This window comes from Cupressus sempervirens, chromosome 8, assembly GCF_028749045.1.
Source record: "Cupressus sempervirens isolate cs-2001-9-10 chromosome 8, ASM2874904v1, whole genome shotgun sequence".
Lineage (NCBI taxonomy): Eukaryota > Viridiplantae > Streptophyta > Pinopsida > Cupressales > Cupressaceae > Cupressus > Cupressus sempervirens.
In genome coordinates this window covers 545,666,198-545,954,555 of record NC_143125.1, presented here as the reverse complement: position 1 = coordinate 545,954,555, position 288,358 = coordinate 545,666,198, and the positions used below count along the sequence as shown (strand labels likewise).

Genomic DNA, 288,358 nt, shown 5'->3' with positions numbered 1-288,358 from the left:
TATTGGCTCAACGAGTAATAGTTGGTCAGAGGACACTGGAATCTTGTCAGAGGAGTAATTTGTTCAGGATTTGTTGTAAGTTTGGTGGTAAAGTTTGCAATGTGATTATGGATGGTGGTAGTACTGATAACCTTGTTGCTGAGGAGATGGTTTAGAAACTTGGTTTGAAGAGAATGAGACATCCTTATCCTTATAGGATTAGATGGTTGTGAGGTGAGTATGCTTTGAAAGTGAGGGAGCAGTGCCTTGTTGATTTCCAGATTGGGTAGTATAAGGATCAAGTGTTGTGTGATATTATGGAGATGAACAATTGTCATGTGTTACTTGGTAGACCTTGGCAATATGATTGCAAGGCTGTGCATGATTGTGTCAAGAATGTGTTTACAATTGTTAAAGGTGGTAGGAAGCATTCCCTGATTCCTTTGCAGAATGAAGAGGTCAGTAGAAGGAACCTGAGTATTGATAGTGAGTTGAGTTGGAAAATTTTGAAAGGGTCAACGATCAGTGATGACAGAAAACTTGTGGAACACCGAGGATGGAGGTGAAGAAGCAAAAGAATGGCAAGGGAAAGAGTGTACACGTTGAAGACTTGGAGGACATGTATGTGAAGAACTAGTTTGAGATTTGTGTGTTGAATCCTGGAAGATGTTCTTCCATTTATTGAGAACATCTTTTTGCACCTAGGGAGTTTGATGTAGGAGCATCCTAAGGTAGTTGGCCATCTTGCATGTTGGAGGGATTTTGGTGGAGTTGAGTAGACCTATTTGGGTCTTGGTTAATTTTTTTTTATGTATTTAATAAGTGTTGTAAGCCTTTAAAGGAATTTGGTATTTAATTTCTATTGGAGGCCAACTTGTGGCTCTTCATGTAGTTAATGTAAGGGATATTTAATTTGTAGCATACTGGGCCGAACTGTGGCTTAGTTGGGTATAATTAGGGGGTGCAGTGAAGTCTTTAGTCATTATTCATCCATCTTGGAGAAGAGGATGTGGTAGAGGAGCAAAATTTAGAGAAGGGCTAGTAGCTGAGGCTTGGGAAACAAGGAGATTGCTTGGAGGCCTTGTGAGCACATGTTTAGATCTTCCTTGGAGGTTGCTACTAGAGTGTGGATTTGGGTTTGGATGGTATCTTGAAGGATCTTGTAGAACTATTACTTGCTTTGTATTTGGTCGTAACCAGGAAGACCTTACAACTCATCACATTGCATGTAATCAATTATTTTATGAATAAAGAGTTGTGATTTGGTATAAGATCTTCCATTGTTGTTGTGTTTCTGTTGTGTGTTTATTTGATGGGGGCTAGGAAATCTCCTTTGGGGATTCTCGTGCCTTGCACTGCACCAATGTGGCTTGCAAAGAATACACCTTTTTTTGGTAGCACGACTCTTCGAGAGGCTTTAGGTTCTATATTTCTTTCTCTTTTTGTTTGGTCATTTGATTTGCAGAGAAAAACTTGTATGCATTGTGCGTAGGGTTGGAAAGGGTATTATGTGTGTTGTTGTAGCATTATGCTTTACATGAGATATTTTTTCTTTAGTACATTTTGTTTGTTTTGTATTTCTCTGTAAATGGTAGCCACCACTACAAATGTGAAATGCTACAAGAATTGGGTTTTCAATTGTTTTGTTGCTAGGATTTACAAATAAAATTGCAATATTGTTTGTTTGAAGGTTCTTTTTAAACCCTAGCCACCATAATAAAAATAAACCCTAGCCATCATAAATATACTAGAAAACTCTTAGGGAATGCAAACATTATTATGCATACTATGGACTTCTAAAATGGGAAATACACAAACCATATTTACACTTGAAAATAGTTATTTGATGTTTAGTTCCCATACATTCTAACAATTGCGGTTTACACAAAATAGTATTTGTTTATTGTGGCTGTTTGATCCCTATTGAACTTATAAGTTTAAGTTAAATAAAATGATATATACAATAATATTCTACTTATATTATGTAGTATATGATCAAACATTTGAAATTTCTTTATTATTCAGCTTTAGGCTAGTAAGGGGTTGCGCTTGCTTGCTATGTTGGAGAGGCAGTGCTTCAATCATCACTTTTAGGATACTACTTTCAAATTGTCCCTCCGAGACTCTTTGGTTAGACTAACAATGTTATATGATTCGATGGTGTGGGGGCCCTCTCTCTTGGCTTCCGACTGGGACTCGATAGAGAGAGTTCAAACACTTTTCCTTAGGCATATCACCAGATGCCACCAATCCACTCCGCATAGTGTTATTTTGGTTGAGTGTAGGGCTCAACTCTTCAAACATGGTGCCATCTTCAACCTTATTTTGTTTCTTCATTATCTCCAAGGCTTTTTTTGTTATGCCAACTATTGTTACAGATACTCCTACCTAGCTTATTGTTCTTCTCACTATTGCTAGCTCCAACCCGATGACCTAGGCCCATTGTTGGTGTGCTTAGGCCACTGCTTTATTGGGCTCAATCAAGATTGAGATTAACCATCTCCCTCTTTTTTAGTTCTCTTTGGATGCCCCCGGCCATCTCCTTCCCTCACAAGAGATGTTGAATGAACATGTTAGACTTGATATTTACATGTACTACATTATCACGACTTGGAGTAACCCTCTTGGGGGATTGCATGCACGAATGGCCTTTTATGCTGAGCATTTCTTGAATATTCAGGATGAGATTGTTGTGCACCCTGCCTACTTGGTATGGCATTGATGTCATGCCCTTCGTATCTCCCTTGGTTCCTTCAGAGTTGGTTTCGACTGGCGTCATTTTTAGATTGACCACTACATTGACAGAGTGGACTAGATATGTCGCTTATGTACCTTATCTGAGATAGCAACGAAAACCCATTTCATTTTTTGTTGTCCCATCTACTATAAGATCATACAAAGGTTTCACTCTCTTTTTAAAGACTATAGGTCCCTGTCTACCTTTTACAAATACATTGATCAATGTTGCTAGACACTATATCTCCAAGAGACCACACAACTTCATGACCACACTTTGCAACTCCTTTTTCCTAAGAGCCATGCCTTGAATCAACATATCACCAACTTCTACTCACCCATGTCCCTCACTAGGGGCATGAAGCAGCTGCTTGGTTCTCTTGTTCCCGATCACACTAGTTTCATGAGACCCCAACAGGTTCACTAGGCATCAATACTCCACCTCCAGTGGTACTCAAAGACGATCTGGGGTCCCTTGTCACCCTGAACCATACCCTTTGGTTCTAGATTTCTTTTGGCCAATGAAGGATGTATAGTCTTCCCTTGACATTCTCCTTTGTTCTTTTGCTTTCCTGTCTTGCTCTTTTGTAGGAAACTGTTTAGTATTCTGTTGTTTGTAGTTTCCTAGTTTGTAAGCTTTCAATCCCTTAGACCATTTGGTGGTCTCTTGTTGGACATTGATAAATTTATCTTATCTTTATCTATATATTCATATTATACTTTGTATAGAATTTAATAGAGTGGGTTGCCAACTTACATGGAAACATATTAATTGCAATGCTATAATAACACATCGCTTGGGAACCTCGATGAAAGGTCGACTCTTCCTTGGTCTACAAACCCACACTTATCTCTTATATAGGAATGTCATCGGAGGCTGACACCTTCTTGGTGTATAAGTGTGCCCACTCTCAACTTCTATTTCAGAATTAACATTAGTAGAAGGCTGACACTTTCCTAGTGTATAAACTCAACTCCTACTACACACACACACATATACATGTACATATATATCTATACATACATATACATATATAGGCATATAATTGTATTTGTGTGTATGTGTGTGTGTGTGTGTGTGTGTGTGTGTGTGTGTGTGTGTGTGTGTGTGTGTGTGTGTAGCCACACTCACACAGATATATACCCCCCACCCCACCAACACACACACACACACACACATGTCTATATATGTATCCATATATATACAAACACATACATATATATGAATGTATATGTATATATATATAGGTACATATATAGACATATATGTATACATATATATATAGACAAATATCTATCTATATATGTATATGTACACACACACACACAGACACACACACACACACACACACATGACATACATATATGTACACACACACACACATATATGTATACATATATCTACATACATGTACATAGATGTATATGTACATCTATGTACATCTACATAGATGTACATATACATACACACACATATATACATACATATATGTAAATATATGTATATATACATACATACATACATACATATATACGCACACACACACACATCCCAAAAAAAAATTCGTTGTGAACCCATGTGACACTGCTTCTTTCATTGTCAAAAGACAAATATTGAAATATACTTAGGATTTCTAGTTCAAATGGATTCCAAGTTTGTTGGAGAATGCATGTCTTTGAAATCACAAGTACTTGTTGGCCAAAATATTGTTTGAAAATAGTTATTGATGGACTTGTCAAAGCTATTGTTAGAAAAGTGGAATCCATAGACAATGAGCTTGTGTTGGCCATTGTGTCTACCATCCTCTTCTTTGAATTTGTAACAATCTTCACAAATTTTCTTCTTCAGAATAATATAATCTTATTCTAGCTTGGTTTTATAATAATACATGGTATCTGCAATTTTGTTTTTTGACCACTCACACAAAAATGCTTTTATAATTTTTATTGTCTATAAAATACTTTTCAGAAAACCATTCCATTCTTCAAATTGTTGTATTAACAAAAATGTACTACTCTATTTAAGGTTGTTAAAAAAAAAAGATTTGCAAGGACAATGTTAAATGATGGTCAAACAAGGAGGTTTTTGGAGATATCTCTACCTTGAAAGTTTCTATTCAAGTTGAGCTTAAGGAGATCCAAGGTAGAATTCAATTTAGGGGTATGTGGAAATAATATTGCTAATAAAATTTAGATCCTTATTAGATATCATGATGTCATACCTAAAGAGGGAGAATTCCATAAATAAATATGCTGAAATTTATGGCTCTCAACTGGGATAATAATACTAAATTCTTCCATATAACAACCCATAAACACAAAGTTGTCAACATTATTTCTTAGATATCCAAAAATGGTATCATTTTGGATAAGAAAGATGATATTAAGGGGAATCTACTAGGCTCTTTTGCAATCTATTATCTGTTGATAATAACTTGTATTGAGAGGTTCAAAATTGCTTCTTGGTGTCATCCCTAAGATTTTGAATCAAGATGAGAATATAGATCTTTTCACTATTCCCTTGTTTAAGGAGGTCAAGAAATCTATGTTCACTTTTGAAGGTAACAAAGCTTCAAGACTAGATGATTTTCCAATGTTCTTTTTTCAAGTTTTTTGGGATATTGTGGCTACGAATGTGGTGAATAGAGTTAAAGAATTCTTTGGGCACAAGAAATTTCTCAATGAATTGAGTTACACCTTTCTTGTTTTTTTTCCCAAAAACCCTAGTGTTGACACTATGGATGGCTTATAGCCCATAAGCTTGTGTAATTCAATTTATAAAATTATTTCAAATATAGTGATTTCGAGGATTTTAGTTATGTTGTCAAGTCTCATTTATCTTGAACATAATGATTTTTTACTTGGAAGACAAATTTTAGATTCTGTAATTACTATGCATGAAAATATTCACTCATTGGAAATTCACACAAAGCAAGGTTTCTTGATGAAGCTTGACTTATCCAAGGCCTCAGATTGTGTGGATTGGGATTCTTTAACCAAAATTTTGAAAGCCTTTGGATTTTGGGAAATAATCTTCAACTCATTTGGCAGCTTATATCTGTTAGAGTAATAAAGTATTTTCTTATTAATTAAATCATATTGATTTAATTATTGAGTCACTTATTATCTCTAGTTTACTGAAGCTAAACTTTAGACATATAATAATTAATTCTTTTATTAATTATTACCATGCAACCTAGGTTAGTTACCTGTTAGGGTTTTGATCTCCTTTAAAAGGATGATCTCTTTCTAACATTCATTCACTTTTGATTATTACAATTTCTCTTTTTGCTCATCAAGAATGTCTCATCTATGGATCTGGAAATTCCAGCCTCCATAGTTTTTGCTTGTCTCTTTCTGTGATAGGTGTTTGCATGCAAGTGATTCTTGGGAACTCTGGAGTTGGTCTTTCATGAACTTCAACATGGTATCAGAGCTCTAGATCTTCATGCCTCTATTTTGTTTATGAGAGGTTTGACATGGCTTTTAGATCTATGTTTTTCTTTTCAAAAGGTTTCATTTTTTAGAGTCTTTTTTGTATTGAATATGGGGATCACCATTTTTTGGTGCACTTTGAGCTCAAACGGACCTCACCGTTGAGCTCAGAGTGCCCAAAAACCCCTTTTTTCATATAAAATTTGTCCAATTTGGACATTGTTGGAATTTGAGACAAAAAAATATTGCTCCCAGATTTTGCACGTTTCCCAAGATGATGATTTTGTGACTTTCAAGAATTCTTGGCTCAAAAATTGAGTTTTTCAACACAAAAGTCAACTTTTAGAATGAAAATTGAGATTTTTGGGTATGCAAATTGAGATTTTTGGCACAAAAATCGAAGCAATTTTGTGGAAGTTGGTATGCTTCTTGAGGTCATTTTTGGTATTGTGGACACGCTTCTCGAGACATTTGGCATGGATCCTGAGGTGGTAAATATTTTTATTTTGCCCTTCCAACTCTGTTTTGACCTACATGTGGTTTTTTGGCTGTAATTTGCTCATCTGGACTTCGATTTTTGCAAACGAGATATTGTAGGAAAGTTGATTCTGAGCCCGTTGTGATGGTTTAGTTTATTTGGAATTTTGATACTATTTGGTTATTATTTTTTGCAGTCAAAGTCAAAGGTTCTAATTTGCATTCCGAGAGACATGTCTTGAGACATTCTATTTTCCAAATTCTGCTCCAAGCACATTCCATTCAATTTTTTTATTTTTTGCACTCTAGTGGATAACTTGGTTGTTTCAAGTCTGGGGATCGATTTCATTTCTTCACATGATTTTTCATAGGTTTTACAATCTCTTGAATCAGCCTTATGTCTCTTTTGATCTTTGTTGACATCTTTTTGTAGTATTTTTGCAAACACACTGAGATAAAGTGCCACTCTATTGTATTTTAGGATTTTACACATCTTTGTGTTTTTTTGTACTCACACTACATAATAAAATTCCTTGGCGGGTTTCATGTTGGCCATATTTGCCATCTTCCTTTGTCAAGTGAGTGTTCTTTCCATGACATTAGCCTCATGATGTGTCAATGACATGTACCATTACAGGTGTTTGTACTTTTTTTGCACTCTTGATGTTCCTAGTTCTTCTTTCTACAGGAGATATTACATTCAATTTCAGTGTTCATGTCTTACCTCTCAGCATTATAGGGGGTTATGTTGGTTCTATTGCTTTCTTGGTTTGATGGAGTGAACTATGTATTCAATATTTGATCCTATGTACTGGGCGATTGTAGTGGCTGGATACCTATTCATTTCAGTGAGATGGACCATGTACCATATAGACATTATTTCATTTCTATTTTTGAATGCTTTGAAGATACCTTCCACATTCAATTGATAAACTCTTTAAACTTAGTCTTCTCTACATAGTCATGTTCTATACAATGGAGGTTTTTCAGATCATCAATTTGGCAATGTTTGTAGCTTCATGCTTCAGTGGTGTTCTTCATGATAATCTTTTGTTCCTATCTTCTGGGATATTCTCTAGTTTGGAGGCTTCTTTAGTCCTTCACTAGTTCTTTCAACATTGTTTCCATCTCTTTTTCGAGTAGGGTTTTTCCCATGTGGTTTTCTCTATTTCTCATCTTTTCAAAGATTTGGTTGTGCTTGGGTACCTCATCAAGCTTTGTTCTCGGGACCCAAATTTACTTTCAATAGTAGTCTCTAGGTTTTTAGCTATTCCCTAAGTTTATCTTAAGAGGGGGTGTTAGAGCAATAAAATATTTTCTTATTAATTAAATCATATTGATCATATAAATCATATTAAGTCACTTATTATCTCTAGTTTACTTAAGCTAAACTTTAGGCATATAATAATTAATTATTTTATTAATTATTACCATGCAACCTAGGTTAGTTACCTATTAGGGTTTTGATCTCCTTTATAAGGATGATCTCTCTTTGTAACATTCATTCACTTTTAATTATATCAATTTCTCTTTTTTCTCATCAAGAATGTCTCATCTGTGGATCTAGGAATTCCAACCTCCATATCTTTTTCTTGCCTTTTTCTATGATAGGTGATTCTTGGGAGTTGTGGGGTTGATCTTTCATCAACTTCAACAATATTTACCTTTTATGTGGTTTTTATTGTCAATGGTTTCATATCTCATTTTTTGAATGCTGCAAGAGGCCTTTGACAAGATGATGAGGTATTTCTCCTATTCTCTTCACTTTAATGGTTGAGAGTTTGGGAAGAAACTTTAAAAAAAATGGTTAGGGAGGGAAATCTTAAAGCTATGAGATCTTCTTCATTTTATCTAGTTGTTCCTATCAACAATTTATTGATGACATAGTTGTGATGGGTAGCTATACTCTTGGGCAAGCTAGAAAGTAAAAAATATTTTACACATTTATGGTAATGCTTTAGGATAGATGACCAATTGGACAAAGACCTCTCTATTATTTTTTAATACTCCAAAGGATAAACAAAGGAAGATTACAAATATCCTTGGGTGTGAGGTAGGTAAGAATCCTTCCTCCTACCTCATCCTCCCCACCCACACCCCTCATGCTCTAAGCCTACATATCTATTTAAGAATTCTCTAATTGACATATTAGTAATAAACTCATGGGATAGAAAAAAAATTCTCTTCTAAGCCAAGCTAGGAAAATCCATCTTCTAAAATATTCTCTTCAAAACTTGCCTATTTATGCTCTTAGACTTTCAAAATTCCCTCAAAGTTTCCAAGTATTATAGAAAAAATTCATAAATGATTCCTTTAGACAAAGGTTGAGGAGAGAAAGTGATTTCCATTTATTTCTTGGTATAAAGTCTATAAACCTAAAAAATGGGGGTATTGGGTATCAAAAGTATCAAAACTTTGAATTATGTCATTTTGGCCATATAATTTGGAGAACTTATGATGAGAAAAGAGAGTGAAATTCAATATGACATAGTTAATACTTGTTCAATGTTACTTCCTTCAATGATTTTCTCCACTCTAATGTTATAAGCTTTTTAAATCTAGAATAATATCATGAAAGCCAAAACGATTGCAATAATGGGAGCTAAATGGAGACTTGGGAATGGAAAGAAGATCTTGTTCTCAGAAGAGTTTTGGCTCATTCAAGAATCTCATTCCCATGTTCACCCCACATATTGAAGAGTGAAGGTCAAATTTGATCATTTTGTGGTTGACTATTGGAGGGATCGAGCTTGGATAAATTTGGCTCAAGTTAATGTTGTCCTCATTCTTATTTAATTATCCTTTTTCTCCTCTACTGTTCATCTGGGGGTTGAAGACTTGCTAGTTCGACATGGGGCTTCTTTTAGGCACTATTATATGACTTATACTATCTCTTTGATGCATTTTTCCCCTATGCCTCCTTTTTGGGCCAAGGATAGGGTCAAACTTCTTTTCCCAAAAATCTCTATATATTTGTGGCTCCTTCTACAAGATAAGGTGCTCACCATTGATAATATATAAGAAAGAGGATTCATGGTTCCTAATAGGTTCTCTCTACACTTAATTGATGTTAAATTTGTCTCACGTATATTCTTACATCACAACTTTACTATTGATATTTGGGACATGACACTACAATATTTGGGGTCAAATTGCGATGACAATTTGTGACAACGGTGTAATTTGTGGTGATTTTCATATTTTTTTTACAATTATCCCCAACATCGTCAGAATATCGATGTTGGCGTTGTAATTGCAATGCCCTCGTGAGTATAAACAAAAAAAAAGAAAACACAATATAAGTCATTCCCCATTTGTTTTGATCAGTGCATTTTGTTGCTATGATCTCTATATTTTGTTGTTGTTCCCTTGCTTTGCAATTTCATTGTGTGATCTTTGCATTTTGTGGTTGTGCCCTTGCTCTGCGATTTCGTTGTCATGCCCTTGTGATCTTTGCATTTTGTTGTCGCGCCCTTGCTTAATGATTTTGTAGATGTGCCCTTGCTCTATGATTTTATTACCATATTGTGCCCTTGTGATCTCTGTGCCCTTGCTCTACAATTTCATTGTTGTGTCATGCCCTAGCTTTGCGATTTCATTTTCTTCCTGTACTATTTTATACAAGGGCCATGTAAATGTTTATTTCTTTTCCTTCTAAACATGAATCTATTTGTATTTCCTTCTAAACATGTATATCTTAGAGATCTTTTTAAAGGTGCATATTAAATCTTAACACAATAGATAAATTGATCCAACTGCATACATATTCCAAAATCCAAATAATAAAACAATAAATTTCACTCAACCCAAAAATAATGCAGACCAGGAAAAATGGCAGAGTTTGCAAGAAATTTTACAAAAACATATCATAGTAGATATTTTAAAAAAGAAAATAGCTATAACCTAGTTAAATGGGTCTAGTAGCTAATTAGATGGGTTGATTACAAATTCTTGTAGAATTGTCATCATATTAGGCACAATAAAATGAACAATCAATTGTTCCCAGCGAGTAGGATCAAATACAGTTTTCCAAGGTGATAAAATTGCATATGTAAGGAATGCAAGTTTTGCTTATGTGTAAATGCCATAATCACGAGGGTCATTCCCTTGCAGAAGCCTCTTCCATAGTGACATTACCTCTAAACCATGCAAAGGATGTTGAAGTGGTTGCCAACCTTGAAACACTCTTATAAGCATTTAATACTTGGGATCATCGCAGGGAGACTGTGCCAATACTTGAAACACTCTTATAAGTAAATGCAAATGCATCACATGACAAATTGCACAACTTGTAGTTCTCTCGATATTTGGACTGTAAATTTTTAAAGACACATCCAAGTGATTCCAATGTCATAGTACCTACCGCAAATACACTTTCTTGGATTCTATCCAGTGGCTCCCATAATATCCTCTATGTTGTCTAGCTGTTGTTTCTACTATGTAGTCTCTTTCTAAAGCTACTCCTTCTCCTTCACTCTCGTGCCTTAAATTTTGATTATCAAACTTCTGAATATTTTCCTCTACCATATCTAATATCAACTTCACATTGTCTTGTAACTTTGGCATAGGTGTTTGATCATCAATAGATTTAATTTTAGCATTCAAGTTTAGATTGGTCAACACCCTCACTTGCAGACCTCTCGTATCAAGAACTTTTTGTACTATTTCAACACCATGTTCTTGCTTCTAAGCTAATAGGTCTTTAGGTGCATTTTCTTGTAAAACATTAATTTTGTTGAACAATTGTAAACTTTAGAAAGTGCATTATTTTTTTCATATTTGTATGTATATATCTATGTATGTATATATATGTATGAATGTATGTATGTATGTATGTATGCATGTATATATGTATGTATGTATAATATGTATATGTGTATATATACATACATACACACATATCTGTGTCTCTATGCATGTATATATATATATATATATATATATATATATATATATATATATATATATATATATATATATATATATATATATATATATATATATATATATATATATATATATATATATATATATATATATATATATATATATATATATATATATATATATATATATATATATATATATATATATATATATATATATATAAAGAGAGAGAGAGAGAGAGAGAGAGAGAGAGAGATCGATCTTGTGAATTGTGGATTATGGATTATAAAGAAAAAAGAAAAAAAAACATGACATTAATCATTCCCCATTTGTTTTTATTGATTGTGGAGAGTTGTGCATGAAAGAGGGTGGAGAGCTCTAAACGTTGGTGGAGATTAGTGGAGATCTAGGATTTTGTTATCGTTCACTTGTGATTGCTGCATTTCATTGCCGTGTCATGCCCTTGTGATCTTTGTGCCTTTCTCTATGATTTTATACAAGGGGAGAAGATGTACTTATGTAAATGTTCTTTTTTTGTTCCTTCTAAACATGTATCTCTTGTTCATATATAATAGCTTTGGTCAGATTCAAGGATAACTCACTAGTAAATTTGGACCTATTTTTTGATGTGAGTTGGTTGAAAGTTCAATGCTCAAAGGTCAACAAATATTGTCACTATAATTTTGTCAAAATTTTGAAGTAGTCCACAACTATCGATTTATTGAAGGACCACTTCGTCGGAAATCATCCCAATCTATGCCACATGGCAATGTCAGATAATTAGTATGAAATGCTGAAAGTTCAAAAATTACGCAATGGCTACTAATGACTATTCTAGTTGAAAGATCAATGTTTACAAAAAATTTCTCAACAAGTATGCCATGCCCTTAACGACAGGCCACACTGAAATATCAACAAAAATGAGATATGTTTAGACGAGTTTGTCATACCATCAATGACAAGCCTCATCAAAATATCAACGAAAATGATATTTTCTTAGATGAGTTTTTCATACCATTGACGGATGTTGTGATCAAAATTTTGATGACAACTAGAGTTAAAAAAATAAAAATAAAATAGTCTCACTATATCAGGCTAATAATAGTAATATGAAGTCAATTGATAGGCTTAGTTTGAGCTTCACTTGGTTTCGAAAATCCTTGCATATTATCTACTTAAGAAGGCCAACCATGTGAAGGTGGAAGCTCATTTGGCCTCTCTCCTCCCTATAATAACTCTAAATTCCCCATTAACAACTAAGTAGATATTTCATTCATTCATTTTAGAAGTATATCATTGAATAATTATAATCACATAACATTGTTAGATTGTGGTGACTGATCAAGGAAGTATTGTACATACTCCATAATTCCTTGGTGGGGTTTGGGGCTGGGTAAGGCCTTGAGTGAGGGTTTGGGGGTGGCAACCCCCAATACAGCCAGGGCCATTAGGCCATGACTATTGAGGGTTTAGAGGCCGAGCCCCTGAGAACTTTTTTTGGGGCTATTTTATCGACATTTTATGGCCAACATGTTGTAACTAACTTTCACCCTAAAGAAACAAAAATACTTATGTAATAGGGCTTAGGGCTAGGGATTGTTTCATAAGATGTGGTGCGAAAATTGCTTCTTACGGTGGTATTGAGCTGTAAGGGATTACATATTGTAATCAAATTTCACTGGATCATAATAATATTGGACTTGTTGTTTGGTGGACATAGCCCAGGGTTTGGGTGAACCACATTAAATCTTGGTGTCTTGTGTTATCTTCTGTGCGATTTATTATTTTTCTTATATTATTTATATTTGCATGTAATTGTTATTTTTGTCTAAGGTTAATCCTAACAAACATTCATTAACACAACATACAATTAATTAATACGTATAATCATTCATCAATAATTTGTGAACACATCAATCATTATATTCACATAACATTCATTAACATGACATATAATTCATTAATACTTATAAGCATTCATCAATAATTCATGAACACATCAATCATTATAATCACATAACAATATTCAATAACATGACATAAAATTCATTAATGAGCAACACTGATAAAAATTCATCAACACATTCATCATCAAACAAGGTTTTTAACATTCATTCCTTCTTTTGCTTTTTCTTTTGTTGAAGATAAAGGCTAATAGGAACATCATGACTATCTTTGGCATTCTCTTGTGGCTCTTGTGGTTCTGACCTTATGACATGAGGCTTCCTCTTCCTTTTTCGAGGACAAGGTTGATGCGACCTTGCAACAAGAAATAAATGGGTTTAATTCTAAATATTTTTTTAATTTTATAAGTATTTCATTAATATAAAGAACATAACATGGATTTTTTTTTACTTGATAGTGCCACATCATTTACTCTCACATTTTGTTCAGCCCCAACCTCAACATGCTCAACACTAACATCACACTCTACATACTAAAACATTATCACATAAAGGTTACACCAATTGCAATTTAAAATGTTAAATTTTACTAATAATTACATAATTAGTTTTTAATAGAAATTAAATATGTACCTGTATAATTGTGATGCACATCAAGGCCTTCGTCATGTGTAGTGCCTTTGTCATCATGAGTAAGATCTAGGCTGCATTGAAATGTCAAGCACACATTGTTATCATTGTTCGAAATTAACATCAAATAGATTATTTCTCATGAAGTTCTCAATTTCTATTATTATTCATTAGGCCTATTTACCTATATGTAAACCAGTGCACCAAAATCTTCTACATCTCTTTGGGAACTAGAATTTGTGTGGTGGCAAGCAACCACTACTTTATAGCCATGCTTGAAGCTAATTTGTTTGTCCTCTTCTGTGGGTGCTAGATTAAATTCAGTGCCCTCCATTTTTCGCATAATATCATCAATATTGGATGTATTGCTTATTTTTAATTATATATAAAAAAATTGATATAAAATTTCATTTACTGCTACTTACAAGGCGTGAGTGAATTTTCATATATCCACCAAAGCCAAGATGGTGTTGACCAACCTTCTCTTTCCTAGCTTATATAGCCTTTGATGTGTCATGCAGCCTGTATATGTAAACTTTGAAATATGTTAGAAATATGTTAGATTATATAATTTCACAATCACACTTCTAAAAATATCTACCTAAATCCACAATTCAAATAAACACGTCATTGTTTCCATACTATGTTGATATTAGGGTACTACAAATATGGTGCAAATTGCATGTTGCAGTTTGTGCTTAATGCTTCAAGAATTTTGTTAGTGTCATAAGGATATTTGATGATTGATAGCATTATAGAACTTTCTAGGTATGCAATCTACTATAAGTTTTAATGTTTGAACAAATGATGTACTTCCAAACAATTTTGTTAACATCTCATAGTTGCCATCATATTTTAATCAATTCAAATTATGACATATTTTTTGTATTCCAAATGAATAATATTATTTTTGTTATTTTACAATCATGTGAGCATTTATTTGTCTCAATACTGGTAGAGGGCATTCTTGTAATTTTTGGTCACCAAATTAGGGCTATAACACTGAATCTAGGCACTCCAATCATTACTTGGACACAAAATTAGGACATAAACACATGAAAAGTGTGGCCTTCTTCTCTGATGATCAAATAGAACACTAGTGTTGATGATAGACACTGTGATATGTCAGACACTATGATATGCATGAAAAACACTCTTGTAGGTGATCTCTTAATCAGATTCAAATTCCTAAGAAGATAATCCACATGCTGTGCATTCAAATCTTGTATAGGGACATGACTAACACAAGGAAATAGGGTAGTTGTATGGGGATCCACTTCAGTCAGACCCTAATATGTTTATTTAGCTCTTGAAATTTAGATGTTATCAAATATGTAATTATTAGTTAGTATGGCGAGGTTGTGAAATGCGATAATTAATAAAATGATTTGAAGCAACACAAACATACTTTTTTCTACTTAAAGTTATGTTAGAAGGTTTCATTGGCTCATGATTGGGTGTTGGGGTGTTATGAAATTTATTTTACAAAATCAAGTAGAGTTGGAGTTCTAATGGAGGTTATGGGACTAATGCTTGGTGAATTTGTTGATGAGTACATTATTTTTGTTTTAGATGTAGTTATCATGGTCCAAAGTGCTTCTAGAGTCACTGTAGTAGATGTCATCATGTTTTTTAGACCACATGCTTGACAAAAATAAACATACATATTCCATGACTATATATATATATATATATATATATATATATATATATATATATATATATATATATATATATATATATATATATATATATATATATATATATATATATATATATATATATATATATATATATATATATATATATATATATTTGATGGAGTTTCAACAACCTCATATAGGTGTATGATATGATCTTTATGGGAACCTTATGCCTGTCAAAGTGTGTTTTGCAATCTTCACTTTCTCAAAAGAGCCAATTCCGAGCATCTTTCCAAGCTTGTAATTTGGTAAATACATCTCCATATTGTTTCTACCTCGAGATAATACTAACATTTTTATTCACCACAAACAGATCCAATTAAAACTTTAATATCAATTTCAAAATAGTATGCCTAATTTATTGTTGGAATGAACAAAATGTTGATACTAATGCATTGATATCCCTATAATTATTATGCATAGAGAGCACCCTAGCATGAATCCATCATTATGAAAATATGACATGCCTAATAGTCAAGATTTACTCTTGACTCAACAAAAATTCAGGGGAAACTCTCCCGTAAGTGCATCAAACACAAATCTATATAACCAAATCCATTATTTTGAGGGGATAGGAGCTCCAATTTAATTGCCAATACAAAATTGTGGTTTAAAAAGTAGATTCACATTTTAGCTCCTACTTGATATTTATATTAACACAAATCCACAACTTTAAATCCTGAAAGGGAACACCAAGGCATTTATACAATGTTGAGGAGCAGAGGAAAACCATTTCTACTTATACATGTGGAGAATTAAGATTATGGTGTGTCATCATTGTGGCTGCCATTAACAATCCCCTCTTATAGAATTGAGCTTCTTGTATACACCAAAAGTGAAATTACTAGCACCCTTACCAGTTGTAACCCCATCAATCATTATTACAAAAGAAAAATAAAAGTATGACAATTAGAGATATAGATTTCTTTTCTAGATAAGTTTAGTTTGCAAGATTCTTAGCTATTTTTGTATCTCTAACTGAATACTTGATGACATGGCTTTGTCTAGTATGTACAGGGTGGAATACATTCAAATTTATGTGATCAACCAAGGGGATTCTCATTCTTTCTATCATTTTTTTATTTAGAATAAAGGAATTGGTAAGGAGTAGTTGTAAAATAAGCAAGTTTTTCACCCAGTGGCATTTACTCTTCGAAAGCAAAGATTTAGAAGAGTCAAGGCTTTAAAGACACTCCAAGATAGTCTATTACATTTGTTCAAAATGTCTATATATTGAGTTATTTTAAGAAACTCAAGCAAATATTGTAATCAAGTCAAGCATTTTAATAAATAACTAGAGATAACTAATTTGTGCATAATTACATTAACACTACCACATACCTATTTTTGCTAGGTGGTTGGGTTAATTCCTTTATCTCTTAGTCTTATCTCTTTTGCATCTTCAATGATTTCATTCCACTCCAGCTCTGAAACCATAGGAGGATGCTCATATGTTGGGTTGAGCTTTAGAGCACTTCTGTATTGGTCTCTCACAATCTTTAGATGCTTGTAAGCTTTTTTAAGAATTTGAACTCTATTCAAAATATTTTGACCAAAGAGCTCCTCCATAGTTTTTATGAGTTGATCTTTTAATTCATGAGGGCCTTTCTCATTCCACCTTTTAACAAAAAATAAATTGTTAGATAAAAAATTAGTTCAAGCTATGTACCCTGAATATATTACAAAAAATGGATGAATAGAAAAATGTAGCAACCAATTATATCAAGCTATGTACCTTTATGTAATTTGGGACCAAATATCTTCAATGTTAAATCATAAAAAGTTTCATAAAAAAAAAATTTCCTGCAAAATCATCATGGGATCATTAGTCGAAAATGAGTTGTGAGTAAGTAAACTACTATTACACTCTAAATAATTACAATTTTAAAGTACCCGAAAGCTTAGGAAATTTTAAGGGATTCATATCTTTCTCGACCATCAATAATGATGTCTCCAATGATCTAGCAGAAGTAACATGGGCTGCTCTAGGAAAGGTTGGTAAATTATCATTAGTACTGGTATCCGTTCTATAATCATGAGAAGGTGTACCTGTACCTGCACAAAGTTAGCCAATGTCATACTATACTCAAATGAACAAGAAAGTAAAAATCAAATCATATTTAACACATAATGAAATATAGCAAAACAAGGATTTACCAGCTCTAGTTACAACAGGTGTGGATGTTTGCATGCTCCTTGTTGTCGATCCTGTAGTCAACAATCTTGGTGTGTTGGCCGACCTTGTGGAAGGAGGCGTATGCACATCATCAACACCTAAAAAATAATCATATATAAATATATATACAATGTATTGTCTTTTTAAAATAAGATTGCAAAAACATGATGACAATAATATAAAACTGTCAATAATAATCATATACATGTAGGAGCTACATTGGTACCCTTGTCATGTGAAACAAATCAGAAAGGTCTCAAAAATTGCTATAACAAAACATACATATTGTGGTTCATGATCCATAAATTAGTATAAAACATAAAGCTTTATTGAACTATTATCCTAGCAAAACATTCTTTTCTTACTTCAAAATAGTGTGCTCTATGACACAATTCATTTCTTGTGGCCTCTTTCTCTTCTATTGGATTTGGATCCATCACAAGCCCAAGAATTTGTAGATTGATGCTCTTGAGGCTCTTTTTACACATGGTTATAGGGTCACTACTATATGTAATGTCATCATCACATAATACTATGGTTGCCATATGAACAAGTATTTTCTCTTGTGTAATATGTTCTTTTCCCTTTCCCTAAGCATCAAATTGTGACAAAAACACCAGTAAAACAATAAAAAAAAGGTCCAAAACCTTAATGAAAATAACATAATAATATGACATTTTGTAAAATTACAATTGCATAAATTTTTATATAGAAGGTTTACCTATGCTGGAGAAGGGGTGAGAGCAACATCCTTGCCTCTGTCATCTAATGGATCGGCTATGTCGCCTTGTGACAAAGAATATATATAAAAGCATCAACATAATGAAATGAATACTCGACTTAGCAAAAAAAGTTATTAATAAAATGGTATATTATTTATTGGAGTTCTAATTGGAAGTAATTAGTTTAAGTATTACATATATAGTACTTACAAGTCCCATGATAGTAACTTTCTTTGTATCTATGCAATTCAAATTGTAATCTATTAGAAGCTCTTCCCCTGAACTTATTGATTTTATCTCACATACAACAACATGATTTTCCTCACACACCTTGAAAATGTAATTGGGTCACTTATTAGTTGATCCAAGATGCATACTATTTATAAAACTTACAATGTTCCCTGTTGCTTTTGGCCTTCCATCAATGTACATAGCAAGTCTTTTACTTTGATTATTTTCTTTCCGTTGTAGATAATTTGCTGACAATACATACCTACGCATACCTTTTTTATATTGAATTATCCACATCCAATTATTATAATTGTAACAAGATCCTACATACTCCAATTCAACAAATTTTTCATAACTGAACTTTATGCCATCTCCCAAACCATGTAATGATGATGGAGCTATGCGATATATCCTCTCGTTAACACAAAAATCAATGTTAGTTAGAGGTAATTCCTTGGGTACCAATTCTTTGTCAAGATGTGTGTACCTCAAGGGAACTTTGATGTCACCCTTTGCCTCATCATCAAAAGAACATGACTTCCCTTGAGAAAGGAAAAATTGCATGTGTTTATTGATTTTTCTTCTAATCTTTTGACCTCTAGTTTGTCTCTCTTTCATAGACCTACTACATGTCTCACTATCCTCTTATATTCTTGTATTTCCCTCACTCAAGGAAGAAAAATTTGATAGATACATATTTGGTGATACTTCTTGTTGGAATTCTTTTGAAATAACTGAGAGGGGGGGTGAATCAATTATCCAAGGTCTAGATGTACAAATAAAAATATTCAAAACTTAGTGAACCCATATCCATAAAACATTTTCACCATGCCTACATCCATTAGATTATGCAACCACTTAAACTTGTAGGTTACTGCCAAATTAATTTGCAGAAATGTAAACATGAAACATAACATATTCAATAACATATTTAACACAATGATTTAACATGGAAACCCAATTTGGGAAAAACCACTAGTAACATGCTACTCAATCTCACTCTTCTGAAGTGATGCCCTATGAAAAGTCAACCTTGTTAAAGGTTACAATGCACACTATTAAATGTGACCCAGTTAAAGGATTTCAATCACCTTATTAGGAGTGAGTCTTGTTAGAGGACTTTAGATCATTCCCTTGGAATGCCACCTAGTTAAAGGATTTAATAATGATTGTAAAGTCAACCTTAATCAAAAGGATTTATCCTAGACTAATACAATGATTAGAGAGTAACACTGAGCCTTGATCTGATAACAACTTACAACTCCATTTGCATATTATAGATCTTTTTTTCAATCCTTCATTCTACTTGGCTTTCACATTCTTAAGCTCTGATAGCTTGTTCACCCTCAATCATCCATACTCTTAAGCCTTCTTTCTTTGTTTTCCAATGCAATCTCTTTACTTAGGTCACTCAATGAAGAAATACCCTAGACTCATTTTCTTCCTTAGGTTCTTGCACATGACAACCCTTGCTTCTGACCAGCCATCTCTATAAATAGAGAATTAAGATATTTTGTTGTTCAACCTCAATCGTCCATTTTAGGGTTAGGTTGGATTAGGTAGGATTCAATTAATCTACTCCTCATTTCATTTCATTTCCTTCTAGAAACTTCTCCTTCAATCCTCTTTGAATTTGCCTCAAAATAGTTTACCATGAATTTTGTGCCGCCAACTTATCAACCTTATCTTCCACATAGTTCACAAAATCCAAGAAATCAAACTTGTTAGCTCATATTCATTGAATTCATGATCTTTCTCATAATGCTGATACTCAACATTAACTGGCTTCTGATGCTTGGCACATATTGCGTTGCTCAACATCCACTGTCAAAACACTCGACATGAACTAAAGTTTACTGGAGCTCGACATCAACTAAACTTTACTCGGCTTACACTAATTGAATTTTCTCAGCTCCAACTAATTTTCTGCTCAGCTTGCACTCACTTTTCTCAACACCTACTATCCACTCGGTCATGCTTGGTAAACAAACTTCATTTAACTTTTTCTTCTGAACTTATTTAGTGTAACCAATCTTTACAACTTAAGTAGATTATCAATGCACTATAATATCACTATCTTAACTCATCATTGTACTCTTTTTCATATCATAACTCAACCTTTCCTCTAGGTTCTATTATTACCTCATTTGATCAAATCCTCTTCATCAATCAAATAAATTATAGTACTTAAATCATACAAGCAATTGTCTTACCAACAACTAGAAGGTTTGACATTGGTGACAAAACAATGATTGAAACACATTTATTACACTTGTATCAATTTGTTTTCAACACTTGTAGCCCATCAAATGAGAGATATAGTTGAAGGAGCAAAATATTTTTCTATAAAATGAGGCTAATATTGATGAAGTTTGCCTAAAGTTAATGTTGAAGGTAAAGAGAAAGCAAGCATGTAATAAACTTATACCTCTCGAGCCATATCACTGTGTACAATCCTCATTAAAGGGGTATAGTTTCCTGCATATGTAAATCATTTGTCTTAAGTTAGTTACAAATTACATGATCCTTATGCTACAAATTACATATAACACAACATGAACAATATGCATACATTGTAATCATTGTATAATTTTTAGTTGGTTACCTCTACAACAAATAAATTATAAGTAATCATCACCAAGAATTGAGCATAGTAATCAACACCAAGAATTGAGCATCGTAACAAATATTTCAACCTAATAAACACCTAATACATTTCCATTGATCATCTTTTTCATCCATCTCATTATCATGAACATCATCATTATCGTCACCATCATCCAAATCATCAGAATGACCATCGTCAACATCATGATCATCACTATGACCATTGTCATCATCACCATCACCATCACCACCATCATTGTCTTCGCCACCACCACCACCACCACCATCATCATCAATGCCATCATCATCATCATGTACATATTTTCCATCATCATCTCCTTCTTCATTTTTGCCATCATCATCTACTTTGTCTTCCACTTCTTCGATATCTTCTTCTTCAATCACATTATACTTTACTAGTCTTCCCCTTGGATCATGTGTAACAGAAAATGACCAAACTGATTTATGTCGAATGCCAAAGTAAAACACTTGTTCACATTGGCTTAGAAGAACATAAGGCTCATTTCCAACTGGCTCAAATAACCTTGTATTAATCATTGTAAATCCATTATCATGTTCAATAACAATTCTATCAAGATCATTTTGATTCAGTCGTAGCCTGATAATGAATAGAACTAGTTTGAATGAATTAAAGTTGCACTGAATTATATCGCCCAAAATGCCATAGTATCTATTTTCAAATTGTTTAGGATGCATGTTGTTTCTAGATAACATATTGGTGACCTCAAAGACTATAGTTATCCCAGAATCACAAGTTCTCTTAGTGTCGTCCACATTTTTAATGCAAAATTTACGACCATTTTAGTACATAGATTTGTGGTGCTTGACCTATTATTTTTCAAACATGTCAAAATTCTGCATCCATCTATGAGTTGATATTAAAAAAATGGTCATGATAGATTAACTTATACGTACCTTTCCACCTTTTAAACCATTTTCTAGATCAGGTACCATTGGTGTAAGATTGAGATCTCGATTATGATGAGCTTCTTTAACCCATCAAGCAACACCTTCCCATGTTAATGAGTGACCATGTTGTTGATATCGTTCAATCCATACCATCATCCAATCAAAGATTATTTGCAATATACAAATGAACTGCATGCCACTCAAGAGAAATTGTATAAAATAAATAGACTAGTTGGAAACAACTTATATTGATGATGGATAAGACTTAATTAACTACAATAACATCTTATAATTACCTCTCACTTTTCTCAATCTACCTTTCCTTGTCAAGTACTCCCCTTTGAATCTGTTAATGGAGTTGGGATTCCAAATGCAATCTACATGGATCTTTGATGCAAACTAGGGAAGACATTTACTAATGTACACCATGGTCTGATAGACCATATATCCATCGACTATGGAACCTTCAAGACATTCTCTCTATTGAACCAAGCCCTTCAAAAATTTCAAGTTCCTCTCAACCATCCACATTGACATCGTTGGTATAGGTCCACACAATTCAATCTCCTCAACTAGATGTATGAGGTAGTGTTCTTGTGCATTTAAAAAAGCTGAAGGTAGACACTTTTGCATCTCACACAAAAGCTGAGGAATTTTTCTCTTCCAATGCTTTATGTATTTTTTTAAAATTAATTTCTTTAGATGACAACCATCTAGAAGATATTCATCACGTAAAAGCATATTAATGAGACTAATAACACTTCTATACCACAAATCTAACAAGTAACACTTCTAACCTTATGTATTTCCCAAGATCATATATAACATGTTTGACACTTGTGTTGTTCAGTTGTGTGAGACAGATAGAGGTAGAATGTACTGTAGTAATAATAAAATGATCTTTTCAATATATTATAAAATAAAACAATCAAAAGTACATGATGCAAAACATACATATTGTAAATAGAGAAGAATGTGACTTACCTTGATGAAGGTATGCCAATCACATTTTCAACCTTGACCCAAAATCACCTTTCTTTGATATAAGACTGCTTATGTTTGCAGCAAATCCTGTAGTTTTTTATTTTTTATAGCTTCATATATGGCATTAGTTTGTTGCTGCATTAATAACCAAGAAATAAAACTCATATTAATTTGGTTTCCAATGCTATTTGATTCAAGGAAAAACTTTAATGCATGATTGGATTCATCAATGTCATTGCAAATTTTGACCCAATTTTTCTTTGTCACGCCTTCCATCCAATATTTTCCATAGTGTCTTTGTTAAATTCTTTCCAATATGCATAACATCAAATAAATGCATGATTCATACATGTAAATTATTAATATTTCAAATATGTTTGTGTTCCCCAGTTTTTTCTCCCTTAATTTCACATATGAAGACCTCACCTTTATAAACTTCGAGCGAACAACACGTGATGAAATGCAATTGGTGGAAACATTTAAATTACCATTTAAAGGTAATATAATAATAAATAAATTTGAAATCCTAAAATACAAATGTTTTAAACCGCCCTAAAACTTGTTGGTGTGCAACATTTATAGATTTAATAATATTGCTCCAAAATCATAACAGGCCAACAAACTTGAGCAATCTGCCAAACCACAATTGATGGTGAATAACACCCACTTGAATAATGATCTTGATTTTTCAAAAAACCTACATCCATCTATATGTCCCATAATGTCTTCCATTATTATTAAATGTCACTATGCTTTGGTAAATAAGAAGACCAATTGCTACCACTACAGACGGGAAAAATACACATTAATAGGTATCAGCTATTATAAAACTCCTCATACTCTCTTAAAATAGTCTCATTACCAAATTTTAAAAAAAAATCTTTTTGCTTCATCCAATGATATTATTGAGTGGGTTTTCAAGATTCTCCCAACAATGGCTATCTTTTGCTTTTACTTATGGCTATCTTCTACTTTTACTTTTGATTAGGTTGGGTAAAGAAAATTAATCACTATTTAATGATTGCAACAATGCCATTTACTTAGCCAAACACTACTACATTTGAGGTCAAATTTTGACCTTTAATTTCAATGAAGGCCTTTTTTTGACTTGTTCAATTTCAATTTTAATTTTGTTTATAAGCCCACTTTGGTCAAAATTTTGACTAAATTGAGCTCATAAACAAAGAAAAGGAAAAGGAGCACATGAGATTTATTTCATAATTTGAGCATTTTGGGTGGGAGCTAATTTGGAGGTCAGTGCGCTTTCAAGGTCTACGTTCAAGGGAACTGAACTTGGAGATAGAGGAGGGCTTTTGATTCTAGTGGGGGGGGGGGGGGGGAGTTTCTGGATCTAGATTATTGTTCATATATCAAAGAGTGTGAGATTTAGCTATGTTAATTGATCCTGAAAAAGAAGATGTGAATGTGTGCTTTGGAGGTCTATGAGTGTGAGATTCAAATGTGTTAATCCTAGTTGGAGAAGACATAAATGTGTGCTTTGTAGCTTGGTGTGTGAGTGACATAAGTTTGAAGATATTTTCCTTCACACATTTGCTGCACATTTCTTCAGTATTATTGTCTATTCACACAAGTAGAGTTTTATTCTTTTTATTTCTATAACATTAGAAATCTCATTAAATGGATTCAATTTTTTTTCAAGTACTTCACATGATTGATAACTTTCTCTAGTCAAGACTTTATTTCTCTCCCCACATTGTTACAAGTTTATACCTAGAATACCATGTTTTTATGTATGTTTTATCATCATCACAAAATGTCAATTTATGGGCATATAAGGTCACATGAAGTTTTCATAAAAGTAACAAGTAGGTGTCACTTTTGGCTAGTGGGCAAGGGTATGAGATTCCTAGACCCTAGCTAAGAAGGTTCAGTGACAAAGTGAACCTAGATTATGAAGACAATAAGGAAGACCTTCATCATGGTAAACCAATATGACTAAAGGAAAAGTGTGTAGATCTGATTAGCTTCCTCTTAAGTGTTATGTCACTTCAATATTGTAAAGTCATGTTCAAATTTTGGTTTCACTCTAAACATACAAACAGGTACACAAATATGCATGATAAAATTGGATTTCTATGAAACCATTTCTCTAGTACATTCTGGAAGATGAAAATAAATATATATCCAATGGAAGTTGATATACATGTAAGGTTCAATTTGAAAGCATAACTTATATTCTAGTCATATTTGGCCACTTGGTCATTTGGTTGTGTTTTGTGCTTGGAGAAGATACTTACACTACATCTAATAAAAAATATAACTAGAATTTATAACAATGAGTAAAAGAGAAAGCAAAAAGTTGTATGATTGTTCAACTCAAAAGGGTTGAACAGAGACTCTATGACATTGCTAGAGGATATTTCCTAAAGGGGAAAGTTTCAAACCACAATTCCATCTGTTTCTTTAGAATAATCTTCTCATGTTATCTTCTTTCACTATGATGTAGAGTGCACACAACAAAAACTTGGGTGACCTTGGTAAATCTTCCAACATGCACTGATATGTTGTTCAATGTTGATTCAATCTTTCACTCTTCCTTTCCTAGGTTTAGTCCTTACTCCTAGGGTATACCTTCCCTTGAAGACACAACAACTCAAAAGGTGATGATTCAAGTCCTCAAGCACTGTAGAATTTTTCAAATGATGGATTTATCCTAAATATAAACAATCAAAATACCTTATTAAGTTTGAAAAAGCAAACTACAATTTTGTGGCTTTTAGCCTTCTTACAAACTAGGTTTGTCCTAGCAATTTTCCTCTAAACCAAAGGTAAGGCTGTGGACTTAGGAAATTTTGAGATGGATTTAGTACAACACACACACACACACACACATACATACACACACACACACACACACACACACACACACACACACACACAAACACACACACACACACACACACACACACACACACACACACACACACACACACACACACACACACACACACACACACACACACACACACACACACACACACACACACACACATCATGTAATTTTTGGCTAACGTAAGATATATGATTTACATATTTAACACCTTTGACCATCAAAATCAACTTTAGTCCTAGTATGTCTCTCACTTTATGGATTGCAAGTATCACCAAATAGATAAGTATAACATTTAAATCAATTGCCTCCAATTAATATTGACTCCAATATACAATCTACCATTTTATTAATAAATTTTTGGTAAGTCTATTACTTTCATTTCATTGCTAATTGCTAAGAATTACTAATATTTTTCACAGGACATCATGGATACACCATAAGTTATAGGCGGGGATGTATTAGCTCACACACCTTCTTCAAAAAAGGTAAACCTTAGTTAGTGTAATTGTGAAAATTATATAGAAACAAATGTCATATTATTATGTTGTTTTATTTATGGCTTTGGAGTAATTTTGATGGATTTTTACTGATATTGATGTCACAACTTGATACTTATTGATAGGGGAAAGTGAAAATGACAATAGATCAAATGTGATCCAAAATACAAATGTCATTTATAGATGACATCCCATGTAGTGCTAACCATGTATTCATGGCCCATAAACTCATAAAAAAATACAGTGATGAAATCCTTAACCTTCTCCTCGAGAGAAACATAACTGAGGAGATAGAGGCACTGAAAGAAAAATTGATACTTAGAGTCAATTTTTTGAAGGTAAGCAATAATTAATCTTAAGTAATAATAAAAGTTCAATAGATGTTTATATTTTATAGTATCTTATGGATCATGATCTAAAATATTGTGTGTTTTTCTTACAAGATTTTGTGACACCTATGAGATCACATGGTCAATATGGTGAGGGTTGTAGCACACAACCTTCATGTAACACTTTCTCTTTATAGTATTATAACACTTAACTTAGATCATTATCCATTGCAAATGAAAACAAACAATGTTTCAAATGTCTTTCCTAACAATGTGGCTTTCTCTTTTGGACGTCCTTAAAAATCACAGTTCGATTTATGCTCTGAAGTCCATAAAACAACTCCTATTAGAAGAAAGAATGCAATAGTTGTACACCACATTCCTACATCAAATTTCTACACTACTACAGTTATACAAACATAACCCTAGCATGCATATACAAATTAACTCTAGTGCACCAACAAATGCAATGTGAGAATTATATCTTTCCAGCCATAGAAACCAATCACAACAACAATTGCCATCATTCCATACATATCATCTATCTATGAAACCACAATAAGAAGCTATCCATTTCTCTCATAGAAACCAATCATTCCATATTGATATGATGAGATAGTTTGATCTGTTGCTCCAAATGAAATAATTGGTACATGAAGTTCACTAGCTACATGTGAAACAATATGAGCAATAACAGAAGATTGTGGCCCTACTAGTGCAACATTGTTTGTTTTCATCAATATTATAACACTTTAACTTTTATTTTTGGATTCTTCTAGCTATTATCACATTTGGTCTTTACCCATTGCAAATGTCTTCACTAACAATGTATTCTTTAGCTCATGATGAAGTGTAGACGCTACCTTCGATCATCACTCTAATATTGCCGAGTGCATTGTCGACAACAAGGAGCTTGCAAACATCTTTGACTATCCCAAGTACAACCATTAAAACCTTATTTTTCTATATTTTGTAATGTGCTAATCATGCATTATTTTTTGTTGGGTGGATTTTATACTCATGGACCTATTTTGTGCACTAATAGATAGACCTTTAGTTGATAGAAGAATAGAAACTAGTAGTACTAAAGCTAAACCATTTCTTGGAGTGGCTTGTGTGACTAGTACTAGTTCATTTGCAAGGACATTGTTGCTGAACAAGAAAACTATGTTCATGTTAAAATTACAAAAACTTCTAGGTGCTTTAAAATTATTATTATTTACAGTGTAATTATAGTTTACTTATACATAACTCATTTTGGACTGATAATCACATGATGTTTTTTTAGGAAATGATATTTTCTTTGATCATCTTTTTGAAATGGCATTGAAGCTATTTGGACCCACCATACATAAAAGGTACGTAGTTTCATACCATTGCTACAATATTTTTCTTTTCTTCCATTTATTGTACTATATTAAAGTTATTGATCTAACAATTTTTTTTTAAGGTGGAATGAACAGGGTCCTAAATTAAAAAATTAGCTCATTACATCTTTTGAGGACCTTTTTGGAAAAATTTATTTTTAACACTACCCTACTTCTCAAAAGAGCATCCAAACATATAAAGACTATGAGGGGCCAATATAGAAGGGGTCTAAAGGATAACCCAAAGTATGATCGTCCTCCTATGATTCCACCAATGGAGTGGAATGAAATAATAGAAGATGTAAAAGAGAAAAGGCTATATGGTAAAGGAAATGAACCAGAAAAGGGAAAAAGAAGGTATGTCATGATAGAATTAAGTAGAATGTAATCATGCACTAACTAATGATCTTTGTAAATATATAATCTAACATGTTTCAAATTTTTCATAGACTACATGACACATCAAAAGCTACAAAAGCAAGACTACAAAAGGTTGGCCAACACAAACTTGGCTCTGGTGGCTATATGAATCTTCAATCTTGACTTGTGACTAGCAACAATGGAATTTCAAATTATTATTTATATAATGTTGTAAAAAAATTTGTTTAATCAAATCATACATGCAAAACTGACAATATTAAACGAAAAAAACAAGGCAGAAAATTCAATGTAGAGCCCATAGATTAAGATAAAAAAAATTTCTTAAAGGAAGGCTATAAAGTCATGGTTGCATGCCTATGCCAAGAATCTAAAAGCCATACCCAAGAATTAGGTTCACCAAATGAGACACGGGTAAATTGGTCAAATGAAAAGTAAATCAAATTGAATAGTTGAGAAATTTCTTTTTTGATGTTAGTTTCCAACATAAATTGACTACATAACAATGCACATAATATTTCACTGCAACCTTCAAATCCTATCATAGAACTTGCATGTGATGAAGTCCATGATGTGCATCATAGTGGTGGAAGTATTACTTTTCTCTTGGAAATTAATTAAGAAATTATTAATAAAATTTAACATCTTCAATTGCAATTTGACATGTAACATTTTTTGAATATTTTAGAGCATGTTGAACATCATGCTGAAAGAGTGGAGCATGTTCCAAGTGTTCAACATGTTGAGGTGACGACGGATCAAAATGTTACTGTACATGATGTGGCATTGTTAGGTAATAAAAATGCATGTTATGTTCTACTAGTTAATGAAATACTTGTAACAGTTAAAAAAAGAAAAAGAGTATGTCAATTTAATCTATTTACTTGTTATTGCAACAGTGCCCCTTTTAGTGTAGCAACCTCATGCTCCTCAAAATAGGAGGAGGCATAATAATTTGACATTACATGTGCCACAAGAGGAGGAGAATGAGGAATATGTTGATGCTCCTATTAGCCTTTACCTTAAGAAAGCTAAGAAAAACAAAAAGAAGAAATGATTTTTAAAAAATGTTCTTTGATAAACCTTGTTTATAAACTTTTTTGGATAATGAAAAAACATTGTTTTAAGTAATTAGATGATAATGGAGAATTTAGATTGATGTTAGGGGGAAGGGGGTAAGGCTAGATGAGCTTCCACTTTCACGTGGTTGGCCTCCTTAAGTATAGAATACTAAAGTATTCTCAAAACCAAGTGAAGCTCAAACTAAGATACCTTCATTAACTCGTCAAATTCATTCAACAACTTTATCACTTGCCTCATTTTAGGTCTTGAAATTGGATCTAGGATGACACTAAAACAATAATTTTACATGCAGGATGTGGTTGTTGGTAGTAATCAAATAAAAATAACAGTGAGTAGATCAATATGAATTTTACTTTGTTTGATTGTTTTGATTAGGGTTTCATTTTATTTGTAGTTGGTGCAAATACAAGATCCACATAAAAAAGTACAAATATAGTTCTATTCAACCACTACATTAAATTTTGATCAGTAGATTAGTATGAATTTTACTCTGTTTGATTGTTTCATTTTATTTATAGTTGGTGCAAATACAAAATCCACATAAAATAAGTACAAATATAGTAGTATTGTTCTTTCTTTGCAATAGTTTTGATTGTTAACAAAGCTCATCATAATATTTTCTCAGAGGTGATACCTCTTTTCTAATCTTTCATGATTAATCATAGCTGAAAGGCTACATGTGCATTCATTTTGTTGGTTTATTCTATAACCAAAGTACAAACCCCATATTTTGATGGTTGTAATTTTCCTTATTTTGATTGTTTTGGGTTTAACTTCTATTTTTTCATGCAAATTTTGAAAATGGTTAATGTTGTGGTTGCCAAGGTTGAAGGAGATGTTGATTCACCAATATCTATATTGGAAGATAAGGTGAAGATTTTGCCTTTTTAATTTTATTTTTCTTATTTTAGAAGAATTGCCATACTTTTTGCATACTAGTCTTCTAATTCTATCATTGAAAAGTAGGACTCAAATGAGAACGGTTATGCAAAAGTTTCCTAGCTTGAGGTAAGAGGTGTTTGTAGGGTTTGTAAGAGAAGAGCGAGTGCTAATGAGAAGAATGATGCAAAAGATTGCAAGCTAGCGAATGGTGGTAGAGTCTGAAAGGAGGAAACAATGTCCAATGCAGTAAGTTCCTATATGTTATCTGTTTATTTAAAGTTTAAAGTAGTATGTACATGATGCTTGATGAAGGCATACATGGTCTTGTAGAGAAACTAGGCAGGTAACTTGACACGCCATTAATAAAATTCACTTGTATAATAGCAAGTTGTCTTGTCTCCATAGAATTTACAATATCATCTTCCTCAGTTGTGGAAGTTATCTAAGGGTAGTGATACAACATATTGGTCATTTTATTTCTCAATAACCATGGAGGAGCCATTTGGGGCCAATTATTATAACACCATATTTTTTGATTATGGAGTAGAATCATTTTGCATACACGTCTTGAAGACAATTAACACACTTGAAGCCAATTAGTTATTTCTCGTAACAAAACTTTAAAAGTTAAAATTAAAATAAGCATGTGTGTGTGTGTGTGTGTGTAAACACACGAGTCTCCCTTCAACACAAAAACACGGTGTAGTTTCATTCCCAAATAGGCTTGCCAGCTAGTTTTGCAAAACGAGCAAGAAATTGGCCTATCACTATAGGCTACAGTGATCTTGGTTATTGCTATCCGCAAAAGTAAGAAAATGATATAGAAATGGGAAATGCTAGGGATTATTACTATAGGGTATAGCGATCATTAGCAGGAAATAATCACAAAAATGGATACAATGATGGACGATGAGCTTATCGCTTTTTTTTTATAGCAATAAGTAGTTTCAGGCATCAGATGAGTTTAATCAAGTGAGGCGGCATCGAATGAAAAATGTTTTGCTCATTTGATACCATAATTTTGGGTCTATACTGTAGTGCGTTCTCATGTTGTGATGGTGCATTGGGCTGAAATTGTGGTGTGTTTTCATGCTAAAGCGAGGAAGTGACAAAATGACACGTGTCCTATGAAGCATCTAGTCAAATTTTAAACTATCGCATGATTGCAAATGGTTAGTTAAGCTCTAGGTTTCAAGTTGCAAAGTTGTGAAAGGTAGCAAAAATAGTCAAGTTTAAGCTTTTCACATCATCACACATGATTAAGGTTAACTTGAGGTTAAGGCTATGAAGTGGAAAATGCTTTGGTCACATCTTCACTGGGTTAATGTTGTGGTTAAGAGTTAGAGCTAGGAGACTATGAACAAAGAGAATGTTAAGTTATTGGTTAGCACAACATCGCAAGGTTTCATATGTAGTTAAGGTTTTCAGTTGCGATGTCGCAAAATAATGATAGTAGCCATCCAGGGTAGCAATTGTAGCATTGCATGACTAAAAAAATGTTTGGTCCTAGCAGTTGCGAGAAGGTCAGTTTGGTGGTCATTGCAAGGTCACAACGATTAGTGAGCTAAGGAGATTTCAAGCTAAGAAGTAGCGATAAGGCATGAATTAAAAGGTCGTGGTTTTGCAAGGCCATGTAGTTAACAAAGATTTAATTTGTGAAGCCACAAATAGGAGAAAGCACTTGAAATGTCGCTATAACATATAGTGATATCTTGTAGCTCATTATTAATCGCTATATCTCCATAACACAAAATGTGATCAACTATCACATTCAACTTAACACCACAACTCATAGCGATGCCCTTTTAATAATACAACCATCCATCACTATAAGTTACAATGATCTCCAAGTTTCATGGCTAATTGCTATATCTTTTTTGTGCTCTCACCACTCTGCTATAGGGTATAGCGATCATCAAGGGATGAACAAGGTGGACAATGATATAGTAATAGGGAATGTGTTTATCACTATACGATATAACAATCATTGATGGATGGAAAAGGAAAAAAATGATATAGAAATGGGCAATGTGCTTATTGCTGTAGGATATAGCAATCATCGATAGATGACAAAGGTGGAAAATGATATAGCGATGGGCAATGTGCTTATCGCTATAGGGTACAACAATCATCAATGGACAACGAAGGTAGAAAATGATATAGTGATGGGTGATGCCAGGGCTTATCGCTACAGGGTACAACAATCATCGATAGATGGCGAAGGTAGAAAATGATATAGCAATGGGCGATATGTTGTTTGATGTTTGAATGATTTATACTCTTGTCCCATTTGATGTTTGAATGATCTATACAATCTAATTTAACTAATAGAAGAGTTGATTGCAGTCTGTTTACTCGATTCCCAATTGAATTGACATAATGCTTTCATCATCATTGTTAAGAACATAAGAATTAGGTAAATGAGTTTCTTTCTCATGTTTCATGTTAAATTGAATAGTTGTTTCTATTAGAGCCCAACAATTTTTCCTATAATTATATTTGAAGGTATGTTTCCCACTTGGCACCCTTGCACTTGGGGCAACTAGAGGCCTGACAAAATAGAGGGAAATGGAAGAAGGTTTAATGACTATCGAGGACATAAAAACTTGAAGCTTGCAGAGGATATCATGAAGAATTGTTATGAGATGTATTATGTAACAACTATGAAGACTACATGTTACAACATCTAATTTTTGTAGCTTTTTTGAATCATTATTTTTCAATTCCTTAGTAGATTTAACCTTTCTCTACCTCTTGATTTTTTTATAATGGCAAGAGTTTTTTGAAATATGATATCCTATATTACTATTCTAAATAATGGGTGTACTCATTTTATTTTACTTCGCAACCTTATTTCTTCATTGATTGCATGGGCTTGCAAAACTATGATTACTTCATTTTATGCTTTATCGCTCCTTCGCAACTATTCAACATTCCAATTTACTAACTGATGCGACCCAACGATGACCATGAAACTTACTACTTCACATCTTTACCATGGTTCATGACTCAATATTTCTTTTACTTGCAATGTAGTGATGACTTTATCTTTACCTTTTTCACCCCTTCGCAACTACCAAACACAGGGCTTTCTTTAACTATGCGATGTTGCGATGAATTGTTTTAATTGACTGCCACCTTGTTCTGCAACTTTGCAACTATAAATCTTAACTACTATTGTAACCATGTGATGATGCGGTAGCCACTTCAAATTTAACCTTTTTTTTTTTTTGCAATCTCACATCTTTAAATTTTAACCACAACTTTGACCTTGCGAAGATGTGATTTTAAGCATTTCGCTTCCTTGCCACTTTAACTCGAGGTTAGCCTTAACCCCTTGTGATGTTGTGATTTGTTGAATTTTCCTACTTTGGATCTTTATTGTTGCTTTGCAACTCAAAAAGTCTTTAATTTTTTCTAACCTGTAACATTGTGATAACTGTTTGAAGTTAACTATTTCTTTCCATCGCAACCTCACAACTTGAAATGTTAACTCATCGTTTAACCCTGTGAAGCCACAATTACAGGATTTCACTACTTCTTAGCCATAACCTGGGTTACTCCTAACCATTTTTGATGATGTGATATCCTTAAAACTTATTTTTTGTGATCTTTCACACCTTTGTGACTTAGATTTTAGGGTTTACCTAATTGCTTTCGATGGAATGATAGCTATTTAAACTTATCTACTATTATCAAAAAGATAAATCCTTCAAAAATTTGAACATTCACTTTCCTCTTAAACTTGACTGCTTGCAATCATGCGATGGTTCAAATTTTGACTACTAGGTTCTTAATCACTTCTTTGCAACTTATATTGCCTTAAGCTTGATACTACCCATGACCTTGCAATTAACTGCTTATTGCTATAGGGTATAACGATCATCGGTGGACAGTAAAGGCAACAATTGATATAGTGATGGGTGAGTGCTTATCACTATAGGTTATAATGATCATCGGTGGACAATGAAGAAAATAAATGATATAGTGATGGGAGATGCCAGGGCATATCGCTATAGGGTATAGTGATCATTGGTAGATGGTGAAGGCAGAAAATGATATAGCAATGGACAATATGCTTATCACTATTGCTATAGCGATAAGTAGTTTTGGGCGTCGGATGAGTTTCATCGAGTGAGATATATCCTTCGCTCACCCATGAGATATATCACTATAATTTATAGCAATAATTCAATTCCATCACTCATTGCCATATCGATAATGAGTCTTCTCCATATAGAAATGGATCCAATTACTATATGTTATTGCGATATTTAATGTTTTTGAAATAAAACATGTTGGTCAAAATTTCCACCAATATTTACCAACATTGGTGGAAATTTTGACTAATCTTGGTCAAATTTTCTACCAAATATTTCTTGACATTTCGATCAATGCATCAATCCTAGTCGATGATTTGGTTTACATGTCAACCAAACTTGGTTGAAATTTTGACCAATGGTCTTACTATCAACAATGACCAATTTTGACCAAATCCATCATCACAATTCTGACACCTACATGATTTGGTCAAAATTTTGTCGACAAAAATAGTGACAAAGCAATTGGTTGACAATTCGACCAACAAAAATTTGACCAATTTTCATTGGAAAAGGGTCAAAATGTACTAGTGAAAGAATGAAGTATTAGACTTGTATCACTATTTTTTAGATCCTAATTTATAAGAATATGAAACCATTCTTTAAAATCTTTCCTAAATATTATGCCCAAAAAACATGAGAAATTGATGGGTTTCTCTGTAGTATTTTTTCTTAATTTTTTAAACATTGATTTGCATATTAGAAACCTATAATAATTCATTTGAGTATGAAAAGGAATTGTAGCATATCATCCACTTAAAAATGGAACTGATTTTATCATGAAATGCACTTACTTGAGTAGAAAACACTATAAGGGATTTACTATAGGAAGGACACCTAGTGTTGTCTGTAGGCATGCAGGAGATGAGACCCTACTCGGAGAAAGTGTGGATGGAAATGTAAATGGTGTTGTGATAAGTAGCAGCATGAGGCTATCCCATTGCCATGAATTTCTATAAATAAAGTGTGTTTCTATAATAATCAAGTGGGGCGTGGCAATAGGGTGGGCCAATGAACAAAAAACAAGTAAGAAATGGCAGAGGCATGAATAAAACACAATTATTTTGAGCATTCGATAGGTGGGAGGAGGGTATGCATCAACCATAATTTAAATGGGAGAGGCAAGAAATGTGACAATCAATCAAAATTTAATGACTTTTAGTTTCCCTAGCATTCTCCATTCCAATAAAATGACAAAGTTACCTTAAACAATGTTGAACCCTCCCCCTAAAGATTGTCGTTCCCGCTGAACCCACCTACACACTTTTTCGTGTGAATATAAAATGAAGTTTTACTTTTATTTTTATTCTTTATATCTTGACAATGTTAAAATTTTGACGATAAACTTAAGTGTCATCGAAATTAGACTATATAAAGACTATTAAGACTTAAGTTTTTAGTACTCTTGTTTATTTTATTTAATCATATACATTTAAGACTATTATTGTTCTTAAAATTAAACTATATATTATTTTATTTAATCATGGTATGAGATTTTTGTATGAGTGTAATTTATTATTTGGATAAATCTCTAGAACTGCTATGTAGTTTGATAAAATGATTATGATGGACAGAGTGTGGTAATTGAAAGGTCAGATTTGGATTACTTAATTGCTCAATTTCTCGAGTTCATCTCTGACACAATTTTGATTATGCATAAGAGGAATATATGTTTCTTCATTTTTGCCAATATCTATGTTCATTCTAAACATGTACTCTTGCTTGTTTTTAGCAAATTCTTTGACAATAATTTACCTTTCGACTGTTGTTAGGGCCTAAGCTTTAGAATCAATGTAAGTTAATTTGCATGGTAGTAGAATTTCTTGAATTTATCGACACAATGCTAAGTGGAATCTGAAAAAAATGCATTTCAATTCTCCATTAGGGACCTTATCATATTTTATTCCTTAATTTTGGATTTAGTAATGAGGGTTTTAGCTCAGGCCATGAGAAAGCATTTGAGTTGTGAACATAAAATTGGGAACATTTGAGCTAGAAACAACATCTAATCTCTTGTAAGTCCCTCTCCTCTAAAGACCCAATATATAGAGCCATTATCATCATGAGTAGATTCACTCTCCTCAGACGAATTCAATCGAAACTATTCATACCAAACTAAGTATGCATAAATCTATACTTACAAATTATATTATCTCTTGGTGATTGAGTAAAGATAAAATATAGTTTTTCAAGGTGATAAAATTGCATATATAGATGTATGTATGTATGTATGTATGTGTATATATGTATATATGTATCTCTACATCTCATTTTTCATACCCTTGTGATCTCTACATCTCATTGTCATGCCCTTGTGATCTCTGTTTATGCATGTATATACATATGTACGCACACACATATATACATATATATACACACATATGTGTGTGTCTATGTATGCATGTATACATATAGATAAGCTTCTCTTTATGTATTTGTATGTGTATATATACATACATACACACATGTGTGTATGTATGTATATATACACATACAAATACATAAAGAGAAGCTTATCTATATGTATACATGCATACAGAGACACACACATATGTGACATGTGTGTATATATGTATATATACACATACATATACATAAAGAGAAGCTTCTCTAATCACTGCGTAGGGGAATATAAAGAGATACATGTTTAGAAGGAAAAGAAAAGAACATTTACATAGGTAACTCTTCTCCCCTTGAAGAAAATCACAAAGCAAGGACATAGAGATCACAAGGACATGACATGACAATGAAATCACAAAGCAAGGACATGAAGATCATAAGGGCACAAAAACAAAATGTAGAGATCACAAGGACATGACAATGAAATTCATCAATACAAGGGTATGGCAATGAAATCCTAGATCTCCACTAATCTCCACCAAGGGAATGACAACGAAATATAGAGATCATAAGGGCATGACAATGAAATGCAAAAATTACAAGGGAATGATAATGAAATCTCCACCAACGTTCAGAGCTTAGATCTCTCCACCAATGTTTAGAGCTCTCCACCCTCTTTCGCATGTAGCTCTCCACAATCAAAACAAATGGGGAATAATTTGTGTCGTGTTTTTTTTAAAATCTAAAATCAACTTCACATTGTGTTGTAACTCTAGCATAGGTGTTTGATCCTCAATAGTTTTCATGTCAACATTTCAACATTCAAGTTTTAAAGTTTCCTCTTCATTATATGTTTGGTTTATCCATGATTTCCTCCAGTTCAATTATAGTGCATCTCAACTAGTTGCTCTAATGATGCAATCACCCATCTATCTCTAGATTATGCAAGCACTTCTTGTTTTACAAAATCTAGATAGATATTGAGAGTTCCAAAAGCCATAAACTTGAAGACCATCATGTGTGCATCCCACTTTAGGGAAAAATTGGATGTCACATTCTTGTGCATATATTTCAATCACTTCAAACTCAACTGAGGTGCACCCATGTAATTATTCAGGTAAATCCCACTACCCATGGAAGCTGAGGCTTGTTGTTGAGCATATGTTGGTGCTACTTGTTGCTATTGAAGTGCCTCAAATTGGCATTGCTCTGTCACCCTAAGATAGATTACATTCTCTCTAGCCCCAAGTTGTTCCACATTCTTACCCTCTATAACTTGATTTATCATTTCAAGGGATACATTTAGTTGACCTATCATCCACTCATTAGCAAGAAGCTTGAGGTGAAATAGTCCTTTCCACCCTAAAAACCACTTTGTTACTTCATTAAAATTAGGAATTGAACAAAGCCAATGATACAAAACTTGCTGCCACTTTGGAAAAAATGTTGCCTCCAACATTCAACCATATGATACATGGGAATAAAACATGCCCGAGCCATAACCCAATTAAATTGTTCTAGCTTCTGATTAGCTGGGTTGATTACAAATTCCTATAGAATTGTCATCAGATTAGGTATGATAAAATGAACAATCAGTTATTCCCAGCTAGCAGGTTCAAATACAAACTTCTAAGGTGATAAAATTGCATATGTAGATGCATCACCTGCCTACCAAGCATGAAGCCCATTCCCCAATTTATAATGAATGGTTGGATATAAAGGCTCCATACGCTGGCCCAAAAATGGAAGCCAAGGATGTAACCATGCATGTATTGGCACAGTCTCCTTGCAAGGATCCCAAGTATCTACTGTTCCATCCAAAATGTTATGAAGTGATAAAGCTAGTAGTAACTTCTCCCATGTCTCTAGAAAATGTAGCATAGGTTCAAGGTAGTAACTCCTTACACTCAACTCTTCACTGAAGTTATTCTCACTACCATAATGACATTACCTCTAAACCATGCATAGGATGTTGAAGTGGTTCCCAACCTTGAAACACTCTTATAAGAAATGGCAAAGCAAATGCAGATGCAATACATATATTACTATTATTTATGTATATGCATGTATATATGTATATACATACATACATACATACATACATACATATATATTTATACATACATACATACATACATAGATACATACATATACATGTATGTATGTATGTATGTATGTATGTATGTATACACACATACACATATGTATATGTATACATATGTGTATGTATACATACATACACACATATGTGTGTGCCTATGTATGTATCTATAGAGAGATCTTGGATCAATAGAAAAATTGATCTAGCTACATAAATATTGCAGAATACAAATAATAAAACAATAAAACTCACTCAACCTATGCTAAGTGACTTACCTCAAGATCTTGCACAAAAAATAATGCAGGCCAAAAAAAATGGGCAGAGTTCGCAAGAAATTTTACAAAAACATATCATAATAGGAACAATCAGTTGTTCCTAGCTAGCAAGATCAAATATAGTTTTCCAAGGTGATAAAATTACATATGCAGATGTATGTATGCATGTGTGTATATCTATGTGTATATGTATGTATGTGCGTATGTATGTGTGTATGTATATGTATATATATGTGTGTGTTTATACATACACACACACATGTGTGTGTCTATGTATGTATGTATATATACAGAGAGATCTTGTGAATTGTGGAGATTAGTAGAGATCTAGGATTTTGTTGTCATGCCCTTGTGATCACTACATTTTGTTGTCATGCCCTTGTGATCTTTGCATCTTGTTGTCATACCCTTGTGATCTATGTATATGTATGTATGTACATATATATACATATCTATATGTATATATGTGTGTATATATACATACACACATATGTGTGTCCATGTATGTATGTATGTATATAAATAGAGAGATCTGGGCACAATAGAAAAATAATAAAACTCACTCAACATGTAGCATGGCCATAGATACGATGGCAATGCCTATTGGTAAGTAGATTCCCCTTTTTCTCTTTTTTTTTCATGTGTTTATTTCACTTGAACTATTATTTCTTAGGGGGCATTTGTAATATTGGATTCATTTTATGTAGGACGTGATGAGGACGTTCCTAGATGTGCCCGTGTTAGATGTATAGGAATCACTAAAGAATTGTGATGAATTTCTCGTGAGCAATGAAGATGGACTTTTCCTAAGAGTAGTAGAAGGAAATAAGGACATTCTAGGTACTTTAAAGATTGATCCTTTCTTAAAGATTTTTAATGTTAATGGGGATTCTAGATGTTAGAGGGGGGGGGGCATGGGCGCAAGAAAATGACCTTCCACCTTCACATGGTTGGCCCTGATTAGTAGAGATATTAAATTATTCTCAAACCAAGTGAAGCTCAACATTGACCTATGATTGCATGATAACTAACTGTGTGAATCTCTTAGTTTCAGGCAACGTAGAAGCACACCATAGTTTAATATGCAATCTCAATTCATATGCATACAACATTAGGTGGAGTTGAAAAAATCTACAAGTTTGCATTTTTGTCAAAGGTTTGCATAGACCTATTAAATAAATGTAAACACGATGGGTTTTTTCAGCTCCCCCTATTTTCCATGCATAAAGAACCCAGTTGCATGTGCATTCTCAATTCAGAGTGGCATTCACAACTTTATCAAATCAATGGTATGATGTTAAACTATTCTCAAAACCAAGTGAAGCTCAACATTAACCTATGATTGCATGACAACTAACTATGTGAATCTATTTTTATTCCTCAGACTCGTATTGCTTCCTAAATTATCAAACTAAACATAAGAAATATTTTAGAGCTCATTATAACTAGAGAAGTGGGGTGCCCTATCCATGATTATAAAAGCCATAAAAAGAAGGCATTGACTTCACCTATTCAGGAGGAATGTCTCAAGACCAAAGGTGGAACCATGCCATGACTAATAAATCCATACAAGAAGGCATTGATTTTTCTTGTTCTTTGTGATGTCCTCATGGGGAATCTAGGAATACTTATTCAACATTTGCTGCCAATTTTTTTTTAATAATTTAGCAAGCCACCATGATTGTGATGACCTATTCCAATGGATAATCACTCTCAAAACACCCTTGTTGAATACCCTTTTCTCTTTTGATGACCTGCTCCAACAAATAGCCATCATATTTGTAATGATCTACTATCGCAATTGTGACGGCATAAAGATGAACCATTGCCTTTCCTATCTTCCAAGTTATGACAACTTTTTCCAGATGCACTTGTCATTGCAATTTGTGATAGTAAAAGACTGATGTCCATCTGATGGGAGAAAATTTGTGGTACTGTCGCTTGGGTGAATGGTGTCCATCGTAATCGTAATGACTTATTGTCGCAGTTCAAGCCCAAATGTAGTAGTGTGATATTGACAAGATGGAATTTAAGTTGGTTTTTCCCAGGTTCTGCACAAGACTTTAATTGCCAATGGAAATGGCCTCTAGGTTATCAAATGATCAAATTTCTATGGTCCTACATCTTCCCTCACCTATCCTAGGATGTTTGGAAGGAAGTAAATAATATATATTTTGATAAAGTGTCACTCCTCTAGATTTTATTTTTGAAATAATCTTTAGACCAATTAGCAAGAATATTAGCTTATTTGATAGTATTTAGTCTAAGGATAAAATGATTCCTTTCTCATGCTATTAATTAATGGTTTCAAAGAACTAGAATATCAATATTTGACATTTTGAAATCTATTGGACCAATTAAGAAATCTAGGGAAGGTGTAGTTAGGTGTTTCCCTCCTAAAGGATGATTGAATATTAACTTTGATAGGGTGAGTAAAGGGAATCCAGGGCCCATTGGATGTGAGAGAGTGATAAGAGATGATAATGGAAGAGGCATTATTATGGTGGCACTCCCCATAGGAAGCTAGACAAACAATCTCATGGAAGCCATGGGGGCTTATCATGTATTAGACCTTTCTAGTTGCATCGGATATGGAAAAGTGTGGATAGATAAAGATTCTAATAAAATGATTGGATGTCTCAAAGAGGGATTTAAGGACTCATGGAATATTTAAGGTTTAATCAAATATTCTTTAAACATTATTATTTAATTTAATAAATATTTTGTATCTCATGCTTTTAGAGAAGTTAAATATTTTTGTTGATTGCCTTGCAAATAAGGAGGTAACCATCAACTCTAATTTGAGGTGGTTTTGGGAGGATTGATTAGCAAATGATGTGGAGGCCCTTCTTATTTATGATAGAACACATGGAAAATTTTGTAATAAACACTCATCCATCAATGATTCTGATAAAAAATAGGGTTATCATTCCATTTATTTTCAAGTACCTAATCACTCGGATGATGATTGATATCATCAGTAACCCACACACTTTCTAGGTGTTTTGGCACCTTTGTGGGTTTTCTTTGCTCCTATTTTTCATCATTCTTAATCATTATTTGTAAGGCTTGGCTGGAGGTAAAATGGGTAGATATCGAAAGGGGGTGGAGGTTGTTAATAATGAGGCTCTAGAGGCTAATGCTACTATTTGACACATATTGCAGAATGAGAAAGTTACAAAGTATATAGAGAGAGATTGGATTATTAGGGTTCAAAAGTAACTAAGATCTTTTCAAAGGAATGAAACTATGGTAAGATTAATCTTTTTGGTACAACTATGATGGTCGATGAAAGCCTCGTTGCTAAAGTCACAAGCCTTTCCATGGAGGACATGAAGTTCTATAGGGATAGAAAACTTTTGGAAATAGCTATTAAGTTGCTAATAATGCCAAGGAAAATAAAATCCTGGTCAAGGTGAATGAAATATTCTATGAGCCTTTAAAAAAAAAAAATGGTTTGGAGGGAGTTGCTCAAAGTGGTAATGGAACACCTCTCTCTTGATGGTCGATTTAGTAGGGTTTATGGCTGCCAATTTGTGTTGTTAGACCACATTAGGTATGACATAAAGGTCTCTTCTTTCTATTTACTTTCATCATTGAATGCTAGTATGCCTTATCATAGAGAAACTACAAAAAATCTAGTTCTCCATGGATGTCTTATACTTCTTATTTTTTAGCATTTTAAATCTAGAGCTATAGGGCTCCAATCCTTGTCTATTTTTTTTTATTCTAAGGAAGATAGGGAGTATAATGATAGTTTTAATGATTAGGATTCACATACAAATATAAAGGATGATATAATTTTATCCCTCCCCCAAAAGAAACAAAAAAAGGTTAGTAGGGGAAGTTCACAATTAAGTCTCCTTCCTCTAGGGGTAAAAAATTGGATAATACCAAGTAGAGCAGAGGTAAAGGAAAGAAAGTCTCTTTTGATGACTCCCCAAGGTTTCAAATTTACGATTGAGCCCATTTATCTTTCTAATTTTTATAATTACCATAACCCTTCCATGGAGAAGGATTATCACTCCAAGTCCTCTTCTAAGTTAGGTGAGTCTAATGTTTGACCCAACAAGGAAATTAAAATTGATGTTTGAGAGATATCCATGCAGGGGTCAATGAATTTATGTAGTCTAATTAGATGGTAATTTCATGAAATAAAGAGTTTTAACCTAAAGCATAGGGATCCTCAAGAAAGTTTGAGGAAATTCAATCTATAGGGTGTGTGAAGGACATTATTTAGAATATTGTTGTCAAAGAAATTGAGAGGTGAAATTTTATTGGATAGAGGATGATAAGAAATCTATGACATTTGAAGCTATATAAAAAAGGAAAGATGATGATCCCAAAGTTGAGGATTTGGAAGGTAAGCTAAATAAGCTTGAGGCCACTTTTCATAACTAAAGTGTTCATGTCCTTGATGGAAAATATGAAATTTTTGGTCACCAAGCTTGATTATTAGATGCATTAGGAATAGACTATTGTTAATCTATCCCTACAGAAGAACTCATCCTTTCTATAACATTTGAAGCTATAACAAAAGAAGGAAATATTATGATTCTAAAGTTGAGGATTTGGAAGGTAATCTAAATAAGGTTGAGGCCACTTTGCATAACATCATGTCTCTTAGCCATAAAGTATTCATGTCCTTGATGGAAAATATGAAAGATTTGGTCACCAAGCTTGAACAGATGCACCACAAAAAGACTATTGTTGATCTATCCCAATAGAAGAACTTGCACTGATATAAAGAAGAAGGTGATGAAGCTTCCTCGAGACATTTTTTTATTTTAATAAGGCTACATAGAACATGAACCATATGGAAATGGAGGTTGCAAAGATGTTGAAGAGCTTGGCCTAGGCCTTTTTTTGTTGTTGGTTCTATTTAGTTGTTGTGTTGGAGTTCTACTTTGTGCTAGCTTTTGTTGATATTTTATCTTTTCTTATTGCCAATTCTCTTCTATGTTGGCTTTGTGTCATGTTATATTTAGTTGGGTTTTAATGCTTTATCTTTTGTAATATTCTTGTAAAGTGTTTTAGATCCCTTAAAAATCTATTTTTTCCTCAATCAAAAAATTCTTATGGAGACTTCCACGCTGAACTTTATATTAAAACAAGAATTATGCAACTAACTAATCTAGCTCTGTTACTCTTCTTTGATTGTAGAAACAATTGTAGAGGTAAACTTTTATGTATGCAGACACATTCATGCAATGGATTAACAAAAAAATAGAGCATTGATTGTGTCACAAACTTAAATAACAAAAAATGAATGACAATTTCCCTCGCCAAGTAGGCCCTCCTTGAGTGAGTAATCTTGATTATGAGCTATGTACTCAAAAGATTAATATTTACCCCATGCTCCCATGTTGCCGCTTAAATCAAATTTCTACTTAAATTTAAGCAGTCAAGTGTTCCCATGCAAAATAAGAATTGTAGGAAAAGGAAAATTTAGAATCTTTTCCTACTTTTGTGGAGCACCTATTTTTTAGCAAATAAAAATAAGTTGTGGAAAAAGGGTTTTTTTTGGGGGGGGTGTGGGGGCACAGCTTGAAATAAGTAGCGACTGCTCATTGAAAAAAGTGACATATGTCTTCACCACTTTTTTTTCATACCATTTTTATTTTCCTAAATTTTAGTTTTCAAAATTATTTGCAAAAGAAATGATTAAAATTTGATTTAAAAATAATATTTAGAACATTTCTTAAAATTATGCAACAAATATTATGATCCATTGGGCCACTAGCTCTACAAATCGTGCCACAAAACAATGAGCAGCTGCTGCTAGAAAAAATAAACTAAACAATAGCATAGAAAATGTCAAAAGATAGCAAGAAGGGCAGTGATGATAAGTTCTCTATGGACAAAAGAAGAGAAATAAGGGGGAAAAAAAGAATAGAAGGGGTTAAGGAAAGTTTAGAAAGGATCCTTACAGTTAGGAAAGATATAGACAAGAAGAACTAGGAAAAGTAGTAGTAGGAGAAAGTGCAAGATTCTACAAAAATCTAGGTCAATGAATGTGTAGTTAAAAGATGGAAAAATTCTCAATGGTATCTTGTCTTTCTACAAACAAGTTCTTGAGGAATGCCTAGTATGTGATAGTGGGGCTTAGATAGGTATATGACATTATCCCAACATGATTTGATGATCTTAAAGGAACACAACCTTGGAGTTTAGATTGAGCTTGGTAATGATGTCAAGCATCTAGTAGTAGGAGTTTCTCTTTGGAGTTTGATAATTTATTGTTTGTTCCTAGTCTTAGAAAAAACTACTTTCAATTTTCATGATTAAGGATGAAGGCTATGTTTGAGTGAGCTTGGTAATTATGTCAAGTATCTCTTTGTAGGAGTTTTGAAAATCCCCTTTTAGGTATATGAAAGTGACTCTTTGGAGTTTGATGATGTATTTCTTGTTCCTAGCCTTAAAAAAATACTTCTAATTTTCATGATTAATGACATAGGCTATGTTATAGAATTCAAGAATTGGAAAGTTCTTATCAACTTGAAAGGATCTATATATATATATATATATATATATATATATATATATAAGTTATGTAACAAGCCAATTTGAGATTTAGTTCATAACAATGATAATCAATGTGAGTTATGCCTAAGAGGATAGGGCATTGCATCACAAAGCATTTAGTAGTCTAAGTGAAATTGTGACAAGGATTATACAAAGAGTATGTCAAGGGTGCACACTTGGAAAGATGTCAAGGATACTTTCCCACATAATTAGCATGAGTATAAGTAGATTTTATTTTAGTATGTTTGGATGATTATGAAATGATGTCAATTGGATCAATTGTAGGATGCATGCATTATGTTTCCTTCAATAATGACTTCTCACATAATATGTAGATGTACATATTAAAGACCAAGGATGAGGTCTTTGGTAAGTTTCAAGAGTTCAAAGCTCTAGTGAAAAATCAAATAGGGAAGGAGATCAAGTTCTTAAATTGAGAAATGGGTAGAGTGCACCTTAACACAATTCAAGGGTTGCAATATAGGAAAAAAAAATAAAGGAAGGAGGAGTTTATAGTTTCATATGAACCATAAAATAATCAGATTGCAATACAATAATTGATCAATAATAGGAGTTGTTAACACCATGATACAAGATTAATGACTTGGACTTTTCAATGCCTCTTTACACATAAGCATGTCTTATAGCACTATATATCCATAACAATTATCCTTACAAGATCTTGGAGGATTGGAATCTAAAAATTCATTCAATAATGTGAACATAAAGGTGAGCCATTGTGCATCTCTGGTCATCCAAAATATATTCATGTACTATACTCTAGTGCATTTATTAGAAACATCAACATAGACAACGAACAAGCATTATGAGAACATTTTTTACCATAACCTTCCCTTTTCTTGAGCTTCACCACTCAAATTTCAATAGATTTGTCTATGTGTAGGCTTGTCTTCCAAACCAAAAATCAAAAGACATCATTGATGTGGTGACAAAATACTATGTTAGTGCACATACAATTTATAAGCAAAAAAAAAAAAAAAAAAAAAAAAAACATAATGTAGGCACTTTCAAACCTCCACAAGAAACTAATTTTTTTTATACTGATGATACTAATGACATCTACAAGATAGATATCCTATATAGCTAACTCTATCTATCTGGAAGAATCTTTGACATGACATGATATGACAAAAGCAATTAAACTTACAACCTTCCAAATACCTTAACATTGAGGAGAACATACTAATTATTTGATATCCCTCATGATCTACACCTTTGATGCCAATTAAAATACACTCTTAAAATATATTATCCACAAAATTATCTAGGGATTTAACAATATTGAGTCTATCATTATTTATGCTAGATCCATAGGTTCTCACTTTTTTAAAACAATTTTTTGTTGTTGTATAGATTCTCATTTGTTAGAGCTTAGCTATAACTATGTTCCTATTCGTTTAGAGATTTTTGTGTATTCTTTGAGCTATTCTAGCTATCGTATATGGTTTTTGGTCTCTTCAAGACCAATTTAACTAATAAAATACAAACATATCTTAGAACATGGACTAATATAAAAACATAGAAGGAACTTGATATATGGAGATTTTCACTACCAATATAATTTATTGTTCTTACATATACCCAATGGAGCTTGAGAGGTTTTCATGAGTAGACTTACCTATCCTCAAAATTATTTTCAAATTTTACTATAGATGTAATACTTATTTGAGATGAGATTTTTTATATGGATACACTTTGAAAGGGATAGTGAATCAAATTTGAAGCTACTGCTATCTTTTTCATATGGATATACGTGATTAAAATTATTGCTACAATATGACTCTTTCTGTAAGAACTTTAGGGAATTTTCTCTTTAAACCTTGAGAGCATTCAAATCCAAGCCATTAATCTCAAGCTGAAATTTAATTATTTTATGAAAGTTGTTGGCTGAAAAACTACTTGTTTCTAAAATTTTCTCTATAAGTACATTGTAAAATCTTGTAAGAGGTAGTAAACTTCTTTTTCTTTATGTTATTCTCAAATTGTTAGTTATTTTATTTTATTTTAAATTTTTCCAAACATAAGTCGTGTTAGTTTAATTCTTTACTATAACTTACATGATGTTGATGAAACTCATCAAGGGAAGAGCATTAGTTGTCACTCATGTTCTAACTACCACACACTACATTTCACAAACTAAAAGTTCATTAAAAAATCAACTATGAGCAAACATTCACCCATTTTTAGGAAAATAACATTATTAATTAGATCAATTGTGCGAGTTTATTGGTACCAATAGTGCATGACTATTGGGGCAAGTTTGCAATGGTTACCCAATTATTAGGCCATTTGTACAAAAATATTGTATAAATTTTGCAAACATTTTGGTTGTCTAAGCAAATGGGCAACACCACAAAATGGGACACATTTAAGGTGACACTTAAAAATGACCACTTTTTGACTTTCCAATACTAAACAAATTTCACAGTATGCATTGTTACTAGCAAGAAGTCAGAACAATAGCTATAAGTAGTTAAGTGCATACGATAAGAGTAAAAAAAATCACCAATATCCAATGTATAATTTAGAATATATTAATACACAAAATTAGCTAAATAACAACTAATGATACACTTGTCCTAAATAAATAAAGAAAACAAATTATGAATTAAGACCTTTAAGATTATACATGCTTTATTTGTTCATATAATAGCCTGCTAATAAATGTTTCAGATCCATTAGAAATCTAAATGAAAATACAATTTCAATCACTTCAACCTTAAAAATGTCAAATAAAACATGTAGTCTTCTCAATTATTGATGCTCAATAAAGAGTTGCTTTGGTTCGTTCGAGAGAGATAGTGGTTCCACCCAAATTATAAAAGTGAAACAAAGACATTGATTAGCTTTTCAACTTCATTCTTTTCACATGATAGAAACAATCACTTTTCAATTCTTTTATAAATTGGGTCTTTACATCCCTTTAGCTTTAGATATATTTGCACGTTATGTGTACTTCACCATTTTCTAACTATTTATCACTTTTTTAGTTTTAGTTATGCCTTCAATCATATCACCCTGCACGATCCTCTCTAGAAATCCAATTGGATATTAAATTGGACATTTAGAAATGAAGCTCAAATATTTTAAATAAGCTATTCAATAACATATTCAAATGTGTAATTATTGACATTCATCTAATCAAAACAAAATCAAATGTTTTACATAAACCATTCAATGATATTGAAATGTGTAATGATTGACAGTCATCTAATCAAAACCAGGTCAAATCGAATAAAGTCGGTGTGTCCTAAAGTTCTTCACCACAGACCCACATAACATGCTCATTGAAATCAACAATCAGCAGTTCAACTCTTTCAATGAAATGTTCTATGTGCTTTTAGAATGGTAGATGAATGAATCATCAATCATTCCTTTTTAGACATTCTTTTTGCACAATAGCTTTACTCATATAAGCCATAGGCACTAGTTTTCTCCCTCTTTTGTATTCATGCCTTTTGATTGCTCTTGTCACACTCTCATATAATATTAGCAGTAGTTCCCTAGAATATAATTTAAGAGCGAGGAAGACTAGGAATACCAAAGTCAAAAGACCATAAATACTTGAGTGTAGTGTTTAGTCTTAGACTAGTCAAATACACTAAAATCCGGGCCATTGGAGTTTTCTATCACCAACTCTGTTTAGTATTTTCCTTCACAAACAAAAACAAATGAGACCATCATATCACTAGAGACCTCAAAGCAATTTTTTATAAGGATACAATATACTGTTTTTGTTTGATAGAAACAGCATCTTTTGTACTTGCCCATCTTTTTTTAATTTGATTCACATCTTAGTATAAAATCATTTTGATTGTGATGAATGCCCCACTTATGATGCTTTTAATGTATCTTTCCAAATCAGTTCTCTCTTATCTGTTTCATAACCTTATACAGAAAGAGGCAGCTAACTCTTAGATCCATTGGATTGTTCATAATTTCTATCTTATAATGTATCTTCTATCTTTTGAAATTGATTGCTGTGAGGCACTGTGAAACTAAGTTAAATTGTTATCAGTTGTTAACAGATGGCAATCCTATTCAAGCCATTTCAAAGGAGTACTGAATACCCACTAAATTCTATGGAATTTCTTTGTCATTTATTATCAATTCAGTAGTATCAGAAGCATGTACACGTAATACCCACTAAATCCTATGGTAATATCTTTGTCCTACAGATTCAATGCAGTATTAGCAGAAGCATATACAAATAGAAACGTCTATCCGGCCAACTAAAATGAAACTCATATGAAGAAGAACAAACTTTTAAAAAAAAAATCTCTCTTTCTTATGAAATGCATTTTAATTGGCTGGACAGACACCGATTATACAAATAATACCTCTAGTTGTATAATCATATCTTTGTCATTTAGTATGAATACAGTTTTATGACAATACCTTTGTCATTTAGAATCAGTACAGTTTACCAGAAGTATGTATAAATGATACCCACTATTTCTATGATATATCTCAGTCATTTAGAATCAATGCAGAATTATCAGAAGAATTTTCAAATAATGCCCACTAAATTCTATGAAATATCTGTCATTTAGATTCTTGATACAGCATTAGCATAAGCATGTACAAGTAATACTCACTAAATTCTATGATAATATCTGTCATTAGTATCAATACAGTATTATCAAAAGCATGTACATTTGATACCCACTTATTCTATGATACCATCTCTCTTATTTAGAATCAATGCAGTATTATTACTGGAAGCATGTACAAATTCTACTATAGCAAAGCTACTCTATCACTACCACTGGTTAGTTATGAGTATTGCAAGAGCAGACATGAAATATGTAGTTGATGTCTTTAATGTAGTCTCAGGGTAGTTCATTCATCTCCACACCCACAAGTACTGAAGATATTGCACATATATAGGGTAGCTTCTTATACTGCCAATGATTCAAGTTTTCTATATGGCAATGGGATATTTCCATGAAGGAAATGCTCATATATGCAATCACTTTGGTGTGAGATAATATTGCCAAACAAATATGAATCTGGGAATGGTGTGATATTAAAAGAACTCTGTGATAGAGATACTGATCATGGTACACCTCAAATTTATATATATCTTGCACACTAGATTATATATATATGTGTGTGTGTTCCAAGTAGATAATGATAAACATCATCATGTTTTTGTGTCTTCCAAACTGGATTATCCTCGGCATCAATAGACTAATAACAGGAGTAAAACCTAATATCTTGTTTTTGATCAAACTAACTGATCAGAACACACCACTCAATCAATCCGTAAGACATGCTTAAACATATATACACATATTAGAAATTGAATAAATCCACTCTAAAACAAACTTGGTGAAGTACATTTACAGTTTTGCAACAAAATATGAGCATGCATTAGAAGCTTCATCAAAATTCATTTGAAGAAGACTTAAAGAAAGGTAGCATACTGGTCTGCAAATGTTAATGTTCATGGAGATGTTGTGGAGTCAAGGCCTAATCCATTATGGCGTCTGGAAGGTCCTGAATGGTGGAGGAAGGGAATTCCTTTGGGAAGAGAGTTGAAATTGTAGCCAAATCTCCTCATGTGCATCAAATACTTGTTCTCTACATCTGCACCACCATCGCCATTGCTGCTTCTGCTATCATATTCACCTTCAACAAGCTCATGACTCACATTGGTCTTCTTCTCTTCACTGCATTGTATAGGAATCAATAGAAAACCCAACATCAGAATTATCAGGAAGGAGGCCATGTGAAACTTAACTAAAACCATTGTAGAACTGTTATTCAAGGGATTTGAATCCAATTGTGCATGACATATGAAGAGAAGAAGTAATCTATTTGGTGGCAGTCTACCAAATTTAGAAGAAGTGATGGCAGAGCATACTCAAACTTTTTTATGTTGTTGGATGTGATTAAAGCTTCCAAAACAACATGGCAAACAGCTGATGAGAGCAGTGACCCACTTGGAGGTCCCATTACACTCCTCTTCATTTCCCGTTTCTCAAACTTTGGGGTTAAAATTGTAACAGATAAACCATTGCGAGAAAAGTTGCGGGCTTCCTCCAATCGATAAAAAGAACAATGTTCTTCATGTTTCCTCTAAATTTGGAAATTAGAGAGGGAAATCAGATAAAGTGGTATTTAGAATGGTGAACAGTGATATTCTATGCTTTTGTAGATATTCTCATTTGAATCTGTTTCCTTTTCTTTCAGGTAGAATACAGTACATTAAAAGGGTTTACAACGCCACATCAAATAGCCCCAGAGGGATAAGGAAATAAGAAAGACATATAGAACATTTCTGCTAAAAGTAAGTTATATATAAATAATAATAAATGAGAGTGTATTAATATAAATGAAATATGAATGTACTAATTTTTATTTAAATTGTTAATTTTTTATGGTGATGTTGGTAGACATGTCATTTGGGTATCATGTGGGTTGGGTAGATTGAAACTAGTGATCTTGTGCCTATCACAAGAAATTCTAGGGCTACACTTCAATCCCTTAAAATGATTGTATTGAGAAATATTTTAATTGTTAAAATCAATTTAAATTGCATTGCATAATGAAGTTAAAGTCTATGATGATCACTTTTTTTTCACTAGTCTTTAATATAGTAATAAGTAATTTCATATTGTTCTTCTTCATAGTTCCTCTTAATTAAGAAAACTATCAATTTGGGTGACAAAGATACAAGGAAAAAGAGAATGTTTGCAATATTTATGACATATTAAAAAATGACAAGTCCTAAACACACTCTTGAACATGGGCATTACCAAGAACAAGAACATTAATAAGTAACATTAAAAAAATATTATCACCATCATCTTCAAGACATAGTTATGTAGAGAATTTTCATGAAGGAAACCATTATGACTACACGTTCCCATAGTGGATCTATTTCTTTGCTTTTGGAAATTTATTTTGGAGTGAAAATTTTGCTAATAATAATTCAATAATTTTTTGTCATGATTTAATGGTTGTAAGAGAAATAGTCAAAGGCACTACATAGTTGTAGACATAAAAAGTGCATGTCTCACAACTTTCCCACTAATCTTTTGTCACTACATAGTCTAGTCGTAAAATGACATATTTATACACAAGATTTGTGGTCATCCTAAAATTGGTGTGATCATATATACCATTATTCAGTGGATCTAGATCAAATCCTATGTTTTCTTATTCTCATTCTTGGATCATCGTCATTTGTATAACCCTAAACTATGTTCAAGATTGAAATAGTAACCTTGATCCCCTTTCTCAAAACTTACATTTAATCATGGTCCTAATCTAAGTTTGTTGTGGTTTTCTCCTTTACATTGTTACATTTATTTGAGACTAAGAGTTATTATCATCATCTTCATGCTCATTTGTATTATCATATTATCAATATACAATTATTGTGTGTTCAAATAATAATGTAAACATTTTGTAAATGGTAATAACACATATAATTTTTATAATGAACTAACAAATATAATTAAATAGGAGGCTATGACCATTGGATCATTTTGAAATAGTGATAGATATGTCAAATTATCACACAATGTTCATCAACTATATTTTTATTTACATATGCATAAATCAAAAGATGACTCCCAAAACCAATATACATTTCAAATAATTAAGTCTCTTGGTGATAGCTTAACTTTATGATTCATCATTATTCATACATGACTACTAGTGGCACACGAAATTTTTTTTTGTGGCACATTAAATGTCACAAATTCTTGCTCTATTTTTATTAAAATGCCATTTGTTTTATGTTGTGACAATCTCTCTTGACCCTACATAGATTTGGGTGTAGTAACAGGGCTACCCTTAGGCTTGTTGGGATCAAAGAGATGGAGACAAACACAAAATTCACTTGTCATTGACCAAACTCATACTTTTCTTGATCATATTGTAGATGATGGAAATGGATTTCTAAATTTTAAATTAAGATTGGTTCCAAAATCCTACAATAGATTAACTAGCAAATAACATAGTAATTTAAAACACAATATGTATCATATTTGCTAAAACCTACTCCATTACCTCCCCATTTACACAATTTTATGTTTTTAAATAAGCCAACTCTCAGAGCATGTTGTACAAGGGATTATAAAAAAATGAATAATTCAAAAGAGGAATGCAAAAAAAATTGCAATAGATATGTATGATGCTCTAACAAGGGATTCAAAAAACCTTGAATGTGGAAAGGGATATGTTTTTATAGTTTCCCTCAAATGAAAAAGAACATTCAGGAAAGGATATGAGTGATGCAGGAGCATCCCAGGGTACAATCCTACATGCTGGAGTTGTTTTGACCTTGGAGTTGGAGGACTCTATTGTAGTAGGGTTTATGCTTGGTCGTTATTGAGCGATTCTTGGTTGTAGTGTTGGCCTAGGGGCTCGGTCTCTGAAGTAGCTCGATGTAAACTATTGCTCGACAATGTCTGGCATGCTCGGTATCTAAAGGAGTTTGACATATACTATGTTGTTCAGTTTCTATTGTGTTGATTAACATATACTCCATTGCTCGACATGTATTGTTGCTCAAAAATGCTTGGTGAGTTTTCTGGCACTTGGTAGTCTAGCACATCATATGGAGTTCTTGTGGATTGGATTGGCTAACTTGGTGCATTTAATATGTGCAATGTGTGATTGTGATAGGGATCAATTGTGGGGATGTGTATGGACCTATTTGGGTCTTGTTTATTTATCCTATATGTATTTAATGATTGGTGTAATCCGACTAGTGGTATTTTATGTTTAGTTGGGCTCTAAGTATTCTATTTGAAACAAGCCAACTTGTGGTCGTGCAAGTATTTAAGGAGGGCTTGTGTAGCGTTGTAGGCATTCAATCAATGGTGGAGTAGTAGAGATTGGAGGAAGGGAATTGGAATTTTGAATTTGTGAACAAGGCTAGTAGTTGTGGTTTGTGAAACATGGAGATTGCTTGGTGGCTTGCAAGAACAAGTTTAGATCTCGCAGAAGGTTTCTACAAGAGTGTTGTTTTGTTACAGATATCAAATAACTAGTGTTTGGGATTGGATCTTGAGAGATCTTGCAGAACTATTACTTGCTTTGTATTTGGCCATAATTAGGAAGGTCTTATAGCCCAACACATTACATGTAAACAATTATTTTATGAATAAAGAGTTGAGTTTGGTATTAGATCTTACATCTTGTGTTGTTTTTTCAATATGTGGTTACTTGCTAAGGGTTAAGACATCTCCTTTGGGGATTCTCCCACCTTGTGGTGTGTAAGGTGGTATGATAGCAAAGGTTGGATCTTGTTGATCTCATCAGTTTATTGCTTTAGGTTTGCAAAGATATTGGAAGATGCCTTTGAGAAGATTAGACCCTAGGATGATTGATGATATCTATGATGTTGTAGAGACCTGGATTTTAGAGAAAGTTTGATCAGATTTTAGATATGAGCTAGAGTTGATGAAAAATAAGATCATGAGAGCTATTGTTGGTGTAACTAGGAATGTGGGTAATGAATATGGTTATGAGGAAGCTTCTGAAGACTTTGAAGTTGCTAGATCTAGTGGTGAAGACATAACTAATCACATGGAGAGACCTATGGAAGATAGGGCTAGTCAATTTGATACATCTAGAGTTCACTTAAAGCTGAAGCATAAAATGGATGCTTCTATTTTTTAAGGCACATTGAATCCTAAAGCCCTAATTAATTGGACTGGTGATTTGGAAGACTACTTTGAGTTAGAGGATATTGGAGATCCACTTAGAGTGAGGTTGGCACAAACTAAGTTGAAAGGACATGTTGTTTTATGGTGGATAGAATTGCAAAGTGACAGATAAGAGGAAGGTGAAATAAAGATCAGTAGATGGAGGTTGATGGTTACGAAATTGAAGGCTAAGTTCATTCTTGTTGATTATGAACTTGAGTTATTTAAGAGATTTCTAAATAAAAAATAGAAGGATATGTCTATCAAGGATTACACTAAGGAGTTTTATAATATAACAATTCGGTCTACACATAGAGAACTATCTAAGGAGAAGGTGGCTTGATACATTAATGGTTTGAGATTCAATAGTCAAGATGAGGTTGGTATGTTGAAGACTAATTTGGTTGAGGATACTTATCGGTATGCTTTGAAGGTAGAAGATAAGTTGAAGAGGAGACATTAGGTTAGTTCTCGAGGGAAGGAAAAGCAAGATCACTCGAAAAAGGATAAACCAAGTGTAGAAGATGAACCAAAACCTATTGAGTTAAGGAAGAGGACGAGTAAGGTTGACTTTAGAGGTACTTGTTTATGTTTTGGTGAAGGAGATAGAGCTTATGAATGTTCCTAGAAGGCTGGTGATAGAAGAGCTTATATTGTGAGTGAGGTTGAAGACTCGGTGAATGAACCCAAGAGGGAAGGAGACAACTTACTAGCTCAGTGAGTACTATTTGGTAAAAGGGTATTGGAACCTTGTCAAAGGAGCAATTTGTTTAAGACTCCTTGTAAGTCTACTAGTAAAATTTTCAATGTGATTGTAGATGGTGGTGGTACTGATCACCTTGTTGCTGAGGAGATGGTTCAGAAGCTTGGCTTGAAGAGAGTGAGACATCATTTTCCTTATAGGGTTGATTGGTTATAATATGAACATGTTTTGGAAGTTAGGGAGCAATGCCTTGTTGATTTCTAGATTGGGCAATATAAGGATCAAGTGTTGTGTAATATTGTGGACATGAGTAGTTGTCACATATTGCTTGGTAGACCTTGTTAGTATGATTGCAATTATGTGCATGTTTGTGTCCAAAATGTATCTACAGTTTAGAAGGGTGGCAAGAATTTTTCACTAATTCCTTTGTCGAATGAAGAACTCAATAGGAGGAACTTGAGTTTTGGAATCTGAGTTGAGCTAAAGGGTTTTGAGAGTGTTAGAGATTACCATGGAAAATAGACATCTGCTACACTAAGAAAGGATGTATAGAAGTAGAGTAACCGTGTGACTATTTCTGGAAAGTATGGAACAAGTGGAATAAAGGGAAGAGTGCAAGTTGATAACTTGGATGATATGTATGTGAAGAACCAATTTAGGATTTATGTGTTGAATCTCATAAGAAGTTCTTCCAATTGTAAAGAAAATCTTTTCACACCTAGGGTGTCTGATGCAGGAGCATCCTAGGGTAATTTTTAATCTTACATGCTATAGTTGTTTTGATCTTGGAGTTGGAGAACTCATTCATATGAGGGTTGATGCTCGGTCACTATTGAGAAGTTCTTGGTTGTAGTGTTCGCCGAGGGGCTCGGTCTCAGAATGAGTTTGACATATACTATGTTGTTTGATTGCTACTATATTTCTTAACTTATACTTCATTGATCATCATGTATTGTTGCTTGACAATGCTTAGTGAGTTTGTTGATGCTCGACAATCTGGCACATTACATGGAGTTCTTGCAGATTGGATTGGCTAACTTGGTGCATTTAATATGCGCAACATGTGATCGTGACATGGATCAATCGTGGGGATGTGTGTGGACTTATTTGGGTCTTGTTTCTTTATCCTATGTGTATTTAATTTAATGTAAGATAACTAATTAATGAAATTTTATGTTTAGTTGGGCTCTAGAGTATTCTATTTGCAATATGTCAACTTGTGGTCGTGCAAGTATTTAAGGAGGGCTTTGGTAGAGTTTAGGAATTTAATTGATGGTGGAGTGGTAGAGATTGGAGGAAGGAAACTAGAGTTGTAAATTTGTAAGCAAGGCTAGTAGTTGTGGTTTGTGAAATAAGGAGATTGCTTGGTAGCATGTGAGCACAAGTTTAGATCTTGCTAGAGGTTTCTACCAGAGTGCTATTGTGTTACAAATCTAGACTAGCTAGGGTTCAAGATTAGATCTTGAGGGATCTTGTAGAACTATTAATTTTCTTCATATTTGGTCATAATCAGGAAGGCCTTGCAGCCTAACATATTGCATGTAAACAATTGTTTTATGAATAAAGAGTTGAGTTTGGTATTAGATTTTGAATCTTGTGTCGTGTTTCTATTATATGGTTACTTGCTGGGGGTTAAGACATCTCCTTTGGGGATTATCCCACCTTGTACTACATCAATGAGATAAAGAAAATATAGTTAGGAAGTAGTTGGAGACCCTTCTATCCTACATTTGATAAGATAGTGAAATGGTGGGATTAGAAGGAGATAAATAGGATATGTTCATGATGTGGTAGAAGTTGGAGATAGGATGGGCTTAAGGTTAAATGAGAATAAACCTAGTGAATTGTTGTAATTAATGAAAATATTTAATGAATCATATAAAGAAGAAGATAATAATCATTAATTAAATACATAAACAATAAAATCTACTTAATTATTAGAAGAATTTGACTTAATATTGAGGCAAGATCTATGTGTCTACACATAAGAATTCACCAACTCTTTAAGGTTATTGTAATTAGGTTCAGGTATTGACACTGATCAACATCAATACATTGTTTTTAGCTTAAAGTATATGAAATGTTATTCATATTTTTATTCTCTTCCTTTGGTGGATTGCAATAATTTTAGTATTTTTTTATTCTTAATGATCATATTATTTATTGGTCTCCTATTACCAATAGCTCTTATTTACCCGTAGGAAAACACTTGGCATTATAGAATATTCGACACTTTAACAAGGGTGTTTATACTATTTATATTGGACCCTATAAGTAATAATATAAAAAAAATTTGAGCCTTCTAGTGTTGGCTTGCATTCTATTTTTTTATAGAAACACTTGACATTATATCTCTTAAGTAATTGTAAAAGGTCATTTATACTATGAGGATTGGACCATTTGACTAGTGCTATAATGCAAAATCCAACATTTATTTTTAACTTTTCTTTTATTCTTCGTATTCAAGGATATGTTCTTAATATAACACTTCATAAGTTAGACCTTAAATTTCTCCTTGATAGGTTATAAAATTTTGATGATACTATTATCACAAAAGTTTTCACCTTTGTACATATGATATTTAATGTTCTAAACAACCTTATGAAACATGGAAGCAACCTCAAAGTGGGGGACTTAAAATGTAAAGTTGAATCTTTTGGGAAGGTCAACTTCCTTCATAATTAGGGTGCATCTAAACTATTGCATATTGAGGAAAAGAAAGAAAGATATACATAAAGGGAAAGGGGGTGATACACTGAGATTGAGTAATTGATCTTCTTCTATGTATAGTTACACTTTGAATCCAATAATATTATAAGACCACACTACCCAGATATTTATCAAAATTAGCTCTATATGAAGGTAACTGACCGATACAACCTTATGAATAATATAATATACACTAACAAAGATTGGCCAACAAAAGGTTACACGGTCACAAAAAAAGCCTTTAATGATGAAATACATGTGAATAGCATGGAAAAGCTTACACAAGCTATTTGAATTTAAGGAATATATAGAAAAAAAAGCTTATTGAACTCAGACAAAGCTCATTTACATTCATAGAGAAGAAAATTTGTGAAAGAAACATAGAGAAGATCCCTGCAAAAATGTTCAAGATTTCATTTTAAGAGTTTAGGAATAACTCTAGTTAAGCATTGAAGTTCAAACCCTGACTCGAGGTTACAATCCATAAGGATAACATATCAGATCAAAAACTAATCTCTAAGTAAATCAAATCCTAGAGGCAATATGGGAGGTCAAAATTGAATACCTCTACAACAAAAATGATAGTTTGCATACCATTGTCCTCATGATTTGTACTATATTCACTTGTGGAACTAATCTCAAGAACTCTCTACAACCATAAATAGTCATGAGATGATTGGAGAAATCCAATCAAGAGCATACTAGAGTAGTGGCATTTTTTGAATGAGTTAACATTAGTTGAAAAGTATTGGGTGCAGTTGAAAAGTTAACTCTCCAATTTTTTATTTGGTCTTCACCATTGATAACTTCCTTGTTGATTTCTCTATGTTTCTTGATGACCAAAAGGACCACTTTAATCATTAGTGAAAGTCTCCCACCAATAACCAAACTCCTAAACTAAGTGGATCAAGTTGTTGCTGAAAGCTATTTAAAATTAGGGAAACTATCGAAAGAACTATTGATAACATCCTTCCTATGGGTTCACCTTCCTAATCTCCCACTACATTTATGGGAGATGTCTAGCCATGAGACTATTGGAAACTCCCTTGGGTGGCTCTTGAGATTGATGAAGCTAATACAACCTTGGACCATACTACTTTAACCCATATTTTGGTCGACATGGACTTGTCCCAACCACTCCTTGGTGACATGGTGCTCATAATTGGGGATCAGATGTAGACACAAGTGCTAGACTATGACACCCCCCCCCCCCCCACTTCCATGGTTGTTGTTTTTGTTTTGCTACTGGTCACTTGGATTAAATTATGCTCTTTAGCACCACAAAGGTGTTGCTTCCTGGTGGAAGGCTTCTTGTTCCAACCATTTGATTGATTGATTTGATGAATCCCACTTGGAGTCCTCCTCTAATGGCTCACATACTACTAATAATGATGTTAACCCTATGAAAGTTCTTGCTGAGATACCTATTTTTTTCATGACCTAACTACAATTGTAGTTCGTGGAATGGCTTCAATTTTTATTCAAAGTCTTCCTACAATTTCCACCTACTCTATTGGTGCTTGGCTCTTAGGCCAGGAAGTCACTTATGCTCCCTCTTCTTCTGTGGCCTTGTACCATGGTTCTGCTAACATGGTTCAACTTTTTCAACATTTCATTCATTTTGTTGTCGACTATTGTACTAGTGTCTCCTTTATTGGGGAACCTAAGGATTTTATTGCTCAAATAGTTGTCCAAAGGTGAAGAAGGAACTCGTACCCTCCTTTTGTAGTTTGATTTAAGCCCTCTTTTTTTGGATTTCCCTTTTTGTTATGTCAGTGTTTGAAGACTCTGGTTGTTTCTCACCCACCTTCCCTTGTGGTGTAAATGTTGGTGCTCTATTTGGGAAAAGGCCTCATTGCCTTGTTCTTTTTTATTTATGTTTTTCCAGCACCCCTCGTCTCGACTTTATGCAGTCTATGTGTTGTCATTGACATGTTGCTATTTTTTGGGCCTTATATTTGTATAAAGGGCCAACCCCCTTATTTGGTTATTTATATTTTTAAAAATAACCTTGCATCTATTAGCATCAAAATACTTGCGGTGAGACATATGATATGTCTCACTGATATACGTCATCAAAGTAACATCTCTCATTAGGATAGGCTTCAAATCTCCTAATGGTCATCAAGGTTAACCCTATCAACCCCTTACTTTGTATATACCAACAACATAATTTTTTATTACAAGCCCTGTTAGGTTACTTATATTATTACATTGGGCCTTTAATCCCCTTCTGATGACCCAAGCCATGCTAATAAAAACCCATTGGGGGGACTTTCTCCAATAAACTCCATTGAGGTAATGTGGCCCTTCGAGAATCCATTTTTTCTTTCCAATGATTATTGTTTTTTCTCCAATGGATTTCATTGATGAGACACACAACATGTTCCTCTAATATTTTCTCCTCCAACTTGATGAAAAATTGGCTTATTATTTCAGTGAGAGCATATATATGTTTCCCACAAATCTAACCTTATGCTTTTGAAGAATATTTGTGTGCTTACTTTTGTGAAACATGGAGAATGTTCCACTGAATCCTAATCTTGAAGATTCTTGATTTATCTCAATAAAACTTCTCAATATGAAACCTAAGGATGAGACCAACCCTAAGGATTAATGGTCACAAAAAAGCCAACATTTCTAGAGATTTGTGCAAGATACTTGTTTGATAAGTACTTAGACTAGTAGCCCAAAAGTCCACTGGGCATGGAGTCATCTGCTAATACAACTTCTCAAAACTCTCTCTCTATTGAAATAGAACATCAATTTTTTCTATTTCATCAAGAAACAAGTGTGCTCATGCACTTCTTGAAAGTTGAGAATCTACCTATTATATATAAAATCTTAACCTTACTTTAGAAGAAAATTTTAAGATGAACCCCATTGACTGGAATTGGAAGCATCTCACCATTAGGGATAGATAGTTGAAAAACATTGGCCTCTTTGCAATTTATTATGACATTTATGAACCACTCTACATAGCATCAAATTTTGAGTGCCTACCTTTCTTATCTCTATCTATACCTCACTCAAGCATAAGATTGTCCTCCTTGAAGACTAACAATATCCCTTTTATCAAGACTATTTTTGAACTATTATTGATGTACCTCAAGTGTATGCATATCATGTTATCTTTTTTAGATTAACTCCATTACTTTAGCCAATTTGACTATCACATAACATTATCTTTAGATAGCTCTAAATGATATGATAAATTAAGAGAGGACAACTTACACAAAAGAGGAAGACTTTCCCATCTATCATATATTTACACGATGGGTGAGTTCCAATAAAACTCTTAGGTGTATTTATGTTAATCCATAAGGTTGTCTCTAATTTGGTATGCAATGATTTATTATTATCTTCAATTGTCCTCTTAATGACCCCGATGAGGTTTTTTTTAGAGGATTCAACAAGGCCATTCCCTTGAGGATAATAATTTAAATAAGTCTTCAAATATATTTTATGTTCCTCTACCCAAGAACTAATCTGAGATTCAACAAAAGAATTGGCATTATTTGATATAATGGTTAAAGGAGCATTGGACCTAGTTAGAATTCCATCAAAGAATTCAAGCATTAAATCTTCTATGGCATCCTTCAAGTACATTTCCTCTACACACCTTGTGAAGTAGTTTGTTCTTTCTAAGATCCATGTGTGACTAGAACTAGATGATGATTTCATTAGACCAATAATGTCCAAACCCCATTGAGGAAATGATGAAGGGTGATCCCCTTAATACCACAAACACATAACAAAAATAGAGAAACAATAATAATTTGCAAGAACCAAAATATGGTCTTCTTATTGTCTCCAAAAGTATGGAATTACATATTTTAGAAATACAATATGCAAAGCCACATGGGTTCCTTCCTTATAGTATTCAACAAGACAATGCTGCAAACTACCACCCATAATTGTCCTAAACAACCTGCGAGCCTTCCTTATATAAGAATTTTCCACTACCCAAGAAGGTTCTAGACATTGGCCCTAACTCTTGAGGCTAGATAACAAAAATTATTTTTTTTTTTAATATTTTATCACAAATAATCTGCTTAAGACAATTTACAAATTATATTTTCAGGTATCCCAACTTCCAAAGACCATAACTTACAACTATTGACCTGATTGGCTATTATAACCCCTTTTCTGAATTGATAACTCCTTTTCTACACTTTCTAACTTTGTAAGAATTTTTTAGTCAAGGTTTGACCTCATTTCAAAGCCTATGAGGCCTTCAAAACTAAACTTGAATTTTTTATACCCAAAATCTACAATAATTTCACCAATACATATGATATGGCAATGAAACTCAACCAATAGGTTGATATATTTAAGATGAACTTCCACCTATGAAATTAGAACATTTTGAGCTCATATGAATGACTTACTAGAAATAGTAAGCTTTCACAAATAGCAACTCTCAATTGAAACAACCCTTATTAAAAAGACAAAAACATAAATACTTTTTGGTCGATGCAAGATTGCTCTTACACCCAAGATGCCCCTGCACTAGGAAAAAGGTTGATCCATGTGAATAGGGTGAAGGAGAAGGGAAGTTAGTATCTATTTGCCCAAGTAGAATAAGGCACACTTCTTACACTTTCTCGCCCATTGGTGAGAATCTCTTACACATAATTTTGGCCAGTAGTAGCCAACCATCATTATTTTGATATTTGTGACTCTTGTTGAATAATAATCATTTTAAGGGCCATCATGAAATTCTTCTAACAATCCGTTGATCTAATTTATGCTAATGCATCTTAGCAAGATTCCATTAGAATCCATTATATATAGTATACCATTCATCAAAGCATAATGAATAAAATTTAATAGGGTAATATCACATATCTGTGTCACCTTTTAGGACCTCTAAACTTGTTTTGGTCAAATCTCATTTCTCTATCAAAACTCAAATTTTTTCAAAAACTAAAAATACCCTTTTATAGATCTCAAAGTCAATATCATCATTATATAAATTTCATATTATTTTAATTATTTATAATATGTTAGAATTTTGAAATATATATATATATATATACACACACACACACACACACACACACACACACACATATATATATATATATGTATGTATATATGTATGTATACATACACATACATATATATGTATATATACACACACATACATATATATGTATATATACACACACATACATATATATGTATATATACATACACATACATATATAAATATATATATATATATATAGGAGAGAGTTCTCTTATATAATATGTAATTTATTTTTAAAATGATGTAGATTTGATAGGAACTTTTGATGGGAGGAAAAAATTGTCAATTTCTAATAAGGTCGACCTTGAGTACTTATAACAAAGAAAATATACATCAAAAGCTAATATTTCTTTTTTTCTTCCCTAGCTATACATGTCATCTATAACATATTTTGAAATCAGAGAAAAAAAAAGATGATTTGCATGTACTTGTTTGACAAGAACTCCACCCTATATTTTTTGCAATTAAAAAAAGACTTCAAAATTTTAAAAAGTGAATAAATTCTTACTCATATTTTTTTAAAAAATTATAGGAATTAAACTCATCCAATTATCATCTTCAAATTCCAAATACAAATACCATTTTTATGTCATTAAAGTTGAACGGTTTGCATTCTGGGATCCTTTTCTATATAAAAGGTGACACGGGTCTATGCTTTTACCCAATATGAACTACCTCCTTTTAGCCTTAGTTACAACTTGCAAATATCTTCCTTCTAGATCAAAAATATAGTCATGTCATACAACCAATCATTCTGATTTGTATTCCCATTTTTGTGTGTGTCCTACAACAAGAGGTCAACCTCTTTGGATGTTTCAAAAGATGATACCATCTTCTCACATAGATAGGCCTTTGCTCCTCACAAGCTTAGTAATCTTAATCTAGGTGTCTTATTCCATGACTTTAGTGATCCATCCAACTCTTTTTCACTAATGTTCTTACTTAAGAGGAAATCCTTTCAACTTGCATGTGAAACTAGGATTTGGATCTTTTATTATACAATAGATGTTTGAACTTCTTAAGAGATCTTATGAAAGAAATAAATTTCCTTTCCAAAAAGCAATATCTACTTTTTTATTCTTTAAGCCCTTCATTGAAGAAAGCATTGGGTTGTTCTATATTTTCTTTATTTTATTATGTCAAGACAATCGATATGCTTGATTCTCCCCCAAGGGTAGAGAGGACGAAATCTTTATCGAGGTTAGGATTGACAAGCATAGGAGCATATATAATAGTTATATTATATATCCTCAACACTTTTCTTTCCTTCCTTACTCCATCTGAATGCCATGTTTTTTTTAGCATACTCATAAGAGGTTTAACCATACTATCAAGATTAGGAATAAACCTACTTACAAAATTGATCCTACCAAGGAAACTTTGTAATCCCTTCTTTTGATTGGAAATTGGAAGAGAAAGGATAACCTCTACTCTATCTAGACCTATGGTCAAGTCATCCTCTAATAAAATGTGTCCTAATAGTTTTCCCTAATTAATAGAAAACACACATTTGTTTAGATTCAAAGACAAATCATATTCTCTACATTTAGTAAGCACCTATCTCATTTGATCAAGGTGATCTGCTATATGATTTGAATAGACAATTATATCATTAAGGTATATTAGAACATAACTTACTAATACACCTTTAAAGACCATCTCCATTGCCTTTTGAGATGTAGAGCCTACAATAATGAGCCTGAATTACATAGTACAATAAGCACAAGTGTGTTGTTTAGTGGCAAATGTTGTCTTATACTGGTTTGATTCTTGGACTAGGCTTTGGTTAGAACCTAAATAGTGATTTAGAAAATAGAACCTCTCAGAGCCAATAACCTTAGACATGATATACAAAATCTATCAACAAAAGTTATGTCAAAACCTATTTAAACTCGCAAATGCATAACTAATGGATGAAGATTAATCTAACTAGCCCTATAATTTGGAATCTTGTAATTTCATGCTAATTATGCATTGGGGTTCTTAATTTTGTCTATTTAGGTGCAATGTAGTAAATTCCAATAGTTTGGTAAAATAAATGGGGCATGTTTTGAAGCAAAGGAATAATGAGAGTAGATTCTTGATAATAATGGCATCAAAACACCATGTAAATAGTTATTGATTGTAGACATTTGAGAGCTGTAATATAAATCATATACATTTCTAAAATCAAGCTTTTTCATCTAATTTATTTTTGGTATTTTAATTATTATATTTGAGAATGCACAATCTCTTTCTTGTTATGGTAATTATTGATTACAAATGTTACCACAATTATTGATTGCAAAAGCATTTAAGGAAATGTTTTTGGGTTTTCATTTTAAATCTTTTTTTGAGTCTACCCACGAAATGGAAATGAGATTCAATTCACTTGGCATCTACTTTGATAGTTTTACTATATTACATTGTAGAAGCTAAAAATACCATATACATTTAGCTCCATAATTTATATTAGTTGGGATGCACCATTATATAGAGCCCATGGTAGTAATGTATAATTCACTAATACATTAGGGGTCAATTTGTGACGACAGGCAAATGTAATGTGTTTCTGGTTTTTTTTTTCAATTATAGCTCGATGACGTCACAATTGTGATGCTAACAGGATATAAGAGAAAAAAAAAGGGAATGTTACTCATTTGTTTGAGGGCAATGTCAATGGATGCAGGCAAGGGAAAGTTTGAGGGAAAGCTTGTACGAGATGGTCGCACAAGAATTGAGGCAAAGGAGCATAGAAGAAGACCAGCCATCGGTATGAGTGTAGAAAGCTTAGTTGGATGGGGTATCTAAGGGTGGGGCGCAAAGAACTGGCGGAGGATAGAGAGAAGTGAACGTAGGTTTGCCCTACTATTTTAAGGCCATCCCATCATCTAGTCCATCAATATCCATAACCTCAGTAGCAGTTCCCACCATACCAGGGCAACGATATAGCTAGAGCCATTGAAAGGAGACTCGTTTCCCTCTACTCTAGCCACCTATTCGACATATCGAATAACAAATGGAGGTGCAATAGCAGATTGTGTTTGATCGGGAAGGTGAGCCATCATTTTAAAACCTTGATGGTTTGCCCCATTAGAGGTAATCTCTGATTGCAAAGGAGAATTGGATTCCTGCAAATACAATAGCAGTAGTCAATGTAGTATAAGTCTTTCAATTTTTTTTGTGATTTAACAGACACCATCACAAGATTTATCTTCTAGTTTAGTTTTGTTCCTGCTCAAGATTGCAATAACAATATGGTGGAAGCCTTTGCAATTGAAAAAGCACTTTGAAGCCCAAGGAATCAGGGGTCCTCCATACAAACTATTCCATGGGAATACCACAGATATATCCAGGCTCATTGATGAGCAGAGAGCAAAACCCATGCCTGCACTCTCACATGATATAGTCCCTCGCGTTCTTCCCCATATTTACCAGTGGACCAAGACCTATAGTACACTTAATATTCTCCATTGAATAAAGAACATAATGCTGACATTACACATGAATACATAACTAATATGCACTTTTAAGCATTGTTTCAATACAAAATACCACATTGATTTAGAAGAAACCAAGTTTCTCCATAAGGAACAATATTATTGCAAGTGGAAATTAAGAGGTATTGTTGAAATTAATAGGTATTTGCATAATCCCAATAGAGATGAATGGTGAGGTTTAAGTTACTCCTAGCAACCTATTGTAAATTCTCACAAATAAAGTTGTACACATCCATTGGTTTCTTCTTCCTCCCAATTTATTGCATTCTCTTGGCTTTTTTATGTAATTTTTTTGTACTTATTAATGCACCTGACCTTAAAAATAGTGTATCACACTTGTTTTTTCTTGCAATGAATTCTGGCATCAACAATGTTAAAGATTTTAGTTGTGATAGAAATCTTTATCTCTGATTTTTCTCTATATATTGAAATTGAGATAATACCTATGGATTCTATTTATAGTTGGATATTTGAGATAATATTATATGAAGTGACATGTGTATATTTCTAATTAAAGATAGCAGGCTTCCATAATCCACATTGAATTCTATAGTATGTTTCTGGAATTTGATTGTGTAACATTATTTTTATAATTAATGTTTCAAATCATACACCATGATCCAATTTTTGGTTCATTGAACTCTTTCATCTTGATGATGGATCATGGAGTATGATTCAGATGGTAGAAAGCATGTTTCGGAGCTAGAGGCTGCTATCTCAACAGTATGAGTAGCAAAGCAACTAGAAGCTAGAAAACTTCATGTTGAGGGTGATTCACAAATCATTGTAAATGCAATAATAAAAGGGACATGGTAGCTTAGCACTTGTAGAACTACATAGATCAAATTAATGCAAAATTAGCTTCTCTAGATGACTCCAAATTATCACATTTGAGAAGACAAGGCAATAAAGAGGTCAACACCATGTCCGATTGGGCACTATCAACTTCATCCATTGTGATTATTTCTTTCCTTTCTTTTATTGGCCACCACCAACTTCATCCATTTAATGAGGTATGCAGGCAATGATAGTGATGTGATGGGAGTTCTTGGCGATCCTTGCCGAAAGTGCCATGTAAGTACCATCAATTAGGTTGATAATGATTGAGAATTTTTGTCTTGTGTGCCCCCAGAATTGAATCCTCGATAAAAGTTGGATTTGATAACCACATTGTTGTTTGAGAGGATTTTTGCAATTGGAGTGATGGAAATTGCTTTCACTCTCACTTGCACCAAGCAACAAAATTCTTATAATGGGAAGAGTAAGAAGATTAAGGTTGATAAAATGTTCAATTTTATGAACAATAAATTAATGGAGAGTGTTTTTCTTTTGCTGAGGGAGCTGTTCCACCAAGTTGAGAAACGTCACAAAACAAACACCGACATCCATTCCAAGATCATGGTATGGGCTCTACAGTTGGATGATCATGGTATGGGCTCTGCATTTGGACATTGGGTGGAATGGAGGAGCTTTTTGCAAATTCCATTCCAAGAATTGGGGTAAATTTGGGTGAAAAGAAGAGTGGACTGTTGAGGATTAAGGCACCAAGTACATGCTATTTTTGGTGGTTTGATGAAAGATTCAGAAATAAGAGGTTTATAGAAGCTAGAAAGGGACAGTTTACAATGAAAATGGCGGTAACGATCAAGTTCCTGGATGAAGAGAGAGAGAGAGCTTTGTTTTTAACTTTGTGTCACATTTTTCGTATCATATAACATCCCTAAACTCTCAAGAATCAGTCCTCATAAATTATTATGAGATTAATCTAGAATTTGAAGATTCTTGAACATAAACAACTTTGGTGAGAGAATATTTTACAACTCATTAAAAGCCAAGCTGAGAAATCGTAACTCTGCTAGTTCTCCAATCCAAATTGAGATACACCCCTGAATTTTGTTTTGCAAGTCAAATACTCAAAGTTTTGTGCAATTTGCAATAGGAGGAGGAATAATATGATCTCCATCTTCACTGCCAGCCGGCCTTTCCTGGCTTTTCTAAATCTTCATCAAAACACAATACAAATGGTGAGTACTTCATGGCCTCAATTTTCTCAAGGTTTCTATACTTTTCCCCCAAATTTATTCCTAATTTTGGGATGGATTTCGCTAAGATTTCATCAAATCCTCCCAGTGCCTCCCTAGGAACAATTGTTTCCATAATTAGCCTTATGATGGCTTTATCTTCACCCAGCCGCAACGCCCAAGCCATAATAATGAAGCAAACATCTGTGTTGGTTCTGTCTATCCTCAAATTGGTGGAACATTTCCCAATATAGAACCAAGATGTTGTTTGTTGTTCACAAAATTGAACATGATTATCAAGTCTTAACCTTTTGCTCTGCCCACAGAATGGGTTTTTCTACTTAATGCAAGTGAGAGTAAAGGAAGTTTCCATCTCTTCAAGTTGCAGAGCACTTCACAATTGGGATTGAAAGAACCAAAAAAACACTCACAAATTTTTTTCTTGAGGCACTCAAAACAATCATTCCCCATCATAATCAATCTGCTTGCCAGTGATCACTTCTCATCATAGCATAGATCACAATGAACTTACATCACATCTTTGGTGTCACCACCTGTAGTAAATGGCTATAGTTATTTGTGGCCAAAAGAGGGGTGAAATTATCATGGAGGATTTCCCATATCCATCCTTAAAGCTTGGAAATCTTCTAGAATGATTTCGTGTACCTTGAGAGTTAAGACCCAGTTTGACAGTTTACCAGCTTCCTTATTGCCTTGCCTTCTTATTTATTTAGAGCATCTACACACACACCAAACTACCAATCAGGGGCATCGATTCAACTTGTTTGCAAATTTTTCTCCTTTCCCAATTCATCAACACCTTTCCCTTTTAGGGCTTTCTAGGAATCTATCCTATTCTCCAATCCCCTCAATACATGCCCACTGACTCTTTAAACATATTTGATCCACTCTAACTCATGGCAACTTCTGATCCATCTATTCCTTCTAGCTGAACACATACATTCTCTCATGAAAATAATGGCTCCCTTGACTTCTTACAACACTAACTTGACTTCTAATTAGACTCATTTCATGGGCACTTTCCATTCCTTCACAAGACCTTACAAAACCTATAACTCTTCCAATACTCTGAACCGTTGGATTGACTGTGACTGCCCCATCATACACTTTTGAAATTGACACCTTATATTTATCCTTACAAATTGGATTCTCAATTTCTCACCCACACAAAGGAAATTCCTATATCACTTGATTCATTAGCTTTTATAACCTTCAACAAACTATCCAATCCAATCCTTTGATCCCACTCGAAAAATGTAACATCAGTTCACTGTCAAACTGTGATAGGCATGCATTATTCCATTGAGACAGTCACAAAGTGGTTTAGAGACCCTCTGATTCCCAACCATTAGGATACAATTAGGATTCATCCTTGCATGCGCTTATAGCCATTATACCTTCAATAAATTCCCTATGTGAGCAAAATCATGACTGAGTTATCATATCTTTGTTTTATGCAATCTGAGAAAACTTTTCATGGTTTTGTTTAATCAAATACACATGGATTCTTGTCCATGGGTTGCTGCAAAGAAGAGGGAATATAATACACCTTTTTCCCCACCATCTATTTGAATTTGGGGTCTTGGTCCACATTTTATATTACAGATTTATTTGTACAAAGTTACAGATTACCCTAGTAAGGGTTTGGACAGCTTACACAAAAAGTTGAATATCTTTTCATCCACATAATGAAATTGAGTGCTTCACAAACCAAAATAAAGTAGATTTGACCCTCTATCATCTACAACAAATGGTTCATCAGATGGGTACCAATATTGCTAGAAAAGGACACAGAAATCAAACTTCTTTTTTACTGATCAAAGTAAGGATTATGCAGGAAACCTTGTTTGCATTGATTGCCAAACTTCATGTATCAATTTGGGTCCCTTTGTTTGCTCATTACAATATTATTTAAAATTTGGCTTAAAAATATTGTTTTCCATTACATCATTGGTCTAAATTATCAATGTAATTTATTATACTTATTATGCCCTGCTAGGAACTTAATTAGTTTTGGCCTTTAATCTAAGCTTGAGGTGTTCTTGCATGATACTCCCGAAGAGAAGAAGTCTAAAGTCCTCTTAAAGAAAAATTGATCCAAATCAATACATTTCTTCCTAATTTCTTCCTCTAGCATCCATGTGGCTTCCAAGTTTTATAGTTTGATCCATTATCAATTATTTTTTCCCATTACACCTTGTGCCTTGTCATTTTGGATTCTCTAGTATCCACAATAGCTTTAATCTATGTTTCCTTTGTCAATGGTAATTCAAACACCTAGTCTTCGTCATTTAGAGTTGAATATGTTTGTTTAACACCTTCATCCATAAAATCTTTGAACATGGTCAAATCTTAGATATTGAATATACGAGAAAGACCTATATAAGGTGGTTACAACAACTTGTAAAAAATTTCTCCATACTTTCGCAAGATCCTGTAGTGACTAGTATTTCCCATTATAATCTTACCCTAACTATCTTTGGAAATTCTCTCCCTATTCAAGTGTATCATTGTTTTATATCTTTTCTCCTAAAATTTTGGTCAGTTGTAAACACTTCCATAAATTAGTTCTCACCTTTTCATGAACCTCTCTCATTGCTTCTACTATATCATCAGCATGAGAACTCCTCTTATCCATACTCTTCATATCCCTCAATTTAAAATATCCTCTATCTTTTTTGATATACTATCTTAAAAGGACTAATACCATTTCTCCTATTTGTCCATTCACTATAGGCATATTGTTCCTATGGTATTAATGCATCCCATTCTTTGCCATGATCCTTTGTTGGACACCTTGACATGTTTTTGTTAAATAACTAAGGAGGGAGGGGGGCTCAATTTTCCTTGGCTATCGAATAGGGCCTTAAAAAACTCTCAACATCTTACAAACTTAAACTTTTCCTATATCAACTTGGTAACTATATTAAAACTTCATAATAATATCTAATTCATCCTTCACTAGTAAATTGTTAGCTTTCACCAAGTATCAGAGTAATAAACTTTTAACTATATACTTCATGTACTGAGTTACATCAACAAGAAGTATACAAAAAATAAGAATAAAATAACATGTAACACAATAATCCACACATTTAAACACAATAAATTTTAACATGAAAACCCTATTAAGAGAAAAATCACCTATGACTGATCACATCAAATTTGTAGTATTAGATCTTCACTTCCTTTCCTTTACTAATTATTTTCTCCTTGTTATATATTCATTCATTTATATCCCTTGTCAACAATGCATATGTATATTTTAGGTCTTCTTTAGCTCATGTTCAAATGTTCTCTTATACCACGATCTTCCTTCCTTCCATACCTACATATTTCATGTTTAGATCTTCTCTCCCTTTGAAAAAAATGCCAAAAAAAAACTAAAAACTTTAATATAATGGCATTTGCACCTTGTACCTTACATGTGCTAATACATTTTTGTTTTAATAAATCTTTGCTTTCTTTCTTTCATCTTCTTCACATATTTAGGACTACATAAAGAGTGAACTCCTTCTTCAACTCCAAATAGATATTCCCAGGGTATATTGGTTGTAGTGTTTCTTTATTAATTTTTGGCTCTAGTTTTAATAGTCCCAGCTATCTTTTTGTGTACTATTTTCTCTATTTGGTGTGTATTGTTAGCTCTGTGCCATGAATCTCCAACCGTGAAACCCTAGTCTACCATAGAAAGCTTGCACTACATCCCTAGTTCCACCAATAAAAAACACTACAGCTTTGCAATAAACCTGATGAACAGCTTCACAGTTTCTGAAGCCAGATGACAATGCAGATTTTGAACCACCTGATGAATAGCTTCACAGTTTCTTGGATTTAAGAAAAAATCATATATATGCAAGTTCTTGTGTCTAATGTCATATGTTGCATAGTAATTAACATCTCTTGTATAGATTACACTGATGTTGGTATATATTATGCTCTCTTTTGTATTAGAACATTCTAACCTTTTATTTATGGATTTGGTGCTCGATTTGGTCACACTGTAATCTGTAGTTGGTGTCTCATTTGTAATATCTAGTTTAGTAACTACATAGATAAGGTTAATGTGATTGTTATAAAAATATTGTTATGTAATGGTGTTTCATGTGCTGGCCAAGGCCAGTTTGAAGGCCACCCACTTCAATACCCTGCTAGCATTTATAGATACGGAGTTCTATAATATCATGAAAAACAATCAATATAAAGCTCATTCTCTTTGTAACATTTTTGGCTTTCATTTTGATTTCATCTTTTCTTCTATTGTGATAGGCAAGCTGGAGAGAAGTGCTATATTGAAGGCCATATGTGCAGGATTTAAAGAAACTACCAAACCTCTAATTTGTTTGACTGGAGGTAGATTCCTGATTCTTTGCCTTAGAATACTATCATCTTCAAAATCTTATATGAAATCTATATGACCATTTCATTTCTCCAATATGCCCTATGGATGTCCCTATCTAACTATATATCTTTTAATTGTATATAATAACTAATTTATGTGCTTTTTCATGACTATGTTTGACTCATATAATTGTGATCTCTCTAGCACTATGATGTCGTTTAATATGTCTTGCTAAAGCTTGTAAATTTTGTTCCTTTTGCCATGTCATGTAATATGTCTTGCCTTGTAGCTTATATGTTTTGAAATTGCTGTTAGGCCTTGTAGCTTGTATAATTTGATTGCTGGAGAGCTTCTACAGCTAAGCAAGAAGGCCGTTGCACGAGTTATAGCTGCGCGCTCAAGTATGAAAATTGTATATTTTTTAAATCTAATGTATATTTTAACTAGACTTTTAGCTTATATGTTTTGAAATTTCTTTTAGTGGCTTAATGTTGTAAGGTCTCTTGAAATAAGACCTTCAAGCGGTTGGTTAAAGTTTTACAAATAATCTTATCCACAAATTTGCCTAGAGCAATTGACTGAATGTTATAAAAGGTGATTGGGTTAAATGTATTAGGAATAAAGTCAAAGAAAGTATTTTTAAAATATTAAAGTATTTAGCTAGGTCTAAGAAGATTTTTGTACTTTTGACAGTTTTGCTTAGTTTGTGAAAGTTGTAGACCGAAGTTTTCATAGCTCAATTTTTGCTTCCTGCGAAGAACGATCATGTCAGATAATATAAGTGAAGAACAAAATAGGGAGAAAATCACTAGATTGTGGTCTAACTTGAAAAGAAAAGGTGATGGAAAATGTTATTATCCTTGCAAAATTTGTAAGGGCTTAAATCGTAGAAGACTGTTAATCAAAACAGTTAAGAGACATTGTAGGGAGAATGGTCACATTGAAGGGGGGCATGACTATCATCCACTGGTAAGTTGTTCATTATATCATTTTAACAATTTATATACATATGAAATTACTTGATGATGAGTTGATTATCATGGTTTATTTATGTTAATCAATTTTATATAGGTTGATCTCCCCAGGGAAGTACATGATATGAACCACAACAATCCGAAGAATATGGTTTTCGAAGTGGAGGAACATGGAGGTGCGAATATCCAAGGTGAAGATAATGATCCCATGGAAGATGGCGATCATGCGCCAGAAAACACAATTGAAGATGATGGTATAAATACATTGATCCATGAAACATTTAGTCCAAGCATATCTGATCATGATATGATGATAGCCTCGATGTACCTCTACTTGAGAAGGCATACGAGCCCCTATATAAAGACTCCCAAACAACTCTTCTCTCTATTGTATTGTTGTTGTTGAACTTGAAGGTTATGAATGGTTTATCCAACATAACAATGTCACGTATGTTAAGGTATGTCATATATGTCTTTTTAGTTAACAAAGGGTGAATAATGTACCACTAATATTGTTTATATTAACAACTTATATTTTTTGCTGTAGATTGATAGGTGAGTTTCTGTTCCACCATCAAATATTCTACCTCGCTTATATCAAAAATTATCTGTTGTTATGAAAGATATTGGAATGGAGTATGAAGCAATACATGCTTTTCCCAATGATCATATTATATATTATAAAGAACATGAATTTGAAACACAATGCCTTGTATGTCATACGAGTAGATATCAAACAGATCGACTAACAAAAAAGGTGCCTCAAAAGGTTCTTTGTTACATCCTCGTTATTCCACGGATGCAACGATTATTCAGGTGTAGTAGCTTGGCTCAATTTATGGATTATCATGCATGCAATAGAAGTCAAGATGAAATTATTCAAATCCCCGCGGATGGTTCGACATTTATGCACATAGAGGAAAAGTGACAACACTTCAAAGAAGAACCTCGTAATCTCAGGCTTTCATTAGCAGCGGACGGTGTCAATCCATTTGGAGAGATGAGATCTGTTTACTTGGTGTGGCCTATTTTTGTTATCAAAAATAAAATTCCTTCATAGATGTCAATAAAGAGGGAGCACATTATGTTGGCAATGATTGTTCCAGGTATCTTATCATTTGATAGTTATTAATTTACATGTACTTACAAATCTCGCAGTAAAACGATCACAATAATTATGTAATGTTACTATTCATTCAAGTAGGTAAATATCAAGTAAAAGATATGAATGTATATATTGAGCCTCTTATCGACGAGTGGGTGGAGTTATGGAACAGTGTCACTATGTATGACATGTCTAGACCAATAGGACAAAGACAATTTCAATTCCATGCAATACTTGCATGGACAATATATGATGCCCCAGAGCTAACACATTTTTGTGGTATGTTATAGTGAATTCAAGTTGTGCATGATAATTCTAATTATAAAAATCAACATATTGAATAATCCAATTATATCATTATCTTGTAGGGCTTCAAACAAAGGAAAAATTTGCATGTCCAGTTTGTGGTCCAAAGATGAAATCTCGTCATTCAAAAAGTTTAGGAAAACAGATGTTTGATGAGTGTAGACACTTCCTCCATAGGAATCATAAGTATCAAAGTACGAAAAAATAGCTTTTCAATGGGAAAGAAGAGACTACATCAAAGCCACGAAGAATGACACCTCGCCTTTGGAAGTTGGAATATAATAGAATTAATTGTCGAGGTAATGTCGTTCCACCTAATGGTTTATGTTTATAATTTATATATTTCTATTGTGATGTTTGTTTACTAATTGTGTAATTGATGATCGTGAAGGTCATCAAGGCAGAACAGACAACCTTCCAAAGGGACTAAAAAGCTATCCTAGACAATTTAGTAGGTTTCCCTACTACGAGAAGTTACAAATTGTGCATTTGTTTGATACTATGCATATTGGAAAGAATATAATAGAGACATTGTGGAAAATATTGGATGGAAGGTGTGACAAAGAAAAAATTGTCAAAATTTGTAATGACATTCATGAATCCAATCACGCATTAAAGAATTTCATTCACTCAAATAGCAACAGAGATCAGATTAATATAAGTGCCCTTCCTTGGTTATTAACGGAGCAGCAAAGTGATGCCATAAAAGAAGTCATACGAAAAATTTGATTTCCCACAAGATTTCCGGCGAACATAAATAATCTCATATCAAAAAAAAGTGAATTTGGGCTAGGGCTCAAAACGCATGATTGGCATACTTTCATCAAGGTAAGTTATGTTCTTCTGTATTTACAATATATTCATAAACTACGTGTACTGTTCGTTATGTTATGTTAGAAAACAATGAAATGATTGGTTTATAATTACTGCATTACGTGCTTCCTCTATCTCTCCCAGAGCACTTCAACAATAACATCAAACAAGTGATATACGATCTTGGAAAATACATGATGTAAGTAGTAATATCCATTCAATTTGTTGTATATATTTATTATATTCGTGATTTGTTTTTCTTGCTATGTAATCTATTGTATATTATTTTGTAAAGTCTCGTATCTATATATTTTTGTGTGACTTGAATCTCTTAATGTAGGTGGTTGTCATCTAAAGAAATCCATAAAGAAGATATAAACTATTGCAAAAGAAGAATTCCTCATTTACAATGTGAAATGCAAAAGTGTCTACATCCAACTTTTTTCAATGCACAGGAACACTACCTCATACACCTAGTTGAGGAGATTGAATTGTGTGGACCTGTACACACTAGGTCAATGTAGATGGTTGAGAGGCACTTGAAATCTTTGAAGGCTTTGGTTCGAAAAAGAGCACATCCTAAGGGTTCTATGGTATACTAGACTATGGTGTACATTACTGAATATCTTCCTAAGTTTGCATCAAATATCCATGTAGATCGCATTTGGGATCTTGAGCCTTTTAAAAAATTAGAAGGGGAGTACTTGATGGGGAAAGGTACATTGAGGAAAGTGAGAGGTAATAAATTATAAGATGCTATTGTAATAAATTATTTCTTAATCTTCAAAATAAATTGGTTGTAAGTTGTCTATTTTTTTTTGTATAGGTGCTCGAGAGTGGGATGCACTACATTTGTATATTGTAAACAATCTTGACTGGATGACGGTATGGATTGAACGATGTCAATATTTTGGTCACACATTAACATGGGAAGGTGTATCTTCATTGGTTAAAGAAGCTCATCGTAATGAAGATTCCAATGTTACACAAAGGGCAACGGATTTAGCACGTGGTTCAAGAGATTTTTAGGTACGTACAAATTTATTAATCACTTGTATGTTTATCAACTCATGATACAATAATTTTGACATGTTTCACTTATTATTGTAGGTTAAACACCACAAGGCTATGTTTTGTAATGGTCAGAAATTTTGCATCAAAGTGTTGGATGACACGAAGAAAACTTGTGATTCAGGAATAATTGTAGTCTTTCAAATGACTAATATTTCATCTAGAAATGACTTACATCCTCGAGAGTCTGAAAATTGATACTATGGCATTTTGGATGATATACTTGAGTGTGACTTTAGTTCCTTCAAATTAGTACTCTTTGTTGTCAAATGGTATAGGCTACAACTTAATCCAAATGACCTTGATAGAACTGTTATTGAACATGATAATGGATTTGCAATGGTTAATACAAGGTCATTTGAGCTAGTTGGGGATGAGCCCTATGTTCTTCCAAGCCAATGTGAGCAGGTATTTTACTCAGAGGTTCCACATAAACTGGGTTGGTCATTTGTTGTTAGACATGAACCGAGAGGAAGGCCAATAAAGTATAATGTGATGGAAGAAGAAGATACCGAAGAACTAGAAGATGATGTAGATGGTGATCACGATCTACAGTTATTAGATGATGTTCCTGACACAAATTTTCATGAAGAAGAAGAAGAAGATGATGACGATGATGGTGCTACTGATGATGATGATGAGGATGATGTTGGTGTTGATGATGATGATGTTGATGATGACAACGACGATGACAATGACGACAACGATGACAATGATGATGATGACGATGACAATGATGATGAGGATGATGATGATGATGATGATGATGATGATGATGATGATGACGACGAGGATGATGATGATGAAATTTAGAGGTATGCCATCAATCCTTAATCTATTTAATATTCATTTCTTGATAGAAATATATTTGTCTTTTATGGTTACATAGTTAATTCATTATCTATTTAAAAGCTACAAGTTTCAACTACAAATAGAATATTGCTAATCTAAATTAACTATTAATATAAATTAATTAAATAAAACTATTTAAAACACATATCGATGCGTGAATGTATTGAGCCTTATTTTCTTTCAGGTCAAAAGCATTTGTAAGTGTTTAGTTTAGAAAAGAGAATTCATTAAATATCTATAAAAGGGAGTTGTACCTAGAATAAAATTTATAGGGAAAGCATAATATAAGTGCTTAACCAATTTGTTGGCTAATAATTCTACCTCTGTAGGTGATGCAGAGACCCTAGGTGGACTTGCAATCATTCATAACAAGAGGGACTTCCATAGTGTTCTCACAACACCAACCAAGCATCTTCATAAGATCCCTCTCCTTGATCCAAGCCAACTCCATAACCTATCAGAGTGCACACCAAACCCTTATGCTACCTTAGGTTCTACATCTTTGGAATAATCCCAAGAATGTCCCTCAATCCATCCAATGGATTCATCCAAGAAATCTAATCAACAAACTATCAAATGCTCACAATGCCTCAATAGGTGCCAAACTTGACTTCACCTTAACTAGGTGTTTCCTCCATCTCCACACACACAAAAAAACTTCAAATAGCATGTCCCCAAGGTGACTAAGCCCTCAACTCATCAGCTGATACAAAAACTCAGTTTTAGCCCTTCACTAGGCCTACTTCCCTAGTAGGCTTATAATGTGAGCCTGGTTTAAGTGTTATATTGTGTACCTTTTAATGTTTTTAATTTTTATGTGATGCTTATGATGGATGTGATTATGATTATGATGTGATTATGCTCACGATAATTGAATTATATTTGCAGGAAATTGAACCCCTTTCAGGAGCATTCCGCACAGTCTCATGGATCAACGTCGTAATTTGCAACTAAAAAACAACGATGTCTATTACTGTCGCAATGGCAACACATTGCTGTCATAATTGCGACACATAGCCATCGCAAATCGATGCCAAATGTATTAGTGATTGAATTTGTGTTTTTGTTGTAAAAAATGAATTTAGTAGTTGGAAGCCATTTTGCATGTATAATTGAAATGATTAGATATTATAGGTAATGAGTCAAAGCCTAGATTAATTATTATTATTATTTGTTGAACTTAATTATTATTGTGTGTTAAACTTAGCCCTCATGATGAGAGACTCACAAGTTACCATTGTAAAAGGAAAGCAATTTCAAAATTTAGAAATCCTACCATTATTTTGATAAGATCTAACTCTCGTATATAGAATTTATAAAAAAAGCTTAAGGTTTCCCCAAGTTTTATTTCTTAAAGGAAAACTTAAGCATGTTTTAGAGAAGAATTTGGTAAAATAGTGGGAAAAGGGATGAGACCACCAAGCCTTAATAGGTGCATGACTCAAACACTAAGGGCCCATTTGGTTGTTGCAATAGGATTGGAATAGGAAGAGAAGATTAGAATATATTTTATATTCTCTGTTTGGTATGCTCAATCAAAATTGGGAATAAGAAGACATATTCCAATTTTGCCCCTAAAATGAGCATATGTCTATGCCAAAAAATATATATTATTGGAATATGTCTTCCTATTCCCAATCTAATTTTTTGAAATTAATTTTTTTTTCAAATTTGATGTGATTGGCCACACATAATGATAAATCATTTTGCATCTGTGTCTTCATATTTTGTCTTGATTTTGAGGGTTGAAGTTCTCGAGTCTAAGTCTGCAAGATTCATATTTACACAGGTAACTTCAATATGTTTATACATTAAAATAAAATCTTATTGATTCTTCACATTTGAAACTTCTATAGGAAGTCAACATTACGGTTATTATGGAAAACACTTCATATAGTGGCTGCCATTGTAATCTCTTTATGCTATGTTATATAGATTCATGTGGTAATATTGTGCTTGGGGTTTATTGTTACATTTCTATTATGCTAACTTGATTTCATCCCATGTTTGACAAAAAAGATATGATTAAAATTTAAAATGAAGTCTAATATACAGTTCTGAAAATGTAAATAGACCTCAATGAATGGTACTAAACTTATGATGAAAAGATGAGATCAAGCTACCCTCCTCGAGATCTAGAGCCTACAATCTGATTTGAATTATTATTTACCAGCCCCTAATGTTAAATTGAGGTTTCATCTTATTGAAAAAATAGTTGATATCAGACTTGCAACCAAGTTCATCTTACTGGTGAAGGTTTCTAGAGATCCCAAAAATCAGAATTCAATGATTCAAAATTGAACTTCATTGAAAATGTTTGCCTGAAGTTGGGTTTTGAATGACTAATCATGGTTTGCATATGTAGGACAAAAATGATGGATCATACTCTATTTCTCTCTACAATCACAATGAATGAAACAATTTTCTCAAATCACCCCCTTGGAAGTTTGAATTTTCAAAGCTTTCTTTTCTTTTGAAGTGAAAATGATTTTCTAAATTAAGAATGGCTGCCTTGTTTATATAGTGAATCATAGGGGTGCAATTGTGAAAACATTTTGATTTTATATGCTTGCAATCACTCATTTAATGGGGGCTACCTTGAATTTTGAATTGATGTCATAGCATTTAACATGTTTTCTTGAAAATTTGAATTTAAAACCCTTTGCTAGATTGAAACCCCTTAACCTTATTCCTATTCCATTTTTTTACAACCAAACAATGGATTAACATATTCCCAATCGAATTCCAGGTGAACCAAATAGGATTGGAATTGCCCTTTTCTATTCCCATTCTCCAGTATCCATTTCCATTCTAATTTTCTATTCTAATTTTCAATTCCTATGCCAACAACCAAATGGGCCCTAAGGGTGAGATCAAGATCATGCTTTAGACAGATTTTGGTAAAATGAATATTTCTTAGTTCTTAGCTCTTAGCCAAAGAGGCTCTTTAAACCTTACATAAAAGTGGAAAAAAATAAAAATAAAAGAGTTTTCAAATCATTGGATTTTCATTATGTGTTGAATGGTTTTGATGTGAGTTTTGAAGACATTAGAAACTATCATCTTTAGATTAAAAAAAGAGAGGATGTGATGCCTTAGATTTTCCTTTCCCAAGATTGAAGGGAATTCATAAGAATGGAGAAATCAATCATGTATCCTTGTTCCTCTCTGAATAATTCTTTCTCCAAGGAGAGGGATCAAGTCTTTGTTATTGCTTCATTACTTTAAACAATCATTATAGATTTCACTAAGGGTTTGTGTTAGAATCTGATAAGATTAATAACCCAGAAAACTAGTGCAAAGAATAAATATCTAAACTATGAATGCAAATGATACAAAATCAAAATAGCATCATAGAGTTAGTCTCCAAGAGAGTAATCCAAATGCTGGAAGCAAAATAGCATTAAGAGGATACAAAAAAAAGAGATGCAAATACAAGCCAGGTAGCATGCATATATAGGCTAGGAAGAGGGAGTAGGTGGCAACACCAACCAATGAGAAGCAACCATCTATCAGACTATAGATAGAAAAGTATCTTCTCAAGATAGCTAATGGATGCTCACATGTAGGAAGGTGACACCTCACAACCATTCACTAATAATACATGCTTTATTAACTTAAGCGAGATTACTAAAAGTGTAGGAAAAACCTAGCAAAATAGGAAAAATAAAAAACTACACTAACACCCCCCCATAAGCGAAGCTTAGGTGGATTTAGAAATGGGTCCCGACAAGTCAAGCCTGATGAGGTACCCATGTACATAAAATTCCCCCAAAAGATAGAGAAAAGAGACTCCCCAAAGAAAATTAGGACTCCAATTGAGAGGAAGAGGCCCCCCAAAAGATGAAGCATCCCGCACCCCCAACAAAGCTTGCAAATTTTGTCTAGTAGATCCACTTACATAAAACAAGTTTTCTTCCCTTAGGAAAAGGGACAAGATCCCAAGTGTGGTTCCTCATCAAGGAACTATACTCTTCTTGCATAACTATATCCCACTCAGAAATACCAGAAGCCTCATGAAAGGACTGTGAATTTGAGGCAGTAGCAATGAAGATATGTAGCGCATCTTGGAATTGTGAACAAGTCTGCTTGGTGTCTGATGGATCCCCAACCCAATCACCTAAAAACTACAAGGTCTGTCTAGCCCAAAGTAGACCAAAAGATGGAGAATCTAGAGGAGAATCATCAACCTATGAATGATGACTAGGAGAGGAAGGAGGTGAGTCCTTTGAATCACTCTCTGCATCAAAAGTGGAGGTAGAAGATTGCTCAAGTCAATCTAACCCATCAAAAGATCTATCATGTATTCCAAGTGACTCCAATGTCAAAGTAGAAGGCAACCCCGTGACCATGCTCTATTGGTTAAGCTGATGCAAGTAGTGAAATTTAAGATGGCCAAACCACTTATGCCATAATCTGCTCACATCATTAGAGTGAGTGAGCAAAACAATCAAAGGACGATCAAGAACAAAGTGAGAAAACATATAGAGTCGTGACTAATGATCTGCTCTCCCAATTGCAACTGTATAATCATTGTGCAACTCATGTATCTCCACTGAATCAAGAGTGAACTCAACCCGCTTGCCTAAACCTGTGTGAGTGATTTGGTATACCGATAGGAGATTAGTTGACAATGAGTGTACACAAGGAACATCATGGAATGTGCCATCCCCCACATCAACAGACCCTCTCCCACACACCTCAACAAGAGTGTTATCACCCATCAAAATAGAAGGCATAGTACACGACTCCAAGGATGCAAGTTCTTCCTTAGATGAAGCCATGTGGTGTGAAGCACCTGAATCAAGAACCCAAGTGGATGGTGAGGAAGCAACTGCAAAAAGGGCCTTGCCCTTTCCGTTCCCCTTACTATTTTCTTTTTCCTTATTAGACCCTTCGTTAGAACTTTGTTTGATAGACTCAGGAACACTGATATTATTCTTCTCAAGAATGTATGTCAACTGATTAAGTTGTTTCTGCAAACATTTATGTTCATCATGACCAGGTCTTTTACAATAGGCACATTTGACCTTTTCTTTCTTAGGCTTATCACCCTTGGAAGATGGTGTATCAATAGTTGCTTTTGAAGAAATTAGTATCTGATCCTTCTTCTCCTTGCTATTCTTTTGTTTCTTGTCCTTACTATTATTGTTACTACTTTGTCCTTATTGTTCTTTTGTGCCTTGGTTGGTAGCCAAGGCATATGACTTAGAGGACTTAAGAGTGCCCATCTGGATTAGCTTGTCTTGTTCTCGAGTGAGATTGACAACAAAATCATCTAAAGATGGCATGGTGAATTGAGTACCAAGTGAACCCTTAGTAGCATAGAAGGCAAAGACAAATACAAAATATTCTGAACTTAGCTTAGAGAGAATACTTAGAATCAGTTGTTCATCTTTCTTTTCAATTCCACATTGTTTTAACTGCAACCTTAGTGACTTCAATTTAGTGAAGAAATCCTAGATTGTGTTGAAATTGCCTAGACTTAAACTAATTAGTTCATTTTCCAACATATGACCCCTCATAACTAATTAGTTCATTTTCCAACATATGACCCCTCATTGAATCTTGTGTGCCAAATAGTGTTTCTAGCTTTGTCCATACTTCATTTGGTGTATCCAAAGACTCAATGTGAAATAGCAAGTCAGGAGAAATAGACAAACACAATGTTCCATATGCCTCATCACATTTGTTAAACCACTTAGGCTTGTCTTCATCTTTAGCAGGTTTAGTTTCAAGTCCCATAGTTATCCTATTTAATCCATCTTTCTTTAAGTGAATTATCATGCATGATTTCCACTCAAAGTAATTGTATGGAGTTAGGATGGGTATATTTGTTTGATCCATGATGAAGAAATGCAGAGAAGAAATGCTAAAAAGAAGAGAACCCAGCCATGAAAATGCCCCCCCCCCCCCTTTTTACTCAATCAAAGAACTAAAATCTACTCTTGCACATAAAAAAGCTCTGATACCATGTTAGAATCTGATAAGATTAATAACCCAGAAAACTAGTACAAAGAATAAATATCTAAACTATGAATGCAAATGATACAAAATCAAAATAGCATCATAGAGTTAGTCTCCAAGAGAGTAATGCAAATGCTAGAAGAAAAATAGCATTAAGAGGATGCAAAAACAAGAGATGCAAATACAAGCTAGGTAGCATGCTTATATAGGCTAGGAAGAGGGAGGAGGTGGCAACACCAACCAATGAGGAGCAACCATCTATCGGACTAAATATAGAAAAGTATCTTCCCAAGATACCTAATGGATGCTCACATGTAGGAAGGTGACACCTCACAAGCATTCACCTAATAAGACATGCTTTATTAACCTAAGCAAGATTACTAAAAGTGTAGGAAAAACCTAGCAAAATAGGAAAAATAAAAAACTACACTAACAGTTTGTTTGGTTGCAAGCATAGGAATAGAAAATTAGAATGAAAATGTGGAATAGGAATGGAAATAGGGAATGTGAATGGAAAAGAGAAATCCCATTCTTGTTTGGTACGCTTAGTGTTTGATGGGAATATGTTACTCCCTTGTTTGGTTGTACAAAATTGGAATTGGAATACAATTAAGTTTCTATTTTAATATATTTTATTTGTTTTAATATATTATTTTATTTGGTTAATTATTTCAATTATTGTAAAGAATTTTTTTTTTTAAATTCTATTTTATTCAATAAAATTAATAAGAAATTAATTTATTTCAACATTTTTTAAATGAATGGATATAAACATAAAGATGTTATACACAATAATATACTCTTGAAATTACTAAAATTTTCTCATCATTTATACACAAAATCATAAAAGATTTAGTCTCCATAATCATAATTTTTCTTTACAACAAAATGGTCATTTAGTTAATAAAATTATAATCACCATCACCAATAGTGTGTTTATAAAAACTAAAACAGAATTAAGTCTAGATTGAAGAGTGATTTTGGATTTCACCATGGAACCAATCTCCCTAGAAGTTGTCTCCTATACAATACACAAATTGCAATCCTTCCTTTCTTCTTCTGTAGATTTTGATGCGATTGACGTAGATGAGCCATTTTTGACCCACTCAAAGAAATTGTAGCCATTATCCCCCTGCATTCCAAAACTACATTAGGGCTTGCCACAATAATAAAATAAATAATAAACATATAAAATATTAGTAACAACTTTTCTTTTATCTGGACAACACAAAAACCTATGCCCAGGATTATTCTCTATACATGATATCTTCATTGCTATAGGTCTAGCACCACATTGACACATTGTAGAAGTTGTCAAATCCATTGACCCTATATAAATAATGAAGAAATTTAATGAAAAATTACTTAAAAAGTGTAAAATATATTCTAATATGTGTATTCAATGGACTATGTTGTGACTTCTTAGTCCAATCTTGCTAGCAATGCAAATACCTCATGACTTACAACTTTTGACACATGATTATTAGTTTATCTCAATGAAATGAATCTACATACACAACAAGGATAAAATTATCCCAATACTTTGCCAATATAGGCTCCTAATAGGATTTTCAAGGTACAAATAAAGAGGTCATATTATCATATTTAGAAAAAGTTGTTTTGTGAATGAGTTATTGTTCAAGAAGTTTGTTGAACCTTGAAGCATATTTAGGACACAAATTGATTATCACAAGAGAATATTTAGTGACTACAGGCACATACTTGAAATAGGCACAATAAGTATTTTTAGCAAATGGACTAGTGCATGTAGAAGGAGTCTGCAATATATAGTATTTTTGGAAGCATTCAATTCTAGAGGTCTTCTTCTCTAATACATTTCAAGGTTTTGCTATCAACTTACTTTTTCCTAATGAGCTATTATAAAAAATGAAAATATAGGCAGCAACGATTTGATTCTCACTCTAGTAATAATGTTGCTACTTATTAACTTCTGAAACACATCTTTGCTTATCCATGGATATACAGACAGTGTTTCACTAAAATGAGAGAAAATATACATAACCAAGTAAGTAATTCTCCATTGTCCTTAGTTCCCTACAATTGATACTGCAACAAAAGAATTAGGTTGAATGGACATAAACAACTTAAAGCTTCCAAAAGATAAGGCTATCTAATGTTACAAGGTGTCATTGTCTACAATGTAGAACAACATGTGGGAGATCATGGCTCCTTTATTCAGGCCTCAGAGACTACGCAATTGTTGTTAGTCGTAATCTAGATAATAAAGCTTTCAGGTAATTCTAATAATTTCTCATTAGCATATATAATAATCAAATAATTATAACATTATAACATTAAAACAAGAACTAAATAATCAAAACCTCCATTTCTATTTTTGACAAAAGGTAGGACTCTAGCAGCATAGTAGCTCTTGTTCTACAATCATTCAAAAGTTATATTATTTTATTGTGAATTAATTTGATGTTGATCCAATAGTCCCTTTACATTTTATGGTGGCAATCACTATGCTACAACACTTAATAAAAAATGTCTATTACTTGATGCATATGTGCATAGAGAACATTTATCTCTTGAAAGACATAAGTAAAAGAACAAATAAAAGATTCAAATTAATCAAAATTTTAGATTACTCCAAATACTTTGTCCAAAAAGGTCTTAGTTGTGGAAATTCTATGTCCAACCAGGGAGTAGCTGGCCCATTGTAATGGATTACAACAACTTGTTGGATTACTTCATACTACATAAATAATAACTATATGCTTATAGTTTTCAACTTTTCAATTACAATCTACTTTATACCTAGTCAACTACAAACTAAGTACAAGTTCCAAATAATTAGACATAGCCACAACTCTTGCTAGTATGGATAGAGCTACACTAAAAGGCTATAGGTGTTGATAATGAAACTCTTAGGCCAGAGCATCTCACAAGTCATTCAACAAGATCATTATCAAGGTTGGCCTCTATTAGGATATAAAACCCTTAGGATCAAGAAGAACTAGGCATTTGTCAATACTAAATACTCTATTATCTATTTCAAGAGATGCATAAATTTCTCATGTATCCATTATTGTTTTACTTGTCCAATGAAATATGACTTCCAATAAGATTTTTCTTTTTTCTGCTCAAATCTCATACTTAAATGCTCCACCTTTTCGAGGAATACCTAAATTCAACACATACCTACAGTTTGCATTTTCTACCATGTCCTCTTATTTAGCAGTTTACAAAAAAATTAGAAACAAGAAATTTGATTTCCAAAAAAAGGATCTGTAATGCACTTGAATGGAGACTGAAACTACTTCTTGCACCTAATCTACTAGTGAATGATGTTTTCTATTTGAGGGATAATTGCTTATCCATTGGATTATAGGGTCACCACACATCATGAGAGGCAACTCATTGACAAAAAAAAGGAATATGGGTTGTGTACAAACATACACCACAAATATTGATAACAAATAGATAGACATACTGAATAATTCATCTCCAAACTACATTAATACATATGTAACCAGGGAACAACCATAGAGCTTAGAGACATATAATGTTATATTATTCATCTAATCACTATTATATTCATACCCACACATTGGCCAAGAAGAAACTGTATGATAGAATTCCCCAGGAAATCTACAAATGGAGTTATGGAAACATTGAGTTACAAGAAAATTCAAAATATTAACCTTGTGATTCATAGATAATGTTTCTTTGATGGCAATTAGATTTTTCGGTCTTGAAACCCTAGAATTCTATTTGATTTAGACTTCCATACATGCCTATAATCTATTTACACTACCCAAAAATTTGATATGCAACCTTCCTAGCCTTGGCCACTGCCTATAGGTTATAGATACCAACCAACAATTAGCCACTGCCTATAATCCAAATGCTTCATCCAAAAAGGTCTTAGTTGTGGAAATGCTATGTCTAGCCATGGCTTTTCTTTCCCATTGTAATAGATTATGGTAGTTTGTAGTATGTAGTTGACTAGGTATAAAGTAGATTGTAATTTAAAATCTAGGACTATTTTGGTATTCCAAGAATGTGAGGCAAACAAGCAAGTTTGATCTTCGCTAGACTATTTTTAGGCATAGTGTTAATGGTTCACCATCTATAATTTTTATTCTACTTTACCACAGTCTTGACATGATTGTCATCTGCAGTTCAAGCATATGAAGAGGTATAATTTCTCAGTCACTATGAAATTTAGGTTTAAGATTCTTTGTTCCATTTAAAGCAACACAATAACATAATACAAAAGATTAGAACTAATATGTAGTGCCTGCCCCTAGTTTACATTTTTTAGCTACATTTCTGATATCATTGCCAAACTCTTTTAGGCCAATTTATGTTTGATGATTAGTATTATTATTTTAGAGATTATCAGATGATGTTTACACTCAGTTTATTATATGATTAGATTACTTGGTACTCTATATTTCATGCATGTATGATGATTATTCAATGGTTTCAGTTATCGATGATGATTAGTTAGATGGTTTATTATTCCATGTGCTTCTTATGGATACTTACCCCATACTGCATGTGTATGGTGTGCGTGTTGTTTTATTTATGTATGGTGTTTCTGATATGGTTAAGGAAGGGAGTCGTAGTCACCTGCTAGTCGGGATCTACACGATGCACCACGTCCTGCCATTGTTTGTTTAGCTTAGAATATTGTGTTTGTACATGCGTGAATTTTATGCAGGTTGCAAGTACTGGGTATCGACTTCCCTGAATTGTCAGGATGAGCGTACCCTATCACACTGTCTCAATGGTAAGAGAGGGGAGATAAACTCTTAAGTCCAAATCCTAAACCCTTTAGCCAATTGTCCTAATTGATAATTAGGACAAGTATCTGAGTTAAGTACCCTCTGAATGCATCAAATGATGTAATTTCGTGATTATAACCCTTTTTGTTTGATTTGGTATGTAATTTTCTATGTTGGGTTTTCGTATGTTGCTTTATGAGTCCTTGGTATATTTTCTATTAATTAAGTCTAATTAAAAAGATTAATTAATGATTTATTTTAATAGAGAATTATTATGATATCTTTATATTTAATTAATTGAGAAATTAATTAAATAAAAGAATTAAATTTGGAGATTAAAGTTCAAGGATAAATTTAGAACAGGATAATATTAATTTAATTTAATAATAATATATTTGGAGTTCATTTTTAAATAAATGCTAAATATTATTGTTATTTAAATTAATTAAATATGTTATCAATTAAGTTCTAAAATAAATTAAAAGTTGAAAGATATTAAATTATTAAGAATTCTAGATCGCATGATCTAAACATGAGTTTAAATATGAGAATTAAATTAAAAGATTAAATTATAGAAATTAATAATGTTATTTTAATTTCTTAAAAGTGCACATAAGATTAAAGTAATAAATTAATTAAGAATAGAAGTCAAGTGGAATATTAAATAAAGTTATTTAATAAATCAACTTAATGTGCATGAAAGTTGAATGCAAAAGAATAAGAAAAGATAATAAAGGTTAATTTGGAGTTAACTGAGTTGTGCAAAGAGTCTTCTCGGGTAAACGCACAATTAGTGCCCCGAATTGAGGAGAAATTGCTTATCACAACTTTGGGGGTTCATTTTTGGGATATACGAAGTTGGACGAAAATTTTTGGAGAGACAATTTTTGGAAGCAAATTTCAGAAGGCTGATACCAAGAAAGTTTTCCAGAGGAAGGTTATTGAGAGGAGCGAATTCTCATACAGTTCCTGGAGATTGCATAATAGCATCAGGATCAGGTAGGGTCTTGTTTTTTTGATTATCCATTAAATATGCAATTATCCCTTCCTGTCTTCTTCATGTCTGGGGTTTGTAGATCTGAGTTCTCTATGATGAAAGTTTTAACTGTTCAATATTGTGAATTTATTAATTGCTCTTCAATAATTTCTGTATCCATGGAGACTGGATGAATTATTAGAACCCTTGTTTTCTTGATTTAGAAATTAAGATTTAATTTAGTAAGGGTTTTTGATTTTGAAATTGAAGCTTCTAGATAAATAAATAAATAAATAAATAAATATATATATATATATATATATATATATATATATATATATATATATATATATATATATATATATATATATATCCTTTGGAAGAAATTGTTTTATTGAAATTAAATAAAACTAATTTTTAAAATAAAACTTAATTTATTTTATATATATTAAAAAAAAAAATTTAAAAAAAAAAATTATATATATATTGTAATAAGTGGGGGGGAGGGAATCACCCTGTACCCACCCCCACTGTCGGCGGGCCGACAGTACCTGCGTCGCAGGTACTACGACGGCAGGTACAAAGTACCTGCCGCCGCAGGCCCTGCGACCGCAGGCCTGCGGCAGACCGCAGTGGTCTCCTCAGCCGACGGGCTATAAACGTATGTTTAAACATGTTTTTTTTTGGTTTTTTTTATATATAATATTTTTCATAATTTATAAAAAAACAAATTTTATTATTATATAAAATTTTTAATTAATAAAAAATATATATATATATATATATATATATTTAATTAATAAAGATTTTAATTTTTATTAATATTTAATAATTAGATAATAATGCATTTAACATAGTTTGTAAATATTAATTTATTAATAATTTTGGTTAAATATTAATAAATTAACAATTAATGGTTAGATTAAAATAAGTAATTAGATCAAATGATTATTGATTAATTTAATTAAAATTAGTTTAATTAAAGTTAATTAATAATGAATATTATCTGATTAAATAGTAGATTTGGAAGATTGACTTAATGGAAGTTTATTATAGAAATGGGTTAATCGTAAGGGGTAGCTATGAAAACTTAGTTATTTGAAATTCGACACTAAACTGAAACATAAACCTTACCTTAACTCAAATAATATACTTTCAGATCCAATCTTTGAGACTTTGATGTTGTCTTTGTGCTTTGAATGTTTTGGGGTTGGTTTAGCGTTGACCAGTTTAGGTTGTTACCAGAGGCTCGGGGTTGTGAATGTGATGTCATGATGATTTGGTCTCGATCTTTCTTAACCCGACCATGGTAATGTGATGAAGTGCTCTATGACATGATTGTGTTTACTGTTTGTTATTGCTTTCCAGTTTCCTTGTGTGAAGTTGAGGTGTATGTATTTGAGATACCTAACTTAACCATTTTTGAGTCTCGATCAGTTATATTTGATAACCATTTCTGAGTCTCGATCAGTTATACTTGTATTACTTTCTGGTTGCTCATTGGAGAACCATTGGATTTTGTAACTTATCATTGATGCCTTCAGTTGCTAATAGAGAACTGTCGTGATCATATGATTACTAATTGATATTATCTGTTGCTCATGAAGAACTGATGTAATTTTTTGTGGATTATCTTTTATGATGTTTTTCAATTGCTTGTATAGGACTGAGGTGGTTTTATTATGATTCTTTGATTTATGATTTCATGAGCCTAGGGTAGGTTATCTATGTGTAGAGTCGGGAAGTGGCTTGCAATGGGGGTCGGAGCCCTAAGAGGCTGCCTTGAGAAACCCATTGTAAGTCATTTTTAATAAGTGAAAACATTTACACTAAATGAGAGAAAATGAACCTAACAAGATAATTGTATGTTCTCTCCCATGCCTTGAGTGCTAGTACAGACTAGGATGGGGTAGAGAGAACGCTTGGTTACGACCTTGCATTCCATAGTAGGCCTCGTCAGTACGAGAGGATACTAGTGGCCGCAGGATCAGTAGGGACCCAAGATTCCTAAGGGATTGCTCAGGTAACTTCTACATGACTTTTGCGATGACACTTTCTCGCTTGCATATTAGGTTTCCTACGTGTCTTGTGGTACCTCTGGGATTTAGATGTCGATCTTTTTAAGAACCCTTGAGTTAGCATACTTATAGGATTTCCTGGACTTAGAGAGTAGTTATGATTATAGGTTTTGTTATCCTATTTGGGACTTGAGACTATCTCCTCGGCGCGGTGGGAGTGGACCATTTAGGTTCCACGCGGTCGGGTGGTAGTGCTTTTACTCTTACCATTGAGATCCATTCCGTGGTCATCGTGGCTGGAGTTTTTCATGATTGGCATTTACCTTCACTATGTTCTTGGATTATTATGATGGATGGTTAGATTTTATGATAGATGTTTTATCATTATGGATGTATGGATGTATCATGTATGGGAATAGTTTCATATATTTTTACTGTACTTTGTATCATGGATTTGAGGATGTTGTATCTTTATCTTTACATATGTATATTCTTTTAAGCCTTTCATACCCTGTGACATGTACAGTGGATGATTGAGCATTCTGAATTAATTTGCCAAGGAGCGTTCGGAACAAATGTATATTATGGACATTGGAGTTTCTGATTATTCTTTCATATGTATGTGATAGTTGTTAGACTTAGAATTAATTAAATTTAAACGTGACTCAACGTCTTGGGATCTTTAAGAAATGTAACTTACAATGTATGTTTGTCGATGATTACATGTTATTGCTTCCGCTACTATGTGTTTGATGTGTATGTTATACTTTCTTACTTTAAAAAAAAAAAAATGTTTAGCAAACTTAGTGAAACTTTAGGTTAATTCTTTTGGATCCCTTGGCGGGGCGTTACATAATAAAGTGAAAATAACACAAGGAACCAAGAAGCTACAACAACTCTATAAAATATAATTCATTAACATTGCTTCAAAAAGATGGTAAGTTCATAGTCTCAAAAAATAGGAGGTCCCATATCAAATATGAGCCATTGCATAGATGTGATTGTTCTTACAATAAACTAAAGCTTCTTAAAGTGAAGAGTTGGGATATCAATGAGATCCTCCAAACTTATATCTCACATAATATTCCCTATCCTCTACACTCATCTATAGGAAATCCCATGCTTTCGTAGGTTCGGAAGTGAAAGTGCCATACGCAACAATCAAAGTCTCTTGACTTAGTCCAAGTATGGCTTTGAGGGTTGCAAATGCAGCTAATATAGCTTGCTTAGTTTCTTCTTTGTCAAATTTTACAATGTGAGCCTCCTTCATGCTCGTACGTATGTCCTAGATACTTTCACAAATAACATCCAAAGAAGAAGCCATGTTTTCCTTCCTCTTCTTTGGCCTTCTTGATGATGGTGTGGATTGACTCTATCTAACAAATGCACTATAAATATTTTCATGAGTGAACTCTTCATCAACTGGAGGAGTGTCATCCATGGGCATATTAAAGTCCCTATCATCGTCAAGGTCAACAACCTCATCAAAAAGGTGACCATCTTCAATCTCTATGGTTGTTGCAGCTTGAGTTCCATCTGACATGTCATTCCCAATAATGACTGCTAAATCATTGAAATAGAGGAATGGTTGCCTCTCGTACACTCTAGCATTTTTGAAATCCTTCCTCTATATGATGGCAAAACTAAGCAATTAGATATATGTATTTTATTACAATTAATAAAGAGATATTTTAATTACATAAAAATATTATCAAGACTAGATTACCTTCAACAACTCTTCCCATACAGTATCATCAGTATCAACGCATTGTGTACTCTCATTCCATGCGAATTCACTCATATTTCTCAATTCTTTTGTAATTTTGTAGCTTTGTTTCCATGTTTTTAATTTGTTCTTAAATTTTTCCTTTCCTATATTCATCTTCATGTCTTCGTTGAACCTCCTTTCGATGGTAGTGCAAGATTCTTTTCGAAACCCACCTTCACCTTTTCTACCTAACTGAACTTGTTCATGGCGCAAATCCAACAGTTTCTACTCCATGTCTCTTGTCAAAACTACTTTTGTATTTCTAGATTATGAAGGAATCATGGTCACACAAAGATCCTCATCTACACTTGTTAAAAGATTAGTGAATGACATATTCAACAATGAATTGGTAGCTGCAAAACTTCCAGAAAACAATACATTGTCACCTTTAAGATGAAAATTTAGATGTACCATGTCAAAGAAGTATATATATAATGTGTCAACTCTACAAAATGTCTTAGATGATAATAGCTTAGTAGTATATTGAACATATATATAATGTAATAAACATGTTTCTAAATCCAGATTTCAACATCATAAGTCCCCTCATCATTGTCATCACTAGCTTTTAAGAAAGTAGACACATTAACACACATATAGGATAGCTAAATAGAAAATGACAGAATATAGCTATAATATAATGTACTTTATTATAGTTACCGTAACCTCCTTCAAGCTATATAGTGATGGTGATTCTTCATGTAAACGCAGGAAAATGGTTGCTCACTTGATGCCACTGTTTACCCAATTTCTCATGACTGTTAGACCTACAACAAAAGATTAAAGGGTAGAACCATAAATTTAAACTACAATTTTGAAAACTACACTATAAATTTGAATGACCCAAAAGAGATTACTACAACATTTTACGTTAAATAGAACAAAGGACCAGATGGATTACTACAACATTTTATGTTAAATAGAAAAAAGGCCCAGAAGGGATTACTACAACATTTTATGTTAAATAGAACAAAGGTTCAACTCTTAAAGGAGCAGCATAAGTGATTGGAGTTTGAGATGTAAAGTAAATTGAAGCCTACATACAAAATCTTTAGATCATGGAAGCATGGTCAAACTTGAAATTTTCAAATATCTCTCAATGTTCTTTACATGACTAGTTATTGCTTCATTACTTTAGAGAAATCATTATAGATTTCACTAAGTGTTGCTTGTAAATGTAGAATAGTAAAACTAAATTAAATTTCATGCCGTTGTCGGGGATTGAACCTAGGTCACCACTATACTACAACGGTTTCACAAAACTGAACTATTGGGTTGCCATTTCGCCGAAATATGGATCCCACATGATATGCTCCATTTTGGGAGAATTCATTGTACATATATTAATTTAAATTAGACAATTTTCTCATCCAAAAATAATATTGAAAAGGTCACGTTTGAGATCATAATGAAAGATAATATACGATAATTGAAGGTTTTTTAATATAAACTAGAATTGTTACTAATCTTAAGATTATAAGGAAAAAATATATGTATAATTTATTTTTGATTGGTTAAATAATATATTAAGATAAATAATAATATTTTGAAACTAAATATGGGGACGATAAGGAAATATTGATTATGTCGAGTACATCTACTACTAATTACAAAGTAATGTTTTTTGGTTTGAGAGATATGTTATGAATCTATAAATATATTATTTTTTATAGTTCATTTTCATAGTTCATTCTCACATGTGATACAAATGAATTTTTATATTGATTTAAACTATATTGTGGTTGAGATATATCAATCTTAATATGTACTTCAAAATATGTATACCTTTCAACTTCTTTTATATCTCAATTTGGTTATAATAGTTTCTAAGATCATCTTTAAAAAATGACAGAGCTCAATAGAGAGCATTAACTCATAGCTCAATTGAATATCATACTGATATGGTTGCACAATAAATGTCTTTTAAATGCCAAAATAACATGTCTCACAAATGTGTACCAAATTAGCTCATAACATCTAATAGAAAGGAGTTTGGGTATAGGATTTTTAATATAAACATTTTACATTTGTGTTTCATTCTAGTATGACATAGTATCAATCCCAACTAGTACGAAAATGGAAAGCTCGAGGCAAGAAAATAATATATGGAATTTGGGGCAAATGTCAACTTAATAATAAAAGAATAAATTATGATTGTATGGTACTTGGTGTAGGCGAGAGAAATTAGAGATAGATAGTGATTGGGTGACAAGCCAAACCCAATATGAGAATCTTCTACTTTTTGTATGTTATTATATTTAATGCATTTCATTAAGGGAGGCATGAAACTAAATGAAAAATAGGATAGGTGTGCAATTGAATATTATTGCATTTAATGCATTCTACTAAGGGAGGCATGGAACTAAATGGAAAATAGGATAGGTGTGCAGATTTCACTATTCTAAGTTGCACTCAATTTGATATTGTGGCATTGATCTATATGTGAATACATTTCAAAGTGTTTGAACATTTTTAGTCAATATAAAAGAAAATATCTATACACTCCTAAAAAGATATTGTCTTTTAAAAATGATACAATAGTTCTCCTTCCACTCTCCTTCATATGAGTACTTTTTTTAACTTAAAAAAATAATAAAATGTATGTTGCAAATAGATTTCATCAAATATATAAAATAAGCATAAAGTATAAGAAAATTTATTTGCCTATAAAATATAAATTATTTTCTTATTAAAAAAAGTAAGAGAGGGCAGAGGATTGAAATATTCAACGTATATAATAATACTTTGATTGATGAAATAAATAAAATATGGCATGTGCAATATGACCATCTATAAATGATGTGATAATGCAATTATATACATGTGATGTCTAATAACAAGACCTCATGTGAAATGATGATAAACTTCATATGATTCAACCATGTCATTTATTGAAGGTTCCATGTAATATAATCATGTCTCCATGATTTGCGGGTGTTGTGAAATCAAAGACTATGTAATACAATGATGAGTTAAATGTCTCATATTTAGACATTCTAAGCCTTTACATATTAGGTATGTTGTTGTGTCTTCCTTATTTTTATTTGTGTGTCTTCTCTTCTCAAGTGTGCACTTTCTTCCAACTACACTCTTACTTTCTTTATTTTTATTAAGGTTCATAAATTCTTCATATTATCATGCCTCCAATCTATTCATCACTCATTATTATATTTTTCATTATCTAACAATTGTCCTTATTAGCAATGACTATTGCTTGGTTCCCAACATGATAACCTATATCAAAGTGTCGAAAATATAAGGCAGGCAATGTTACTGAAAGGGGAGGGCTGAATCAAGAACTAATAAAACTTTATCTTACTTCACCAATTAATCCTTCATATAATATTCGAATGTAATTGTATGCATGAAAGAATGAAAGCAAACACTTTTGACACAAGATACAGTGACACAGAAACCTTCCAAATAGAAAGTAAATTTGGGGTGGGGATGATACCCACAAGCTTTAGTACTGGAGTATAAAGTTAACCTGTTAGAGCTTACAATTGACCATTTCTAGTGATTTTCCCTGTTAGGAGCAATAAAGACTATGAGGTCCACCTTGTTAAAGGATTTACAAACATACAATGAAGTATGCACTCAGTTAGGAGATTCAAAAAAAGACTGTTAAGTCTACCCTATTAAAGGATTTGACTAATACACATGTTAGGATGAACCAATGGCTGATCTTTGATCTGCAACTCTGATTCACTAAATGAGATTCCTTGTATTATAATGATCGCTTGATTTTGATAGATAAATCTTTGGTGTCCCTTACACTACTTTTAGCCTTCTTCAATTCACACTCATGTACTTTATAATCTTCTTTAGTGACATACTTGGATATGATACAATGCATTACATATATACCAATCCAAATAACAACTTCCTAGAGTCGGCTACAGTACCTATTTCATCATAATTCACAAAGATGATCCAACTGTTGTAACTCGGGTTCTAAAGACAAACATTGTCAACGCTCGACAATCTTTGGCACTTGGTTAAGTTGAAGCTTGCACTAGTACATTTGAGACCATTTTTCGACCATTATTGGTTGAAATTTTGACCCAATTTTTGACCAAACTTCGACCAAATTTGACCAACCCATTGGTCAAAATTTTTCCAGTCGAAAAACCTCTATAGCCATGTTGGAAGTTCTGCCATGAATTGGTCAAAATTTTGACCAATGAAGGCAGAAAATTTTGACCAATAAAGGTAGAAATTTCGACCAATGATGGGAAAAAAATTCAAGCAATAAAGGTAGAAATTTCGACCAATGAAGGTCAAAAATTTTGGGAAATTTTGACCAATAAAGGTAGAAATTTTGACCAATGATGGAAAAAAATTTTGACCAATAAAGGTAGAAATTTCCACCAATGAAGGTCAAAACTTTCAACCAATAAAGGTCAAAACTTTTGACCAATAAAGGTAGAAATTTCGACCAATGAAGGTCAAAAATTTTGACCAATGAAGGTCAAAATTTCTACCAACAGGTAGGTGTAAATTTTTTTCAGGCATTCTATAAAACAGTCACATGCCTTACGTATGATATGACATTTTGCATGCATCCTGCACTCTCTCATCTGGCTGATGATGGATTAGAGAGAGTGATCTGAAACCATGATGCTAAAAAACACACACAGTCAAATCCAAAATGAACTTGCATTACAAATGGATTGTGGAAATCTGATATTGTTAATTTTGCATGCATGTCTACCAGGAAAAATATATGTTTAAGTTGTAATTATCCTGGTAGACATGCATGCAATTTTACCAATATCAGATTTCCACAATCCATTTGTAGTGCAAGTTCATTTTGGATTTGATTGTGTGTTTTTTAGCATCATGGTTTCAGATCACTCTACATAATCCATCATTAGCCAGATGAGAGAGAGTGCAGGATGCATGCAAAATGTCATATCATACGCAAGGCATGTGAACTATTTTATAGAATGCCTGAAAAACACTGACAGTAACTAATATGAAAAATATATAATTAGTTATATGATTGAGACAAATCATGTACCAGTGAGTTGGTCAAAATTTTGTCCAAAAAAATTTTGACCAATGGGTTGGTCAAATTTGGTCGAAAATTTGATCAATGAAGGTCGAAAAATGAACCCAAATGCACTAGTGCAAGTATGCTCACCAAGTTGACTCTTTGAGTTCGGTCATCAAGTCACCCCACCAAAGTGCCTCATCAAGGTCAATCTTTAGGTCCGCTCATCAAGCTTGCTCACTAAGTAAGCTCGCCATGTGACGTCTCTAAGTGGCCTCACTAAGTCGGCTTGCCAACTTGCCCCACCAAGTTGCCACTTTAAGCCCACTCACCATGTTAGATCGCTAGGCCGACTCCCCAAGTCAGCTCGCCAAGCTGACAATTGAAGTATGCTCACCAAGTCGACTCTCTAAGTTTGCTCACCAAGTCCGCCCCCTAGGCCAACTCTCCAGGTCAGCTCACCAAGTCACCCCCACCCAATCACCTCAATGAGTTGACTCATTAAGTCAGCTCACTAAGTCGACTCACCCAATGGTTTTACCACCTTGCCGCATAGAGTTGATTCTCTAAGCTCGCTCACCATGTAAACTCACTTGGTCGGCACGCCAAGTTGACACTTTAAGTTTTCTCATCAAGTCACCCAACCAAAGCGCCTCATAAAGGTTAGTCTTTAAGTACACTTAGTAGGTCGGCTCACCAAGTCACTTTGCTAAGTCGCCTTACCAAGTGGCCTTGATAAGTCAGCTCACCAACTTGCACCACCAAGTCACCACTTTAAGTCGACTCGCCATATCAGCTTGCTAGGCCGACTCCCATAGTTAGCTCACCAAGCTAAAAATTCAAGTACGCTCACCAAGTCAACTCTTTAAGTTCACTCACCAAGTTTGCCCCCTAGGTCAACTCTTTAGGTTAGCCCACCAAGTCACCCCCACCAAGTCACCTCAATGAGTTGACTCTTTAAGTCAGCTCACCAAGTCTACTGTTCAAGTACGCACGCTAGGTCGGCTCGCCAAGCCCACCAAGTCATGTCACCAAGTTGATTGTTTGAGTACACTCACAAAGTTGACTCTTTAAGGTCAGCTCGCCAAGCCAGCCCACCAAGTTGGCTTGCCCACATGTCCCACAGAGTCCCCAAGTCTGCTCGCCAAGCTGACAATTCAAGTGCTTTCACCAAGTCAACTCTTTAAGTTTTCTCACCAAGCCCATCCCCTAGGTCAACTCTCCAGGTCAGCTTGCCAAGTCACTCCCACCCAGTCACCTCAATGAGTTGACTATTTTAGTTAGCTTACCAAGGCATATCGACTGCATAGTATCAACTGCAAATCTAAAAGGGAAAAGAAAAATAAGATATCAATCTGTGTGTGTGCGCGCGCACACGCTAGCATGCATGCATGTGCCATGTAAGTATGTTTAAGCACATCAATGAAGATTAATTTTTGTGTGCACATAATTTGTAGCATATCCTTAAATACTCCTTTCTATGAGCATTTCTATCTTGATATATGTCGGTATGATTTAAAAATTGAAAGACTCTAAGCACTTTGCAATTCATGTTACCTTAAAAACTCATGAGCATCTTCTTGTTTTCCATATCCAAGGTGATTGCCAATGTTTTTAATTCTAGAAAGTATTCTAATTGGTGATAAGGCACCATCTCCTCCTCTCACCCTCGAGACAAGAAACTCAAGCTCACACATGAAGCACCAGTCTTTCTTCTGACCTGAGCAGACCCAATAAATAGTATAGGTTATTGTTTTTGCAAGCCACAACTAATATTGCAATACCTGTGTCTAAGGATAAATCTACTGAGAAATGATAACATACATTTTTGAGAATGCGATCCATGGAGTAGATAGGCTGCAAGAGGTTTTGTGTATATCAAGCACCGAAGCAGCACGTTAGCAAAGCAACTGCCAATAGACTAGTGGAAAGGCAAAGATCATGAATAACAATCTAGCCAGAAACTAATTCTTTATGTTTAAAAATTACAAGACCGTCTTTTTACAGCCAAGAAAAAAAGAGCTTCAGAGAGAGAAAAAAAGGTATTAAATTGAAGCTAAAAATAAACAGATAGAATATAATGATACATGATTAATGAGAATATACATGATGCAGTATCACCCTAGATTGTATTGCCAATTCATCATTTGAATGAGAATATTCAAATTTTAGATCATAAACATGAGGGAAGTAAAAGTTTTCTCATGGAACAAAAGCTACTTTGGATCTAGTAATGTCAAATTCAATTTCAAGAATATTTGTATAAATATTTCAAGTTTTGACCTCAATTGTGTAGTAGGACTAACCATTTCAATGGTCCTGATTAAGATGGGGAACATGCTTTATTTTGGGAAATCAAAAAACATAAGAATGTACAGGATTCAACATCAACCAACTTGTATTAGACAAAGTATCATACAAATCATTAGCAATCTATGCATTTCCAATTAGCTAGAATTCAGACAAAATCTGTCCCCAAATTATTGCATTGCAGTTGTGTTAAAATGCATTTAATTGGGGAAGTTGTCAATTACAAGTATTCAGATTGGTTCCTTTTAAGTAATGATGTGCATGGCACATGATTAGGATCAGTTGTTGTTAAATAATCAAATGCATAAAGCACAGATGATATGAATTGTGCACTACAAAAGCAACATGAATTAAGAAGCCCAACTTCGAATGGCTCCTCTTTTGCTTCAGTACTAAAACTTTTATAAAGTTTTGCCATCATAAAGGTGATTGATAAGGAATTTTTTCAGCCAGACAAAGTAAGCTTCTTATTTCCATGCCAAAAAATAGCTAAGTATTTAGATAGCATCGAAGAGAATTACTTTGCTCATAACAGACAACATTTTAGAGAACACAAAAGGAGACCAAACATAAATACGTAATTGATCCTTTGCAGCTGTGGTCATTGACAATTACAACAATAGTTGTGTCTAGCTGGCAACAGTAGACTTCTTGCTGCAGCTGTGTGTCACATAATGTTTCAACTAGTATACAGCCAGCCCCACTGAGCTGAAGCAATTGAGTGTCACAAATACCTTCTTGATAAGAAAATATAATTATCATAGTACATAGAATGAGGTAATTTACAAAATCATTATAATAATGAATAATAGAATGAAATGCTACTATCTTAATCTAGACTCCAATTTTTATCTAGCAAATGAACAGGAAAGGAGTATGAATGAGAAGCCACAGTGATTTCTTTTCATCTGATTAACTTTGAGAGTTTCGGATTTTAGGTCACTTGGTGATATTTGCAAGGTCCAATAATGACAAAAGGGGCTAAGGAATTGGTACATGTAATGATCTGTACATTTTTCTAACATTTTCATGATGTGACCTAGGATGCTTGCAATGGCTATCAAAACTCAAGAAGCTCTCTTCCATCATGTAAATTTACATGCAGCCTACTTGTTCACTGTCACTTGCACCATATTTTTTAGGACTTGGATGGTCAGTATAGTCAAGTGGATGCTCACTCTCTTCTGAATGGCCACTTAATAGATGTGGCTTCTTCACTTCCTCATTGATATGCAAAGCTATCCTTCCAGATGACTGTGTGCAATCCTCTGCATGATCTGTGGAGCTTCTAGATTCATCATCAAGCTTTCTAGCCCTTACTGAATCTGTAAATTGAGATGTTTTCTTTCCACCACACATAAAATGCTTAATATCTTGTGGCAAATGATAAGGTGACAGAGGTCCTGCATCATTTATTGAAGTCTTGCACTCTGAAGAGCTAAAAATATCCTCCTCATCACTAAAAGACATAGGTAGAGATGGCGGAAGACTGTATCTTGTTATCCCGAAAAGAGGAATGGGTTTAAGTGGTGAAGAAAAGTGCACGTGTGTGTGAGAATGCTTCTCTTCTAAAGCTACTCTCAAATCTGAGTTTCTCTCTCATTCTGAAATAAATTTCAGTTGATTTGAAACATGAAATGCAGTTACATCATTAACCCTATCTTCAGAATTTAACTGTGTAATTTTTTTTAAGTCAAACTCATTGACCTGTGCTTCATGAGTTAAATCATGATAGCAATATCACAATTTGACTTGCTATGGAAAATATCTCCTACTTATCAATGTGGAACATGACTCATCATTCCATATTGACTAGATATAAAGCTTCTCAATCTCATTTTGGAGAGGATATGAGATTAGACCTCGGTCCCCCTTTATTCATTAGATCTGTGTATTTGAACAATTAGCCATTTGACTTTAACTGTTGAATATTTACACAAGGAAGAAGTACAGAAAAAGGTCATAGATTCCAAGATATGTTCAGACAAGAGGAGAAATCATGACAAAATTAAAATAAAATAAATCAATAGCAATCAAAGTCAACTGTTGACAAAGACAGAGAAGAAGATAAGGCACAACACTTGTATAGGATTAGATTATAGACATTTGAATATATCTAGCAATTATATTCAGAAGAATATTCACTATCGGAGATCAAACAACCACCAACTAAAGGAGGTATTCTATCAACCATAGATAGAACAATACTATTCATAGCAGTGACAAAAATCAGGAACATTATTAAATATTGCATAAAGAGTGTTGAATCTCTGACATATTACCAAATTGATCTGCAAGATCCCTTCATGTTGATCAATATAGTTGGCATACACACAAGGGTATAAGAATCAATATAAAGGACAGATATTTAGATGATTACATCAAATTCATACATCCTTAAAATACTTGTTGAGAGTAGATGAGAATTCCTAACATATTCAAAGCCACAGGGACGTTAGATTAGTTGGAAAAGAACCAGTTTCAATGTGGCAGTAATGATGGAGGTATTAGATCAGTCAGAAAAGAATGCCACAATGAGATTAGAAATAAAATAATGGTTCCTTGCTTTGTTCTAAGAGCTTCTGACTAAGAGATTATTTTTGATACATCAACCAATCATTATTATCGAAGAAGAAGGCTCATACATTGAAGATGGAACCAGTAAGCATACAGATTTCATAGATGAGGCCAATGCTATAGAAAATAGAGGGGAGGCTTCATCAAGCAATGATGATGGATCAAACAAAAGAGTAGAAGGAAGGGAAGAATTTTTTTTCCATGTCATATTCTAGAGGAAATCTTGACCTTGATATTTTGCAAACTTCCTCTCCACACTGTTCCAAATGCAAATAGTTTCTATTTCATAGCAACGTACTATTTTTGGATCTTCTTACTTTCACAATCTATGGGAGCAGGGAAATGCACAAAGGTGGCTGGTGATGGAACTTTATGACGAAACCACTGGATCTTCCAAAGGTCTTGTTTTCTATGATGTCAATAGAAGATGAAGGTACAAGCAGATATTTAATGAAGACTGGAGATGTAGTGACTTGCAATGGTGTCTAAGAGCTGGAGATGGAGGCCTCTCGGCGCATAGCTGTAAGAGAAATGGGAACCTTCAAGTGGTCAATCCACTGACTATGCAGTCCCATTATATTGAAGATGTAAGACTGAACAGAGAAACCAAACTTTCATATTACATAAAAGATTATAATGATTATGTGGCTGTTCATCTCAACTGTGATCCCAAGACAAAAACCTATCAGGTAACCCTTATAATTGGAAATCTTTACGTTGTCAGAAGTAAGAAATTTGTTGTTCTGATTTATAAATCTGTGAATAAGAGAAGGGAAATAAGAGATGCTCCCTTCGAGAAAAGAAGGTCTTATGACTATATGCCAATTGGCTTTTTACAAGTACTTTCATGCAGAACCAAAAAATCTATTGGGTTTCTAAAGATGGGACATATGTCTTTGTCTTTGATTTGAATAGAGATGGCAATATCAAGTATCTCTGGGTTCTACCGAGGACGCAAGGTAAACTGCATCAGATCTTGGGAATTTTAATGTACAACGACAGAATTATAATGGTTTGTAGTGGTGAGACACGATATCCAAATACTCTTATTTTTAATGAGCTTGATGAGCTTGGGGAGATCTGGAGATTTAAATATGAACTAACTGTAGCTTCAAAATTTTTGTTTTTTGGAATAACTATTGTAAATCTGTTAGCACTATCAACTTGATCTATGGCTAATACTTCTTTAGAACTCTCATTCTACTCTAACATTAGTGAAGCAACATAAATCCCTCTAAGCTTGGCCTTCGGCGCTGCTTAAATAATAGAAGATGATGGTTCATATTATTATATGCAAAATTGGTCTTTGGTCAAGCTCCACACATTATTATTGCACCCTCATCATAGTCACCACATCAAAAGCACCTTTGATTTCTGAAAATACTTCTCAAATAGAGGAGTAACTGTATTGCAGATTTTGTACAGTATCACAGAAAAGTTCTAAAGGCACTTATGTAGGGCCAACTTTCATGCAACATAAAATGAAGTAATGTGTAATTCGTTGTCTTAGATTCTATCATCAAGATACAGAGTTAGAATAGAAGAATTTTTTTACATCAACATTTCAAATCCCATTTTATCATTAGTATAATATAGAGTTAGAGATAAACATTTCTAGATTGACATTTTAAATCACATTCTATCGTCAGCATAACAGAGAGTTAAGGGAGAAGAATTTTTTTGCATTGACATTTCAAATCAGATGCTTGTATTGCACTGGCATAAATTGAGAATCCATCATCAGAATAATAGAGAGCTTGAAAAGAAGATATGTTTTTTAATAACTATCTAAAGCCCTATTATTTAAGATCATTGAAACTATTATTTAAGCTTTTTTTTGGGCTCTATAAGCTGATCCTCTATGAATTATAAAAAGTTACTTTGGGCAGCTCTAAGATGGTTTAATTGAGTTGATTTTAAATCCCATCCATCATAATATTATCGGGCTGTTTGGAAGCCATGAAATGTGCAGATTTAATGTTGTTAAGTAGAGAATAAATGGTATGTGATGATGTAAGTTTCATTAAACTTTAAATGCAAGAATATTTGGTAATAAAAGAAGATCATCAAGCTCTGCATTATCTAATTTGATTTGAGGTTTTCTTATCCATTTTCAAACTTAACAAACAATTAAGTTGTTTTATATGAAAAAGAACTCAAGGAATTGAATTTGCATTGGTAAGCTGATTCAAACTATAAATGATTCATGTCTGGGTATGCAGATTGGTGTACAGTGGATGGTATAGAATGTGCTATATGAACAGTACAAAATTTAGCACCAACTCACCAAGAGTACCAACTCCTAGAGAGAACGAACCCTCTTTGGAACACCATCTTCAACCACATGAGACACCAACCTCAATTCAAATACCAACTTCAAAAATATACACAGAGAAACATAAATAGTAGTTGAAATCTTGTAACTAGCACTATATATATGTTGTCAAGGACTTATATCCACAAAAACTTTATTCACTTTTCTTAAGAAGTGTCGATCATACCAAAATGAATGGTCATGCTTGATGATTTCTTTTTTGATTTCACACCAATCCATCTCTCATCTACACATGTCCTTAAAAATGAGACCTAATCTTATATTGTCATCTACACATGTTTTTCAATAAGAGTGTAGAGGTGGTAGACACACCTGATATTTTGGCAATAAAAGTTGAGGTTACTCCTCAACCTCACAAGGTTACAAGGAGATCGGACTCCTCCTACTGCTAAGCTAGAAAAACTAGCTAAATAGGGACCTACAAGAGCTACAAGGAAGAAGGCAAAGGCATAATGATACAGGGGCATCCAGAGATTCCAATTATTTTGAAGATCTGGGATTCTAATGCACTTTAAATGATTATTTTAATAACGTTGGGATGAGTCTTAGTTTTATATAGTTAATTTAATGATGTAATTGGGGGTTATAAGTTAAGAGTTTTGAATAAACTCCAAGATACTTTACTAGTATCTTTAATATATTTAGAATTATAATGAGTCGGGTGTGGGAAGTTAAAAGTCAATTTTAAGAATTAGTTATTGGGTTACCTTCTTTTGAATATCTTTAGATTTATGTAATTAAAGAAACCCGAGAGGAATATATATAATTTTTCTGAATAGTAGTAGTATGAGAAGATTTGAGAATCAAGGAAAGTGGAGAAACAATGTAATCAGGAACAAAATAATGGTAGAATTTAATTCTGTTAAGATCTTTTGTTTCTTCATTGTTCTTATGCACATTTCTATGTTCTTAAATTTTTGAATCATCATAGATGGAGTAAACAAATTTTATGGAACTATATTGTATTCAAAACTTGCGCTAATTGCTATTTGGTTTGAAGATACTAAAGCTATCTATAATTTCTCTGTTCTTACCTTGGTGGCTGGTCACGATGAGTATGAAATGGTTTAACAATAGTTTAAAAGAGAGTTGTGATTGAAGTCATCACCAATTACAATACAATTTCAAAGATCTCGATTTTGTTTTGCTCCAAGTCAATTCTTGGTATCGGTTATTGGTTTCAAAAAGTTAAATGTTTGAATATGAAATTGGGGTATGCTTTATGATACCGGTTTCTTTTTCAAGATTTGGTTTTAGTTCTACATCGGATTTGTAATGCCCCGCTCGGGAACCCAAGAGAATTAAACCTAAGATGTTACAATGTTTACTGAACTATTTTTTTAAAAAAAAATTAAACAACATCAAGATAACATTAATGCGGAAGCAATATGAACATACACATCAAATACACATATGCAAATATAGATACAGTTTCAATTCCTCAAGAGTTCCTTTACGTTGAGTCACATTTAATAATTTTAAATTAATTAGTTTAAGTTCCAAGTACAATGTCTCATGATCATAAAGAAATAATAGATACATAATCGCATAAGCAAATGCATAAGTATAAACAATACAATGAAAGTACATCCAATCAATAACATCCACTGCACATGTCGCAGGGTATGTGAGAAAAGATACAATACATCAGAATACGTGATAACATATATACATCATCTGAAAAGAAGTCTCTGAGATAAGAAATAAGAATGATAAAGGTACATCTTCTGCAATGAACATCCAACAGCTAGCAATGTGAAGGGGAAACCCAAATGGTAAGAAGGCACTACCTCCCGACCACGTGGTTACCTAGTCAGGCTTCCACTCCCACCGTGCAGGGAAGATAATGAACGATCCACATACGGCTATCAAACATAAAACATTCCTAGGCAAGGTACCCCTAATAGCCAAAACTACCTCATAGGAAACACATACTACTCAAGAAGATAAAATAATCCAAAAGTAAGAACACTCAATCCAATACTGACACCGCATAACCAAACATCATACACGAACCAAGTATAAACCAAATACCAAGATCATAAGATAAAGTCAACGAAAGATAATCATTTCAAGTCAAAAGCCACATGTCAAAAGTACAACAACCATGAATCACCAATCATCATCAATGAAAGTAAATAACCATAATAAACACATCCGACAATAGATACACCACCAACAATAAGTACACCACATCCAACAATAAGTACACCACCAGAGATACGCAAAAACTACAGAGGAGACTTAGGCTACATACTAGGGAGTGTCATCACATGGCTGCTTGAGTTACCCTGGACTGATCTCTTAAGAGACCCCGGACCCTCAAGCGTTGAGTTACCCTGGACTGGTTACTCTGAACCCCGGACCCTCAACATCACACATATGGAAACTAGAAAGCCCTCTCAAGAAGACGAGGCACTCATCTCATTCCCATCCTTAGTCTATACAAGCACTAAAGGCATGGGTAGATCAAATATCTCTAACTTATCTTTTTAGTGTGTTTTCCCCCCATATATTTTAATTACTAGGTTATCACTTATTACATAACTTGCATTAGGTTACCCTGATACTGACCACTTTGGGTCGCGGACCCCTATGCAAGCCACTCCCAAGTCCTGTACCTAGACAACCTCTCCTAAGCACATAAAAACACAGTTGTGTCCCATACCACAACACCCATAAAGATCAAACTCGGTTCCTTAACAAGCAACCTGAAAACAAGATGGTTCTCCCATCCAAGTACACATAATTTCTCCACAAGATAAACCTCATAAATATAATCTCCAATATAAATCACAAAACACATCATGACATCCAGCCACATAAAGGGTATTAAAGAAATCTGACAAAGCCTCTGGTGTACATCCTAGATTGGTCAAACTAGGTCAACCTCAAAATCCACAAGTAAAGACAATACATAGAAAACAATACAATTTCATAGTTTGGTTTGATTTGATAATACACAATAAAGTCAAAAGTAAAGTTTCAGTTTTGTGTTCAATGTACGTTTCAAGTGTAGGAGATTTTTGGTTTATTCCACCCAATAATTCATTCATTTATTCGACTTAAATATGTAAAATTACCATCATAATAAAAATAATTTACTAGTAGAATAATCTAGAAATAATCGTTTTATTCCATTTAGGTTATAAAAAGAAAATAACAGTTCATTGATTTTAAATAAAATAACCATAATTTTAATAAAATCAATATTATTAAATATGATAAATTAATAACTTCATTAATTAATTCTTATCGTTAATAGATCCTAATTAAATCAAATTTAATTAGATTAAATGAATAATTAATAAAATTATTTAAATTTATTTAATTATAAAACATTTATAAACATTAAAAGTAAAATTATTAATAAATTAATAAAATTGAATAACACAAAATGTTATTAATTTATAATATAATTTATTACCATTTAAATTAAATAAATTTTAAAATGTATTAAAATTTATAAAAAATGAAAAATACAAATCAAATGACGTGTTTAAAGGCCCGTCGGCCTGGTACCTTCGACAGCAGGGTACCCTGTTGCGCGCAGCAGCAGTACAACTGCTGCCTGCGGCAGCAGCGGTACCGGCTGCCGCGGCCGTAATGCCGGCAGCAGGTACGGGGGTAGGGGTGGGTAAAATCTGCCCCCCCCGTATTTAATAATAAATTTCTTTATTGTTATTTTATATATATATTTTTTAATGTACTTTTAAAAATTAATATGAATTATGTATTATTATATGTGAAATTTAAGAATTCTTTTATAAATTTATAATTTTTATTTTATTTACAATTTATGAAATACATTTGAATAATTCTATAATTATATATATAATATTTACATTATTACCCCGACAAGAAAACTAAGTCTGACCTATCAAATTTCAAATATCTAATTTTAAATCTTTCTTTTCCTTTAAACCCTATGTGATTTAATTAATTTCCTCTATGATTCTTCTGTATAATAATGAGAAACTAATTTTAACCAATCAGATCTTGAAACAATCGAGATGATAAACATAATTTCAATCACCCAACAATCACGAAGCAAACAGATATTTCCAATTAAAATTGCATTCATAGGATTTCAAAACCCTACCTCGTACTGATTCTAAAACTCTAACAGCTGGACAAAGATTTCTACTGCAGCAATATCCTTCAAGCTACGAAAAATTCCTTCTTTTCCGAACCCTTCCAGTTGCTCTCCAAAAACTTGTGTGTGCCTTGAAAACCTGTGTCTGAAAAACTCCCCCCCTTGAAAAATGAACCCTCAAATTGATAAGGAGTTCTCTTCCTACAATCGGGGCACTAATTGTGCGTTTACCCGAGAGGTCTCTTGATCAATCTTGTTAACTCTAAAATCAACCTTTATTTATCTTATCTTTCATATTTTCATGCATGTTAAATGGATTATTAAATCTCTTTATTTAATTTCCACTCAACTTCTATTTTAATCAATTTATAACTTATAAATCTCATGCGCACTTAATGCGATTAAATATCTTTATTAATTTCACATGTTTAATCTTTTTAATTAATTTCTTTTATTTTCAACTCATGCATAATTCATGCGAACTATAATCTTTATGATAATTAAATATCTTTTCACTTTTAATTCCATTTTTAGAAACTTAATTGATAAAATATTTATTAACTTAAATAACAATAATATTTAGCATTTATTTAAAAATGCACTCTTAATATATTATTATTAAATTAAATAAATATAATCACGTTCTAAATTTAAACTTTAACTTTTATCTCCAATATTTAATTCTCTCTCATTTAATTAATTCATTCATGCACAATTTATTTCCTTTTTAAATTAAAATATTCTTTTATTACTCCTTCATGCACTTTAAGTGAATTGTTAAATTACTTTATTTAACTTTCCACTTTACTTTACTTTAATAAATTTATAACTTTAATCTCATGTGCACTTAATAAAATATCTTAATCAAGTTCACTTATTTTATCTTTTAAATTAATCTCTTATATTTAAAACTCATTCATGCGAACTTAAATCTTTTCCATAAATTAATATCTTTTTCCTTTTTAATATATTTTGAACGTTTAATTTGATAAATATTTATTAACTTAAATAACAATAATATTTAGCATTTATTTAAAAATGAACTCTAAATATATATTATTATTAAATTAAATAAATATTATCATGTTCTAAATTTAATCTTAAAACTTTTATCTTCCAATTCAATTCTTTATATTTAATTAATTTCTCAATTAATTAAATATAATTAAATATTCAAAAAGTCATAATAATTCTTCATCAAATTAAATTATTAATTTAATCTATTAATTAGACTTAATTAATAGAAAATACATCAAAGACTCACAAAACAACATACGCATAAAATACTCACGAGTTTAAAAAGGGTAGGTAGTCTGTTACGAGGAGTCCTTGCAGTACAAGTATTATAGGCTTATGGCTAGGATTGGACCTGATCATTATCTTCCCATTCTCACCATTTGAGTATTTGTAATAGGGCACGCTCATCCTGGCAATTCAGGGAAGTCGATGCCCGGTACCTACATCCTGCATAAAAGACGAGCATGTACATGTATATAATATATCTAAACTAAACAGACAATGGCGAAGAGTGGTTCATCGTGTAGATCCCGACTAGCAGGTGACTACGACTCCCTCCCTTAACCACATCAAACACTTCAGATAGAAAGATAAAATAAACGCGCGCACCATACACATGCAAGTATGGGGTAAGTATTGTAAAAATCACAAGTCTAACATCAAATGCGTACATATAATAATGCATCTCTATCAATACAACATTATCATCATTAAAGACATCATGTTAACATTTTTATGAAAGAAACCACATTTACTAACTAGGATCATCAAAATATCATTAACAACACATGAATGAAATCAACTAAGCAATAATAACCGATACATTTGTAATTCAAGACATGAAATAATATCATAGTATTGTAAATCCAATATCTCTAAAACTAACCAATGCATAAAATCAACCTAAAGCAAATTGACAATGATAACAGAAATGCGAACTGGGGGCAGGCACTACAGGATTTAAATAGTCCCAATTTGGGAACAATAGCAGTCTAGGTTGATTTGAGATCATAAGAGTGTTGTTATCTAATGAAAGAGGATTCTCTACACATATTAAAAGAGACGAAACCCATGACTACACTGGCAAGGGTCTGTAACTTTATCAGCATTAAGTGATCTGGCGTGAATGCCACCAGCATCAATGTGAAGAGGTTCAAACTTGTGAGCACATTGGATAAACAAGGGTACAATTGATGTAGATAAGTTTTATTTGTGAATAGAATCTGTATTGAAGAAAATGGGGTACATAATTGTTGTATCAGTTTACACAAACTCTAGCATAGTTTTAATTGTTTGAATTATTTTGAACTGTCTCTTTTCTATAATTTTTCCATTCTTTCACCCATTGGCTAAATGGTTTCTTGAAGACTCTACAAGCTTAATTTTTATGAAAACAATTAAAAGCGAAACATAGGGAAAAGAGGCACTAAATAATTGAGGAGCTATAGTCAAAAGAGAAGCCAATATAGTGGGGCCACTAGTATCACAATTGCTTGAAGGCTTGTTCGAACTGGCAAATTCTCATTTTATGGATAAGTGTTGAATAGAAATTATTATGTAATTGTGAGAAGCAAAGAATCCATTATCAGCTATCTCAATAGCTTTTTGCATTATATTCAATATCTTATATATGGATCGATTATATTGGCTTGAGTTAGTTAGTGAACACTAACTAATCGTGACCTTTCACTATTAAGAGTCATGACCGATCCTAAAGTTGCTATTGAATATATATATAGCTTTCAGTGATGGGAAGATACACATCGAAATCAATAAATGTGATATACTTCCTATAGTTCGAAGATCATCATATTGTAGAACAATACTTATCATCTTAATTAACTATCCCATTTTAACAATATCTATATTCAATTGTGTAGTTTTTTGAGTCAAACTCATTGACCCATGTTTCATGAATAATGGTTCACAAGAACCCATCTCTCAAGAGAATGAGTGGAACACTCACCCTATTTTATCTAGGTGATTCTCATTGGGGTGAAGCATTTGGTCTTCTTGGGTGAGGTTTGGTGCTTCACCCTTGTGAGCATCACCTAGATGCAATGAGTGCTACTGCTGAGCGTTCGTTTCATTCACATGAGAGATGGGTTCTTGTGAACCACTACTCATGAAACATGGTCGACGAGTTTGACTTGAAAACTACAATGTTGAATCCTAATAGCAATATCACAATTTGACTTGCTGTGGAAAATATTTCCTACTTATGTATATGCTAGTTGATTTGACAACATTCTTATGTCTCCCTTGCATCTCACCACAAAGGCTACTGCGATATTTGAAACATGGATTTCAATGTTGGATTGGTCACAACAAAGTACATTTTCTTTAGGTAACATCTCAGATCAACACATAAAGGTCTTCAAGACAGAATGTGGAGTTTTTATATATGCCATGATGATGGCTGTATGGAATTAATTCTCGAAAACTCATAGAGGAATCAAGTTAACATTGATACAAGGCTGAGATAAGCTCAATTGTTTAATTGCTCTTTTGCTAGATCTAGATGATTATAAAGATATCATCAAAACCTTGGGGAAAGTAATTTATTAAATGGCTTTGTTGGGAGGGCTAGACCAGATATTGATTGATGCATTCCTAGAAATGGCTTTGCCATCCCAATTACAACCTTGCTGATCAGCAATGGTGTAGTAGTTGACTTGTGGGTACCCTTACCCTCAACTAGTGATTGAGTGATGCAAGAGATTTGTTTCTCGCACCAAAACCTAAATGCAAATTAAACATACATTTCATTTTATTGATAACAATCTTGCAAATCAGTTGCATCAAATAACAACTTATAAATCTGCAATAAAATTACAAATTTAGCCTCACATGGTCCTCTCACAATTCGTGTATTTCTCTTCATTTTCTTTCGAACTGTATATAGCCATCTTCCTTCAAATCTGCATCGTCTCTCCCTCTATGTTGGCATTCTAATTAATATTTTATTGATGTTTTAATGAATAGATTTTAAGAATTGCTCCCATACTTTTATTTTCCACTTGTCACCTTCCTTTCCCTTAGCTTCTTTCCTTTTTAAAGAATTCTATGTTTAACTTTTTCAATTATATACAATTTGATGTTTGAAGATAATAATAAGCAGCACATTTATGAAATGAGTTAATTTTTTGAAAGGATGATTTAACTCATTTATGGGCTCTCAAAGTAAATTTTGGACCATTGTCAAATTCAATCACCCAAACATCTTTATGCAATGTAAATATGATGCATAAAGGAGTAAGATCCAATGATTTACTTGCTACAATCTTTTTATTATCATACCAGAATAATTTGATCAAATTGGTGTTTTGGAATTGTGCAATTACATGTCAGAAAGTAACTTTTGATGCATTTTTTTCTTGAAAGCTCTGCTTTTCTGAAAACTGAAAACTGGCCAAGATAAGTGAAATAACATCATCATGCTTCCCTCAAACGATTTTTGCGCCAACCTTTTATTAATTTTGAATTTTAAAATTCTTGTAAAATTGTTGGCACGAACTACTGGCTTTAAGTTCTCCCAAATGGTGAGATATGGCTTCAAACCTTTTCCACATTATTCAAGAATATCCATATAAAATATTTTAACCCTATCCTCATACATTTTCTAAAGTCTCTGCAAAAACTACTTGTGAAGCATAAAAAACTGCATTAAGATAGAAACTCCATTTTATTCATTTCTGATAAAATCAAAGATTACCTGATGCTGAGAAATGGAAAGAATACAAAACTGAGATAAAATTACCAATATATTTTCTTGGTTGATGTGGGATCACCTATCGATCTGTATGCTCCCGCATCACTGAGTAGAAAAGAATAGTCAAAATAAGGCTTTTGTGGTAATGGTTTTTTTTCGGTAGACCGGACAAGAACAATGGTTGGAATAAACCTCAATCATAGACAACTTATTATTAGAAATACTATAGATGTTAATCTAGTTGTATTGTTATAGGAATTGGTCATGGCCAATTTTATCTTCCTGTGGCCACACCAATTTTGTAATCTTTATACTTGCTTAGAGATTGCGTTTACGCAAATGCAAAATATGTATTATTTACCAAAAGCAGGATTATTTTTGAAAAATATGCACTTAGAAAAATAGTGCCAAAAAAATGGGTCTCAAGTTATTCTTCTCCAAGTTTTGCTAATCCAAAGCATCAAACCCTTAGTTGGGGAATCCACCATCAAATCTAGCAAAACCTTTCATGCCAATCCAAAGCATCAAACCCGCAATTGGGGAATCCACCATGAAGCTAGCCAATGGCTAGAAGATCACAGCTTAAAATAGAGGTGTCTAGCAGTGAAAAGAAAACTCCCAAACCAATAAACAGAACATCCACGCAAGGCATGTAAGGTGGGAGCCGCTGAGGAAAATTATATGTTACAAATTCCAATCACATTGAAGATGATGTGTTGAACAACGAAAAAGAGGAGATATAACAGAGATAGAACCTTACTATTCCGGCAGAGGTTGCACTGAAGCTGCCAAACGTGGCACGTAATCTTCAAACCCTTCCTCTGCATGTAATGGCACCACAAAATGCAGTATCCGACCAACATTAACCGCACAGCCTTTCTTCCGATCACGCAAGACTGAAATTAGGGCGCGGCAAAGACTTCTTTTTAACTTTGGGAAAGTGTAAGTCCGTGTTGGTCAAAATTTCGACCAACACGGGCTTCTAGTTAAAAAATTTATATACATTGGCGTGGCAAAGACCTTTTTTTTAAATTTCGGTAAAGTGTAAGTTTGTGTTGGTCAAAATTTTGACCAACATAGGCTTCTAGTTAAAAAAATTGTATACATTGCCTGCATAAAACGACCAATTTGACCCCATTTTTTAGATGGTCAAAAATTTTGGTCTAAAAATGGGGTCAAATGTACTAGTGTTGGTCCATACTAATCACTTCCAAGTGGCTCAAACTCGGTCAGTAGTATGTGACTTGGTGAATGCTAAGAAACTCGGTAGCTACTGAATCACATGGTTGACACTGCATGATTCCATCAACACTAGATTCACACTGTTAACACCGTGAGCTCAATAGATATAGTAGAACTTGGTTAACATACCAGAGCTTGGTTAACACTACAATCTTCTTCACTTCCACTAAACAGCTCGGTAGCCTCTGCTACACTCGGTTTGCACTGTACATAGTCTTTGAAGCTTGGTAAACATTGTGTAGCTTGGCAAACACTATAAACTGACTAATGTTCTTGGGAACAACTGAATCACTTGGTTAACACTACAGGATGAATGATAATCTCGGTAGCAATGTAACCATTTGACTAAGTGTTGAGTCACTAATAGACAAATTGACCTAATGTCAACAATCTCCCCCTTTGGCATTAGTGACCAAAACACTTATCAAACCCAAAAATCTGAACATTCAAAACTATAAGTTAAAAAATTCCTTTATCATCATTCTGAGTCTTCAACTCAGTTTTGGCTTCCAATTATTGTTGCTCGGTAACATACTCTACTTTTCTAAATTTTCTAAATTATTTTTGTAAAGATATTTTTTGCTTATCTATACAAACATCTGCATACTACTAACTACTCCCCCATACATATATCTCTCCTATATACATACATTTGGAGTATAGTATACTTTTCTCCTCCTTTGTCAATATCTTCTCCCTTTTTATAATACAATATCTTCTCCCCCTTTTTGACATAAATGCCAAAGGTGTATAGTATCTATATGATAATACCAAAATGTGACAAGAAATTAGAATGTACCTTTAGAATTAGTACCATAGTTTTGTCCCAATTCTCTTGTAATACCTTTCTAGCATGTAAGGCAATCTAAACTTCTGCTAATAATTCCATCATATGGTCAACTATGGAGAATTTATTATCATCAATGAGTTTCTTTTCATGTGCAATGTGTTTCTGTAGTGCATCCATGTTTGGAAGAATCATGCCCTAAATTTCTACAAGTGTGGCCCTATTTCTGGCTTGTTCCTTCAATAATTATGCATGTAGATTTTTTAGATATTTGATCTTTGAGTAATGTGCACAACTATGACTTGGGTCCAGTGACAGCTCATGTGCAGTTACATTTATATCTTCATCTATATTGGACAACTTATCATTGATCTCCTTTGTGAAGATAGATGTGTCACTCAATTTGAAAAATAATGAAACAACATTACTTATAGATGTTTCCAATGAAATAAGAATAGCAGATAACTCTACTTGATCTATTGCAATTCTCTGTGCAACTTGTTCCAACACTCTATTCTCAAATTTTCTTTCATCTCTTTGTAGCAGTTTGTCCTGTTCATTCAAATCTTCATTGAATTTGTGCACAATTTTAGCTAATTGGTCTAGAATAGGTTGTTTTCCATCAACCTCAATACTTAGAGCATCAACAAATATGCTCTTTATGTCTTCAAGAATTTGATTTTCTTTCTTCTTCTCTTCACTAAGCTTATGTTGCTTAGCTCTCTTCTTTAACAGTTCACCCATGGTATGCATTTGATTAGGGGTGAGGGTAGAGATATCCAATTTGGAATAACAATGTCCCCATCTAGATCAATTGCTTCCTCTTTCCCCTTTTCTTTTAGAATGGTAGAAACAATTTATTTACCTTTATCTAAGATTTCAATGCTTGGTTGAGACTGGTTCTCAACTGTCATTGCACTAGCTATGGATACACTTTTAATAGAAACAATTGTAGAAATATATGGAATAGAAATAAATGTAGAAATGACACTAGCAATAGGAATACCTTATTGTTTCTTAGTCAAGCCTAATGATGGAGGAACTTGTTGCTCGACAGATGAAGTACTGGACACTTTAGTCAACATTACACTTGGTAGAATAGATCTAGAGCTTGGTGTAGCAGTGGTATCCACAACCAACTCGGTAAAAGCTTTCTTTGAGCTTGATTGCACTAAGGCTTTTCTTGGAGGGTGAGGAAATGAAGCCATTACCATTGCTACAATTTTTCTACATCAGTTTCTTGAATGTATCTTTGGAAGGCTTCCTCTAGTAGCTTCATGTTCTTCCTCCTTAGCATCCAGATTGACATCATCTATTTCATCATCTTTTATTTCTACTTTTTCTTCCTCATCTTCATCATCTTTGTCATCAACATGTGCAACAAAGTCATTGGATTTGGGCAACTGATAGATATTTTTCCATGTTGTTGTAGCTTCCTTCACCCCATATTCAATATGATTAAGCAGTATCATGCATGTGTTTAACTTGAGAGTGAACTTCTTCTCATTTTGCTTCAAGGATTCCTTCACTTCCTTCTCACTAAGAATCGACATGAGTTGCTTCAAAGTTTGTTCAAAGATTTCCTTGGTCTAGTCTTCTCTGCGTTTTCCCATCTAGCTTTTATTGCCTTCATAAGTTCATTAGGAATTTTTTGTGCAAGCTCATTCGGTGAGTACTTCCATTTACCCAATTTAGTTACAAGAGTATCCTCAATCTACCTTTTCTCTTCCTCATTTCTTATCTCATACTTGAGAAACTTAAAACATGCCATGCCAATTCCTTCTTCCATTGTCTTCAATCTTTCTTGGAGTGTAGTTGTAGATCTTTTGAAGATAATCTACTCAGCTTCATCCTCACTTAACTTTGACTTCTTCTTGGATTTGGCTTCCCTTCTTGTAAATACAACAAGGGAGGATTTGGCAGGTATGGTTATAATGACCTTCCCCTTCTTCTTGGGAGGCTCTTCCTTCTCATATCCATATTCCTCTTCTTGATCCTCTTCATCATCATCTTTTACTTCATCTCCTTTACCTTCTACCAGCATGAGAGTAGAACTTTCTTGCTTTGTGTTTTTCATTAACTTTTCTATCCTCTTTCTTCCGTTGTTCACTACTTGAGGTAGCTTAATCTCAAGTTCAATTCTTGCCTTTGCTTCATCATATGTCCTAAAATAGGTGGCTTTGGGATCCACTGGATCATTCAGCAGAGCTTCAATGATATCCTTGGTTTCATCAATGTTAAGCTCATAGTCTAGTGGCTTAACCCATGCCACTCTAGGTCTAACTACTTGAATATAGACCTTGTCACAATCAACCATGAAACAAATATCTTTCTCATATTCTTCCACAAGCTTCCTGGGCATCCTAAACCTACTTTGCATCTTTTCTTTGAATGATTCAAAATAATTGTCCATGATGTTGTCAAAATTCTCCCTTATTTTTGCTATATATTCATTGATTTGATATAAAAATGGAACATCCTTCCTCCATACCACATAACCTTTGGAAGGGAAAACTTCTAAATGTAAAAGAATAGAGATGTCAAAAGAGAACCAAACTTACATGGGTTTTTATTTGACACTCTGATGCTCTCCATGTTCATGTTGAATTGGTTCAACAACAACTCAGCAAGGTCTAAGGATAGATTATTCGTCACCACATGACAAGATCAACAGCTTCACATGACATGTTGTTCAACCAACTAGAACAATATAGTTTGTGAGCAATCACATGTATGCTAAACTTTAGCTTCATGTTTTCCATTCCATTAAGCTTCATGCCTCTTCTGTCCCATACATCAAGAGTCCTCTTGGTAAGTTTAACCTGAACTAGGGTTTTGCTCGTCTTTGCTTTTTTTAGCATCGGTAGCCTAGTGATTCTGTGAATCATTTTCTTTGTAATCTGAATGGGTTGGTCCAACCATAAATGCCCATTGTGAATACGGCTTAGGAATGAGGTGTTCAATGAATTATGTGTCCATGGTGTATTGGAACTTGAGCATCAACATTTGGAAAACAAGGGTTCCACGCATATTTCACATTTGCCAAGGGACTTTCAAGTCAAATGGATTAGGCTTATCCTAAGCCGTATTCACAATGGGCATTTATGGTTGGACCAACCCATTCAGATTGCAAAGAAAATGATTCACATAATCACTGGGCTACCGATGCTAAAAAAAGAAAAGACGACCAAAACCCTAGGTTAGGTTAAACTTACCAAGAGGCCTCTTGATGTATGGGACAAAAGAGGCATGAAGCTTAATGGAGTGGCAAACATGAAGCTGAAGTTTAGCATACATGTGATTGCTCACAAATTATACTATTCTAGTTGGTTGAACAAGATGTCATGTGAAGCTTGTATATAAATACTTGTATATGCAAGATCAACAACTTCACATGACATGTTCAACCAACTAGAACAGTATAATTTGTGAGGAATCACATGTATGCTAAACTTTAGCCTCATGTTTTCCACTCCATTAAGCTTCATGCCTCTTCTGTCCCATACATCAAGAGTCTTCTTGGTAAGTTCAACCTAACCTAGGGTTTTGGTCATTTTTTCTTTTTTTAGCATTAGTAGCCCAGTGATTTTGTGAATCATTTTCTTTGTAATCTAAATGGGTTGGTCCAACCATAAATTCCCATTGTGAATAAGGCTTAGGATAAGCCTAATCCATTTGACTTGAAAATCCCTTGGCAAATGTGAAATATGTGTGAAACCCTTATTTTCCAAATGTTGATGCTCGAGTTGCAATACACCATGGACACATAATTCATTGAACACCTCATTCATTTCTAGGGTTTTGAGTTCTTAAATAAAACACAAAAGTTGAGTCTGTGCACCAGCTGGGTCGAGCGATTATGCAATCGTTGGACTCAACTTGAAAGTAGGTGCCTTGCAGTCGATTCCACAAACTGACATTTTTGAATCTTTCTTGACTTTGCTACTTGATGATGCCATTGCTTGGTAGGGTTTTTGAAAATGTGAGAAATCTTCAACAACAAATACTCAAATCGCTTGGGGGCTTTGAATTTTCTCTTCACTATGTGCTCTATAAAATTCGCAGTGAAAGATGTAATTGATTTCTTCCTTTTAATGAATTTCTTATTTTTTATTGTCATTAATGCTTTGTACTTCATACTCGATTAGTGAAAAATTGTCCTCCACTCAGTTTAGTCTTTAATGCTTAGAAGACATTTACAACTCAGTGGAGTCACCATCAGTGAGTAGGCACTACCAACTTTATGTTTGCAATCTGAAACAATATGCAACCCGACCTTGCTCCGTAAGGTCTTGCAACTTGACCTTGCTTGCTAAGGTCTCCCTCAGTGATCCTTGTGCATCTTGAATGCTGATATGGATCTTTCTTCTTGCTAGCTGGAACTGATGTTAGATGGCTTTTTCTGAATCATAATTCTAGTGATCTCCACAGGGAACTAAGTTGAAATGATTGAGTCACCCAACTCATTAACTTGGGTGTCAATAACTTTAGAACTTTGGCTTGTATTTTCTGGAGATTTGGTACCCATTGTTGCTTTAGTTGTTTTATGATATTGTTAACTTTGGCTTTCTTTTCATCTTCAAGTCTACCTATGCTCATACAATTCTTGGCAAGATGTCCAAGTTATGTACCAATAAAACATCTTTTTGTAGTATCTCTTTTCCTCATGTGATTTTTCACACAGTTTGTTCCAATATGCTCAATTTCACCACAGTAGTGACATCTACACCATGTGTTATAATCCTATCTAAATATTGCTTTCACAATTTGTTCTGTTGGATTCCACTTCTTGTTTTGCACTTTGATGATTTGTGTCCTTTATCTTGCAATTGTGACATTTACCTTCAAATTTAGGTTTCTCTTTGCATTCACTTTCTCTATGACCATGCTTATTGCAATTGTAACACTTTCCATTGAATTTTGCTTTAACATTACTCCAAAATTTGTTTGATGTATGACCCATCTTACCACAATGATTGCAAGTAGGCCTTTTGTTCTTTTGAGCTCCTTGCTAAGATGATTCACCTTCTTTTGTATATTCGATTCCAACTTTGCCTTTGTTTCTATACTAACTTTGTTCATTCAATTGATTCATGCTTTCCTGATATTTCATCATTCTTTCATTAGTTTTCTTTTCAATGCTAAGATAATTCTATAGTCTTTCATTCTTTGATCTTAGATTCATAAGCTCTTCATTTGCACCAGTGAGATGATCAATAAAGTCGATTCATGCTTTCCTGAGATTTCATCATTCTTTCATTAGTTTTCTTTTCAATGCTGAGATCATTCTATAGTCTTTCATTCTTTGATCTTAGAATCATAAGCTCTTCATTTGCACCGGTGAGATGATCAATAAAGTCTTCTTGCTGAAGGGATAGTTGTTGAATTTCATTGTTCTTTTCTTCTATCTCTTCTTTGGCTTTGTCTTTTTCTTCCATGACTTCACATAGTCTGATTGATTTGATTTCTTGGTCTCTTTTTAGCTTTCTTACTTCTTCTTGAAGATTGGAATTCTTTTCTAATATGTCTTTGATTGTTGCATCAACTTCATTTGAATTTCTTTCTGGACATATGTCTTTAATTCTTTCTTCAATGTAGAGATTTTCATTCATTTGTACTGCAAGATCTTTCCTTCTTTTCAATGATTGAGAGAGTTGCTCCTTTGCTTTATTGAGTTGTCCAATAGCTAATTCCAGATCCAACTTTTCATTATCAATAACCTTATCTAGCCTATATACCTCCATTGCCTATGATCTTATCTCTAGCTGTTAAACTTTTGATGTGAGAACCAAATGCTCTGATACCAATTGTTGGAAATATAAGGTAGGCAAGGTCATTGAGAAGGGAGGGGTGAATCAAGAACCAATAAAGCTTTATCTTATTTCATGAATTAATCTTTTATATAATATTCAGATCTAATTGTATGCATGAAAGAATAAAAGCAACAAAACATTCATAACACTTTGACACAAGATATGGTGACCCAAAAACATTCCAAATAGAAAGTAAAATTGGGATAGGGATGATACCCACAAGTTTTAGTACTATAGTACAAAGTTAACTCGTTAAGGCTTATAATTGACCTCTTCTAGTGATCTGCCATGTTAGGAGCAATAAGGATTGTGAGGTCCACCTTGTTAAAGGATCTATAAACATACAATGAAGTATGCACTCAATTAGGAGATTTAGCAAAAGACTGTTAAGTCTATCCTATTAAAGGATTTGACTGATGCACCTATTAGGATGAACCAATCGCTGATCTTTGATTTGTAACTCTGATTTGCTAAATGAGATTCCTTGCATTACAATGATCACCTAATTGTGATAGATAAATAAATTATTGTCCCTTATACTTCTTATAGCCTTCTTCAATTCACACTCATGTACTCTATAATCTTCTCAATGACATACTTGGATATGATACAATGCATTACATACATACTAATCCAAATAGAAACTTACTGAAGTCGACTGGAATACCAATTTCATCATAATTCACAAAGTTGGCCCAACTGCTATAACTCAGGTTCTTAAGACAAACTTGACGATGTTCTGATACACGACAAACATTATCAATGCTAAAAAAACTTTGTCTCTTAGTTGAACGTGAAGCTTGGTCCATACTAATCACTTCCAAGTAGCTCAAACTCGGTTAGCACTATGTGACTCAATGAACACTGAGAAACTCAGTAGCTATTGAATCACTCAGTTGACATTACATGACTCGGTCAACACTAGATTCACACTGTTAACACCATAAGATCGATAGATACAATAGAACTTGGTTAACATACCAGAACTTTGTTAACATTATGATCTTCTTCACTTCCACTGAATAGCTCAATAGCCTCTGCCACACTCGGTTTGCACTATACATAGTCTTTGAAGCTCATTAAACACTATGTAGCTTGGAAAACATTGTAAACTAACTTAGGCGCTCGAGAACAACTAAATCACTTGGTTAACACTGCAAGATGAATGATAAGCTCGATAGCAATGTAACCATTTGAATAAATGTTGAGTTATTGATAGACAAATTGACCTAATGTCAACAATTTATTATGGTATGATTAACTGATCATCAATTCATTTGCTTATTTTTTATCTTAAAATTCTAACACATTTCATTATGTTTACTATATTATATTTGAAGTTCAAAAATTTCAAAGTAAAATTCTTTAGGTAGTACATATGATTTGAAATACAAATGAAAACAAAATAGATTATAAGTCTTTTATTCAAATCAATACAAAACACTAGATAGAGCTCATAAAATAGATTAAAAAAACACAATAGCATGAAAATCAACTCAAAATATTGTCTATAAATCTATTGTAATTCGATTTTTTCCTTGACTAGTTGATTAATGGATGTTCATTTGTTTAAAGATTATGAATTTAATACCACAAGCTTAAGTGATGATAGATTGAAATGGAGGAAATAGTGCATTAATTTATGGTTTTTCAGAGGGATCCATGAACAATCAAGAGATAATAGTAAGATCAAAGGTGAAATATTCTTGAGATAATTTTCATAGGATCAAATACACAATAAATTACTGATATGGATCAATAGGATACTATTGTGAGATCAATAATGAAATATTCTTGAGAGAATTTCCATAGCATTGTGTACAAAATGGAGGATTGATCATGTCTCCTGGATTGCTTTAACAAATTTCTCTCCATATGCACTAATATGACTAGTTGTTAGATTATAAATGGATAAGATTTAGTGATGGATTTTTATCATGAGAGAGATAAGGGATGTGCGTTCATCTTGGAAGTCTACATTCATGTGTCTAGTGGAAATGATATGGAACTCTAAGGACAATGTTCAAGTGGTTGACCTTTATTCTTAGAATGCATTGAAGGAATATGATCATAATTAAGTATTATAATAATATTTAATTATTTATCCATATGTGAGATTAAAAAAAAAGGTGGAAATAAGAGATCAAGTAAATAATAAAATCATCTAATTAATTGTGTATAACTTAGGTGAAGGTAAGTTTCCTAGGTGATGCATTTAGTTAATAAAGACTAGATGTGATAGGGAAATTTCTAGGTGTCTATACAATTCCCCTATTTTATATAATGCAACTACAGTGTCCCTATGCCAAATAAGACTAAAATTTATGATGGAGTAAAGCTTATGTGATAAGTTATCTTGTATACTTAGGGATGGTAATGAAAATGAGGATGCCTTCTCAAGATAGTTTTTTGGGTGAAATGTAATCAAGGAGGTCTCTTAAAAATATAAAGGATGAGAAAAGTGGTGTCATGGTGTATAAATTAAGAGAAATAATATAATTGGGATGATGGATTAGGGTTTGGAAATATTGATGGTTGTTGAATTGACTAAATGATAAGAGTCTAGTTGCATTGATATAGATGATTAAATAAAAATGACATATTTGGACTATATGGACAAATGATAATAAATAATAAAAAATGAAATGGATGATGTATAAATTCATATGCAAGAAGAAAGATTTTAATTTTCTACAACACTTATCATTATGCACCATGATATAAGGGATCATGACAATGATGTGCTATGTATATAGGTGTAAGAATTTGTCTAAGGTGATGAGTGTGATACGAAGATCAAGAATATCAATATATAGCACAAACAAGAGAGAAGAAATGATATCATCAAATGAATGACTCAATAATGATCAAATGATAATGGATGTATATAATGTAGATGAGCTTGAATATATAGGTAATGCATGATAATCTATCATGTCAAAAAAGTATAATCACATGTCTACTAGTGGTGGATCATCCTCCATTGTATAATAAAGTATGTGCAACAATGAGATGATGATAATGTGATAAGAAGAAAATGAAAATATAACAACTAAATAGATGTGAGATAACAAAAAGCTCCACCTTAAGTGAATTTATCCATTGTCATGTGCTAAAATAAAATGTAAACTCTTATTGTCTACATGAAAGCTAATATGAAAATGCATTATCCTAAATGAACTTAAGTAAAGTGTAATTAGTGAATATTTAATTATACCAACACCCCCAAATTGAAACTTAGGGGAATGCACTCAAGCTTGCAAAGCTAGATGACAATGGATGATGGGTCCTAGCTACTAGGCTATGTTAGCTACCCATATAAAAATTGTAGATGCTAGATATACACAATACAATCTCTCATAAAGTGGAGAAAGAGGGAAAATATCATGGGAAATACCCCCCCTCCAAAAAGAGAGATTACTACAATAATAAAAATCGAAAGAGAAGAAGACCTAGTGTGAGGAAAAAATCCCCCTCCCCCCCCCTCCCACCACCCCCACTCAATAAGAGAAAAAAGAGAAGTCAAATGATCCCCTTGAATAAATATCTTGTACCCCCAAGAGAGATCACAAATGAAAATACTATCCCTTAGTGAAGGGTTTGGTGAATATGTTTGTAATATGCTCCATTGTAGGATGATATTATAACTCAATAACCTTCTCTTGTGTTGTCTCCCTGATGAAGTGCATAGGAACCTCAATATTTATTTATTTATGATGGACTAGAAGTTTTGAGATCTCTATAGAACCCCGATTATCATAATGAGTGACTATGGGTCATGGAATGCTAAGACCAGACTCCTTTAGTATATGTTAAAGCCAAATAGCCTATATAGCTATATTAACAAACCCTTGACACTTTGCCTTATTCAAAGAAAGATTAGTAGAATTTTACTTCTTACCATACCAAAAACTTGGGTCAAAACAAAGATGAAACATGTACCATGAAATAGACTTGTGACCAATAAGATTGAATACATAATCTAAGTCTATTTATCCAACCAATTGAAGTCTAGTATCTATTGTATAGGGAATCCCATGTGAATGTGTACCCTATATATAGTGCAATATGCATTTGGATTCCTTCCAATAAAGCTCATGTGGCTCTTGCATAAAGAGAGAAGCTATGCCAATTGTAAAATCTATGTTAGGGCATGTATGTGTCAAGTAGATGATACTTCAAACAAGTTTTTAATATGATGTAGCATCAACAAGTGGTGTAGTAAACTTATCCTATAACTTGACACCTAAAATATAGGGAGTGGGTGCTACCTTGATGCAAGAGAATCCTTGGGTAGTTAGCGATCTTGTATCAACCAAAAATATTTCCTTTTTGTTCATGTTCTTGTTTGCCAGTTTTAGTGTTCTAGGTTGTAATAGTTCCAATTGGATAGTTATCTTATACAATTCTTATTGTGTGATCTAGACATTATAGAGATCCTATTTCTAGCTTTGCAACTCAATCCAATGTTTCTTGATGAAGTTATCATATGATTCATCTGGTCCTATAATGTTCTTCTCGTTCTATGTTGGCATGAATTAGCTTGCGATGGTCTTTTATGGTTGGAAAATCTAATTGATGCATCATTTTACATTCTTATACATGTGGAAAACCTCCTTGTGTGTGTTCATATAACATGATATATCTATTTAGGGGGTGTTCTTATGGTTTTGGGTCTCAACCTATATGTTGTAATACATTTTCTATACCTTGTGGATTTGCAATAAGATAAGTTGACTTGTAGTTGGTGATCTTCTATATAGGTAGGGTGGTAGTTCTTGATTAAGAGAAAAGTGGGAGGTTGATAGCCAAGATATCTAGATAGCGATGATTTGTAATAAGGCTTAGTTCTATATTATAAAAATGTAACCAACATGTTGTAGGCTGATTAAATATAATATATTTATGTGATTAATAGGAATATCAACTATTTCATATTTGATTGTGGTAAACCTTTGAGGATTTTGTTGTGTTATCTCTAGCTACAAGGTTGGACACCTCCCTTGGGAATCCTCTTTCTAGCTTGAGTGCATCAACTAGTATTTCTAATGCACTACCTGACAAAACTTAGAAACAAGGATCTATCATATGCACACACACACACATAGAGACATAGACATAGACATAGACATGCACATAGACATAGACATAAACATGCACATAGACATAGACATAGACATGCACATACACATGCACATGCACATGCACATGCACATGTACATGTACATGCACATACACATACACATACACATATAGATACACAAACACACACACACACACACACACACACACACACACACACACACAATTGAAAGATAGAATTATCCAATACATAATCATATCACAAGTGAAAGACTTAACACACTAACCAAATATTATCTAGCCCTTTTTTCCATTCGTAAGATCAATTAGAAATGAAGCGATTGACACACAAGGTTCATTCAGATTACTACATTGTCATACAAATTGATGTTCATTTTAATCCCAAAATACAATTCCTATGTGATTAATCATACAAGTTCAATTCCTAAATTAAGCTGCAAAGTTAACCAAGAAGTTGCATCTAACCACCCTAATAACAATCAACATCTAATCTATTTTGAATTGGAAAGGTACATCTCCCAAAAGGGTATTCAAATATCTAATTTTCAATTTCTAATCATGCACAAAAGTTCCCTCTATCCAAGATACAAATGTCGACTGCAAAATATCATGTAATGAAACTCTATAAGGGAAATGATGAAGTATGGTGTTGTGAACTGCAAAACTCCCTACATGCATGTGATGAAATGCCAGATGTACAATGAAACACCTAAAGGCATACAATGAGGTACTCATATGATAAAACTCTAGAAGTCATACAATGGAATGCATCATCACATGATGAAATACTTCATCGCATGATCTAGGAAACTAGTGTTTTGGAGATAAAATTGAAAATGCAAGGCTAAAATGTAAACCTCCACACTGGAGTCCAAAAAACTAGCGGATCAAGGAGACTATCTCTCAAATGCTTAAGGAATATAAAATACATCGAGTAAAAGCATATAATTATCTAACACCAGAATTACAACTAACCAATTCTATAAGAGAGATTGCATCAAGAATATGAATATAATAATTCAAGAGGACAAGAGGAGAGATAGACTTGGTCAAGGTGTGGTCCTGCAACTAGAAGAAGATCATCCTTGTTCTCCAATGCCCATTAGTGGTATAGGTAACAATACCTCCCAACCGTATAGAACATGTAGGCCTAGCCCATTGTGCTCATGAAGATAACACCTCCCAATCGTATAGAACATGTAGGCCTAGCCCATTGTGCTCATGAAGATAATGACCTAACTATAGTAAAAAGAGATATAAAAAACCAAAAGTCTTAAACACACACACCAAACTATGCAAGACACAAGAACACGTAGGATCATGAATGTAATGTAGAAATTTAGATCATTACTCAAGATTTGAAAATATTTTCTTATTTCTTTTTAATACATTTGAAATGTAAAATATAATACAATGTATTTAACAAATTTCTTTTCAGATATTTACTTATTACTTTTAATACACTTGAAATATAAAATCTAATATATAATAGAAAATATATATTTAGATGTAAAGTATGGAATTCAAAAAGTTGAACTGAATATTTATTAAAAAATATATAAATAAATATAAAATATGTAATTGAAATCTACAATACAATTTTCACCTAATATTAAATATATAAAACTATCTACAATTTTCGGTATACTGTTATACTCTCCCTGTTAGTTGCTTGGCTGCTTAATTTTCAAAAACATCTAAATATCTTAAATAGATTTCAATATAAAATTAAATAAGATACCTTTTTGCTAATAACTATAATAATATATGTTATGAATACATACAATTATATAAAAATATATATGTACACACACATACACTTATCTCAATACAATTTATATTAAGATTGAAATGGCTTGAGATGATCATACATAAAATCTTAAACGGTAAAAAATAACAAGGTTCTACTACATGTTAGATTTATGAATTAATTTACACCAACGTAATAAAATAAAAATGCCAACATGAATATGAACTTAGTATTGCCACAATTTACAATGTAATTTAAAGTTAAAGGTAATTTAATTTATTGTATTTTAGATTAAAATGCCAAATAATAATAATTAAAAAATAGACTTCTATTTAAATATTACATTTTCAACTTATATATATATATATAATTTAAGATGCATTTTACTATAAACTCTATTATTGCACCTTATTTTGGTGCAATTGCTAATATAGCCTCTTCTTTAGTGTATACCTATTTACTTGTATAAAATTAGTTATATACTTTAATTGTCAATTTTTTTTTAATAAGTTTTCTTTACAATGGGCGAATAAAGAATTACAAATTCCAAGATTTTTATTAGCATACCAAAAAAGGAAAGCTTTGTTATTATTGCCGTAGAAGTCACCAAATTATCGCTACTGAATGGAAAGCTTTGTGAGAGAAATCAATACTCACAAAGCCCCACTTCTAAGCCTGAATGGCTAGAGTCCAAAAGTTGTTACCGGGAATTCAGCTGACAGCTAAACATAAATAGCTAACGAGTCGTCTTAAATGGTTGCCACCTTGAAGTTTCAAGTGCATGGGGAAATTTTCCCTCATGTGAATAGCAGTGGGATAACTATATTAAGACTGGCATCTGGCTTTGCTATGTCAACTACAACGCATCGGAATGTTGCATAGTTTGTGCAATACCGACAATGCCAATCACTACCAGGCGACACAAGCGGGTACTCATGATTTTTGGTGATATTAAATTTGTAATGGACGCTGAATTTGCTAAAGAATTGTCTGAAAATATGTAATATGTAATTTGCTAAAGAATTGTCTGGAAAATATGTAATTTCTTTTGAATGTTTTGCAGAATGGAGTCCGAGAGCACAAGAAACGCACGGAAGTTGCAGTGCAGGCCATTCTTCCTCTCGGGTTTAGCAGAGATCTCATTTCCGATACCATCCAGCATCTTCTTCAAGTAATGGCTGTTGTTTTAGACGTTCCTTAGATAAAAACCCAACTCTAGTATATTATAGCCTGTATTGAAGATTTGGAAATCTTTAATTCAGTTTTCAATTGTGCCTGTGTTTTGAGAAATGAGTTATGATTGGGGTGTGTGCGCGCGCTTAGGTATATGGTGGACAGGAGAGCTGGCCATTTATTGAAGAAGAAACATACAAGCTTGTTATTGAAAGCATTTTGAGGAAAGACGAAACCTGCTTTCCCAAGGTTAGTAGCTTCATATCTTTGCCCTTTTTTTCTCGTCCCTTGAAAGGAGAAAGCAAGGGTGGAGTCATTTCTTTTTCCTTCCAAATACGAGGGAAAATTCTGATTAGACACGAGAGTTTGCAGGTCATATTTTAGCTAAAAATAAAATCTCCAGCCTGGCAAAGTAATATGTGCTGTCGTTGTTGCATTTGTTAACGTTATAAAAGCAAAATATGTTGAAAACTTGGTAGTTTATAATGAGTAGATAAAAATTTCCGTAGACCTAGTTTTACAAGTTTATGACGAGTACCAGATTTTAGAAGTTTATGGTAAAGAGATTCTTTTTTTCAGTAATCGTTCAATGTGTAAGAGGAATCCGGAATCCTTGGAACAAAACAAACTAGCTTCTGGACTGCAACAAACTAAGTTACATCTCTCCTGGCCTTCCCACTCTTTGCAGGAGATGTCTTGGGCGACCACGAATCATCCCTTAGTGTTTATTTATGCTTCAAAGGGAAGCCTCCTGGTTTAAAAGTTAAAAATACAACAGGGAAATGCAATTCCCATGCTCCGAAAGGTCAGAAGATTTCATCCAAGTTAGTTTTAGGCGCTCAAACAAATGAACAAGCAAGAAATTCAGTGGGATTTTAAGCATTAAATGAGGAGAAGAGATTGCGATTTCTGTCAGCATAAATTTCTACACAAAATTATCTCAGTAGAGGACAGCGGAAAGGAAAAACTTTAATTCGTTTAAAATCACCACATGATTGTCCATATTAATTTTAATTAAATTACTTAATTTTATATGCTCCATTTTTACTCAACATACCATGCATCTTTTTACCCACTATACTGATTGTCAATGGCGTCCCCTATGATATACTGATACCACAATATGCCTGGAAGTGAGTGCGTGCAAATTTATGGGGTAGATTGCTAGCAAGGATGCAATTACTAACTTTTTAGTCAGGCAATCCATCACTTTTCCATTGAATGGCAGGGTGATTTCTCTGACTTTCTGCAGTATCCAATTATAGGAATTAGAGCTAATATGAACTCGTAAAATAAGAGCATAATGAGAAAGGTCATTGCTATGATAATGCACATTATCAGAAACTGAAGGAGTCTTGATCATGCATAAGAGTTGCTTGGACCTAGCAAATTAGTCCATGGGTTTTTGGCTCTGGAACCACCCCTTATGTTACCCACCCTGTTGCAGCCTTGCTGATTTTACAACGACAAGTCTCAAGTTTATATATGCTGTTGATTTTCTGGCAGAAAGTGCACGAGACCACTTTATTTGACTCCAAAATACAGCAAACTGCATTGTTGTCAAATATCATGCAATAATCTTTCATTTAGAAGTTGAAGCTACTAGCAGAAAATGGTACTATAGAAGATCTTGTCTATATTTTCTAAATGCTATATATTGTTCCTGTAAGCCTTTTCCTAGCACCTGATGAATTGAAAAGGGATGCTTTTTCTGTAGATAGATAACATCGGAGAAAGCTTTGCTAAGAGTATTGAAAGCACTCAATCTGTAGACAAAAGGAACCTTGATGTACTGCTTACTTTGTCTTGAAAAAAACACATAATATGTGATGTCATAGCATGCAGTGAGTTTTGAACACACCACGAGACTGAGAGGTGCAGTGAATTAGTCTTGAACAAAACTTAGACTTTGTTTGTGACAAACACTTATCTTCATCTAACTAGCCATCAATGAAAGATATACACACATACACATGAACAACAGATTTTACATGAAAACTTCAACGGGGCTGAATTCAAAAACCACACTAAGAACCATTCAATTTATGACTAACTTGAATCAAATGTTTTAGGATAAAGGCCAAGGAACTCATTGCCCTTGAAATGATTTTGTGGACTAAGGTGCACTACTTTAGGGCAAGTGACAAAAACTTGCAAATCACTGAAGTTCACTTTCTTCAGGGCAAGATACAAGACTGTACAAGCTGCCAAATGAACTCAATGGCTTCAAGCGGGGCACAAGGAAACAATGAATTGAAAAGATGTAGGATCCTTGATCATGCCAAGCATTCACTGCCTCAAACTCTATTAACTCTGAAATTTTGTATTAATTCACACATCTGCTCTTCTACATTTGCATCAGATTGACTTCACATTCAATCCACACTCAATCCATACTCAACTCAAACATCTGCTCGCACATCTTCTCTTCTACATTCGCATCAGATTGACTTTACATTCAATCCACACTCAATCCATACTTAACTCAAACATCTGCTCGCTTTTATATATCAACTTGATCTTGAAAACTCAACTAGGTTGGCCATGGTAAGGATAAGTAGCATTTATACAAAGTCAGCTACCAGGAATATTTTCACTCAATGCAGTTCACCCTAGGAGATAAAGGGGACCCAAGTACATCATAACATGCCTCCCATAATTGAATAATCCAAAGCACACACAACACAACATCCTCCATTAGTAGCATCAAACATAACGTGTAGCAATGCATTAAATACGTTAGCGGGTCTCCTCAAAAGCATTCTTTGGTGCACAATTCATAATGCGACTCTAATCACAACATGATAGGATCCATATCAACCTCTTAGCTCTTCCTTTAAAGCATATCTAGACCAAAAGCCATTTAATCAAATCAACATTATCCACCAAGTTGGCCAGTGACCAACACAAAGAATGATTCAAAATGCAAAACAACATTTCTTCACTTGTTGTGCAAACTAACATAAGCTATATGAACTAGAAACCCCAATGCGAAGCATTCTTTGAACTAGTCTTGACAACTAACTTGATTGTTAGCAAATAGCCAACACATTTTAAACCTCTATATTATTGTGGACCTAAAAGTTAGGATAAAACCATGGACATAAATAAAAATTACATGCAAATATAAACGATAACAAAAAATAATAGATCGCACAAAAGAGAACACAAGACACCAAGATTTAACGTGGTTCACCCAATCCTTGGGCTACGTCCACCAAACAACAAGTCCAATATTATTACAATCCAATGATTACGACCTGATTACACTCCATAATCCTTTACAGCTCAATACTACCGCAAGAAGCAATTTTCGCATCACCCGCAATAAAACAATCCCCAACCCTAAGCCCTTTTATACAAGTATTTTTGTTGCTTTAGGGTTAAAATTAGTTACAAAATGTCGGCTATAAAATGCCGATATAGTAGCCCCAAATTTTTTTTTCGAGGTTTCGCCCCCGAACCCCAGATGGTTGTGGCCTAACGACCCCGGTTGTATTGGGGGCTATTGCCTCCAAACCCTTGCTCGGGGCCCAGCCCAACCCCGAACCCCACCAAGGAATTATGGACTATGTACAGTACTTCCCTAATCAATCACCACAATCTAACAACATGATGGTACGATGTTCATAGACCATACTTATCAACTCAAGATTTGTAAGCCTCCAATTTCTTATGTAGAGCAACACAAAAGATTCTCCCATAAGGATTCCACATACTCTTTCTTGCATATTATAACTTCCCACACTGTCACCTTCTGGATACAACACATGTTGACCATTTATCACTTCTAGAGATTAGAATGACATTTGAACACTCAATTTTAAACCTCTATCAACATCCACACATTAGGCATCATCTCACTTCATTAGGTTGACATCAATGCAAACAAATAGTTGACATCAACAACTATAATATCCCTGTCATTAAATAAAATAAATTAATAACTTAATTTGGGGTCCTCATTGATTTTTGTATATCTTAGGCCCATCTATATTTTTTGTAGGTGTTAGTGTTTGACATGTGATGTTTTGGCACTTTGTTTCTCCCTTGGGAATTTTCCTTCGACAGGGTATATATGTCCGTCGGATTAGTTGTTGTAGGTATGTGTGAATTTGGATTATTTAATTTGTATTGTGAATTCCAGTTGGAGTTTAGTACTATTCACCATTTCGGAATTGGAAAATCTTCCCTACTTGGCTATTACAGTTTCGATGGGATTCAACCCTCACCCTATCTTGTCTTTGTATTACTTTGCTTCAGATCTGGCTTATCTGGAGCACCATCTTTGTCTACAAATATAATTGGTGACTATCTATGTTTGATATCTTTTCTTGTCTGGTATATATTTTGCACAATTGGTGTTCTACTATCATCTTATCTGGCAAACGACATTGGAATTTGCTCATTAATAAATAGTACCAACTGCATGACATGCAAATCTGACACCTTCCGAAGAGCTGCAAATCTGATAACTTTTTAAAGAGCTGATTTGAAACAAGTATGAGCACGGGCAACAATCTTCGAACACCTCCGTACGACATCCCTGTTGCACTGTATCCCCTCCAGATCGAGTTCTCCTTCGGGCTAAGTTTCCCTTTGGATTGAGATCTCCTTGGGATCGAGTTTTCCTTTGGATCGAGATTTCCTTCAGATTGAATTCCCCTTCGGATCAAGTTTTGGATCGAGTTCTCCTTCAGGAGTTTCTCTTTGGATAAGGATCTCCTTCGGACTGAGTTTCCCTTTGGATTGAGATTTCCTTTGGATCAGATTCCCTTCGAATCGAGTTCCCCTTTGGATTGAGTTCTTCTTTGGGTCGAGTTTCCTTTTGGATCGAGATCTCCTTCAGATCGAGTTTCCTTTCAGATTGGGATTCGCCTTCGGATTGAGTTCTCCTTCGGGTCAAGATCCCCTTTGAAACGAGATTCCCTTTAGATTGAGATCTCCTTTGGTTCGAGATCCCCTTCGGACAGAGATGCCTACGACTAAGATCATCTTGGGAACATTACAGTGGTATTAGAGTTAGTGATTCTACTAGCTTGTGGAAGTGAATGCAAGTTTATACTCGATGGAGAAGGTGAGACCACCTTGTTGGTAGAGTGATGTCCTAGATCCTATGATTGAACTCATGAATCTTTTAAGAGAGCTCAGCAGAAACCAAATGTAGATCAATGAAACCCAAAGGCTTATGTAGGAAACTTTACAAAAATTGGCAAAGGGAAAGACAATGGGAGAACAAAATTGGCATAGCAACGACTCTGTTACGGGAAGGACAGAGCCTCAATCCTCTCGCTCTCGACCTTCAATACTTGTTGTCCTTCATTTTCTTGCTAGGCTGTTGTGTTAGTAGTGGCGTTATAGAGTTTTAGCATGGGCATAAGTTTGAAAAGAATATGTTTTTGTTTGGGTTGAAGCAAGCATTTGGCTTAGTTAGGGAGATGGGAAAAAAATTGGGAGTGATGCTAGAAGAAGAGCTAAATTCGGCTAAGTATAAATCTCATCTTGGCTGAGATGTGTTCAACTACCCAAGTAAAAGTTGTCCTAGCTTGGCCGAGACATGTTTCACTACCCAAGTAAAAGTTATCTCAGCTTGGCCGGGATGTGTTTCGCTACCTAAGTAAATGTTGTCTCAGCTTGGTCGAGACATGTTCAGCAACCCAAGTAAAAGTTGTCCCAGCTTGGCTGAGACATGTTTCACTAATCAAGTAAAAGTTATCTCAACTTGGCCGGGATGTGTTTCGCTACCCAAGTAAATGTTGTCTTAGCTTTGTCGAGATGTGTTTCGCTACCCAAGTAAATGTTGTCTCAGCTTGGCTGGCACATGTTTTGCTACCCGAGTAAATGTTGTCTCAGCTTGGGTGAGATGTGTTCCACTACCCAAGTAAAGTTGTCTCAGCTTGGCCAAGACGTGTTTCACTACCCAAGTAAAAGTTGTCTTAGCTTAACCGAGACATGTTTGGCTACCCAAGTAAATGTTGTTTCATCTAGAGTTGGAACTTGATTCTACTTTGTTAATTTTGTGTCATCTTAGAGCAAGGATCTTTGAACCTTTAAATGGGAGGTGGAGCCTAGAGGTTTGTTGCAAATGTGTGTGGCATTTTTTTAATATGGCATTGGGCCAAAAACTCAAGGCAAAACAACCTTAGAAAATAATGTATGAGCATGGGGGATTGCCTTGAATTAAATATTTCTAAAGAAATTAATTTCGAAGTTGAGGTAAGACCCATTTGTTAAAGTAAAAAAAATAAAAAAATTTGAGGAGAGAAAATGACGAAAATCAGAAAAAAGGGGTTTAAATTAAGATGAGATTTAAATTTATCTCGATTTTGGAAAATATGGATTGGTTTTAAATGAATGAATTAATTCATCCATTGTTGCATTGAAATATCCAAATGGCATCAATTTTAATAAGAAGAAATTTAATTTAATGGAAAACAAATCATAATTAGTAATATTTACATATTTTCAAATTTAATTTGCATTACCCCATTAAATTATATTTTGAAAATTAAAATGGCAAGTTTGTGATGATTTTCTAAATTTAATTGTAATTATTATTTAATTTTTGATAATTATTTACAAGTGGTTGTTTGCCTTGCAGGACAAGGAACACATTTCCCAAAATGATGAGGTGACGTTGTCTACAATAGGTTTTTTTTGTCATGGATCCACGTATCATTCATCCTTCTCAAGTTATGGATTTGAATTTTCTCATTGGTTAGTGGGGGCATTGTGATTTTCTAATTGACCCACAAGGTGGTGTTTAATTGTAATTTAGTGAGCATTTAATATTTGTAGCAGGTGGTTATGAAACCCTAAATTAGGGCTCATGTGGATTAATCCAAGCCCTTGATTTCAAATCAATCTTCGCCATCTGTTGTATTTGAGCTCCCTATATAAGGAGCGCTACGCTCGTTTGTAAAGGGGGGACTTTTTGGAGAATTGTTGCTATATAATACCAAATTTTCTCTACTTTTCATTGTTGTACCTTGCATGGTGAATTGTTGTGATTAAGTTTGCATTAGTACATGGTGATCCATATTTCCTCACTTAGTTTAGGATTTTGTTTCATGTTGTTTAGAGGTAGTTTGGTTGAATAGAAGTTGTTGTGGATGTTCACTTGCATTACTCGAACAAATTTGGGCCACTAGCCTCTTATGGATTGTAAGAGTGCCTTGCATAGTGAGCTGATGAAAACACTTAACTTCAATTGATGTTCAATCTTTGGTTTGCATCTAGATGATGGGATTGGAGAGAGGATATTGATGTGAAAATCATTTGTGCATTCCTTAGAAGCTTGCACTAGATGGGTGGAGTCCGTAGTGAGATTGCATCTAGTAGAGTCCAAGTTCATCCATATGATTCCTTGCATTCCTAGTTAGAGGTAGAAGTAGAACTCTAAGCTGGAGTTGAAGTGGAAGTTAGAACTTATATTTTCATTGCACATTGTAAAGCCAAACCTTTAGAAGTGCAAGAGTTGATGTTCATTGAATGAATAGCGTAAGTCCCTTTGTGATAACTAGCATATCACATCATAAAACTAAGTGAAGTCCACAATAGAAGGAACCTTGAAGTCATTTCATGATCTTACTTTTCAAGCTTAGCATGAGAGATGACATTATATCAAGAGAGGATTGAGTGTTTTGTGTTTCTCCTTGAAACATTAATTATGCAATTCTACATGTTGTAGCGGAACAAAATTCACATTAACAGGACATAAGCACCACATAGAGAAAGAGAGCCCACTTTTCAGGAAATACAAGAACAACTTTGAGAAGATTGGAGGAACGCGAATATGGAAGTTGATATATCCTACAAAGACTATGTTGATGTGATGTGATATCCTACAATATAGAAAATGCATATTAAAACATGTTAGAAGTATTGAACTAATTAGATATTAGTCTAAATAATACCCTTTACTAATTGCTCCTAATCCCTCAAGAGAAACTCTTCTTAAATCACCTAACCCTATAGTGAGAATTACTTCTCGATTAGGCAATCATCATATAAAAAGCGCCTTTCTAAGGCCTCTTTGGGATCTTTGATTACATTTTTTACAACACTACTTGGTAGAGATCCCACCTCTAACCAAGCCTCTTTAACTCTAACATATGCATATGTTTAACCGCTACAATATATATTGTCTCTAAGAGATTCTCTACAAATCTCTCTCTGGGTTCTTATTTGGAATCTCGACATTCAATTAAGAATACCCTCTAGTCTTTAAGTTCTCTTTATGAGAAACTTGATATTCATAATGGATGTCCTCTACCAAGATTAACTTGGTCTCTATAAGAACTATAAAGTTCTTATCTCATTTAAGATTATCTATCCCAAATTGATAATTTCTCTAATTGCCAAATTCATAATCATGGTAAAATACACCTCTATATCTTTTATTTAGAATTGTATTCTTTCCAATAATATTACTCTGTTCACTGCGTTGACTTAGGAAGTGAGCCCCCCCCATCTCTGTGCTGGTTATTATCTCTTCACTGATACACACACACACACACACACACACACACTACCTTAATATTCGGTGGCTGGGATGTTCATTGTTTTTCTATTTGTTTAGATGCACATTCTTCCTCAAAGCTCAATATTGGTTTTACTATCTTCTTATCTATTTTTGTACTCATTGTTGGCTGAATTGTCCTTTAGAGATCATTGTCATTCTTTAGGTGTAATTTATTATTATTTCTAGTCCCAACTTCACTCTTTGTCCCCCGTTTAATATTTCTTATTTATGCCTTTGTTTCCTCTTTTATCGCTCTTTGTTCTGTATACATCTTATCACTGAGTTCTTTTCTTTTATTTTCTATCGCTCCAGGTGATTTAACACTTATATTTTTTCTTACTGTCTAATGCTATTAGTACTCCAAATGATAATTCTAGATGTGGACGTAGAGTCCTGTGATATTACATAGTGCCATCATATTTGATGGATATATTTTTTAATCATGTTATAATCCACTACGATGGGGTTAGAAGAAATTATAGATGTCGAGCTAAGTGCCAATGTTAGAGCTTGAACCGTTATCAATATTGCTTGCCTTGTAGTGTTTTACTTATGTTGATTTTGCAATGTCCTATAAGGCTATTCTTCCAATTCAAATGAATCCAAATGTCTCTTACTAGATGATATTAAGACATTCTTCTGATGGCTATTTGCATCCCTTGTTTTTTGAATATCAAATATGTTTGCCCCAATCATATAACTCTTTCTTCCGTATTCCTTCTGCCTAATAGAATTGAAAGATGAAGTTGATTATCTATATTCTATTCCAAAATGTTCTATGATGCCAAGGAGTGCATTCTCTATCCCAATGTGTTGTTGGTTTGTATTCTTGTATGGACTCCTCTTGCTAAATCGTTCTCTATCAAAGTTACGCTGAATCTCTGAGTAGTCTATTATGGTCAATCCTTATGTTGCACGGCTGGGATGTCTTGCCATTTTTTTTTATAGTTGTTTGGCACAATAGTTACATGGTATTCGATTCCACTAACAGTTACAAATTCCTGACCCATTTTGTATATGTTCTGTCTCTTCTTCTTATTTTACTGAAGACCACCTGTGTTATTGTAAGTTCTTTTCCTTATATGTGCACTGAATATCTAAGTTCGGTCTGCAACTCCGGTTATTGCTTCTCCTCTTCTGACAGTTTATTCGTAGAGTTCCAATTGTAAGATATTGTTTATATTTTTATAAATCCCCTATCAATGACTGTACCTTGTTTCCTCTTTTATTTTTCCTCATTGACACTTTCACTCATCTTTCTCATTAGAGATATGAAATCTAAACATCCTTCTTTGTTGACCGGTGCACATTGGTAAAAAGATGGCCAGTATCCCATTGAAAATGAATACTTGAAGTTTGTATCTTTCCTTTGATGTCGATAAAGAGATTCCCCCCTCATTTGATCTATTTTTTTTCCCCTATCCTTTTTTTTCGTCATTAATATTATCCCTCTCCTTATATATGTTGAGAGAGAGTGGTCACAACCATCTATCAGATCATTTTGTTATATATTTGATCTCAATTCCATTTATTTATATTAGGTTGTAATTATATTGAAATATTTCATACAAATTTAATATATATTTCAATGGTATAATTCCAACTTATTATAATATTTTCTTTTTTTTGTATTCTAACGAATTGATACATTTCATTTATTCATTTTAATTTTAATTGTTATATTAGACAAATATTCTAATAATATTATTTATTTATTTACTAATAAGATATTTAATATATTATATCATAATATTATATTCATCTATATATTATTTATATTTAATTTCTTTAAGATATTTTATTGTTTATTATTAAATCCTACTCTAAAGAAGGGGACATTGCACTTGATCTAAGAAGAATGAGATACTTAGGTAGGGGAAATTGTGGTTATTTTAATGATGATTTCAGAAGAAAATAAAAAAAGTAAACTTATCACAATTTGATGGATCTGCAACCATCACTGCATACGCATGGGTTCTGAAGGCAGACATCTCTTTTAAGCTCAACCCGATTTCTGAAGAGGAAGCAATCAAGTTTGTAATGTTCCATCTAGAAGGAGTGGTGCAAGAGTGATGGCACCATGGATTGATCACTCTCAGTCACGACCAAGTAACCTCTTATGTCGAGTTCACTGAGAGACTCATCGACCATTTCAATGGGAAGGATCCCAAACTAAACTTTGACTATTTTGATGGGAAGGATCCTGAACTAAACTTAAAAGATCTAGTACAACTAAGGCAGACATGTACAGTAGACAATTACATCATAGAGTTCCAAAAGCTATTAATACTAGTCACAACTATTAATACTAGTCATAGACATCTCTGAGAGACATCGAATCGTGTTATTCAGGGATGGGCTGAGGGAGCCTTTGAGAGGTTGGATCAAAGGTTTCAACCCTTGCACACTCAACGAAGCTATTAAGAAGGTGCATGACATGACCGCATCTTCCTCCAAAACCCACGTAGCCACGCCAACACCTTGTCCACAACAAGGCAAAGACAAGGAGCCAATTCAGAAAAAATCTCTGTTCGATGAAGACTCTTGGCAAGAGTTCCGGAGGAAAAAGTTTTGTTTCACCTATAAGGAGCCATGGGGAGCAGGTCATCGCTGCCTTGGGAAGGGAAAGATTCTTTATATTGAGGTGTTTCCTGATGACGACGAAGGACAAGTATCTAAAATAACTGGTGAAGAAATTAACTAGGAAGAGAGAATAAATGCCCTCATACAAAAAGGGGGTTCCATTGCTACCCTTACTACAACAGCTGGAAGTAGTACCTTTAGGGGTCGTGGCACACTTCACACAAAATGAGTCACAGTCATGATTGATAGTGGCATCACACTCAATTTCATTAATTCATCATTGGTCACTAGGAAGGGCTTGCACACAGTAAAGCATGGAGGATTTCAGGTTAAGGTTGCTAGAGGAACCTTGTTACCCTACACTCATGTGATCCCATGCTAAACATTTCCATGGGAAAATATACTTTGACAGACAATTTCTTTGTCATAGATTTGGTTGACACTAATATCATATTGGGCATCCAGTGCATGGAGAGCCTTGATCAGTACACCCAAAGCTTCAAGAGGATGGACTTTTTGTTAAAGAGGGATGGGAAGAAGGTGCTGTTAAGAGGAATGTCATATACAGGACCGAGGGAAGTCACAGTAAAGATGAAGGCCATTTTAAAACATGATATGATCCTAGAATTTAACTTTGATGATGTAGTGGCAAGTAAAAACATGACAGTCAACACTTTACCCCATTCCTTGGATGATTGGCGGGCCTATCTCTTAGTCGAGTACTCCAAGAACACTTTTGCATATTAGCTTATGGATGGATATATACATGATGAAAGATACAAAGTTATTGATGATATCATTTACTACAACGATAAGATCTACTTGGTGCCTAAGTCCGAACTGAAAAAGCTGATTACAAAAGGTTTCTCAGAATTGGATTTATAATTGCTTGAGGACAAGCAATTTTTGGGACAAGAGGACTGTAATATACTAGTCATTAAATAAAATAAATTAATAACTTTATTTGGGGTCTATTGTGAGGTTTTCACACCATCGCCCCAAATTTTTTTGAGAACCCCCATTTTTCGAGCAAGCCTTGGCAATTTTTGTGGTATTGGAAATTTTTTGGTTGCCTTAGCAAGATTTGGAGTTGTTCAGAGGTTTTCAAATTGACGATTTTTACACCTTGGACGCCTTCGGGCCACGAAGGGATTTAGTTTGTTTTTACCCAGTACTAAATTTGATTTTTTGAAACATGTAATTTTGTCCTTACGCTAAGCAAGATTCAACAACATTTTTTGATGGTTAAAACAATATCTGGCAGGAAAGATTTGCAAATTTTGGACTTAAATGCTTTTTTGAAAATTTGTTATAATTGTATAAGCTTGAGCATTTTCAAAATGAATTTGTTAGATTTAGTCATTTTGGAAAATCTTAAATTTTTCGGTGAAATTTTTTTTTTGATAGTGAAATTGAATTTATAATTTGAATTTCGATTGCCAGAAAAAGGATTTATTTTGTTTAAAAAATTGAAAGTGTATTGCAAAATTGAAAGTGGACTAAATTGCAAAATCTCATTAATTTGGTTGAAATTTTGCCTAGAGTATTTTAGAAATGTTAAAGAAAATTAGTAATTTGGAATTGAAAATTGATTTTGGCTTGCTAGATTTGATTCTAATGATATTTTAATTACCAAAGAATTTTTAAATGAAAATTTTGACATCTCCTAAGCTTACCTTGTTTCTATTTTGCAAATTTGGATCAAACTGGTAAAAAGGCCAATTTCACTATAGGGCTAAGTAATTTTAATGTTGCATTTAAATATGGGCCATTAATTAAGGAACGGACTTAATTTTGTTTTCCCTCCAGGCAGGTTGGCCCACTTGGAGAGGCAAAAAGTTTGGTATAAGAGGGGCTTCCCCCCTCTTATTTCCTCATTCATTCTTTCCACCTCCTCTTGCAGGTTGGAGCGATTTTCTTCTAGGGAGCGAATTTCCAGCTAAGGCGATTTTTGGGGCCTGATTATTTCCTTCTTTGGCAGCAATTTTTTCCTCCTTGGTTGGACGATTTCTGCCCTAGGGCAATTTGGAGTAGATTTGATTTTTGCAAGTTAGGTGATTTCTGCCCTAGGCCAAATTTGTGAGGGGAAGCCTGATTTTTGCGAGATTGGCAACGATTTTGGGGTCTGATTTTTCCTCCTAGGGCTACGATTTTCTTTCTTCAGCTTGGTGATTTTATTTGGTGAATCGGCAAGGCAATTTAAGGTCAAAATTTAGTGGGTTGGGGCAGATTTTTGTAAGCAATTCATTTTCTATGGCATCATATTTTGGAGGATTGAAATTTCCAAAATCTCATTTGAATGTGAAAAGACCCGGTTATTGGTAAAGACAGATTTAAGGTAAAATTCTATTCATTTTTAGAGGTAAAGATTGGTTTTAAAGGCGGATTCTATTCCTTATTCTTGCTTGGTTCATTTCTCTTAAATTCTTCTTGCATTTTTCATCCACCACTTAATCATTTTCATTGATAGGCTGAAGTTGGGAGATATAAGTGTAGATTTCATGATAGGACACTTGGAGAGGCAGAAATAAGCTAGACCACCCTAGGATTGAAGTTTGGAAATTGATAAGTGTAGTCCATCCTAACATAACAAAGAGGCAGGAATAAGTGGTAGTCCCATCCCCAAGAAAGAAGTTTGGAGATTGATAAGTATAGAGATAAGACTTGGAGAGGCAGAAATAAGCTAGATTCCATCGATAGAAAGAAAGTTGGAGATTGATAAGTATAGTCCATATCATTTAGAACGAAGGGGCAAAAATAAGTGTTTAGTATGGTAGATGTTAGTGCAAGCAAGAACCCAAAGGGAATGAATACCAAAAAAGATAAGAAAGACATGATGCCTAAGACCACCTTCTTCTCGAAAGTGAGGCAAATAAGTGATACCAATATCGACACAGTGAACATCGTATAGTTGAAGGATAGATTGAAGGAAGGACAATCCCCCATGGCAAAGAAAATCTACAAGAGCGGAATTGTACACACTTCGGTTTTCCCTCCTACCTTGCCTTGTTTGGAATTGGTAATGGAGTGTGCATCCCGGTTTGATATTGTGACCAAGTCCATCATTTTTGATGAAGGGAAGAGAGTGTTGGCTAAAATCAGCGGACAAGTGGTCGAAGAAGTATTCAATATTCCTCAGCATAGAAGCATGACGGTGGTAACGATGGATCAAACAACCAAGTTCTTTTAGGGTAACTAGGAGGCGTACTTGATTCATCTAGCAGAATTGGTTACACAAAGGCAAGAAGGGAGTTACCAAATCGTCAAAGCTCACCAAGTTAGATTTCAAGCCGGAGTATGGTGACCTTATCGTGCTTCTCAGTTGGATCATGGGCGTGGCTCAAGGTATGCAATTCAAGAACTGGATGTACTACTTTATTGATGAAATTGAAAATGGAAGGAGAAAATTTGATTGGGTTAGAATCATAAATGAAAATTTAGAGTTGCAACTTAGGACAATGCAAAATCAAAAGCAATTCTATATGGGATCCTATCTTTTTTATCTGATTGCGAGATTATACGAGAATCTTGGACTTAAGGCTTTAGGAGTGATTAGCAATGGGCAGGGGAAATGTTTGGTGCATGAGTGCTATCCATAGCTTCATTTTCACAACACCAAAGATTATAAGATGTTTTATGACGCCTTTGCCATGAAGACGATAAGGATATTACAAGGAACACCTGCCAGGAGGCTCTCAATGAAGGCAGAAGTAGAAGTTAAGAAGTATAGGAGTTGGTTCGTCCAATTTCCACAATTTATATATATTAGAGTGGCAGGAAGTACAGTTTGTCCCAAGAGACTTCCAAGGTACCCACCTGACAAGATAGTTTTGATGGAGTTGGCAAGACAATTTGAGCATTATGACAAAATGATGAAACTTAAAGGTGAGACAAGGATTACCTTCTCATTTGGAATAGGCAATGATACTTGCCCCAATCCTATCACCTTTGCAGCTATGAAGAAAGAGTTAGAGCAATATCCTCTAGGATGGTATAGAGTAAGACAAGGATTCGATCCTAATGGTCTTTTCAAGGCATCTCATGAAAACACATTCAAACATATTCCTACTATAGAAGATTTTTGGGCCAATGCATAGGATGACTTTCATGTGAGGAATTTGGCTTTCTCAAAATTGTCAGTGAGCATGTTGAGGGCAATCAAATTGAGAGGCTTTGATATTCTCGATCAACTGGAAGATGATGAAAATATGCAAAGAGAGGATTATGATACAGTTGATGGAACAGGATTGGGTCCAATGAATTGTGATGATCATCAGGATGCTTCCTTAGAGGCAATTGCAAGGATAGTTGATCTACACACAGAGTCATGGTACAATGAGAAGTTAAGGCAAGTACAAAGTCAAAAGGTATGCCTTAATTATGGGAAGATGAAACCAGAGGAAGAAGGTTCAGCAGAGTCAATCAGACAGAGAGGTGAAGGCAGTAGCTAGCACCAAGAGTAAGTAAGGTCAAGAAGAGAAATTTAGAGGTTGAGAAAAGTAATGAACATCAGAAGCCTCCAGCAAAGAGATAGAATGAAACACCGTCAAGCGAGAGCATAACTGAGGCTAGAAGCCAAGAGGTTAATACGAGTGGACAAAGGGTTGTGGTAGAGGTGAGCTCTAATTCAGAATCAAGGGGTTATAGTGATAGTACCGAGTACACTCCTCTCTCAGAGAACCAACATGGAGATGATATGACAGTTACTAGTGAAGAAGACATCTCAATTGATATTGAGGAAATAAGCCAGATGCCTGAGGCCATTGGTGATGCTTTGCTAGTCGAACCGAATCCAAATTTGGGGAGATGCACTGCATCGCTACGGTTAAGGAAAATGCTTATGCCAAGAGGTGAGGTGGTGACTATTTGAATAGTTGAAGATATTCAAGGGTTAGTGGAAAAGGAAGATAGTGAGAAACAGAAACAAATTGCAAAAACGGTGGCAAAGGTAATCAGGAGCAATGATGAGGGTCATCGAAAAGTTCAAATTGCTATACCAAAGGTTAGCAAGGCAGTGGATGGGATTGTAGCCCAGGAATATGAGATATTAGAGCATAACTTTGGAAGAATCATAGATGACATGGAATGTGAGGAGATCCAAGAAGGCATGGTTTCAATTAGAGAAAGATTGAGGAAAGCAAACGAGAGGATTGTAAAGTTGGAGGCCAAAAACAAGTATTGGAGAGATTGCCAGTCTATCCAACAGTTGCACTAGGCAGCCCTTCTACAAGACAATGGGATCTACATAGAAGAGATATTGGCTTAGCTACGCGAAGTCAAAGATTGGAACAGTGATATAACTCAAGATGGGCGAAATTTCTTGCCTTCCTTTATCTCGACATTTAGGTCATTGGTGGCTATTAGAGACAAATTCAGAACATTTAAAGGGGAGTGGAAGGATTTCCTTCCAGTCAAGGACTTAGTCATTCCTAGGCTAAAGGTATTTATTGAGCTACCAGAGAGATATTTGGAGAGAACCAAGTTGGTAAATGGAGGAATGAGTATGGTGGAGTCTTGGTTTGTTGCCTTGACCATCAAATTGAGGATACTTGAAGAGATACAAAATGAGATTGCACAACACAGCCCAGGCGTTGACAGTTCCATAATAACCATGTTGGGCGATGTAATAACCCCTATAGGTTATAACTTCTTCAAACACCAAAAAATCTTTATACTTCAGTTGTTTGACATTTCGTCAAACACTTTGCAAGCAAGCTCTGATACCACTGTAATGACCCTCCTCAAATCTGCCCTCAAAAGTGCTGATGAAAGCTCAAGGAATTTTGTCAAACACTCTGCGTACAAGGGGTCATATGACTGATATAACTTTTCAGGTTGCTGCAATAACTCTTGTTTCGATTTGCATCAAAGAGAATGCTTACAAAGACTCCAGATTTGTCTAAACAATGACCTAACATGAATGTGCAACTAATTTTGGCAATATTCAATACAAATATGTGACTTAAACTACTTACAATATGCAGCTATAGCAACTAGTGATTATGACAAATACTTTGGATGCAATCTAAGATAGCATTATGCACTTACAACCAAGTGGCATTAATATAAACAGTTAGTATGCAAAATTATGACATTGTTTATGCCAAAAAGAGAACTTACAGCCAATTGACATTTTGTCAAACAATTGGCATGCAAACTAATAAGTTGATCATCAAACTCTAGGTTTGCAATATAGATAGTCTAAAAATTACAATGCTCTTTCAATTGCAAAAATCCTTGCCTTCCTTTGATATCAATAATGCCAAATGGCAATCAAAGACAAGTACAATATGAAAATAGTGAAGTGTTGATGCTATATTTTGTACTTAGCTGAAAACCTGCATTTCTCAGAAAATATGCCAAATGAGAAGTGAAGAACCTGATTGTAGATGGCTGTAATAATTTTCTACAATGTTGCCCCTTCTGCTTTGCTTTTTTTAATTTTCTTTTTCGACTGCTCTTTCGGATTCGCTTTTTTGAACTGCTTTAATGGATTGTTTTTTTTGCCTGCTTTTTCGGTTCCGCTTTTTTCGGGCTACTTTTTCGATTCCGCTTTTTCGGGCTGCTTTTTCGTATTTGCTTTTTTCAGACTACTACCCTGTTGAATCTCAAGACCATATCTTTCAATGGCGTCAAGATTTTCAGCTTGAAGGGATTTCGTCCTTCAAACTATTGAGACATGATCTCCAGAAAATTTTCCAATTTCTTTGATTTTTCCAAGCATGCATAAAAGAAGCTCTTCCATTTCTTTTATAGTGTTCTCACAAGAGCTCCATCCTTCGTTTTCTCAATGTGGGATAAAACATAACTCCCTTTATGTAACTTATGTCTCCAATGTGTTATAAAATAAAGGGGACTCTTTTAATTTAAATATTTCCCACAAACTATAGTCTATGTATTAATAAAGTTAAATATTTAAATTTAACTTTATAAAATAGCTTTATTAATGCATAACAAATCTTATCAATGATAAATAAGTGTTCTTGTTGATTTTAAACAATTACCATCGACATACCATTGCCACTGGATGTCTGACCATGTCCAAGATGACTTACTATAAATAGTAAGTATGCCCAAAGTTGCCTCAGAACCCATCAGAAAGACCTGCAACTGAAGCTATCTAGGCCAAATGGCCTCTAAGTCCCTTTAATGTCCTGGTTAGCCTACGAGACAGTGGGGAAATAGGCCAACGACAACATCATGCTATGAATGCTAAAAAGGGGACATTACAGGCGATGTTGGGGTTGCACTTGATTTTGAAGATATTAGAGAGCAGAACGTCAATGAGACCAAATTTGGATCAAGATTGGATGAGCTAGGGAAGGTTTCCATCAAGAAGAAACATTTGGGCACCCTTGCCTCCCTCATTGCCTTTATCGGATATATGAAAGAATATAAGAAGGATCATGAGAAAACACTGCAAGCAGCGAGCAACATAATGAATTCAGCTGAGCTCAAGATGAAGCACATGTTTTTCCCTTCTATGAAGGAAGTCAACAACAGGCTAGCCAAGTTCATTGCCTTGGATAAAAGGATGAAAGAAAAGGGAAGAATTATATTAGAAGATCATTTGATGTAAGCCCAAGTGGCAATTTCTCCTTTCTTTTGGGTAGGATAGGTGTTTGATTTTGATTGGCGACCATTTTGGTGCCTTCTCATTGGTTGCCACTTTTCTTTTTTTCATTGGTCCATTGATGAGGTGGCGTCTTCTCATTGGCTAATAGGGTGGCAACCCTAATTAGGGTTTCTAGGATTCAATCTGGACTTAATCTCTACCGTTGGTTGTAATTTTGGCCTCTATATAAGGCCATTTGCTCTCATTTGTAAAGGGTTGAAGAAAATTGTTGCTTAAGATAATACCAAAATTGCTTCTCTTATCATTGTTGTGACTTGCATGGTGATTAGGGACACTTGCTGTTATTGCATGGTTTCTACTTCCAATAGAAAGTTAAAAAAGGTTTGAAGAAAATTGTTGCTTAGATAATACCAAAATTGCTTCTCTTTATCATTGTTGTGACTTGCATGGTGATTAAGAACACTTGGTGTTATAGCATGGTTTCTACTTCCAATAGTTAGAGTTAAATCTCATTGAAGTTGTTAAGTAAGAGTAAGAATAGATGGATAGTTGTATGGTGATATTAGTGGATGTTTGATAGGGATCTATAAACTAGGCCACTAGCATCCTAACAGCTGGTTAGGAAGCCTTGCGTGGTAATCCAGTCTTTTTCCCTTGAATCATTGCATCTATGGAGGTAGAGTCGCTGGTAAGCGTTCATCAAATTTGATCCCTGTCCATTTGCTAATCTTTCCATTCATAGGAGTAGAAGTAAAGCAACAAGTAGTGTAGTAGTTGGAGTTCATTCAAGAAGAAAGTTAGAAAGGTATAGGTCATTTGAACACATTCCCTCCATCATCACCATCAACATCATTTGGTGCTAGTATACATTGGAAAGCTAGATTCATGACCATCACAACAAAAGTCCAACATCATTGAATGAATAACGTAAGCCCACCTACATGATTAAGCAACAAATTACATTAATATAACTGAGTTAGCATCCATAGGTGTAAGGAACCTTGGAGTTTTTCTCATGTTCTTCATGAGTATTTACTTTTGAAGAGAGGGATTGAGTGTTTGATATTCCATATCAAGTATTCAATTTCTATATTTTATGTAGTGGTACAAAACTAACATCAACAAGGTCCCAATTGATTTTTGTATATCTTAGGCCCATCTTTAATTTTCCGTAGCTATAGGCATTTTTCGTGTCATGTGTTTGCACCTTGTTTCCCCTTGGGAGTTATCCTTCGACAGGGTATATATGTCCATCAGATTAGTTGTTGTAGGTATGTTTGAATTTGGATTATTTAATTTGTCGTGCAAATTCTAGTTGGAGTTCAATATTATTCACCATTTGGGAAGTGAAAAATCTTCCTTGGCTATTCCAGTTTCGGTGGAATGCAACCCTCACCCTATTTCGTCTTTGTATTACTTTGCTTCGCATATGGCACATTTGGAGCACCATCTTTGTTTGCAAATATAATTGGTGACTATCTATGTTTACTATTTTTTCTTGTCTGGCATATATCTATTAAGGTTGTAGCTTCTGTCGGATTGATTTTAACATGAGATACCTTGTTGATGGTAAATCATCTATAAGATAAAAATCTCATATATATATATAAAAGATATATTATATATGTAATATAATATATATTATATATATTATACATTATTATATAATAATATAATAATATATATTATATATTATTATATAATATTAAATAATATATTACATATATGTTTAATATATTAATGTTACATATATGCTTAAGATGAGTTACATATACGGTTATTTATATTACTATTATATTAATATGTTAACTAATGAGGTTTAACCGCAGAGGCATGTCTCTTCATGAGACATGTCTCCTCTCATATTTATAAGCCTTCATTTGCATTTGGAACATAATCAATACAATGACATTATCAGTACATTTGCAGCGATCGTAGAAATCGACATGGTATCATAGTAGGTTCGAATTTTTGGAAATTTGAATTCTTTGGTTTTGGTGCTACAATGAGACATACAATCGAATTCAAGCTCAATATGGAGAGACAACATATAAATACTGTAACAGAACCCCAAATCTCTAAGAATGGATAAGCAAGTAATAAAAACTATCATCTTTATGACTACCAATGTCCAAAAGATTTTTTGCTTTGTAAGAAGCCTGCACCTGGTATTTTGAACATAAAAGAGTTTACTTGTTGATGGTAATTAATGTGTAAAAGATCAGTTATATATGAATGCATATACGACCACTAGTTTGTTTTCGAGAGACTATAGCACATCAGAGTTATATTGATATTCAGTATTCATGAACTTGATGTGTTGAAAGTTAACTCAGATTTGTGTGAAACAATAGTTCATTACAAAAAGAACAATAAGAGGAATAGAGTGGAATATTGAGAATCGAGTTTCAATCTTGAAGATACATAGTTTGCGATCAATCAAATGCCTTGACATGGAGAGTTAGGGGTTGATTTGTGGATTGAAGAAAAGCCTTGGTATTCATCCATATACTTTGTGAAAGTCATCATGCAAATTGAGAAAAACCTCTAACTTCACCAATCATATGACCCTTGCCTTGCGTAAAGAGTAATCTGATCTGGTTGAGCCCTACATTGCATGGAATTCAAGGATGTTCATATACAACGAAATAAGACTTTATCGAAGGGAATAGACAAGAACCAAACGTAAGGCAGAGTACCATCAGGAAGTTTAATTATGAATGATATAGCAGGTCATTCATCCCAAACTACAGAGCCATCGAATGGGATGGAAGGAACATATAATTTATAATGGAGAATGTAGGGAAATATAATCTCCAAGAAGAAAATGGGAAAAGAAAGAAGGAATAAAATGATAGAATACCAAACCCTCCATCCTACGTGGAAACCCATTTACAGTCAAAACGTGTGAGAAAATGATAATATTTTAATTTGGTTTGTCTGTGGTAAACATATGCCATTTGCTAGCAATGATTAAAATGGATGACGAACAAGGGACCACTCACATATTGGATGTGTGGATTGTATTGGACTCAAACATTACTTTAGGTGCCACATGTAAGAAACTATGATAGGAATACAAGAACATTCTTCACCAAATAAGTTGTTACAATATGGTCATATGTATTGTATAAAAGGACCCCTAATAAGATGGTACCCAACACACCAAAATGGACCCTCGACTGATATTTGCAGGGCATCGAAAGAGATTCAAACCGGATCACCATTCATTTCATTGCACATAGATGTGAATAAATACATATACACGAGATAAAGGTGTCAAGAATAAGGGTATGTTTACTTGTAATATTTAAAGGTATATTATTCCATAATGTTCATTTCCATGTTAGAGATTATAGGATATTATAGATGAAATATACAAGTTTGTGATATATGAATGAGTTTTATTTAAGAGTATGATATTTAATAATTAAAAGATTAACGCATGGAGACCTCTTTAAATGTCATTGAATATATGTATAAATGATACATATTTCTTATTTGAATAATGATGACTTAATCTATCATTTCATATATTGTAACTTTTGAAGGCAATAATCATATGATGAGTGTTGCAAGTAGTTAAGGTATGAACATGAAAAAGAAGGCAAACTATAGAGATAAATTATTTTCAATGTCGAGTCATATGAGACACCCTTTCGGTTGTGAGGACTATTAGGAGAGCATTGGGTCCCACAGAGTATGCAAGGAAGAGGACGATTGAGATTGAGAGGGAGATTAACATTTCAGTAGAGGCAACCTTGAAAGAGAGGGAGAAGATAGAGAATGTGATTCTATCAACCTTCTGTGATCTCACTCATATTGATTCAGAGGGAGAAAACAATGTTGAGATGGATTCTCTAGTGTTGATAGCATAATTTTAGTGATAAGGTAGGAAGTATGAAATGGGAATGTAAATTCAATGAATAAAAATGTACATTTACTGTCAAAATAAGATATTCATATTAGCTACTACCTTAAACAAATCGAGAGCGAAAACTTTATTTCAATTAATACAAAAGGTACTAGGCATCGTGGGTCCACCTTTTTGAGAGAACCTACTAAGGAGAGGGGTCATCACAATGGTAGCTGGGATAGGAAATATGCGATTCAATTGAAAAAATGATTTGTCAATAGGGTGGATAGACATTGAGATCTCAAATAGATTACAAGCTTACTCCTAAAGCAAATTGGTAGAAATTTTCGGATTCCATAAAATGAAATGAGTGGAAATAATAATATTCAATGTTTCCACTATCTAACTAGCTCATCAAGGTCTTTAGCTCATTTTGGATAGCAAGGGCAACACAAATCAGTTTGGATAAGTAGATTAAGCATTGTCTAAGATCATCTCGAATAGACAACCTGACAATTAAAGAGTGTCTCGGTTGGGAAGGAATCATTGGGCCACACATAACATGAGAGTACGGATATGGGTTGATTTAGATCCGATAATTGGATCAGTTTTTTACTTGCAGAAGGGGTAGATCTTATATTTGGTAAATCAACACGAGATGATGTGAAAGGAATCCATATTTGATTTGATGCAAAATTGTTCACAATATAAGAATGAGTGGGGATTTTACATTGTTGGGGGGGGGATAATAGTCAATGTTCCATTTCCACTTGAACCTTCTTTAGAGGGGAGATGTTCCATTCTCATATAATCTAAGAAGATAATTTCTGAATCTTCATGTGCAGATAAGTATTCTTATCTTCTACATTTATCTACTCATTGTAGTCTCTCTCTTATTTGTTATTCTATACATACTATAAGGGTTATTTGCCTTGATCTTTACCTTTATGTTTAAGGATATTCTTACAGGAAAAGAAGGTTGGTACTTTTATGGTGTAGACTCAATCAAATGATAGTAGCTCCAAAGACCCTGATGATCAAGATGGATAAAGTGAGGCTCTTGAAGTAAGCATCTTTGATGATTGAGATTATGAGATTTTTCTACATTACGAGGGAGTATGACACTTCTTCTAAGGTAATGCGGGAGCTTAGAAGATTGATATTCAGAGGGAGTCTAGAAATACATGTGGGTAACTGCATGATTTTGATGGGCTCACTCCTATGTATATCATAAGCAAGTGATGACTTATCACCAGAAAATTAGATATCGGATTTAGAGTGAGTCTGACAAGAATCCTTGGGGAAGAGAGTCTCTTAAGGGAGTAACTATTGGACCTGACTTCCTAGGATCATTGTTCAGAGGGAGAATTTCTTTTGAGGTGCAATCCTTTGTGAATGATGTCTTCCTTATGAGGAGAAGTTCTAAGTGAAACTCCTTGTAAAGCAATCTTCTTTGTGAGGAAAAATTAAGGTGAAAGCCTTTGTACAACCCTATGACTGGGTTCATGGTGGTTACTATTTCACATATGATATGTAATGAAAGGTGATGATCTTTCATTGACATTTATAAACAGAAGGTAACCATTATAAGATGACGATCTTATAAATGGTAGACTTGTTATCATGATAGAGTTCATTAAATTGTTGTCCTAAAGTGTTGGAAATCATGCTAATGAACAAACAGAAGGTAACCATTGTAAGGTGGTGATCTTATAAATGGTAGACCGGTTATCATGGTTCTTTGGGCCAGATTTTGCCAGACACCATGATAACCAACTTGTTATGGTTCTTTGGGCCATATCTTGCCAGGCACCATGACATAGTTCTATAGACCACACTTAAGGTGGTGTTTTAAAGTTATGGAAATTGCTTCAATTGTGTGTTATGAAAGGTGAGAAATTTAGCCTCATAGTGATTTGAATATCATACTGAGATGATACCTCTTCATATTCTTGAGAGCATAATGTGTTCTATAAATCCTCCCTAGCTAAGAGGGAGTGTTAAGGTTGTAGCTTTTGTCGGATTGATTTTTACATAAGATACGTTGTTGATGGTAAATCATCTATAAGATAAATATCTTATATATGTAATATAATATATATTATACATTATACATTATTATATAATAATATAATAATAATAAATAATATATTACATATATGGTTAACATATTAATATTACATATATGTTTAAGATGAGTTACATATACGGTTATTTATATTACCATTATATTAATATGTTAACTAGTGATGTTTAACCGTAAAGACATGTCTCCTCTCATATTTATAAGCCTTTATTTGCATTTGGAACACAATCAATACAATGGCATTATTAGTAAATTTGTAGCGATCCTAGAAATCAACAATATCTTGCGCAATTGGTGTTCTAATATCATGTTATTTGGCACACAAAATTGGAATTTTCTCATTCATAAATAGCACCAACTGCACAACTTACAAATCTGATAAATATCTGCAGAGCTGATTCAAACCAAGTATGAACACAGATGATAATCTACCAACACCCCCGTACGAAATCCCTGTTGCATCGTATTCCCTTCGGATCGAGTTCTCCTTCAAGTCGGGTTCTCCTTCGGGTCATGTTTTCCTTTGGATCAAGATCTCTTTTGGATCGAGTTTCCCTTTGGATCGAGATTCCCTACAAATTAGATTCCCTTCATATCAAGTTCCCTTTTGGATCAAGTTCCCCCTGAGATTAAGTTTTGCTTCGGGTCGAGTTCTCCTTTGAGTCAAGTTCCCCTTCAGATCGAGATCTCCTTTGGACCTAATTTCCCTTCGGATTGAGTTCTCCTTCGCATTGAGATCCCCTTCGGTCCAAGTTTCCCTTTGGATCGAGATTCCCTTCATACTAGATTCCCTTCGAGTTGAGTTCCCCTTCGGATCGAGGTCTCCTTTGGGTTGAGTTCTCCTTTGGGTTGAGTTCTCCTTCAGGTCAAGTTTTCCTTCAGATCAAGATCTCCTTCAGACCAAGTTTCCCTTTCAATTGAGATTCCCCTTTAGATCGAGTTCTCATTCGGGTTGAGATCCCTTTCGGACTGAGATTCCCTTAGGATTGAGATCTCCTTCGGATTGAGATTGCCTTCAGACTGAGATGCCTATGTCCAAGATCATCTTGGGAACATTAAAATAACAACATTGCACACCTTGCTAATAATCTCCCCCTTTTTCATTGATGGCAACACCAGCGACAAACACTAACTAATATGTTTCTCATAATCATTAATATCAACAAGTTTGACATCAACAACACATAGAAACATTGTTATATCTCTCTTCTTCCTTTCTCTGTACTACATCTCTCTCTTAGTTTTATATTTCTCCCGCTTTGATATCATGGACAAAGGGTGCACCATTAGCACCACCTTCACTGCTTCCCTTGAGAGTAGCAAGTGCATCAATCCAAGAGACAAAATATAGACAGTAAATCTCCTTCTGGAAGGGTTTACCACTCTTATGCATCTATTTTGAAGGAGGGGGAATAAACTATATCTCTCAATGAAAATGCTCAAAAATATCCTTTGACAGTGCCTTTGTGAAAATATTTGCAATTCAGCCTTTTGTGGGCACATACTCCAATCCAACTTCCTTATTTGCAACTTTCTCCATTAAGAAGTTAATGTAGGAGCACCCTTGGGTTGGCAATCTTGCATTGCCCAAAAAAGATTTCCTTTTAGTTTTCCTCTGTATTGTTCCAGTTGGACAATTTCTTGTCATTTTAGGTAATGATTGTCCTAGTTGGCTCATTATCTTATACGATCCTTATGGCATGCTCTAGGCATCACAAAGATCCTATGTCTAGCTTCACAACTCATTTCGATGATTCTAGATAAAGCTATCTTAAGATTGGTTTGGTCCTATATTTGGTTTCCTATTTTAACAACAAGGATGGCAAGATTCTGCATGCGATGGAGTTTCATGACATTCGATGCTATTCGATGCATTATTCTATGATGTTATACATATGGTCAACCCTCTTGTGTGGGCACACAACATGATGTATCTATGTGAGCGAATTCTTATGGATTTAGGTCTTGACCTATTTGTTTGTAATATGTTTCCTTCATCTTGGAGATTATTGATCGAGTAAGCTGACTTGTAGCTAATGCTCTTGTATATAAGGTAGTAGTCCTTTTTTGGGCAGTGCTAGGAAAGTAAGGGGAGAGTGCAAGTACACGAAAGATAGCTGTTAGTCTTGCATCCGATTTAGGGAATAATCAGGCTAGTATGCCTAAAATGTAAGAAGGCTCATGTCCTAAATATGTAATCTGCATTTGCAGGCCGAATTGATGATGATTGAAGTTCCATTTTCTTATTGGTTGGTGTTATTATTGCTTTGTGTTGTTATTTTGGCTGTGGTGTTTCTTTCTGCAAGATTAGACATCTCCTTTTGGGGACTTCTCAGACCTTGACTTCATCAAGTGGTATCTAAGCAAGGTTGTGATACTTGGTTTGTAGATCCAAATTCCTGAGCTTGCAGAGTTGTTACTTGTAGGGTGGAAGAGTTGAGAATCTGGCTTGCATCAATTGGTAGCTTGCACAAGAGGGCTAGGAATAGGATTCGTTGCTATGTGTTGTGATAAAAAAGTGACAACAATAAGGAGTGATCTGATCAAGTTTCAAAGATTGTGAACCCTAAAATCTTGGTTGTGGGGCTAGAAAAGGTAGATCTTACCTACAATTGTAGAGTGTTGTATAAGGAAGAGCAGATGAATTAGTTGATTGGTAAGTTGGTGATTCTAGGACTAACTAGATCAATTGCTTGAGGCAGATTGTTGGTGTTGATAGATTGGTTGTTAGTGTAAGGCAATCAACAATGGTGATCAGATTGTCGAACCAGAGGAGATTGAGAACATAAGATTCCTTAAGTTTGGAATGATGAGTCCTAGAGGGCTAGAGAAAATGATGGAGGAATTTAGGAAAAGATAAGAACCAAGATCCAAAACGCATTGATTGGGGTTAGCAAAAACCTTGACACTGAGGATGAATTTGAAGGAGTTGCTAAAGATCTTGAAACGACTGAAGTTGAGATCCCTGTAGAAGAAGAAATATTTTCAAGAGTTATGACACAAATAGGTACAAGTCATAGAATGGATATTGCATGTTTTTCTGGTTTATTACATTTGGAGGATTTGATAGATTGGGTTAATGAACTAGAGGATTTTTTAAGCTTTAAAATCTTAGAGATCCACTAAGGGTTAGGCTAGTAGACACTAAGTTAAAGGGTCATTTTGCCTTATGGTGAGAAGAGTCGTAGAAGGATAGAGAAGATAATGGTGAATCTAAGATCACTACGTGGAGAGCTATGGTTTCTAGACTTAAGAACAACTTTATACTAGAGAATTATGAATTGGAATTGTTTAAAAAACTGTAGAATCTAAAGCAAAAAATTTGATAGTTAAGGAGTACACCGAGGAATTCTACAAGATGGCAATTAGATCTAGATACCGAGAGTCATCTAAAGAGAAGGTGGCTAGGTATGTTAATGGATTAAGACTTAACATTCAAGATGAGTTAAGTATGTTGAGGATTAGTACAAGTGAGGCTTCTTATCAATTTTCTTTGAAGACAAAAGATTAGTCGAAGAGAAGACAAGTTAGTCCTTGGGTTGGGGATAAACTGATCGTTGATAATGGAAAGGTAAACTTGTGGTTGAATAGGAATTTGATCAGACGATTCACGGAAGGGGAAGAGGCAATAAAGAGTTAAAAAGTATTTGTTTCAAATGTGGGAATGTTGGACATAGAGCTTCTCGATGTTTAGTTGGTTTTAGCAAAGGAAATCAAAACATTGTGGCACATTAGAAAAAGGTGAGAAAGATGAACTTGTGTAATGTCCCCTTTGGGGACATTATGAATTCTATAGTTAAAATCATAAAATATTAAATTTGTCTAATGAGAGGTTAAAGAAATTTTATAAAATGGGTTAATTTTTATATAAAGGGGGTTAAAAGGTGACAAGAAGGAAAAAGATGAAAGGAGAGGAAGGAAGATTAAGTGTTACATGTTGGGCCCTTAAATAAGGGACGAGGAGTTCATTTTTCTATGCTTATTTATTGGATTTCAAATCAGTTTTCTCTTGGAGAAACTTTAAAGCAAATTGCTTTCATTTTCAAAACCAGCTTTGAGGACAAAAACCCTCTAGCTAGACAATAGTGGACGAGAACCCATTGTTTGTGGAAGATGTCATTTCAAGTGTCTCACTTGTGCGTTCACTTATCTTTATTGTCCAATTTGACTTTCTTTGATGTATTCAAGATTGGAAAACATTATGATATCGTATTGCTGGTTTTATAATACAGTAGTGAATCTGAAGTTGTTTGGAGTTAAGTATTTTAATGAGCATTCACTAGCTCATTGTTGGTTTTAGTCACAAAAGAATGTTTTTTTTCTGAAATTTATTTGAGTAAATTTGGGAAATATTCATTCAGGATATTACAGTGGTTTCAGAGCATTGATCTTGCCATCTTGTGGAGTCTGTGTGAATTTTTTTACAGTTTTAGTTTGGTTGAATATTGCTTGGTGATCAGAGAACAAACTTACAGTTATCATAAATGCACAAGAGAAGAATATAAAAGGGCTAACATTGTTTTTAGAATCAAATTCAAGGAACAAAATTGCAGGCAATAAAAATATTTATAGTTAACTGAAATTCGTAGCTTGATTATTGATTTGGTATTTATGACAGCATGGAGAAGCAAATATCCTTAGTGCCAAAGGTTTACAATTTAATCACTCGGTGTATTGCCTTTGTCATGTAAAGATAGCCATAAGTGGAAGCATTTTAAAATTAAAGGGAACTTTTTGTAGATTGTTTTGGAAATATTTTTTATAGGACCTAGTGGAGATATTTTTCACTTGTTTGGCAAGTTTATTCTAACACATCCAAGATTTGATATTATTCTAGTGCGGATTTTAACAACATAGATATATGGGTCATGGCAACTTCACCCTTGTACAAGTAATGTCCTCTATAGCCCAATTTATGAGAGAAAGTGACTAGGCATCCACTCGTTCTGGGGCAACTTGGAATTTCGTCTAAGTTTTGTGTCAATACTGCTCGAGCACAATGAGGAGGAGATTCCCAAAATGGGCTTTGTTTATGAGGGAGCCTCTTGGAGCCTATTTCTACCTAAGCACAATAATTCTACCATTCATTATGGAAATGATAAAAATGATCAAGAAAGATTCATCTAGTACTTAATATTTGGGATTATTGTTGGTAATATCAAATAAATGGTTGGTGTTTTCTTAATTCATTGTTTCTTACTTATTGTCTCATCAAAAAACATGCATTTTGGTAGGGATTAGAATATTTTAGCCGATTCTCTTACTTGAATCACTATACAAGCCCAAGAGTTGATAGATGGTGTTATGTAGGGAGGGGTGGAGTAAAGCTATAGGATATATTGGTGTCATGTGCCCTATGATAAGTAAGCCCACACTCTCCTTATGATGAGTATAGGAGCGAAGTAAGGAATCAAGGTTGAAATACATGCAAATCACTAGAGGCATATATCATTACATAAAAGTGAGTTGTTGACATTGTAATAGATGAACAATTTGTGATGATACTTTGAACATGATTCTAGTTTAATAATCCGGACTAAAATGATCAAGGCATAGGAATTTCTTTAAAACTAACCAAAGTCATTGATTTTAACATTACAAGGTTTTGGGTGAAAGGTAGAAATTGCTCGAGGGCAAGTAGTTTGAGGAAGGGCGGACTTGTCATGAGCCCAAGATAATAGGATATATACAATGTATAGAAGAACATAATTATTTGACCAATAAAAGAATATCATCTAATAGCATAAATTAAGTCATAATATATATATACACACACATATATACATTTGTTGTGACAAATAAATAAATAAATAAATATATATATATATATATATTATCAAATTAAAATAAATTGAATATCAAATGATAAGCTATAATCAATAATGTCTATACAAATTGAAATAATAATAATATATAATAATAATAAATACATTTATAGTTATCCATATACTATTGTTAATCAATCTATTATTGATCTAATATACACTTAATATAATATAATCAACTCCTAATCAATATCTTCTATAACAATAACAATCTATAATTAAATCATTTACAATATTTTAATAACCTAATATTATTGAACCGATAGCTTAAGTTGATAACGTCAACAAAGAACGTGACTCTTTGCAAGGTTCATGTTAGACTACTTATAGAGAGTACCCAAGGAGAATCATAAAATCATCGAAAAACATATATGAAAAACTTTACCAATAATTATCATCGAAGATCTGATTTGCATATGACAGTACAAAAATAAGGCACCTATAAAAATCATATTTTATAAGCAGCAGGCAAAACAAAATAAAAAGACAGTAAAATCTTGGAAAGGGAGGAAATATTTGGGCAAACCAGATATTATTGGTACCAAGGAGTAAGTGAAGGAAATGGAAAAATGACACAAACATATTCCTTTGATCGATTAACATTAGAAAAGTAAGCCAGCCAATAAAAGAGTAAAGAGAATGCCAAAACAAGTAGCCAACCAAGTATAAGGAGTATATGAGATCAAAGGCATTTAAAATTAAGATATGCCATAAGTATATAAGGATAATAAGATAATATGGGGGATTGATTATACGAAAGGAGGAAGAAGATTTTTGAAAGGATAAGAGGAAATCAAATCCAATAAAATAAATTCTAAGCATAAAACTTAAACGATTAAAGGGATATTGAGGGTGATAATCAATTAAGTACTAAAGAAAAATATAGTGGATCAAAGCAAACATATTACATTTAGGTTATATAGTTATTATTATTGAAAAATTATAATAGAAAATATGTTTGTCTTTATACATGAATTAATATCTATCTTATATATATTATTTGGAGGACCTAAACAATTTTGGGTGAAGGAAATAAATCTTGTGTATTTCCAATAGTAAGATCTATCATAAGTAATCTATAATATTAATGTAGTGTAAATTATATCTATGCCAAATCTTAAATCGGGGATAAGAAGTGAATTAAAAGTGGATCCCAAGCAGGGATATTACAAACTTGAGCATGATTGTTCTTGCAGCCGGAAGAACTACAGAACCGTCAACTGTTCCTACAATCACTAGGGCCATAGTAGTTCCTATCTTCAAAACTAGGGCAGTTTTCATTTTGTGAAGTAGAAGTTAGCAGCAAATCATTTCCAGCAATTTTAACTCCAGCATGGTATTTTTAAGGTAGAACTCATGTTTGAAACAGGTGGTTAGTGCATTAACTGTGCAAACCCATTTCAATTTTATCATCCCTGGGTCAATAATTAAATGACATCCATAGAATACAAATGCTACATGTGATGTCCAATCCCTGAGTAGAGAAATATATGTTCCTAGTTGTCATCCTAATTAAAGACACTACAATTTTGGCACCTTTTCTGAGGATGGTGTCAAACTAAGAACCTATTGTAGGCATGGTAGTAGGAGTTTAAATTTCATTCCTAACATTTAGCTTAGAATCCAGCATTCCAACACTTTCCATAGTTTACATTTACTTTTTCTGTTTGCATAGAAGGAGAGATCAATTTGGAAGAATCCTTTCTGGAAGATTGGAGACCAAAGAAATTGAACTAGAGCTTTTCCAAGAAGAAGAACCATATGTGGATGCTGACTAGAGCTTACTGACCTCATCTTCTTCCTTAGAGTAAAATTTGAACTTGTTTGATGAGCCAAATGTCCTTAACCCACTCATTCAATGTTTGAATAATTTGAATAATCTGCAAGCTTTCAAAAACCAAGACCAAGATAATAACCAACTTTCTCTTGTAGTTTATCAGCCAAGACTTAACCTAAGAGGGCCACCAAGGATGGAAAGGCCTACTTTTCCCTTTGCCATCCTTGACCTACATGATAATGACAATCTCAAGAATATCTCTACCTCAGTACTCCGAAAGTTCTATGGACTAATTACAAAAGACCTTGATACCTTCTTGTTTGAGTTTGACATCCTTTGTAGGAGTTATAACGATACTACTGATGCACACAAGCTGAAGTTGTTTCCCTCTACTCTAAAGGAGTTAGCCTTGAGGTGGTTCATGGGATTAGGTGGCAATGCAATGATCACTTGGGATGGGATGAAGGATCTATTCTTGGGAAAGTATAAGGAATATTATAGGGGGAATATTATGAGAGGAGATGACATCTTTAAGATGTCACAAAAGGAGGATGGGACCTTGAAAGACTGTGTCAAGGTTTTTGTTTAGTTTGCAGATGAACACTCAACATGAGTTGAATCAGGAGTCTCAGAAATATCTCTGTCTAAGAGGAGTTAATGATAGTTGTATGGAGGCACTAGACCTCATGGCCAGAGGTGACATCACCCAAAGCAATTGGGAAGATATGAAGAAGATCTGTCTCAATTATTCTAGAGCAACTATGAAGAAAGGCAGAGGGTTTAGACCCTATAGTGCAAAAGGAAGTGGCTCAAGAGTGTCCAAGAGAGAGATTTCTAACTGACTACAAGAAAGATATCATAAACAATGTGGCTACTCAATTGGATACCATGCAAGCTAAAAGGAAGCAAGAAGAGGCAAATGCAATGCTAGCTGAATATAGGCCTCATTGTAGACAAAAGAAGAAGGATTGTAGATGCAAGGCGGTGGCTAATTTGGAGGTGCAACATCTTTCCATTGAGTTCAAGGCAATAGATGGAGATAAAGAAGTGTTCGATCTTGCTCAATGTAGGTCTTGGGCTCAAAGACAAGTTATGCCTCAGAACCTTTGCAAAATTTTGGTTCATATAATAATCAATGGCAGAGTCAATACCCTCCAAATTACGACCGACAATCCAAGCCTTATTGGAATAATCCTTCGCCAAATGCTCAACCAAACTAGTGGTAACCGCCACAAAAAAATAAGTGGCAACCACCAAAACAAAACCAATGGTAGTCACCACAAAAAAACTAATGGCTACCTGCACAAGGGAATTGGAACCAACCTAACCAGTGGAGGGGAGGTCAGAAATGGTCAAACCAACTTGCTGATTTCCTGCAGCATCCCCAGCAGTAGGCAATTATGCCACCTCTTGCAACAAACCAAGGCCAAAATCCTAAGCCAACCCAACTACTTGCTCAACCAGCACCTATCCCAAATAGCCAGCCTTAGGAGAAACAAGAAGTTTATTCCACTGATTCTAATCAGTAATCTACTTATGCTCTCAACATGAACAATATTAACTTAAGGTTAGGAATAGTCTTACCTACACCTCCTCCCAAAATCATAGAGATGCCATTTGAGGAGAGTGAATAAGAGGACATTAGGGACCAAGTTTCAACTAAAGAGCCCAAGCAAAATCCATCTATGTTTAAGGTGTCCAAAAAGATGTCACCTCCTTTCCCACAAAAGTTGGAAGGTGAAGTTCAAAAGAATGAGGGGCCTTGCTTTGACCTTCTAGACCAGTTGAAGCACATATGTGTAAAATACCCTTATTCCAAGCAATAAAGGAAGTGCCTATCTAAAACAAAGCTATTAAGGAAGTGTTGATTTGTGATGCTTGATTAGGAAAGTACTGTACACTTTTCATAACTCATGGGGTTTGGGGCATCGACCCGAATGTTTTTTTGGGAAACTCGTCAAGGATTTTTGAGTTGACGTGTCAACCATTTCCGAATGTTGACTTGTCAAGTATGTTTAGGGTTAACTTGTTAAGCTGACATAAGCTATGCAATATTGGCTTAGGGTTAGGGTTTTCTAAGGTGAATATATAGCCTCTTGCAGCAGTATTGAGCTGTAAGGGAGATTGAAGATTGTAACAAGTCTAAGTTACTAGATAATAATATTGGACTTGCAGTTTGGTGGATGCAACCCAGTGATTGGTGAACTACATTAACTCTTTGTGTCTTTTGTTCACTTATGTGTGCTTTATTTCTTTGTGATATTGCTTATATTTGCATGTAAGTGTTATTTTTTGTCCATCTATTCCTAACTGGAAGCATGCTTGAAGAAACTAGGTAGGAAAAGGAAGGATGCTCAAACTGCTCATGTCTTAGGTCAACTCTCAGACTTGATGCTAGGGAAGCTTATCATCTCAAAATATTTAGCCCATAGCAGTTCTGTGCAAAAATCATTATTATGGGAGTTCAGATTAAAAATGCTTTAGTAGACCTTGGAGCAGCTATTAATGTCATGACTAAAGACCTTATAGTTCAACTAAGTATTTCAGACCTAGGAACTACACCGACAGTCCTGCAGCTATCTGATAGTTCAATTGTCAAGCTTGATGGAGTGGTAGAAGACCTAGTAGTCACCTTATATTCATGGGAGTATCTTTCTCATTTCATGGTCTTGTCCCCAGAAGCAACACTAGGGGGATATCCTGCAATACCAGGAAGGCCTTGGTTAGCCATTGCAAATGCTTACATAGGCTGTAGGTCTGGTGACGTGACTATCTTTGATGGATATAGCACCAAGAAGCTCAACCTTTATGGTCTAGCCTTGTCTCAACTTGGGTCTGAACGAAGTAGTTTGGCCAGATTTAGGAGAAGTGGAAGAGATAGATTCTGTTATAAATCTAATGATGATTAGAAGAGATCCTTTCATTGAAAAACAAGAAGAGGAAGAAGTGTTGTTTGATGTTCTTTAGAACGACTATGGCATGGAACACCCCCTTTGTGGAAAACTATCATGCTACTTGCAAACAATTTTTCTCCCATCTAGTTTAGTATATTATCCTTAGCAATTGACTATTTGCACACCTTGTTGCCACATGAAGTAGAAATGCCTTTTTATTAGAGGTTTCTATGCTAGAATTGACTTCACAAGTAGAAGTAGCTACAAGAAAACTTTGACTATCAATAGCAAACTTACTAATGAGCAGAAAAAGTCAATTTTCCAAATGCTTATTGTCCACAAGACAACTTTTTCTTGGGATTACAGTGATATGAAGGGGTTAGATCCAAAGCTATGTACAAGCTGAATTTTCATTTATAATGAGTTTAAATTGTTAGACAACCCCAGAGGAGAATCAATCCATCCCTAAGAGAAATATTTAAAGAGGAGTTGCAAAAATTGTTTAATGCTGGTTTTATCTACCCAATCTCAGATAGTCAGCAGGGTTCCCCACTAGTTATTGTACTTAAGAAAGGAGAAAAATGGAGAGTGTGTGTAGATTAGAGGGAGCTCAACTCAACAACTAAAGAAGATCATTTTCCTCTACCCTTTATTGATCAAGTCCTAGATAACTTATCAAGGAAATAACATTTCTCTTTCCTTGATAGTTTTAGTAGATACAATTAGATAAAGATTGCTCTAGAAGATCAGGAAAAGTCTACCTTCACATGCCCTTGGGGGAGATATTCCTATTTAGTCTTACATTTTGGTCTTTGTAATGCTTTTGCAACTTTGCAAAGAGTTGTGAGTAGTATTTTCTCAAATATTTCATATGATTGCATGAAATTTATATGGATAACTTTACTATTTATAGCACAACATTTGAGGAATCCAAAGATAATTTGGAGAAAGTACTCCAAAGGTGTGATGATCATAATTTGTCACTCAATAGTCAGAAGTGCTTCATGAGGATGCAAGGAGTAGTGTTGGGTCACTACATCTTTGTTGAAGGAATATAGGTAGATCGTTCCAAAATTGAGGTCATTTCTAGTCTACCCTCTTCTACCAAGAAAAAGGAACTCAAAAGCTTTCTTGGGCATGCTGGTTACTATAGGAGATTTAGTAAAGATTTCAATCAAATTGTAGGACCTCTATATAGTTTGCTAAAGAAGGATGCAGAGTTTACTTTGACAACAAAATGTGAGAAAGAACTCCTTGATCTTAAAATTGCCCTCACACAAGCACCTATTTTGAAAGGACAAGATTGGTCACTTCCAATTCCATATTCATACAGATGCATCAGATTATGCAACTAGTGTTGTCCTAGGGCAGAACAATGGTTCAATAGAGCATGCAATCTATCATGTCGGCAAGAACCTATAGGGAGTTGAATTCAACTACATTGTTACAGAAAAGGAAATGTTAGCAATAATTAATACCCTCAACAAGTTCAAGCATTACAATGCAGGCTATCAAGTATTTGTCCATACTAATCATGCAACAATCGGATACCTCATGGACAACAGTTCAATCATAGGGAAGACTAGCTAGGTGGTTGTTGCTGATGCAAGAGTTTGATATCAAAATTGTGGACAAACTAGGTAAAGCTAATGTAGTTGTTGATTTCCTTTACAGAATCCAAAGGCAAGATGATCTTGCACTCCTAGAAGATTCCTTCCCTAAAAATCATTTGTTTTCCATCAAGGCCATTCATCCATGGTATGTAAACATAGAGAACTATTTAGCTGTAGGAAGGACCCCTCCTTAGTTCTCACCCAAGGAAAACAAATTGTTAGAATAGAAAAAGATTTAACTTCTCTTGGATTGCAGACTGCATGTTTTACATAGGACCATTTCAAACATTGAGAATATGTGTGATAGAGGAAGAAAATCATGACATACTGTATGCATGCCATGATGAGCCCTGTGGTGGGCACTTTGTCGCTTAGAGGACAACTAGGAAGATCCTCAACATTGGATATTATTGGCCAACACTACACAAGGATGCAGCCAAGTACACCAAGAGGTGTGATAGATGTCAAAGGATGGGGAGGCAAGACAGACGAGATGAAATGCCTTTGTTTTCACAAGTTATTTTTACACCCTTTGATAAGTGGTGATTGGGCTTTGTAGGCCCCATTGATCCACCTTCAAATGGTAAGTCTTACATTCTTCTGTGCATTGATTATGTAACAAAGTGGGTTGAAGCTAGGCCTATGGAGCATGCTAGGGATAACAAAGTAGCATTTTTTCTCTATGATGAAAGCTTTACTAGATTTGGAGTTCCTAGATAAATAATGATAGACCAAGGGCACAATTTACTTCCACTCTCATCGAATCTATGGTAAATGAGTACAACAGGGAATAGGAAGTCAACTCCTTGCCATCCTTAGGCTAATGGCTAGGCAAATATAACTAACATGGATACTAAAGCCATTTTGACAAAAACTGTGGATCTGCATAGGAAGTATTGGGTTGTGAGCTTACCAGAATCTATATTGGTCTATATAACTACTTGGAAGACCACAACAAGTTTTACACCTTTTAAAATGGTGTATGGGAAGAAATCTATGATGCCTATAGAGTTTGAACACAAAAATCTCAATTCAACTTTGGAACTAGCTATGGATTTAACAACTACACAAAGAGATAGGATCATGCAACTCAACGCATTGGATGAGCTAAGGAAGAGTTCTGTGCAACATACAAAATTGATACAAAGTCAAAGAATTAGATGTCATAATAAGTACATAAAAGAAAAGAAATTTGAAGTAGGAGATTGGTCTTTGTTAAATGATTCAAGATACAAGGACAATCAAGGGAAGCTATAGAATAGATGGTTAAGGCCATACAAAATTGGAGAAGTATTTGATAATGGTGTAGTTCAGCTGAGTACAATTGATGACATTAGATTCAAATTGGTTGTAAATGGGCATTGACTAAAGCCTTACCTTAAGCCTATTGACAAGGAAGAGTACTTGCAATAGTTTCAAATTGAGTAGGGGAATACAAATCCTGCAACCAAAGGAGTTGAGTCTCTACTCAATTCAATTCCCTAAGCAATGCATGCAAATGCATAAAAGACCATGATAAAGGGGTCATCCTTGTGAACCTGCACTTTATTCCATCATTTCATCTGCCATCTATAACATATCTTTTGTGCCACCTCATCCATCATTCATTCATCACCATTTTTCATCTTTTCCAAATATCACCTTTTGCAATAAGTGAAGTGGAGTTACGTTAGTCAATTACGACGCATCGTGATAGATAAGCTCCACTTAACTCAAAGAATGATTAATTATTGCATTTATTTTTTTTAGTACATATTTAAATTAGGCAAGAAATTACCTTTATGGCTGCAATGATATTCAATCCTTTCCACATGTTTGAACATTTTCAAAATTTCCTTAGCTCATGGTCATATTGTACCTTCAACCTCCAAATGGCTATCATAACTAGTCGACTAAGCCTAAGATTTTAAGAGATTTGAAAGCAAACTAAGTACCTTCCATCATTTCTTGCAATTATTGCCTTGTGTATTGAATTTCTCCTTGTAAGTCCTTGTATGTTTGAATGTTCGAAGCTTTCTTCATTCTCTGTTTCAAATTGTTGACAAAGCTCAGTAGTTTAGGTTGAGGGAAAATGGGAGATGGTTTAAATTTCTGAAAGAAGTTGAAATTGAGGAAAATAAGAGTTTGAAGTGAAGTTCAGGTTGAAGTTTTGGATAGTGAGCTATGTTGTAGGGTGAGTATGCAAAATGGGAGGTCATCCTATTAAACATGGGCCAATAGACCACTCTGCCTTTCTATAGTCGAGGAGTACACAAAATTTGCCTCCATTCAGGTAATCTGCATGGCTTGGTTATTTCCTCAAATTGGTTATGCTTGATGATGAAATAGTCGAGGAGTTTACCAAAACATTTAACAATGGGAAGGCCAAGGTAAGAGTAGTAAAAATTGATCCACAGTAGAAAGGACTGCAAAAGTCACAAGGTTACCTCAAATTGGAGAGTTACTCCCCCGAAAAAAGGATGCACTAAGTGGTAAGAAAAAGTTTTCTCGACCTAGAGATCCTCCTTTGCACACATATAAACAAGGAACTCGATGAATAAGCTTTCCTTAAGAGTGGATCACTAGGACAAGTATTTGACTTGTGAAGGTCGCATTCTATCCTGCATTCTCACCATTTTAAACTATTGTCTCATTTGGGTCATGGCCTATTAATGAATGTCCCAAATTTCCTATATAATTTACTTTCCAATAGTGCTACTGAATACAAGGAAGGTAGGATTAATTCGGTATCCTATCATGGCCTCATCAAATTACTTGTAGAAATATCTGTTAGGGATGTATCGCCCATGGCCTAGGGAGAATTTGTTGTCCTTAGGACATTTGAGTGAGAGGTTCAAAGTGTAGGACCTAGGGGTCATCCTCTTACTCAAAAAAAAAGAGTCTCTTAGTCAAGGGTTGAAACCTTTATGGCCGCACCTCCTACACCTAACGCCTTAGATTCACACGATCATGTCCCTTTGTTTGAGAGAATGCCTACCATACAAGTACAAACCCTAGTTGTTAAAACTGGAGCTTCCTCCAAAAAGGGAAAGGGGAAGTCACCTATGGTGTTGCCATAGTAGAAAACCTCTAAACCTTCTCCCAAGGCCAACAAGAGGAAACAAACAAGAGGAAATAGTGGAGTAGTTGCAAGAAAAACCTGTAGAACAATTGTAGGAGGAGGCAATAGAATAATTTTAGAAAGAACCTGAAGAGTAGCTATAGGAAGGACCTCTATAGGAAGGGGCAATGTGGATCGAGGAATAAGGCAAAATAGAGACAGGTCAAACAAAAGAAGGTAAAAATGATGAGACAATGGATGAGGTCCAAATTGTTCTAGAAAATATGCAAGAGCCTTAGATGCCTCAAGAACAGGCCACAAGATGTTGAAATGGAACAAGGCGTTCCTGAGCAGCCAGGTAAAGAGGAAATCGATGAGCACCCTATTGATGCCTCATAGCATCATGAAAATGCTGATGTTCAAGAGCTACCCACAACAGAGTAGCAACAAGAAGCTGAGCATGAACAAGAGGAGCTATAGGAAGGAGGTCAATAGGTGACATAAGAAACTACAACAATTGTTTTATCTTCTACCGAGGAACCAAAAAGAGATAACCGTAGGCCTTCTCATTTAACAATTTTTTCTGCAGGAGTGTCATGTTATAAGGAAATGCAAGATCAAAAGGCTACTTATGAGTTAGAAATAGAGAGATTGAAAAGGGTAAATTCAGAATAAAGATATGGAGATTGCTAACTTTTAGGATACCCTCAATCAGGTAGTCAATTTTGTTCCAAGGATAGTTCAATGTAGGTCTCCTCCATTTTATGAAATGTATTGGAGGGAATTGTAATTAAATTTTTAGTTAATAAGAATTTGGCAAGGACAAAACCCTTGTTTGAGTACTCTTCAAGAGTTCTTTGATGCATATCGGGAGACTCCACAACACATTAGACATCTTTTGTGTGAATTCTATTTGCACAATCTAGCTATGCCTAATGATATGAAATGGAATCCTTTGTGCTATGTAGGAGACATACACATTGGTACTTTAATATATTGGATTAAAAATGAGATAAGATGGGGAGAATAATTTGATATCTATAGACATGTAGAAGCTAAGATTCCACTGCCGGTGAGGAAAGAACCAAAGAAGGAAATAAGGTTATATTTTGATTGGAAAATGCTATGGGCAGATAAGAGGCTAGGCCAGTGATAGATCCCTTAAGGCTATAAGGTTTTGTCCAATACTCTCAAATTGTGAATGAGGACCTCAATGATACTATGCAACACAATGGAACAAAATGAGAGCAATTGCCATTACGGGTAAAGAAAATTGAGCCACATACTTCAAATAACCTCTATGCAGCTACTAGAAGAGCAAAAAAATATATGTGAAATGCAAGGACAAAGATGGAAAATTGGCTACCATTAGTCATGCAACCACCCATTCTTCTGCGGCCACTTCTGGCCATGAGAGAAGAAAATAGTACATATAACAGAGTAACAAAAGAAAGTGGATGATGGATATTATAGGGTGTGAAGGCTCACTTTTGGAGCTCCTTGAATGGGGAATGTGGACAACAAAAAACTACAAACATGAGAGAGTATGCACATAGAAGGAATATGGCTTGCTGAAGGGACCAACAAGTTGTAGTTTGAGGGGAATGATGAGCCCAATTTTTGTCATGTTTTCGGCCATGTTTTTAAGTACTTCTATATTTTTTATATTGTTGAAATAGACATTAAGTAGTAATTATGGAAGTAATACATAGACTTTTATGCTTAGTATAACAAACTATTATAAGTCTTTAATGGAATTTCCATGGCTATTGCTTGCTCTTTTATCAGTTTGATGAAAGATGTGCGGCTTTATGATTCTATGAGATGAAATACCCTTCCCACAACCACAACCATATGAGAAACGTTGTTTGATTATAATGAATGCCTATTGAACATATGAATGGGATAATGAATCATTTAATGAGTTATGTGTTGAGATGATCCTTTGGCATAGGTATAGCCATTAATTATTGCAGGTGCCAAGTTTCAAGGAGACAATGTAGCGTCCACTAGATTGCTACAGGATTGATTCAAAGAGACCAATTCAGCAATGCTGGGAAGTCATCTGCTGCCAAAGGAGAGTGTTCCGGGCATCCAACAGAAGAAGTCTTGTTGACACAAAAATCTAGTATAGTGGCTCATTAAGTTCTTCAAACTAATTTGACTTAGTTCTGTATCATGTCCACTTCTTTATGTTAAAGTGTAGCTTCAGTAGAAGTGAAGTACACTAAGTATATGATCTTGTGTGTGTGTGTGTGTGTGTGTGTGTGTATTATCACTTCAATGTATTTCTGATATTATTTCATATACTTTATATGTTTATATATATTCCACAGCAGTTTATATATCTCTTAAATATCAAAATCGTGTGAATCAGGCAAAATGCATAATTATGTTATCAGCCGATAGTTGAGATTAGTCAGTCCATGTAGGGACATGATCCTATGTGGCCTTTGGCCATGTAGAGTCATGTCTCTACGGGGACTCAAAGACTTGTATAAAGATTCATTACCCTACCGCTGAGATACATATCAATTATAAAGGAAATATAGTATCTCCAGTGCCAGTCTGAATTATTATTTAAATAGTATTCTCCAGCAAGTCTGCACTTGTGATTATAATATTAGATAAACCTGTTTACTGTCACAAACAGTCCTAAGGTAATCATATACAAGTTTTAGTTATATTGAGACTTATAAGAAGCAAATTTATAATCAGAACTCAGAATATGTCGGGGAAGACAAGCTTAATATATCGATTCTCTCTATCAGAGATCCATAATCTTTTACATGGTATAGAACCACACTGATAGAGAAATTCAGTCAGTCTTACATAAGATTTAAATCTATTGAAACATATTCAATCTATAGTGAATCACGTAAGATTGGAAGACATACTTGAAGGAGCCTCCAACTTTGCATCATGGAAAATATGAGTAATGATTATTCTACGAGAAATGGAATTAGAAGGATATATAGAGGAAGATAAATCTATGCTAGAGAATGATTTAGACAAAACAACCTTGAAAAGACATAACAATAAAGCTATGAAGATCATTATAGATTCTGTCAAAGATCACATCCTCCCATCTATATCAGGCCTTAAAACTCCTTATGAGATGTTTTCCACCATTAAGAATACTCTAAAAATTAACAAGACTAGTAGATTGTTAGCATTGAAGCAAGATCTACTATACGACAAAATGATCAATGGAGAATCGATTATATCTTATTTTCTAAGAATCTCAGAGTTAAAAGATCAACTTGCAACTATTGGAAGTCAAGTATATGACAAAGAACTTTGCATTATACCACTAAAGGGACTACCTCAACTTTGTATTAGTGGACTAAGCTCTCGACCTGACCTAATTTGAACAAATAAAAAACGAATGTACTCAAGAAGAGTCAAGATTAATTTATGGAGGAATCAATTTAAATCAAGAGGGAGATATTCAAGCTCTCCAAGTCAATACCAACAATAAAGGAAAGAAAGGTAAATTCAAACAAAAAAGAAAGGAATTCAACAAAACATACAAGAAAAGAGATTGTTCAAAAGTACAATGCTTCAAATGTGACAAATTTGGCCATACTCATAATTTTTCTTTTGAACGGAAGAAAATTCAAGAAACATTAGCAGAAATCAAAGATGAAAACTTTGTGTTCTACTTAGTACTCTCAAGTGGACTAAACTCCAACAAAAATTCATAGATAATAGACAGTGGAGCATCTCGTCATATCACAGGCTTTAGAGATAAATTCAAAAGCTTTGAAGGATACTCCTCTGAAGAAGTAACAACTAGGGATAATTCTACACACCCGATAAAAGGTATTGGATCATGTTCAATTCAACTAAAGAATGTATTGTTTGTACCTAGTATAAAATTTTTTTGGTATCCATCTCTGACCTTACAGACCAAGGGTATCGAATCACTTTCCAAGAAGATAAAGTTTTATCCTGGCCAAAGAACTTCAACATTAAGAATGCTATATCCATTGGATTTAGAGATGGAAATTTGTACAAACTTTGTAACCATCAAAATCTAGCTCTAAATCATCAAACTTCAAACACTAATGAAATATGGCATAGAAGACTAGGTCATCTTCATTTTCATGCTTTATCGTCCATAATAAAATAGTAATAGGGCCACCTAGTTTAAAACCTGATCATTCCAGTAGCTGCAAAGGATGTGCTTTAGGTAACAATACAAAAGGGTCCTCAAAAAGTGAACACAAATCCAAATCTGTACTTGACCTCATTAATACTGACTTATATTGTCCTATGTCTGTACCTTCCCTAAGCGGATGCCTCTACTATGTAATTTTTATAGATGACTTTCTAGAAAAAAAATGGATTTACTTCCTTAAACTTAAAGAATCAACTGAAGTGTTATCCAAATTCAAAGAATTTAAAGCACTAGCTTAAAACAATCTGAAAAAAAAAATCAAAACCCAAAGATCAGATAATGTGGGTGAATACATTTCAGAAACTTTTAAAGATTTTTGCATCTTTGTGGGATTAAGAGGGAGTTTTTTGTAACATATAATCCTCAACAAAATGGAGTCATAGAAAGGAAAAACAGTTCTATTATTGAATCAGCCAGAACTATGATGCATGACCAAAACTTTCAAAGCCTCTAATACCGTAGTTTATATCCAAAATAGATGTCCTCACTCAATATTGCAAAATACAACTCTAGAAGAAGTATGTATTGCCAACAAACCAGATTTAAGCCACTTAAGAATATTTGGGTGTCCTATATATATTCACATCCCTAAAAAAGAGAGAACTAAACTAGACACATCTAGAAAGAAGGGCATATTTATTGGATACAGTGAATCATCCAAAGGCTATAGGATTTATGGCCCTAGACAAAGAATTGTTGAAATCAGTAGAGATGTAAAATTTGAAGAAGAGATTTCTTTTAACCTCTCCAAGAACATTGATGAATCATACTTAGAATCTACTACTGAAGTAGATGAGAATCCTCCAACAGAGAATGAGAGGGAGAATTTCTTAGTCCAAACTCAGAGAATAATGAGAAATACTAACAAGAAAAATAGACCACTTTGGGCAAAAAAAATGATAGAAGAAAATCATATAGAACCTAATGAAGTAGTTAGAGAAAACAAGAGAACAAGGAACCCTTCATGCTATGTAGCACTACACTTTGAAATCATCAGAATAGACCCTACAATTGTCAAAGAAGCATTATCATGCCAACCTTGGAAAGAAGCAATGATTGAAGAATATGAATCCATACTAAAAATGATGTGTAGGATGTTGTATCTAGACCCAAAGATAAATCAATTGTCTCTTCTAAATGGCTATTCAAAATCAAACATGCACCAGATGGTAGCATTGAAAAATACAGAGCCAGATTTGTAGCTCACGAATTCTCACAAAAGGAAGGAATAGATTATGAAGAAACCTTTTCTCCAGTCACCCATTACCCTACTGTCAGAACCATTATAGTTGTAGTAGCATCCAAAGGGTGGAAGATACACCAAATGGATGTTAAAACTGCATTCCTAAACAGTGAAATTGAAGAAGTATACATTGAACAACCTGAACGATTTATCACCCATGACAAAAATTATCATGTATGTAAATTGAAGAAAGCACTGTATGGCCTTAAACAAGCTCCCAGGGATGGTACAAAAGGATAGACAACTATCTCTCAAAATTGGGATATTTCAAAAATGAAGCTAATCCTATTATATATTTCAAAATAATTCAAGGTGATATGATTATTCTTGTACTATATGTTGATGATTTACTAATAATAGGTGATGAACATCTTATAGAAAAATGCAAACAGGAACTGACAACAAAATTTGACATGGAAGATCTAGGGCTTCATTATTTTCTAGGTCTAGAAGTCTAGCAACAAAAGAACTACATCTTTCTAAATCAAGGAAAATACATTGTTGACATTTTGATTTAGTTTGGGATGATGGATTGGAAATCCTTAACTATTCCCATGGAAGCAAATCTACATAAACTGAAGAATGATGGATTTGAATCTGAACCGACTAGTCCTACTTACTACCGGCAAATTATTGGGTCACTGATGTACTTGGTAAATGCTCATCCTAATTTATGTTAAGCAACTAATGCCTTTAGTCACTACATGTGTGAACCAAAGAAGATACATCTCATGGCAGCCAAGCACATTTTATGATACTTACGTGGTACAATTGATATGGGTCTCAAATATGATCAAGTTGAAATTAATCTTCATGGATATTTAGTTTCTGATTGGGTAGGCAACTCTATTGATTGCAAGAGTGCTACAAGATGTTGTTTCAGTCTTGGGTCAGCAATGATTTCTTAGTTTAGCGGAAAACAATCATCAGTCACCTTAAGCTCTATTGAAGTACAATACGTATCTTCTTCCATGGCAACCAGAGAAGCAACATGGTTAAGAAAGTTGTTTGTCGGATTGTTCGGAAAGCCCTTAAAGTCTACAATCATCCACTATGATAATCAAAGCTGCATTAAGCTTCCAATGAACCCAATTGTTCAAAATCAATCTAAGCATATTGAAATACCCTATCATTATATTAGAGACATGGTAGATCAAAATCTTTTCAAGATGGAATACATAAGCACAAATGAACAGATAGCTGATGTACTTACTAAACCTCTTTCCAAACCCGAATTGGAATATTTCAAAGGTAAATTTGGCATGATTAAATTATAATTGTAAACGCTGAAGTCAAGTTTCACTTTTCTTTTATTCATGTACATTCATTATACCACTATCTTATAGTTGCATTAGAGATGTAATGAAAGATGACGATCTTTCGTTGACATATATAATCAGAAGGTAACCATTGTAAGGTGACGATCTTACAAGTGGTAGACCTGTTATCTTGACAAGATTGTGTTATTATTTCAAATAACCGAAAGTCTTGATAATGAACATATTATGATCAGAATTCATTAAGTTGTTGTCCCGAAGTGCCGAAAATCATAATACTTGTCATGATAGAGTTCATCACATTGTGATTTCGGTTATTTGACAAACTATTCCAGATTATTGTATCTAAGTAATATAAATCAGATAACCTATTCTCCTGATATATATCACTGAAGATGATACCTGTGCACATTTCAAGAGAATTTGGGAAACTTTTGTATCTCACTTCTCCCTTGCTAAGAGGGAGTGTTTAGGTTCAGTAGAAGTGAAGTACACTAAGCATATGATCTTGTGTATAGATATATATATATAGATCAGTTCAATGTATTTCTGATATTATTTCATATACTTTATACGTTTGTATATATACCACAGCAGTTTATATATATATAAATCTCTTAAATATCAAAATCGTGTGAATTGGGCATAATGCATAATTATGTTATCAGCCGATAGCTGTGATTAGTCAGTCCACGTAGAGTCATGTCCCTATGGAGACTCAAAGACTCATATAAAGATTCATTACCCTGCTACTGAGATATATATTAATTAAAAAGGAAATATAATATCTCCAGCGGCAGTCTGAATTATTATTAAATAGTATTCTCCAGAAAGTCTGCACTTGTGATTATAATATTAGATAAATCTGTTTACTGTCACAAACAGTCCTAAGGTAATCGCAGACAAGTTTCAGTTATACTGAGACTTATAAAAAGCAGATTTATAATCAGAACTCAGATAGAATATATCAGGGAAGGCAAGCTTAATATATCTATTCTCTCTATCAGAGATCCATAATCTTTTACACTTTAATGTAAAGGTCAAAAATGTCATCAAGGCTTCCCATTTATTTGGGAAAGGTCAGTTAGTCATTAGATTTCAGATTTGAATAAATACCCATGTTCTCCTTTAGAAGAACAAGATGCTGAAAGTTTATTGTTGTACTAGCTGTAGTTGCAAGTTGCAAGCGTGATCAATGTACTTTTCAATTTCAGTTTGATAAAAGTGTTTTATGGAGTTTGATGTTTAATTTGTTGTGTACTTAAGACACCACCTAAGGGGGGCCACTTAGGTAAGTTTTCTATCTTTCAATTTCTACAATTAGAGTAGATGTACTTTTTTTCTTTGAACTGCAGCATGATTGTTCCTGCAACTGGCAGAATTACATAGCTATCAACTGTTCCTGCACCCACTAGGGACAAAGTAGTCACTGTCTTTAAAACTAAGGGTAGTTTTCATAGAAATTAGCAACAATTCATTTCCAGAAATTTCAATTCGAGTATGGTAGTTATAAGGTAGAACTCATGTTCGAAATAGGTGGTAAGTGCATATACTGTGCAAACCCATTACAAGTTTAACATCCCTGGTTCGATAATTAAATGATGTCCTTGAGTAGAATATAGCTGCTAGTTGTGATGTCCAATCCCTGAGTAGAGGAATATATGTTCCTAGTTATCATCCTAATTAAGGACACTACACAGACATTGTGTGGGACACACAAATTAATATTGTTTTGACAACTACACAAGAGCAGAGTCATTGCTGGGAGATAAACATATTAACTAGGTTGAGTTTTATGTTCAAGCTTACATGAATATGAATTTGTTGATGAGATTCGGCATAAGTTGATACTCCATATAAAGTTTGTTGTGTGTATCAAAAATCCGGTGACTGAGCGAGCAATTGGGGTATTACTTGTGTTCTGTATCACCAGCTGGTTGTTGAATTGAATCTAAATTTGGTAAAGGTGCCTAGACTGTAGTTGTCATCATTGGAAAGGGTAAAACCATTCAGGCTTCACAGACATACTCCCTTATTTTGCAAGCATTCTGCAATTCTATCACATATTAACAAATTTCAACTCAAGCAAAAACAAACTTGCTTTCTACCCAAACCAAAAAGACAACTTAGAAGAAATAAATTCTTAATAGGAGATCTTTAACATTAAATTTCAAACTATAAAAGTATAGAGTTGTGTCACCAAGAAGACTTGAAAGTATCATTTATAGCTAGGTGATTGATCAGGGAAATAGTTTAAATAACAGGGAAGGTTGTACTGCTGTTAATGTTGTGATGTATGAATGTGCCAACTAGACAATGATTGCAAACACAAGTGGAGATTGAAAATTGCAGAAAATAAGAATTTTACTAAAGTGCTTTATAAAACAGGTAGCAAACAAGGGTTGGAATTTATAATTAGGGAAAAAGTTCTTGACACATTCATTGAATTGGAAGGATGCTTAGCCATGGTAGAGCAATCACCTCCTAATTTATTGCAGACAACTCTTGTTCCTACAGTGACAAGGTTGAATCAACACAAGTGGATGAAACATTCAGATGATGAGATAAAACTATTAGTCACTTCTTGTTTAATGGAGCTCATATGAATTCTAGCACCACAAGAACCTTATGAAGAAGACATCATGAAGAAGGTAGTACAACTTATTGTTAACAGTTTTCAAAATCTCAGGGATAGCAGTAGTTGTCATTTCCCTACAAGGGATGCTATACTGAAGTCATTTGCTCGTTTGCAAAAATCAAATCATGCAATCTTATGCTTGACATGGGATTGCATGATTTGATTAGTACCATGTTTTAGCACTTCTTGGGCACAATTGGGAAAGAGCACCTTGCAGATATTTTTGCAGTTATGGAAACTGTTATGGTTATGACCATAAATGAGAGTGATGTTCATTTTCAGCCTCTTATGCATATGTTGATAGCAATTTCCAATCAAGAACAAGATGCTTCAAAAACTGCGTGTAAGTTAGTCAACAAGGTGCTGAAACAATGTGATCCAAAACTTGAGAGGTACAAACAAGAACGGGCTAAAGAAGAGCTAAATGCAAGGGAGTTACAGATACTAGGTTCCGACAAAACGAGGGAAAGCATATTTTTTTTTAACTTGCAAGCATAATTGGGCACTTGGTCACACTTGTGAGGATAACAAAGAGGAAGAGTCAACTCAAGAAGTGCAGATCAGCATTAGGGAAGTCGAGGATTCGTTACTTCAGCTTCAACATGATGAGGATCATGAGAGGTAACTCACTGTGGATGATGGTAAGAATTGCACTAGCATCTTATTTGGTGAATTGGAAGTGACTATTGACAGTCATTTTCATGAGAATATCTATCTATATGATATGTGCAAAAATGTAAATGAACCTGTCCATCATAGTGAATTATTTGAAAACAATGGCGTAATATTGGCTGAGATGATACATTTGAAGATAGAGGAAAAGTCTAAAAATGGTGCAGCTGAAAATGAGCCTACTGTTCAAGAACTAGAGCAAGGTGATGTTACTATAGTGGTTGTTTTGAAGGACCAATCAAAAATTCCATTTCTACATGATGATTTTGGAGCGTATGATTTGGAGGATAAGCTGAAATTATGAAATGATATGGTCATTACAACCTTAGTGCATTTTGATAATACCTATAAAAACATTGAAGAAGTCATGTGGGAAGTTAAAGTTGTTGAAAGAGAAGGAAATTATGAATAGAATTAATCGTACATTTCTTCACACTCTAAAAGGGCATTGGAAAGAAAGAAATCAGATTACTTGAAAGTTGAAGTTTCTCAAAGACATGGATATAGCTATCACACATGTAGAAGATAAAGAGGAGATACATGAGTTATGTTTCCAACCAAGCATGACACAATACTCATTACGTCAGGCTGAAAATTAGATTTGGAGGACAACCACTCACCAAGATTGTGATCAGGAACCCGAGGGCCAAGACTAAGGAGATCATACAATTAATAGAAGGAATTCATATCCTTGGTGATAATGAAAGGAAGCATAGTATATACACTTCACCCTATCAATATGAGGTTCATTATGCTGAAGAAGACCTTCAGACCAACAAGAAGTCAACTTCATGAATTCTAATATTTAAATCAGCAATTATACACCTTCACATTACCAGGTGGATAAAGATGAACCGAGTGATTCTACTTCTGAAACTATGAGTGATGGCGATCATTTCATTGATGGAGATGTTGATTCAAGTACTGGTACTTATGGTGATGCTGAAAATTCAGAATTGTCCTAAATGTACACTGATAGTTTCTATAGGTTAACTAGAGATTTATCACCAAGTCTTCATGAGATGTCAACTATTCACTTATTGGTTGGTAATTTTTTCTTGATCCGCGCTTCAGTTATCAGTGGATACCCTACTTGGACTATTAGTACATTTTCGGATTTGGCTTGGCTTATAGGTTTTAGTGAGTTGCATTTAGATGTGTGGGGATAACACACATTGCCATATATTCCATTGATATGTTTACCTCTCCAATTCAACAACATTTTGGTGACAATGTTGACATTCTTGATGTTGATCCAATTTTGACAATCACATCTTGAGACATGATGAGTTGGCTTCCCTGCATGTGGGCAGTGTGTTTGGTATGCACTTGCTCAGTTGGCTAATTCAGGAGGTTGGTGGTTCACCAGTCATCTTTTTCTACACTGAAGATCATACTGATCGGTGGATTTGGGATCTACGAGTTAAAATAATGGACACTTTGCACCATGTGAGACCTGACGCAGTTGTGTTCAAAGTAGTGCAACACTAAAAAGAAACAATATCTCTTAAGATGACATGGGATCCAAGGATCATAGTGATAGATGTGTTGTATCCTTATTGTTGGTTCCAAATTTTGGCACATCTTGATTACATAGTTACTTGTATGAGCTATGGAGTGATTTGTAGATAGAAATGGGACCTGGGTATTGGATTATTGACTCATCACTGCTTGACGGCAAGAAATCTCAAAGAGGGAGGACTACAATGTCCCGAGTTAGGAATTCTAAAGTTAAATTCATAAAATATTAAATTTGACTTATGAAAGCTTAAAGAAAATTTATAAAATCGGTCAATTTAATATTATAAAGGGGGTTAAAAGGTGACAAGAAGGAAAAAGACGAAAGGAGAAGGAAGCTCAAGAGTCACATGTTGGGTCCTTAAATGAGGGATAAGGAGATCATTTTGTTATGCTTGTTGGTTATTGGATTTTAGATCAGTTTTCTCTTAGGGCCTATTTGATTACAAGCATAGGAACAAAAAATTACAATAGAAAATAGGAATGGGAATAGGAATGGAAAATGGCAATCCCAATCGTGTTTGGTTCACTAAAATTTAATCTAGATTCTAAATGGGAAATCAAGATTCACTCTGAATTAGACCATTTCATGAATAAACCAAATGAAACCCTTAAGACAAGTGACATCCATGACAGATGAAAAATTCAATAGAGACCTAGTCAGCTGGAACGAAGAACACAATAACATGTTGAACATATCCTATATCAAATTAAATACTTCATGATTAAACCTAAAAATCAGATGAACAGAGATTTTCATCTACATTTGAAAGCGAAATTCACAGATTTATCACACTCATTGTCCGTAAATTTTTTTGGAAGCCTAGAACAGATTAACAAGTTTAATCAATATGGATTAAGAATTTTCTATTTTCCCCAAATTCGATTCATGTTCACTCCGAATTATTAACAATTCTAAGTAGTAGGATTAAACTGAAAAAAATCATCTCTCTAAATCTATTCATTTTTTCTGAGGATTAGGTGGATTAACAAAGTTTAGGCAGTAAAAAAAAATACCGACGCTTACCACAGACCCGACTAAATTGTGAAATATGATTAAGTGAGATTGGGAATAGGAAGGGGCATTCCAATTACAAGTATTTTTTGGATTAGATAAAAGCTCATTTTGGGCTATTATGGGAATTGGTAATCCTATTCTACCTTCCAATTCCTTCAACCAAACAAAGAATATAATTCGTATTCTAATTTCCAATGCCTATTCCCGTGGTATTCCAGCAAACAAATGGGCCCTTAGAGAAACTTGGAAGCAAACTGCTTTCATTTTCAAAACCAACTTTCAAGACATCAAAACCAACTTTCAAGACAGAAACCCTCTAGCGGGACAACAATGGACAATTACCCATTGTACATGAGAGATGTCATTTCAGGTGTTTCACTTGTGCTTATACTTATCTTTATTGTGTTGTCTGATTGTCTTTGTTGTATTTAAGATTGGAAAACATTATGTTATTGTACCTCTTGTTTTTATAATACAATAGAAAATCTGAAGTTGTTTGGAATTAAGTATTTTAATGAGCATTCAATGGTTCATTGTCAGTTTATTCTATAGTTTTATTTGCAAAAAGATATATGTTGTTTTCTAAAAATTATTTGTGAGCAAACTTGGGAAAATATCCATTCAGGATTTTACAACTTGTTGAGAGGGTAGTTGCACCTAAGATGAGAGAATCTTTGATTTTTCAAGAGAGTTATGTTAACAAGGAACCGAAGCCTATGCAAAGAAGACAATTGTTTCGAACTATTTGTAAATCAAGAGGCAAATATTGCAAAGTGATTATGGACAATGGTAGTATTGATAATCTTGTATTAGAAGAGGTGGTAAACAAGTTAGGGTTAAGGAGGCTCAAACACCCTTATCCTAGATAATTTGGTTTCACGATGATCATATGATGGAAGTGAAAGAGCAATGTTGGGTTAATTTCAACATTGAACCCTACTAAGATGAGTTATTGTGTGATGTGGTTAACACGAGTGCTTGCCATGTTTCACTAGGTAGATGTTGGCAATATGATGTTGGGTATATTCATGATTGCTGAAGGAATGTCATGTCTATCATGAAAGATGGAGAAGGTTTACTCTAATTCCTCTAAAGGAAGAAGGAAGAAAAGCTAAGAACTTGAGTGTGATGAGGACTTACACCTTCTAAGATCGGACTGCTTCAGATCAAAAGAAGATGAATATGTTACAGGTGGATGAGAAGGTTCTTAGATTGTACAGTTGATGAGGAATCTGATGTAATTGAAGGATGATGACAACCAAATGGTGTTACAACAGCTTATCGAAGGAGTGATATCATGAGGTGCAAAATATTGAGTGGATCAGGGGCTGAGAAGTTGCTGGATGATGTCAAAGGTAATGTCAAGCAAAAAAGGATAAAGTAGACATTGATTGTTAGCTGTAGAGGTGACAAAGGAAGAAGCAATTGGTGTGGTGAGATTGTTCAGAGTAGAATGAAATAGAATGTTGAAAAGTATGCTACTGGGGTTGTGGTGAACAATTTCATCAACAATATTACGAGTCATCATTTGTAGAGTCAGCGTAACCATCTTCCTTTTGATGGAGAGGACATATGGGTTAAAAATGAAGTGGGGTTTATATCTTGAATCCTATCAGATGTTCATAAGTTCCTCTTATGGAACATCTTCTTATTTACTTGAGGTGTCCGATGGAGGAGCATCCTTGGGTCATTGGCATTTTTGCATTGCCTAAAAATGATTTCCTTTCAATTTGTCTATTTACTCTTCCAGTTGGACAGTTTCCTATTGTTAAAGGCAGTGATCATTGCAGTTGGCTCGTTATCTTATACGATCCTTATGGCATGATTTAGGCATCACAAAGATCCCATGTCTAGCTTTGTAACTCATTATGATGTTTCTAGATAAAGTTACCCTATATTTGATTTCCCATTCTAATGATCAGGGTGACGAAATTCGGCTTGTGATGGAGTTTCAAGATATGCAGTGCTAATTGGTTCATTGTTCAATGATATACATGTTTTCAACCCTCATGTGTGTTGGTATGATATGATGTTTCTATTTGAGGGTGTTCATATGGATTTAGGTCCTAACCTATTTGTTTGTAATATGTTTCCTTTATCTTGGAGATTGTTGATTGGATAAGACGATTTATAGTTGAGGATCTTGTATATAAGTAGGGTGGATAGTCCTTGTTTTGGGAAGTGCTAGGAGCGTAAGGGGAGAGTGCTAGTAGATGGAAGATAGATGTTAGTCTACTATCTGATTTAGTGAATAATCAGCCTGGTATGCCTTGAATGTAAGAAGGCTCATGTCCTAAATTTGTAATCTATATTTGCAAGACAACTTGATGATTGTTGAACTTCCATTTCCTTATTGGCTGGTGTTATTATTGCTTTGTGTTTTTGTTTCCACTGTGGTGTTTCTTGCTGCAAGATTGGATATCTTCTTTTGGGGACTTCTCTGAATTTGACTGCATTAGTAGTGATATCAGATGTAAATGTTTAGTTCTCAAATGCATCAGGAGATATCTTTGAGAGTTTGTGTCATCTACATCACTTGAGTGCAACAAGATGCTGCTGTAATGTATTCTTCTTTTTCTTTAGACAATGCCATCAAATTCTATTTCTTATCCTACACACCAATCTGTCTCCCAAGGAAAATGCTCCACAACTTGTACTTCTATTATAAGCACATTGGCCCAATTATTATTAGTAAAATATTTCAAAGAAAAAATATTGCCCTTTTTCACCAAAATCCAAAATCCAATATTCCTTTCAAATACGTGATTATTCTTTTTACCGTCTTTGCATGAGATTGTGTAGGATTGGCTTGATATCTTGCAACCAAACGGACTGCATGAATTATATTAGGTCTTGAAGCAATTAAATACATTAGTCCTTGTATCATAGATTGGTAAATTTTGTGATCAACTTCTAGAGTCTCATCATCCTTTTTTAGATGACAACTAGTAGCAATGAGAGTTCCAATCAGTTTACAAGCCTCCATTCTGAACTTCTCCAACATTTTCTTGATATACTTACTTTGAGAAATAATATTACCAACTTTCAATTGAGTAACTTGAAGACCAAGAAAGAAAGATAATTCACCAATCATGGACATCTCAAGTTCCTTTTGCATTTCCTTAGCAAACTTCTATAGACACCATCTCCATGAAATATAATATCATCAACTTACACAACTGCTATCAACAATTTATCATCTTCAACTTTAAAATAGAGATTATTGCCCCCTCTACCTTTCTTAAAATTCTGCTAGATTAAATATTTATCCAACCTAGCATACTAAGCTCTGGGACTTGCTTGAGTGCATACATTTCCTTCTTGTGTCATGTCTCCTTCCTTAGCATAGTCCTCTCAGATGCACAATTATCCTATTATTCATCTTAATAGGCTAATACATGCTTATAAGGGATGTTGGGTGGTTACATTATGTGCTTTAATGTCTTAGCAAGCTATGCATATTTTATTGCTTAACAAGTCACTTAACATTAAATGTAATGTTAATAATGTTTTATTTTTTTCAAAGACGAGACATCAATGAATCATTTTTGAATAATAATAAAACCTTAGTAACATTACATATAATGTTAAGTGACTAGTCGAGCAATAAAATATGCAGAACTTGCTAAGACATTAAAGCACATAATGTAAAGGAGAATCATTCATGGGGTCCCATTCATCACTAATATCTTTGAATAATAAAAATGATTCTCCTTTACTGAATTCACCCGACCATCTTGCCAACAATCCAACATAGGCACAAACCAATTTTGCACCCAATGCAAATCTTGAACATGTGAGTCAAATATAAGATCATAAACACTCATCACATCATAAAATCTACTGCCACTATGACCATCCCCATCCTCATCCTCAGGATGCTGTGATGACTCTCCCTCAACAATATCAGTATAAACTCAATGCCACTGTTTGCTGCTTCCTTCGGCCTCAATGCACAAGTATGACCTTTAGAGAAAGGCCCTTTGCACCAATAGCAAAGTTGTCTCATCCTCAAGTCCTCCCTCAACGTATCATCAAACTTCTCCACAAATTCCCCTTGTCCTCAACAACTAGTGGAGACTCCTTATCAACAGGAAGAGGAACAAAAGATTTTGAAGCGACATTTCTCTAAGAAGATGACTCTCTTGTGCCTTCCTCATCGGCTCCTATAAGGAAGATGGGTCTATTGACTTCACCTATCCACAGAGTGCCTCATCCAATCCCTCCATAAACAACATTACACGTCTATGCTCTAATATATCATAAACCATAATCGATAGCCTTTGAAATTCACTGATATATCCCTCTAAACCACTAGACTACCTCAACTGAGCCAACTCATGAAAGTACATTGTGGGATCCTTCTTATCAAACCCCTTGATCAGATGATCCACAAACTCTTAATAGGAAGTGATCTAATCATGCCATAAGGAAACTAACCCATTGTGCCACTAGTCATGGGAAGCTCCATCCAAATGCAACACTTCAAACGTGATAGCGTCCACCTCAGACATAGGACGCAAAGCCAAATAAGTATCAAGCTTATGGATCCAAGCTCGAAATGTAACTCTCCCTCTATCATCAAAATGCTCTAGAGTCATCTTACTAGCTACCTCTCTCAAATCAATTTGTTGAGGCCTCTATCCCTTAGGTGCAGGCCTCACTTTGGAATGATCCTGCTTCTGCGTCAGGAACCTATCAAAATTCAAATGCTTCTTTATTGTAAGCGGTAAAGCATCCCACTCCACAAAGTGTCCCACTACATCATCAACAAAAGGATCGACCTTAGACTCAACACTGACCGCATCCACCTCGAGTCTCAGAAACTTGGGCCTTTGCGGCCTATCATATGTGCCAATCTCTCTGTCAACTAACTTGCCTCGATCCTTAACTTCAACCCAGTGTCTAGCTCTGTATTTATCACCATCTTAGGATCTATTATCAACTCGAGATCTATGAGAACCAACAAAAACATCTCTAGCCCTCTCCCCCACTCCATCCCTTAGGGAGTGTTATCTGCTACAGAGTGTCAAAAAGTTGCTCCAACATACCTGCCATCTGGTTCTGTCCTACAGAAAAGTCTTGAAATGTAGCCCAAACCTCTCTATCTACCTTAGATCTTATGCCAACATCCCTATAACCTATACCATCCAAACCACCCAAACTACCAACTCCACCATCATGCACTATACCAAACTAAATCTGAGGATCACCATCTTTGGGTGGAGAAGTGAAACGTCTATGGGTATAATGAATACCAAACCTTCTATCACCATCCATAACTATTGATAATTTGAATTCCAAAGAGAATCAAATGCTTTCAACTCCTGAACAAATCACTGATCAAATAATTTTGAGCCCAAATCCTGTAAGCTAGCACAAAACCTCTCTGATACCACTTTAATAACCTTGGCCCGACTATAGCTCTAGCAAATACCAATTATCCTAACGTTCGACATTTCATTAAATATTTGGCATGCAATAGTAATACTATTGAAATGAACTCTAAATGTTTGTGATTCACAATTTTCCCCAATCTTAAATTATCACATTCAAATGAGGGAAGGGTAAAGCAATTTTCTGAATAACATTGATGATGACCGAGCCAAATCAAATTGGCAGGTAATATTTGCAGATTATATATAATGCTAGATAAGCATCAAAATACTAGATTTTTGAACACACTCTCTGAATTTTATTGTAAATATTTTATAATTGCAATTCTAAATTCCTAACTATGATGTATTTGATAAATTGCTATTAAGGTTACCATGTTGAGCTCTAAATAGTCAATACTTGCAAATCATAACTAATTAAATTTAAAGGTTGCACAACTATTAATTCCCTTACGAATTATAATGGCACCTAACAGTGCACCGTCCAAAATCAATTTTGCAGCAGTTGTAAATGCCAATCACATGAGAAGTCGAATTGATGCTCGGGTTCTACCTACAACTACCAAATTATATATGTTAGTTGAATACTCCTTCAAATTCAAACATAAGTCTCCTCAATTATGTTCACAATCCTTATGCAGCCCTCCTAAACCAACTCGCAGGCCTAGATGGAAAAACACAAGCCTCTTCTTTGCTATCGCCAGCCTCTACAATCAATTACAGGCCTTGAATTTACAATTATAGGCTCAACAATGAATCCCAAGGTAGAGAATATGTCTAGAGGCCATAGGAAATGTGAGAAAGGCCCCCAATAGGTGAATACAGGTCTGCAAATACTAAACGTAGGCCTAGAAAGATGGTTGTAGGGCCTTTTAGGTAATTTATAGGCCATATATGTGTGATTACAGCTTGGAATCGACTAACACAATGCCTCCATTAATTAGCACAGGTCTGCAAATAATGAAGATGACCACCCTAGCTAGAATTATAAGATAGGCCAATCAATAATCCCCAAACTCCAGCTCTCACTTGTCCACTTGATTGATCTCTTGACTACAAAACAATAATTCACTAACCAGGGGTGTCTTCTAGCCACATCAAACACAAAAATAAAGATAGTCTAGAAATCTTAGAAATGCAAATTCCTCAACAATAACAATACTCCCAGCCATAGACTAATAGTAAGGGAGATTCAACAATTCATTAGAATAATGGAATCACTTTACTTTAGTAGTGTTTGGAACTTCTCATCTTTTAAACCCTTATACTTAAGAAAGGGCACAAAAATCAATAACCTCAAATAATCTCACCAAATCAACAAACAAAAATAATAATCCAATGTTTTTCCATCAAAATTAGCTCATAGTTATAACCCCCATTGGCACAAAGTTTCCCAAATACAACTTCACTTAAGAAGCTTCACTAACACAACATCATTTTATAACATTATTATGATAAAGTGCTATTTTAATAATGAAACTTTTAATAATTAATCAATAAATATGAACCCGTGCAATAAATAGCCCCATCCGATGCAGGTGACGACTAACTGCAGTGCCATCATCTGCACTGCCAAATATGGTAACTGCTCAAATTTGACTTACTAAAAATATTAAGTCCACTACTGAGAGCCCCAAATCACCCTGTCAGCTCATGAGTGCCACTATAATGAACTATGATGAACTGACTCAATCCACTACAGGAGCTTGCCAAAAATAGGGACATCACATTGTGGAATAACTCACATATAGTCCTTTGTCAAAATTTGCATAAAAGTTTATTAATTTTCTTCATCTCTTTTGGCGTAGGATGTGCTTCCAAGGATTTTAACATATTTGATAGTATGGACCTTTTTAAACAATGCATAAGGTGTCTTTGTATGACTCACTCTCACATGTATTCTATTAAAAATAAATAGTATGCACATCTCTCCTATACATATTAGGTAGGTCAATATCTTTCAACATAGTCCTAGCCATCTCATCTCAACACCAATCCTACTTTTCTTTCATTTTTTTTCCTACAAAATTCTAGGGGAAGACAACTATCTTCTTATTCCAATTTCTCACAAAATCTTTTAAAATCACTTGATGTAAATTCACAACTTCTATTAGACCTCAGGCACTTAATCCTAGCATCCACAAGATTCTCAACCAAACTTTTGAATAATTTAAATTTATCTAAAGCCTCAAACTTTTCTTAAGAAAGTAACCCATCACATTTTTATGATTATGAATATTCATAAAAGATTAATTACAATATGGAGACAAAGTCTTCTTATATAGAGAATAGCTGAAAATAAAATGGAAAATTTTTAAAAAGCTGACGGCAAGAAAGTTTCCATATTATTTAGAATCTATCTATAAAAGTAAATCTTTCCTAAAAGAACTAAATATATAAATATCTGAAATATCTAATCAACCATTAGTTTTAAATACTTTTATTACCCTCCCTTAATGGTCATTCTACTAACAACCCAAACATAAGACTTCCAAATCAAAATGCATAGAAGGTTAATTCCTTCTTCTCCCCAGCTGCTCTACCACATGAGCTTGTTGTTGAGACTCTCATTGGTTGGTCTCTCGATCATCCAGTTCTTGTCTGTAAACCTTTGGATATGACCAAGCTCTTCATAATAGTGATAGGTGATCTTCTTCTTGGAACCCTCCTTAGATGTGTGTTGTCCTTTCTGGTGAGTGGACACACGTTTATTTGTGGCAGAAAATGTTTGTTCTGCACTGATCATGTCACTAGTACTACCAAATTGCTGCCTCCGCCTATCTTGTTGGAATAGCTTATTGCACAATTCATCAAATCTCTAGTCAACATTAGTGGAGGTGAGGTTGAGTGTTTCCACAAAGTATTCATAGGACCGTAGCAGACTCTTCAGTGTAATTAGTACCATGTACTCTACAAGGTTGCATCGGTATGCATACTTGTTGGTTAACAAATTGTCTCCTTCTAACTACTCATCAATCTAACTCATTTACAACCCAATTCTGAGAAACCAATTCAACCAATAGTTGGTGAAATCGTAATTGGATTAATGATTTTCTTTTGAATTTTAGAGGTGCAACCCCCTCATTATGGATGTGCAATGAATAATGTTTTTATTCTTTAAATAGTGAGGTATACTCTTAACCAGAGAGCAGGAGAGGCGTACCTAATGGATACCCATCAGAATGAGATATCCATGATGCTGAAAAGTGTAAGGTGTTCCCAACATTCCACAACCATGAAAAACCAAACACTACTTAAATTAATGCGAAGAGCCTACAACTATGACTCCATGACCGTGAAGGATAAATGCAGGAATTAAACTCAAAAATTAAAGATTACTGATGAAAGCATAAACAAATGGAAAAATAGAAAGGTAACATTACTCGGAATATTTCACCGACTTTGGTCCCAAAATAAAATTTGATACCAATAATAAACCCCTCTATTGCCTTTTTATTTATCTATTTACAACATGCGATTCTTAAAATGAACTTGCTGAATCAGCCACTCAAATCGGTGGACTTCGAAACACACTCGACGGTCTCAACCGAAGGGGGAAGCCCAACATTCCGATTGCCAAACCTTGTTACAATCTACAACTGCAAATGTATTCTGCCCTCTATGCAGCCTTCTGACCTTGACAAGAACCCCTCAACTTGCCAAGTCCTTTTCAATAGATAGACCTTTTTAGAAGTCTTGTTCAGTTTCTTTTATAACTAAATCTTGGAAGAAATTTTCTTATCTTTGGCCTCCCCTTTTTAATATTATGAAAGTAGTTTATAATATTATAAGCATGATACCTTTTGATGTATCTCTTTATGTATAGACGCATGGCATATCCAATCTATGATCGCATGCTCTTTCCATTCCCTAGTGACGGAGTCAGTTTCAAGCCCCTACATATGAGCTAGAAATGGCTTCACACCCAAATATGGTGAATCAAACTGACATCCCTTTTACTTTCAATGCCTCACATCCTAATAAACATTAGGATCGAAATTTATTTCAGAGTGACATGTGACTACAATCAGACAAGTGGCATTTGACTATACACACTCCTCCAAAGTATCCCGAGCTCTTATGAGTAATGTAAGCCGACTTTCCCATTGCACCATGTCGATGATCCCTTTCAATTATACAACTAATTCTTGAAATTGTCTTTCATCCTTCCTACAAATTTTATGTTTAGTCAATCTATTTATGCTACAACTTTGAATGTTATTTTATTTAGAGAGCTTGACAGGAGAGGTTGTAGAGCTAGAGGACAGATTGGTTTCCATGTTGACTACCAGACCATGGATCACATTTTCACTTTATGGGCTTTTATTGAGGAGGCTAGACATAGATCAGCAAAAGTGTATTGCTTTTTTGTTTCTTTTCGCGAGGATTTTGATTCTGTTCCTAGGATGGCTCTATTTCAGAGGCTTCGTATGATTGGGATTTCAAAGATGCTACTAACTGCTATCATGAGATTGTACAAACCTGTGGTGGGTAGATTCAAGACTCCTAAGGGATTCTCAATTTCGATTCATAGCACCATTGAGGTTAAATAGGGCTGCCCTCTCTCCCCCATCTTTGTTTGGTTTGTATATTGACGAGCTTGAGCACTTCCTTTTGAAGTCCTTGCTCTCAGGTGATGGATGCTACTTGCATCATGTCTTGATCTCCATTCTTCTTTCTACGGATGAGATAGTTCTTCTAGCTTCTTCTCCAGAGAGTTTACAGAGGCTTCTTGATGGTTTGGCTCATAGTAATGAGAATCGTGCTGAAATCGCGTGAAACGTCGATTCAGCGATCAGATTCATACACGCTGATTTTTTTGGTGTTGGAAATCGTGATCGGCGATTCCATCGGGTGAATCGCTTGAATCACATGTATCGGTGATTCACTCAAAAAATTGCCTGAATCGCCATCAAAAATCGCCAAAAATCGGCTGGCAGCAGCAAGCATGTTTAGTTGGAAATAATAAAAAAATCACTTATGTTTTTTGCTTTCTTTTTTACCTTTCCTCTTTGTTATAACCCTAAAGGGCCTTCTAATTGTTAAGCATGATTAGAAGAGAGGGGAAGAGAAAAGAAGAACCATAGGTTATAAAAAAAAAAAAAAACGACAAATAAAAAATGTTTAGAATGCATAACAGACAATGCCCAAGGGAAGGGAAAGACATAATCAAGTAGTAAAACATCAGCGGTTCCTAGAAAGGGTGTGGGATCAGAAGAAAATCACAAAAACACTGTGTTCCATGTAGTTTTGTGTGGGTTTCAGAGTGCTGCCCCAGGACCCCGCGGGGGTGCTGCCCCTCGACCCCGTTGGGGGCGTTGCGCCTTAGACCCCCAGTCGCTGCGGTTATCAGTCGTGGGATGTGTGACCAATTAATAAGACCTAAAGCTATTGCAGGTATGGAGTGTTTGTGGTGGAGAGAACAATAGAGCAAGCCTTTCGAGAGGGGTGATATGCTTTGAAGCACTTGGAGTAGGTGTTGGATGTGAAGCAGTCTTATAAAAACTCTTTACCCCATGTGGTAAACACAAACTTCCATGTTTATATATGTTAAGTTTCAACTTCTATTTGATGATGTTGTAGTGTGTTTAAGTTATATTCAATAAAGGGTGCATGAAATAAGTCTTAAATTGTTAAAATCTCTACATTTAAAGGGTTTTTTCAAATTTACCGATTCACCCCCGATTCACGATTCGATTTGGCCGTACCGATTCCGATACGATTGTGATTCTCGTTACTATGGTTTGGCTTCCTTTTGTGACCAGCGACAACGTGTGGTTAACCTGAGTAAGACTCTGCTTATAGTCTTTAATTGCTTAAAGACCTCTCATCTTCACTTCTTCTAGCGTTAAAAGATTGAGATTACTTCTTCATATATGTATCTAGAAGTGAAGTTCTCTGGACCCCGTTTCAATATGAGACTGATGATTCAGTCTAGAATCAGTAAGGGTATGAGATCTCTATATCATTCAAAGGCCAAGTAGATACAATCATACAATTGAAAAATGAGACAATACATTAACAAGAGGCAAGAAGGTATCGCATAGTATATTAATGGGTGAAAGAGATACAACTAAGAATTATGATAGCTTAGAGGCACAGGAAATTACAATAACGAGGTATGCAATACAATGCTACAAAATTAGAGAAAGAGCAACCCTAGGAAGGGTTACACAATTTGCTTTTATAGTTCAATCATAACTGAGATAGCTTCTACCATAAGATAAAGCTCAATTGCGTTTAAGGCCTACAGAGAACAATCATTGCAAATCTGAAGATCTGATCATGGTACACATTCAAATGCAGGAAAATCAGCTATTTCACCAAATAACAGCCTTGAGAAGATAGAAACGACAACAATAAATGCATTAGTTGAGTAGATGGATAACCAAGTAATGAGTGAGTGTCCCTTTTCATTTATTAGGCATGGGAGACATTGAAAATAACCAAAAAATGGTCGAGCAGATCATACTTTTCATTTAAGAGTTCTTTCTTCCATTACCAGCACACCAAGTTAGCCAATCAGCAGTCAAACTGAGTCAACCTTCAAACTTTGCCTACGTGGACCAATCATATTATGTCTTTTTGCCACCCAACTCTCGATCTAACTTATGTTGACCTTTTGATCTACTGATTATTGCGCCCTTGCAACCTTTCATCTTTATTAACTTTTTATCCTTGCGAAACTGCGGCATCAACACCTAATTGCCAGTCGCTGCTTCGTAGCTTAACCTTAGCATCTTCTTCTAACTGCTAGGCCTACAAGGACACATGTCACTCAGGTGTAATCCCGCTTTGGTTAAACTTCATACATCCAGGAAGCACGCATAAGCCAACCGTAGATCTGGAAAGATCGAATGGTCTAGAAGATGCATATCTTTGTCAGTGCCTTGACCAATCAGTACCTTGCTCTACGCCAACTCATTTAACACCCTTCGCCTGCGGCCCACAACTGAAAAAAGTCCCACTTCAGAAGGTAACAATTATCATTTTAACACTTGTCATTTTCTTTGACATCCCTACTAGCTGCAAGGAAGAAGGGCCCACTAGGACGCGTGGCAACCAGGCGCTTCTCAAAATCTTTAAAGACCTTGCACCTTCAAGAAGCGTGCAAACTCCAACCCTCGATCTGAAAAGATCGGATAGTCCTCTGTGAGCTAGAAAACTCTACTACCTTATTGCACCATCGCGACTTGAAGCGGACCCCACCTCAAAGGAAGCTCTCGATTGACCCAAAAAGCCTTCATTCAATGAAAATAAATTACCTTTGCGACAATGCGATCCACTGGGACCCTTGAAACCCTTATGTGCTGGCCCACCAAGACACATGTCACAAAGGTGTTTCCCCACATGAGTTAAATATCCTGCACTTTCATAATGTGGGAATGCGAGTCATTGATCGTCTTGTATCCAATGGTTGAGAGTAGTGGGCTTGGTCGCTTGGAACTTGCATATATGGATATTTATGTGATCGCAGCATCATAGCTAAAATTACGCAGTTACAGAAAATGTCCTGACGGTGCGCTAACCACTGAAAAGACTGCATTGCGATGTCATGGCCTGAAGGGCAGATAAGGCCTAACTATGTGCGACTATGCAGTGAAGGCTATCACATGGTCGCGACTTGAAACTCTTGAAAAGATAAGGGCATGAAGGCTCGAAACTTAGGAAAATTGTGGATAACCTAAGGTTTTAATGCATCTTTGGACATTCAAACATTTGAATTTATATGACTATTGGCCAACCTAGGCAAGATTCAAATTTTTTGGTGGGAGGGCAATTTTGGCCAACAAATTTGTTAAGGCATTGGTACACCCCTTATCCTGCCTCTCCTATGGTTGTCTCCAATTAACTGAATATATTTTGTGTTTAGTTAATGTTCCTAGGCCTAATTGCAATAATCTATTTTCTATATCTCAAACAAGGAAGATATATTTTGTGGATTACGTGTCAATGATTTCCTAATATATTGTAGGATCTCAACTATGTACTAATTCTATTCTACTTGTTCTTCTTGTAATTAGTGATTTAGATAAAAAAATGAAGGCATTTACAACAAGGGACATTACAAGTGGTATGAAAGCATTGATCCTCTTATCTTATAGGGTAAAGGTGAGTTGATTAATGCATTTTAGCCAATAAATAGGGTCTAGTAATGTGTGTATTCGCATGTATGCTTTGTTTCTACACATATTGATGTGTATACTTCATGTATGCTCTTTGTGCTCATACATTCATGTCTATACTTCATGTTATTAAGTGTATGCTCTCCGTTCGGTTCTATATTTTTAGTTGGTCTAGAATATGAGAATAACTAGAGTGAACCAAAAAGATATGAATTTATTACATTTTGAGGTCATAGATGAGAGTCATGCTATAGTGTGAGCAATGGGTCAATCCAAATCAATTTGAATGCGATGACCTTGTTCATTCTCTCAAAGTGATGTGAGAAACCTTGTCTTAATTTGCAAGCTTTGCAAATTCTCAATTTCTTTGTTAATATCATAGGTGCACAATAGAAGCTACTCATATTGAAGAATTTGAATGAAATCAACGTTGCTTGAGGACAAACCATTTTGGGAAGGGCAGATTGTAATGTTCTCTTTCAAAAATAAGATTTAGTAATAATAATAAAATTGACATCTTAAAATAAGTAAATAATAATAAAATATAATATAATTACAAGTCAAGTTTAATGAAAGATCAAGAGATACGATAAAGATGAAGAGATGTGACTTTCTCAGCATAAGATATAAAAGGTAGGGGAGTTCAATTGAAAGGGTATATTGAGGAAGGGAAAAGAAAGGAGGAAAGGAATTAAGAAGGATTCGTGGAAGAAGGAAGAAATGGGAAGAAAATAGGGAAGTGACTCTTTCAAAGGGAAAGCAATAATGAAGGGTAATAACTCTTTTATAGGGTTTTAATTTTTGTAAGGTTGTGACTCCCTCAAAAGGTAGAAATGATGAAGGGTTGTGACTCTTTGAAAGGATTATACTAATGAAAGGTTGTGACTCTCTCTGTAATGTCCCCAATTCTTAATAAAATATTTTAGTTAGGTTAATTACTTAAATGGTCCTAAAAATTAAATAATATCACAAGGACTTAATTAATTGATTTAATTAATAAAGGGGCTCAATTTTTATTAATTATCCGTAGGTGTTTGCCATGTCAACGTTCTTTGTAAACCCTTCGGAGTTTTACTTGAAGGGGTATTTATGCGATTTGGATTATTTTCTTTGTACTGCGAATGCCTATTGGAGTTTTCTGTTGTTTGCCATTTCGGAAGTGAGAGATCTTCCCTACTTGGTTATTCTAATTTCGGTTGGATTCAACCCTCACCCTATTTTGTCTATGTATTACTTTGCTTGGGATCCGGCACATCTGGAGTGCCATCTTTGTGTGCAACTATATTTATTACTTGGTGTTGATTGCCTAATCTAATTAGTATTATTTGGCATTCATCTGGTTTGTGTTAGTCTAGAGTTATATTGGTTTTTGGACATTCAAATCATTGGTGGTTTGTGTATAAAGTTAGATTTAGCATTGGTGTGAGGATCACTCCACACAGGAATTGCATATTGTACGACTTCCTCTTGTTCATACTGTACACCCTACGCTCCTCGCCGTACTGTTCATAGACATGTTTGTAGGGACTTACCAAACACTAAATGACACTATCTCACATTCATATCGTACGCCAAGACTCCAACACCATATGATCACCACCTTAGTACTGTACGACCTTTCAAAATCATTCACTGTATTGCCTTCAAGAACACCCTATGACAATTACACTCCAAGGCATATGGACCAAGTTTTCGTGTTGTGTGACATTACCTCCCACTGTATAGATATTGCACTCCACCATATGACATTGCTCCTTGCCAAACACGTGTAGTCATTAGTTCTAGTGTTCAGTGACATTTCAAATTTGGCATACTTGGGCACTTTTCTAGACTTGTACACAAGGAACATTGTAGTGGTATCAGAGTTGGTGATTCTACTAGCCAGTTGGGAGAATTGAGAGTTTGGACTATGATTACGCTATGGCACCTACCGATGCCATATGGTCCCTATCTCAATTTCTAGCCGATTGGAAGGCACATTTGTTGCTTGAGTACTCCAAGAATACTTTTGCATGCAAACTGTTGGATGGTCAAGTGAAAGATGATAGATACAAGGTGGTTGGCAACATCATTTACCACAAAGACAAAATTTGTTTGCTACCTGTGTCAAGGATGAAGGAAAGGATCTTGGAAGAAGATACTTGCACAAATATTGTCGAACCAACACGTGACGATCAACCAGATCAAAATATGGGTTGTACCAGCGACCCTCCAGATAAGCAAGCTTTACTAGTAGTTGTTCAACTTCTAGGTGATGCGGGCTTGATTGAGGATTGTTTATAGGAGCAATCTTTACAATTGGTTGAATAAGGAGTTTACCCTTTGGCTAGGCACAAGGCATACATGATTGCCACCTATGGCATTGTTCCTTGCCACGTGCAGTCATTAGTTCTAGTTTTCAACAACATTTCAAATTTGGTATATTTGGGTGCCCTTCCAGACTTGTATGCAAGGAACATTATAGTGGTATCAGAATTGGTGATTCCGCTAGCCAGTTGGGAGAATTGAGAGTTTGGACTTGGATTACACTATGGCACCTACCGATGCCATATGGTCCCTATCTCAGTTTCCAGCCAATTGGAAGGCACATTTTTTGGTTGAATACTCCAAGAATACTTTTGCATGCGAACTATTGGATGGTCAAGTGCAAGATGACAAATACAAGGCGGTCAACGACATCATTTACCGCAAAGAGAATTTGTTCGGTACTTGTGTCAAGGATGAAGGAAAGGATTTTGGAAGAAGATACTTGCACAAATATCGTCAAACCAACACCTAACGATCAACAAGATCAAAATATGGGTCCTACCAGCGACCCTTCGAATAAGTAGGCTCTACTAGTAGTTCATCTTCTAGGTGATACGAGCTTGATCGAGGATTGTTTGCAGGAGCAATCTTTACAATTGGTTGAATAAGGAGTTTACCCTTTGGCTGGGCACAAGGCATACATGATTTCCTCCTCTTTGTATGAAGGGCATCCTCATGGAAACTACAAGTTGTACTTGAACTATGAGATCCCTAAAGAAATTTATGAGCACAATGGTCTAATCATTGAGGCATCTCAATGGGATCCTAGTGATTCTAGGCATGGCCATGCTTATATCAAAGTGGCGTAATGAAATCTTAATAGATATCTACCTTTCTCTCCTACATCCAAGTGCGCGTACATGATCATAATATGGCACGAGACTTCAGTCAATGCAATTACTTGGCTTGGGATCCTGGAGCTGTAGTGTGAAAGACCGTTTGATGATGGATTGCTTGAGGGAAAGCAATCTTTGGGCAGCAAGGATTTGTAATGTCCCCAATTTTTAATAAAATATTTAAATTAGGTTAATTAATCACATGGTTCTAAAAATTAAATAATATCACAAGGACTTATTTGATTAATTGATTTAATTAATAAAGGGGCCCAATTTTTTATAATTATCCATAGGTGTTTTTTGTGTCATCATTCTTTATAAACGCTCAAGATTTTTCTCCGAAGAGGTATTTATGTGCGTCATTCAGGAGGTTTTTTATATGCAATTTGGATTATTTTCTTTGTACTACAAACTCCTATTAGCGTTCTCTGTTGTTTGTCATTTCGGGAGTGACAGATGTTCCCTACTTGGATATTCTGGTTTTAGTGGGATTCAACCCTCACCCTATTCTGTCTGTGTATTACTTTGCTTCAGATCTGGCACATGTGGAGCATCATATTTGTCTACAACTATATTTATTACTCGGTATTAATTGGCTAATCTAATCAGTATTATTTGGCATTCATCTGGTTTGTATTAATCTAGAGTTATATTGGTTTTTTGGACATTCAAATCATTGGTGGTTTGTGTATAAAGTCATATTTGGCATTGGTGTGAAGACCATTCTGCATACAAATTGCATACTGTATGACATCTTCTTGTTTATACCACACACCCCACACTCCTCGCCGTATTGTCCATTGCCACATCCGTATGAACTTACCCAACACCGTACAACACTATCTCATATCCATACCGTACACCAAGACTCTAATATTGTATGGTCACCACCTTAGCATTGTATTGCCTTCCAAAATCATTCACCGTATTGCCTTTAGGAACACCGTATGACAATTGCACTCTAGACCATTTGGACCAAGTTTGCATGTTGTGCAACATTGCACTCCATAGTACAACATTGTTCCTCGCCACACATGTGCAGTCATTAGTTCTTGATGCAGGAGCATCCAGTGGTGTAAGGGCAATCCTGTATCACCCAAAAATATGCTTAGTGTTTTTGTTTAAAGTGTTTTTATTTTTGGATACCCATTTGGGTCAAATAAAGTTTCCAACTCTCATAGTTCCACTATTAGTTTTCTGGGTTAGAGTTTTTGAGCACCTTGGGAGGGTTATTTTGTAATTGAGCCATAATTATGATGAGTTAGAGGGATGCTTATATTTGTAATTTAAAACACTCCAAAAAAAAGAATTAGGTCAAAAGACTTTATGGTTTGAAATTTATTGCAGTTTTAAGTTGCTCGGAAACCTCCTAAGAGTGCTTCCGAGTCAAATTTGAGGCATTAAACGACCTCATATGGGCCCAAAAAATGGGGGATGAGTAGAGCTGGTCAGTAGGGCTATAGAGCACTTTGAGAGCTTTCCGAAAATGTAAACAGTTCATCAATCGGAATCTTGGATCAAAAGTTATGCCTCCTGGAAGTTGGACTTACATTTCTAGATTCTTCTAATTTTACACCGGCTTCTAACGTGATTTCTAAAACCTTCTATTTTGGCGGTGGATTCCAAATGGCATATTCTAGAATGTATTCCTAACCCTAAACCTAATTGGGATTTATTTAAGAACATTTCTGACATTGTAAAGGCAGTTCTTGGTGGAGTTTGAGAGAAGGTACTATAAGGAGGATTTTTTCTCCAGGATCTGACCATTGTAAGCCCATAGGGCATGTATTTGGGTCTATTTACATTATTGAATGTAGTAGCGTATTTTATTGATAATAATATTCCCCTTTTCCCCTGTTGCATTCATTTTGGTTGTGGTTTGTGTCTTCATCAAGTGGTATCAGAGTAGGTTTTCCTAAGTGTGTAGACAGAGCGCCGACTGTGAGGCAATTTACACCAGGACTGTGTGGTTGTGGGTTTGAGACAAGAAGATGCCTCCACGAAGGGAGTGTGGTGGAAGGGCCGAAGTTATTACTCCTAAGGTTAGAGCCCTCCAGAGACAAGTCCAAGCATTGCAAGAGGAGATCCGTAGAGGGATGAATGTTGCCGCAGGCAATGAAAGTGAGGAAGAAAATGGAGAAGGAAATATTGGGCCAGAAGGGGAAGGAGACGAAGAATTCCTAAACCAGACAGAGGAGAGGCTTTTTAGGGCCATTGCTAAGCTTGGAAAAAGAGCTAAAATTGACATGGGTATGTTTTTAGGAAGTCTAAACCCGAATGAGTTGATCAACTGGATCAATGAACTAGAGGAATATTTTGAGTATGAGGATATCGGGGACCCAGATAGGGTTAAGTTTGTGAAGGCCAAAATGAAAGGCTATGCCAAAATTTGGTGGCAAGAGGTTCAGCTGGAAAGAAATAGAAAGGAAAGGAGAAAATCACAAGAGGGGATCGCATGGTGCACAAACTAAAGAAGCAGTTTATTCTTGTTGATTACGAACTTGATTTGTTCAAGAAAATGCAAGGGTTAAAGAAAGCAGGAAAATCTGTCCAGGAATATATAGAGGAATTTTACCGAGTTCTTATCAGGGTAGGGCATGCAGAAGCAAACAAGGAGAAGATTTCCCATTACCTTAGTGGGTTAAGACCTAGCATTCAGGAGGAGTTAAGTCTAGTTAGAATGATTAGCATTGAAGAGGCATACCAGTTTGCCTTGCGAGTTGAGGAGAAGCTAAACAAAAAGTTTGATGGAAGGCAAAAAGGGTGTGGTCAAGGAGGAAGAGGCAGTAGTAGGTCATTTGGAGGTCAAAATGAGAACTAGAGGAAAAATGAAGATGTGGGTACTAGCCAAAACCAGAGGAACAAGGGTTTCAACCGCTCCCGTGATCAAAACTTTGGAGATCAGAGAGGAAGAGGTAGAAGATGCGAACAAGGTTCCGGAAGAGGAGGCTTTCGTGGTATCTGTTTTCATTGCAATGAAGAAGGTCATTGTGTCTTTGAATGCCCTCAATGCCAAGGAAGGACAGATAGGAGAGTTGATGGACAAGCAAGGGTTGCTCATGTCAATGAGGATGCACAGTCATCACATTCAAAGGATGCAGAAAGAGGAGAGGTTCTAGTAAATGAAAGGGTCTTACTAAGCAGTGAGATTGAACCTGGCCAAAGGAGGAGTTTGTTTTGTACTAGATGCAAGTGCGAGGGTAAATGTTGTGATGTGATTGTTGATGGTGGAAGCATTGACAACTTGGTGTCAGAAGAGATGTTTTCAAAGCTAAAGCTCAAGAGTGAGAAACACTCCCAATCCTATTGGATTGCTTGGGTGAAGGATGATCATAAGGTTTTGGTTAGTGAACAATGTCTGATGAAATTCAAGATTGGGAGTTACCATGATGAGGTTCTCTGTAACATCATTCCAATGGATGTCTGTCATTTATTGTTGGGAAGGTTGTGGCAGTTTGATAGGCATGTTGTACATGATGGTCATGCAAATACATACTCTCTGACAAAGGATGTTGTTCACCACAGACTGAAGCCCTTGATAAAGGAAGGTGAAAAGGTATGCAGTAGTGCTAGGTATATCTTGTTGATGGAAGAATTTTTTTGGATAGCATGAAACATCAATGTATGTGTTATGCTTTGATTCCTAGAAAAGATAAGTAAGTACTAAAATTCCACTTGAATTTTTAGGCCTATTAAGTGAGTACGGAGATGTCATCTCTGATAATTTTCCAGAAGGGTTACCACCAGTAAGGCAAATCAGTCATCAAATAGATTTAATCCTTGGAGCTAGTTTGCCTAACAAGGCTGCTCATAGGATGACTCCTACTGAAACTGAGGAGCTAAACAGACAAGTTCAAGAGCTGTTGAGGAAAGGTTTGATTCGGGAGAGTCTGAGTCCATGTGCAGTACTTGCAGTGTTGGCACCAAAGAAGGATGGAGAGTGGAGAATGTGTACAGACTGTTGGGCTATAAATAGAATAACCATCAAGTATTGGTTCCCTTTGCCAAGAATGGATGATCTTATGGACTGTTTGAGTGGAGCTCAGTACTTCACAAAGATAGATCTCAAAAGTGGCTATCCCCAGATATGGATACGAGAGGGAGATGAGTGGAAGACCGCATTCAAGACCAAGGAGGGTCTATATGAGTGGTTAGTCATGCCCTTTGGACTGACCAACGCACCAAGCACCTTCATGCGGCTTATGAATGAGGTACTAAAGAAATTCTTGGAAAAATTTGTTATTGTCTATCTGGATGATATTTTAATTTTCAGAGTCTTTGGATGAACATTTATTGCACATTTGTAGTGTCCTTGAAAGGTTGAGGGAAGAGAAATTGTTGATTAATTTGAAGAAGCGTAGCTTCGTCAAAAAGGAGTTAGTCTATTTGGGGTTTGTTGTATCAGCTGAGGGTGTCAAAATGGATCCAGAAAAGGTAAAGGCCATCCTAGAATGGCCTATTGCAAGGTTTGCTACTGAGGTGAGGTCATTCCATGGTTTGGTTAGTTTTTACAGGAGGTTCATTAGAAATTTCAGCGGCATATGTGCACCCCTGACTGAAACAATGCGGGGGGATAGAAGAGAGTTCAAGTGGACTATAGGAGCTGCAAAGAGTTTTGAATTGTTGAAGAAGGTGACAGGGCAACCTGTGTTGGCACTTCTTGATTTCAATAAAGTATTCTAGGTGGATTGCGATGCTAGTGGTAGTGCTATCGGGGCTATATTGAGCCAAGAAGGTAAGCTTATTGCCCATTTTAGTGAAAAACTGAATGATGCAAAGAAGAAGTATTCTATTTATGATCAAGAGTTCTATGCAATAGTTCAAGCCTTAAAGAAATGGAGGCATTATTTATTGCCAAAAGAATTTGTCTTGTATACTGATCATTAGGCATTGCAGTACCTAAATAGCCAAGGTAAATTGAATCAGAGACATTTGAAATGGGTAGAGTTCATGCAAAGCTATACATTTGTGTTGAAACATAGAAGTGGAAGGTCTAATAGGGTAGCAGATGCATTGAGTAGGAGACAATTGTTGTTGACAGTAATGCAGGTTGAAGTGGTTGGGTTTGATGAACTCAAGAATCTGTACCCTGAGGATCCTGATTTTGCTGAAGCATGGAAGGCTTGTAAAGAACCTGTTACTCTAGACAGGACCAAGTGGCTAGATTATTTGATTCAGGATAGTATGTTGTTCAAGGGCAGTCAATTATGTATTCCAAGGAGTTCTATGAGGGAGAACTTGATCAAGGAGAAACACAGTGGAGGAATGGTAGGACACTAGGATAAGATCATTGCCATTATTAGAGAACATTATTTTTGGCCTCAATTGTCACAGGATGTGAAGAAGTTTGTGTAGAGTTGTCAAGTATGTCAAGCAGCCAAAGGATTTAGTTACAATACTGGACTTTATCAGCCATTGCCTATTCCATTGAAGCCTTGGGAGGACATAAGTATGCATTTTGTTCTTTGATTGCCGAGGACACAAAGGGGTAATGACTTAGTATTTGTGGTGGTTGATAGGTTCTCCAAGATGGCACATTTCATTCCATGCCACAAGACTCATGATGTGGTACATATTGCAAATTTGTTTTTCAAAGAAGTGGTGAGACTACATGGTCTCCCAAAGAGTATTGTTTTTAACAGAGATACTAAATTTGTGGAGTATTTCTGGAGGACTTTGTGGAAGAAGTTGAGAGTGGAATTGAAGTTCAATTCTATGCATCATCCGTAGACTAACGGACAAGCAAAAGTGGTGAATAGAAGTTTGGGCAATTTGCTGAGGTGTTTAGTGGGAGATAAGCCCAAGGGATGGGATTTAATTCTACCACAAGCAAAATTTGCTTACAATAACTCTGTAAACAAGAGTACTGGTAGATCACCATTCCAAATTAAGTATGGGAATAGTCCAAGGATTGCACCAAAGCTGAGAAAGAAGGAGCAAGAGGAGAGGACAAGTGCTGAGGCAGAAGAATTTGTTGAACATGTCAAGAATCTACATAAGAAGGTACATGTAAAATTACCAAGATAAACCAACAGTATAAGGCTAGGGAGGGTCAAAAGAGGAGACATAAAGAGTTCCAAGTAGGGGATTTGGTTATGGTATACTTGAGGAAGGAACGCTTTCCAGTGGGTACCTACAACAAGCTGAAGATGAAGAAATTTGGTCCCTGCAAAACTTTGAAGAAACATGACTCAGGAAATGTATATGAGGTGGAGTTGCCAAATGGGATTAACATTTCTCCTATCTTCAATATTGTAGACTTAACAGAATATCATGATGATGGTGCAGATGAGGGGTTGATGCTGGAGCTATGTCCAATTCCTACTTTGGTGAAGGAAGAGATTGAAGACATTCTGAATAGTCGTGTGGGCCGGAGTACCAGAAACAAGCAGTATGAAGGATACCTGGTGAAGTGGAAAGGACGACCAATAGAAGACTCAACTTGGATATCCGCAACAGAGGTTGCCCATTTGGGTTTTCCTCTACTTGCTATGAAGTGACAAGGTCACTTTTCGATCTACCCTGGGTGTCTGATGCAGGAGCATCCAATGGTGTAAGGGCAATCCTATATCACCCAAAAATATGCTTAGTGTTAGTTTCTATTTAAAGTGTTTTTATTTCTGGATACTATTGTGAGGTTCTCACACCATCACCCCAAAACTTTGGGGACCCCTTTTTTTAATCGCCTTGGCAAATTCTTGAGTTGTCCAAAAAAATTTGATTCATTTTTTTTTTTAAATTTGAAGTCTTGGACACCTTCAGGACTAGAGGGGAGAGGGCTAGGTTTGTTTTCACCCGGTTCTAAATTTGATTTTCTAGAGCAACCAATTTCATCCTTAAGCTGGACAAAATTTTAAAAAGCAACAATTGGCAAGATAAATTGTAAATATTATACTTAGACAAATTTTTTTGAAAATTTGGATATAATTGTGTAAACTTAGATAATTTTCAAAAAAATGAAATTTTGTTAGATTTGAATTTTTAGAAAAATCTCGAATTTTTTCATTGGTGAGAAAATTAATTTTGTGAAGATGAAATCAAATTGCAAAATCGATTTTAGACTCTAGAAATGATTTTATTTTGTCAAATTTAATTTGCTTAGCAAAATCAATTTGAATTGAATTGCAAAAAATTGACTCTAATGAATTAAAGTTGCCTTGAAAATTTTTAAGCCTTTAATGAAATTGGTAATTTAATGTTGAAAAATGGCTTTTGGCTAGCCAAAAATCGATTTTAATGACATATTAATTGCTAAATCATCATTAAATGGAAATATTTAGCATCTCCAAGGCATTATTTACTTTCTTTTTGCAATTTTGGTCTAATTGGCAATTTAAAAAAGAAAATTTCATCTTGGCAAAATTAATATTTAGCTAGGCATTTAATTGGGGGCCAGTTTTGGTATATTAATTAATATTTTCTTGTTCCCAAGATCCCAGTCAGCCAACTATGGAGAGTAGGAGAGTTGGGTATAAGAGGAAACTCTTTCCTCTTTTCTCCTCACTTCTCATCTTCCTCCTCTTTGGTGTTAGCAATTTTAACTTGGAGCAGCTCTTCCTTAGGTGATTTTTCTGGCAAGTGCAGATTTTTCCATCCTTGGGCGATTTTCTTCTTTGGGCAGAATTTCCATGCTTGGACGATTTTGAGAGGGTAGATTTCTTCTCCATTGTTGGGCAATTTTTGCTAGGGCATTCTGATTTCTCTCATATGTGGTGATTTTTATTAAGAGAGAACATCTTCCATGCTTGGGCAAATTGTTTTGAAAGCAGAATTTTCCACTCTTGGCTTCTTTTTTAGGGCAAATCTGATTTTTATGCCCTAGGCGATTTATGATGGAGGTCTGATTTTCTCCATTTGCGACTGCATTTTTACATCAAATCTGAGCGATTTTAGTTTGGAGAAGAAATATAAGATGAAAGTCTGATTTTTTTGGGGCAAATGGTGGACAATTCTAAAAGATTAAAATTCTAATTTGCAAGGGTTTTAAAATTTTCAAGGTTTGATCCTAAATTCCAAAAGAAAGATCTGGCTATTGGTAGAGATGACTTTTAATCATTTAGAGTTGAAAGGGGTCCTTAAGCTGACTTCCTTCTTTTGTTCTTGTCTAGATATTGTCTCCCTTGGTTCTTCTTGCATTCATTGTCCACCACTTTACCATCCTGTAATAGGGTGACGAGATGGAGGATGGTAGTGCAAGCAAGAATCCTAAGGGAATAAATACTAAGAAAAACAGAGGATATGATGCCCAAAACAACTTTCTTCTCGAAAATGAAGTGAATAACCGATACTAATGTCGATACAGTAAACATGATCCAAGTAAAGGACAAACTAAAGGAAGGTCAATCCCCCTTGGCAAAGAAGATATACAGAAGCGGAATTGTACACGCAATAGCTTTTCCTCCTACATTGTCCTACCTAGAATTGATTATGGAATGCACATCCAGGTTTGATCTGATCAATAAATCGATTATCTTTGATGAAGGGAAGAGGGTGTTGGCCAATATTGGCGGACAAGCAATCGAAGAAGCGTTTAACATTCCCTAGTACAAGAGCATGACAGTAGTGATGATGGATCAAGTAGCTAAATTATTTCAGGATAACCAGGAGGCCTATTTCACACATCTAAAGAAGGATTGGCTACATGAAGGGAAAAAAGGCGTAACTAAGTCATCAAAGCTTACAGTGATGGACTTCAAATCAGAATACAGAGATCTCATTGTGCTTCTCAGTCAGATCATGGGCCTAGCTCAAGGTACACAATTTGAAAATTGGATGTACTTCTTCATTGATGAAATTGAAAAAGGAAAAAGAAGGTTTGATTGGGCTAGGATCATAAGTGAGAACCTAGAGTTACAACTTAAAACCGTGCAAAACCAAAAGCAATTCTACATGGGATCCTATCTGTTTTACCTAATTGCTAGATTGTATAAGAGTCCGAGACTTAAGGCCTTAGGGGAAGTTGGCAATGGGTTGGGGCAATATTTGGTGTATGAATGCTATCCACAACTTAATTTGCACAACAACAAGGATTACAAGATATTCTGTGACACCTGTTCCATGAAGATAGTAAGGGTATTACAAAGGACACCTGCTAAGAGACTTTCATCAGAAGCAGAGGCAAAGACAAAGAAGTTTGGGAGTTGGTTCATCCAATTTTCGCAATTCACCTACATTAGAGTAGTAGGGAGTATAGTTTGTCCCAAGAGGCTTCCAAGATACCCACTCGACAAGGTAGTTTTGATGGAATTGGTTAGGCAACCTGAGCACTATGATAGAATAATGAGAAATGAAGGTAAAACAAGGATTACCTTCTCAGTCGGAATTGGCAATGATAGTTGCTCCAATCGGGCCGCCTTTGTAGCTGCGGAGAAGAAATTGGAATGGTATCATCTAGGGTGGTACAAAGCAAGGCAAAAATTCGATCCTAATGGTCTTATCAAGGTATCTCATGGAAATGTATTTAAGCATGTTCCCACTATTGAAAACTTTTGGGCCAATGCCAAGGATGACTTTCATGTGAGAAAGCTAGCTTTCTCAAGATTGTCGATGAACATGATGAGAGATATCAAATGGAGAGGCCTTGATATTCCCAATCAACTGGAAGATGATGGAAATGTGTTGACAAGAGATTATAATACATTAGAAGGAACAGAGTTGAATCCAATAGATTGGGATGACCATCAGGATCCTTCCTTGGAAGTAGTCACAAGAGCGGTTGATTTGCATACCAAGTCGTGGTATAATGAAATATTAAAGAAGCTACAAAGACAAAGGATTCCCCTTACCTATGAGAAGATGAAGCCAAAAGGAGGTCTAGCAGCATCAGTCAAACAGAAGGGTGAAAGAAGTAGCCGGCAACAGGAAACAACCAAAGACAAGAAGAGAGCCTTGGAGGTAGAGAAGGCAAAGAATATCTGGAACCTCTGGCTAAGAGACAACATATAGTTCCATCAAGAGAGCATAATTGAGGCTAGAAGCCAAGAGGTCAATTCAAGTAATAAAGGGGTTGTGGTAGAGGTGAGCTCTGATTCAAAATCAAATGGTTATAGTGAGAGTATCGGGTATTCCCCTCTCTCAGAAAAACCAACAAGGAGATGATATGGGAGTAACTAGTGGAGAAGAAGATGGGCCAATTGACATTGAGGCAATGAGTCAGGCACCTGAGGCCATTGGTGATGCTTTATTAGTCGAACCAAATCCAGATTTGGGGAGATGCACTGCACCACTATGGTTAAGGCAAATGTTTATGCCAAAAGGCGAGGTAGTAACTACCCAAATAGTAGCAGACATCCAAAGATTAAAAGAAAAGGGTTTGGGAGCAACAATGATGGTCATCGAAAGGTTCAAATTGCTATACCAACAGTCAATAAGGAAGTGGATGAAATTGCGGCCCAGGAATATGAGATAGTGGAACACAATTTGGGAAGAAACACAGATGATACAGAATGTGAACAGATTCAGGAGGGTATAGCTTCAATCAGAAAAAGGTTGAGGAAGGCAAATGAAAGGATCGTAAAATTGGAGGCCGAGAACAAATATCGGAGAGATTGCCAGCCCATCCAACAATTGCACCAGGCAGCCCTTCCTCAAGATAGCAGGAGCAACCTAGAAGAGATATCAGCGCAGCTACATGAAGTCAAGGATTGGATCCACGGTACAATCTAAGATGGGCGAAATTTCTTGCCTTCCTTTATCTTGACATTCCGGTCATTAGTGACTGTTAGAGACAAGTTCAAATTATTTGAAGAAGAGTGGAAGGATTTCCTTCCCATCAGAGATTTAGCTACTCCCATGCTATAGGTGTTCATTGGACTACCAAAGGCATATTTGGAGAGGGCCAGGTTGGTTGATGAGAAAGGATTGAGTACGGTCGAATCTTGGTTTGTCGCCTTAACTACCAGATTTAGAACACTTGAAGAGATATAGAAGGCAGTTGCACAGCACAACCCAGGCGTCGACACTTTCATTTCAACCATGATGAGCGATGTTGGGATGGCACTTGATTTTGAAGATATCAAAGAAGAGGATATCAATGAGACAAGACTTGGATCGAGATTGGATGAGCTAGGAAAGGTTGCTATCAAGAAGAAACATTTGAATGCCCTTTCCTCCCTAAATGCTTTTGTTGGATTCGCAAAAGAGTATGAGAAGGATCATGAGAAGACACTACAAACAGCAAACAGCGTAATGAAATCGGCAGAGCTCAAGATAAAGCACACACCTTGTCCTCCCATGGAAGAAGTCAACGAAAGGCTAGCTAGGTTCATTGCCTCAGCTAAAAGAATGAAAGAAAATGGGAGAGTTATATTAGAAGATCATTTGATGTAAGCCCAAGTGGCAATTTCTATTTCTTCTAGGATAAGACAAGTGTTTAATTTTGATTGGCCACCATTTTGGTGCTTTCTCATTGGTTACCACTTTTACACTTTTTTCATTAGTTCATTGACGAGGTGGTGTCTTCTCATTGGCTGATGGGATGACAACCCTAATTAGGGTTTCTAAGATTCAATCTGGATCGTCAGTTTTGCCTTTTTATCTCTACCGTCGATTGTACATTTTGGCCTCTATATAAGGCCATTTGCTCTCATTTGTAAGGGTCAGAGAAAATTGTTGCAAAGATAATGCCAAAATTCACTATTTCTTTCTCATTGTTGTGACTTGCATGGTGATTAAGAGCCTTTGGTATTATTGCATGGTTTCTACTTCCAAATAGTTAGAGTAAATTTTCTTTTCAAGTTATTGAAGTTGGTTGCATTTCAAGTTGTTAAGAGTAAAGTAGATGAATGGTTGCATCTTAGTATTAGTAGACGTTTGATAAGGATCAATACTAGACCACTAGCATCCTAGCGGCTTGTTGGGAAGCCTTGTGTGCCAAACTAGTTTATTTTCCTTTGAATCATTGCATCTATGGAGGTGGAGCCGCTAGTTAACTTTCATTAGATTCGATCTCAATCCATTTGCTAGTCTTCCATCCATAGGAGTAGGAGTAGGATAGCAAGAAGTTTAGGACATAGAATTTAGAAGAAGAGAGTTAGAAAGATACCAATTGTAAGAACCATTCACCCTCAACCACCATCACTTTCCCATCATCGCCATCTAGCATTCACACTGAATCACCATCTCCATCTTCCCAACAAAGTCTAAGCCATCCTCAACAATTTGTGTAAGGCCGCCTACGTGATTACCAGCAAATCACATCGATAAAACTGAGCGAGTATCCACAAGTGTAAGGAAAATTAGAGTTATTCTCATATCCCATGAGCACTAACTTTTCAAGAGAGGAATTGTCTGTTTGATACTCCATATCAGATATTCAATTGCTAATATGTTATGTAGTGATACAAAACTCACATCAATAGATACCCATTTGGGTCAAATAAAGATTCCAACTCTCATAGCAATTGGTTTTTTGGGTTAGAGTTTTTTAGCACCTTGGGATACATGTCAATGTAGAAAATGGGTTATTTTGTAATTGAGCCATAATTATGATGAGTTAGAGGGTTTAAGTTAGAGGGATGATTATATTTGTAATTTAAAACTCTCTAGAAAAAGAATCAAGTCAAAAGGCTTTATGGTTTGAAAGTTATTGCAGTTTTAAGTTACCTAGAGACCTCCTAAGAGTGCTTCTGAGTCAGATTTGAAGCATTAAACGACCTTGTACGGGCTCAAAAAATGGGGGATGAGCGGAGCTGGTCCATAGGGCTATAGAGCGCTTCGAGAGCTTTTTGGAAATGTAAACAGTTCGTCAATCGGAGTCCCGGATCAAAAGTTATGTCTCTCGAAAGTTGGACTACCATTTTTAGATTCTTCTAATTTTACAACGGCTTCTAACGTGATTTCTAGAACCTTTTGTTTTGATGGTGGATTCCAAATGGCATATTCTAGAATGTATTCCTAAACCTAAACCTAATTGGGGTTTATTTAAGAACATTTATGGCATTGTAAAGGTAGTTCTTGGTGGAGTTTGAGAGAAGGTACTATGAGGAGCATTTTTTCTCCAGGATTTGACCATTGTAAGCCCATAGGGCATGTATTTGGGTCTATTTATACGTACTGAATGTAGTAGCATATTTAACTGATAATAATATTCCCCTGTTGCATTCATTCTGGTTGTGGTTTGTGTATTCATCAGTTCTTGTGCTTTCAGTGGCATTTCAAATTTGGCATTATTGGGTGCTCTTCCAGATTTATATGCAAGGAACATTACACTCTCAAAAGGCAGAAATAATGAAGGGTTGTGACACTTGAAGGGAAGAAAGGATGAAGGGTTCTAACTCTTCCAAAGGGTAGTAATTATTGAAGGTTGTGACTCTCTCAAAGGACAGAAATGATTAAGGGTTGTGACTCTCCCCAAGGCTGGTAATTATGAAAGATTGGGATTCTCTTGTAGGGCTAACATAATGAAAAACTGTGATACTTTCTAAGGGTGGTAATTGTGAAATGTTGTGACCATTGGAAATGTGCAGACATGATGAAGAGGTGTGAATCTCCCTCATATTGGAAGATATAAAGTGGAGAAGGAAGTGAATCAGTAGTGGGATATAGCAACAAGATTAATCAGATAAAGAGACAAACAGATAGATCAAACATAACAAATATAAGAATAGATTGACCTAATCAGCAGATAGATAAGAGCAGACAGGATTTCTCATAAACCTCTGAATATAAGGAACAAGATCAGAATGAACCTTACAGCAGACATAGGAAAAAGATTAATCATATGAATAGTGGAATAGATAATCAAGTGCAGCAGTAGTGGTATCTCAAAGAGTGATAACCTTACGTAAAAACATAACCTCCATGGAGCCTGATGGAAGAATATAAGAGATATGCCAATCATTCAATGAGAACAACAATTAATGAAGAGAAATATACACTAAATAGCAATTGTTATCACAGCTGCAAAAACTACCACATTCTAGAAATGAAGCATGAAGAAGTGTGATCCTTGTCGAGGGAACAATGACTCCACAAAGATCGCCTTTCTTCATTCTAATATAAAGATTAATGTGGGGGAGGGCTGCGATGGCAGAGAGCATCAAGGAAGAGAATCAACCTTTCTAGTATAGGGACTCATAAGATGTATATCAGTTCATCAGATATCAGCAATCAGGCACGTAGACGGATCAAATCAGGGATTTCTATTAATTGCAGGCAATATCATTCTTGATCAAAATGTGGTATGCATGGGATGTTTTTTAGTATATTTAACATATTATTTCTTATGTGAATTGTAAACCTTTCTAGATTCTTGATTTATTTATTCTCCCAGGGCCTATGACTAGAGATACCCCTGATTTGGATGGTAAGAGCCACATAAAGCCAAGAGGGATAATAATCAATTCTTGGGTTTAGTCTAGAGAGTCAATGGATTATGGATCTCTCACTAGATATCCCTTATTTGGATGGAAAGAACCACATGAAGCTAAGAGGAATAATAATCGGCTCTTAGGTCTAGTGTAGAGGGGTTAATGAATTATGAACCTCTCATTAGATACACCCTCATGGAGCCTAAATTCTAGTCTCCGTTATTGATCTTGAAGAGTGAGCAAATATGATAAGTTGGTGCTGTTGATCCCTCAAGAGAATGGAAAGGAAGGAGTAGTTCTAAGATTTCAAAATCTAAATGGAAGTTATCATCTTTTTCAAGTGGAGATGGTTTTGGTGTTTCTTACTATGCAGAACATCAAGGAGAAAAAACAGATATTAATAATACACTAGGGCCCACCTTCTAACAGAACCTGTTGAGATTGTCTTAAAAAGACGATGGGTTCAGTTAACAGAGACAATCCTTAATTTATGCAAGATGGTTGGAAAGCATATGTATTCCATCCCGGCAATTTAAAAGCATTCCAAATGACATTTTGACCAAAATTGAAAAGAAATATTTAGTCTGGGATTGATATTATGATCTTTCTGCCCATGATCAACCAATAACACACACAGTATTGAAGATGGAACTAAGAATCACTCCAGATTTTCAGTGGGATAATAAAATTCATAGATATGTTAAGCCTTTCTGGACCATAATGGAAGACAATGATGGCAAATTTCTACTTCATCATGAATATTTTATGCAATATGTGAAGGACTACAATAGCATACAAATGTTTAAACACTAGTGTAAAAGGGACCACTGAAACATATATAATGCAGCATCCTCAAACTGTATATTTGTAGAGCAGTCTTCTCAAACAATATGCAGTAGCATTAGAAGTTGACCGTATTATAGCCACTGAACAAGACTACCAAGTAAAGTCTTTGAATATAAATGGCCAGTCAATATCCTGATAAAAGATCCATATATTGAACTTAATGTATACAGCAGCTTCATGCAACATCCTCAAACTGTACATTTGTTGAGCAGTTTTCTCAAACAATATGTAGTAGCATTAGAATTTGGCTGTATTACAGCCACTGAACAAGACTACCAAGTAAAGTCTTTGAATATAAATGGCCAGTCAATCTCCTGATAAAAGATCCATATATTGAAAGCAATGTATACAACAGCTTAATGCACCTGGAGATATATTTCTGAAGAAATCATGACATTGTAATAATAATAATATAACTATAGATACTTCATGGCTCTTGCTGAATACCAAGAGACTAACGTTACACCCATAAAGGAGAATATTCAACAATGCAATAATAACATCTACCTCAAGAACTGCCGGTCATGACATAAAGCAAATGGATGAATTTGATGTGATACACAAACATCATTCAGAAGTACTTGAAAGAAATTAATCAAAACATAGTTAAAATAAAATAAAATCAAGAAGCGGCAATATTATAGTTTGTGGAGCCCGATGGCTGCGATTCAGGTTATAGTTTGATTTTAATAAAATTATTATTTTAGTTAAGATGTGAAACATTTATAAGAGGTGTGACTTTTACCAAAGGTCATAACTCTTATATGGTTGAAGAGATATAAAAAGAGACATGGGAAAACAAGACATATCTGATATTTGACAAGCATTTTATAAGAAGAAGAAGATTTGTACGGAGGGATAAGGAGCTTAAATATGACTTTATAATGTAAATTCAAATATTTTATTTAATAATAAAATAAAACGTCTTTTGTTTATTTTAATTAAAGGCATAGAGATTTAAACTGTAGTTGATTCATCCTTTATAATAATTTTAAAAATTCCATAAACAATTTATGTCAGAGAAGTGGACATGGTCATCTATGGCATTTTAAACTCGATCATCGTAGATATTGTGAAATATTTTATTGTTTCCAAATCTGTGTCTAGTTTGTCTCCCTGACCTTAGGAGTTAAAGCGCAATCTGGACTAGTTTAGAATTGTGTATATATATTTGATCCATCGCATCTAGATTATTAAAATTGTTGACAATATAAGTGAGTAGAACATTATAAAGTTGTATGTTATAATCTTTATTGTAATTGACTTTGTTGCCCAAATAAACTAAAGCATTGGTCTTTTTATCATTGAAGTATTGGATTTATATTTGAAATCATAAAATCTATAACTTCCTTCTTATAGATTTTAAATCCATTTTTAAAAATCTTATACAAAACATTCATTTCAAACTATCACATTACTCCATAGTTATCGAGTTCAAGGACCTTGCTAGCTGAAGAACTTCAAAGCTTAAATTCGCTATAGAAAAGCTTTGAACCAAGTGATCATGCTAAGAAGATCTACCCGCCTAGGTGTAGTGGAGCCTAAAGTGTAGGGGAATCAAGGTGATTCTCATTTGTTGGCCGTAACTAATTGCAGAATCCTATCAAAGAAGTGACAAGCTCTTGGATTTTCAATCTATGGTTTTGGGAACCAACACACCACCTCCTCTGGATGGCAAGAGCCAAATGAGGCAGAGAGGGACAATAATCGACTCTTGGGTCTAGGTAGAGATTAATGGATTTTGAATCTCCCACTAGATAAACCCCCTCATTTGGATGGCAAGAGCTAATAATCAGCTCTTGGATTTGGTGAAGAGGATTAATGCATAATGGATCTTTCACTAGATACACCCCCTCATCTCAATGGCAAGAGCTACGTGAGGCAGAGGGTGTTAATAATCAACTCTTTGGTCTAGTATGGAGGTTTAATGCATAATTTGCAAACTCTCCGAGTACTCTCATAGTTGCTGAGTGCTCTCAATTTTTTTTGCTTGCTGAGGACTCTCAAGTTTAACTCTCACATATTTAGAGATGTAATAAAATGTGGGGAAAAGTGTCGATGCAAAGAAAACATTGGATTAGATGCATTTTGACATGATGTTAGTGCTATAAAACTACATATTTTCTTTGTTGAGATGTCAATTTCTAATTAATACATTTTGTAATTGGATTCTACAAAAAATATATGTTTCTTTAAGAGATTTTAAATTTTAGTACTTTCTAGGTTTCCGAGTTTTTCCCCATTTTTTGTCGAGTATATGCCAAGTTGAAAATTTTGGGTTTGTTGAGTACTCTCTGAGTTTGAGTCTGCAAACTATGGTTTAATGGATTATGATTTTTTCACTTGACGCACCCTCTCATCTGGACAAAAGGAGCCATGTAAGGCCAAGAGGGATAATAGTCAGCTCTTGGTTATAGCTAGAGGGTTAATGAATTACAAACACCTCACTTGATACTTGCCCTCATGATGGAAAGAGCCACATGAAGCGAAAAGGGATAATGCTTGGCTCTTATGCTTAGGATAGAGGATTTGTTAAGGCACCCTAATACACCCTTATCCCACCTCTCTTATGGTTGGATGCCACCAATATATAGATAATATATTTTGTGGTTAATGTAATGTTCCTAACCCTAGTTGCAATAATCTATGTTTTAATATCTTTAACAAGGAAGATCTATAATATCTATTATATTTTAATAATTTCTAACGTTACTAATTCTATTCTAGTTCTTGTTCCTCTTGGAATTTTTGATTTATGGCAAAAGCTAGGACATTTACAAGAAGATACATTACAAAGGCTATGTCCAACTTAAAATGTTCTTGCAGATATTCAATGTTGGAGTACATCTTTTGTTGATTTTGGGCATAGTGCAGGTTAAGTGTATTTAATATATCTTCACTTTGTTCCAATAAGACTCTTTCTTTATGAACTCTACTTTTGTTAGAATCAAATTCTCAAATGATGTATAGTCTGTTGGAAGGACTCATCATTATTGGCATATGATGAGTAGTATTCTAACACTATCATGGAAGATTTTAGCCATTTGAATCAAGTTCTTTTTTCTCCTATGACATAAAATCTACAAATATCCTTCAAGCTAGTTTGCAATTTTAGTTTTCTTGCTTGTTTGTGGTCATAGCTAGTATTTGGGGTGATCTTTATTCTAGTGGACTTGAATATTTCTTGCCAAAATAAATTCAGGAATTTACTCTCTTTCACTAATAACATTTTTAGCTAGCCTATGTAGTTTGAAAACTTCCCTAAAGAAGAGATTGCCTACCCGTCAAAAGATATCACACAAAAATAAGCATATATTGTTGATCGATCACCACAGATATATAATCCAATATGAACATATGTAGTTGATTGATCACTGGCAGATATATAATCCTTCCCTTGCACATTTGTAAGTTCTGTAATGAAATCCATTGAAATTCTCTCCCTGTTTTGATATGGTATTGGTAAAGGTTGTAACAAGCTCGCTGGAATGTTTTTTCTCCCTTGTTTCTTTGACATACCATACATTCTATAAATGCCAATAATATTCTCTTTGAGACCTTTCCAAGAAAAGTCTCTCACTTGTTTACATGTCTTGCCAATGGAGAGTATCATGTTATGTCCTCATTATCTTTTATTTCATTTTCGATCCTAGGATATGATATATTCCATCTTTTTAGAGAATGAGCTCCTCCACCCCCGTACGCCTGTCATCTCATAGTTTCCTTCCATTATGTCACTTGCCAATGCCTTTGCATATTTTACAAGTATCAAATTCTTCCATTTTATAGAGATGATCACAATAGAATTCAAGTAAGTTTTTTGTGATAAAGCATCTACCAAACCATTATTCTTTCTTCACACATACTTAATATATTCAAAGGCTTGTAACTTGCTAACCCACTTCTACCATCTATCATTTACATCCTTTTTGTCTCTAAAATCAGTTAAATTATTATGGTCAATTTTCTTATTGAATCTTCGCAAACTAGGTATTGTCTGAACTTGGCTAGAGCATGCATAATAGCTAGCATTTCTTTGTCATAAATATAATAATGTATTTTCATCTCTTTAGTCTTGTATTGGGCATTTATTTTACGTTAGTGCAGATCCAATACCTTCTCAAGCATCACATTCTAACTCAAATGGAAGAGAGAAGTCTGGAATGGCTAACATTGGACAAGAACTCATTATTTCTTTTAGTTTGTCAAAATCTTTTTGAGCCTACTTATTCCATGAAAAAACACCCTTTTGAGTAAAATTTGTCAATAGAGAAATGAACTTTGAGAATATTGAGGAGTCTTATATAATAACTACAAAGTCTTAAAAATTCCTTTAAATGAGTTAAAGTATTTGGTCATCGCCAATCTACTATTGCTTTGATCTTTCTTCATCGACGCTAACTCCTTGTGCCCTAAATACAAAATTTTATCCTTCCCAAATTCACATTTGGACACTTCAGCAAATAGTAATTGTTTCTTCATGTATTCCCAAGGCTTAATCAATACACCTCAAGTGATCCTCCCTAAGTTTACGGTGTATCAATATATTGTCAAAGAACGCCAACAGAGACTTCTTAACTATTTGTCGAATATATGGTTCATGTAAGAGTGGAATGTAGCTTAGGAATTAACTAGTCCAAATGGTAAGACTAGAAATTCAAAGGCCAAAAATGACACTAAAGGCTGTTCTAATACCCAAAATGTAAATTGATCTTAGAAAATTGTGTTGTACCTTAAAGTTGATAATCTTTTAGTATATGAAGCCTAGGGATATGTTATTGGTTCTTTATTTTATTTTTATTAAGTGCCCTATAGTCCACACACATTCTCATAGCGCTATCCGTTTTTGAACCAACACCATGGAAGAAGTGTAAGGGCTAGAGCTAGGCTTGTATATACCCCATCTCAAGTAACTGCTCAATTCTTTTCTCAATTTCTTTCCTGCATCGTTTTGGGTGTTAGTATGGTGTGGTAATGATAGGTTTTTTTCTTCCTATTCCAATCATTTTTTCAAAACCCCTCTTAGGAGGTAGTTGGGTGGAATATTGCTAAAACCTCCCATATGCTTGTCTTCAATAGTCTTCCCTCCTTTGGACAAAAATCCATCAAGGATCATACATTGTTGTAACAACCATCTTTCCTAACCCTTAGTTTCTATATATTTAACATTCAAAATAAGCTATCTAGATTCTACATATTCACATGCATGTGATTAATAGTTATAACAAATTAATTGATTCTCTTGAAAGGATGCAACTAACAAATGGTGATATATTTCATTTATTAAACTAAAAGATTAACTTGCATGGAAGAGAGAGATCTTTAACTAGTTGATACATTTAAATATCACTTCATATAATTGAAATAAATGCAACTATGACATTAAATAAATACATGTCTAGCTGAACTTGAATGAGCATCAAGCTAAGTGTGTAGACCTGATCTGTCCAGTGCAAATCTAGACTTTGGTGGAGGGGAGAAGCTTTGTTAGAGGCTTAACCACCCAATCACGGACCTAGTGTATCCCCCTCTCACTCTTAGATGAGAATGGCCCTACCCTACGTGGGATAAGGCACTAGAAGAGCATCTCATCCTACCACCTGAGCATCCTCGTGTTGTGTCAACTACACAACTAGCTAGACTGTGGAACCTTCCTATCAGCCTATCCATCCGACTACAAGTTATCCTATCCTCTAGCGATCACAACATCATTTTCCACTAATTCTACCCCGGCCAAGCATTTACATGGACACTATGTGCCCGATCACCCACTGCTCGACTTGACAAGACTACACCCAATTGCCCACCATGAGCCAACTAGAATTCTATTTTTCAGCTTATAAATTCTAGACTGACTCTGATATAAATTTTGTTTTAATGCACATAATGCACAACCATCTTACATGGGTCACACCGCACATCTTTGCCTTACATGGCCTTTTTAGATGGTTCTTGATGTAAATTCCCAACGTATAATAAATTGGTTGAACAATGCAGAAGTTTATCGAATTCCTTCAAGAGTTTCTTGCCAATGTATGTAAACAAAGTGGCAAGCCTTCTTAGCCTCTCCACATCTAATGGGGTAAATTTTTATGCTGTCAGGAGCACATGGAAGGGTGTCACTGTAGTATGTAGAGTGTGTTCACACACGATTTGTTTCTTATTAATGCCTTATGAAAATAGATAAAAAATAGAGATATGAAACAATTTGAGCCAACGGATCCTCCCATGAACAACATGCATATGCACGTAGTTTCGAACTCTTTATGATCATTCATGTCTCCTTGGACCAATAGAAAAGAGAGAATTGATGCAAATATTGATACTACTATTGAATGACAGTAATGGCATGGAAGAGTTAACAAATACGACTAGACAAGGCTGCGTTGAAGTATGAAAGAGATGTCTTTCCCTACCCCAAATCGTGAGCTTTAATGTATGACTCTATTGGTCATTGTTCAACACTTACAATAGTATTTAACTTGTGATAGAAACTACGATTTTCCAACTATAGAACAATGCTGAGTTCCAAGGGAATAGAGCTCGACCAAGAAAGAGTTACATGCATGATAGATTGCAAGGTGGCGAGCATGAGTTACAATCTAAATAGAACTTGAAATAAGAATACAAAGGGGCTGAAATAAGGAATGAATGATGAGGCCAATCATGCATTAATATAATTTGATGTAAAAGGAAATTAATAGAATCTTTCCCATGAATTATTATATCCATTATACTCATATTATTTATGCGTGTTTGTATGTGTTATTTATAAACATACATAAAAATACGTTATATTTTAAATGTACTTAGACTCATACATTATATTTAAATATATACATACATACATATATACATATGTAACATGTACAAATGTACGTAAGTACTATGGGTATTGTTTATATAATAAGTCATGTCTGACAACACAAGAAGGATGCGGAGCATCTAGATTCTCAAATCAAAGGTAACAAGTGTTTTTATTTCGCTTAATGTTCAAGTGAATATATATTTATGTAAAGTTTTAGATTAGACAACCCAATTAGCTCATGGTGGACACTTGACGTAATCTAGTTTGCCCAGCCTGCTTTCCCTAACGATGGTGGTTTAGGCTCATACCTGTTAGCTCAGTGGCAGGTTGGTGCACTCGCGCCGTATTCCCTCTCTGCTAGTGCTCCCCCCATTGCCATGCTTCCCTAAAAAAGATTAAACACAGTGAAAGCATACTTCCATATCGTTCAAATAAAAATCAGTTATCATAACTAATAACCATATTAACTAACCATTTTCCATTCATGTGATAGCATATAATTAACCAACATCTTCCATTTTACATGAAACATAACGAATAACCAATATTTCCATTCATGTTAACTCAAAATGAGTAAGTAATTTAACCAACCATTTTGGATTAGCTTGAAATATCAATGGCTAAATAAATTATCAAAATCAACAAAATAGGGGATGTAACATCCCCCTCCCGCCCCCCATTGTGCCTCATCATCCTCGATGAATATTGCAATTAAATACACAAGAAAACATTCATAATGAAAGGAAATAGCTGTCATATACTCTCAAATAGCATCATGTCACAATGTCTCAAATTAAATGACAAAATAATAGTATCAACTATAGTTTATGTTTATGGAAAAAGATGGGGAAACTTTTGGAAGATTTCATCATAATCTTCCCAAGTAGCATTCTCCTTAGCATATTGGTCCCATTGGACCTTGCATTGGGTGACATTGTGATTTCGTAAGTAAAGCTTACATAGCATGAGTATTCTTAGTGATTCTATTTCAACCACCCCTAGGTCTCGCATTTGCAAGAGATTCCAATCAATAACATGCTCAACATTTGCTATATACTTCTTAAGAAATGATAGTTGAAACACATTATTCATCTAGGCAAAGGGTGGAGGTAGGGAAATTGTGTAGGCCAATGTATTTACAACTTCCAATACTTCAAAGGGTCCCACATATCTTGGGGCCAGCTTGGCATTTTTACGAAATTTGATAGCACTTTTTTGGGGTTCTACTTTTAAGAGAACTTTTTCTTCCAGCTCAAATTCTCTAGGAGTTCTCTTAGCATCTACATGACTCTTCTGTCAGTCATTTGCCTCCTTTAACCTCTGATGGATTTGAACTGCTTGCTCTTCCATTTCTAAAAGCATCTTAGGACCAATAATGGTTCACTCCTCAATTTTGTTCCAGCTTATAGGAGTTCTACACTTACGTCCATACAAAGCCTTAAATGGTGTCATCTTAATAGTGGACTAGTATGTGTTGTTGTAAGAAAATTTAACCAAGGGAAGATACATCTTCGAGTTATGTTGCTAATCCATGTAGTATACTCTTAGGAGATCTTCTAGTACCTAGATTACCCTTTCTATTTTTCCATTAGTTTCTAGATCATAGGCTGAGTTGATGTTTAATTTTGTTCCCAAAGGAAAAAACAAGGTTTCCTAAAATCTAGACAGCATTCTAGCATCCCTATCTGATATAATCTTTTCTGGAACTCCATGAAGTCTAAAAATTTCCTTTACAAATTTATGGGCAATTTCTAGTGCCCCATTGATTAAATTTCCTGGAATGAAATGAGCTACCTTCGTTAGTTGATCCACTACTATGAGAATAGTGTTATACATGTTTCTAGTCATAGGTAATCCTTGTATAAAATCCATGCTAATTACTTGTCATTTCCATTTTGGAACTTCATTTGGGTGTAGCAACCCAGCTGGATATCTGTGCTTGGCTTTGACCTTCTGACATTTAAGACATCTTGCCACAAACTTAGTTGTTTCCTACTTCATGCCCTTCCAAAAATATAATGGTTTCATATCAGCTAGCATTTTAGTTACTCCAAAATGTTTTGAGTAAGGAGCGGCATGGATTTCCCTCAAAATCATTCTGCAGATTTCAGAGTCCTTAGGTATATACATTCTTCCCTTATACCTTAAGAGTCCATCTGTTTCTAGCTAGTGACCTTCCTATCTGATATCATGAGGATCTCTTTGGAAGGCTTGACGTAGTTGGTTATAGAAATCATCTCTAGGTAGATACTGAAGTACTTTCTCCTTAAGTCCAGTATTTATTGTTATTATGGCTGAGATATGTCTTCACTTACCCAAGGCATCAACAACTTAGCTTTCCTTCCCTTCGATATAGCTGATCCAAAATCATACTATGCTAAGAATTCCAACCACCTTTGACGAGCATTAAGATTGGGTTACATGAATATGTACTTCAATCTGTGATGGTCTGATATGAGTTCAAATAGTTTCCCAACCAGGCAGTGTCTACACATTTGAAGAGCGTGAATGATGGCCACCAATTCTAAATCATGGGGTGTATATTTCTACTCATAGTTCTTTAATTTCCTGGACTCGTATGCAATAACTTGGACCTCTTGCATCAGCATGCCCTCAATCCTTCTCTTGATGTGTTGGTAATTACCACGTAGTGACCCTCGGGATCTAGCACTCTGAGTATTGGTGAAGTTAGTTTCTCCTTCAAATATTCAAGTGTTACTTGACACTTGTCTAACCAGACAAACTTCTTCTCCTTCTGTTACAAGGTAGTTATGGGGTGTACTATTCGGGAGAAGTCCCTAACAAATTTCCTGTAGAACCTAGCTAAACCCATGAAGCTTCTAACTTATGACACATTTCTAGGTATCGGCCAATCTTTGGTTGCCTTGATCTTGGTAGGATCCATTGCAATTTCTTTTGCTGATATAATATGTCCTAAATAGTGAATCTCCTTTTGATAGAAAGAGCATTTAGACAATTTCTTGTACAACCTGTGCTCACACGAATTCTGTAGAACTATTTCTAGGTTTTTTTGGTGCTCCTCATTCTGAGAATAGATAAGGATATCATCCATGAATTCCAATACAAACTTGTGTAAACAATCCTGAAATACACTATTCATAAGATTCATAAAGGCTGCATGGGTGTTGGTTAGCCCGAAGGTCAAAACGGTGAATTCATATAGTCCATAACAGGTTCTAAAGGCAATATGAATGTCTTCCTCCTTGATCCTGAGTTGGTGATAGCGCAGTCTAAGATCAATCCTAGAAAATATCGATGCTCCTCTCATCAAGTCAAATAAATAATCAATTTAGGGAAGAGGGTATCTGTTTTTTATGGTGACCTTCGTGAGCATCCTATAATCTATGCACAACCACATGGTTCCATCCTTTTCCTTAACAAATAATATTGGGACTCCCCAAGGAGAGATGCTAGGGTAGATGAGCTTTTTATCCAATAATTTATGTAACTGTACTTGTAACTCCATTCGTTCTATGGTAGTCATTCCGTATGGCACTTTGGATATGAGCTCTGCTCATAGTACCAAATATATGGTAAAATCAAATATCCTAGGAGGTAGGCCATGTAGTTCCTAAGGTATGGGTGCCTTTCAACAAAGGATTCCTTCATTCCTTCCCTAATCTCATCGTCCTCTAGAATGTGATCATCTTGATACACTCTTTCTTGGTTCTAATTTAAATCTTCTATTTTTACTACATAGATATTACACCCTTTTCTTCTACATCTCCAAAGTTGCATGGCTGATATATGACCCGCTTTCACTTTATATAGTATTCTTGAATGTTCACAGGATTCCCTTGGTCCTCTAGGCATTCTACTTTCTTTGCAAGACAATCCACTTTCACCTTATGTTCACTAAGCCAATTGATCCACATGATATCATAGGACCCCAAAGGTGCTACATATAGGTTAACCTCAGTAGATAAGTTTGGAAAGTCTACTTGAGGCTCAAACAAACATTTGTCTACCCAAGCCCTTGACTAGTTTGCATACTCAACAGTCCAAGGATTTGCCATAGACTCAGTTCTTCTTGAAAGTCTACTTAACAATTTCAGAGATATAAAAACACTCATAGGTGTTGGTTCCCAAAACCGTAGATTGGAATCCTATGAGTCTTGCCAACTCGATGTTGGGATATCCAACCGGTTATGGCCAACTTGATAGGATTGATCGATTCGATCCAAATCCCCTGCACTTTTAGCTGTACAAGGCCAAGGCGGGTGCATCTGACCCTAGACAATAACTTAGACCCATGATCTTTATAGCAGATTGGTTAGAATGCGAATGCAACGAAAGTTTCCCAAATGGCAAGAATTATAGAAAACATTGAGCTGTGATTAGAAATGAAAGACAAATGCTGATTGTACTCTGTCATAGTCTCAACAATGATACATAGGATCAATTTGTAAAGAAAAAGGTAAAATTCTGATCCATGGTGTAGACAAGTGCATCTAGATTCCTTACAATCATATTCAGTCGTACTTTTTATTGGGATCCTTCACTTTGGAAACATAATTGTCATGACAATATAACCATCATCCATTTAATGCAAACCAAGACATAGTCACACTAGGGCCTGAGGTTTCTTCACTAGCATGCAATATTTCCACTTCAAACCACTCCTTCAAGATATTGTTGTAATGCATGTGAGAGCCTCCATTAGAAGGGACTTGTTTAAAAGATATTGTTCCTTTCTGGACTTATTTTTCAAGAAGACCTTCATTACTTCTTATTAAAAGTATACCAGTTAAATATAGCTAAATATATATTTTCAGATTCTTCATTTGAGAATACTTCATCATTTTTTCCATCATGAATCCTCAACATTATTTCACAAATAAAAAGTTGGTCTCCATCAGTGGCTCTTATTGGGGACGTGCTATTTGCGAGCATAATGAGTATCCCAACTATCTTTGTAGGAGCAAATCGAGCATCCATGTTTAACATGATGCATGGTGAAATTGGGTGGCCCCAAATTCTTTTCTCTATCAAAGACCTAATTCTGATCACATAATAACTCATTGCTTCTGATCACGGTATTTTATCCTTTACCTGAGTAGTTGTTTGAGTGAAATTCAAACCACTGCATAATCTGTCATCATCCTTCATCACTTGTTTCAAATTAGAATTTATCTTTGTCTTATCAACAAGATTAATAGAAAAGAAATAAATTTCATTATCATTTAATTCAAATATCTGACCTCTTGCAACTTTCATTTGATTAGTATATAGGGAAGTAAAATCTTTAAAAGTATTATGACGAAAACTTAAAAACATTTCACTAAGCATATTCTCAATAAATATTGTTATAGAGTCTTCAGGGATACTTACCTCACTATGCTGCTCATACTCCATACCTGTATCAACTGTATCACTCTTATGAGCAATATCTACTGTCTCTGCTTCATGAATGCAATCCTTGGCATCTGACTCTTGTTTAGCCATTGATAGATCTTCAGGTGCTATGTGCTCTTTAGTGAATGAAAGATCCCTATGGTCATGTTTTTGATCAATCACACAAGCATCTAGATAAATCTTCTCTGCACAATTCTCTAAATGTTGTGTTGTGAGGTTTTCACACCATCGCCCCCAAAAAAAATTGGGGACCCCCTTTTTCAGGCAAGCCTTGGCAATTTTCGTGGGTGTTGGGAATTTTTCAATTGCCTTACTAAAATTTGGAGTTGTTTAGAGGTTTTTGAATTGCCAGTTTTACACCTTGGATGCCTTTGGACCAGGAGGGCATTTGGTTTGTTTTCACCTGGTGTGAAACTAGATTTTTCAAAACATGTAATTTCGTCCTTAGGCCTAATAGGTTTCAACAACAACATTTTTCTTATGGTTAAAATGATACCTAGCTGGATAAAATTGCAAATTTTGGACTTTAACGGATTTTGAAAATTTGATTTAATTAAACAATCTTGAACATTTTCAAAATGAATTTTAGATTTAGTCGCTTTGGAGAATCTTGAAATTTTTCGGTGAAAAGAATTTTTTGATAGTGAAATTGAATTTAGAGTTTGAATTTCGATTGCCAAGAAAGTGATTTATTTTGTTAAAAAATTGAGATTGTACTGCAAAATTGAAATTGGATTAAATTGCAAAATCTCATTAATTTGGTTGAAATTTTGCCTAGAGGATTTTAGAAATGTTAAAGGAAATTGGTAATTTGGAATTGAAAAATCATTTTTGGCTTGCTAGATTCGATTTTAATGATATTTTAATTGCCAAAATGTTGTTAAACGACAATCTTGACATTTCCTAGACTTACCTTAATTCTATTTTGCAATTCTGGGTCAAACTAGCAATTAAAAGGGGTCAATTTTGCTATGGGGCTTAGTTATTTTCATGTTTTATTTAAAATTGGGCCATCTTGGGGGGTTTAAGTTAAGTTTTGTTTCCCTCTAGGCAGGTCGGCCCACTCTGGAGGTCAACAAGAGGATATAAGAAGGGGCTTCCCCCTTCTTATTTCCTCATTCCATTTTCATTGCTCTTGCTTAGTGTTGAGTGATTTCTTCTGGCTGGGCGAATTTCTCCTGTAAAAGTGATTTTGGCTTGAGAATTTCCATTTTTGGGTAGCAAATTTCTTCCTAGAGGCTGGGCGATTTCTTCCCTAAAGCAAATTTGTGGGTGAAGATCTAATTTTAGGTAAGATTGGACGATTTTGAAGGTCTGATTTTCTTCCTATGACAGTGAATTTTTTCCTTCAGCTTGGGTGATTTTTGTTTGGTGGAGAGACAAGATGCTTTGAGGTCTGATTTTTTGCAAGTGGGCGAATTTAGATGGACAAAATTCTAATTTGGAGCATACTTTTCTGCCCTAGGGGCAGCGGCCTTCTAGTTGGGCGATTTTCGCAAGGAGGTCGAAATTTCGTGAGAGTAGATTTTTGCAAGTAATCCATTTGCTAAGACATCACATTTTGGAGGACTGAAATTTTTGAGATCAGATCTGAATTGAAGAGGCCTGATTGTTGGTAGAAGGAAAATTTAAGGTAAGATTTTCGTTCATCTTTAGAGGTGAAGATTAGTTTTAAAGGCAAATTTTATTCCTTTTTCTTGCTTGGTTTGTTTCCCTTATCTTCTTCTTTCACTATTCATCCACCACTTCATCATCTCCATTGATAGGCTGAAGTTGGAAGATATAAGTGTAGATTTCATAAGGACATTTGGAGAGGCAAAAATAAGCTAGACCACCCTAGGATTGAAGTCGAGACATATAAGTGTAGTCCATCCTAAGGTAACGAAGAGACAAAAATAAGTGGTAGTCCCATCCCTAGGCTGAAGAGGCGATAATAAGTGTAGAGACAGGATTTGGAGAGGTAGAAATAAGTTAGATTCCATTGATAGAAAGAGGTTGGGAGATTTATAAGTGTAGTCCATATCATTTAGAGCTAAGAGGTAGAAATAAGTGTTTAGGATGGTGGATGTTAGTACAAGCAAGAACCCAAAGGGAACAAATACCAAAAAAGACAAGGAAGACATGATACCTAAGACCACCTTCTTCTCAAAAATGAGGTGAATAAGTGACACCAATATCAGCACGGTGAACATGGTATAGTTGAAGGATAGATTGAAGGAAGGACAATCCCCCATAGCGACAAAGATCTATAAGAGCAGAATTGAGCAGAATTATACACGTGGTGGCTTTCTCTCCTACCTTGCCTTGTCCAGAATTGGTAATGGAGTGTGCATCCCAATTTGATATTGTGACCAAGTCTATCATTTTTGATGAAGGGAAGAGATTATTGGCTAACATCAGCGGACAAGTGACCGAAGAAGTATTCAATATTCCTCAGCATAAAGACATGATAGTGGTAATGATGGATCAAACAGCCAAGTTCTTTCAAGATAATCAGGATGCCTACTTCATTCATCTAAAGAAGAATTGGTTACACGAAGGCAAGAAGGGAGTTACTAAGTTGTCAAAGCTCACCAAGTCAGATTTCAAATCAAAGTATGGCGACCTTATTGTGCTTCTCAGTTGAATCATGGGCATGGCTCAAGGTATGCAATTTGAGAACTGGATGTACTATTTTATTGATGAAATTGAAAATGGAAAGAGAAAGTTTGATTGGGCTAGAATTATAAGTGAACATTTAGAGTTGCAACTAAGGACAATACAAATTCAAAAGCAATTCTACGTGGGGTCCTACCTTTTCTATCTATTTGCGAGACTATATGAAGTTATGAACATCTTGGACTTAAGGCCTTAGGAGTGATTGGCAATTGGTTGGGGCAATGTTTAGTGCATGAGTGCTATCCACAGCTTCATTTTGCACTACACCAAAGATTATAAGATGTTTTATGACGCCTTTTCTATGAAGACAGTAAGAATATTACAAGGGACACTTGCTATGAGGCTCTCATCGGAAGCGGAAGCAAAACTTAAGAAGTATGGGAGTTGGTTCATCCAATTTCTGCAATTCACATATATCAAAGTAGTAGGAAGTACAGTTTGTCCCAAGAGACTTCCAAGGTACCCACTCGAAAAAATAGTTTTGATGGAGTTGGCCAAGCAACTTAAGCATTACGACAAGATGACGAAACATAAGGTGAGACAGAGATTAACCAGCAAATCACATTAATATAATTGAGTTACTATTCACAAGTGTAAGGAACCTTGGAGTTTTCTCATGTTCTTCATGAGTATTTACTTTTCAAGAAAGGGTTGAATGTTTGGCATTCTATATCGAGTATTTAATTGCTATATGTTAGGTATGTAATGACCCATACCTGCAACTCCTCTTAAATCAATTCGCAAACATTGGGCCGAGGCCGTACAGTAACCAAAGTGCAGAAAAACACTTGTACGGATGCCAAAACAAGGATGTATAGTCCAAGATGAAGGTCGTACGGTATGTTGTTGCTTATTGAATGTGCCGTATGGTGGACAAGAGAGGGGGCCATATGGTGGTACAAGGAGACTATACAGTAGTTCAAGGGAGTCATACAGTGACGAAATGGCAAAGGGAAGTATGGTATGATGGCCTAGAAGGTTGTACGGTGAGCAGTTTGTATGGTAGGACACCAATGCAGATTAACAAGGCCATACGATAGGAAGGTGGAGGCTGTATGGGATGAAGTATGGAGCTTGCAGACAACAGAATGTATAGAATATGCAAGATAAACAAAGAACATTCTATAAAATATCTTATTCATTCAAACACAAGAGAACTTGATCAAATTAAACATAATGACTTATCCAATTCGCAATGCGATAGTGCTTTGATTTGCCACATCCAAGCGAAGTGTTACAGGTGATGGAATAGGGTGAAGGTTAAATCCAACTGAAACTGGATAAACCAAATAGGGAAGGTCTTTCACTTCCGAAATGAAAAACAACAAAGAATTCCAACAGGAATTCACAGTACAAAGAAACTAACCCAAATTGCATACCCCATGACTACCTACAAGCCACGCTTAAATACCCATCCGCCAAAACTTTCCAAGGGTGTACAAAGATAGCTGACGGCAACGCAAACTACAAAAACAAAAATCAAAATGCGTCCAAGATATATTAAATCAACCGGCCCAATTACAATAGTTTAATTTAAAATTTATTTTATAACGGAAACATTACAGTCCTCCAGCCCCAAATTTTGCTTGTCCTCAAGAAAATGCAATGTTGGATGTTGTAGAATGTGCTTGCCCTCCCACGTCATATTGTCCAATGGCAAGTGTTTCCAACGTACCAAATATTCTTTGACCGTGCAGTTCCACAGGGCCTTCTCACGTACTTCAATGATCTCGGCTAGTCCTAATACAAGCTTTCCTTCTTCATTGAGCTGTGGAAGGTCTATCGCTATAGTGATGTTCCATCCCAGAGCTTTCTTAAGACAAGAGACATGAAAAATGTTATGAATACGAGTGTCCTCTAGAAGTTCCAACTCATAGGAAACTTCACCGATGCAGAGAACTACTCGATAAGGAACATAAAATCATGGCTTCAAATTTTCTTTCCCCTTAATCTTCAATGAGGATTGCCAGTATGGTTGAAGTCTGAGATAGACCAAGTCTCCCACTTTGAAAGTTCTCTCGATTCAATGTCTGTCGGTGTAGATTTTTTGTTGATTTTGTGCTCGTTGTAAGTTTTCCTTCAAGCATCTCAGTATGTCCTGTCCCTCTTGAAGCCAGTCCCTCACCCTTGGTGCGCTATTGTCACACAAAACTATGTCGATGAAAGAAAGGGGTTCATTCCCATATAGTGCTTTGAACGGTGTGTTTCTAATGGACATGTGGTAAGTGGTATTGTAACAATATTCCCCTAGGTGCATCTATTGACTCATGCCCTTGCTGTGGCAAAACATAATTCCAAAGGTAACCTTCAAGCCACTTGTTCACAATCTCCGAATGTCCATCTGTCTGAGAGTGATAACTAGTGCTTGGTGACAACTTTGTTCCTGCCGGTTGAAACAGTTATGTCCAAAAGATACTAATAAATCGTCCATCCTGATCACTGACAATGTTTTGGGGTAACTAGTGTAAACGAAAAACTTCTCTAAAAAATAGATTGGCTACTTGTGTGGCTTGAAAGTCTGAGGAGATGGCAAAGAAATGTGCCTACTTCGTCAGGCTGTCAACCACCATGTAAATACAATCCTTTCCATTCACCTTGGGAAGTCCAGTAATGAAATCCATCGAGATACTTTCCCACTTCTGTTTTGGAAATGGTAGAAATTGCAGTAACTTGGCGGGTAGAGTACGTTCGGATTTGTTCTGCTGGCAAATCGCACACTCTCTTACATACTGCAATATATCTCCTTTAAGACCCTTCCATGAAAATCTCTCCTTGAGATGTCTGTAATTTTTGAGGAAGCCTAGGTGTCTTGCCAAGGATGAGTCGTGGACCTCCTTCAAGTTTTTTTGCTTCAATTTGGATTCCGGCACTAAAAATATCCGATTCTTATAGTAAATGATGTCATCCACCACTTTGTACTAATCATCCTGGGTGTTGTCATCCATTAGCTCACAGGAAAATGTGTTTTTGGAATATTCTACCAACAAATGTGCTTTCCAATCAGCTAAAACCTAGGTTAGTAAGCAGATAGCAAGTTTCCTAAACAAAGCATCTACAACCACATTGTTCTTCCCTTTTACATATTCATTGTCAAAATCAAAAGCTCGAACCTTGCTTACCCATTTTTGTTGCCTCTTGTTCAAGTCCTGCTGCTCTTAGAAAAAAGCTCAAACTATTGTGATCCGTACAAACAACAAACTTGGCACCCACCAAATACTATCAGAACTTGGTTAGTGCATGTACAATTGCCAACTTCTCTGTGTCATAAATGGAATATAAGTGTTCTGTTTGCATAAGCTTCCTGCTCTTATAGGCTATGGGGTGTCTATCTTGCATCAGTACCGCGCCAATGCCTTCTCTGGATGCGTCGCACTCCAGAATGAAAGTTTGAGCGAAATCAGGCAATGCAAGGATGGGACAAGTGCTCATTCCTTCTTTTAGCTTATCAAAAGTGAGTTGTGCTTTTTCATTCCACTGGAAGGAACCCTTTCTTATCAAATCTGTTAATAGGGCACTAAGCTGAGAAAATCCTTTTACAAACCTTTGGTAATAATTGCACAATCCAAAAAATCCTCGCAACTCTGTGAGTGATTTCAGGGGAGGCCAATCAAGGATAGCCTAAATCTTCTCTTGATGAACTTGAATTCTATATTTACTAACAACATGCCCCAAGTACAATATTTTCATCATACTGCATTCACACTTGGATTGCTTGGCAAACAAGGATTGATCCTTCATGATCCATAGGACTTCGTCCAGATGCTTCAAATGCTCTTTTGATGTCCTGCTATAAATAAGAATATCATCAAAAAATACTAGTAAGTACTTTCGCAATTGCTTGTTGAAGATGCGATCCATGCATGATTGGACTATAGCAGGTGCATTTGTTAATCCGAATGGCATGACCAAGAACTCATAATGCTCATAGTGACAACGAAATACTATTTTTTTCACGTCTTCCTCCCTCATGCGGATTTGATGGTATCCGAAACGGAGATCTATTTTCCAAAAATAGACTACGCCATGTAATTCATCCAACAACTCATCTATCCTTGGAATGGGATGTCAATTCTTTATTGTTTTTTTGTTCAATGCACGGTAGTCCACACACATGCGCATTGTCCCATCCTTTTTGACCAATACCACTGATGATGCAAAGGGGCTAGAACTAGGACGAATCCATCCTTTCTCCAATAGTTCTTGAATAGTCTTTTCGATCTCATCTTTGAATTTCTTGGGATGGCGGTAGAGTGTGGTTATGACTGGCTTGGCTCTATCTTCCAACTCGATAGTATGTTCAAACCTTTGATGAGGCGGTATGCCAGGAGGAATGTCAATAAAAACTTTATCATGTTCACTCAATATATTCCGGAGATCATCATCCTGCGGAGGTGTTCGTTGCCCTTTTATAGGTTCCACTAAGACAAAACAATGTGCAACCCAAGCAACGTCATCACGCCAAAAAATTGCCTCCATCCTATGTGTAGAAACTTTCTTCAAACCTTCATTTGTCATTCCATGAAGAACAACCTTCTTTCCATTGACAACACAAGTCAAGTCCATCCGTTTGAAGCTTTGAGTTTATTCATCAAGTGTCTCCATCCACTGTATGTCTAGAATAACCTCCATATCATCAAGGTCCACTATGAAGAAATCCTCAGTCACCGTGTGATTCACCATTGTGATACTTAGCTGAGGAACAAGGTGTGTGCAGGGCAGGAGAGTCCCTCTGGCAAACTTGACCTAAAATCCTGCATGTCTCTTCGTAGGTAGACCTCTTCATTTCACTTGAGGAGTTTATGAAGTTTAGAGTAGCTCTGCTATCAAGCATCACCATAACCCTTTGTCTTTGAAGAGTTCCCCATACATGAAACATTGTGCACTTTGGGCTACTGGCTACGGCAATAGTTCCTCTGCGTCGTACCAATGTCGCAATTATTTTCGTACAGTTCAAATTGACCATTTTGGCATCCTCGTGGGGTTGGCTGTCTTCGGCGGATATATCTTCCTATTTGTCCTCATCATTAGGCACGACCTCAATGTAGTGGATCTTTCCTTTCCCGAGGCATCTGTGTCCCATGGTCCTTTGCAATTGAAACATAGTTTCTTCCTTTGGAGCTTTTGTTTGGTAGCTTCATCCAACAACGGCTTCTTTGGTGGAGGTTTATTATCCTTGTCCCTCGGAAACATCGGTAGTTTGGAATGTAACCCCGAGAGGATGATGCCAACAATGATGCCAAACTCTGTGCTTTCTTAATGGCCTTCGACAGGGTGGCAAGATTGAACCCCTTTACCCAACCCTTTTGTGGTTCTGTCAGCCCATCCATGAAGAGCACTATCCGTCTTCTTTCAAAAATGTCCATGACCAAAACAAAGAGTTTTTGAAATTTCGTAATGTACTAGTCAACCGATCCAGTTTGTCTTAGTTGTGCCAAATCTTTGAAATTGAGTTCTGGATCATTACCATCAAATCAATCTATCAATCTCTTAGTGAATTCCACATAGGCATTTATCTGATCATGCCCCAATGTGATGGTGTTGTGATGCCACCATTCCTACGCAACTCCCTCCAAGTGTAATGCCACAAATTTAATTGCTTTTTCTTCCGGCATAAGATTCAGCTAGAAGTAAGTATTGGCCTTCATTACCCACGCTTGCACAGATATGGATCTAGACCTGTCAAATGGAGACAAATTCACTTTACTCAACTTCCTCCTAAGATCATCATTAAAATATCGTCGGTTTCCACCTTCGGAATATCTCATTCTCAGATCTACATAGTCTTTGTAAGATATATCTTTTTCAAAATTTGCATTCTTCCAGTCCTCTCTCAATTGTTCTTGAACCTCCTCAAAAGTTGGTTGCTTCCATCCCTATGGTGCCTCCGTTCGTGGGGGAAAGGATGGCATGGAAGGTCGTAAACGTGTAGGATGAAGGTTTTCTTTACTGGATGCAGAGTCCGTGCTATGAGTATTCTATCACCGGATACTTTATTGTCTACCATTTTCTTGAGAGTTTCTTCCATGAGTCGCTGAGTATCATTGATCTGTGCTTGATTCCTCGTAAGTTCTTTTAGCAATGTCATGAGTTCGGCCACTGTGGGTTCCAATTCTAACACCATTCTATCAACCGAAATGGGTTCTCCTTCTCTTCCGGCTATGACCTCTCATTCATTATTCACAGGCTGCCAAGATCAAAGATCTAATACCACTGTAATGACCTGTACCTACAAATCATCTTAAATTGAATTACAAACACTAAGCCGAGGCTGTACAATAACCAGAGTGCAGAAAAAACACTTGTACGGATGCCAAAACAAGGATGTATGGTCCAGGATGAAAGTCGTATAGTACAGCATGTTGCTGGTTACTGAATGTGTTGTACAATGGACAAGAGAGGGGTCCATATGGTAGTTCAAGGGAGCCGTATGATAATGGAATGGCAGAGGGAAGTACAGTGTGATGGCTTAGAAGGCCGTACAGGTCGTACAGCATGTTGTTGGTTACTAAATGTGTTGTACAACGGACAAGAGAGGGGTCCATATGGTAGTTCAAGGGAGTTGTACGATGATGGAATAGTAGAGGGAAGTACGGTGTGATGGCCTAGAAGGCCGTACAGTGAGCAGTCTGTATGGTAGGACACCAATGCAGATTAACAAGGTCGTACAGTAAGAGGGTGGAGGCCGTACAGGATGAAGTACGGAGCTTGTAGACAACGAAATGTACGGAATATGCAAGAGAAACATAGAATGTTCTATAAAATATCTTATTCATTCAAACACGAGAATTTGATCAAATTAAACATAATGAATTCTCCAATTCACAATATGATAGTGCTCCGATTTGCTAGATCCGAGTGAAGTGTTATAGGTGATGGAATAGGGTGAGGGTTAAATCCCACCAAAACCGGATAAACCAAATAGGGAAGGTCTTTCACTTCCGAAATGGTGAACAATAAAGAATTCCAAGAGGAATTCGCAATTCAGAAAAAATTAATCCAAATTGCATACCTCATGACTACCTACAAGCCATGCTTAAATACCCATTAGGGAAAACTTTCGAGGGTGTACAAAGATAGCCAACGACATCACAAACTATAGAAACAAAAATAAAAATGGGTCTGAGATATATTAAATCAACTGGCTCAATTACAACAGCTTAATTAAAATTTATTTTACAACGTAAACATTACGATATAGTGGTATAAAGTTGACATCAACATGTTGTTCCTCATCACAAGGTGCTGAAAATAACTCTTCTTCAAGGGATGCAACTTTTCTTTTACCAAGAATTTGATCGGATATGAAACTTGGAAGATATTTGGAACTATGCTCATATGATTGCATTTCTTGTTCATATGATAAACCAGGAGATGTCTCACCTTCTAAATACATATCATGAATTATGTCAACTTCAAAATCATTAGATATGTTATCTTCTTGATTGTGCTGATATATTTGATTGCATAAAAGATCTTCAAACAATGAATTCAAGAAAGCAACCTCAAGAATATCTTTATGAGAAGTTTCATAGGAAACCTCGTCATATTCATATGTTGCCTTGGATGTACTTTCTTCCTCTTTATGGATGTTCTCATTCTCTCAAGATCTAGAAGCATATAAGAGCTATATTCTTCATTCTTTTATAATTATTCCATCATATATGGGATCTGAAAATTCTTTGAAATTGTATTTTAAATAGATCTCTTTCTATACTTAGACCACAATGCATATCTCCAATAAATATCTCATCCTCCTGAGACTTGTATGCTCCTTCTAGCTCATTGGCATCCTGCTCATTAAAGTAATATGGATTTGACAAGATGAATGAATTTTCTTGTTCACTAAATGTTTCATAGGACAAATTTATTGTCTCATTAGTTTGTTTTTCTTTGTGTATTGGAAGAAAATTTTGACCAATTTTTTCAATATGCTTTTGATATTCTATGACTAACAAGGCTGAAATCTCATCCACACTAAGAGAATCCTCTTCCTCTCCATATTCCGTACAATTTAATTCATTACCGGTCTCATTCTAATCAACTTCTTCCATTGGATCCAAAATTTCTTCTATATTTGAATTTGAAACATTACTTAATTCATGTGTTTTCTCATTCTCTTCTACTATCAATTCATCATCCATAAGTTTGAGAAAGATTTGGAATTGATGATCATATAAGAGACCCAGTTCTCGTATTCTATTGAAAAGATTAGAGGATGGAGGTCTATATGCTGAAGGTATTTCTTGATAGGCATTAAACACCCTCATGAAGAATTATACAGCGGATTCACCTTCATATCTTTCTATATTAAAAAAGGCATCAAGTGGAGACCTATTAGGGTTCTCATCCATGTTGCAGCATCAAGTGAAGACCTGTTAGGGTCCTCATCCATGTTGCGGCTTTGATTTTCATCTTGCTCATAAATACGTGTCATCTTCTTCGCTTGCATCATGAAATTCATATAGGAACCCTTGATCAAACTCTTTCCAAGATGAGATACATTCATCACTTGATCTTCTATATCGACCTCATAGTCTTCTATGAATGTATAAAATGCATTCAAATGCTGAATGGCTGATTCATCCCATTCTCCATGGAGCTTTGGTACAAGATGTGAAGGCTTTGGGGATAAATGGCTATGCTTATAACCAAACTTGCCGAAATCCAATGGCTTGACGCCATTTGGAATAAAAGACTTTCTTTCAAATGATTGATACATTTTGAAAGATTATCTACCATTTCCTTCTGATGCATCTCCTTCAGCAGAGTCACTGATGATCTGGGTACTCCCTTTCTTGAAGCACCAATCAAAATTTCACCAAAACACAATAGAGTTGCCACCTCCAAATGGAGGAAATGAATCGTATTCAAGAATTTGAGCTCTTCTTGCCAATAGAGTACACCTCATCGAATATCAAATCTGCAACAAAAGCTTAAAGAACAGATATACAATGCTTTTACAAAATAAAATCTCCACAAAGTAATACGAAACAAAAATCATTAGAGATCAAAAATCTTTAAGGAAATCAAATGCACTTTAATGAATGTAAAAAATTCATTAATTGAGATATCAAATATATCAAAATACGCTTAACAAACCAAATTTAACTTTAACTCTTACTAGTCTGAAATCAAAAACTCTTAGGGTTTATTTTGCAACTCTCCAATAGAGTCACCAATCTATTGGTTCCCAAAACCGCAGATTAGAATCCTATGTCTTGTCAACTCGATGCTGGGATATCCAACCAGTTATGGCCAACTTGACGGGACTGATCAATGCAATCCAAATCCCTTACACTTTTGGCTCTGCAAGGACAAGGCGAGTGCACCTGATCCTAGACAACAACTTAGATCCACAATCTTTATAGCAAATTGGTTAGAATGTGAATGCAATGAAAGTTTCCCAAATGGAAAGAATTATAGAAATCTTTTAAACTCACAAATTATGAATTGAGAGTAATAAATAAATGAATGAATATATGAATGTTTTTTAAAATAAGAATAAGTATTGATTAGTGCAACAAATGTATATATTAATTCTTCAAAGGAAAGATATGAAACAGTTGCCAACATATGGATTATGAATCAAGAGTAATATAAAGACCAGTGCTTAATTGAAATGGGCAAATAGGGTCAATATTATAAGTTGGAACATACAACTTTATAAAATTCAATGTACTTAAACTATAAACAAATTAATAATCCAGACGCAACAGATCAATTGTACGAATGCAATTTTAAACTAGTCTAGGATGCACTTTTAACTCCTGTGATACAAAGACTAACTAGACATAAATACGGAAACAATTAAATATTTCACAATATCTATGTTTATCAAGTTTAAAATGCAATAACGATCCAATCCACTTATCCATATTTTAAAATATTTATAGAAATTAATAAAATTATTTATAAAGTACACAACTTAATAATACTTCAACTCAAAATTTAAAATAAATAATTATGCCAGAAATGAAATTGCAATAAAGACACTCCTTATAGATGATCCATTTACTGCAAATTTATCCAGGACCGCACAAAATTTACCTAGTAATTCAAATCCATGAGCTTTGTTCAATCACTCCATCCTCACTAATAGAAAAACATAATATATCAAATGTGGGTGTATAGTTTTGGTTTGTAAAATTTATATGAAAATTATATATGAATTATCTCACACTTCTATTATTTATATTGGTGAAAAGGGTGCAAATGAAAAGGCACCACTCTTCACAACACCTAATCACAATTTTAAATTATGAGATTATATCAAGGAAAAAATTTGATTAAGATGAATATTAAACTTCCAACATGTAGCCGCTACAAGATTTGAGAAGAATATAAGAATGATAGCAACTATGATGTCCATTTCGCATTCCTTTAAACACCATATTGATTTCTTCAATCCATCGAAAATCTCTTCCCACGTGTATAAACCTGCACCAAAAACAAAGAGTGTCAGATATATAAATTAAAAAGCAATCGAAGTCACAAATATATCGCTCCTTTTCAAACGACTATGTAAGATGCAGAAGCCCAAACATCAACGATCGAACATATCAATCTCCTCACAATTATCTGTTGGGTATTTTTCTGAAGACGTTATTATCAGATATCACTCAACCTTTTAATCATACTTGTTTTAAATGGCATATGATATTATCATTTGTAATTTTGCACTCATACCCAAATGTTCTTGATTTGAATAAAATCACCGTAAATCTTATCATAATTCACAGGCAGTCTTAGTTTTTTATCAGGTCTTCAAAATTGCCGCTAGACTTCATCTAGGTGCATTAGTCATCTCTGCATGATTGAGGATTCATTAGTTTTTGACTGTGAATCTAATTAAGTATTCTTTCCTATATATGTTGTTTAATGGCTTTGATGTTTGTGGGATTCTAACGATGCTTTATCGATATTTTTGTGCCACCATTACACACATTGTCAGGATGGCTTTGTATAGATTCATTATTTCTTGCCCTTGACTCCTCCTATGATGCACTTGGTTTCTCATGCCTTCTAAGGACATCTCTTAAGCGCATCACACTTGACATTACATCTTAAATCTTTATTGTTTCATCCATTATTAATATCGACTCTCTTAATACCTCCTGTGTGTATTCTATATAATATCCGTATAGATCATTGGCAGGTGATAGTCTGTTTTGTTATATTGAATATCAGACGCATATGTATTGGTGGAAATAAGAAATCTTGACCAAGAATTCTCTTTAGTATTCTAAATCATTGCACACAATAGTAAATTGAACTTTGTCATCCTAATCCCTCAAGCTGTGGATTTCAGACTTGTTTTCAGACTCCATTGTATCCTTCTAATTTTCTGTTAGTACCCCATAATTGTTGAAGAGGACACCGCCCATGATTCCTTTGTCAATGCATAGACAAGTCGTTTCCAAAGGAAAGAATTTGTCAACTTGTAGAACCCACAATACTTGTGAATAGTTCAGTCTTAGAAGACATTACTTCCTTAGCTTTCATAGATATCATTCTTCCTTGTATGCGCACATATTACAACTTCAAAAATGATTATGGAACAAAGTAAATCCCAAATAACATGTGGCAAAACATGTCTATGGTTCTCACAGACTTGGGACACTACAATAGGTTACTTTATAAGTTCATTGATAGCCCTTAATTAGCATTGAGTTGTGATTGGAAATGAAAGACAAATGTTGACTGTACTCTGTCACAGTCTCAACAATGATACATAGGATGTCTGTCAAGAATGGAGTAAAATTCTGATCCACGATGTAGGCAAGTGCACCTAGATTCCTTTCAATCATATTCAATCCTACTTTTAATTGGGATCCTTCACTTGGGAACCATTACTGTCGTGACAATATAAACCATCATCCATTTAATGCAAACCAAGACATAGTCACAATAGGGCCTGAGGTTTCTTCACTAGCATGCAATCTTTACACATCAAACCACTCCTCAGCATCTTGTTGTAATGCATGTGAGAGCCTCCATTAGAAGGGACTTGTTAGAATGATATTGTTCCTTTTTGGACTTATTTTTCAAGAAGACTTTCACTGACCTCTTATTAAAAATATACCAGTTAAGTACAGCTAAATATATATTTTCAGATTCTTCATTTGAGAATACTTCATCACCTTTTCCATCATGAATGCTCAACATTATTTCACAAATGGAGATAAAAATTTGATCTCCATCAAGCGGCTCCAATATCAATGGGGCTTCCATATATCTTACCTGGGGTTTTTATGGGGTCCAGTTGTTGCTCTGCTTGACAGTTGTTCAGTGCTGCATAAATCCTCTACTAGAAGAAAGTTTGTTGACGTGATAAGGGAGGATTTGTTTGTTGTTAGATGTGCCCTTACTAGCACACTAGTTGGCATAGTGGTCTCCTCCACAAACGAAATAACCTTTTGTTGATCCCTTCTTTTCATTCCCTTTGTTGCCATTGCAGTCAGGTTTGCTAGCCTTAAAATCTGGAATTTCCCTTGAAATCTTTACTACTATTCCCCTTGAAGTCAAGTTTGCTGGCTTTAAAGTTTTTGAAGTTCTTTTGGTGAGTTCCTAATTGGGAACTAGATGCACTCCAGTTGGGCTTCCTCTTCTTATCACGGTTGGAATCATCCTTTACTTTTTGTTCTTGTCAGATGGCCTTTTCAAGGGCCTCCTCCATGGTTTTGGGTGCTAGCACATCTATGGCTCCCCCAATCTTGTTATTTAATCCCATGATAAATTTTCTGACCTTGAAGTTCCCATCTTGTTGACAGACAGCAACATACTTTAGAAGTTGAGTGAATCTTTCCCAATATCTATCCATTATTAGGTCCCCCTGTTTGAAGTTTTGAAAATCTAACACCTTTTGATCATAGAAGGATTGGGGTAACCATTGGTCCTTAAAAATAGTGACAAACTTATCCCAAGTGATGTTAGTGGTTTTAATATTTAATTCCATCTTACTGTTTCCCCACCATGTAGCAGCTTCCCCAGTAAGTTGGTAGATTCCCCAAACAGCTTTTGAGGACTCGGAGAAGCTCCAAATGTTGCAATACTTCTCCATATCGGTCAACCATGCCTCAACGCATTCCCGAACTCGGATTTGGAAAACTTAGGGGGCTTGATTTTCTTAATGCTAGGAAATAACTCATTGGCTATTTGCTTGTTCTTTTGGATTTCTAACTATGTTGGAAGGGGCCTATTTCTTGTCCAGTATGGAGGGCAGATGGTCCTGACTCGGCTCTAGGTTGAAGTGAGGACTGGGTATCTTCATGCCTTTTCCCAAGTTGGATTACTAAGTTATTCATCCTTTTCCCCATTTTGGTTTGGGTGTCAAGTAAAACTTGGCCAACTGGTCCATAGGAACCTCAAGAGTTAACCTCCCTGGATATCTCATTTTGCACATGGTTGTTGTTTTCATTGTTTTCCATATTTTTTGGTTATATGTAATGTTCCCATTATAAAATAAATAATAAATTAAACTTTGTAATGGGTCGATTGATTTATTTTATCTCGGACCCATTTTTATTTTGTTTTTGATATTTGTGTTGCCCATTGGCTATCTTTGTACACCCTCGGAAAGGTTTCCCCGACGAGTATTTAAGCACGGCTTGTAGGAAGTTTGTAGGCATACTTTGGACTATACTTTCTCTGTATTACGAATTCCTGTTGGGGATTCTTTGTTATCACCATTTTGGAAGTGAAAGACTTTCCCTATTTGGCTCGTGCGATTTTGGTGGGATTCAACCCTCAATCTATTCCATTGTTGCTTGTAATACTTTGCTCGGATCTGGCAAGTCAGAGCACCATCTTATTGCAAATAACTATTGGTTTGATCTATTTGTTGTTCTGTGCACTTTCATTTTGTATTCCATCAACGTTCGGTGTTTTTTGTGTATGAGCAATATTGTGTTTTAGTCGCTATCTTTGTATCTCACACCTGTACGACCCTCTCCCATCATTCCGTACCGAATCACATCAATTGCACTTCCGTCCAACCCTATTATAGTCATCGTACGAACTGTCTCAAGACATCATACAGCCTGCTTAAAGCCACCATACAGCCTTCCCTAAATGTTGTACGGTCCTTTTAATACCCATACGTATGGACTATAATCCCCTACAGTCAACTTGTATACCGTACGGCCACCTTCCAACTACATTCCGTATGGCATCTGGGCACATAGTAGGCATTTTGGATTTACAGTACGGTCTTCAATTTGTCTAGCTTTTGCCTCGTCTTTCCTGATTTGGTGTATGGTAGCCGTACGGCCTCCTCTCCCACAACATTCGTAGAGGAAAAAAAATGTCCTTCCAGGAAACATATCCGTATGGCCAATTAGGCATCTGAAGCTCAGGGTTTTTTGGAACATTACAATGGTATCAAAGCGCTTCGACCCTGCCGGCCTATGGATGGTGAATGAGAATTTATAGCCGAAAGAGGACACATTCCATTGAGCGAATGGCTGACGAACGATAACTGACCGGTGCTGAACTTGTGGCACTTCTAAGGGAACTTGCCTAGAATCAGGCACAAATCACTGATACACAACGACTCATAGAGGAAAATCTCAAGAAGTTGGCAGAGAACAAATTATCTGGAGAACAAAATGGTCACAGCGCAGACTCGGTATCGAGTAAATCACACCCTTAGCCACACACTCTCGACCCTCCATGCCGACTTTCCCACCACGGACGGAGGCACATCATGGAGAGAGACAACCAACTTTCGAAGAGATGAGAGAAGACTAGAAGAATGCAAACCTTGAAGAAGACATATCCTACAAAGATTACATAGATCTAAGAATGAGATATGCAAGGGGTGGAAACAGAGGAGGATATTTTAACGATGATCTCAGGAGAAAGTTGAGTAAGGTGAATCTATCTCCATTTGACAAATTGGGTTCCATATCAGCGTAAGCGTGGGTAATGAAAGCCGATACCTACTTCCAGCTGAATCCTATGCCAGAAGAAGAAGCAATCAAATTTGCTGCATTACACTTGGAGGGAGTTGCGCACGAATGGTGGCACCACGGCCCCATCACATTAGGGCATGATCAAATAAAGACTTATGCAGAATTCACGGAGAGATTGATAGAATGATTTGATGGAAAAGATCCCGAGCTCAATTTCAAAGATTTGGCACAACTGAGGCAAACTGGATCGGTAGATCAGTTCATTGCAGAGTTTCAGAAACTCTATTTTGGTCACAGACATTTTCGAAAGAAGGCAGGTCGTGCTCTTCATGGACGGACTGGAAGAACCGCTGAAAGGTTGGGTGAAGGGATTCAATCCGTCTACCTTGTCGAAGGCAATTAGTAAGGCACAAAGTATGGCCTCGTCGTCGGCATCATCCTCATACTTCCGAAGTCACTCATCCAAAACCATCGATGTTTCCCAGGGACAAACCTCTACCCAAGAAGTCGTCATTGGATGAAGCTTCCCGATAGGACCTTTGAAGGAAGAAATTGTGTTTCAATTGCAAGGGGCCTTAGGAGCCTGGCCATCGATGCCTTGGGAAGGGGAAGATCCATTACATCGAGGTCGTGTCTGATGATGAGGATGAACACGAACAGGAAGAAATGCCGGTCGAAGATAACCAACCCAACACAAAAACCAACATGGCCAGTTTAAACCATATGGAGAGAATTGCCGCTTTGGTATAGTGCGGAGGATCCATTGCCTTGGCTGGCAGCCCAAGGTGCACAGTTTTCTGTGTACAGGGTAACCTTCAAGGACAATGGGTTACGGTGATGTTAGATAGCGGAGCAACTCTAAATTTCATAAACTCATCCTTGGTAAAATGAAGAAGTCTCCCTACGGAAGCACATGCAGTTTTTCAAGTCAAGGTAGTTGGAGGGACCTTCCTGTCCTACATGCATCTTGTTCCTCAGCTAAGCATCACAATGGAAAATCACACGGTGACAGAGGACTTCTTCATAGTGGACCTTGCTGACATGGAAGTCATTCTTGGCATACAGTGGATGGACACCCTTGACGAATACACTCAAAGTTTCAAAAGGATGGATTTTACTTTTGTGGTTGACGGGAAGAAGGTTGTCCTTCGAGGAATGGCTAATGAAGGATCGAAGGAAGTTTCTGCACATCGGATGGAGGCAATCTTGCGGCACAATGACGTTGCATGGGTTGCGCATTGCTTTATCTCAACGGAACCTATAAAGGGGCATCAAACACCTCCACAGGATGAAGAACTTCAGGATATTTTGAGTAGACATGATAAATTTTTCATGGATATTCCTTCTGGCATACCACCTCATTGGGGGTTTGAGCACACTATTGAGTTGGAATCAGGAGCAAAGCCAGTCATAACCCCACCATACCACCACCCCAAGAAATTCAAAGATGAGATCAAAAGGACGATTCGGGAATTGCTTGAGAAAGGATGGATTCGTCCCAGTTCCAACCCATTCGCATCATCTGTGGTGTTGGTCAAAAAGGATGGAACGATGCGCATGTGTGTAGACTACCACACGTTGAACAAGAAAAAATAAAGAATAGGTATCCCATTTCGAGGATAGATGAGCTGCTGGATGAACTACATGGAGTGGTCTATTTTTCAAAAATAGATCTCTGTTCTGGATACCATCATATCCAAATGAGGGAAGAAGATGTGGAGAAAATGGCTTTCCGCTGCCACTACGGACATTATGAGTTCTTGGTCATGCTATTTGGATTGACCAATGCACCTGCTACATTTCAATCGTGCATGAACTGTATCTTCAACAAACAATTACGTAAATATTTGTTGGTATTCTTTGATGATATTATTTATAGCAAGACATCGGAGGAGCACCTGAAGCATCTGAATGAAGTTCTGAGTATCATGGAGGAACAGTCCTTGTTCGCCAAACAGTCTAAATTTGAGTTTGGTATGATAGAGATATTGTACTTGTGGCATGTCAGTAAATACGGGGTTCAAGTGCATTAGGAGAAGATCCAGGCTATCCTTGACTAGCCTCCCCCAAAATCACTCACGGATTTGCGAGGATTCTTTGGACTATGCAGTTACTACAGGAGGTTTGTTAAAGGATTCTCACAGCTCAGCGCACCTCTAACGGATCTAACAAAGAAGGGGTCTTTCCAGTGGAATGAAGAGGCACAACTCACCTTTGATAAGCTTAAAAAGGCCATGAGCACTTGTCCTGTACTTGCACTGCCTGACTTCAGCTGACCGTTCATTTTGGAATGCGACGCATCCAGGGAAGGCATTGGAGCAGTTCTAATGCAGGATAGACACCCCATCGCCTATGAGAGTAAGAAGCTTACACCAGCAAAATGCCTGTATTCCATCTACAACAAAGAAATGTTGGTCATCGTACATGCACTAACCAAGTTTCGGCAGTATTTAGTCGGTGCCAAGTTTGTCGTCCATACGGATCACAAAAGTTTGAAATATTTTTTGGAGCAGCAGGACTTGAACAAATGGCAACAAAAATGGGTAAGCAAAGTTCAAGCTTTTGATTTGACATTGAGTATGTGAAAGGGAAGAACAATGTTGTTGCAGATGCCTTGTCCAGAAAACCCACCATCTGCTTACTAGACCGGATCTCAACTGACTGGAAGGCACATCTGCTAGTGGAATATTTCAAGAATACATTTGCCTGTGAAATAATGGATGGCCACACCCACGATGATCAGTACAAAGTGGTGGATGATATCATCTACTATAAAGATCGAATATACCTAGTGCCAGAATCCAAACTGAAGTAGAAGATCTTGAAGGAAGTACACGACTCACCTCTGGCTGGACACCTCGATTTCCTTAAAACTTACAGAAGTCTTTGGGAGAGGTTTTCATGGAAGGGACTAAAGGGGGACGTGTTGCAGTATGTAAGAGAATGTATGGTCTACCGACAGAACAAGTCTGAACACACTCTTCCTGCCGAGTTGCTACAGCCTTTGCCAATTCTGAAACATAAGTGAGAAAGTGTATCAATGTTCATAACAGGTCTTCCCAAGGTGAATGGAAAGGATTGTATCTTCGTGGTGGTTGACAGATTGACGAAGTATGCACATTTCTTTGCCATTCCCTCGGATCTTCAGGTTGCACAAGTTGCCAATCTGTTTTTCAGAGAAGTCTTTCATCTGCACGGGTTACCCCGAAACATCGTCAGTGATCGGGATGGATGATTTGTCAGTATCTTCTGGACAGAATTGTTTCGGATGGTAGGAACAAAATTATCACCTAGCACAAGTTACCACCCGCAGACGAACGGTCAAACTGAGATTGTGACCAAAATGGCTCGAAGGCTACCTTTGGAACTACGGCACAACAACGAGCGTGGGTAAAATGGATCCATCTGCGGGAGTATTGCTACAATACCACATATCACATGTCTATCGAGATGGCGCCATTCAAAGTTCTGTACGGGTACGAACTCCTCTCCTTCATTGACACAGTTCTGGGTGACAGTCGCGCTCCAAGGGCAAGGGACTAGCTTTAGGAGGGGCAAGACATATTGAGGATTTTGAAAGAAAACCCACAACATGCACAAAACCAACAAAAGATGTATGACGACAGACGTCGGATAGAGAGGAGTTTTGAAGTGGGGGATCTGGTCTATCTCCGGCTCTAGCCATACCGACAATTTTCATTAAAGGGAACAGGGAAGGAGAAATTGAAGCCACAATTGTATGGTCCCTATCGCGTGGTCCGTCTCATTGGTGAGGTAGCGTACAAACTGGAACTTGAAGAGGGGAGTCGCATTCATAATGTTTTTCATGTTTTCTATCTGAAGAAAGCCATAGGGAAAAACATCACAGTTGCTACCGACCTTCCGCCACTCAATGAAGAAGGAAAATTCATTCCAGAACTGGATGAGATCCTCGAAGTGCATGAAAAGACCCTACGGAACTGCACTGTGAAGGAATACTTGGTACGTTGGTGACACCTACCATTGGACGACATAATGTGGGAAGGTGAGCACATCCTCCAGCACTCGGTATTGCACTTGCTTGAGGACAAACAAATTTTGGGACAAAAGGACTGTAATGTTCCCATTATAAAATAAATAATAAATTAAACTTTATAATGGGCCAATTGATTTATTTTATCTTGGACCCATTTTTATTTTGTTTTTGATATTTGTGTCGCCGTTGGCTATCTTTGTACACCCTCGGAAAGGTTTCCCCCAATGGGTATTTAAGCACGGCTTGTAGGAAGTCTATAGGCATGCTTTGGATTATACTTTCTCTGTATTGCGAATTCCTGTTGGGGATTCTTTGTCGTCGTCATTTCAGAAGTGAAAGACCTTCCCTATTTGGCTCGTGCAGTTTTGGTGGGATTCAACCCTCAACCTATTCTGTTGTTGCTTGTAATACTTTGCTCGGATCTGGCAAGTCAGAGCACCATCTTATTGCAAATAACTATTGGTTTGATCTATTTGTTGTTCTGTGCACTTCTATTTTATATTCCATCAACGTTCAGTGTTTTTTGTGTATGAGCAATATTGTGTTTCAGTCGCCATCTGTGTATCTCACACCCATACGGCCCTCTTCCATCATTCTGTACCGAATCACATCAATTGCACTTCCGTCCAACCCTGTTATAGTCACCATACGAACTGTCTTAAGACACCGTACGACCTGCTTAAAGCCACTGTACGGCCTTCCCTAAATTTTGTACAGTCCTTTTAATACCCGTACGTATGAACTATAATCCCATACAATCAACTTGTATACCATACAGCCACCTTCTAGCTACATTCTGTACGGCATTTGGGCACATAGTAGGCATTTTGGATTTACAATACGGTCTTCAATTTGTACAACTTCTGCCTCGTCTTTCCTGATTTAGTGTGGTAGTCGTACGGCCTCCTCTCCCACAAAATTCATAGGGGAAAAAACGTCCTTCTAGGCAACATATCCATACGGCCAATCAAGCATCTACAGCTCAAGGTTGTTTGGAACATTACATTATAGTTCTTGTTAGTGAAATAGGATCGATTAATTTGTTTTGTAACTTGTAATAGCACTTATGGATATTTTATGTGTTTTCCAAGTTACTATACGAATGAATATATATGTGATATAAAGAGACATGCCTCTTGAAGAGACATGTCTCTTTAATATATTAATTTACATTAATTATAGTTATAACACAATTAATATACCCTCAATATATTATAATGATTATATAATAAGATATATACATATATATATACATATATATCACTCTTAATATATGTTAATTATTCCAGATATACTATTTGTCATATATTATATATCTCATATATATAATATAATTTATCCGACAGAACTATAACATTAACACTCCCTCTTAGTGAAGAAGGATAAAACACATAGATATTACACCATAGGTAATATTTCAAGAATAATACATACAGGAAATCTTTGATCAGAAGATTTCTAGAATATGATATCATATAAGTATTGACCTATCAGAATATCAACTCATGATATACACCAATTACTATTTGATATCATATTAGGTAACATGAGCATTGGCCTATCAGAACATCAATCAAATGATATTCACCAAGTACTCTAAGTAATGGCCTATCAGAACATCGACTAAATGATATTCACCAAGTACTCAATGTGGTAATGGCCTATCAAAATATCAAAGCAAGATAATCACCAAGTACTTAAAATATATCTATACAAACAACTTGTAGATAGTTAAATTAATAACATCTAACACCTAGTTGTTGATTTATAAGATAAAGCCTTTTATGATTTATTTCAACATTTACACAAAATGTATATTATGATACAAGTTATTGTAAGGTCATCACCTTTCAATAACTTCTCCTAATACAAGTGATAATCATTTAGAAGTCGTCACTTCTTCATGATGTACACAGGGGGGAGGCTCATACATGTATGACATCAAAAGTTCGCATGAAGTCTACACGAATACTGTCATGTGGTGTTGTCACAACATTTACCATAAAATATATCAGAGAATAAGGTTTCTCCCTCTTAGTTTGATATCAACTTTTCTGACCTCCTAGCACAAGGTTCTCTTTGATGAAGTGTCAGACTTCCTCTGAATTTGTTATCATACTTTTAACTTCTTGGTAGCAAGTCATGTCATGCTTCCCTAGTTCAATGGATATCCTGATAGCATAAGGCCTTTCAGCCTACATACATGAGACTTTATCCCATGAATCATAGTCCTTTAGCTATTATAGTTTCTGACTAGTGTTGAATCCATCAACAAGCTCTACTCCTTCTGAACCAAGATCATCAAAAGTTTGATTGAAGCATTTTTATTTTTTGCTCCCTCTCTTTCTCCAAGGCTGCCTCTAATGAATTGTTAGACTCCCTCTCATAATCGCAGTCATCAAGGATATTTGCTTCAAGAGCCTCACATTATCCAACATAAACATTAGATGATTAATGAATCCTAAATCACAACTTCTTTGAAGCTACTATCATAAGATTGAGTTTGTACAATATTAGGTAGAATACCTAATGTACCAATCTTCTTTTCTTGCAAGAACATCCTTAGAGACAAGGGAAAAGATCAAGGCAAATAGCTCTTTATAGTAATTATAGAAATACAAAATAAGTGAGAGATTACAATGAGTAGATACATGCAATACCTAAGGATAATAAATACTTATTTGCACATCAACAAGTTGCTCCAATGAAGATCCATATGCATCAAATCGGGAAATGCCTCCATGTAAGAATTTGTCAAACAATTTGAGTACGTTTTTTTCTGCTCCCATATAAGGACGGTTCAAATGGGAATAGAACATTGGTTATCATTCCCCCTTACAATGTTAGATTCCCACTCTTATATTAGTGAACATAGAGGTACACCAACAAAGTTGCATATATTTGGACACACAACCTATCTCCTTGTAGCTCAAGCCACATTGGTATGGCTTTCGCAATGTGTCCCATGCCCATGTGTTTGTTTACCATCATTTCTACAAATAGTTACAATGCATCTTTGAGAAATGTGTAAGTTAGTAGAATGTCCAACAAGACCAATATTGCCATGAATTATGACAATGGTTCGAACTATAGTTTGCTAATCATATAGTCCTTATAGATGAAGTTTCTCCTCTTGGAGGGTACCTTTCTCCATTTCCAAGAAAGAAAGTCATTATCAATATGCATGCCACCAAATACATCCACTCCTACTTATTCAAATCATTTTATAGTAACACTTAGCAATGGGTAAGTATGAATCACTTTGCACGCATAACATTGTTCCCAACCATAATCTCTACTTCAGATTCGTCACATTGATGGTTCCTATGCCCTTCTTAGCAGTCCCTCTTTGGCGTGGGTAGAAAGAGTCAAAGGTTTTGGATTTTGAATCAATACCTACCAATAGCATCTTGCTTTTAGACTTCTATAATGACTATGTTTTCCTACAACCTTGTCTATGGGCTCTTTTTACAACACTCGCTGATCTTGCATCTCTTGAATGCAAATAAGAGATCTGATTTTTGAAGACTCACATGACATCAAATTATCCACGGATCATTGCCTCTTGATCTCTCTTTGAGAATTGTACTATGCTATCAACATTCAAATCACTATTTCCATCTCCACATAGGGGCCCGTAAGTGGAGCTCATGCTGAGAAATAGAGATCCTACTATGACTTGATCTGATTTCTTCTCTTCTTCCACTATCAACTGTGATCACTTGGTAAGACAAGATTTTGAGCAGCTTCTCAATAAGCTTTCAATCTGTGATACTGTCATCCACAAATAATAAGATAATGATTTATCCTCATAAATATAATATTATCTGCCACTCCATGGTAACACCAATATCAACGTCTTGCAAGACTAAAAGTAATTATTTTGATCTTTCAAGCAAGTCGACATTGACTCTCAAAAAATGACCCTGTAATCTTCTGCATAGGGAATTAGAGTATTTTCCAATATGAAGGTGCGAATATCATGAAAGTGCATTATGCTAGCTTGTACTTCGAGTCTCACAAATATTTAATCATCATGTCTAGAGAAAAACATAACCCTTAATGGGATATAACTCAAGAGCATTGAAGTCTTTGCAAGGAGTCTCTTATCACTTTAGACTAAAAAACAAATTTCAGTGCTTCCAATGATTATTGAAGAGATGTGTCCAATCATGACATTATTAGTAAGGCTTCCTATGAACTCATAATAATACTTGATAATTGTGAGGTAAAGTGCTTGAAGAATTTTCACTCTGTCAATAATATTTGTCCCTCTTTCCTTCTATAATATTAATGACGTTTATATAAAACGTGATTTTTCTCAGACATTAGAGTCATTCAATCTCCATGGCACATCTTAAATAATTTCTTCCCAAAGATAAAGATAGTGACGCAGCATAGATATTTTACTCTAATAGCCGCTGGTTTTGGCTAATATGACACAAGATGCAAAACTTTGTTCTACTTTCTCTTACATATAATCCATGTGCAATCTATTTTATTCATTTATGCTCCACGTCATTTCCCTACATACTTTAGCTGATGCAACGACTTAACACAGGATTCTCTTATCCAAAGTGGGTCTGACTCATTGGCTCGAGCCCCAGACCGAGGACGTGATATATAGCAAGCTTGAGTTGGCATTCATTTTCCTCGTAGTTGGGAGTCTGTGCTAAATTTCTATGCAAGAGCTCTGACACCATATTGAATCTAACACCATGCTTATTCATTTGTTGTGAAATTCCAACACAAAGACCATCAATTTCACCTTGGCACAAAGCCATCTAATACACAAATAGCGCATGCTTGTGAGAATTGGAGTTCGTTCATCCTTGACATATAGAGCTTAAGGAGTATTGAACTCTGACATCTATTTACAATGGTTCTAGATCATTCACTTCTTCTTGCATCAATCTTCTATCATGTGTCTGGCTTTTTCTTAAGATCCCTAAAGACCAACCTGCTCTGATACCATGTTAGTGAAATATGATCGATTAATCTATTCTGTAACCTGTAATAGCACTTTTGGATATTTTATGTGTTTTCTAGTTTACTATACGAATGAATATATATATGATATAAAGAGACATGCCTCTTGAAGAGACATGTCTCTTTAATATATTAACTTACATTAGTTGTAGTTATAATACAATTAATATACCCTCAATATATTATAATGATTATATAATAAGATATATATATCACTCTTAATATATGTTAATTATTCCATATATAATATTTGTCATATATTATATATCTCATATATATAATATAATTTATCCGACAGAACTATAACATTAACAGTTCCTGAAATATAGTTGGTTTATTCGCCTATAACACATTTATATCTATGTTTACCATTTGAAGCAAAGAAGAAAAGAAAATAACTGATTGCAAAGAAGTGACAAGAATAAGCAAGTACACAATTCCATTATTTCTCATTATTTTCTTCATTAATCTCAAATAAATAAGAACATGAGTTTTTGTTACAACGACAACTTCATTAATTTACAAAAAACTTCCCCACTTTTGTGAGTACAAAAGTTTTCTAACATAATTCTTTAAGGAATTCAAACACCCTACCCTTGGGTATCTTGTAGGTTTCCTTCCTTGGGCTTATCTTGCCCGATACAAGGTACATGATACATCATAACTGGATCGATTTGTTTAGAATTCCAGATTTGGATGAATTTGTTCCTCATAATTGCATTTCTGGCAAGAGTCCACCTAACTCTTTCCTTCTTGATCTAATTTAAGGCATGGGCCAATGTTTCGTCATCTTTGGGTGTGAAGTAGTATGATTAATCAAATTTGAGCATATTCTTTGTTAGAAAGATATGAATGAGGTGACAGGGTTTCTTCTGAGGCATCATTCGGGCTCACATCGTGTTCCCATTTAAACGTCACATTTTAGTTTTATTTGAAATCAATGGTGAGCCCAAGGTTCAGTGTTGAACCCAGAGCTCTAATACCATATGTAACAACCATCTTTCCTACCCCTTACTTTCTCTATACTTAACATTCAAAATAAGCTATCTACATATTCACATGCATGGGATTAACGATTATAATAGATTAACTAATTGTCATGAAAGGCCTTAACTAACAAATGGTGATTTATTTCATTTAATTAATTAAACTAAAAGATTAAATTGCATGAAAGAGATAGATCTCTGACTAGCTAATACATTTAAGTATCACTTCATATAACTGAAATAAATGCAACTGCAACATAAAATAAATACACATCTATGTGAACTTAAATGAGCATGAAAGGAAAATCAAATACCCGCTAAATCGTATCAAGCTAAGAGCGAAGACCCGATCTATCAAGTGCAAGTCTTGGCTTTGGTAGAGAGGAGAAGCACTGTCAAAGGCTCAACCTCCCAACCACGGACCTAGTGTATCCCCCTCACTCTCAGATGAGAATGGCCCTACCCTACACGGGAAAACCATCTCGTCCTGCCACCTGAGCATCCTGGTCTTTAATGTGTCAACTGCACAGTCGGCTAGACTATAGAACTTTCCTATTAGCCTATCAATCCGGCTGCAAGTTATATTAACCTCTATTGATCAAAGTAGCATCATTTTCCACTAATCCTACTCTGGCCAGGAATTTACATGGACACTATGTGCCCGATCACCCACCGCTCAACTTGACAAACAAGACTACATCCAACTGCCCACCATGAGCTAACTATAATTCTGTTTTTCAGCTTAAAATTCTAGAGTGATTCTGATATAAATTTTGTTTTAAATGTAGATATTGCACAACCATCTTACATGGATCACACTACACGTCTCTACCTTGCACGGCCTTCCTAAATGGTTCTTGGTGTAAATTCCCAAAATATATTAAACTAGTTGGACATTGCAAAAATTCATCAAATTCCTTCAAGAGTTTCTTTCTAATGCATGGAAACAAAGTGGCAGGCCTTCTCAGTTGCTCCATGTCTAACAGGATAAATTTCCATGCTCTCAGCAGCACATGGAAGGGTGTTGCTCTAGCATGTAGAGTGTGTCCACACACGATTTGTCTCTTGTTAATGCCTTATGAAAATAGATAAAAGGTAGAGAAATATAAAACATTTTGAGTCATCGGCTCATCCCATGAACAACATGTCTATGCACATAGTTTTGAACTCTACTTTATGATCATTCAGTTTCACTTGGACCAATATAAACGAGGAGAGAATTGATACAAATATTGAGACTACCATTGAATGACACTAATGGCATGGAAGAGTTAACAAATATGACCTCATAGAGTTGCATTGGAGCATGAAAGAGATGTCTTTCTCCATTCCAAATTGCGAGCTTTAATGTATGGCTTTATTTGTTGTTGTTTAGCACTTACAACAATATTTAACTTATGCTAAAAACTTAAAGTGGAATAGCAGAAATTGCTTATGATTTAGGAGAGCATGCCCATGAGAGAATGTGATTTTCCAACTTATAGAACAATGCTCAATTACAAGGGAATAGAGCCCAACCAAGAAAGAGTTACGCACATGAGAGATCACAAGGTGGCGAGCATGAGTTACAATCTTGAGAGAACTTGAAATTAAAATACAAAGAGGCAGAAATAATAGGGAATGATAAGTGGCTGATAGACTTCATGCATTAATTTAGTTTGATGTAAGAAGAAAATTAATAGAATCCTTCCCATGATTTCTATATCCATTATACTTATATTATTTACACATGTTTGTATGTGTTATTTATACAAATACATACATATATGTTATATTTCAAATATACGTATACTTATACTTTTTATTTTAATATACACATTCATACATATACATATATGTAACATGTACAAATGTACGTAAGTACTATGGGTATTCTTTATATAATAAGTCAAGTCTGACAACACAAGAAGGATGCGGAGCATCCAGATTTCCAAATCAATGGTAACAATTGTTTTTATTTTGTTTAATGTTCAAGTAAATATATATTTATGTATCTTTTTAGATTAGATGATGCAATTAGCTAATGGTGGACACTTAACGTAATCTTGTTTTTCCTACTTGCTTCCCCTGACCATGGTGGTTTAGCTCATACATGTTAGCTTAGTGGCAAGTTGGTGCACTTGTTCCCTATTCTCTCTCTACGAATGCTTTCCCCCATTGCCACGCTTCATGCGAAAAGAATTAACATGGTGAAAGCATACTTCCACATCATTCAAATAAAAATTAGTTATCATAATCAATATCCATATTAAATAACCGTTTTCCATTCATGTGATAGTATATAATTAACCAACATCTTCCATTCCACATAAAACATAATAAATAACTAATATTTCCATTCATATGAACTCAAATTGAGTAACTAATGTAACCAACCATTTCAGATTACCTTGAAATATCAATGGCTCAATAAATTTTCCAAATCAACAAAATAAGGGATGTAACAATTGTGCCCATAGCCACCCACTCTACTTGCCCATGCCAAAAAAAATGAGGGCTAAGACAAGGGCACTTTTCATTCGAGCAACAAGGGGGTTTTGCATTTTATCTCAATGGTAGTGGGACAGCAATAGGGAAACAAAGATTGAAAGGTATGGTAGGCTTAGAGGTTGGTGTTAGTTGTTTGCATGAGCATTGCCAAGTGATAAATAAAATATAGGGCCTAGAAGAATAAAACAATGGCCTGAGGTCTATATGTTTAAGGTTAAATGATTTAGAATTCCATGGATACTCATCGAGAAAAAACCATATGTTTGTAGTTTGTACACAATATATAGAGCTAAGGAAAAACCAGGGAGTTTATGGGCCTAAGATGGAGTTCTTAGGTTGATTATTAGCATGGTTCACAAATGATTTGCAAAGGGAGATAGAAGCAAAAAAAAGAAAGCAACCGAGGAGTTCTCCTAAGGCCACAACCAACTACCAAGACTAGGTAAAACCAAGAGGACTAGGTACAATATAAAACTAGTCATGGAAATTTAGCGAACTCAAGTCCAAATCTGTCCTCAACATATTGGGATGTTTAATAAAACATTTTCCCTAGTGCAATGAGAACTACCCTAGTGATCAAGAAGCATCTGTAATCATGCAACTTTTAGTGGCTCCTTGTTGGCACAGACTTAAATCTACAAAAAAAATTGGAAATTAAAGTTGACTCTGTATACAAAGAGAAATGCTGATCAATAAAAGCATTCAACAAAAGATCTAATTTGTTTTAATCTTTTTATATTAAGAACAAGATTTTCACTCAAAACCATTCCAAACTTACAAGAAATTGGAATGTAATCTTGATCAATCCCTTAAAAGAAAATTGCACCAAGAAAAATTTGAGGCAGATTTGGTTTGGAAAAAAATATGAATTTAGATCTAGATAGCATAGGCTCCTGGACAAAATTCAAAACGAATTACTTAAAGGTGTCAAAATACCCACAAAGTGGGCACTTGGGAGTTGAAGCCACTAAGAGCACAAGTAAAGCCTTGATAAAGAACATGCTGTAATGTCCCTTTTTTGGGGGGACATTAGATAAACAATTAAAAGTGACTTTGGAGTTCAATTACAACTATTTAAAAAATCTCTCTTAATTTAAGAAGGGGAAACGATGACAAGGGAGATAAGACAAAAGACAAAATGGGAATTTGAAGAGTCACTATGGAACACTAAAAGAAGGATGAGGAGTTCATTTTCGGTATGCTTGGATTATTGTTTTTTTTTTTTGGAGAATTTGGGTTTCTCTTGGAGAAACATTGGGAGAGTTTATCTTCCATTTCAGACCTAAGGACACAAACCTTCAAGCCATCGTTGGTGGATTGGACGTAGCCCCGGTTCATCACTGTAGTGAATTCAAGACAGAGTTCACTTTGGGTTTACAGGTTCTTTTATATGTTTCCAATCTGATAGTTATTGTTGTTTGTAAGATTGGACTCTATGCATGTTATTGTATTGCTGATTTATAATACAGTAACAAATCTGATGTGTGAAAACTGAATATTTTAATGAGCATTATTCATTTGTTGGTTCATTGTCAATTGAGTTCACATGAGTTATCTATTATATGTTGAAATCTATTTATGAGAAAATTAGTAAAATATCCATTTGGGATATTTCAGTGGTATCAGAGCTGGTTTTCCTGCCAACCTGTGAAGCTTATTCAAAAAATTTGATTTAGAGCTACCAGCTTGTGAGAATTTATTCAAATCCAAATTTACTGGAGGTTTTATCAGAGAGAAAATTGTGTGGTGTGGTGAATATGATTTTGAATATTATTAACAAAGAAGGTATCGATAGATTGAAAACCATCGGGGGAGATTATATTAAATAGTACACCTAATTGAATAGAACCTTTGAAGACTATAAAGGAGTAATAATTGTTGAGCATATAAATTATTCTGGAGCCATCAATTCTCAATTTGGGTGTTTTAGAAAAACATGATTCATTATGATGATATCATGAATGACCGAAAGAGGCAGGTTATATTAGCATTGGAAGCAATATCTATAATATCTATATCCTCATCGAGCCAAAGATATATCTTATTGAGTGTAGGTTGATTGTGGTTGAAAATATTAAAGTCAAAAGATGGAACGAAGCATAATAATAGTGCCACCCATGCTGGAAATGGAAGAAGCGCCAATAAGGTGAACAATTGTTGTTGCCAAGTCTAGATACTTACAGTAGAATATATTTGAATAGGGAGTATTATTATTGGCTGCAAAGACACAGAGAACATATATATTTCCGTAAAGAAATTCTGGCTACCAAATATAGTCCATCCATTTCTCATAGGGACTTGTCTATCTTTATCATAAGAGATTGTTCTTTATTGAGAATTTGATGTAGCAGCTGGATGACGAGTCTAATATTTGTGGTGGAGGGCATCATGAATACATTTTGAGAGTGAAATTCATAATTTAGGATCATTAGCCTAGAATGCGTAATGGCTCGAGAGTCCCTAAGTGATTATCAGGTGTTGCTAGGAAGGAGAAACGGTGATCGTTTGGACATAATCATTTGTTGCAGAAAAGGGATGCACCAACTGTAACACTCCATATCCACCAATTCATGTTATTTCCATTGTTCCCATGGATTGCTACTTAGCCAGAAATTGTGGTTGAAAATTATTTGCAGGAGTAAGTAGTGAGTTTACCGGAAATAGAAGTCGTTTGCTTTCCCCAGACTTTTGACACTATTTCAAAATACGCCAAATGATCTTGTTGCAATCAGAATGAATTGATTAGGAGAAATTGTATGAAAGGTGATACATTCTATAACAGAGAAAGCTGATCAAAATATACTGAGGAAATTGTTGGGAACAAGTAGCAACAATTATTTTGGCATGTCAGACCAAACTTCGAATTTGTGGAAAGAAATATAGAAGAAATTTTATTGCAAATAGAAAATATTAAGAGTCTGAGACTAGTATGAGCAGACACAATAGTGCGAACACATTGACACGTTGTTGGCAGTTTCGGGAAGTCAAAGTTTAGTAATGTACATAGTTACAAATAAGTCGGTGATGTCTGTGCGTCTAGCAGGCTCTATGTTTAGAAAAGAAAAACGTATGAAGATTGTCAGGGTGTCATGCATGCATTGAGACATGGATTTGATTCGAGACTATAGTTGAAGGTATTCTAGTTGTAGACGTTATCAAGATGTGCTAGAATATTCAATGTTGGAGCACTACATGACTCAACATGGAAGGAATTGTGTGCATGTAGCGTCTAAATCAATAATAGCCGTGCGTATCAGAAATAACACTCCTGATAGAAGCTAATTTTTCAAGAAGTGTTGAGTTAATAGTTCAGGAGTATTATCAAGCTTTCGTTCACAAGTAAGGAGCGTGATTCGCATATCATCGACGAGTAGGAGTAACAACCTTGTCTCTACTAGTATCTACAGTTGGAAGAACTGTCTAAGACAAAAAAATTATAGGGAAAGGCCCAGTTCGAACCAATGGAGTCACATGTTAGGAGAAATTAACTTCCAGTCTGTTGAAAGAAGAACTAATACCAAGAGATCGTTTCTTGTGTAAATTGTAAATAGTCGGGGCAATTGTTGGAGAGTTAGAGTTACATTGCAGATTGCATGCTGTGTTGGTGCAAGAAGATTGTGTAGGAGAGTTGAATCTCCATTAATGAGCATGGGAAGCCAACAGAGCAAATAGGAATCAATACAATTTGAGAAATTGTTGAACATAGAGGAATTATGCTCTTCAATTCAGCTTTAAATCCTAAAGGATAGCAAGGTTACCCACACATATTAATAGCACCGTGGAGATATAGGTGTGTCATTCAAGGTCATAGAAAGCTGGCGGCCAGTCAGAAACATGAGCATTGTGCCAAATCACACATTTTTCCAATCTCTACAATGCAGCAGTGACTGTTAGTGAAGGGAAAGATTAAGCAACAAAAGAGTGTGTGGCCAGTAGGAAAAATCCATACCAAATCACCACAGAGGATCGTGGTCACCAGATTGCAAATCTTTTATAAGTAAATGCAAACTCACTGTAAACAATGGATATCAAACTATGTGAGCTTTGATAAGCTACTGGTGTTCTACAAGGCATTCTATGGATCACATCAGACTTGTATGACTGACAAATACTCCATAAAAAGTTGAAGGGCATCTTAGTGTGAAGGCTATCAACTAAAGGCATAACTATTGTAGTCATTGCATTTCCAGATTGATAAGACGTAATTTCGAGTAGATTCCTCAAAAGGCATTTTTTAAGTTGAATGCTCACCAAGTCAGGACTATTGGAGATATCATGGGTTACCAATGCATTTGAATATTTAGGCTGAATATTTTTGTTTTAGGTAGGCTGATATTTTTGAAGATCAGTGTATGTGGTGGAAACTTCAACCCAAACACAAGGACTGTGAAATTAACCTTACTGATGACCAATAATAGTTTGAGTAAATGAGTTGTTGCTAACAAAGTGATCACTCCCAAAACTATGATAAGATCAGCAAGCTACTTAGCAGATTCCTTCAAATGAAGAAAGTGTTGTCACGGGGAAAATACATGGTTTGGGAAAAGTCTGAAAAGGTCTTGTTAAATTACAGCAACAATTAACCCAGAAATCTGAACTTGACATAAGAGCAAAAATACTCGACATATATAAGGAATATAACAAATTCCCACCAAAATTTCAAAAAGACTTACCTTTTGTTGACTATGTGGACTTTCATCCTAGGCTACAAAACAAGAATGAGGCGGCAAAGAAGTACTATGAATTGGCCGAGGATCTTCTTGCAAAACATAGATGCAGTTTCCAGCAGTCAAAATCCAGGTTATAGGTGGTTTGAAGAAAGAACAACCATCTACTAGTTATTTGCAACCTTCACATGATCATGGGATAGATGTTAATAGTGGCACATGTTTGTTGATAGCCAGTTTGGATGTACATAGACCTTACAAGGCTGCTCACATTAATACTCTTGATAAGCATGTTGATAACTCCTATGTAGAAGTTGACCGATCAACTAATGATGACGACTCCCTATCTTATGTGAGTGTTGATGCTGATTTTGATTCAGACTTAATGATCTCTACAAAAGGTATGGACTCCTTATGTGATGAGTTTTCTTTTGAACATAATCTTGTCCCTAGTTCCTATAAGCAGTTGGATATGAAGGGTGACATTGATGATGTGGATATGTATGATGAAACACTTGTTTCCACCTCATATGCATTTGACTTATCTCATACACCTGTTAGATCACCTTATTTGGAGAGTCAAATGAAAATGACTGAAAATAAAATTGTCATAACCCTATCACATTTTGATAACATATATAAGATGGTTGAAAAACATTTTTGGAAGGAGCAACGAGAGAGAAGACAAAAGGGATTGAAAGAGGAGTTCTCACATTTGCATGTGAGTAAGGAGGGGATAAAAACAATAGAATCAAACTATCTTCATCTTCTTTCAGATCATGGTCATCTTCTCAATCTCACAAAGATCTATTCCAAGGTACTAAGGAAGAAGGAAGAAGAAGTGGACACCCTTTCTTGTGAGCTCACGAATACTAAGGACATCCTAGAGGCTTCCTTGGTGGAATTTCATAAGGCAGAAAATCAGATTGTTGAGCTTAATCAAGAATTGAATTTGGCATGCTCTACCTTGGCTCAACATTTAGATGTAGGAGTTGAGGAGATTGACAATAATGATAGTGAGTGGATTGACCGGCATGAAGACAACCATGAGAATTCTGATTTTTATGACAGCAGCTATATGCCTACACAATGGCACGTGGATAGAGATGAAACAAGTGAAAATGACTCAAAGATTTCACTTGACGGTGATCATTTCATTGATGGCGACGTTGATTTGAGTGTTGGTACTAATGGTGATGCTGAAAATTCTAAATTGCCCTTAATGTATGCTGATAGTTTTTATCGATTAATTAGAGACATACCACCTAGTCTTCATGAGATGATAACTATGTATTTGCTACCTAGTGATTTTATTTTTATCCACACTCTAGCTGTTAGTGGGTTCTACGTTTGGTCTTCTATTTTTCCAGATTTTGTTCAGCCACTAGAGGTTAGCCAGTTACAGATTGATTTGTGGAGATACCTCACCTTCAAACACACCTTATGAGATGGTTACCCTTCTAACACATAAGCATAGTGACAACCGCATAATCTTCTATATTATTGGTCCGATTTATGATTGTGATCTATGGTGTACCTATGAGTTGAACTTCATGCATATTCGTGGTTCTGGTTGGGTGATCTATTTGTTCAGTTGGTTGCGCTAAGATGATAGGTTGTTGGAAATCCATTACTTTTCCTAGGATTGTGTTGATGGGATGGTTTGGGGTCTAGGTGTTTACCATAGGTATACGTGGCATTTTGAGGATTTTGTTGTAGTATTACACAGTTTGAGATTGGATGCAGTTATGATCAAAGTTGCACAACCTACGAATGCAGCGATACTTTAGAGATTTACATGGGATCCAGGTGTCTAGTTGATGGATGGGTTGCATTTTGACACCTTGTTTCACACTGTGGCAGGATTTGTTTTCAAATTGGGCTACAGAGCTACTTGCAAATTTATATGGGATCTTGGCACTGATTTCTCGAGGACAAGCAATCTCAAGGAGGGAGCACTATAATGTCCCTTTTTGGGGGGACATTAAATAAACAATTAAAAGTGACTTTGGAGTTCAATTACAACTATTTAAAAAGTCTCTTTTAATTTAAGAAGGGGAAAAGGCGACAAGGGAGATAAGATGAAAGAATGGGAATTTGAATAGTCGTTGTGGAACACTAAAAGAAGGATGAGAAGTTAATTTTCGGTATGCTTGGATTATTGTTTTTTTTTTGGAGAATTTGGGTTTCTCTTGGAGAAACATTGGGAGAGTTTATCTTCCATTACAGACTTGAGGACGCAAACCTTCAGGCCATCGTTGGTAGATTGTATGTAGCCCCGGTTCATCACTACAGTGGATTCAAGATAGAGTTTATGCTAGGTTTATAGGTTCTTTTATATGTTTCCAATCTGACTGTTACTGCTGTTTGTAAGATTGGACTCTATGCATGTTATTGTATTGCTGATCTATAATATAGTAGCAAATCTGATGTGTGAAAACTGAATATTTTAATGAGCATTATTCATTTTCTGGTTCATTGTCGATTGGGTTCACATGAATTATCTATTATATGTTGAAATCTGTTTATGAGAAAAAATTAGTAAAATATCCATTCGGGATATTTCACATGCCAAGAAAAAAAATAGGACAACTTAAGAATGGGTTTCAAAACTATATGAAACCTGCAACTCCATGTTTGTGGAGTGGTTTGAAGAGACGATATCTCATTCAGGTTTTGAAACTTAAGCAAATGGGGAGAGAGAGCCAAGTGTATCTCTTGAGGAGTGTATTTGCAAAAAGAAGTGGTTAGGTACCAATTCTAATGCTTCCACTAAGGCTTACCGGATGTAACCCAATTGTGTATAGTGCGACGAGGAACTATGTGTAGGATATCTTGATAGGACTCTTGATCTTATTTTCTAAATAATACTTGGTCTTAGCTTTAGGTCATGAAAGCTAAGACAAAGTTTCTTTGGGAAAAAGATAAGTAATGGTCTTGATGCCTTCCGAAATTCAAGGCACACCTCCACAAGTGGGTAGTGGCTATCCAGCCACTTAGTTTTTGTGTATAACTTTCACGAACTTTTTGGAAAAAAACAACTACGTGTTTCCTTGGTATAATTGATTAAATCTATGGATATCTATGGATCACCAAAGAAAATGTTGGTTGAATGAAATTTTATTCGTAAAAGATCCACCAATTCATAGAAGCCAAAGTTTAATAGCATCCCAAGCCTTACAAATATTCTTGACTATATAGGTTCTTTGAAGCTTGATAGGAACTTTCATAATCACAATGGAAGAGAAGCCAAGATTGTGAAATGCAAAATGGTCATATGGAAGGCTAGAAGAAATGCAATTAATGAGAAAAACATTTCAAGCCTCATTTCCATCCTATGCCTTGATAATCCACTTAGCACAAATTTTTGTGCCTTGCCACTGTATGTCTAAGAGGCCAAGCAACTAACACCCTCGGGAGGAATCCTTGAGCAACTCTATGAAAACCTTTTCCTTTCTTTGAATTGGCCTAAGAAAACTCTTATAGGAGCTGTCTAACTTCTTGGAAGAAACCTTAGGAGGAGCCCATCTTGAAGAGTGATAAACATGGATAGGCACAAGCACCTTCAATCAGATTTGGAACTTCCTAGCTAGAGAAGGTGGCTTGGTAATCCAATAAGTTTCATCTCATCACTATCAAGTACAAATATTCATTGGGAAGGGGATGGCTAGAAGGCAAAGTCAATTCCCAAGAAGTGAACAAACTCCTCTGCACTCAATCTTTCTCAACTGAAGTGTTGAAGCCAAGCAGGCACTAAAAGGAATGATAACCTATAACACTGCATCTTCTACCCTTGAATATTAGACACTGATGCAAGACCAGAAGTGTCAAGGCATTGAAGTGCATGTTTTAATTTGTTTCATGCTCATTAAGGACAGGAAATAAGTCATCCACAAAATGACCTTTTACCAACTGTTGAGAGGAGCTAGAGGGAAGCAAAATACTGATGGATGAGCTTATGAGAGATTGCATTGTCAAGGAGATAGCTAAATCCTTCCAGTGAAAAGACATACAATGTAGGAGCAAGTGGACAACCTTGGAAAATCGATCAAAAATAGACTAAACTGGTTCAGTTAAGTGCCATTGATATTAAGGTAGGTCAATGCATCAGGAAGGAGCATTTGCACAAACTGAAGAAAGCAAGGGTCGAAACTAGAAAGCATATAACATGGCACAATTGAAAGACCAGACAATCCTGCCATGGCTTTCACAAAAATCACTTTTAAAAGATTAGGATCTTTTGGCTCAACTCAATTACAAATACAACTAGTTTTGTTGCCCAGCAGCTTGGAAGATATTCATCCCAGAAGCTGCTGGATAAAGGAAGCCTTATTCACACGTGACACAAGGATTGAAATTCATAGTTCAGAAATTGATTCTTGTGTTGTTATCTAAAGACCATATCATTTTTTGGCTAATTATTTTGTTTGTAACATTGTATAACTGGAAAACCATATTTTGATTTTAGCTCAAGTAGTTGTTTCTTGTATAGGGTTCAAGTACATCAATCAGTGTAGGGAAAAATATATCGGGTACAGTATGACTGTATGAATATACATTTCATATGTCATATATCATATAATAATATTTAATATTGGCATTTGAATCTTTGATAGTGTGAAATTTCATAATTGATCAATGGTAGCGATAAAGATAATATCAATGTCAAATGATATTTCAATATTATGTTATATATGTCCAAGGACCAAGACTCCAAAGTCAGGTTGAAATGAAAATCATTACAATTGCAAACTTTGAAAGTAATACAATCAAGAAATGTGTATCTTGGTCTTCGACTCTTCAGTCTCTATCGAAATGTTTAGTTTTTGTTTTCAAATTAACGTTGAAAAAATTCTTAAAAATCCTTTTTTGACATTTATATTTTCAAACAGTGTTGTGGCTGCAGCTACATTTGGTATCACCTGGGAGTGCTCAAGAGCAGATAGGCCCCCCTCACTACCCTTGGACCACTCTTGTCACAGAACCCATACCCATACCAGTTTAGTACAGGATGGGGATCTGAGGGAGCACACCTTGCAACTTAGATTTTAGTTTCAACTAGTAAAAAAGGAAAAACTTATAGGTGGCTTGGGGACAACAGATTTGTTTCTCATCTTTCTTCGTGAACAAAAGATCTAATCAAGTCAAATTCTCAGTGTTCAGGTTACCATTGAGAGGGATATATCTACTTTAGTTTTGTATTTCACCATGCATATGAAAAAGAGATGCAGCATACAATGTATACTGCAGCTATTTCTTCCCCATCTCACATATGGCATTATTGTTTGTTTGAACATTTGATATTCAAATTATTTGCAATAACAAAAGAAGGTTCTGCGCCCTCTGTAGTCACTGGTTGAATTTCCACATCTCCATTTTCAATGTATCTCTTCATTTATATTTTCAACTTTGATTGTTATTTTGACACTTCTGGAATAATGTTTATCCTCTAACAGACAAAAATCAATTTGATGGTGGCTATTTGGAATAAGAGAGAAATCTAACTCTTTTACATACTTTATGTAGGCAGCAGATGATTTGGATGGGAGAGAGTCAAATGCAGAACATATTGACATTGATTTGGCTAATGTGAAATTGAATGAAGACAGACCTTTGCCAAAGGAAAACACGAAATTGGAAGGTAATATTAGCACAAATTGAAAATCAAGGACCTCCAATTTAGAAAGGTGTTTTTGGAAGCTTTATCGTTTCTCTTTTAAGAGAAAAGCTAAAAGTTCTGAGTATAGATTTTGCAGTTGAAATTATGCAAGAAACAGATCTGACCTTTATATTATAGATTATATGGAAGTCTAATTCAAGCTTTGATTACAGGTGAGACAGCTAAAGTAGACAAGACTTTTATACACCATGAATGTGGGTACACTGTGCAAGTGAGCTCAATAGAGAACCAATTATATGATAATTCCATCTCTAATGGAAGCTTAACAATAACAGAAGAAAACAAATTTGAGAGTTTAAGTGATTATGCAGGTATCAACCAATTCATTATTCTTTCAGTCTAATCTGTTATATGAATGTCGATGCAGTAGTCTCTAAAGTTAAGGTACATAGATTGAAGTCATTCAGCTCCTCCTCAATTTATATGTACAGACTTTGCAGATGGTGATGGAACTTTGACCCATAAAAGGGAAACTGGCATATTTAAGGCTTCAGATGCTGAATTTGGTCATTGTTCCTTCAGTCAAGCCAAGGAAGTTAGTAGGGATGTTGGTCTAAAAACAACTGAGCCTTTGGATAACACTCCAGATTCTATAAAGGCTGAAGTGGCAAGTCAGAAAGAGTTATGCATAGGCAAGATCAAGAGTGCTTCTTTGGAACCTGCTTTAGGCTGCAACTTTAGTGGGAACAATAGCTGGGAATGTGCAGGCATAAACAAAATACAGAATTCCAAGTTGGCTAGTTCACAAGAACGAATTGAACAAAGAGACAATGTGGACACCAGAGTATTATTGCATGCCTTGACTCTTCCAGAAGCAGAGAAATCTGAGAAAAATGAGAAAGGTGAAGAATCTAACAAATATGGTAAAGGGCTTGGAGAGAAACAGTGTCTTTGCGATATAACAAAAGATGTCAGTTCATATTTTTATTCCTCGGGAAAACCATCAGAACAATTTGTGAATCAAAATACAACTGGTGACAGACTCAAATAACACTAACTTTAAATATTAAACAAAATGGGTGAACTGTATGTTGTTTATGACAAATCTTAATCTTTGATTCAAATACAAAATCAGTTTACATATGTGGGATGCGTTTTTGATAAATGCTACAAGGTTAGTATCACCACTAAAAAATTGTCCAATTATATATTTGAGCAATTTCATGAGTGCTTACCAACAGTATATATCTTTACATGTGGGCTTTCCATCGACTAAAAATATATATCTGTAAACATTTTATGATGATTCCAGATGGACATGTGTTCTTCAGTTATTGGGATTTGTTGGCAAATTATTTCTGATGCATAAAATTTGTTGTGCAGTTTTCTCTCTCTCTCAAAATGCAGTTACCAATTCTTGTCTGACAGAAAATGTTCTACAAGGAGCATGCCAGATGGTGCCTGAACAAGTTGCTGATCAAATTTCAAAAGGCAGGGGATACACAAACAGCACTTGCATCATATTGCTTCCTAGCATAAAAGTTCAAAGACAGGAGGTACCCTTTTACACATCCAACTTGTATCATTCCCTGCACAGAAACTCAAGTATGCCATTGAAAAGGAGAGCATGCTTTGGATGGTTGTCAGACGAGGAAAATTCTCCAGAAAGTTCAGATACAGAAAGACTTAGCAATGACGATTTTGGTAAAGGTAAAGAAATAGGCAGCAATGCTTTGGAAACAAGCCAAGGAATCTGTTTAATAGATAGAGACAGTTTTAAAAAAATAAGAAACTTGAGAGAAACATTATATTTTCAAATGGGAAACAACTATCAGATAAATTTTCTTCAGAATACAATTATAGAGGTGCTGAGGAAGGTAGAAGAAGATTTGCAGACCACCTATTTCAACCCTGGACAAGTATTGTAAAAGATATGGGTGACCAATGTAATAGAGATAAATATGAGCAAACAGAGGCTGGGAAATCAGTGGCAAAGACTCTTGCAAAACCGTGTCACAAAAATGAAATGAATGATGAAGAAAATTGGAAGTTTAGAAAGCTGGAGATGGGTGAGAATATTGGTCGGTCAAGATTTATTAAGACTTCACATAAAAAACAGTCTTTCCATGAACAGGAAACACAGAGATTTGATCACAGGAATAGTAGAATAGATGGAAAACACTCATGGCAACTTACCAACAACGATTCTTCTTACAATAAAAAGACATCATACCATTCTTGGGAAGATTACCAAAGAGGTGAACCCAGAAAAAACGATTTGCACAATCAAACTATTATCAAGCAACATTTAGAACAAGGTATTTCTAATAACCAACAAGGAAACTGCTGTCAAGGTCATCACAGGCAAGAGTACAAGAGAAACTCAGAAAATGTGAAAATTATTTCTTGTCACGAAATGTATACAGATCATGAGGGCTATGGTAGACAAAACTATGGAGGGTCGATGAATCTTACTGGAAAATCTTCTTTACTACATGAGAAGAAAGGTTTCCAATATCCCAAAAATGCACACAACCATCACCATGGAAATGGAAAAGATGGAGACAAGTTCCACTCACCTCATATGTCCGTTGCATTGCCACATACCCAGTTTAGAAATGACAGTGATCCTTTGCCACCTAAAAAACACTCCAAGATGAGAGGATGGGATGTGAAGCCAGATTTCATGAAACGAAGATGACAAAATTAGAAGAATTATGTATTTCTATTTGGAAAAGGTGATGGATTTGGGCTCCTTGATTGCTATTAAACACCTTGATATTTTAAGGTTCTTTTATAGTATGTGAAGCAAATATTTTTTAAATTTTTTTTTAACTTACATGAATATGCTATATTATTAATTTTCCTTGATCACTCAAACTCAATTGGTCTATTATTGCTATTCTATCAATTAATGAGTTAATACCTTATTCACAATCAAGTCAAGCATCCAGGTAACAAGCAAGCACCTAGAAAAAGATAAAGAACAAATGATATTGGTAAAGAACAAATGATATTGGTAAATCTTCTTTATGACTAGAGAAAAAAGATTTCTAGGATCCCAAATATGCATACAAACTAAGTCACAAGGTTCGAATTTGAACTCGAGTTCATCAATCATAAAATTTGAATGAAATTTGATAGGGTAAAAATTCGGGAAAAAAATTTGACATTTACTCAAGTTATATATATTTAAGTATTTTTAATATTAGTAATATTTCCACTAAATTGTCAAAATAGTCTAAATAATTTAACCAAATAACTCAATATCATTTTAAAATTGAACAATATTTTATTAAATAACAGTATTATTTAAATATCATAAAATTTGGATGAAGTTCGAGAAGGGTTAAAATTTGTCTCATAGAAATAGAAAAAGACAAGTTCCACTCAACATGTCGTTGCAATGCCACATACCCATTTTAGAAATGACCACAATATGAAGCATTCTACAATGAGTAGATGGTATATGAAGCCAGATCTATGAATGAAGATGAAAAGATTGAAAGAATTTTGTGGTTTATATTTGTAACATAGTTAAATGCCTTTGCAAGTCCTGAGGTAAGCTAGGCCTTGAGACCTAGGCCATAAGGCAAGTTTGGAGACTCGCCAAGTCTTCTAGAGTCCGGTGAGTCTCGGCTAGTATTGGGCGAAAAAGTTGAAGCAAGTTAAGATATGAAATATAAAACGCTCCTCTGACATTTTAGTTACTTTTTTGAAAACGCTTACAACCTTTCAACGCTTATCTGGTTAAGGACATGCCCATCTAGGATTTCAAATAAATATGAAAATAATGTGCACCATGAAGGTCTCTGAGGTTTGGCGGTTTTAATTTAGGCTTTGTGGCTGCGCCCTGAGGCTCTACCTCTCGACCATACCTTGTATTGTGACAGGAAATGTGCAAGGGGCACTGCCCACATACCCCACAAGAGGCATTCCCTATCCCTAGGTGTGTTGCCTCCAGACCCCCACAAGAGGTGTCGTCCCCTGACCCCACTAAGGCCACTGCCCCTAGACCCCCAGAAGGAGTACATGGTCAAATTAGCTTTCTAGTTATTAAAAGTATTGTGTTTAAAGGTTTGTCTTAAAATTTCTAAAAACTCTTTGCAGTTTGACAAGTCCAAGACTCGGTAAAAAAAAAAAAAGCTTGCCGAGACTAAAAGTCCCAAGTTTTGTAGGTATGGTTTATAAAAGGTGATGAATTCGGTTCCATTGGTTGCTTTCATACACTGATATTTTAAGGCTGCTTGGCTAGTGTTTGAATCAAAGCTTTTTTGTTTCCACTAATGACAAAGCTATAGTAACTTGACGGAGCAGCTAGATTTAATTTTCCTTAATCACATAAAATTAATTGAGCTATTTTTGTTATAATCTCAATCGATTGAGGTAATATGTATGCATGCAACCAAGCGTACAAGTAAAAAGCAAACACCTAGAAAAATGATACTATTGGTATCATTTTTTATGTTACGGGGCTCTTCATGACAAGGCTGTGGTGTGGTATGTATTCAAATTTTTATTTAGTTGGTGTGAATAAGCTATAAAGGCTAATTAATCATGTTGTAACAAACTTCTCTAGGTCTTTGTGCTTGATTTGATTGTGCTCACTCTCCTATTTTAGTTGCTACTTAACTGAAATCATCGATATAAGTTAGAATGCAAACACGAACAGACTTATCTGAGATTGGGGCTCTAATTTTCAATCTACAAGTTTGTGATTTTCTATTCCCAGAGTTTAAGAGCAAACAAACATAGCAGTCCAGGAGTCTGAATTAGCTATAGAAAACTCTGAAGTTTGCACTAAATAGAAAATGAATAAGTTGTTGTGTGTCATTCATACAACTTTCAAGAGATGAAAAAAGTTGGTCTCGGAGATTGTTTTCAATTAAGTCTATCCTGCAAAAATCTTAATAACTAATAAACTACATACTCTAATTTCAAATGAAATCAACACTAGTGCTAGATAAAAGATACAAAAGGAAGAAGAAATTGTATTAATGGTATGAGTGATATAAGTAGATCAATGGTAATGGCTGTAGTTTTGACCTTCATTGATCTAATTAGGCTCTTAATGTCTACAAAAGTAAGAACTATTTCGGTACCCAAGTTGAAAGGACAAAAGGGACCAGTTGAGAAAGTCAGGTAAAATCATATTTTTCAAATGTTGTTGTCTTTTACAAATTGATTGAGACTAAGGTAAACATCACTCTCAAACCCTAACTCAAAATTTGAGAAACCCAACGGAGAGCGCAACCTACAGAGTTGAATACTTGAGTAAGCTTATGTTTGTGAGAGATCCTGTTTCAACTTCAATCCATGCTGAGGGATAGTAAACCCGCCAAGCCCAAATTTAATAATAATAAAAATGAAGGCAATAATTTATTAGATAATATGTAGAGGTAGCTGAACTAAAAATTAGCCTTTCCCCTTCTAAAGGACAAATCATGAGGACTTACGGCTTCCCGGCTCTTCACTAGGGTTCCATTTCGTTGGTGGAAGATGATGGAAATTGGCTTTTTTATAATCTGAATTTGAAAAAATTTGTGTTTGTTTCGAAACTGGCAAAATGGAATTAGAATATTAGACTTCTATTTTTGTCTCAAAACCAAGTTATTAGACTTCCCACTAGTAACTAGGAATTGAAAATCAAAACCTAGTTATACTTTTTGAGGAGTGTAAAAAAATTAGATTGGACTATTTTGCGGAGTCTACCTTCAGCTCCAAGTTTATGCATAAAAATGTATCTTTCCACACATCTTTCGAGTCAAACAAATAGTACAAATAAAATCCCCACAATAGGAATGAAGATTTGCAAAACCTTGATTTGGCTAAATTGAGATTTGTAGAAAACTCGATTTCTACAATTCCACGAACCAAATGGACCTTGGGGAAAATACCCAATAGTGGTTATAGCTAACTTCGTGCATTCAATTGAGGTACCAAATGATGTCAAAATTATCCAAAAAAAAAATTGTTGTTGTTGTTTTTGTTGTATGCAATTTAACTATTTAAAGTAAAGATTTCAACTTTTCACCATTAACGATCTAGTATGTAAAAGTCATTACTATGTGGGTTGTTATTGGTTTTAAGGGTAAGTGCACCAAGTTGTGGTGCCAAAAGGGGGGTATAAGTGGACACCTTTTTTCTGAAATCAACAATTTCTAAACTTCAACAAGAATTTGAAAATAGTTACGCTCAAAATTTTAAAATATGACAAAAACAAAAGCAATAATCTTTTGAATCTAGTTTCTAAACTACTAATTTTTTTTCAAAATGGTTTAGTTTTAGGTCCTCAAAAAAGGGGGTCATAGAAAGTGGTACTGTTTATTCCAAAAAACATTACACAGTACAAAGTGTGGCCCCCCTAAAATTGTAACTTTTTTTTTGAAATTCTTTAATTGCTCTGGTCAAAAGCTACCTAACACTATGTAGTTTATCCTATATTTTTCGGGTAATTTTATGTGTTTTTTTTTTATGAATTTTTTAATTAGACACATCCCAAAAATGTGAAATATTTGTGTGCTCCCCCTAGAAATGATTGAAAACTATCTAAAATCAAAACTTCTTTTTTTCAAAGTGTGTAGAATGGAGTTTAGTTTGTAAAAAACTAAGTTGTTGCAAAATTCGATGAATGAGCTAAAATCTACAGCCCAATTAGTACGTGTCGATTTTTGACAAAAATGGACATACATTCAAAAGAAATTATAGTTGAAAGGTTTGAAATAGTTCAAATAAAAAATAAATTATATGGTCATATAGCTAACATAGAGACCTACAATGTCATGTAACCTAATTTTATCAATGCTCAACCATGAGGAAACTTGAAGGAGAGCACACAAGATAAATCAATCATTTTTTGTATGCTTGCAACAAAACATGTCTTAGACTAGTTTACAGACCCCAAACCTTTGGGTTGGATCACCAAGCAATGCAAAGCTTTATATAGTGCACACACGCGATTTAAAGCTTTTTAAAATTTGAGTCTTAATAACACGTGCGCACTTCAGTGCGCACGCACTATTAAGACCTAAATAGTGCATAGAGAGGGTAGGAGAGAGGTAGAGAGAGAGAGAGGAGAGGGGGGATGGGTGTGTGTGTGTGTGTGTGTGTGTGTGTGTGAGAGAGAGAGAGAGTAGGCGGTGGGAGACGGAGTGGGAGAGGGAGAGAGAGGGAGAGAGAGAGAGAGAGAGAGAGAGAGAGAGGAGTATGGGAGTGTGTGTTTGTGTGTGTGTGTGTGTGTGTGTGTGAGAGAGAGAGAGAGTAGGGGATGGGAGAGGGGAGAGAGAGAGGGGGGATGGGAGTGTGTGTGTGTGTGTGTGTGTGTGAAAGAGAGTAGGGGATGGGAGAGGGGAGAGAGAGAGAGAGAGAGAGTAGGTGGTAGGAGAGGGAGTGGGAGAGGGAGAGAGAGGGGGGATGAGAGTGTGTGTAAGAGAGAGAGTAAGGGTGGCAAAGAGAGAGAGAGAGTAGGGGATGGGAGAGAGAGAGAGAGAGAGAGAGAGAGAGAGAGAGAGTAGGTGGTGGGAGAGGGAGAGAGAGGGGAGGATGGGAGTGTGTGTGTGTCTATGAGAGAGAGAGAGAGAGAGAGAGAGAAGGGTGTGGGGGAGAGAGTAGGTGGTGGGAGAGGGAGTTAGAGAGGGAGAGAGAGGGGGGATGGGTGTGTGTGTGTAAGAGAGAGAGTAGGGGGTGGAAGAGAGAGTAGGGGATAAGAGAGAGTGAGAGTAGGGGATTGGAGAGAGAGAGTAGGTGGTGGGAGAGAGAGAGAGAGAGAGAGAGAGAGAGAGAGTAGGGGATGGGAGAGGGGAGAGAGAGGGGGGATGGGAGAGGAGAGAGAGTAGGGGATGGGAGAGGAGAGAGAGAGTAGGGGATGGGAGAGAGAGCAGGCAATGGGAGAGGGAGTGGGAGAGGGAGAGAGTGGGGATGGGAATGTGTGTGTGTGAGAGAGAGAGAGAGAGAAAGGGGATGGGAGAGGGTGTGAGAGTGAGAGAGAGTAGGGGGTGGTAGAGAGAGAGTAGAGAGGGAGAGAGAGTGAGTGAGAGAGTGTGAGAGAAAGAGTAGGTAGTGGGAGAGGGAGTGGGAGACGGAGAGCAAGTGAGAGAGAGAGTAGGGGATGGGAGAGGAGAGAGAGAAAGAGAGGGGGGATGGGTGTGTGTGTGTGTGTGAAAGAGAGAGAGTAGGGGATGGGGGAGAGAGAGAGAGAGAGAGAGAGTAGGGGATGGGAGAGAGAGAGTAGGTGTTGGGAGAGGGAGTGGGAGAGGGAGAGAGAGAGAGGGGGGGATGAGAGTGTGTGTAAGAGAGAGAGTAGGGGATGGGAGAGAGTGTGAGAGTGTGAGAGAGAGTAGGCGATGGGAGAGAGAGAGTGAGAGTAGGGGATGGGAGAGAGAGAGAGAGTAGAGAGGGAGAGAGTGAGAGAGAGATAGTAGTCAGTGGGAGAGGGAGTGGGAGAGGGCGAGAGAGAGAGAGAGAGGGGGATGGGAGTGTGTGTGAGAGATATAGAGAGTAGTGGATGGGAGAGGAGAAAGAAAGGGGGGATGGGAGTGTGTGTGTGTGTGAAAGAGAAAGAGTAGGGGATGGGAGAGGGGAGAGAGGGAGAGAGAGAGAGTAGGGAGAGAGAGAGAGAGAGAGAATAGGGGATGGGAGAGAGAGAGAGTAGGTAGTGAGAGAGGGAGTGGGAGAGGGAGAGAGGGGGATGGGAATGTCTGCTAGAGAGAGAGAGAGAGTAAGGGATGGGAGAGAGAGTGAGAGAGAGTAGGGGTGGAAAAGAGAGTATGAGATGGGAGAGAGAGAGAGTGCAAGTAGAGGATGGGAGAGAGTGTGAGAGAGTAGGTGTGGTAGAGAGAGAGAGAGAGAGTAGGGGATGGGAGAGAGAGAGTGAGAGGAGGGGATGTGAGAGAGAGAGAGAGATGTATATATATAGTAAGCAGTGGGAGAGAGTGTGGGAGAGGGAGAGAGAGGGGGGGATGGGAGTGTGTGTGTGTGTGTGTGTGTGTGTGTGTGTGTTTGAAAGAGAGAGAGTAGAGGATGGGAGAGAGAGAGAGAGAGAGTAGCGGATAGGAGAGAGAGTGTGTTAGAGAAATAGTAGGTGGTGGGAGAGGGAGAGAGAGGGGGGGATGGGAGTCTGTGTAAGAGAGAGAGTAGTGGATGGGAGAGAGTGTGAGAGTGAGAGAGAGAGTAGGGGGTGGCAAAGAGAGAGAATGGGATGGGAGAGAGAGTGAGAATAGGGGATGGGAGAGAGAGAAGGGGATGGGAGAGAGAGAGAGAGAGAGAGAGAGAGAAGGTAGTGGGAGAGGGAGAGATAGAGGGGGGGATGGGAGTGTGTGTAAGAGAGAGAGAGAGAGTAGGGGATGGCAAAGGAGAGAGGGTGAGAGAGAGCAGGGGATGGGAGAGAAAGAGTAGGCGGTGGGAGAGGGAGTAGGAGAGGGAGAATGAGAGAGAGAGAGAGAGAGTAGGGGATGGGAGAGAGAGAGAGAGAGAGAGAGAGAGAGAGAGAGAGAGCAAGAGAGAGAGTAGGGGATGGGAGAGGATAGAGAGCGAGAGAGAGAGAGAGTAGGGGATAGGAGAGGAGAGGAGAGGAGAGAGAGAGAGAGAGTAGGGGATGGGAGAGAGAGAGTGAGTGTTATGCCCACAATTCAACAAGGCAAAAACAAAACTAATTTTTTTTTTAGGAGAGAAAGTTGAACATAAGATATATATAACCTATACTTAAACTTGGAGGTGATGAAGTATGATGATGGACGAAGTTTGTTTCACTCGGAATCTAGATTTTCAAGTTCCCTATGAGGTGGTCACCGAATTGCTAGATACTAAATGTAAAACTACATTGAGTTGTTATGGTTATAAGCCCTTAATCTATTGCACCCAAATTGAGACACCTTGATGAGCAAGTGAGATTCAAATTCATGTTAATGTAGTGGTAAAAATTATAGGATTGCAACAAGAAGATGTTTTATTAAGTAATCATTTTATTTCTACTAATATTAAGATTATTATAATTGTTCTCAACCAATTTGATGTCTCTAACTAGGCCTTTCATTCTATAAAAAAAAAAAAAAATTTATGTCCCAAGTTCTTATTAAGTGTTACTCTTGGATAACCCTGATAATTTAAGGAGAGATAAGTTAAGGCCCTTAATGAATCGATGGATGCGTAGCTTCTCATCTCTCATGTACTCCACATAAGGAAGTAGCTCTAAGAACCTACTCTCATACTGGGCCATTATGAGACCCCTCTACTGAAGATCATGGAACTCCTCAACCTGCCTCTCATATCTATCTCTGAAACAGTCCACAAAGGAATCCCATGTGAGTGTCTCTAAGTCTACTCTCCCTACGGTCTCCTCCTGCTGCCACCAAGTGGAGGCATCCTCTCGTAATAAGTGTATGGCCAGTCGTTCCTTCAGATTGCTCTCATAAGTACGCAATCCAAAGCACCTCTATAAACTATGTAGCCATGCCTCTGCACATGTGTTACCTGTGGTACCAGTGAATATGGGTAGCTTGAGTCGTATTAGATCACTAATCTCATCCCCAATATCTCAGGGTGCTCTCACTGGTGCTCGCTCTAATGCAAGGGGTGGCTCGACCTAGTGTATTGATGCTTCCCCCTGATCCTCTACAAGTCTAGGTGGGGGACTCCTACTCCTTTCCCTGATATTGGCCCCATGCCCCTCTACATCCTATTGTCTTGCTTGTGGAATGATAGGGGGTAACCTTTGTTGTACTACCCCAATCAGATTATTAATAGCATTCAAAACTTGATCAAAATTTGGAGGTTTCCCTGGTGGGGGTCCTCCCACATCATGTCTTGCCACCTCTTGGCCTACTGGGTTTGTTTTAGGACCCCTGGCCCTTCGACGACTGTTGCACTATGGGCATCTTACACAAAGTTACAGTTCATAGGTTAGACGTAATGGGTTAGGCCCCTAGTGTTGAAACCAAAAGCTTTGATACTAGAATGTCATGCTCATAATTCAATAAGGAAAAAACACAACTAATTTTTTTTTTTAGGAGAGAAAACTAAAGTTAAGATATATATAACCTATACTTAAACTTGGAGGTGATGAAGTATGATGATGGACAAAGTTTGTTTCACTCGAAATCTGGATTTTCAAGTTCCCTATGAGGTGATCACCAAATTGCTAGATATTGAATGTAAAACTACGTTGAGTTGTTATGGTTACAAGCCCTTAATCTGTTGCACCCAAATTGAGACACCTTGATGAGCAAGTGAGATTCAAATTCGTGTTAATGTAGTGGTAAAAAGTCTAGGATTGCAACATGAAGATGTTTTATTAAGTAATCATTTTATTTCTACTAATATTAAGATTATTATAATTGTCCTCAACCAATTTGATGTCTTTGACTAGGCCTTTCATTCTATCAAAAAATAAAATTTATGTCCCAAGTACTTATTAAGTGTTACTCTCGGATAACCATGATAATTTGTTTTACATGTACTTAAAATTTCATCGTATAATATACATATTAAAAAAATCTCTTGTACGCCCCATCTTAACATAATATATGTTAATTAGTATATTTATTATTTTTATTATTTAATTGTTCTTATTATTACTTAATAATCACCTGTGCCTACTGTTACCAAAATTTCACATGCTGAATTTTACTAACAAGTAACATCACAAAACATTGCAAAAGAAAGTATTCATTTCTATTCATTTTTATCATTTTGCAATCATTTATGAAACCATGCGCAAAAGAGATACAAATGTTCATTGTATAAATCATCACTGATACGTACAATTTTCATTTTACAATATGTAATGGATTAATGTGCTGAATAGAGAAAGTCTCACACAAGCCATGAGGATAACTCATTAATTTTCTTTCATCAAGAAATACACTAACAGATAAATATATACATGAAAGAAATAGGAATAGAGATAACCAGTCATTGCCTGTTGCTTTGACTGGTTATGGTTTCTTTTCCTGCCACACTTGTCCAGCTCCGAGCTCCACGCTCTCCAATAACTGCAAAAAAAAAAAAAACATAAGGCAACTGATGTTAGATCCCGAGGGATCTAAGAAATGACTACCTACCTCTACAACTATATTGTCTATCTGTCAATGCATTCCGTCATGAAGGAAAACAAGCAGTGATATTGACATTTAATGTTAAAAAGAAATAAAACCATTTGTGAGTGTCACGAGCTCATGCTCAAACCTCATAAGATATGCAACAGAATAGAAAAGATGAACAGACTAACAAATCTGTATTATGAACTCATCTATGAACATGTGCAACAAGCAAACAGGGGTACCAAGGATGTTGTTTGCATCTTGTTTCCAGCAAAAATAACAAGTACCTCAAGTATGAATTGTTTTTTGCAGCAGGTCAATTATGTTTTGAACATTGAAAACATCTATTCAAAATTTTATAGAACAATGATGGAAACAGCAAAGCTTGGCAATCAACGAGAAACAGCAGGACATTTTGATAGTGGGGCAATGGAAATCAGATGAGGTATTTCTTGGGCAATGTGATCCTCATAAAGCATGATACATCTGAATAAACAGCTACAGCAGAGTTTAGCAACATGTGAAATCATCAATCAGTTCAATCTGGAGGACTTTGGCACATTAATTGCTGCATGGAAGCTTTCACAAATGAATTAAACATAAAAGAGCAGCAAAGCAAATGAATGGTGATGCCTTCAGAATAAAATGTCAGAGGCATTGCCATCCTGATTAGGATGACAAGGTATGTGCACCATGACATGGGGTTGAGCTAATGTTGAGCACATCAAATTCTAGCAACATTATTTGGAATTTGCATTTTTTGAATCCTTGTCGTTGAAAATGACAACTGTAATATGATACAAATGAACAATCATATAGAAAGTATCCATCTATCGTGTTCCAATAAGTGCAGACCATACAACATTAGTTATTCTGGCAGCAAGGGGACCTGCTGATCCGGTTCATGTGATTACTGGTTTTGGAGGATTGGAATTGTACATGTCTATGGTTATAGATTCTAAGACTTCATGTTGTTTTACATAAATTCAAAGAGAGCATGGCACAAGAGCGAAAAAATGCTATTTATCAAGTTCATATGCCGAATTTCAGTGGCAAGGGAGATGGATATAAAAATAAATAAATAAATGGATTTTTTCATCCTGCTGATTCTGGTAATCAGATATCAGACTGTACTGCTAAAGGAATCATTTCCCTTTTAACTAAACATAAGGTTCACCTCCGTGATCCATTGGGAACTTACTATTTATTAAGTTGTAAATTTTTTTGCCTCCTCCAGATATCATGCCATACAGTGGACAAGAATGAGTACAAGCTTTGCAACATATAACTAAATCATGACACTGGTGATATGCCATTCAAGTTTGAAAAATGCATTGAACTACCTTCTATAATCTCATGGCGGCAAACATAAACCCCATTCGGGTTTTAAAAATGCAACTTGCAAGCTCATTCAGAAGGAAAACTCATATGTAACAGCAACAGGCATACCTTTTTCAGCCTCTTCTTCCATAGCGACCCGAGAGGATAAAGGAAACAGAACAGATATATTAACTTCATCCAGTTGGAGGACATTGTAAAATCCACATAGATTACCTCCTGCTTCGAAAAGCACAGAGAAGACGTTCATGACTCCAGCTATTATGAAAATGCAGAGCACGTGAAGACCAGTAATGCTTCATCAGCTGCTGCAAGGAAACCAACAAACCCTCATTCTCCATGGCCGCAACTTCTTCAAATGTGAGTGCAAAAATGATAAGAAATTAGGGCATTCAAACAATATACCTTGCCCCAATTTTTTTTTTAACTTCTTTTGGAGTCCGCAGATGACATTATGGGATTTTTATCCCTTTCCCTTATTTTGCATAAGGCAAATGAGAAGGGTTTTATTGTGTTTTGGATCGCCTTCATTGTTGTTTATGTCTTTGAAAGGTTTGTTTATGTTTGGTTAGGTAAGGGGTAAGTTTTTATTTATTTATTTTGCAATAAGTTCAATCTTGTAGGGAATTAATATTTAATGATAAGTTATAAATCATTAAATGTTGATTCTATTTTTAGCACATGCGAAAAAAGAAAAAGGGGAAGAAATGTGAGTCATCTTGACATGGCCTTAAAGAGAAAAGTGTCAGATATTTTGGATATCTAGAAGTTCTATATGTCTGGGTCGAATTGGATTTTGTCAGAACAGTTGGAGGGTCTTTATTGCATTTTGGAGAATTTTGGGGTTTGCTCAGAGCTATTAACTGCATTTATGAGGGATAGTTGTGATGATTTATCAGACCATGCCTTTTGGGGTATCTGGTACACCTTTTTGATGTCTTTTTAGAGACTCAAGTTGGCCTAAAGGACTAAATCCGACCCAACATTTATGGATTTTGGTAAAATGCAGTTGAAAAAAGATGTTAAGTATGAGTTTTTCAGCTGTATTTTGGGGGTTCTAATTTGTGTGGATAGGGGTTTTGTGGCTTTTCCTCTAAGTCTTGGACCTCATTTTACAGAGTTTGTAATTCATTTCTGGAGATGCAATACAGGTTGCAATAGTGTGATTATGCTTGGTGAAGTTATCAGTGAGCCCTTTTCCTTTCTACAATTTCTGTGTGCATTTCAAAATGATTGGATAGTTCAACTTGTGAATGTTTCATTATTCCTTGTTTTCTGTCTCATTTCAGCACCTCTGTGTAGGACAGTAAGTTTGTTTACAGGTTATAACATGTGTTTTGGGTGAAATTAGTCAAAGGAAGGTATTAGTTTGTCTCCCTTTTTGTAGTTTCAGTGGAAAACCTTATTATAAACCATTTGTGCAAGCCTTTACAGGAGGTTGTGCTTCATTTCTGTTTCATAAAGCTACATTATCCTCTCTGTTACATGTGGGTTACATTTTCATACCTCTCTTTGGTGTATCACTTCCTTAGTTTAAGACTTAAGGTTTAGATTTTGGTTTTCAGTAACTTCTTCCCCTCTTCCCTCAAGTTTTCTTTAAGTTTCAAGAGGTTATCACTGAGGGATTCAATAGGAGTCGGCCTAGAATCCAAAGGTTTCATCTCACTGTCCAGTCCCACATAGTGAAGTGAATCCCATGTTAAGTAAGGGTTACCGAATATTTTTCCATTCAGTAAAGGGTGAAAATCTTGAAACTTAACAGTTTTGGCACGCCCGGTGGGACCGAATACATTTTTCAACTGTGTTGGTATAGCTGAAAGCCTTGTTTCAACCAGCCAGCAGGAAATGACAAATTTATGAGAAAGATACAAACACGAAGTTCCAGTTCTTTTGAATATCTGCAGCTAGAAACTCCAAAAAGACGTGGAAGGAGTCTTGCTAGAATGAAGCCAGCACCAAGAAGGCAACTATCAACCCCTAGTTTTTGCATGTACAGCAGAACAGGCCAAAGGAAAGTTACACATTCAGCAAGTCCATCAGTAAGGGCTGAATTATTTGACATATCTGCTGATTCACCTACAAATTCAGCAAGTACTGGTTTTATACCAGCAGGTGCAGCAAATACGAGCTTCCAGCAAAGTGTTCCTACTCAACAACAACCTATACAACAGCAACCTGTGCAACAACCAGTACAACAACCTCTGCAGCAACCTTCGCCAATGGCGAGATAGTTTTCTTTCGTGCCTTTTAATCAAGGGAGCCCCTTGAATTTTGCCCAACATCATGTCATACCATTTGCAGCATTAAAGAGTTTGCCAAATTTTACTGGAGAAAATCAGACTACAGCTTATGAGCACATAAGGTATGTTGCTACTTTGTGCAACGTACATCATGTTACAGAGTAGGATGTGGCTACTAAGTTGTTGGCAACATCTTTAAAGGGGAAAGCATTACAGTGGTTCAGAAGTCTAACCGTTGGCTCTATAGGCTCATGGGATGCCTTGGGTGACGCTTTGACGAAACATTTTGAAGACAAGTCTGACTTCTTGTCGCTGGTAGAGCAGCTCACAACTATAAAGCGGGCGCCACAAGAGCAAATGATGGATTTTAACAACTGGTTTCAAAGAACCTGGACTAGAATACCCATTACGATGAGACCTTCGGTTGATCATGCTTTCCTTTATTATTTGAGAAGCTCAAATAGCAATATATCAGTAATGATTCAATCTATGGGAGGTGTTTCACTGCCTCAAGCTTATGATATTGCCATTAGAGCTGAAAATAGTCTTATTCAAGCTGGTAAAATAGCCCCTAGGCCTCCAATGCCCATTTTTTCGGACATTCACCCAAATATGCCATTGACAATTCCACAATTTAACCAGTTAACTGTTGTTCCCAGCCAAGAAATTACCATGGTAGGCCCTTTGGGTACTGCAGGCCCTTCACAAGAGCTATAGGAGATAAAAAACAGTCAGCTCAAGATCAAAAACATGATGCAAACTTTTAGTAATGAGCTGGTTAATCTTAAAAGACAACGGTTCCAGCCTAGGCCGCCTTACCAACAGCAAAATCTAGTTGCAAATCCGCCTTACCAACAGAAAAATCAAGGTCAGGCCCAAGGAAATAGACAACCATTTCAAGGTAATGCAATAGGTTATAGGCAAAATATCAATCAAAGACCTTTCCAACCTTATAACCCGACCCCTCTTAATGCTGCAAATCCAGTAAGAGACATAGTCCCCATGCAAAATAACCTTGCAGCAGATTTTGAATGGTGTTACCCCTGTAGCGAACCGCATAATCAGGCCACATGCACAAATGGAGTTATAAACCAGGCATTAATGGTACAAAATATGGTGGCAGGACAGCAAAATGCCACTTATGATGCACCTGAACAGCAGCATGACGCACCTACTCCTGAAACTGGCTTCCTTAACTGGCAGGAAGATGAGTTTTGTGCAATCAATAATGACTCATCAATATCAACAAATACCCGAGCTAAGAAAAGATCCCTTGAAACGGAGAAAACAACAAATAGGGTAGACTACCTAATACTGTTGAACCATCATCAAGTGCCACAAATGCAGTGGGAGACACTCACATTCCTGTCGCTAAGGAAATTGTTCATAGGCCAATGGAGCATGGCGCTATTAAAGCACATCAGATATCACACTTCGCTGCACCATTTAATATCGTGGAGAACATGAAGAAGATGAATGCGTCCATGTCAATGTGGGAGACTTTGGCCATCCCCGGTCAGGCGGATATCTTGCAAAAGGCTCTCTTAGATGAAGTAAATCCCACAAGTGTGACGAATGAACCAGCAAGAGTGGTGTTAACCAGCGCTGATGAAAAGAGGGAGGACAGCAATAAAATTGCCATGGAACCAAATAAGGTAATAAAACTACCTCCTTTCTATCTTTCCTTGATTATTGGCGATAAACTAGTCCATAACTGTATGGTAGATAGTGGAGCTATAAGCTCAGTCATGCCAAAAAAGATAGCTGACCAGTTAGGACTAAAATACCAACCCATTGAAAAGGGTGTTGTTCAACTTGATGGGACATCCGTAGGTACTATAGGCATGATTAGAGATGCGAGTGTCATCCTTCATGCCTGTCCTAATTTTTCCATTCAGCGGGATATCTATGTTATAGATTTACCTCCATACTTTGCCATCTGTTTGTCTCGAGATTTCACAGCGAAGATTGGTGGTTACTTGTCATCCGATTGGTCCCAGATGCTTTTTAGGACTAGATATGGCACAAAAGTGATGATCAAATCGGAGTTACTTGCAAAAAACCACATAGAGCCTTATGTTCCTAGTGCTATCAATGCGAACCTGCTTGCATTTGACCAAGCAGAATGTCATACAGCTGCTGAAAATCGAACCCAGCTAGATGATGTCCCAGATATTCTTCTTGATGAATGGGCATCAAGTCAAACATATGAAAACTAGTTTTACCATCTGACGAATGCTGACTTGGGGACCTACATTATACATGAACAAAGTGAAGTTATTCCCAATCTGGTCAAACCAGTGAATCAGTTCGGAGAATCCCAAGATCAGCTATGGAGCATGTTTTTCGATGGTTCAAGAGGTAAACAAGGTGCTGGTGGAGGTGTCATGCTGGTTTCACCTGACAATGATAGGTACTATGCCGCTTTCAAATTCATTTTTTCTTGCACCAATAATACAGCAGAGTATGAAGGGTTAGTTCAGGGATTAGAATGGGCAAGAAAGCGCGGTATTAAGTGCTTAAGGGTGTATGGTGATAGTGAACTAGTAGTGAATCAAATCAGATGTCTGAATGCTACAAAAAATGATATTTTAAAGTCTTATAGACATCGTGTTTGGGATTTTCTTAAAAATTTTGATGCATTTAATATACTGGCTATTCCTAGAAAAGAAAACTAGCATGTCGATAGACTGGCAGCTGTAGGAGCTCAATATGACATTGTCAACAGCGTGTCCACTCATACTGATCAGCGTCATATCAAAATCATTACCAGGCCTTCAGTTCCTGATAACGATGTTAGTTGGCAAGTTTTTGATAGCGATGAACAAATTCTGCAATTTTTGCTGGAAGAAGACGTTTTTGCCAGTTCTAACCAGCAGAGATATAAAGATCAGTATGGTGATCAGGTGATACAGTTAAAAAACAACAAGTTACCAAAAGGTTTAGAAATGCTGGAAAGCGTATTTAATTCTGATGATCAGCTCAGACCAGGAAAAGCCAACTTGCTGGTCAAAGAAAACCAGTATGCAGATCTGGAAATCGCACCAGGTAAATGCCTTAAGTTCGGCAAGGTAAATTCAGCTGAAGAAGAAGGAGCTTTTCTTCATTTATTTCAAGAATTCAGTGATGTCTTTGCTTGGCAATACAGTGATTTAAAAGGGTTCAATCCAGGACTGGCACAGCATACAATAGAGCTCGAACCAGCAGCTAAGCCAGTTCGACAAAAGCAAAGGCCTATTAACCCAAAGCTGGAACCTTTGATGCAAAAGGAAGTTTTCAGATTGATCGAGAGTAAGATAATTTTTCCTATCAAACACAAAATTTGGGTTTCTAAATTGGTCTCGGTAAGGAAGAAAAATGGGGAGCTACGGCTATGCGTAGATTTCAGAGACTTGAATCGAGTCTCGCTGAAGGATAGACACCCGCTTCCATCCATGGAATAGATTTTGCAAAGTGTATCAGGGGCTGAAAGGTTTTCTTTGCTGGATGGGTACTCGGGTTATAATGAAATCCTGGTGAAGGAGGAAGATCAGTTCAAGATAGTGTTTACAACAAAATGGAGAACAATGGCATACAAGAGAATGCCATTCAGATTGTCTAATGCTGGAGCTACTTTTCAGAAGGCCATGGAGATGGCTTTCAGCAACCTGATGTACAAGTTCGTCTTGGTTTATTTGGATGATGTCACTATTTATTCAGAGAAAATAGCAGACCACATTAATCATTTAAGACAGATTTTTGAACGTTGTAGAAGGTTTGGTATCTCATTCAACCCAAAAAAGAGTATCTTTTCAGTGCATGAAGGGAAATTACTCGGATACATTGTATCCAAGTCAGGCATCACAGTGGACCCTGAACGAGTTGCAGCAATTTTGGAGTTGCCTCTACCACAACACAAGAAAGGCCTTCAAAGTTTTATTGGCCGCATCAATTTCGTGCAGAGGTTTCTGCCTAACATTGCAGCACTTCTCAAACCATTAACAACCATGCTTAAAAAGAATGCAGTTTTTACCTGGATGAAGGAAGCCAAAGAAAATTTTCAGGCCATTAAAGATGCATTAGCAGTATCACCCATCTTAGTCAATCCTGATTTTAGTAAAGATTTTATTCTTTATGCATATGGTGGTCATGATGTGATTTCAGCCATGCTGATACAGAAAAATGCAGAGGGATTGGAACAACCAATCGCATTCTTCAACAAAGGACTTGAAGAGTACGAACAACGGTATAGCTTTGTTGAAAAACATGTTCTTGCTGTTGTAAAAAGCCTTAAGAAATTCAAGCACTTGCTAACACATAACAAAGTCATTTTGCGTGTCACGCATCCAAGTGTCAAAGAGTTTCTCCTAAGTAGAGATCTGAATGAGAAAAGAGCTAGTTGGATCACACGCATCATGGAATATGATGTAGATATCCAAATAACCAAGCTGGT

The 288,358-nt window shown here is 35.2% G+C and overlaps 1 protein-coding gene across 2 annotated transcripts; it reads left to right on the top strand.

Annotated features, from left to right (window-relative positions):
* The first annotated feature begins 131,235 nt into the window (after nucleotides 1-131,235).
* LOC149543610 (uncharacterized) lies at nucleotides 131,236-271,146 on the top strand. 2 transcript variants are annotated; one of them, XM_089796307.1, is made up of 7 exons: nucleotides 131,236-131,405; nucleotides 131,540-131,647; nucleotides 131,800-131,898; nucleotides 268,220-268,334; nucleotides 268,526-268,684; nucleotides 268,805-269,215; nucleotides 269,697-271,146. In XM_089796307.1, the coding sequence occupies exons 1-7, from the start codon at nucleotides 131,376-131,378 to the stop codon at nucleotides 270,239-270,241; spliced, it is 1,467 nt and encodes a 488-aa protein (XP_089652433.1). In that variant the 5' UTR covers nucleotides 131,236-131,375; the 3' UTR covers nucleotides 270,242-271,146. The 2 variants fall into 2 exon arrangements, with proteins under 2 accessions (XP_089652433.1, XP_089652432.1); XM_089796306.1 differs by having other exon boundaries at nucleotides 268,805-269,347; nucleotides 269,697-270,241.
* Nucleotides 271,147-288,358: the final 17,212 nt, after the last annotated feature.

Coding starts and splice junctions, on each gene's coding strand:
- LOC149543610 (XM_089796306.1), top strand. CDS start 131,376: ATGCCAATCACTACCAGGCGACACAAGCGG. Junction 131,406..131,539: donor CTACCAGGCGACACAAGCGG/GTACTCATGATT, acceptor AATGTTTTGCAG/AATGGAGTCCGAGAGCACAA. Junction 268,685..268,804: donor GAGTTTAAGTGATTATGCAG/GTATCAACCAAT, acceptor TTATATGTACAG/ACTTTGCAGATGGTGATGGA.